Raw genomic sequence first — 256,480 nt, 5'->3', positions numbered from 1 at the left:
AACGTTAACTACGCGAATTCACGTTTTGCTACGAAGCTTTTAGAAACAATGTAACGGAACGAGGAAAATCGTGGCGGAGTAGTTGTACATAGCAGTTCGATGTAGTGCTGTTCTAGGAAAACTTTTAACGAATATTTCAACGAGAAACGCTTCAACAATCCCGAAATATAACAATAAGGTGTTGAAGGGGTTGTTAAATTTAAGATGTTAAGTTTAAAAATTTATTTTTTTATAAAGTGAATTTGTGCGACATATCTTCTCTAAGTAGATATTGAAAGAAAAATAAGAAATGATACGTCGAGGTTGAAAGGAGGGTGGAATAAGGCAAACAGGTGTCTGGTGTAAGGTAAGTGTTCGGAATCCTTTTTGTCAGCAGGCTTTGTAGACCGAGCCATCTTTATTGACTTTACGTTGAAAGACTCTTTTTCTAGCCAAACAGAATTTCCGGATTTCATATTGTAGGTACATAAATAAGAAATCTTTAAGGATGAAGAAGGGAATGAAGTTGCAAATATCAAAACAGTTTATATTCTTAGTTATGTCTTCAACGCATCCTGTCTTTATTGATTTTTTATTTCCATGTAATTCATTGCACAACTTTATTGACATTATCTGTTTTTTTAGAAGATCGACTTAGGAAATAAAATTTGATTAAACATTGGAATGTTTGTACTCGTAGCTTTTGTGGTGTCGCAACTTGAATAAAGCCGAGGTCACTTGTGACCGACGCGCTACATCGATACCAATCTAAAAGTGGTCTTTATCAAAACGAGTTTATGAGATGAAGACTTGACTATGCCCAAGTCGCTTGCGATCGACAAGCTGGTAGCAGTACAATTAATATTATATCACTGAAATCGAAAAGCACATAGTAACGCCACGGCTTAACCCTTTGAGTATTAGTGGTTATCGCCGGTAAGTCCAGTTCCTACCACGTATAAAGTGCAACGATATAAGCCATCAGTTGTGGAAATTTTGTGACAGAATTAAAACGCTATCAAAATACACTCAGTAAAGGCCTTTGGAATCAATTTTAGCAAAATATGCAATCCCCCCATTCCAGGGGGATAATGGTACTTAACAGTACCGTTAAGCATTAAAATATATTTTAGTGATGTTGCAGTATACAAAACCTTTTATTGCTAATATAAAAATAATACATTTTTTATTACGTTAGAAAATAAGTAACACTTGCTTAGCTAAATCACATTATGATATTCAGAAAAACAGATCTTTCTTTCATTACAACATAAATAAATATTGCACGCAGTACATTTTGAGAGGAGTCTAGCTTTGGCAGAACAATTTTCACAAGTTCCTCTTTCTTTTGAACTTGCGTTACGACACTTTCGTGAACGCAGTAAATTCGTATATTTATTAATCAGACCTGTAGCTACAAAATGACGAAAATCTGATAGAACATTGAGAAAAAACATATTGAGCAAAAACTTACATTTTTGTATAAACTAAAAGTGTCAAAAAAGATGCTAATTTAAAAATTCCTGGAAGCCGAATTTATTGAAATTAAGGAATGAGACTTGTTCTAAATTAAAGCTCAAAGCTTTCTCTTTAAAATTATGTATAATAATTGTTGGGTTGGATTGGAAAAATATTGAGAGAAAAAATGTTGAAACAAAACTTACATTTTCCTATAACCTAAGTGTCAAAAAAGATGCTAATTTAAAAATTCCTGAAAGCCGTATTTATTGAAATTAAGCAATGAGACTTGTTCTAAATTAAAGCTGAAAGCTTTCTCTTTAAAATGATGTATAATAATTGTTGGGTTGGATTGGAAAAATATTAAGAAAAAAAATGTTGAAACAAAACGTACATTTTCCTATAACCTAAAAGTGTCAAAAAAGATGCTAATTTAAAAATTCCTGGAAGCCGTATTTATTGAAATTAAGGAATGAGACTTGTTCTAAATTAAAGCTCAAAGATTTCTCTTTAAAATGATATATAATCATTATTGGGTAGGAGTGGAAAAATATTAAGAAAAAAAATATTGAAACAAAACTTACATTTTCCTATAACCTAAAAGTGTCAAAGAAGATGCTAATTTAAAAATTCCTGGAAGCCGTATTTATTGAAATTAAGGAATGAGACTTGTTCTAAATTAAAGCTCGAAGCTTTCTCTTTAAAATGATGTATAATAATTGTTGGGTTGGATTGGAAAAATATTGAGAAAAAGAATGTTGAAACAAAACTTACATTTTCGAATAACCTAAACATGTTAAAAAAAGATGCTAATTTCAAAATTCCTGGAAGCTGTATTTATTGAAATTGAAAAATGAGACTTATCGTAAATTAAAGCGCAAAGCTTTCTCTTTAAAATGATGTATAATAATTGTTGGGTTGGATTGGAAAAGTATTGAGAAAAAAAATGTTGAAACAAAACTTATATTTTCGAATAACCTAAACGTGTCAAAAAAAGATGCTAATTTAAAAATTCCTGGAAGCCGTATTTATTGAAATTAAGGAATGAGACTTGTTCTAAATTAAAGCTCGAAGCTTTCTCTTTAAAATAATGTATAATAATTGTTGGGTTGGGTTGGATTGGAAAAATATTAAGAAAGAAAATGTTGAAACAAAACTTACATTTTCGTATAACCTAAAAGTGTCAAAAAAGATGCTAATTAAAAAATCCTGGAAGCCGTATTTATTGAAATTAAGGAATCAGACTTGTTCTACATTAAAGCTCAAAGCTTTCTCTTTAAAATGATGTATAATAATTGTTGGGTTGGATTGGAAAAATATTGAGAAAAAAAAAGTTGAAACGAAACTTCCATTTTCGTATAACCTAAAAGTGTCAAAAAAATGCTAATTTCAAAATTCCTGGAAACCGTATTTATTGAAATTAAGGAATCAGACTTGTTCTAAATTAAAGCTCAAAGCTTTCTCTGTAAAATGATGTATAATAACTGTTATACACTGAGGGAAATTATTCTTGACTCTCAAGAAAAATTGACTCTTGAATGTATTTCTTATAAACAAGTATAAGATACTCTTAAAACAAAAATATTTTTTTGTTTTAAGAATAGAAATATTATCGAATGAAGTATGTCATATTCTTAGCATCGAAGAATATCAATTTTTTGCATCAAAACATCCATTCTTGCGTCAATAATTTATAACACTCAAATGAAGAATTATACAAGATTGTTGTTACATGAATAAGTTTTTCTAAAAAGAATGATACATTATTCTTGACTTAAGAAATCTATTCTCGATACGAAAATGGGATTGTGACGTAACACTAAGATAGTCTTTACAAGATTATTGATTTAATTTTACTAAGAATTCGTATTCTTGAGAATCAAGAATATTTGTATACTTGCTTTGAGAATATGTGGTTTTTCTTCACTCAACAAAATGATCTTCTTGTGGATATATAAGAATATGATAAGCTTGAGCCAAGAGTAATAATCTTCCTTCAAGAATATATTTCTCTCTGTGAACTGTTACACTTAGCACAATTGTCACATGTCCACTTAAAATTAGCTCTAGATCTCAGTAATCACTGGCGGGTTAACCCAAACATGCAATAGCAAAGCAACTATCGCAGACAAAATACTTCACAAAATCTCCGTCGTTACATTTAGTATTACAACATTTGCAAGCAGGCATTACGGTCTTAAATGAGAGAAAATTAGACAAAAATACAAAAAAGAGAAAAAAAAGAAAAACGGGAAAACATAGGGAAAAAACGCGCTTCACTCCACGGGGTCCGTCGTGGAGACTTTTAAATACAAGGAAAAACTGGACCACGGCACGGATACACCAGGAGGCAAAGTATAAGTATAAGCGAGACAGAAAAGTGGTTTATCAAGCAGGAAGTTATTCGTTGCTATAAAATATTTATCGGAAAAAACATTAAATAACGCACTTACAAGCACAGATATCGATAAGGTCCTGATAAAACAGTGATCCCAAACGTGCAAGGAATCACTCAGACACCACAAAATACGAAGCACGCTAACGCAGGTGTGCACCTTCTTCCAACGAGGTATATCTCGAATATACAAGTATAGAAGGTCTTGCTATCACAGAGCATACATTTTTATGCTATACTTGCCACAAAATACGAAGCACGCTAATGCAGGTGTGCACCTTCTTCCAACGAGGTATATCTCGAATATACAAGTATCCATTTTTATGCTATACTTGGCTGGTTTCTATGGCATATGCTATTGTACAAATCCGCATCTACGTCGAAATGGATGTAGCATCCCATTTATTGTAACAAATTCTCCCAAACTGTAACTATTCATGCAATTCTTCACAAAACTATCATTTCGATCCTTTCTAGTTCTTACATCGTCAAAACGTAAAGCACGAAATATAAACAAAAATCTCTTATAACTAAATGCAACCCTCAGTCTTGTCATTCCAGTGCCATATTTGCTCCATAATTCATGGACATTTCAGTGATTTCAAAGCTACAAAGCTTGAATTTCGATACGGCAAGTTAGTTTATAATCTCTATCTTTTTGGTAGATAATTTCTGATCTTCTATTCTCAATATATATATTTATGTAAGATACAATATTGTCAATCATGTTCTTGGTTACAAACATAAAAAAAGGTTCAATTTGACACATTATTTGCTAATCTTTTGGACATCACTTTGACAAGAGAATACCGCAAATCAGCAACACACACTTTGATGCTTCACATCAAACTGACTAGTAGAGCCCAAAAACGTGTGATTGCTGCATTAACTGTTGCCTAAAATAGCCAACTAAACATACTTAGGGTGCCCAGTGGGTTGCGACTAACCATATTTATAATACCACATCAAAATGGAAAAAGCGGCACAAAGTACCGCTGCTCACCAGAGGCTCAATAATTAATTTTATGACAATTTCAAACTGGTAATCGTATTGTAAATCCTCAGCAACGCATTTAGCTACATTTACCTCATTAGTTTGCTGATTGACATAATTTCTTTTTCTCTTATTTTAGTCGAAAATTGATGTGTTCACTAATTGTCTCTAAATAATAAACAACAAGTAAAAGCAAATAACGATTTTCTCTATCCTTGTGGCTATGTTAACGTTTAATCTTTAAATTGATATCTTTAACCCCATTACTATAATACATGCCACCAAGGTGGGTATGTATTTTCATGTTATATATCGTTTGTAAAAGGAAATTTCCAGTTAAGAACACGCCATGGTCCCATCATGAATACTATAAAGCTATTTGTCATGAAATGTCGATTGTGATTATGATTATAATAGATGCAATCGCATCTAATTAAACCAACATAAAACTAACTTTTCTTAAATTTTGTTCCTTATTAAAGAGTGTTGGTTTATTTTTGAAGAGGTTTATTGATATTAACCTCTATATTGTTAAACCAGGCGAAAATGCGGGAGTTTCCTTTATTGGATTTTCTGGCTTCGCTCGTTGTTGAAAACGACGAAACGTTCGTCCACTGGTGGATTTTCCGACGTCTGTCTTGTAAGGGGAAGAAGGAAAATGGAAAAACTTCTTAAGCGGTCGATAAATGTAATTTTTGACAGGAAATAAACTGGCCGAATTCGTTAACGCGACGGCAACGCGTTGCATTTGTACAACGTCCAAAGCCAATTTCCCCTCAAAAATAAAGAAAAAGAGCGTGCCTTTTCAACTTTTTTTGAGGGAGGTGAATTTTCTTGGTGTATATATTTGAAAAAGTCTTTTTCATTAACTTTTCTCTCTTAATTCTAAGAGGAAGAAGAACTTGCTGGTTTATTATTAAAATGTTAAAAATTAAAAAGTTAAGTGAATCTTATTGAAACTTTTCAATAATTCGAAAATAAATAAATCGCCGGACGTTTATCAAGCCTTTGTTGGAGTATTTTATAGGGGTATCAAGGTTCGCAGGCTATTCGTATGAAAATCCGGTCGATTTTCTACACTCCCTGATCGACATCTAATGGCGTGGAAAATCCTTCGAAAAAGAAGCAGACCGTTTCCGGCGAATTACGTCTGAATCTAACCCTGAAACAGGCAATTTATAAACCACTCCGTCTTCCAAAATCGAATATGTTCTCGGTTATTTCGCTAATTCTCGTTGCCACAAAACATTGAAAACAAAATAGTACGAAATCGAATACTACGAATGCATCACCGAATCGTTTATTAGTGGATTATACACATTATTAGCGTTACCAGGATGTATAATCACCGGAAACGATTCCCCCGCGGTTATCGCGAATATATTGGGTTGAAAACCCTCCTCCTACCTGCCATTTCCAATTGAATCAATGCGCCCCTGTACGACGAGTTATTAGATAATTAACAATAAATCGCGTCCGACGCCGCCGTGTCGGAGGCTTATAAAACGCTTGATGTAGTGCCTTGTAAGCCAAACACAGCCGAAGCGCGCGAGAGTGTTTGGGGGGAGACGAACAGATTGCGTGCTCCCGTTTTAGGACCGTGTAATCATCATAAATTATGGCGCGGCCTGTTTTGAAAGCAAGGAAATTAGCGGTAGAGCAAACACCGGGAGGAGCCGGTCGAATCCCTATTAATTTTTGGGGAATGGATGGAGAACGAGAGAAGGATCTTCTCCTCTGATGGAGTTTACTTTGTATATTGGATAAGATGTACTCTCTAGATCATTAAATTTTAGTACTTGTAACTCCTAATATTAGGGGTTTTCAATTTTATGCTGATATTGTAACGCCAACTTGATAAGTATAAATTCTATTAAAAAGTAATGGATTTTTTTCCAGTAGACTGAGTTTTTCCAATTTTATAAAGTGAATTCAAAAGATTTTAAAGTTGTCATAATTAATAGTAATAATAATAATAATAAATAAATTTATTGCCATAATAAGAAACAAAAAATACAAATTAAAGAAAATGTATACATTTAACTTAATGCATAAATATGGGCAAAAGGGTCGATATCTTCCAAACAACCCAATCAATCAGCAGTATACTAAGTTATATAAGAAAAACAATAAATAAACGGCAAGCTGCTATGCTAAACTTATGGTCACTAAAAACGGTGCATAATGATAGTTGCTGGAATAAAAGAAGAAGAGAAGAAAAGTAGAAGAAGAGAAGAAAAAGTTCTCAGGAAGATACTTGGAGAGCCAATAAATGACGTTTTAGGTGGTTTTTAAATGTTGCAAGGTGAGGAATATTACGGATCTCAGTAGGCAGACTATTCCAAAGGCTTACTGCCTGCACAGCAAACGATTTATGGTAAATCTCGGTACTATGGGTCGGGAACATAAGCACAGAATCTAACTGAGATCTAGTGGGTAAACCATGCGACGACAAGCGTTGAAATATACAATACAGATACCTTGGGGTTTGATTGTGAAGAACAGTATATAACATAGTTAATATACGAAACGATCTACGGTTCTGACAGCTTAATATCTGCAAATAATTACGGTATGGGGTTATGTGTTGAGATCTCTCGAGATCAAAGATATACCGTATGCAGTTGTTTTGAAGTATTTGCAGTTTGTTTCGTAGTGTTAGCGAAAGATCAGGATATGCCGTGTCAGCATAATCAATATGGGGGAAAATCAGGGAAAAACAAAGATTACGACGGATCATGGGAGGAAGGAAGCAACGGAGACTTTTCAGTGAGTGGAAACAATGATAGACCTTTCTGCAGACGGATTGAATTTGAGGTTTCCAGGACATTGTAGAATCCATAACCACCCCAAGGTTTCTCACTGTGTCTGACAGCTGAATAATGTCTCCGTCAAGCATTAAGTGAATGGATGAAAAATCATTCAGCTTTGCCAGTAAAGGTCGACTGCCAAACGCAATTGCTTCAGTTTTAGCAGTATTTAATTTAAGCCATAACGTTTGGACCAATCCAAAATATTGGAAAGGTCATGATTAAGACGTGCAATTGCTTCCGGAAAATCATCAATAGTTGTCGTAGTGTAAATTTGGAGGTCATCAGCATACACATGATAATTACAAGAAATACAGTGGGTGACGGCATTAATAAAAATCGAAAAGAGCAACGGACCCAACACACTACCCTGGGGTACACCACATTTAATATCACAAGCAGACGAGAGCGCAGAATCAGCACGCACACACAAGGAACGACAGGAAAAGTAAGATTGAAACCAAGATAAACATGAAGAGGTAAATCCAAGGGCAGCTAGTGACGCCAACAAAAGATCGTGATCAACCGAATCGAACGCCTTGCTGAAATCAAGTAATACAAGGATGGTAACACAACGTTTGTCGCAAGCATACCTAATATCATCTGTAATCTTAATAAGCGCTGTTGTCGTGCTATGACCCTTACGAAAACCCGATTGAAAGTCGTTGTGCAAGTTAAATTCTTGTAAATACTCTTGAACTTGTAGATAAACAAGGCGCTCGAGAGCTTTAGATAGGACAGATAAAATGGAGATAGGGCGAAAATCATTTAAACTTGAGGGACTCTTGGATTTAGGTATAGGGACAACATGAGCAACCTTCCAGATTGAAGGGAATGAGGATCGTTCAATGGAGAAGTTAAAAATGTGGGTAATAGGAGTAAGAACAATATCCAATATAGGAAGAAGAAGTTTGAGACCAACTCCATCAGCTCCCACACTCGTAGACCACGAGTGATTCAAGGCATCGCGGACTTCTGACGCAGTGACCAGGACAAAGGAGAAAGAGGAGGATTTAGATGAGGCAAGAATTTCAGAAATAGTTGTCATCCTAGTCCCACCACTACTGAGCAGAGGAGGGTCAGCAAAAAACCTCGCCAATGAATCCACATCACAAGCAGCCTGAACAGAGGGAGACTCAACCGCCCCTAAGGAACGCATCATCCTCCAAAACGTCCTCGGATTAGCATTGGATAGTCTCCGGTAGAAATACATTTTTTTGGCATTTCTACATTGGTGATTGCAACGGTTACGCAAGATCCTATAGATTTCACGATTAATAGTATTTGGAATACGTTTAAATAATAGCTTTGCACGATTATGCTCCCTCATCAGTGATCTTATCTCATCACTTAACCAGGGTGCGGGCGGATGTCTCACCCTGCGTCGTCTGAGTGGGGCATGCTTGTCATAGAGATTGATTAGTTTAGAGTTGAAGTACTCAACCTTGCTATCCATATCGGCCATTCGATAAAGCGGGAGCCAATCGATCCTCTGCGCATCAGACAACAGCAAATCGTTATCAATACGACCCAGGTCACGAACGGAAATAATGCGTTGCGAGAAAATATGTTGTCGTATCTGCACTGCACAGTAAATTAGATCGTGATTGGAAAATTGAGGAGCAGGGAGCTGACCATGCATAAGTATGCTGCTCGGACGAGTCATAATAGTAAGATTCAGAAGCGAATGCGAAGTTGGAAGATGATGAGTTGGTTGTGAGGGCAGGATGGTCAAATTTAATGAGGAATCAATGAAGTGAAGTTTGTCACTCCGTAAGTCATTTTTTAGCAAACAAGTATTGAAATCTCCCATCAGAAGAATAGTGTTATAATTAAAAGAGTGCCTCTCAAGGGTTTCCTCCAATTGATCAAAGTAGTTAACAAGAGGAGGACAGTAAAAAACGCCAAGTAATAACTTGTTGTAGGAACTTTTCAGTTCCACAAGCATAAATTCAGCCCTCTGAACTGACCCATCGGAGGATTCGACAATCGTAGCACTGAGGGTATCCCTGATAAATAAAGCCACTCCCCCACCCCGCGAAAACAGACGATCGTTTCGCAAAAGACTATAATTAGGAAGTGAAACAATCGCTGAGGGGAGAGAGAGTTTAAGCCCTGTTTCACTGACCATAATAATATCAAAAATATTAGATTCGAATGTGGTCAAGAAATCAATATAAATAATAATACAATAATTACGATTATATTCAAATTTTGCAAAATGGGGATTGGCATTGAAAAGAGGACACTTACATTAATAAGTAGTAAAGACGCAACAGAGTTCTTTAGCCAACCTGATTTTTCGTAATTTTCTAAAGTCTATTCAAAAAACTTAAAATTTGTTATAAATATGATTATGTTCAAAACAGTATATCTCAAAAACTAAAAATAATATAGTAAATCTGACTTCTTCGATAGTAAGAGGATGTTTTTATTAATATATGGTAAAAAATTCATAAAGATGTTCCACAAAATTAATTTTTCCCAAATTTTTTAAGTTACCCCAAAAATCTTAATTTTCCATAATTTTGATTATGTTTAAAACACTGTATCTCAGAATCTAAAGGTGATTTTGCAAAATGAGGTTTATCAATGAAAAGAGAACACTTTCATTAATAAGTAGTGAAGAAGCAACAGAGTTTTTTTGATAAGTTGATTTTTTCCAATCTTATTCTAAAGAGATTGAATTGAAGAAAATTTGTCAAAATGACGATTATGTTCAAAACATTTTAATAAACAACTCATAATTTACGGATCTTATCTTTGTATCAAAATTTAAGAAAATTTAAAATTTAATTCAACGATCTTTTGTTTAACAATTTAATTTTAATAACGAAATCAATGTTTCTCAACCCCAATATAGTTTCTGTAGTGGTTCTTGACCCCTTTATGATGGAGTGTTAATATTTGACGGTATTTAACATCTTTTAATATTTAAGTCAATGATTGTAACTTATTCCTTAAATTATTTAGTCGTGCCTGAAGACGGTTAGAAGAAGTAACCGAAACAGACTCTGTAGCACCGATATTTGATCGGTCATCGTTCTAGTTCTATAGTCATCGTTCTACGTAAACACTTGTGTTTTATTCTTTATATACGAAAAACGATGAATTTGGAGATAAGCATCGTTCTTTTAAAGTTAGTCCAGAAAATTTTAATTTTCCATAATTTCGATTATATTCAAAACAGTGTATCTCAGAATCTGAAGATGTTTTTGCAAAATTGAGGTTATCATTGAAAAGAGGACACTTTCATTAATAAGTAATGAAGAAGCAACAGAGTTCTATTGGGAAGCTGATTTTCCCAATTTTCTAAAGTCAATTCAAAAAATTTAAAATTTATCATAAATACGCTTATGTTCATAATATTTTATCTCCAAAACTAAAAGTAATTTAGTAAATCTGACTGCTTCGTTAGAAAGACGATGCTTTAATTAATATATAGTGAACAATTCATAAAGATTTTCCAACACATTGAGTTTTTCCAATATTTTAAAGTTACCCCAAAAAATCTTATTTTTCCATGATTTCGATTATGTTCAAAACACTATATCTCAGAATCTAAAAATGATTTTGCAAAACGGGGTTTATTATTGAAAAGAGGACAGTTTCATTAATAAGCAGTGAAGAAGCAACAGAGTTCTTTTGGTAAGCTGATTTTTCCCAATTTTTTAAAGTCGATTAAAAAAATTTAAAACTTGTCATAATTACGATTATGTTCAAAACATTGTATCTCAAAAACTACAAATAATTTAGTAAATCTGACGTCTTCGTTAGAAAGAGGATGCTTTAGTTAATATATAGTGAACAATTCATAAAGATTTTCATACACATTGAGTTTTCCTAACATTTTAAAGTAACCCCAAAAAATCTTAATTTTCCATAATTTCGACTATGTTCCAAACACTGTACATATCTCAAAATCTAAAGGTGTTTTTGCAAAATTGGGGTTATCATTGAAAAGAGGACACTTTCATTAATAAGTAGTGGGGGAGCAATAGAGTTCTTTTGGCAAGCTGATTTTTCCCAATTTTCTAAAGTCATTTCAATAAATTTAAAACTTGTCATAAATACGATTATGTTCAAAACATTGTATCTGAAAAACAAAAAGTAATTTAGTAAATCTGATTTCTTCGCTAGAAAGAGGATGCTTTAATTAAAATATAGTGAAAAATTCATAAAGATTTTCCACCAGATTGATTTTTCCCAATTATTTCAATTTACCCCATAGAAGTTCAATTTTCCATAATTTTGTTTATGTTTAAAAAACTGTATCTTAGAATCTAAAGGTGATTTTGTAAAATGGGGGTTGTCATTGAAAGGACGACAGTTTTATTAATAAGTAGTGAAAAAATGCAACAGAGTTCTTTTAGCAAGCTGACTTTTCCCAATTTTTTAAAGTGATTTAAAAAAAAGGTAAAACTCGTCATAATTACGATTATGTTCAAAACATTGTATCCCAAAAACTAAAAGCAATTTAGTAAATCTGACTTCTTCGTTAGAGAGAGGATGCTTGTGTTAACAACTGGTAAAGAATTCATAAAGATTTTCCAACAAATTGACGTTTCCCAACATTTTCAAGTTACCCCAAATAATTTTAGTTTTCCATAATTTCGATTATATTCAAAACACTGTATCTCAGAATCTAAACGTGATTTTGCAAAATAATTTTCGTCACTAAAAAATGGACAGTTTTATTAATAAGTAGTGAAAATCAGCAGCGTTCTTTTGGCAAGCTGATTTTTCCCAATTTTCTAAAGTGATTTTAATAACAGTTGAAATTTGGCATCCTCAATAAAAGAAACAACTCAAAGATATAACTTCTGCAGTTATCTCTATATCCTGATCCATAAAGTATAAAAAAATCACCTGCGATGACGAATTTGGCAATATAATAAATTTTGGCTGATGTAGTATCATTATGGTCATGCTTAAACACACATGTTCTACGATTCTAGAAGTTCTTGGTAAAGTCCCTCGATATTTGCCCTTCATTGTGTGTTCAATACCCCAAGGTTAGCTATTATATGTAACTCTATGGTCGCGAAACTCGATAACCAACCTATATCTATTCAACAAATTGATTTTTCCCAACATTTTAAAGTTACCCCAAAAATCTTAATTTTCCATAATTTCGTTTATGTTTAAAACAGTGTATCTCAGAATCTAAAAGTGATTTTGCAAAACAGGGTTTATCATTGAAAAGAGGACAGTTTCATTAATAAGTGGTGAAGAAGCAACAGTGTTTTTTTGGAAAGCTGATTTTTCTCAATTTTCTAAAGTGATTTCAAAAAAATTTAAAACTTGTCTTAATTACGATTATGTTCAAAACATTGTATCTCAAAAACTAAAAGTAATTTAGTAAATCTGACTACTTCGTTAGAAAGAAGATGCTTTAATTAATATACAGTGAAAAATTCATAAAGATTTTCCAACAAATTGATTTTTCCAAACATTTTAAAGTTACCCCAAAAAATCTTAATTTCCATAATTTCGACTATGTTCAAAGCACTGTATCTCAAAATCTAAAGGTGTTTTTGCAAAATTGGGGTTATCATTGAAAAGAGGACACTTTCATTAACAAGTAGTGAAGAAGCAACAGAGTTTTTTTGACAAGCTAATTTTTTCCAATTTTCTAAAGCCAATTCAAAAAATTTAAAACTTGTCATAAATACGATTACGTTGAAAACTTTGTATCTCATAAGCAAAAAGTAACTTATGTTAGTCAATCTGACTTCTTCGTTAGAATAGATAATGAACTAATGAATTAGTTTTAAATAATGAACGACACTTTTTGAATTTCCTGTATAAAAATAACTGCCTTTTCACATATTTCCCGATGAACAATATAAATTTTAAAAACCTGTAACCACCGCTCATGCTGAATTGGACTCCGCTTTTCTCCTTCTATCATGGTTTAACCTTCGATGTGATACCTGTTTTCTTCGTAAGAAGTAATAAATGTTTTACAAACGGTTTTGAATGTTCAATTCCATCAAACAACCTAATATTTTTGACGGTAAATTACCTTTATTATATTTTAAAATTTTAACTTTAATACTTTATGCAATACTTATATGTTATTTCCTGTTGTTTATTCTTAATTTTAGTTGTGCCAAAGAAGAAGAATCATTAGATTCGAAACATATATAGCACTGATTTAATAAAGAAATTTATACATCGATTCAACCTATGAACGTTTATTCTACATTTTAAAGTTAGCCCAAAAAATCTTAATATTCCATAATATGGATTAAGTTCAAAACACTATCTCACAATCTAAAGGTGATTATGCAAAGTGGGGGTTGGTTTGGGTTGGGGTGGATTGAAAAGAGGACATTTTCATTAATAAGTAGTTAGAAAGCAACAGAGTTCTTTTGACAAGCTGATTTTTCCCAATTTTCTAACGCCAATTCAACAAATTTTAAACTTGTCATAATATATCTCAAAAACTAAAAGTAATTTACTAAATCTGACTTCTTCATTAGAAAGAGTAAAGTATTCTCTTTCTAATGGAGAATAAATAAAGTAGTATAAAGTAAAGTAAGTATAAAGAGGATGCTTTAATTAATATCCAGTGAAAAATTTATAAAGATTTTCCAACAAATAAATTTTTCCCAATTTTTTAAAATCAATCTATGTATTAAATAACCCCAAATAAATTAAATCAGCGAACATAAAGTTACCACCTCCACACTCAACATTTACTTTTGCTTTAAAATTAGTTAGATTTCGACTTCCAATAAACTTCCTAAACTTTATACCCGATATATGTGAAAGACAAACTTGGTCGGCGAACAAAACGACATAGTAAACTTCTCGGTTGTTATCCTTCCACCTGAAACGCGACGGTCGCTCTCGAAATTTGTTTGTTTCAAACTCCGTCCGGTTGAATATATTAGACCGGGACTCGATTGCGACAGACACCTTATTGTAATTCTTTCGGTATCCTTTCTATTCCTGCGTGCAATTTTGTGATTTCTCCTAAAGAATTAGGGTATGAAAATTTTGAATTTATCCCACGAAAAGATGATAAAAGTGAGATTTCGTTAAAAACTCATTAACAAAGCGGTGGGTCTAATTTAATAAAGCACGAAGAAGACGAGGTTCTTGTACACACCGGATGTTCGAAAACGGAAATTGTTAAGGAACTAGGTCAGCGCATGCGTGCGTTTTATTCCGTTGAAATACGAGCGAATCTAACCGCTGGGTTTCAGTAGATTTCAGGACACCCGGACGGAGGCTCCTGAAACTTTTCTTTTTTTGGGGGAAATTTAAATTCTCGTTCGAATAGAGCAATAAAATTTCTTATTGAATGAAAAAAGTTTTAATATGAAAAAATGGTAGATTTATTTTCGTGTAGACTTTTAATTAATTTTTTTCATTGGTTCAGTTATTTTTGCTTTGTGTTAATGTTTTTTTGTGAATTCAAGTTTGTTTATCAAGGTAAGTTGTGGATTATAAAAAAAAATAATTTAACACTGTTTGAATTCGAAAAAATAATTTTTAGTTATTACTTTTAATAAAAATGTAGGCCAATTTCAATATAAATTCGAGTCGTTAATGCATTGGGATTTTTGCGTCCACGCTCGAACTTTTAATTGAAATTGTTTATCGGACGCAAAACCTGTTTTAAATTATTTTTAACGCGGTTCTGTTCGAAACTCAAACGTTAAATCTCACTTTAATATTTACCTACAATTTCTCTCTCACCCCATTTTTACCTGCTATGTGCAGTATTGATTATTGCATCGTGGATTTTTACCTCCGCTCGTTTTAAGGTGACCAAAAAGCTGAAACAAAAAAAATTACACAACGATCCAGCACTTTTAAGCGAGATGAATTATGTATTTCGACGCGAACATCATAGAAAACGTCTCTTTCTCATCTTCCCTCTTTTTCTTTTAGCCCGAGAAAAAGTTTCGGAGCTAAACTCGCCCACTAACTTTAGGATTGTCCAACTTCTGACGCTTGCTCATTAAAGTTGATATTTTGAACTTCCCCCGTGTAATATGTGCTAATATTTTATGTGGGTTTAAGTATAAGTTTTCAAAACTTGAATTGGGTTATTTTGCAAAGAATTTTTTTTAATGGCACTAAGTAGTGAGGATTGTACTGCGGAAAATTAACTTTAAAGTTAATATTTTAACATTGACTTTGAAATGTAAGAAACTTTCTCAATTTCCATCGTTATAAACTCATTGTTTGACTTTGTTACCGGAAACAAGTTCTTTAAAGACTATCTAAATTGGATTTAAAAGAAAGTTTTTAATAAATGAAAATTTTATTTTAAACTATCTTTTATTTTATTTACTTAATCTTCAGAGCTAGCACTAGACTTAGAATTCTGCTGCTTTTTTACTACTTATTAATAAAAGTGTCCTCTATTCAATGACAAAAACCATTTTGCAAAATTACTTTTAGATTCTGACATACAGTGCTTTGAACATAATTGAAATTATAGAAAATTAAATTTGTTTGGGGTAAATGTTGGGAAAAATCAATTGGTTGGAAAATCGTTATGAATCTTTCACTGTATATTAATTAAAGCTTCCTTTTTCTAACGAAGACGCCAGATTTACTAAATTACTTTTAGTTTTTGAGATACAATGTTTTGAACATAATCGTAATTATGACAAGTTTTAAATTTGTTGAATTGACTTCAGAAAATTGGGAAAAATCAGCTTGCCAAAAGAACTCTGTTCCTTCTTCACTAGTTATTAATGAAAGTGTCCTCTTTTCATTGATAAACCACATTTTGTAAAATCAGCTTTAAATTCTGAGATACAGTATTTTGAACATAATCGAAATTATGGAAAATTAAGATTTTTTGGGGTAACTTTAAAATGTTGGGAAAAATCAATTTGCTGGAAAATCGTTATGAATTTTTCACTGTATAGTAATTAAAGCATCCCCTTTCTAAAGAAGAAGTCAGATTTACTAAATTATTTTTAGTTTTTGAGATACACTGTTTTGAACATAATCGTATTTAAGACAATTCTAAAATTTTTTGAATTGACTTAGAAAATTGGGAAAAATCAGCTTGTCAAAAGAACTCTGTTGCTTCTTCACTACTTAATAATAAAAGTATCCACTTTTTAATGACAAAACCCATTTTGCAAAATCACCTTTAGTTTCTGAAATACAGTGTTTTGAAAATTATCGAAACTACAGAAAATTAAAATTTTTTGGGGTAACTTTAAAATCTTGAGAAAGATCAATTTGTTGGAAAATATTTATGAATTTTTCACAATATATTAATTAAAGCGTTCATTTTCTAACGAAGAAGTCAGATTTACTAAACTACTTTTAGTTTTTGAGATACAGTGTTTTGAACATAATCGTATTTATAACAAGTTTTAAATTTGTTGAATTGACTTCAGAAAATTGGGAAAAATCAGCTTGCCAAAAGAACTCTGTTCCTTCTTCACTAGTTATTAATGAAAGTGTCCTCTTTTCATTGATAAACCTCATTTTGTAAAATCAGCTTTAAATTCTGAGATACAGTATTTTGAACATAATCGAAATTATGGAAAATTAAGATTTTTTTGGGTAAGTTTAAAATGTTGGGAAACATTAATTTATTGGAAAATCTTTATGAATTTTTCACCATATATTAATTAAAGCATCCTCTTTCTAACGACAAAATCAGATTTACTAAATTCCTTTTTGTTTTTGAGATACAATGTTTTGAACATAATCATATTTATGACAGGTTCTAAATTTGTTAAATTGACCTTAGAAAATTGGGAAAAATCAGCTTGTCAAAAGAACTCTGTTGCATCTTCAGTACTTATTAATGAAAGTGTCCTCTTTTCGTTGATAACCCTCATTTTGCTGAATCACCTTTAGATTCTGAGATAGTGTTTTGAACATAATCGAAATGATAGAAAATTAAGAGTTTTTGGAGTAACTTTGAAATGCTGGGAAAAATGAATTTGTTGGAAAATCTTTATGTATTTTTCACCATATATTAATTAAAGCATCCTTTTTCTAATGAAGACGTTAGATTTATTAAATTACTTTTAGTTTTTGAGATACAATGTTTTTAACATAAACGTAATTATGATAACTTTTAAATTTTTTGAATTGACTTTCGAAAATTGGAAAAAATCAGCTTGTCAAAAGAACTCTGTTGCTTCTTCACTACTTATTAATGAAAGTGTCCTCTTTTCAATGATTCTGAGATACAGTTTTTTGAACCTAGTCGAAATCATAGAAAAATAAGATTTTTTGGGGTAACTTTAAAATGTTGGAGAAACGCAATGTGTTGGAAAATCTTTATGAATTGTTCACTATATATTAATCAAAGCACCGTCTTTCTAACGAAGCAGTCAAATTTACTAAATTACTTTTAGTTTTTGAGATACAATGTTTTGAACATAATCGTAACTAAGACAAGTATTAAATTTTTTTGAAATCACTTTAGAAATTTGGGAAAAATAAGCTTGCCAAAAGAACTCTGTTGCTTCTTCACTAGTTATTAATGAAAGTGTCCTCTTTTCATTGATAAACCTCATTTTGCAAAATCACCTTTAGATTCCAAGATACAGTGTTTTGAACATAATCGAAATGATAGAAAATTAAGATTTTTTGGGTAACTTTAAAATGCTGGGAAAAATCCATTTGTTGGAAAATCGTTATGAATTTTTCAACATATATTAATTAAAGCATCCTTTTTCTAACGAAGACATCAAATTTATTAAATTATATGTAGGTTTTGAGATACACTGTTTTGAACATAATCGTATTTATGACAATTCTAAAATTTTTTGAATTGACTTTAGAAAATTGGGAAAAATCAGCTTGCCAAAAGAACTCTGTTGCTTCTTCATTACTTGATAATAAAAGTATCCACTTTTTAATGACAAAATCCATTTTGCAAAATCACCTTTAGTTTCTGAGATACAGTGTTTTGAAAATTATCGAAAGTATGGAAAATTAAAATTTTTTGGGGTAACTTTAAAATCATGAGAAAAATCAATTTGTTGGAAAATCTTTATGTATTTTTCACCATATATTAATGAAAGCATCCTTTTTCTAACGACAAAATCAGATTTACTAAATTCCTTTTTGTTTTTGAGATACAATGTTTTGAACATAATCGTAATTATGACAAGTTAAAAATTTTTTTGAAATCACTTTAGAAAATTGGGAAAAATCAGCTCTCCAAAAGAACTCTGTTGTTTGTTTACATTAATGAAAGTGTCCTCTTTTCAATGATAAACCCCATTTTGCAAAATCACCTTTAGATTCTGAGATACAGTGTTTTGAATATAATCGAAATTGTGACAAATTGAAGTTTTTTGGATGGGTCTAGGTTGATTATCGAGTTTCGTGACCATAGAGTTAAATACAATAGCTAACCTTGAGGTACTGAACACACAATGAATGGCAAATATCTAAAACTTCTAGAATCGTAGAACATGTGTGTTGTAGGCATGACCATAATGATACTACATGAGCCAAAAATTATTATATTGCCAACTTCGTCATCGCAGATCACTTCTCTCTATACTTTATGGATCAGCATATAGAGATAGCTATATAGAGAATGCCAAATTTCAACTGTTAAAGAATTTATTATCGTTGTTGCTTTTTTGGTAGAACCAATTTCAACAATTTTGGCGGCCCTCTTTTTCCTCTAAAGTCTGATACAAATGATATCTAGCACGATAAAGTGTAGGTGAAGGTTTTGAAATGATCTACTGGATATCGGAATAATCCATTGGATTTGATTGGTAACTTGTAGATACTTCGATGAGTCATTACAGGTATTGCACTAAATCACTGCATACTGGAATCATCTTCTGGACAGTAAAACCTACTACAAATTGTGTCCAAAGTTGTTTTAAATCAAGAATTTTTCAATAGCCTAATCTGTACAAGCCTAAGAAGATTTTGAATTTGTGATCGGCAGTTACGATAAGACGCAATAACTCCGAAATTAAGCCGAAGCGATCCGCTTATCCGGCATAGCATCTTCCTTCCCATTCCAATTTCCGAGGGTCGTAGTTCTTGCACCCCTCCGGACGCCACCGGTGAGGCCGCCCGCCGCGCTGTTGAATTTACATAACAAATGCAGTCTCGACCGTTGGCGTGCTCCGTAAAAGTGGGATAATCCTCGCTCACCGCTTGTATCTGCAAATCGCAACGTTGGCTAACACGAAACCCCACCGGACTCCTACCAGAACTCACCCTTAAAAACTTCATTTTCTTCAAAAAAAAAAAACAAATAACATACATTTCCTTACAAAAAGTGCAACTATTTATTTTTCTGTATTTACTAAAGTATTTAAATGAGTAGATAAAGTAGTAGAACAACCCCTCCATTAACTTTGGATTCTCTTCATATCAAAGCGAAAATGGATAGGATGGTTACAAATGCGTGTGGCATTTGCCGCTCATCTATCCGTTCTATCCGTTTGAAGTGCCATCAACCGACCGGGAGTATTGATTACCCAAACAGAGGTGTCGAGTTGTAGTTGCAGGTGCTCTGAACACGTGTTGCTCTACGGGTGCCGTTGCTACTGCGTGCCTGGTGGACCAATGGAACTATTTCCGAAGGGCTTATTTTCATCGCAGTCCTTTTGAAGTTGTTTTAATTGCGGCCACTACACGAAATTGATCGTTAACAAAAACAAAACAGTTTTCCACTTTATACAAGAACAAAAAATGGAGTAATAAGACTGGTCTACAGTGATTTTGATTTTGGATATATTTATGCTCACTATTTATGAAACTATCAATGATTTTGTAAGGTTTGTCCTCGTTTTTTTTAAATCTTTATTTTCATTTTACATTACAAAAAGCGGAAAACAAAAAACAAAATTGTTGCAAACATTATGTCTTTCCATTTTATTTTAAATAAAGTAAAATACTTTTATCTACGACTGCTTGGATAAGTCATCATTACCGCACTCATTTGAGGTGATTTGAGTTACGTAATGAAGTTCATTACCGCACTGGTTTCATTACGTAACGCATTTTTAGCCTAATCAGAACAGACTAATTTATTGAAACGAGCAACAATACAAAAGAAAAAGTGCTATCTACTTACAGAGAAACAATACTATTTATTATAAACATTAATTGTTATGTTTTTACATTTCAAAACACTTATTCCAGATGAGTAAACATGTTGTTGAAACTGACAATTCAAAATTGTCAACAATCATTTCAAAATATTTTTATAAATGTCAAATAGACTTTTCTAAAGAAATTGATTTTTTAGTAATTTTTAGCAGTCGTAGATAAAATGCTGTATATCACACGTGGGCTAGATCATAATTACAGTACTAGTGTGATTACACGACTCGGTCTACGACCTCGTCGTGCAATTCTCTACACTTGTACTGTAATTATGTTTCTAGCCCACTTGTAATATAAATGACTATTATCTGTCTGTACTTTTATTAAAATGGATTCACTGTTATAAATTCTACCGGTTTCGGCCCTTTTATAAAACCATCTTCAGGAACCTTCGAATCTCCTATTACAAAATAAATTTGCTTAGAAGAAATTTCAGGATGCTAATTGTCACGAGAGCTTTAAAATTAAATTGACGTAAGTGTATTAGAATTTAATATATAATCTAAATAACATTTTTAACATTTCAATGAATACAATTTTATATTGACTTTTAACATTTTTAAGTATAATGAGTTGTTATTTTGTAATAGGAGATTCGAAGGTTCCTGAAGATGGTTTTATAAAAGGGCCGAAACCGGTAGAATTTATAACAGTGAATCCATTTTAATAAAAGTATAGACAGATAAAAGTATTTTACTTTATATAAAGAAACAAAATAACAGATATATTTATAATGTCAGTTTTGTTTTGAAAAATTAGGATACATCGAAGTAAATAGAGAGTAAAATGTCGAAAACATGTTATATTTTCATAAAACACCATACATGAGGTTTTCTTTTATAATTTTTCAGAGGACAATCTCTTTTTAAAGACTAGCAGTAATCTGCCATCATGTGACATCCCATCGATCCTGATACCCTTCCTCCATCACTTTTAGATCCTGGTGGAACCGCTCTCCTTGTTACTCACTATAATTTCCTAAATTATACGGAAATTTATCCAGATGATTACGGAGATAGTCTAAGTTGATACACATATTTGCTCCTAGAGTCTGAAAGTTTGTGAGCATATTTTGTATAATTTCTTCATAATTTGGTGCTTTATGGTTACCTATAGGGGTTGCAATACCGGACTAAAATCTCAATGCCGGTATTCGGTATTCAAAATTTTTAAAACCGGGATACCGGTATTGCTTTAAAAAAGTTTACTCACTAAATTACAATCACTAGATATATCTAATTGTAAGATTTTTTCCCCTCTGCGGCGTCACCTCTACTAACAACAGGTTAATTCCTATTATATTTTTAGAGTGGCAATAAAGCATAAGATACAGAATCTGAGAAGATAATCAAAAAATGGAAAGATATTAGGAATCTGTACAAAATACCAATAAACTTAAAGGTCTAGATACCAATATTGTTTTGATGTCTTTCACTTGGTCCAAAGGTTCAACTTCACTGCCACGTCAAAAAATGAAATTACACTTCATCATCTGAAGCTCTGTGGAATTCTTTCGAATTCCTGCTTTGGAATTTTCTGGAAATCTGCAGATTCAAGAAAGAAACTTTAACATAATGGCTCTTGGTAGTTTGTCAGACTTATCATACCACTGTTATACTTGGTGGGACACTACACGAATCAAATTGACCTGAAACACCATTATGGAGTAAAAACTCCACATCCAAAAATAGTTACCCTCTAGTTTTACAGAGGGTACTTTATTGTTGGCTAGGTATGACAAATTTATTGAACACGAACATTATGTTGTCGTTATCAAAGGTTGAGTCTTCATTATCTTCAACATTCTGTAAGAGTGCAAAATGATATTTCTTGTAGATGGTATTCACACTGATTAAAAAATGTCACTTGAAAAAATGAGGTTAGTAAGGACATAAGATAGATAACAAATTTCTGTTTGGTCAATATCATTTTCCAGCACAGCTTTAAACACGGCCGTTTTCAATCGGTCGCCTTCGGCTAGCATTTTTTTAATGAAACGTCAAAAAATGTCACTTGAAAATGTAAACTTAGAACGGACAGAAGATAGATAACAAACAAGAATCCTCTACGTCATTTTCCAGCACAACTTCAAACTAGCACCGCCGTGTTTGAAGACATCGGCCGTCCCCTAGTCATCGAAGGCGCTAATTAAAGATAATACCGAAATACCGGTATTTTTCCATCGATATTGGTTTTTAATACCGGACAAAAATTGTCCGGGATACCGGTATTGCAAGCTGTAGTTACCTAAGAAACCAACACAAAACTTTTCCAAGCTTTACTTTCCGGAACAGTCATAACTTTAATAAAATCTGTGTCTTTCATTAATTGCATTTGAGGACCATCAAATATTCCACCTTTCAACTTTTCCATACTAAGCTTCGGAAATTTTCGGAGGCCTTTAGGTCCCTAGGTTTTGTGATGCGTATGTGTAAATATTTCACAAGTGTCAGCTTATTAAAGATTATTGTGCTTGTGTTCTGAGTAAGTTAGAATACGCTTGCCTGATTTGGAGTCCCTTATATGCGTGTGATTTCTTAAGCCTTGATCGAGTCCATCGTAGATTCTTAAAATTTCTTTCTTACAAATCTGATGGAATTTACCCTGAGCGAGGTATACCACAAAATGATTTGCTTGCACGACACAATATGGTTTCCTTGATGGACAGAAGAAACGCGTTTTATGAAAGGTTTCTACAAAGGCTTATCGAATATAACATCGATTGCCCTTTCATTCGTCATTCCTTATGCTAGGACAAACATTATGAGACGGGCGCCAACATACACTCTCTGTAAAGCGGGCAACAGGATTTCAGACAATCAGTGATCACCTGCATGTATATTCACTTATACATGTAAATTCACTTATATACTTTTTATTTTTATTTTTCTTTATAATTCGGTCAATTGTTAATTTCTTGAATTTTTTTGTAATTTTTTTTTTTTCTCACATACAGATACATATTATTGTATTATTACATTATGTAATATATATTGTTATCCTTTTTTGGGCTATGCCTGTTGGGTAATAAAGGAATATTATTATTATTATTACCCGGCAAACCGTCCGGACCAGGACCTAAGTTAGGGTTAACATGACTTAGAAGAGATGCTTCATCCTGTTGTGAAAACCAGCGACAGGTTTCACCAAGAAAGGTACTAGAGAAATAACGATCATCAAGTTTCCCATCAATATATACAGAACAGTACTTGGAGAATAGTTCAGATATTTGTTATTATCAGCTAAATTGCCATCATATTCCATCTCAGCCAGAACGCCACCCTCACCACGCTTTTTGCTCTTAACAAACGACCATAGATGAGAAAGAGAATCGATTAGGAAATCTTGTATGCGTTTGAGGTAGGAGGTGTAGTCAGAGGCAATTAACGCCTTAGTTCCTTTACGCAATACTTTAAAAGAGAGAAAGTCGTCAGAATAGCCCCATTTCTTCCATCTTTTGTGAAATCTCAGTTTTTCCTTGATCGCTTTTATAAGGTTGATGGGGTATACCAGTCAGGAAAACGACCACTACGTGTGGAGCCACGCGGGATAAAGTCGCCCATGCACCGATGAAGAACCGAATAAAATGCCGTAACACATTGATCAACATTCAAGTGATTAAACAAAGAACGCCAATCCACGGCTGTTAATGCATTTTTAAGACCATCATAATCTACGCGACCAAACCGCCAACCAATCTGGTGACAACTCCTCAGACAAAGAGTCCGGCTTAAACAAAAGGTAAATTCTACAGCAGGATGATGAGCATCCAAATTGACTAGCGGGTCAAAATACAGAGTTACAGTCTGATCTGGATAATGTATGCGATTGGTGTCGGCTGAACAAGCTTCACTTTAACGTAGCCAAATGTGAATCAATGACATATTTTTTGGGGAGGAAGCCGATAGAATTTGTGTACAGAATAGGTAATATAAATTTGAAATCAGTTGTCAGAAAGAGGGACCTAGGTATTATTTTTACCAACAATTTATGCTTTGCCGAGGACGTGAAAACCATAACTTCCGCAGCACTTCGACGCTTAGGATTTATAATAAGAAATGCTTACAGTTTTTAAAATGTGGAGACGTTAAAATTATTATTCAATTCATTGGTGCGATCTAAATTAGAATACGCGGTAATTGTATGGGATCCTGGATCAGACCTTTATTCAAACTTAATCGAAATTATTCAAAATAAGTTTATTCGGTATACTTATTACAAACAATTTAATGCCTTTATCGGGTTCAGATCGTACGAATTTGTGCGTACATTATTTGATATAACTAAGTTATCTATTAGAAGGAAAATCATATCGCTTTGTTTTCTATGTAAAATATTAAATAATAAAATAGATGCACCTTAAATCTTGGAAAAGATTGGTTTTTACGTGCCGGCATATTGTGGACGATTGAAAAATCTATTTTACATTCCCCGCTTTACCACACTGAACTCAGAAGAAATTCTCCTTTTATTAGAATTCTCTTGTTATATAACAAACTATCTATGGCTTCCTTCATCCCACTATTTGGCGTTGATGTAAAAACAGTAAAAAAGCATTTGATGTCTGTGATGAACGTTGCAACCGCCCAGTGCAGTGGGTGATCTTATAGAATCATATTATAGTTCATAATTCTTCGCGCATTCTGTTCCATTCCTCTGTTCTGTTTTTATGTTATTGTTTTATTTTGTTTATTTTTACTTATTTGCTTTTTTATTGTTTGCTTACAAATCGAGTACGGCTTAGTTTAATATTTAATTTAGTTTAATATTTAGTTCAATTTTGTTTAATTATTAATTATTATGTAGTAATTCCGAAATCTGTAACTAGGGGAAACCCTGTTTATTTTGGATGAATAAATAAATAAATAAATTAATTAAATTTGATTTACATAAGATTAGATCCAATGTTCTACCATTACAAATTACAATGTTGTTGAACTGAAAGAAACCACAATAGGAAATCATAAGAAGGAACTCCCTCGCTCTAGCATACAAGCCACCCACAGGAATGAGGCCGCATCCACAAGAGACGGTCCAGGAGATACACGGAATATTGAAATCCCCGACGATTAATAGCGGGGTGTCCGGAAATTCATATTCTTCTTTGAGTTTTGTTGAATGGTCAATTGGAATTGATGCAAATTTATTTCCATTGTGCAGTAAGACGCATTTTAAACTTCTTTTACAACTGTCAATAAAAAGGCGCCATTCAGTAGGTTTGTATTCTTTGTCTAGATGTCTAAAAGTAGCTTTGCGATATCATTACAGTACAGGATGTCCCAATTTCGATGTCGTTTTCGCAAAGTTTTCAGGTTTTGCCGATAGGGCGAAAACAAAAGACAATAGCTAATCGGAGTTTTCGGCATTAACATTTTCTTGAAAAGCAAGATCATGACATGGAAGCTACTTTTTTTGGTATCTCTTTTAGTTTCGGAGATAGCATATGCGAACATCGAAATTGGGACACCCTGTACACCAGTCCTTCATTTTCACTAATAAATTGTAATAACTCACTTTCTCGCGTTCTGTATGTTGTAAATGTTACTGTAGTAATCTTGAGGCTAACAGTTCTGATCCTTGTTTTGACAAATTGAGATCACGTATTAAATCACTGAGTTCATTTTGAGAAAATAACTTCGGCGTAGATGTTTCACCCTCCCATTCACTTCCACTGGTAGACTGTCCCGATTTCTGTGAATATGGCAACATCATTCTTTCTGAGGGCATGCGAATTACTTTTGAAACGTAAATAGCCCGAAGGAGATTTTTACTGTGTAGAACAGGACATTTTGTAGACTGTAAGTCTGGATATCTCCACATTTGATTTCGATTAAAACTTTTAGCATCTACTACACAAAAGTAATAACCATCGAAATGATTCTTAGGCTTCATCCAGATCATAGGAATACCAAAGTCTAATCCAGAACGTTCTCCATTTTACCACAACCGTAAAGACTCAACACAGGACTTACAAACTTTATGAGGAACCCATGATTTATCTAGTTTGACCATTTTAAAACCGAAATATTCAACATAAGTCTCCTTGACAAAGTGTGTGATATTTCTTATTTGTTATATAAACACCGCAAATATAACAAAATAAATCACTACTATTTATTATTTACACTTTCTTCGTGACACACTCATGTTTTAAAAGACAAGACAAATATATTAGAATGGACATTCAGTAATTGAAACAAAATATCAATACATGACAACTTATCCAGATTTACGTGTAAGTACTTCAATTTTGTCAAATAACTGAAATCTCAGCTGTTCTGCAGAGCAAGGGGTCTGACAATGAGAGTGGGGATCACGTGATTTTTTTATGCGCGAAAAAGTTGCGCAGAAGATTAATCATGACTGGGGAAAATAAATTTTATTACTAACCAGCCGATAATTGTTCAAAATATAGGATATGTAAAAATCATAAAAACAAGAGCACATTCAGTACTTTCACGAATATATTCGTAATCTGGGCACTTGAAAACATTTGAAAATTTGAAAATTTGAAAACACAAAGATATCCAGGACAACAATCAATATAAAATGGCTATTTATAAAGATAATAATAATAATAATATATATTTATTGGTGAAACCAAAAAAAAAAAGTACAATTTACAATTACAAAAGAAAATATCAGGTAAAAAAAAAATGAATTATATATAAAAAGAAAAATGAAGTACTAAACCATAAATAATAAGCGGTTTACCAAAGGAAACCGAGTCAATGCACCTGATGGACTCAGGTGTTATTGTTTTTCATCGGTCCCTTGATCAATATAGAAAATATATATAAACAGAATCCGATCATGCAGTAACACAATAAGGTAAGAAAGAAGTAAAAGTAAAAGAAGAATAAAGGAAGGAGCCGAAAAAGAAATAGAAAAAAAAAGAAATAGAAAAAGAAGAAAAAGAAAAATAAATAGAAGAGGAAGGATAAGAAAGAAGGCATAGTTTTATACATACTATATATATATCCCGTCAAGCAAAAGCTTGTTTATCTTAAATCACCCTGCTGCCCAAGAAGATATGCTTTGTAAAAAAATTTAAAACTACTCTTAGATTTATTGTTAATATCAGTAGGAATGCTATTGATCAAATTAGGTATGCTATATGAAAAACATCGTTCAAAAATTTGCAATCTATGTTGGGGTATAGACAACGAAGAACGACGACGGATGTTGATGTTATGCACGTCACAGCGGTATCTCAATTTATTTAACAAGTAGGGAGGCTTTTGATTGAAAATAATTCTTCGATACAAACAAGCAGAGTGCAATTTACGACGCAGAGACATATTTAACCACCCAACCCAGTTTAAGGTATGGGATATTTTTTCTCGCTTTCGAATGCCAAATATAAAGCGTAAGCATGCATTTTGCACACGTTGAACACGCAACGACTCGGCAACATCTAAACAGGAGCCATATAGAACATCCCCATAATAAAAAATGCTTAACACCAGTGCATCACAAAGCTGCGCTCTCAGACGCTGATTAAGCAGTTGTCTATTGCCATATAGTAGCTTTAACGTGGCATAAGCACGCTGGAGAAGAGAAGCGACATGTTTACGAAATCTAAGAGTAGAATCAATAGTGATTCCCAGGTTTCGCGACTCATCAGTAAGATTTAGCTTAACGCCATTCAATTTTAGATCCACAGATGCCTTGACCTCCCCAACGGCTCACCGCCCCCCAAAGACCACAACCGACGATTTATCCGGGTTTAATTGTAGGCAAAGTTTTGAAGAGTCCTCAACCAATCTTGTCAAATCAAAATTTATACAATTTTGTGCATCAGCAAGGTCATTGATGTTAAAAGAATAGTAAAGTTGCGTATCGTCAGCATACATGTGAGCCTTACAACTTCTCAGTACATTATATAAATTGCAAGTGTAAATTAAATAGAGAATTGGACCAAGAACTGATCCCTAAGGAACTCCAGACGATACAGCACATTCAGTAGAGAAGTTGCCATTTAGAGCTACCATTTGCCTACGACCAGTTAAATAGTTACAGAAAAACAAAATGGAATCATCAGAAAGTCCAATGTAATGAAGCATAGATAAAAGAGTTTTATGATGAACGGTATCAAAAGCCTTTGAATAATCCAGTAAAATTAAAATAGTGACATTTTTCTGATCAATCTCACGAACAATGTCGTCGGTCACATCCAATAGAGCAGCAGTGCAGCTGTATACTTTACGAAAGCCAGATTGCCGCATAGGTAGAATATTGAACTTATCTAAGTGCTCTCGCAACCTGTCAGCAATAATTTTTTCCAGAATTTTAGATATAACCGGCAAAATACTAATCGGTCTCAAATCTTTTAATTGGCTGGGATTGCTAGATTTTGGAATTGGCGTAATCAGAGCAGTTTTCCAACAGTCAGGAAACACAGAGCCCTGAATGCAATAGTTAATTATATGACAAATATAAGGCAAAATCAACGGGCAACACAGCAACAACATCTTTATACCAATACCATCAGTACCAATAGCATTTGATTTGAGATTGAGTAGTACGTCATAAATCTCTTCTTTAGTTGCAAGCGTTAATGTCAACTTCTCAGTAACACCAGGTACTGTGTTTAAGTTATAATAATCAACAGTGTCCATATCACCCGTAGCAACTATTTGAGAAGTTTGGAAGTAGTCGTTAATAGCATCAACACTCGCTAAGAAGTCCGGAATAGAACGCTGTTTACTATTAACAATGCCCATCGCCCTAAAACCGGTCCAAAGTACCCGACATCCCCTAGTGCTCAGCATATGCTCAAGATACGCTTTTTTTCCCTCCGAATAGATAAATTAGTAAAGTTCCGAAGTTCGTTATAAGAAGTAAAATCAACAGGACTTTTTGTTTTTCTAAATTTAGCAAACGCATTATCACGAAGCGTCATAAGCAGCTTCACATTGTCAGTGAGAGAGACCTTAATAGGAGCATGTATGTCGAAAAGCGTAAGAACATTTGTATTAAAAAAGGTTAGTTTTAGTTCAATAAGGATTAGATTTACATAAATTACTTATGGGGTAGGCGGACTAACCAACCTTGCACCGCTACCCTAAGGATCTATTGTAGCCCGATAGATAACATTATCAAATTTCACCGTGTAGTCCAATGTTCCTAACTAATATTAATATCTTGCTCAGTGAAAAGTCATTCAGATCCATTGGGCAAATAAACTGCGATCCAAAAAAATATAAACCATGCTCAACCGGACAGGAAGCAGCTTTCGACCAGGTACCGAGACAGCATATTTGGGAAGCTTTAAGCAAACTGGGAACAAGTTCAAAACTAAGAAGAGCAATCAAAAGCGTATACCATAAGGGTTAGACTGAATGGGAGGACGTCAGAAGAGTTCAGAATGGAAAAGGAAGTGAAACAGGGTGACGGTTTGAGTTCACTACTTTTTGTAGCATGGACAGAATATCAAATCAAAACAAAAAACACAAAATACGCAGACGAAACTGTGGTACCACAACCTATCCCCAATCTACACTACAAGCCTTCGCTGATGATGTTGTACTAATGTCAGGCGGAGTGGATGTCCTACAAAAGAACATGGAATACTTTCCTACAAGAAAAGGGAATGGCAATAAAAAAGAACAGAAGTAAGATCCTACACATCACAAAGGAAGAAGAAATGGGAGATAATCACATTATTTAAGTTAATTTACATTATTATAACACAGGATTTCCTGCCAAGGTATTTCCGCAAGATCACGATTAAAACTGTTTTTATCAAATTGTTTAAAGTCCCTGTAGCTTATAAGACGAGGTTGGAACTTCGGAGTGTCAATTAATTTTAATGTTACAAAAATTAGACAGTGACCAGCTATGTTATGCACCGGGACAACGCCCTTTTGTTGGATAGTTGCATCCTGATTAGTTATAATATGATCAATTACAGTGGCTGAAGTAGAAGTAATACGAGTGGCATTATCAATAATCTGACAGAGATTGAAATTTTCAAGAATAGGCAAATAACTATACCCGTACACCCCGGATATGTCATGAGCATCAATATTAAAGTCACCCAAACACACTAACTCCTCCGAGCCAGGCAGCATTACAGAGAGCGAATCCTCAAAATTCCTTAAAAAATTTGAAATACTTACTTGAGGTCTATATACAAATCCAAGGGTCAACGATCGTTTTTTAAAACGCACCTCTATCCATAGTTGTTCAACGTACGGAAGAATTTCGTCAAAGATTATTTGATAACTATAGGTATCCCTTACATACACACCGATATCTTCGAAATTTATCCTATAAAAATGAATAATAATGTGGTGATTCAAAACACTTATAGAAAGTAAGGTTAATAATTGGGTCGTTATCGTAGTTTGAAAGGGTAAGAACCCAAATATCCCAAGGTAGGAAATCATCCATTTGAACAATCGCGCCCTCGAATTCACCCTTTCCACTTTCAAACCCGTCCAAAACCGGGGACTTTGCCAAGAGCCACCTCGCTATCAGATTTTCATTCCCCCTCCGCCAATGTTCGGGGATTGTTATTAACCCTTTACCTTATCTAGAATTGGGTAACTGCCCTTAACGAGGGCGCGCAATTAAATCGTGTTGCACACGCCCGATGACCAGATAGGATCCGCTGCGCCGAATTCGACCCTAGAGCTCGACTTGAAAGGGTGAGCTTCTTGGGGTGGGTCATGGGTCGACGCGGCCTTTCTTTAGGGCTTTTCTCCCCGCGTGACGGCCCTAAACAATATTTAATTGCACGGTGTCGTGTTTTTCCACGGTTTGTTTGCCATGACGATCGATCCACTCGGGGGATTTCACCCCCCCGTTGCTATCTCCGCATGCAAATGCGAAAAATCCATCGCGGGTGCGATTTACCTGCTCACCGGACATAAATTCCCAGGATAAACAGCTGTAGATACGTCTCCGATGATTTAGGGATCGGTGTCGAGATATGGAAGGTTAAGACGTTTCCGATATGGAAATTTTCAACTGAAATTGTAGGTTATTGTAGGTTTGGAATAGGTAAAAAAACGTTAAGTTAAGAATGAACTGTTACTAATTTCTTTTGGATAAAATTTGATTAATATCACGTTGTAATTAAATCCTTTTCATTTTTGATGTCCCTTATTAAAGAAGATATTAATCTTCATTTTCCTTTTTATGCAGCGATCTCACAAAGTTCCACAAAACTATTAAGATTTAAAAAAAAGGACCAACCCCCAAAGTGCGTCAAAATTTCAAAGCCTAAGTGAATTAATTAATCCGGCGCTTTAGAGGAAAGAACTTTTCGTGCACTTAAAAAGCGCGTCCCTCGGCCGTAGCTCCGAGCTTAGCCCATTTAGCCACGAGAAGGACCAAGAAAAAAGGAATAAAAATTCACGGTGCCGTAAAGGGTCTCGGTTCGCGTTCGCGGAATAAACAGGGCAACCCGACCTTCTGAAGGTAGGGAATTTGTCAACGGAACGACCTGAGCTAATATTTTCGACTCCGGAGCGACCGGATGCGAGTGCAGGGAGAGGAAGGTTAACTGGAGATGCCGTTCGTTCCCCCCCTTTCAACACCCTACCGCCATTTCAATCTCCCTTTTCGTTTCCCATCCCTTAGCTCCCCTAGAAGTCTCCCCTGGTAGCTGAATTTGCATTCCCTGCAAGGCAACTGGAGGGGATTTGGGGGGAGATCTAGATGCGCTACCCGTTCACTTTGCTCTTGTCTACACTTGCCCGGTCAGGAAACACTCGAAACGGGAGCAGGGCATTGCAATTCGGGCAAAAGGAGTCCGGGAAATCCGATTTCGACCCTGGAAAGCAGGCAGCCTTTTACGCGATTTAGGAGTCGACGTGTATGTATAAAAATAACGTCGCGAGCTTAACGTCCATTCATAGTGTACAAGGAAAATCTTGTTGTGTTAGTTTCTATTTGTAAAAGGTTGGAGTCTCTTTCCTATCGTTGAAGCGAAGAATCTAATACTGAAATATTAAAGATGGCTTGAAAATTTATTTACGACAAAATTGAATGTCAAGTAAAGAAGCAAGGAAAAAAAAGTTGTAACAAACTACATGTTGTAAAAATTGTCTTACAATGTGACCTTAAGTTGTGTTCTTCTTGAGAAACTATCTACAAACAAGGATTTGGGAATAACTTTTGACCGCAAATTGCATCTTCTGCAATCCTTGCTGCTTGGTTTCGTTTTACACACCTCGCGTGCGTTTTCTGACATCACTGTGTACAAGTCCCTGTTTTTGACCTTTGTATTGTCCAAAATGAAATATGGCTCTGTAATTTGGTCACCACAATATGTGTGTCATAGACTTATATTGGAAAGAATTCAGAGGATATTTCTCAAATATTTGTCTTTACGCTTGGATGAATCATACCCGCATCGTGGAATAAGCATCCCTGCTGCAACGTCACAACTTTTCTGCACTGGACGTGAGAGGCGATTACTAATGTATCAAGTTTTTACAGAAGTTAGTGCAAGGTGAATTGGATTGTGGTTGGTTGTTAAGCGCCTAGGGCAAGATATTTTTTGGCGCCCTTTTTTCTTAGTGTTGTACTTGACTTTTTTTTGCGATCAATATGTACAGGGTGTCTAAATTTCGATGGGTTTGCAGGATATCTTGCAGGAGTTATAAAGAGTTAAGTATTTTAGAAGTTGAGTATTCAGTATTTGAGTTGTGTTTATAACTCAAAAACCGTGATGACTAAAAAAATTCTACGTGCACCATTGGATTCTACGTGAAAAAATCTATTAGAACCCGTTTTTACTTTTTACTAAGTTTCCGGATAGCCGAGATACAGGAGGTCTCTCAAAATCGTAAATTTCAAACACTCCCTGTATATCAAAAACGAAGAGGGCTATGAAAATTTGGTTTGCGCCATTGTAAGTTTCACAAAAAAGTAGTTCAGGTTCGCGAAAGCCGCAACTTTCTATCTTTCATAATAACTGAGATATTCTGCAAACCCATCCAAATTTTGACACTCTGTACTACTACTAACACTACTAACAATAAGTAGTAATTTAACTTTTCTAGCTTTTCCTATGGCAAAAATTTTTTAATTAACCCGGCGACAGTTAGCTGTGTTTTTGCATACAACCTTGTGGTGGGGTATGACATACCCTAAAATAAATTGACAAAAGGATAAGCAAAAATTCCGGTTTTTGTGTATATTTTAAGTAATTTTTATTCACTGCAGTATATATTGATAAGGGAATATATGTTTTCAGTTCATAGTGATTATTTGTCAAAAAACAACGCCAGTAAATCATTGACTGTTAATTTTTGTAACTAAAAGAAAACTTATTGTTAGCTAAAGAAATATTGTTAAGTAGAAGCGAAAAAGAGCGATTTTCATCAAAAAGAAAGATGAAATATTGGAAAATAGGAAGCAGAAACTTATTTCATTCATTCATGCCCGAGCTACAGTCACACGATATCACAGAATATTCTAAACAAACAGCTTTTTTGTACTTTGCACATCTATAAAATATTTTTCTGTCACTTTTCCTAAGGCAAAATTCGCATCTTCTAGATAGTTTATGTCGTTTCCCTGGTGGTTCATCAACATTCATTTCGTCTGCTGGCCTGGGAAGTTGCAATTCACGTGGGAGCCTTTTATTCAGAGTCCTGCTTGCTTTGTACTCACTCAACAGATGTATGGCCAATGTTTTCAGAAACTGTCTTCTCTTCATGATTGAAAATCACCAGTATTCATCTGATATATCACTGTTGCGTTTATACCAGCACAGTTTAGAAGAGCATAGAAAATCGTGAGTGTCTTCTTTTACTATTGCGAGATACATCGTAGCTCGCCGACAGCTCATCAACGACATCTACGCCACCCTTTGTAGCATTATAAAACGGAACTACTTCCGGTTTTCTTTTATCCCCAGTAGTTTCATCAATATCTGGAATATGGTGTAACGTAGACATAAGAAGTACAACCTTACCTTTTCATGGTGTATAGGAAACTAAAGTGACATCTTTTTGAAAACCAAATTTGCTGGAATCGTCTGGTGTGTTTTTCTAGTCTGGATGTAATTATGTGTTGTCTCAGCAGTGTTAGCATCAGATCATAATTGCTGAACCAATTATCAAACGTTACATTTCGTTTTGTGCCGGAAATTGGAGCTATAAGTCTAAGAATCACATCGTTTGGCTTATTGCTCAACTTGAATGACCATCAGGTTGCAGTCCCACGTACAATTCTGAGTTGAGAACAAAGTATGATTTTGCATCTACAAGTGCAAATATTTTCAAACCATAACGTGCTGGCTTTTTGGGCATGTATTGACGAAAAGCACAACGACCCCTGAATGCTTCTAACTTTTCGTCAATGGTGAGATATTCGTTTGGAGTAAACGAATTCTGGCTATTCTCAACAAATTTCTCAAATAATGCACTCACTGCTGTCATCTTGTCAATCTTTTTCCTTTCCTCACGATTACTTATATTGTCAAAGCGTAAGCAAGACAGCACGAAAATGAACCTTTGCAAAGACATTGTTTCTCTGAATAAATTTATCCCAGCTCCATCTGTCGACCAAAACTCCTCAAGATTTAGCCCAAAACTTTTGAAAACTCCTGCCAGATAGAGAAGTTCGAATAAAGCTCTTATTTCTGTTGCTTTCTTATCCCATACAACGTACTGATGATTTTCATCGTAGCAAACAGATTTCTGCCGTATTTTTATATTGGTGCACATCACAATATCGTCCACCATATCAGAAGTTATAAACTGATTGAAACATTCAATTGATGTTTTAGCATTCTTGGTTGTTCTTTTTACGTCTGGCAGGTGTGTGATTATATTCTCTGTACGCGAGCGAACATTCTTTGGAAAATGTTGTGAAACCCATGTTGTACCATTCTTGCCTAAATATGTTCAACAGATTTTTGGTATTTCATTTTCAGTTACTTCTTCCGCATCCTCCTGGCTGTCAGAGTTATGATTACTGTCACATACAAAGTTGCATTTATAGTGAATTTTTATTTCTAAATGTTTTATTTAACCTGTTGCTTCCTCTTTATCTTTCTCTCTACAACATGTCACGCTGAAGAATACACGTTTTAGGTAATCGCTCTTAAATTTTAAATTTACGCCTTTAATTTTTGTATTTTCTCTTTTAGTTTTTAGAATTTTTCAGAAATCTATCAATAAATATTTTTCATCATAACAATTTAACATTTTTCAATTTTTACATACAAAATCAGGTTCGTCTTCACTTTCGGAGCCAATGGGATTTTTGGCTTCTTCAATCTCTTCCCAGAGAGCTAATAATCGTGCCTGTTCTCGTTCATAATGGCCTGCCATAAAACTGAAAGCGAAAACAAATTACCTGTGAAATGTTATATCGACATTTGCATTCAGAGTCTGTATAGATTTTAGCAGAAAAATGCTAACCGTGTCGAAGCTGCAGTCAATCCTTTTCCACTTCTGTTTATAGAAATTTGTCAAATACATAAGAAAAAGAAAATAAATAAAGGTGCGTCTCAAGATGCGTTCGGGTATGTAATACCCGAACGCACCTTGAGGACAAATAACACGTTACGTGGTGACCACGACACTAAGATATTGACTACTACAGATGCTTTACATAGCGACACTAGTTATGTCTTGTTTGTCAACTGTTACTGGTATTGTTAGCAGAATACGCAAAGTTATTCAAGTGTTAGGAAACTCTTGAAGTGCGTGATTTTTTGATTTAGAGTTGAATGTTAGTTTTTTTGCAGTGCAGAACAATGATTCAACAGTTGTTCTTTATTTTGATTTTCGTTTGTAGTGTAGTTTCACGTGGGGATGAGTTTCTTCACAGCACTGAAGCCCCAGCGGGCCCTTTGTTCGTTCCCACAATTACTGTTGATTCAAGAGTCAGAAAATCAGTCCAATCTTTCCATGAACGTTGGATCAACCTGCTTATCATTTCCTGATCGCAATCGAAGCCACCCCCTGATAAAAATATCTAGCGGCAGCACATTCCGCATAGTCTCCATAGTTTTTAATGTAATTTCAGCTTCAATCCATTGGTAAAGCCCTATAATAAGCCCTATACCAAAGTATTGCATTTATTGTTGCTTTACGATTACTTATGTTTCTTAATTACTATCATTATTAGCTACTTAATAGGCTTAGATGACAATAGGCTTACTGGATTAATTCTGCTAGAGTACAATAGCGCCTTTGATACTGTCAATCATAGGATGTTATCAGCTATTTTATCCTTTATTGGGTTCAATGATTCTGCTATGAGCATGATTGATAGTTATGTGTCAGACAGACAACAGGAGGTTAAATTGGGTGATCGGAGATCTAAACTGCGAGGCTTGAAGTCAGGAGTACACTTCTAATCTTTCGACAGTTTTGAAATATTCAGTCACATTTTTATGCGGACGATTCCCAAATCTATCCATCGTTCTTGCCTAAGGACATGGCCACTGCTCAAGTTAAATTGAGTGAGGACATAAATAATCTGATAGATGTATCCACTAAACACTGGTTACGGGTAAATTCAAATAAATCAGTGGTTATGATCTTTGGCAGGCGGGGTGCAAGAGACTCTCTTGCAAAAAATTTTAAAATCAATATTGGTGGTAAATGTATTGGTGTTAGGGAGTGTGCTAGAAATTTAGGATTATAGCTCGACTCGAATCTTAGGTTCGAAAATCACATCCTAGATAAAACAACAATTTCATTTGCTGCTTTGAAGCTCATATATAGCATGAGGAATATTTTAAATCGCAGCACAAAGGTTATGCTTTGAGATTCCTTAGTGCTAAGCCATTTTAGCTCTTGTGATACATATCATAGTTGTCTGAACTCAAAAACATCACGAAGGATTCAGCGTGTTCAGAATTCATGTCTCCGAATGATTTTCGGGCTTTGACGAGAGTGCCATGTCTCACACAGGCTGATCGATCTTGGGTGGATGAATATATTTAACCGTCATTCATTTTATCATAAGTTACTGTTGGTTAAATGTCCATCTTATTTGTATGATAAGATTACATTCCGCACTGATGTCCATAGCTTAAATATTCGAAGTAAGGATATTGTCACACCACCGCTACATGTTACTACACGATTTGAGAGATCATTCTTTTACAACATACCTAAATTTTATAATAGCTTACCCCAATCATTGAAAATGTTGAGCTTGCCATTGTTTAAAGTAAAGATCAAAAAATTTGTATATAGAGAACAATGTGATCAGATACAGGATGGGACACGTGGAATGCAATGATTAGTTTTATTTGTAGCTCGTTTGGTTTTGTTTTGTATTTATTCATTTTTTTGTTTTTTTTTTAATTATACAGGGTGAGTCGGGAGGAACGGACCAAACTTTAGGAGTATATTGTACGCTTGAAAATAATGTAAAAAAACTTATATGTTGTTATCCGATTTTCTTTTATTTTATTTTTTTTTTATTGCATAACTCTTACTGCATAACTACAATTAAACAAAATCTTATACATTAACATTAAATATTGGTCATCAGCGTTATTTTAGTAATTGTTCGAAAATGTCGCCATTAACTTCTAAACATTTCCGGCTTCGTTTACTAAGAGCTCTTGTTGCTTTCCTAATTGCTACATGATTTTCCTTAATATTAACTGCAACATTTAGAATGCGCCTAAGAAGTGCATCCCTAGTGTCAACTTTGACTTTGTATACCTCACTTTTGAACCATCCCCACAAACAATAATCAAGTGAGATCTGGAGATCTTGGAGGCCAACTAATAGGACCACCACGACCAATTCAACGCCCTGGAAACCTTTCGTCCAAATGTTGCTTGACCTGACGAGCGAAATGCGCCGGAGCTCCATCGTGTTGAAAGTACATTTGCCTTCTAATGTTTAGAGGAACATCCTGCAGTAAATCATTTAATTCATTTTGTAAAAACTCTAGGTAATGGTTTCCTGTGAGGCGATTGACTCCAAAATGAAAGGGCCAATTAAATAACCGTTGATCATACCACACCACACATTTACCGAAAACTTGTGTTGAAAGTTGTTTTCGATTGTTGCATGGGGATTTTCATCGGACCATACGTGACTATTACGAGTATTATGTAGGTCGTCGCGGGTAAATGTTGCTTCATCCGTGAAAAGAATATGCGATACAACATTCGACAAAATTCGACTCGTTTAACATAATCTTCCGGCAGTAGATGTGTGTTGTACCTTACCTAAATGGTATGGATATAAGCATTGCTCGTGGAGTGTGTTTATTACTCTCTTTTGTGGGATGTCTAATTGAACAGCAATTCTGCGTGAGCTGGTCGTTGCATCTTCTTCTACTAGATCCAAAATATGTTCTACTTCATTTAAACATTGACGCGTAGCTCGTTCAGATGTTACTTTAACGCTGGGAAGTGTACCGGTTTCGCGCAGTTTATTGAAAACCCTAATAAAAACGTTTTTATTAGGATGTCTGCGATTTGGAAACCGTTGACGATATTCATCTCCAGCAGCTGTAGCACTCCCGTTACAAAAACCATATACAAATAACATGTCTGTATATTCTAAATGTGAATAAGTACTTGGCATTTTATAGCACTTAATGCAAATCAAACTGTCAAATCTACGTTAAATGTTTAACTGTAGTTATGCAATCAATTGAAAACAAATGAAAATCTGATAACACCATATGAGTTTTTTTACATTATTTTCAAGCGTACAATACACTCCTAAAGTTTGGTCCGTTCCTCCCGACTCACCCTGTATTTTGTTTATTTTTATGACAGGATTGAGTGGAAGAGAAGACGATCTTGGCGTCTTAACTTCGCCGTTGCCAATCAGTTAAATTTATATTGTTATTTTGTGAAATTATATTCTAATAAAGTCTATTATTATTATTATTAATAGAGTCGCGAATGTCCCTTGATCCTGGCGCTGTATGATGAGGTGCAGAAGATGTGTAAACTAACTAGCAATAATAGTTTACTAGTGTTTATATTTGAGTTATATTTGTTTTCTTTTATTTTTTTTTGTAATATTGTCCTGTAATTGATCTTTGTTGGACAATAATGTGAATTATTATTATTAAGTTCCTTCTGTTAGTGGATGCTTTTGAAGATTCTTAAACGTGTGACAGTCTTGGTATTCTATATGAAAAGTGTTACATCCAATTCTCAGAGGACTGCTCCTCATAAAGGAGTCATAATGAGACCAGAGTGATGAGAGAACATATTTTCACCGCGGTGGTATTTCCATTTGAGTATGAAGGCAACAAAACGCATACTAGAACGTAGATCGCAGTTCTAATACTTCCATCACCAATGTAGCTAAAAGTAGAATCGCAGAGAGATAGAACCAAGATCCTGAACTAATTGCTCAACCCTGAAATATCATCCATTTCAGATACATCACCCTTTGCTACTTTCGGCATTGAAGAGTCCTTCGCAGCTATTTCCCTACTTCGCATTGTTTTTGATATAGCTGTATATCATCCGTAAACGTCATATTTGACAGCACTTCGCCTGCAAGTCAACTCAATTTAACAAAACAACTTTATTTATGAAAAAATGAAATTTTTCTCCAAATGTATTTGTGAGATAATATAATTTTCGCACTGAATAATACAGAAGGGGTACAATTTCATTGAAACCGGAAACGTATTGAAGCTCATTAATCCGAAATTTCCCATTCCAAAGAGGCTTCTTGCGAGAATGTGCATGCCGAATTTGCTGGTAGACTCCGCTTTGCGTAGTCGCTTCGTGGATTCGTGAAGCTAATGGGTTCAAACACGTTGGGGATTCCCCCTCGTCCTCCCCTTTTGTCGCTAATTGATCCGAGGCGGGCTGACAGAATGCGCAACTAAGCGGCTCTTCTACTGTTACTGCAACCTTCTCGTGGTGCTTCTGCGGCTTCTAAACGCCGATGTAGCGAGTTTATTAAAGGTCGCGTTAATATGAACCAATTTACTCCCGCGGCAAGAAAAAGGAGTTCCCACTTAATTTAATCTTCATTATAGCAATTTTATTTTCTTTTTAGTGGTTTTTCTAATTGGTGGTAAAGAGTACAAGGTAATAAGGATGTTTGCGGTTCGCGCAATTTGTATTAAGGCCAATTACTTTAAAAACAGTTCGGGTGGAAGTTCCCAATGACCCGGATGGTTAGATGGTCCGGGATCTTCCTCGGCGGCTAACTCAATTTCCCCGTAGATACACCTCGCCCATGCACACATATACGGGTCGGTACACAATTCAATTTGAGGGGCGTAACGTGTGCTTCCCCGCGTACCGTTTGATACGCCATTTGCAAATTCTTAACGATTACATGGCTCCGGGACCGGACCGCAACACCCTCATTTGCATTGGAAACGGGCGATGGTAACGGCGGCCTCGGAGTCCAAGAGAAACTCGTTCTACTACCTCTCTGTTATAATATCCTTTATAGAGTCGAGGGAATTCCGTCGTTGCTTGTGGCAGACCCTTTTTGTTTAAGATGGATGCGAAGGGAAGTAAAGTAAGTAAGTCGCATAATCTGGTATAATACCAAAACAAGAGACTTGTTTGGTTAAGTTTTTTAAATGAAAACTACAGTGTGTTAAGTAATTATCGTATCCGATGTCATCATTGCAAGTATGCAACCAATATCACAGTGCAATAAGCATCATACGCAAATCGTGTATAACAATACCAATACTGTAATATTGGCTGCATAAATCATTTATATACCCGAAACTGAAAATTTTGAGCAATACGTCGAACGTCTCGAACAAACCTATGCGAAGCTAGCCCCCAATTTTTCTAGCCTCCAATTAGATAGGATTTTACATGTATAGTATTTTGATTATAACAAGAGAACTAGTCAACCGATTTCGATAAACAATGCCTCATTCGAAAGCTTAATCTTTGGCCAATACGAAAGTGGAAATGCCCGATTCGAAATCTCTTTCGAATTCCGCTAAAACGCCAAAATAATGCGAAGGTACACGAAAACAACACAAAAATGACCTTTTTTAAGTGGTGATAACTCGTAAACGATGTACCCGAAGATCAAGATCTATACGTCATTCGATTCGTCATAGTTTCTTCTATCGAAACCATAAAATGCCCGATTTCAATTCTCCCCCGTATAGCCTCCCCCGTTTAACCTTGTATAGCTCTCGGAATGACACCGTGTTTCGTGTGGCTCGTTGTTTATGCACGTGTGAACGCCAGAAAGTCTAGCCCCCAATATAAAAAAATTAATTTAAACTAAATCGACTATACGAATTTGACGGATTTTAATGATTTATATCTCAATTAAAAGAGTGTGTCTGGCCGAACGCGGTGGTCGAAATGCCCGATTCTAAATATTTAAGGATTTTCATTAAAACATCAAAAACGAATTAATCAAACACATCAATTATCACAGGCCGACAAAAATTTAAATGTTTTCTAAACCAACAAGTAGACTATACTATCCCGAAGGTTTTTCACGTTCTAAATCCAAATTTAACCTCAAAAATGCTTCATCACGTAAGGTTTTCAAAATATCTTAGCTAAAATATGTTAAAAATACGGTTTCTGGTCGTATTTGTGGTTATAGTTCACCATGATGGAATTAAAAAAAAAATTTTTTTTTCAGAAATTTTGAAATTATTACCCTTTCCCTTTAAAACTCTTTTTCAATTATTTAAATATCTTTTTTCTTCTTCGAGATATCATCTGTTGAAATTAATAAGTACGTCGGTTTGTTCTGTCCTCGATAAACTGATGTTGAGTTACATCAAGTTAGCGATGCTAACGCACAAGTAAAATAAATATGCGAAAATATGATTAAATATCTAAAAATGAAACTTTAAAGTTGAAATATTTAACCATACATTTATCTTTTAACCAGGTGGTATTCAATTGAGAAACAGGACATTCAAAATCCAGTTAATTTTTATGAATTTATTTGGTTTGTTAGCAAAGTTATAGTTTTAATGGGAAAACTATAGCAATATTTACAAAAATAAAACGATTGTTTACGAGATTTATTCATTGTAAAAGAGACAATTTACATATTATTTTTTATTTAAGCTCTATAGCGTTTTATAAGATGAAAATCACAACCATATTGGATTTTCTAGATAAAATTTTTGAAACGATGGAATATTGATTTCATAGTCGGAAGGCTTATTCTTTAGTGACTTTTTACTTTTTCACCTTGTTACACCAGATTTTCAGTTTTTGCGTAAAAAAATAAAATATACCGTATCCAGTTGGCCTGCCATTACACGACCGACATTTTTCTAAAATTTGTCCTCAAAGTTGGCTTGGTTTTTAAAAAACAATTGATTTTGTTTTAACGCGAACTGTCACTTACGTGGTAAATACTGCTATTTGCTGCTAATTGCTATTAATTGATTTTGATTGTTGGTTTTGTCTGCAGTTGTTACTTGTTGTTGATTGTTTTTATTTATTGTCAATTGTTGTAAATTGTTGTTAACTGTTTTAATTGTCGAGCGTTGTTAATTTTGTTCCTTGGTGTTTGTTGTTTTTTTATTGTTGATTGGTTGTTGGTTTGTACGTTTGTGTCAATTAGTCTTGATTGTTGTTAATTGTTACTTTTTATTTATGAACGTTGTTGACTGTTGTCCGTTGTTAAAAAAATTTGAAGGTTTATTAAGTGAGTATCTCTCCAGTGACGTTTTCTATTGAAGGTAAGTCGATTTTCATTTTTATTAAATTTACTAATTTAGAACACAAAATCTGAATCAAAAGTGACCTAAAAGTCATATTTTGTTTAAAATAAGTACCTATATTTGCGTTTTAGCAAACATGTCTTCAAGACTTCCTTGTATAAACAAACTTGATAAGTTTTGTTACATTTGCGGAAACTTCGAAACACGTCCTTACCGCAGAACCATTAATGAATGGATTAAAAAAAAATTTTTAGAATGTTATAACATACCTATGAGAAATTTAGGTAAACCGTGGGTACCTACATCTATTTGTAATACTTGTAGATTAACTCTGATTAATTGGAACGATATGAAAAAGGAAGTTGTCATTACACCAACCATGTGGTATGAGCCTAAGGATCACAATGAAGACTGTTACTTCTGTGCCTGTGATATAACAGGTTATAATAAAAAAAATAAAGGAAACATATTATATTCTAACGTACAAAGCGTAATGCCAGCCAAGAAAGGAAAAATAACGAGATTAGACAAAGTACCACCTAATAAAAATGAATGTCGTTTGGAAGAAATGAGTTCTGTTGAACGTGAAAAGGACAGTGATTATGAGGATTCTGTTAGTGCCAAAGACCCTGAACTTTTTGATCAAGATTCATTAGAAGATCTTATTCGCGATCTTAGTCTTTCTAAAGATTCAGCAGAAATATTGGCTTCCAGACTTAAAGAGAGGAACATGTTGTTACCCGGAACAAAAATTACAGCGTACAGAAAAAGAGATGAGGAATTTCTGAAATATTTTTCTAGTGAAAATTCCTTAGTTTATTGTAATGATATAGAAGGACTTATCAATACATATCAAGTAGGTGTGTATAAGTCCGATGACTGGCGGCTCTTTATAGATTCCTCTAAAGAAAGCCTTAAAGCAGTGTTGCTCCATAACGGCAATAAATACGCAGCAATCCCTATTGGTCATTCCACCAGGCGAAAAGAATCATACGAAGACCTTCAATTTGTACACGCAAAAATCAACTACAACATCCATAACTGGTTTATATGTGGTGACTTTAAAATGATTAATATTTTGGTTGGTTTACAATCAGGAAATACAAAAAATCCTTGCTTTCTCTGTATTTGGGACAGTCGCGCCCGAGAACAACATTGGATTAAAAAAAAGTGGCCTGAAAGATTTGATTGGAAAGTTGGTTCCAACAATGTTGTTTACAAGAGTCTTGTTGACACAAAGCGTATTTTGTTACCTCCACTCCACATCAAATTAGGCTTGATGAAACAATTCGTAAAAGCCTTAAATACTGATGGAAACTGTTTTAAATATCTTAAGTCTGCATTTCCAAATTTAAGTCATGCTAAAGTTAAGTAGGGTATCTTCGTGGGGCCTGATATAAGAAACTTAATGAAAGATGACGATTTTATAAGAACAATGACAAATAACGAAAAAAATGCTTGGTTAAGTTACAAAGAAGTTGTACAAAATTTCTTGGGCAACCATCGGGATCCACAATATAAAAACATTGTATCGACAATGTTTTTAAATGTGCGTTCGTTATCATAAGAAATTAAAATAACATCTAAACGGCTATAAATAGGAAAAAAAGTTTTAAAAATACAAAATTAAATACAATAAAAAACAAATTAATTTAAAAATATTCGAGAATAAGTGAAAGTTATGAAGTTTTATTGTTATAAAGTATATCAAACAAAAATATTGTAAATTAATTTTTACTTTCTCGCACTATATGTATACGAAGTATGTATATATATGAGACAAAGTATTGTAATCGTGTAAAAATTCGACCTCGACATTTTGATGGATATACACGTTTTGAGGTCCCCTGTGTCCATATTGACTATTTCCAGAAAATGTCTGTGCGTATTTATGTACGTACGTATGTATGTATGTATGTGTGTAAACACGATAACTTAAAAACGCAATCAGTTACCGTAATAACATTTGGTATATAGCCATTAAACCAAAATCGAAAGCTCGTAAACACCTTTAAGACCAAATCCACCAACCCGAAATGGCACTTTAGCTGAAGACATTTTCAAACATTTCATATAAACTTACATTTTTGAAATGTATAGTCTAACATATACTTTCGTATACATCTAATAAATGACAAAAATTACGATATATTGAATTTCAGCGAAATCGCTTGACCGGAAGTGTCACTTTACCTGAACACATACACTTTTGTATACGTCTGTAAAATGAGAAAAAAATACCATATATGAAATTTTATCGAAATCGTATGATCGGATCAGTCATTTGTACTTTTTTGTATGTAAGTATTTACAATGTTTTGAATTCACTGCGTTTTAATGCGTTTTTCCAACTACATTAATTGCAGAAACCTTTTTTTAACAATCTCTGTAAACGACATTGATAGGGTAAGGGCAGGCCACTTCAGGTTCTTTATCATTAATTTCGTTTTAAACCATACGTTTGTTGTTATTTGTTATTTATTAATATTTTGTATTGCTTTGAAGTGTTAATAAAACATTTTAAAACTTGTAAATAAAACTGGAAAATAAACAGATGTTATTTCAAATATGATGAATTTCTTAGTTTTAGGACACAATTTCTCAAAGATCAAGAAAAATATTTAAATGAATAACATAAGATTTTAAGGGGGCAGAGAAATAGTTTTAAATGGCATAATGACTTCTGTAGAAAAAAATTATCTTTTGATGTAAATTCAGCCTTGAATGTGCTGAAAAATCGTGTTTTTCGCATATTTTAGGTAAGATATCTTGGAAATCTTAGGTGATGAAGCAATTCTGACATCAGATTCGGATTCAGGGTATCGAAAATTATTTGGAAGGTATAGTCTGGTCTCTGGTTTAAAAATTTGTCGGCCTGTGTTATCTTCTTAACTAATTGACCAATTTTAGTCATCAACATCTCGATCGAAAGCATGATCTACAATAAATGCGAAGGCGGAAATGCCCGATTTTAAAATTTACTAATTACCTACGTACGGTTATTTAAATGAGTCCACGTATCTACCGACTGGAACTCTAGCCCCCAATACGAAAAAATTAATTTTGATTAAATTCGCTATAACTAAAGAACGGTTTGACCGATTTTAATGTTATATATCGCAAATGAAAAGGTTGCGTCTGGCTGAATGTAGAAGTTATAAACATTAAATTAACAAGGTGTATACACACATAACATTGTATTACATGAAACTCTAAGTGCATTTTTCTCGAAACATCCTTTTTACATCTGGTTAACACGATTCCTAAAAAACTACTCATTCGATTGACTTGAAATTTGAACTGCAGTTTCAAATAGCATCTTTCTACCGTATGATCTACAGAGAAGCTGATACGATATATACATGATTTATTTTTGAGAGAAACTTATCGATTTGAAGAACAAAATCGATTATCTTAATTTGACTAGGCGTCATTTTGCCAATAACATTTTTTTTTGCTTAGTTCTAGTTCAAACGATAATCACAAGTACATATATAGAAAAGAACATAATTTGATTTTTGAGTTTCCGATCATTTCAAGGATAGATATTGTGTCAACCAGCAACTTAGACAATCCACGTACCAACTTGATTGAGGGACAATGTAAAGATTATTTTCTATAAACAATTCTTTTTAAATAAGTAAATATATCATGAAAACATATGCAAAAGATTAAATTGAAATACCACATAATTTGGTAGCAAAAAATTCCCGAAGAAATCATTTTATTTGATATAAAAAAAAAAGATGGGGGAGTCCCATTAAAAAGTTTGAATTATACTAGTATTATTTGGAGTGGTTTACACTCAATTTCAAATTATTTCATGTTTTGATAATGTTGATTAAAACTTTATAATTTTTCAAGCACAAAATGAAAAAATTTATTGAATGGTACCGTTTTTCAAGCACAAATGCAAGGAGTAGCGTTCAAACGGTTTTTATCTGGAAAAGTTACAAAGTTCAAATCGCGAATCTTCCCGATATGTTTTGATCAATTAATAAAATTGAAAACGACTCACCGAATGGATGTTGTTTCAATTGGATTTTACTTCGAAGCTCAGCTGGAAAGAAACGATAAACTAATTTATTGTGACAAAAAAAATTTATTAATACGATACCTTTTAACATCCATAAAATAGCAATCCCATGATGTCCTATATCACATCACTAATATCACCTAACACTTAGCATAAATATAGCACGCATTTATCACTTAATTCAAATAATAAGTTTTATTTTTCTAAACTACTTTATCACCCTTAAATGCCCGCATATCAACTAAAATGCGTTATTAGCGAATCAACTTCCAAACATCCCCTCCTTAATTTATTGTGGGAAGAAGGAATACTGGAGGTGAATAAACAAAAAATGTAAAGACGACGGGCCAAAGCGGTTTTAAATCGTTTTTTGGTTTTAAAACTCAACCTTTCAATAAAAAAATTACTCGTTTTCTCGAAACATTTCAAATAAAACTTACGTCATTTTACTCAAATAAAACGCACTAATCGAATTTCAATGTCCTGCAAAAGAAAGTCTATCCCCCAATATAAAAAAAGTAATTTAAACTAAATCGACTATAATTAGAGAACGGTTTGACTGATTTTAATGTTTTATATCTCAATCAAAAGTTTGGGGGCTAGACTTCCAGTCGGCAGATTCACGGGATCATTTCAATAGCCGTACGCAGGTAATTAGTAAATTTTGAAATCGGGCATTTCCACCTTCGCATTCATTGTAGATCATACTTTCGATCGAGATGTTGATGACTAAAATTGGTCAATTAGTTAAGGAGATAATTGATGTGTTTGATTAATTCGTTTTTTGTGTTTTAATTAAAATCCCTAAATATTTAGAATCGGGCATTTCGACAACCGCATTCAGGCAGACACAAACTTTTAATTGAGATATAAAACATTAAAATCCGTCAAACCGTTCTCTAATTATAGTCTATTTAGTTTAAATTATTTTTTTTATATTGGGGGCTAGACTTTCGGGCGTTCACACGTGCATAACCAACGAGCCGAACACGGTGTCATTCCGAGGGCTGTACAAGGTTAACGGGAGCGAATTGAAATCGGGCATGTTGTGATTTCGATAGAAGACACTATGACGAATCGAATGACGTATAGATCATGATCATCGGGAACCTCGTTTACGAGTTATCACCACTTAAAAAAGGTCGTTTTTGTGTTATATTCGTGTACCTTCGCATTATGTTGGCGTTTTAGCGAAATTCGAAAGAGATTTCGAATCGGGCATTTCCACTTTCGTATTGGTCAAAGATTAAGCTTTCGAATGAGACATTGTTTATCGAAATCGGTTGACTGGTTCTCTTGTTATAATCAAAATACTATACATGCAAAATCCTATCTAATTGGGGGCTAACTTCGCATAGGTCTCGAACAATACATTATAATAAATGACATCCAAGAAGGAAAGAAAGCGGCGTTGCTGATAACATTAATTGGAGCAAAAATGTACGCTATTTTAAAAAATGTATTACTTCCGTAGAAACCAAGTTCAAAAACTTACGATGAGTTGGTTAAAGTGCTAAAGAAATATTTTTCACCTACAAAGAATATTATAGCTGAAAGGTTTAAATTTAATAAGAGACCAAGAAGAACGAGAAACATTATGTGAGTACATTGTTGAGTTACAAAAATTGGCTGATACATGCAATTTTGGAGTTTTCTTAAATGAAGCACTTAGAAATAGGTTTGTAGCAGGTATAAAGTCATTAAACGTTCAAAGAAAATTAGTGGCAGAAAAAGGTTTAACTTGGGAAAATGCAAAGAAAATTGCTGTGAACATGGAATTGGCAGATTCTCAACTCAAAGTGTTTAAAGCGCCAGGTGTGAATATTAGACAAGTCAAGTTCAAATACAATAAAAGTCAAAAAAAATCAAAAGAAGTAAGGAAGACGTCAAGTGGTCTGGGAAGTGTTGTCGAAAAGGAAGGTCAAATCGAGAGTCATCAAACGAGTCAGTCTGTAAGGTCCGATAAGGAATGTTGGAGGTGTGGACGTTTTCACAATCCAAATGGATGTCCAGCACAAGAATGGGAGTGCTATGTGTGCAAAAAGAGGAGGCATACATCAAGAAAATGTAAAAAGAAAAGTGTCAAGTCTGTTGAAGAGGAAAGAAATGAAGGTGAAGAGGGTTCAGAAGATGAGAAATCAGTGGACGAGTATATACTAGGGGTTATAAATGTTATTAGTGAGCATAAACCGAAAACAATAAAGGTTAAGTTAAACGAAGTAAAATGTTTGATGGGAATTGATTGTGGTGCTTGTCATGCATGTTACTGATTTTTTAAAAAAGTTTGGTAAAATTGTAGATTTGACAAAAAGTTACAAGTTTTAAGTTAAAAGCTGTAACAGGGGAAAACTTGGACGTTGTAATAATAAATGCTTTATAAATGCTTTATTCCAACAGGTCTCCACCCAATTACAAGAATACAAAAAGAAAAAAAAATACAAATGTAGTAATATACAAAAAAAAACAATAGGTAGTAATGATAACAATTGTAAGATATATGAATACATTAAAATGGAAAAATAGTATTGTACATATAATGAATGGCAATCAAGACGAAAAGGTATATTAGCGATTAATAATTGTGAAGTGATCTATGATTTTATTGTTAATGAATGACCAGGTATCGGTAAAAATATCACATTCAGCGGAAATCTGGTTATAATAACTACACATCAATGACACTGGGGAGCGTTGAGACAACACTCTTCTGTTGAAGTTGCAATAGAAAACACGCGTCGATCTAACATTAAGACTTGGTACGTTAAAATGGATCATGTATAAAATCTGTGAACAGTCAATCAAACCGTGAAGTAAACCATACAAAAATCTCACAGCGATTGTTATTCTACGTGTTGACAGTGACACTACATCAAATCGGTTCAGTAATATACTATAATCAATACCTCTAGGGGGATATATTTGATCAATTCAAAAGTGAATTACAAAAATTAGAACAAAAGTTAAAACTAGCGAATGGGCAAGTCTTATAGTGGTTGTTCAGAAAGGGAATGAAGGGATTAGACTGTGTGTTGACTATAAAGTGACTTGACATATCAGCAGCTCATTGTAGATAATAAGTCTCAAGAAGTCCTTACCATAAATACGCATTTGCGACCAAAAAGATTGCAATTTGATATATCCAGTGGACCGTCTATTTTCCAGTCCGTAATGGATAGAATCTTACAAGGAATAGAAGGGACGCATTGTTAAATTGACGATATTATAATAGCAGGTTTAACTATTGAAGAATGTTATGAAAAAACATGTAGAGTTTTAGATAGATTTAGAAAACATAATGTAAGAATAAATTTTAAGAAAAGTAGGTTTTTTGAAACTGAAATTGAGTTTCTTGGTCATACTATAAGTGCAATGGGTATTAAACCAACACAAGCCAAAATAGAAGCTATTCAAAAGGCACCTATTCCTGAAACAGTACAACAATTACAAACTTATTAGGTCTCATAAATTATTATAGAAAGTTCTTACCGAGATTGTCAGAAAGGTTGTATGTTTTATATAAACTGTTGCATAAGAAAACATCATTTAATTGGTCAGAGGAATGTAATAAGGCTTTTGAACTTAGCAAAGAGTTAATTTTACAAAATAATGTATTAGTACATTATAATCCCGAAAAACCTTTATTTGTTACATGTGACGCTAGTAGTTATGGTAATTGGATGTGTTTTAAGTCATAAAATGAATGCCGAACCAATCTATTTTGCTTCAAATACTTTAACAGATGCACAAAAGAATTATTCACAATTAGATAAAGAGACTTTAGCTTTGGTGGTGGCAGTAAAAAAGTTACATAAATATTTGTATGGGCGGAAGTTTACGCTTGTTATAGATCACCAACCATTAAAAACAATTTTCAATTCGAATAAAAATATACCTACCACTGCAGCTGCGCGTTTACAGAGATTTGCAGTAGTATTATCAGGATATAATTACGATATAATGTACCGGAAAGGGAAATCAATAGCAAATGCAGATGCAATGTCTAGATTGCCGATGAAAGAGACAATAAATTTTGCTAATGAGTCGATAAACAGTTTTAATTTTTTTGAAAATGTACCTTTATCTTTTAAAGAAATAGCTAAAATTACAAAAAAAAACCCCAATATTAAGTAAGGTGTCCGATTTTATTATGTTGGGATGGCCTGAACACATAAATAACGATTTGTTGAAATCATATTTTATAAGAAAATCCGAATTAACTACAGAACAAGATTGTGTGATGGGGGGAAGTAGAATTATAGTTCCATGAAGATTGAGAGAACAATGTTTAAAATTATTTCATGAAAGTCACACAGGAATTGTAAAAACCAAAATGTTAATGAGAAGTTAATGTTGGTGGCCAAAGATAAATGATGATATTGAAATGATGCTAGCAAAATGTGAAACGTGTCAAAAATATTAAAATTACAGTCGTCAGATTTGATACCGTGGACGAAAACGAGCAGGAATTTTGAAAGAAAACATATTGACTTTTTTGTTAAAGACCAAATGGGACTAAATGGGGAGCTTATTCCGCCCAAAATGCGGGGGAAAAATTAAAAATTTAAAAAAATTAAAAAATGCATTTTAATTAAAAAAATATATATAATCAAAGAAATATAAATAAACTTAAAAAAGACTGGAATAATCAAAATCCATACTTCAGCAAAAATTTAAGAACTATACTGGTGAAAAACCAAACTTAAGGAAATAGTTGGGAATACTCTGGTCAGAAGGTTAATTTACAAGAAAAAGTCTGAAATTGCAATAGTTATAAACTAGACTTCAGCAAAAAACAGGAATTACATTGTTCAAAGTCCATATGAAGTCTGAAATTACTGTTCAGAGAAAACAAAAAATTGATTATAAACCAAACATGATTTTTCATGGCAATACTTATGTGTCCAATAAAAGAATGCGAAGAATATGAACATGAAACCAATGGACTTGTCTTGTTATTGCACAGGACAGGAAATAACCAATACGAAAACTTTGCCAATGCAGGATAAGCACAAAAGCAAAGTAACAGCTGCATAAATGAGGTACCGGGTGGTACAAGATCCGTATAGATAATAAGAGGCTCCCAAAAAGATGATGATAGACACCCAGAAAGAAGTACCTGTCAGTATTAAGAACACAACATACATAACGTTGGCAGAAGACTAGATACTTCTTCTAAAAAACTAAATACTGCTTTCTGAAGACTAGATACTGCTCTGGAAGATTAAATACTGCTTTGAGAAGACTAGATACTGCCGACAGGTCTAAATACAGCATCTGGAACACTAAATACTGCTTTCTAAAGACTAAAATTGCTTTGTGGAGACTAAATACTGCTTTCTGAAGACTGGATACTGGTGACAAGTCTAAGTACTGCAAAAGAAAGATAAGATATTGTTGGAGAAAACATACATAACGTTGGCAGAAGACTAGATACTGCTTCTAGAAGACTAAGTACTGCTTTCTGAAGACTAGATACTTCCGACAGGTCTAAATACAGCGTCTGGAACACTAAATGCTGCCTTCTAAAAACTAAAATTGCTTTATGGAGACTAAATACTGCTTTCTGAAGACTAGATACTGCTAACAGGTCTAAATACTGCAATAGAAAGATAAAATATTTTGGAGAAAACATACATAACTTTGGCAGAAGACTAGATACTGCTTCTAGAAGACTAAATACTGCTTTCTGAAAACTAGATACTGCCGACAGGTCTAAATACAGCGTCTGGAACACTAAATACTGCTTTCTAAAGATTAAAATTGCTTTGTGGAGACTAAATACTGCTTTCTGAAGACTAGCTACTGCTTACAGGTCTAAATACTGCAAAAGAAAGATAAGATATTGTTGGAGAAAACATTAAAAAGGCGACGGCGCTTCCTTTTAGGCGTGCACCCCTTGCACCCCCCGGTAGCGCCGCCTCTGTGTGGATACCAGAAGTAACTGGGTAGACATTCATATTATGAAGGGTACGGATGCCTTGAAAACAATTGAAAATTATGCAGGACACTTGCCATTATGGGTTTACCGCATGAATTGGTAAGTGATAATGGTCCTCCTTTTTCGTCAGCAGAATTTAGTAGATTTTTACAAGCAAATGATATAAAATATATTAAGAGTCCACCATACCATCCACAATCAAACGGTATAACTGAGCAAAGTATGCAAACTATAAAAAAATCATTGTTAAAGCAATTGGTTAACAAAATGAACCACAGTTAACCAATTGGCGTTAACAAGTTGTGCAGAGAGCAACGATTACAAAGTCTACTTTTTATATATTGTAGTACACCAAGCACAAACGGTTTAAGTCCAAATGAAGTTCAAACAAAAACCAAGACCGATGATGTATTAAAACCAAATTATTTAATTGAAAAGAAAGGAAATGTAAAAATAGAAAGAAGACAGTTGTATAAGGAAGGAGAAAGAGTTGTCATGGAGAAAAAGTATGGAAAGAAGGAAGTGAAGATTTTGAGCAGTACTACTTATCTTGTAGAGATAAACGGGGTTATTAAGCAGTTTCATACAGATGCATTAAAACTGAGTTTTTTGGAGAGTGATAGGGATGTACAGGGTTCAACTGAGGTTATGACATTGTTAGATAGTTCTAAGCCTAGTAATGAGGTAAATTTTCATGCTTTACCAAGGGTAATAATAATGATAAGATTGATTTAAATGATAGAGATAGCATCATGCAGGTAATGATGAGTTAACCGAAAATAATGCGACTGAGTTAAATGATCATGATGATAGATTATTCAAAGGCTTTTGATACTATCAATCATGACTTGATGTATGCCATGCTTCGCTACATTGGGTTTGATGATCTTGCATCGGGGTTCTCGCACAGTTACTTGACGGGCAGAATGCTGTGCGTGAAGGTGAATGGTCGCGTTTCATCGTTTCTTTCGACAACGTCCGGTGTTCCTCAGGGTTCAATTTTGGGTCCACTGTTATACTCACTTTACACATCGCATTTTAACAGATACATAAAAAGGTGTAATCATCATTTCTACGCGGATGACACCCAGTTATATATATCTTTTCTGCCATCGGATGTCGATGATGCTTGCTTAGGTCTGACTTCGGATATATTGGCTTTGGAGCTGGTTTCTAGGCGTCACTGCCTTTGTCTTAACTCTTTGCGGTACGTAAATATCCCGACAAAAATAACCCTAGACGTACAAGAAAAAAAATCTAAACCGATGTACGTGACAGTTACAACCATTTTTCAAAGTGGGTTAAATTTTGTCCCAGCATACTATAAAGGTCTATTTTTAAGTGGGTTAAATTGTAACCCGGAGTACCTCAAAGAGTTAATGCTGCTAAAACAGAGCTGATTTTATTTGGGCCAAGAAAGGTGATAAGTGACAATACTGTTCTGGATCGGGTGAAGATAGTTGTCAACAATCAAGTATTGCCGCTGAAGGATTGTGTGAAAAACTTGGGGGTCTTATTGGACGAAAATTTAAACTTTAATAAACACATCAATAAGTGCACTGCTTCCGCGTATGCTGCTCTTAAGCTGATTTATGGCGGTCGGTCGTTCCTCAAACGTAGAACAAGGGTGCTTTTGTGCGAGGCCTTGGTGTTAGCGCATTTTAATTATTGTGATACATTGTATGATCCGTGTATTTCGTATAGTAACACGAAAAAAATTCAGAAAATTCAAAATTCTTGCTTGCGCTTGATATTTGAGTTACGGGGGCGTCAGCATGTTTCGCACAAATTAAAGAATTTGAGTTGGCTCAACATGAAAAACAGGCGCATACTTCATTCGGCGGTTTTGTTCTTTAATATAATTACTTTGAAGAAACTTCCATACTTGTTCAATAAAATAAAATTTCGTACCGATGTTCAAGCCTTGAATATTCGATTCAAAGGCACTCTTACCCCGCCGATACATCATCACCAGCTATTTAAGAAATGCTTTTCATACCAAATAACACATATTCTTAATGATTTGCCATCAACTATAAAATATAGCACTTCTTCAAGGTTGTTTTGTCACAGAGTGAAGGGCCGCTTGTCTCAAATTCAGAATGCATTGTAGGGCGACAGGGATCGGGCAGTTTACGCTTAGTAATTAATTATGATTTCACCATCGGGTCTTTTTCTTTTCTTGTTTCTTTTCTTTTTCTCTCTTGTATATTTAGAATTAGTTTTATTAGGTTTGAGTAGAAGAGCAGGTGCTGTTACGGCTGCACCTGAACTTCGCCTAATTTGTCCTGGGTTAATTTATAATAATTTTATGTATATATACTATGCCAATGTACATCTAATGGGACAAATAAAGTCATATTATTATTATTATTATAGTATTACTGCCGATAAGTTTACAAGTGATATTCGAAAATCTTCTAGAGTAAGAAAACCTGTTATTCGTTTAAATTTGTAAAACGTTATTTAAAAGGGGAGGTAGTGTAGGATACTGTAATTGTCGATAATAAAGTAAGTTAGAATAAGATGACGTAATGAAAGAACATGTCGTGTGATAGCGGGAAACAAATGACCGTTATGAAATAAATTGTACTTATTAAAAAGAAGAGTCTGTTTTATTTAATACACAACAGACGTCGGGGACGATAATTAATTAACACACTGTATTTGTTTATATCTTTTAGAACCATGAGTTGAGAACTTTGCAAAAAGATCCAATTACTTATTTCGTAATTAATTTTTCATAGCTAATTAACAAAAAATGTTTTAACCTACATCAAACCCACATCAACCTATTCCGATAGAAGTGAGGAAATTTCCTACAACATACAGTAATGAGCACCGAACATTAACGTAATATAGCTTCTACGTTTACTGTGTATAGTGTAGACCATCCATGGCTAATATCATTAGTTGTAATTGCAACGCCAACAGTCACTAACGTTTATGGCCGATATTAATTCACAAACGATGGTTTCCTACGATTCGGAAAACTAACGCCATCTCTCTCTCTCTCCACGGCTTTCCCTCTTTCTCTTTATTGCTATCTCTCTCTAGCAACAACTGTAAAATTGGATACCGTTGATCTGGAACGGCATCAAATCTTGATTACTGAACGGTTCGTTGACCGGTTCAACAGAAGAAATGGACCATGGCATGACGTGATTAGAGTCTATTGCCTCGAAAAACGGGCGACGAAAAAATAGGGGAGGGCAAAACACCCTAACAACTAGCAAACTGCAGTGGCAAAGCGCGGGGGTTACAATGCCCGGGCAAATCGTAAAAGCGGATTTCGAAATAAGCCGGGACGGACCCCAGAGGAGCGCGACGGGAAACCTTTTTGCTCTCGCCTGGAAATATTGAACTTTCAACACGACGACGACGGTCGCCATCGTCTCGTGATTTTTATTGCTACACTTCTACGGCCGGAAATAGTTCGATTACGCCGTGTTTTCTCGTCGACGAACGCCTCTTAACCTTTTGGTCGATGGACTTTTGTGAACCCACCAACCTTTTTATTTTACACTTTAGTTTCTTACTACAACGATACAGTTACGATATAACAAATTTAAATGCAAAATTTTATTCATAAACTAGAAGCAAACTAAGCTTGTTAAAGCGAAGCATAACACTGGCCGATATCATTCGCGAATAATACCAACGGAGATGCTACCATCTGAATCCTAAGCTGCAATAAGATAAAGATCAAATAATACGGGACACTGAACGAATTGATATTACACTTATGTATTTTATTTTTGGTTACTTGGTTGTGTTGCCACCTTTACGGATGTTACGGATGTGACGATGTTTGAGAAAATAAAATGAGCTAAGGATAATTTAGCGCTATACACTCAATTTCCTTACAAACATAAATGAATGTATATCAATTTATTTCAACCAGTTAGCAGTCCATAGCATTGATCATCGTCTTATGATCATCGTCTTAAAAAAACAACAAAAAATCAACTATAAATATTACCAACATGTCAAGGGCATAATATGCATTCAAGACACCACCGATATCCAAAGAGCCTTTTAATTTTAGAAGTGCAAAATATGCAGAATTCAATTTTTTTGAAACCTAGTCAATATGTTCGTTAAAGGCTAGATTATTATCAATTGTTATACCCAAAAATTTAGCAGTTATTTCCAATTTAATATTCTCTAAATTTAAATCAAAAGCTCTACGCTACTGAAACCGAACACAAATTGTTTTGTTTAAATTCAAGATTAATCGATTGCTGTCACACCACTTTACAAAAGCATTAACCGTGCCCGTAGATAATATCTGGAGTGATTCCGGAGTATCCGCAGCCATCGCAATGCTGGTATCACCAGCATACATTACAATACGCACATCATTCAACAAAAAAGACAAATCATTAATGAATAGTCCTACGACATACTTGTCACCTATTGAAGCAGTTTCCGTTGATCTACCTCGTCTAAAACCGTTCTGGTTATTAACAATTAAATTATTCAGATAAGTTAAAAGGCGATCTTCAATAACTAATTCAAAAATCTTAGAAAAGACACTATTTCTATATATAGGCCGATAGTTGCTAATATCAGTGAGCAACCCCTTCTTATGGACTGCAATGACTTTACTATTTTGGTAAACTAGATTTGGTCAGACCTTCAATTTCATTTAACCGAACAAAGAACACAACACACCTTAAAGCAGGAACAAAAAATTGTTCCAAATGTTTGCCAAAAAATCATACCTTATGGGTACTAACTGTAAATTTGGAAAAAAGTAGTGTTCGAGATTGGTATAACGAGTTCATGTTTGAAAAAGAAGACTATTCTGAAGATTACAAGTATATAGTGCGAACTGCGCTAGACCTGGTTAAGGTTTATGTTTTTTTCTGTTCATTACCAACAATTTATAGATAAAATGTTTTTCTGTCACTTTTAATTCATGTGCTATGATCATATTTGTGAACAAAAATTATCAGTTTTGTTATTTTGGACATTTGCATCTACTATCTACAATATAAAGATGATTGCGCTAAATCTGCCTATAAATTACGTCTTGTTTATTCATTTTTAGCAATTTATACACAAAACATTTTTCTTTATCACTTTTAATTCATGCGCTTTGGTCATCTTTAGTAAAAAAAATTAACAATTTTGGATATTTGCGCTTAGTAACTACGATATGGTGATAATTGCGCAAGATCTGCTTATCAATTATGCCTTATTAGCTGGTTATCAGCAATTTATATAGAAAAAATGTTCCTCAATCACTTTTAATACCTGTGCTTTGATCATCTTTATTAACGAAAATTAACAATTTTGATATTTTGGACATTTGCGCTTAGTAACTACAATATTATTACTATTTGGGCTTACTAACCATAATATAATGATGAATGCGCAAGACCTGCCTATCAATTACGTCTTATTAGTTCGTTATCAGCAATTTAAATATATAACATTTCTTTCTATCACTTTTAATTCATCTCTATAAACAAAAATGTATCAATTTTGATATTTTCAACATTTCCACTTATTAACTAAAATATAGTGATAATTGCGCATGATCTGTTTATCAATTATGCCTTATTAGTTCGTTATTAGCAATTTATATACAAAATATTTCTTTCTATCACTTCTAATTAATGTACAATGATCAACTTTATTAACAAAAATAATCAATGTTGATAGTTTAGTCATTTGCGCTTAGTACCTACAATATAATGATAATTGCGCAAGATCTGCTTTTCAATTACGTTTTATTAGCTCATTATCAGCAAATTATACATAAAACATTTTTCTCTACCACTTTTAATTCATGAGCTATCATTAACTTTATTAACAAAAATTATCAATTTTGATATTTTGGACATTTCGGCTTAGTAACTACAATATAATGATAATTGCGCTAGATTTGACTGTTAATTACGTTTTATTAGCTCATTATCAGCAATTTATATATAAAACATTTTTCTCTATCACTTTTAATTCCTGTGCTCTGATTATATCTATATTAACGAAAATCAGCAATTTTGATATTTTGGACATTTTCGCCTTCTAATTACAATACGGTGATAAGTGCGCAAGATCTGCTTTTCAATTACGTTTTATTAGCTCATTATCAACAAATTATATATAAAACATTTTTCTCTACCACTTTTAATTCATGACCTGTCATCAACTTTATTAACAAAAATGATCAATTTTGATATTTTAGACATTTGCGCTTAGTAACTACAATATAATGATAATTGCGCAAGATCTGACTGTTAATTACATCTTATTAGCTTATTATCAGCAATTTATATATAAAATATTTTCCTCTATCACTTTTAATTCCTGTGCATTGATCATCTTTATTAACGAAAATTAACAATTTTGATGTTTTGGACATTTGAACTTTCTAATTAAAATATGGTGATAAGTGCGCAAAATCTGCTTACCAATTATGTCTTATTAGCTCGTTATCAGCAAATTATATATAAAACATTTTTCTCTATCACATTTAATTCATGAGTTATCATCAACTTTATTAACAAACATCATCAATTTTGATATTTTGGATATTTGCGTTTAATAACTACAATATAATGATAATTGCGCATGATCTGATTATTAATTACGTCTTATTAGCTCATTATCAACAATTTATATATAAAACATTTTCCTCTATCACTTTTAATTCCTGTACTTTGATCATCTTTATTAACGAAAATTAACAATTTTGATGTTTTGGACATTTGAGCTTTCTAATTACAATATGGTGATAAGTGCGCAAAATCTGCTTACCAATTATGTCTTATTAGCTCGTTATCAGCAAATTAAATACAAAACATTTTTCTCTATCACTTTTAATTCATGAGTTATCATCAACTTTATTAACAAAAATCATTCATTTTGATATTTTGGACATTTGCGCTTAGTAACTACAATATAATGATAATTGCGAATGATCTGATTATTAATTACGTCGTATTAGTTCATTATCAATAATTTATATATAAAACATTTTCGTCTATTACTTTTATTTTCTGTGCTTTGATCATCTTTATTAACGAAAATTAACAATTTTGATATTTTGGACATTTGCGCTTAGTAATTGCAATATAATGATAGTTGCACAAGATCTGACTATTAATTATATCTTATTAGCGCATTATCAGCAATTTATATATAAAACATTTTCCTCTATCACTTCTAATTCCTATGCTTTGATTATGCTTTATTAACGAAAATTAACAATTTTCATGTTTTGGACATTGGAGCTTTCTAATTACAATATGGTGATAACTGCGCAAAATCTGCTTACTAATTATATCTTATTAGCTCGTTATCAGCAAATTATATATAAAACATTTTTCTCTATCACTTTTAATTCATGAGTTATCATCAACTTTATTAACAAACATCATCAATTTTGATATTTTGGATATTTGCGTTTAATAACTACAATATAATGATAATTGCGCATGATCTGATTATTAATTACGTCTTATTAGCTCATTATCAACAATTTATATATAAAACATTTTCCTCTATCACTTTTAATTCCTGTACTTTGATCATCTTTATTAACGAAAATTAATAATTTTGATGTTTTGGACATTTGAGCTTTCTAATTACAATATGGTGATAAGTGCGCAAAATCTGCTTACCAATTATGTCTTATTAGCTCGTTATCAGCAAATTAAATACAAAACATTTTTCTCTATCACTTTTAATTCATGAGTTATCATCAACTTTATTAACAAAAATCATTCATTTTGATATTTTGGACATTTGCGCTTAGTAACTACAATATAATGATAATTGCGAATGATCTGATTATTAATTACGTCTTATTAGTTCATTATCAATAATTTATATATAAAACATTTTCGTCTATTACTTTTACTTTCAGTGCTTTGATCATCTTTATTAACGAAAATTAACAATTTTGATATTTTGGACATTTGCGCTTAGTAATTGCAATATAATGATAATTGCACACGATCTGACTATTAATTATATCTTATTAGCGCATTATCAGCAATTTATATATAAAACATTTTCCTCTATCACTTCTAATTCCTATGCTTTGATTATGCTTTATTAACGAAAATTAACAATTTTCATGTTTTGGACATTGGAGCTTTCTAATTACAATATGGTGATAACTGCGCAAAATCTGCTTACTAATTATATCTTATTAGCTCGTTATCAGCAAATTATATATAAAACATTTTTCTCTATCACTTTTAATTCATGAGTTATCATCAACTTTATTAACAAAAATCATCAATTTTAATATTTTGGACATTTGCGCTTAGTAACTACAATATAATGATAATTGCGAATGATCTGATTATTAATTACGTCTTATTAGTTCATTATCAATAATTTATATATAAAACATTTTCGTCTATTACTTTTATTTTCTGTGCTTTGATCATCTTTATTAACGAAAATTAACAATCTTGATATTTTGGACATTTGCGCTTAGTAATTGCAATATAATGATAATTGCACAAGATCTGACTATTAATTATATCTTATTAGCGCATTATCAGCAATTTATATATAAAACATTTTCCTCTATCACTTTTAGTTCCTATGCTTTGATTATGCTTTATTAACGAAAATTAACAATTTTGATGTTTTGGACATTTGAACTTTCTAATTAAAATATGGTGATAAGTGCGCAAAATCTGCTTACCAATTATGTCTTATTAGCTCGTTATCAGCAAATTATATATAAAACATTTTTCTCTATCACTTTTAATTCATGAGTTATCATCAACTTTATTAACAAACATCATCAATTTTGATATTTTGGATATTTGCGTTTAATAACTACAATATAATGATAATTGCGCATGATCTGATTATTAATTACGTCTTATTAGCTCATTATCAACAATTTATATATAAAACATTTTCCTCTATCACTTTTAATTCCTGTACTTTGATCATCTTTATTAACGAAAATTAACAATTTTGATGTTTTGGACATTTGAGCTTTCTAATTACAATATGGTGATAAGTGCGCAAAATCTGCTTACCAATTATGTCTTATTAGCTCGTTATCAGCAAATTAAATGCAAAACATTTTTCTCTATCACTTTTAATTCATGAGTTATCATCAACTTTATTAACAAAAATCATTCATTTTGATATTTTGGACATTTGCGCTTAGTAACTACAATATAATGATAATTGCGAATGATCTGATTATTAATTACGTCGTATTAGTTCATTATCAATAATTTATATATAAAACATTTTCGTCTATTACTTTTATTTTCTGTGCTTTGATCATCTTTATTAACGAAAATTAACAATTTTGATATTTTGGACATTTGCGCTTAGTAATTGCAATATAATGATAGTTGCACAAGATCTGACTATTAATTATATCTTATTAGCGCATTATCAGCAATTTATATATAAAACATTTTCCTCTATCACTTCTAATTCCTATGCTTTGATTATGCTTTATTAACGAAAATTAACAATTTTCATGTTTTGGACATTGGAGCTTTCTAATTACAATATGGTGATAACTGCGCAAAATCTGCTTACTAATTATATCTTATTAGCTCGTTATCAGCAAATTATATATAAAACATTTTTCTCTATCACTTTTAATTCATGAGTTATCATCAACTTTATTAACAAAAATCATCAATTTTAATATTTTGGACATTTGCGCTTAGTAACTACAATATAATGATAATTGCGAATGATCTGATTATTAATTACGTCTTATTAGTTCATTATCAATAATTTATATATAAAACATTTTCGTCTATTACTTTTATTTTCTGTGCTTTGATCATCTTTATTAACGAAAATTAACAATCTTGATATTTTGGACATTTGCGCTTAGTAATTGCAATATAATGATAATTGCACAAGATCTGACTATTAATTATATCTTATTAGCGCATTATCAGCAATTTATATATAAAACATTTTCCTCTATCACTTTTAGTTCCTATGCTTTGATTATGCTTTATTAACGAAAATTAACAATTTTGATGTTTTGGACATTGGAGCTTTCTAATTACAATATGGTGATAACTGCGCAAAATCTGCTTACTAATTATATCTTATTAGCTCGTTATCAGCAAATTATATATAAAATATTTTTCTCTATCACTTTTAATTCATGAGTTATCATCAACTTTATTAACAAAAATCATCAATTTTAATATTTTGGACATTTGCGCTTAGTAACTACAATATAATGATAATTGCGAATGATCTGATTATTAATTACGTCTTATTAGTTCATTATCAATAATTTATATATAAAACATTTTCGTTTATTACTTTTATTTTCTGTGCTTTGATCATCTTTATTAACGAAAATTAACAATTTTGATATTTTGGACATTTGCGCTTAGTAATTGCAATATAATGATAGTTGCTCAAGATCTGACTATTAATTATATCTTATTAGCGCATTATCAGCAATTTATATATAAAACATTTTCCTCTATCACTTTTAATTCCTATGCTTTGATTATGCTTTATTAACGAAAATTAACAATTTTGATGTTTTGGAAATTGGAGCTTTCTAATTACAATATGGTGATAACTGCGCAAAATCTGCTTACTAATTATATCTTATTAGCTCGTTATCAGCAAATTATATATAAAACATTTTTCTCTATCACTTTTAATTCATGAGTTATCATCAACTTTATTAACAAAAATCATCAATTTTGATATTTTGGACATTTGCGCTTAGTAACTACAATATAATGATAATTGCGAATGATCTGATTATTAATTACGTCTTATTAGTTCATTATCAATAATTTATATATAAAACATTTTCGTTTATTACTTTTATTTTCTGTGCTTTGATCATCTTTATTAACGAAAATTAACAATTTTGATATTTTGGACATTTGCGCTTAGTAATTGCAATATAATGATAGTTGCTCAAGATCTGACTATTAATTATATCTTATTAGCGCATTATCAGCAATTTATATATAAAACATTTTCCTCTATCACTTTTAATTCCTATGCTTTGATTATGCTTTATTAACGAAAATTAACAATTTTGATGTTTTGGAAATTGGAGCTTTCTAATTACAATATGGTGATAACTGCGCAAAATCTGCTTACTAATTATATCTTATTAGCTCGTTATCAGCAAATTATATATAAAACATTTTTCTCTATCACTTTTAATTCATGAGTTATCATCAACTTTATTAACAAAAATCATCAATTTTAATATTTTGGACATTTGCGCTTAGTAACTACAATATAATGATAATTGCGAATGATCTGATTATTAATTACGTCTTATTAGTTCATTATCAATAATTTATATATAAAACATTTTCGTCTATTACTTTTACTTTCAGTGCTTTGATCATCTTTATTAACGAAAATTAACAATTTTGATATTTTGGACATTTGCGCTTAGTAATTGCAATATAATGATAATTGCACACGATCTGACTATTAATTATATCTTATTAGCGCATTATCAGCAATTTATATATAAAACATTTTCCTCTATCACTTTTAATTCCTATGCTTTGATTATGCTTTATTAACGAAAATTAACAATTTTGATGTTTTGGACATTGGAGCTTTCTAATTACAATATGGTGATAAGTACGCAAGATCTGCAAATTATATACAAAACATTTTTCTCTACTACTTTTAGCTCATGAGCTATCATAAACTTTATTACTAAAAATTATCAATTTTGATATTTTGGACATTTGCGCTTAATAACTACGATATGGTGATAATTGCGCAAGATCTGCTTATCAATTACGTCTTATTAGTCCGTTGTCAGCAATTTATATACAAAATGTTTCTCTGTATCAATTTTAATTCATGAGCTATGATTAACTTTATTAACGAAAATCATCAATTTTTATATTTTAGACATTTGTGCTTACTAACTGCAATATAATGATAATTGCGCAAGATCTGACTGTTAATTATTAATTACTAATCTTATTAGCTCATTGTCAACAATTTACATACAAAACATTTTCCTCTATCACTTTTAATTCCGGTGCATTGATCATCTTTATTAACAAAAATTAGCATTTCAATATTTTGGACATTTGCGCTTTCTAATTACAAAATGGTGATAAGTGCGCAAGATCTGCTAATCAATTACGTCTTATTAGCTCATTATCAGCAATTTATATAAAAAACACTTTTCTCTACCACTTTTAATTCATGAGCTATCACAAATTTTATTAACAAAACTCATCAATTTTGTCACTACGATGTGGTGATAATTGTGCAAGATTCGCTTATCACTTATGCCTTATTAATTCGTTATCAGCAATTTATATTTATTTACTCAAGCTGTTATGTCAGACGTTGTCTGCAATTCCTTGACAAAACGTTCCACTTAAAAATTCGTAAATAACAAATATCGATGCAACAACTTTTCTTTTGGCCTTGAGTTTTCCGTACTAAACACATATAGTTTTAAGTCTTTTGTACAGTTTTCTCTTTATTTTAAAGATCAATATTTCGGCACCATTCCATTTTTCCTCCCTACATATTTACATAAAAACTGAATTGTTGTAGACCTCCTAAGGTTAAAATCGTTAAATTGGGTTATCGGTTACATTTTGGCAGACAAGTCTAAACCCACGAGATGTAGAGGTGTTGGTCACGACATTCACAAACAGGCACCGTTCGTTCTATATTTCACGAAACATCCACGATATACACGACACAATCGATTGGTGTAGGTTGGCTATCACACGTCGTTTTACGAGTAAACCTACATTCAAATAAACGAAAGATTAAAATTATGATTTTTAAAATCCTCGTATTAACTTTGATACCTTATTTAATCAAATCTGTAAGTAATTCTACTAAAAATTTAAGTTTAATCTTTTTATTAATTCCGAAATATTTATTATTAGTCAATTTTACCACCTTCGTATTTGAATCAAATTAACAAGAATCCTTTTGAATTTGAAGGACCTAAAATAAATCAAATATCGAACGAGCGAGATGAAAATAAAGTGGATATGAACAGTTTGATTTTGGCGAATTCTAAAAGTAGAATACAACAATTTTACGATTCCGAATCCCCGCCGAACGAAGAGGATGAAGAGAGTTTACATATTGTAGAAGACGTGGAAGATGTTATGAACAACGTTGCCAAACCGAAACCTTCGAGACAACAAAAATCGAACTCGGCCTCAAAGATATGTTGTGAAAGATTGGGTTATCCCGATTGTAACTTTATGGTGCAATTTCCCGAAAGATGGTCAAGTGTTTTTAGAGAATGTATCAAAACTGAAACTACTTTAAATTATGTACAATATTTAAAATCGAAAGTAAAATAAAAATTAATTAAAAAATGACCACATATATATATTTTATCGAATAAGCTAGGTAATAATTTTCGTGGGGAGATTTTGGAGTTGTTGAAAATGGTTTTGAATTACGCGAGGTGCAATCGGCGTGTGTCGCAGCTTCATTACGGCCAACTAACATGCTATTACAGTTATTCTACGGGCCGCTTATGTAAATTGAAATGCAAATTTGGGGTCTAAAAGTTCCGAACTGGCTTCCTAACTTGACCCGAAATGACCTGCAATCAGTTTCCCGTTTGCGACACCCATACAATTTGCTTCTATTTACACGTCTAAACCCATTTTCAGATTACCAATTCATAACGTTACCAAGATTTATTTCTAAAATTTATTACCAAAATTTATTTAAAACAAAATCTAACAAAGTAAAATTGTGGAGTTTTATTTGAACGTTCGTGATTTTGAACTCACAGCCTAGTTAATGGATACGAATCAATCAGGGTCAATTTTGTGGGTATTATTTACTTTGGAGAGCACGGTATTTACCGGTTTTGTGAGGGCACTCTAGAAATTGTAACGTCAAAATCGAAATTTCCGATATACCCTTGCTGTTTTACCATTTGAAACGTTATCAATAAATCTCATTTCATTGATTGGATTTAGTTAATGAAATTGAAAAGGTCTATTCATTTCGAAATATAACATGTTATTCTATTGATGTTAAAATGATTGTGTAAATTTAAGAACAATTTAAGTAATTATTTAACAAAGTTAGAATAATTAAAGTGTTAAAGAAATGTTGAAGTTAGCCGTTCGGTTAAACTTCCGTTTTATAAACGATTTCAAAACTTAAAGTTAAGTTTAAAGTGGAGTTTAAACAGTGTGGGGTTTAAAAATTTTTCAACAAAATTATTTTAGATAACTTGAACTAATATTTTATCATGCCTCTGATATTCAATTCATTCAGGTATTAAATGCAACGATAGAAAAATATGGTTTATATCAAATTGTAGCTAAAAGTGTTCTTTAAAATGATATATAATATTTCATTACTTTATTTTAAATTTGATTCAAAAAGATTTTTTTCGATATTGTTGCAATTTTTATTAAAGCTTAATATACATGATAAAATCGTAAGCTTTAAAAGTTCATGCATGGTTTAAATGTAACGATAGAAAAATATGGTTTATGACAAATTGTGGCTAAAAGTATTCTCTTTAAAATGATATATAAGACATTAAAAATCGCTACAAATTGCGCTCAAAAAAATTGTTTTCGAAAGTGCTGCATTTTAATTATAACCTGATTGATTGTTAACTTCAAAAAATCGTTTTGTGTTTAAATATGAAGATAAGAATTTAGTTTTATATCAAATTAAAGCTAAAAGTGTCCTCTTTAAAGTGGTGTATAACATTTTATTATTTCATTTTAAATTTGGTTCAAAATATTTTTTTCGAAAATGTTGCATTTTTTATTAAAACTTAATTTACATGATAAAATCGTTAGTTTTAAAAATTCATGCAAGGCTTAAATGTAAAGATAGAAAAATATGATTTATATCAAATTGTAGCTAAAAGTATTCTCTTTAAAATGATATATATCACATTACTATGTCTTTCTAAATCGCACTCAAAATTGTATTTTCGAAAATGCTGCATTTTAATTATAACCTGATTGATTGTTAACTTCAAAATATCGTGTTGAGCTTAAATGTGAAAATAAAGAAATTAGTTTTATATCAAATTAAAGCTAAAAGTGCCCTCTTTAAAATGGTATATAACATTTTATTATTTCATTTTAAATTTGGTTCAAAAATATTTTTTTCGAAAATGTTGCATTTTGTATTAAAACTTAATTTACATGATAAAATCGTTAGTTTTAAAAATTCATGCAAGGCTTAAATGTAAAGATAGAAAAATATGATTTATATCAAATTGTAGCTAAAAGTATTCTCTTTAAAATGATATATATCACATTACTATGTCTTTCTAAATCGCACTCAAAATTGTATTTTCGAAAATGCTGCATTTTAATTATAACCTGATTGATTGTTAACTTCAAAATATCGTGTTGAGCTTAAATATGAAGATAGAGAAATTAGTTTCAGATCAAATTAAAGCTAAAAGTGTCCTCTTTAAAATGGTATATAATACATTATTACTTCACTTTAAATGTGGTCCAAAAATATTTTTTTCGAGAATGTTGCATTTTCTATTTAAATCTAATTTTCATGATAAAATCGTAAGATTTAAAAATTCATGCAAGGCTTAAATGTAAACATAGAAAAATATGGTTTATATCAAATTGTAGCTAAAAGTATTCTCTTTAAAATGATATATATCACATTACTATGTCTTTCTAAATTGCGCTCAAAATTTTATTTTCGAAAGTGCTGCATTTTAATTATAACCTGATTGATTGTTAACTTCAAAATATCGTGTTGGGCTTAAATGTGAAGATAAGGAAATTAATTTTATATCAAATTAAAGCCAATAGTGTCCTCTTTAAAATGGTATATAACATTTTATTATTTCATTTTAAATTTGGTTCAGAAATAGTTTTTTCGAGAATGTTGCATTTTTTATTAAAATCCAATTTACATGATAAAATAGTAAATTTTAAAAAATCATGCAGGGCTTAAATGTAACGATAGAAAAATATGGTTTATATCAAATTGTAGGTAAGACTATTCTCTTTAAAATAATATATAACACATTACTATGTCCTTCTAAGTTGCGCTCAAAAATTTATTTTCGAAAGTGCTGCTATTTAATTATAACCTGATTGATTGTTAATTTCAAAATATCGTGTTGGGGTTAAATGTGAAGATAAGGAAATTAGTTTTATATCAAATTAAAGCTAAAGATGTCCTCTTTCAAACGGTATATAATATTTTATTACTTCATTTTAAATTTGGTTCAAACATATTTTTTTCGAGAATGTTGCATTTTTTATTAAAATCTAATTTACACGATAAAATAGAAAGTTTTAAAAAATCATGCAGGGCTTAAATGTAACGATAGCAAAATATGATTTATATCAAATTGTAGCTAAAACTATTGTCTTTAAAATGATATATAACACATTACTATGTCCTTCTAAATTGCGCTCAAAAATTTATTTTCGAAAGTGCTGCATTTTAATTATAACCTGATTGATTGTTAACTTCAAAATATCGTGTTGAGCTTCAATATGATGATAGAAGAATTAGTTTTATATCAAATTAAAGCTAAAAGTGTCCTCTTTAAAATGGTGTATAATATTTTATTATTTCGTTTTAAATTTGGCTCAAAAATATTTTTTTCGAGAATGTTGCATTTTTTATTAAAACCTAATTTACATGATAAAATCGTAAGTTTTAAAAATTCATGCAGGGCTTAAATGTAACGATAGAAAAATCTGGCTTATGTCAAATTGTAGCTAAAACTATTCTCTTTAAGATGATATATAACACATTACTATGTCTTTCCAAACTGCGCTCAAATTTTTATTTTCGAAAGTACTACATTTTAATTATAACCTCATTGATTCTTAACTTCAAAATATCGTGCTGAGCTTAAATGTGAAGATAGAGAAATTAGTGTTATATCAAATTAAAGGTAAAAGTGTCGTCTTTAAAATGGTATATAGTATTTTATTACTTCATTTTAAATTTGGTTCAAAAATATTTTTTTCGAGAATGTTGCATATTTTATTAAAACCTAATTTACACCATAAATTCGTAAGTTTTAAAAATTCATGCAAGGCTTAAATGTAACGAGAAAAAAATATGATTTATGCCAAATTGTAGCTAAAAGTATTCTCTTTAAGATGATATATATCACATTATTATGTCTTTCTAAATTGCGCTCAAAAATTTACTTTTGAAAGTACTACATTTTAATTATAACCTCATTGATTGCTAACTTCAAAATTTCGTGTTGAGGTTAAATATGAAGATAAAGAAATTAGTTTTATATCAAATTAAAGCTAAAAGTGTCCTCTTTAAAATGATGTACATATAATACTTTACTAACTTGGGTTCAACAAATTTTCTTTCGGAAACGTTGCAATTTTTAAAAAATTGTACCAAGCAATATTTAAAATAAAGTAATTAAAGTATCATAATTTAAAATTCCCTGTTAATAACGATTGTTTATATCCAATTTAAAACAATTATGTGAAAACCTGTCAACAATAAATACACAATCGTGTTTAATTTTCTGTTACATAATACTTCATTATTCCATTTTGCGATTATTGTAATATTATAAAACTTGATACCTATTGTATTCGGTGTATTCGCGGTAAATAATCGATTAATATCTAAAATTATTGATTTTATGGCAATTTTAAATATTGCGAATAATCAAATGACTACGTAGTAACTATTCGAGGCGATTTTATTTCTGTTTCGATCAACGTGTGTAGCGATTTTGGCTTCCACAATTTAATTAAATTCATATTTCCATATTGTATCTAGATTATTCAATTATATAATCCTTTAAAATTAACAAAAAAATTATTCAATATTTATTCACACCATCGCTAGGTTCCGCGTAAATGTTTCGAATAATCATAATTCATATTTTCTTTTTTCGTTTCCAATAAAAACGAAAAAAAGAAATTTAAATTGCGACGTGTTTTGAATGGTATGCGCATTGAAGTATAAACATGAATCAACTTGATGTCAAATTGAATCAATAATGCGTGTCGCGGAGTCGATCTCCAACACAGCTAGAACCAAACACCAAACACAGCGGTTGATTGCAATTTTCGTACATCAAACATGATATTGGGGCCTCGTCCCTGAGTAAAATCAATAGAACCAGCTCAAACACCGAGATTTCCGATGCAAATAACACAACCCGAAACCAACACGTCGTCGTCATCCTAAAACCCGGTAACATTCATCGTGTACGTAACGTCGTGTGATGTTATCATCGCAAACATAACCAGAGGAGTACACCGACGAAGACGACGACGACACCATAATTGCTGTTATTTCACGTTGCCTTACGATAAGAATCTTTAGATGTAATGAACGCGCTGAGTTTCGGTTGCTTTCTCCTTAGGGAGGGAAAGGAAAATCTTTCAACCAAGAAAATTATCTTTGCCATAAGGTAATAAGATGGAAATTGAGTCAAGTTTGTTTTAGTATGTAAATCAGAATTTATCTGAGTATTTGTTTGACTCAAAATTAGTTTGGATTTTGATATAGTTAAACACAATTACAACTAGTAAACGTGAACATAAAATTAATTTTAACTTCGTATTTGAATTTTGAAGTTTTAGGTTGAACAAGGGTCAGAAATATCCAACGTATTAATTCCTCTTTTAACCGTTGACGTCGCTTTGTCGTTGGAAAGCTCACGATTTATTGTAATACAACGAGTAAATAACGAGCCACTACTACGTTCTCTGGGTCTAAATGAGAAGAAGGGGAGAATCCACCCTTAATACAAAAGGCTCATCCATAAAGAAAGCGCTTTGTCGGCTTGGAATTGTATCGAGAATATTTCGCGAGGCCTTCTCCAATTATTTCGAACTGTCACCGGATTGTTTAGGCTCAATCCCATGGTTCCAATTCAAATTACTTAGTTCCCCAACGAATCAACCCCCTCACAACTCAATTCTGGGATGACAATCAAAACGAATTGGAAATCTACACAATCAAACCCACAAAATCGAATACTATTTACATGATAATTCGCTTCTTGAAAAAAAATTTAATTTTTAAAATTTTTAAAAACTTTTGATACATTTAGTTATTGTAACGTTTTTTTAGTTATTTATATTTATTTATATTTGAATACAATATACTCCCTCTGTTCCAAATTATGGTATACATTTCTCTTTACAATTTGTCTCAAATTATGGTATACAAATCTTTGGAAACTGCTTTATTGTATTTGTAAAATTAGTAATTCAGTTTGTAACTTAATTTAAACATACATTAATGAAAATTTTACACATTTAAACACAATTCAGCGGGTTCAATGTAAACAAACGCCCTTGATGACGAAGCTTCAAATTTATTCAATTTTATAGTTGTTGACTGTTGAGGCCATCATGGTTGACTCCATGCACTTTTGTAGTGTCCAGAATACGTTATCTAGCTTTTCTTTACTTAATGCATACTTTACTTATGGCACTTTTAACAAAATCTATTAATTCATTCATAGTTTTCAGCGATTTTGATATTTTGAGAATTCCTGGCTTGAACCTAAGAAATGGTGATATCTATGGTAGCATTGGTTATGAATTATGATATCTTGATTCATTATCATTAATTTTTATGCAAACGTTTTTCTCTATCACCTTTTATTTTTTGCTTATAACAGAATTAACATAGATGATTGTCACTTTTAATATTTTGAGGATTCCTGGCTTGAACCTAAGAAATGGTGATATCTATGGTAGCATTGATTATAAATTATGATATCTTAATTCATTATCATTAATTTTTATGTAAACGTTTTTCTCTATCACCTTTTATTTTTTGCTTATAACAGAATTAACATAATGATTGTCAATTTTGATATTTTGAGAATTCCTGGCTTGAACCTAAGAAATGGTGATGTTTATAATAGCATTGGTTATGAATTATCTTATCTTGATTCATTATCATCAATTTTTATGGGAAACGTTTTTCTCTATCACCTTTAATTTTCTACTTAAAACAGAATTTAACGAAGATGATTGTCAATTTTGATATTTTGAGAATTCCTGGTTTGAACCTAAGAAATGGTGATAACTATGGTGGCATTGACTATGGATTATGCTATCTTGATACATTATCATTGATTTTTATGGGAAACGTTTTTCTCTATCACTTTCAGTTTTTTAATCATAACAGAATTTAATGTAGACGATTGTCAATTTTGATATTTTGAGAATTCCTGGTTTGAACCTAAGAAATGATGATAACTATGGTGGCATTGACTATGGATTATGCTATCTTGATACATTATCATTGATTTTTATGGGAAACGTTTTTCTCTATCACTTTCAGTTTTTTAATCATAACAGAATTTAATGTAGACGATTGTCAATTTTGATAATTTGGGATTTCCTGGTTTGTACATAAGAAATGGTGATAACTATGGTGGTATTGATTATGAATTATGCTATCTTGATACATTATAATTGATTTTTATGGGAAACGTTTTTCTCTATCACTTTCAGTTTTTTAATCATAACAGAATTTAATGTAGACGATTGTCAATTTTAATATTTTGAGAATTCCTGGTTTGAACCTAAGAAATGGTGATAATTATGGTGACATTGACCATGGATTATGCTATCTTGACACATTATCATTGATTTTTATGGGAAACGTTTTTCTCTATCACTTTCAGTTTTTTAATCATAACAGAATTTAATGTAGACGATTGTCAATTTTGGTATTTTGAGAATTCCTGGCTTGAACCTAAGAAATGGTGATATCTATAGTGGCTTTGACTATGGATTATGCTATCTTGATACATTATCATTGTTTTTTATGGGAAACGTTTTTCTCTATCACCTTTAGTTTTTTTAGTCATAACAGAATTTAATGTAGATGATTGTCAATTTTGATATTGTGGGATTTCCTGGATTGTGCACAAGAAATTGAGATAACTATGGTGGTATTGCTTATGAATTATGTTATCTTGATCTAATGACTGGTACAACGTTATCGATAATCATCTTTTTGCATTCTGCTGCTTTAACAGACTCGATTTTGGTCATCATTGTTCCTCTTACCCGGTTCAAAAGGCCAGAGTCCTATTTTGCCGTTGAAATACTGTTTTTTAGCACTGTTCGAGCGTGATCTGGCCACTGCAGCCATAAACATTACTTTAGTTATGAGCCGTTTACTTTTACAGCGCTTTTCTAGTTCTGCTTCGTCCAGCGTTATGTAAGTATAGTTATGTAGTACCTTTTAACTTGCGTTGAGTCGTACATATCCTAAAAACATCGATTTGATTTAACCTTCGACAAACAGAACTCTAGTTTCTTTCATTAATTAAATTAAGATTACATTATATTAAATAGATAGAAACTCGTTAATTCTCCAAACTTTCCTTAATCTATAAATTTTAGAGAAATGTATACCATAATTTGGGACAGAGGGAGTCATCTTTATTATTTCATTTAAGATGATTTAAGACAACAGCATGACAACAGTACTGTCATTTATTTTGTCTTTTTACTGTCAAAATACGTCCCCGAAATTCCCATTTGACAATGTTTGACATACATATAACCTCCATTACTAACCTAACATACATTTAAATGTATGTGGTGAAATAATCTAAGTCGTACAAGTCCGCATCTTGATTCATACCATTTTTAAGCGTCAAGTCACTCCCAGCTCTCGTGATTTCTACTATAGTTGCGGTTCAGAAACTGCTCGTACAAAAGGTCCACTGGTATTTCTTGGAGGCTCCTAGTTGCAGCTTTTCGGTGGTCTCCAGCAAATGGTGCTATTCGATTGAAGTGAATTACCCTTGGTTTTCCACGTGGTAATTTCTGGATTCGGTAGACAACATCATTGATTCGGTCCATGATGGTGTATGGACCTTCCCACGAGTTTTGAACCTTCGGTGATCCAAGTTTGATTGTACAACCAAACTTGGTCTCCTGACTGGAATCCACCTTCAGTAGCTCATGATGTAGTTCCAAATGCTTCACAAGGGAATCATAGTCACCTTGCTCTGCTGGTGACAGTTTATCTAGTATCTCAACCGCATAACCTCGCAAAGGCAGTGTCAGTGGCTTTCTCCTTAGTTGACCACTTATTTGGATTCGCTGCTGCTTCAAATTGTTTGAAGTAAGTGCTCCATGTTGTTTTTCCATCAAACTGCGGTGGTTTCATATGCCTATGCGATATTGGTGGTGTTAACCCTTTGATTGCGATGTCAGCTGTATCGTAACCCTTCATGGCATCGGTCTCTTCTAGTGCTACCATTTCCTTTTTCATCCCATCTATCTTTTTTGAAACAGTTCTAATTTCTTGTCTACTTCTAATAATTTTTGATCAATTTCATCAGTAATTTCTTGCTTTAGTCTTTCAGAATTCTTTAGAAGTTTCTGATCCAATTTGCTGGAATTTTCTTGAAGCTTCTGTGCCAAATCGCTGGAATTTTGTTGCAGTTTCTGTTGGAGCGTATGTTCCAAATTGCTGACATTTTCTTGAATTTGTTGCAAAATGGAACTGCTATCACAATCACCGGCAAACACAAACGTTTCTGGATCATTCCCTTCTCTTTCTAGAGCTTTCGGAGTCGAATCTTCTAATTCATGTTTCAATCCTTGCATTTTCAGTTCTTTCAATAATTTCTTCAGAGCCATAACTATTTATTATTCCACACCTGACACCAATTGTAACGTTTTTTTAGTTATTTATATTTAATTATATTTGAATACATTATAATCTTTATTATTTTATTTAAGACACTAAGACATTTATTTTTTTTTACTGTCAAAATACATCCCTGAAATCCTTTCGTCCGAATCAACATAGCACCACACGTTTGTCCTGTTACATTATTTATCATTATTGAGTTTATTTACTAGTAACTTTATATTAATTATATAAACATTGATAGCCTAAAATGTTTTATGTCTATCCAATCTGTTTTTTTATTTATTAATTTCTATAATAAAATTATGATTATATATTTCATATAAACATTAATTTTGGCGTACATAACCGTCAAAATCACTCACATCAGTTCATTTAACCAGTTGAAGTAATAACAGAGTAGTAGTTTCATCCAATTTACTCCATTTCGTGAATTTCGAACAATCGCACGCGTACAAACCGAGTTCCATTAGTGAAACGTTAACGCGCGATGGTCCGATTTTGTCCATATGTAGACAGAGCGAGAGAGAGAGAGAAAGGGCTTTTGAGCTTTTAAGCTTTCGTCGCAATGTTCCAAAAACACCAAACCCCCGACTGTTACCGAAACAGAGAATAACAAAAAAAAATAGCAGCCGATTCTTTTGCTGAGTTTTTATGCCTGTCGGAGATCATTTTTGAAGGGGGTAGCTTGCCAGAGCCGAGCTTATTAAGCTCCACGGCACTATTCTTAAATTCTCGCGAAAGCTCCTTACGGAATTCGACTCCGAAAACTGCCTTAAGGAGTCGGCCGGTCGTGGACCGTACAGTGTAAGGAGCTTAAAGCTCGTAATGAGAGCTTTAAAGAAGAATATTAGCGCCGTTCTCTTGGTGTTGAGGATGGGGTTCGGAATAGGATGGGGTTGGAAATGGAATGGGTTTGGGCTGAGGGGGTGGGAAGAAGTTACAAATAAAGTCGGCGTCGTTCTTATAATTTCATTAGACGGTGACGGAGTTTAAGCGTTTTCGTTTAAAAGCAACGAAAGGAGGAATGTAGTTAATACTCCTCTCTCTCTATATTAAAGTTTCCTTTTAACGGTATTAATATTAATAAAGGGTATTAGCAAAGTTGTACGAAAGGAAATTTTAATGATTTTTTTTACATATTAGTTATATCAATTTTTATGAAATTGTATCATGTATTTCATCACAAATTTAATTCACTTTTACCATGTTGAAAATCATTTCTTCAAACTTTCAAATTTTGGTGTTATAATTTTTTGAATTCAACTCTAATCATTGACATTAAATTAAAGAACATCAATCTTAAAACAAGGTCATCTCAAGAATTAATTGAGATATTAACATGAGATAAAAAGTATTTAAAAGGAAATTTAATTGATATTTAATGTACCCAAGATCATTTCTACGAATCTTCAATACTCCAGATAATGATTTTTTGAAATCAAACACAATGTTAGATGTTTGACAGATAACAATATTTATTAACATGTATTTCAATAATTATTATCTCAAAAACGAAAAGAGATTCTCAAATACAGTTTTGTTTACGTTAAAGAGCATGATTTATTGGATAAATCGCTGGGATTTTATCAAGTCATCATAAATGTTCACACTACTTTTTAAAAATTGTTAAGTTTGTAATGTTATAAAAATTTGGGTTGAGTTCAATAATTATTATCTCAAGAACGAATAGAGATTTTGAAATACGGTTTTGTTTACGTAAAAGAGCATGCTTTATTCTATAAATTACTGAGATTTCATCAAGTCATCATAAAAGTTCGATTTTTCACGATTTTTTTAAAATTGTTAATTTTGTAATGTCATACAAATTTGGGTTGAGTTCAATAATTATTATTTCAAGAATGAATAGAGATTTTCAAATACGGTTTTGTTTACGTAAAAGAGCATGCTTTATTCTATAAATTCCTGGGATTTCATTACGTCATCATAAATGTTCGATTTTTCACGATTTTTTAAAAATTGTTAACTCTGTAATGTCATAGAAATTTGGGTTGAGTTCAATAATTATTATCTCAAGAATGAACAGAGATTTTCAAATACGGGTTTATTTACGTAAAAGAGCATGGTTTATTCTATAAATCAATGGGATTTCATCAAGTCATCATAAAACTTTGAATTTTCACGATTTTTTAAAAAATGTTAACTTTGTAATGTCATAGAAATTTGGGTTGAGTTCAATAATTATTATCTCAAGAATGAATAGAGATTTCCAAATACCGTTTTGTTTACGTAAAAGAGCATGCTTTATTCTATAAATTCCTGGGATTTCATCACATCATCATAAATGTTCGATTTTTCACGATTTTTTAAAAATTGTTAACTCTGTAATGTCATAGAAATTTGGGTTGAGTTCAATAAATATTATCTCAACAATGAATAGAGATTTTCAAATACGGTTTTGCTTACGAAAAAAAGCATGGTTTATTCTATAAATCAATGCGATTTCATCAAGTTATAAAAGTTCGACTTTTCACGATTTTTAAAAAATTGTTAACTTTATAATGTCATAGAAATTTGCGTTGAGTTCAATAATTATTATCTCAAGAATGAATAGAAATTTCCAAATACGGTTTTGTTTACGTAAAGGAGCATGCTTTATTCTATAAAGCCCTGGGATTTCAGCACTTCATCATAAAAGTTCGATTTTTCACGATTTTTTAAAAATTGTTTACTTTGTAATATCATAAAAATTTGGGTTAAGTTCAATAATTATTATCTCAAGAATGAACAGAGATTTTCAAACGGGTTTGTTTACGTAAAAGAGCATGCTTTATTTTATAAATCAATGGGATTTCATCAAGTGATCATAACAGTTCGATTTTTCACGATTTTTAAAAAATTGTTAACTTTGTAATGTCATAAAAATTTGAGTTGAATTCAATAATTTTTATCTCAAGAACAAAAAAAATTTTCAAATACGGTTTTGTTTACGTAAACGAGCATACTTTATTGTCTAAAACACTATGAGTTCATCATGTCATCATAAAAGTTCGATTTATAACGATTTCTTAAAAATTGTTAACTTTGTAATGTCATAAAAATGTAGGTTGAGTACAATAAGTATTATCTCAAGAATGAACAGAGATTTTCAAATACGGATTTGTTTACGTAAAAGAGCATGCTTTATTTTATAAATTACTGAGATTTCATCAAGTGATCATAAAAGTTCGATTTTTCACGATTTTTTAAAAATTGTTAACTTTGTAATGTCATAAAAATTTGGGTTGAGTTCAATAATTATTATCTCAAGAATGAATAGAGATTTTCTAATACGGTTTTGTTTACGAAAAAGAGCATGGTTTATTCTATAAATCAATGCGATTTCTTCAAGTTATCATAAAAGTTCGAATTTTCACGATTTTTTAAAAGTTGTTAACTTTGTAATGTCATGAAAATTTGGGTTGAGTTCAATAATTATTATCTCAAGAATGAATAGAGATTTTCAAATACGGTTTTGTTTACGAAAAAGAGCATGGTTTATTCTATAAATCAATGCGATTTCTTCAAGTTATCATAAAAATTCGAATTTTCACGATTTTTTAAAAGTTGTTAACTTTGTAATGTCATAAAAATTTGGGTTGAGTTCAATAATTATTATCTCAAGAATGAATAGAGATTTTCTAATACGGTTTTGTTTACAAAAAAGAGCATGCTTTATTCTATAAATTACTGAGATTTCATCAAGTCATCATAAAAGTTCGATTTTTCACGATTTTTTTAAAATTGTTAACTTTGTAATGTCATAGAAATTTGGGTTGAGTTCAATAAATATTATCTCAACAATGAATAAAGATTTTCAAATACGGTTTTGTTTACGAAAAAGAGCATGCTTTATTCTATAAATCACTGGGATTTCATCAAGTCATCATAAAAGTTCGACTCTTCACGATTTTTTAAAAATTGTTAACTTTGTAATGTCATAGAAATTTGGGATGAGTTCAATAATCATTGTTTCAAAAACGAATATTGATTTTCAAATGCGGTTTAATTCAAGAAAAAGTACATACTATATTCTATAAATCACAGGGTTTTCGTCAAGTCATCATAATAGTTCGATTTTTTACGATTCTTTAAAAATTGTTAACTTTGTAATGTCATAAAGCTTTGGGTTAAGTTCTATAATTATTATTATAATTCTCAAGAACGAATAGAGATTTTCAAATACGGATTTCTTTACGAAAAAGAGCACGCTTTATTCTATCATATTACATCCAGATATGAGAATAAGCTCTTTTCGCCAATGACAAGCATCATTTTAACGTTTTTTACACTACTAAACAATAACACATTTACGTATTGTAATAATCTTGACGAGCTGATGGCTGCTATGGACATATAATATATTCCACAGCAGTGGCGTTTGTTTATTGACTCTTCTGAAACAACATTAAAAGCAGTATTATGCTGTGTGGACAACTCAAAGAAAGGAGTTCCCGTTGCGATTAGTACAGATACACTTGAAACGTTAGAATAAATGAAATTTATTTTTGTTGTTTTGAAATACGAAGAACGTCAATGAAGAATTTCTGGTGGTCTAAAGGTTATCTCCTTGTTAACTGGATTATAATTAGGATATACAAAGGACATGTGCTTTTTATGTATATGGGATATACGATATCACGGAAATGAATATGCAAAAAAATGATTGGATGTCACGTGAAGAGTATATTATACGTCGTGCAAATGTAATAAACACACCACTTGTACCACAAGATAACGTTTTACCACCACCTTTGCACAGAAAATTGGGATTACTGAAAAATTTTTTGAAATCACTAGACAGAGATTAATTAGTATTACTTTTAAACGTCTTAGATATATTTTCCCAAAATTAAGTCAAACTGAAATAAAAGAAAGTTTGGTAGCATCATATTTATTTTATGCTCATAAAGTATCTATATTTTAGAAATATTGAAAGGGCCGAATTTTCGCAGATTGATAAAAGTTACCTTGTTTGAGGAAGTTCTCTTGCCACATTAGCAAATTGCCTTGGACAGCCTTAAAGCTGTTATAGAACATTGTCTGGGTGAAAAACGTGACGTGTTACAAAAGAATGGAAGGCATATTTGAAATCAGCAACCCAAAATTAATTAAAAACACTCAACTGATCTACTGTGCAAAAAAAGTTCAAGTTTCCAGCAGAGTGTTATTATCATTTCAAAAACGACTAGATTTTCAAACACGGTTTTGTTTACCTAACAGAGCATGCTTTATTTTAAGGTCAATGTAGGCAGCCCTCCAATATAGAAAAATAAAAAATCGTTATGCTAAAGTCTTGTACTAGTTTTGTACCCTAATGTACCACCAACGAAAAGTTTTGTACCCCTACGGTTTTTAATCTATAATGTTTTTTGTGATAATGCCTAAATGTCAACCCCCGACATTTTTCGACAAAAACGAACTTTTTAGTACACTAAAATATTGTACTAGTTTTGTATCTTAATGTACCGGTGAAAAAAACGTTTTGTATCCCAACGGTTTCCGAGAAACAACCCCTTTTATAAGGCGGGGGCTAGCTGAAAGTTACATTCTGGCGATTTAGCATACAAACTTGCCATTTTCTGCACATTATAGTATTGTACTAGTTTTGTACCTTAATGTACTGGTGAAAAAAAATTTAGTACCCCAACGGTTTCCGAGAAACAACCCCTTTTATAAGGCGGGGGCTGGCTGAAAGTTACATTCTGGCGATTTTGCATACAAACTTGCCATTTTCTGTGCATTATAGTATTGTACTAGTTTTGTACCTTAACGTACCGGTGAAAAAAAGTTTTATACCACCCTAATTTTTTTATAATTACGAAAAACTATTTTGTGAAATACGAATTAAATACGAATAATCATTTGCAGCATTTCTGAGGTATACCTACTATTAGGTATAGGTATATTTTAATAATTTATACGGTATAAAATAAACATTAGCAATTTATAGCTACCATATCTCTGCACTGGGTGATTTTTGTAGACAAGTCGTCGTACTTCTGCCAGCTTGTCGGGCGTTTTGAAAAAAAAAAACAAAATGGCCTATATTTTCAGGAGTGCTTCCGCCATAATACCCAATAGCACCCCGTAATATGTAAGTCTTCTCGTTGCAAGTAACACTTTGTGGCAGGATGGAACTTAAATGCGCTGATTGTGACAAATTTTACATCGGACAGACAGGACGTAATCTTAAGACCAGATTTAGAGAACACGTGACTAAACAATCATCGGCCGTATACAAACACCTTTCAGATAATAATCACAATACCAACATCGACCAGATGCAAATGATTAAGAAAATTAATAAATCTAAAACACTGGACATATTAGAAGAGTTCTACATACATAAAAACTACCTTAACAATAAAGAACTTTTAATTAACGAAAACATCGAACATCGATATTTTTTGAAATCCTTACGTCTGCGCATTAACATAACTTTATTGTCATTATTAAGTTTAGTCACACATCGAACACGGTACGGTGAAGTCAAAAAGAATTTCAAGACCTGTTCTGCAAATTGTATTCCGGTCGTCATCTTGCAAAATACTGATTTTCAAGCATTAATAATTAATAAACACACATACACACATTGACATATATGTATATATAGTTAAAAAAGAGGTGAGCCGACCTTATATTTTAATGTTTTAATGTACAAAACGTCAACGTTTTTTCCGAAATTGTTTTTTATATGTTTTTTTATATGCGTTTTAGAATCCGACCCTCATGTAAATCTTTAAACTCTAACTTAAAATTATGTATGTCTAAATAACGATTTATCTCCATTGCCTTTGCGATGTTAAATTTATATAGATCAAATCCTCCATTTGCTACATCCTAAGACGGTAAATATTCAATATATAATTTTGTCTTAATTATTTGTATTGAAACTATAAAACCTTTTTAGACGTGCCTGAAGAAGACCAACTTATTGGTCGAAACGTAGCGTAGCACCGATTTAATAATTAAATAAATTAGAATGTAGATCCATGTTGCAAGTGGTTTATATAAAGAATATAACGAAAAAACTTCTAAACTTGCTTTATTTAATTTAATATGCAGTTAGACCGGTTTCGGGGCTAGCCCCATCATCAGTGACAACTAAATACAAACGGAGAAAACAATGTTAAAAAATTTCTTATTTAATTAACACCAAATAAAGTTATCAGACAATAATTTAAAACTATTAGCGAAATTATCAAATATGGAAAAAATCGAAGTTAGACTTATAAAAATATATAAAAAATGTATATGACAAACATTAGCAAAAAAAGGTATGTCTTTGTTGTTTAATGATTATTTACCTATGTTTAATTATTTTTTATTTTATTTTCTTCTGTCTCTGTTTTTGCTTGTTTTATAATTTTGTTTTTTCTTCTTTTTTAGTTTTTTTAAAAAAACGTGCTTTTTTACTGTCGCCATTTTGTTATACAGTTTTATCACCGCTTTATAAAGCCTTCAGCCTTATACAAGCTTTTACATGCTCCCCCTGTTCTTTTGATGATCTTCGTTCTACAATTTTAGTCTGCCACTGACAGTGAGTAGTTTTTATAGATTTTTTATATTTTTTAACATGTTTTAATGTGTTTTTTTATATATAAAAAAATAAAAATTTTAGTTTTTTTTGCTAATGTTTGTCATACCTATACATTTTTTATATATTTTTATAAGTCTAACTTCAATTTTTTCCATATTTGATAATTTCGCTAATAGTTTTAAATTATTGTCTGATAACTTTATTTGGTGTTAATTAAATAAGAAATTTTTTAACATTGTTTTCTCCGTTTGTATTTAGTTGTCACTGATGATGGGGCTAGCTCCGAAACCGGTCTGACTGCATATTAAATTAAATAAAGCAAGTTTAGAAGTTTTTTCGTTATATTCTTTAATTAAATAAATATCTTTCATCGTTCACAAACAGTGGTTTTTTGGAAAAATTCACACCTATAATTAAACTTAATTCTATCCCATTGAATACCTCAAAGAGAATATATTCTTTGTCAATATTATAACTATTGTTATTCCTCTTTCCACATGTACATGTATTACAATCTGAATTATTTAAGGCCTTATCTATATTATTTAAAATACTTTGTGTTGTAATGTTATCAGTAGCGAACAGAAATAATATAGGATTTTGATACTTGGCAGAATTACACTTCCGTTGGCGAATTTCGCTCAAAAGTTGATACATACCTACTTTTTTGCTCTAATTGACGTATATAAAATTTGAGCAACGTAGTTTGTCGTGTTTTCGAGTTATCTTGATTACAGACATACAGACTTTTTGGAACTATATCTTGATCACAGATATAGTTCCAAAAACCAACTTTTTAGGATTCAGGAGTTTTCAAAACGTGGAGCTACATCAAAATCTCGAGTTCGATTTTTTGGATGATTCCAATACTTTCTCTTTGTATACTATGGTATACGAGAAAGTAAAAAAACATTACAATACTATAACGTACAGAAAATGGCAAGTTTGTATGCTCGATCGCCAGAATGTGACTTTCAGCCAGAAACGTATGTATAAGATTTTTCCGTCAATCGATATTGAATCCTTAGATACCAACTTACTGTATACAATAAAGGTCATCAACAATAAACTGTGTCAAAAATCGTTAGGAGATTATGGGGCCAGCAAAAATCCGATATCGATCAAACTCTTTCAAAATGAGAGCTCTAAACAGATTTCGTTAAACGATAATACATCATAAAGCGCATGAGTGAATGCCATAGAGTATAAAAGTAAAGAGGGAGGATGCAATGGGGAGGGAAAAAGCAGGTGTCTATATGAAAGTCATGAAAAATCTATTTTTATTATTAAGTTCGGGTATGTCGTTCATTAGTTTGAGTTGATTTATGTTTATATTAATGAATAGTTCCTCATATAGGTCCATTTCTCGTGATTTTTTTAAGTTTTTGATTAGTCTGACATCCTTGAATTGGATTTCATGTTTACAAGTTTGAATGTGCTTATAGACTGACGAGTTACTCTTTGTAGTATGTTCTTTGAATCGTGAGTACAAGTTTCTTCCTGTCTGGCCTATGTATATTTCGTTACATTTTTGACATTTGATTTGATATACGCCACTTCTATCTTCAACTCTTATTTTATTCTTGTTATTAACCAAACGACTTTGTAGTTTATTGTTGGATGTAAAAGCAGGAGTCAGGTTGAATTTAAGTAGATTTCTCTTCATCCTGTACTCCAACATTGGGTTGAAAGGTAGTGAAACAAAATTCGGTTTGCTTTTGATCTATGGAAATATAAGATTGTTAATTCTGGATTTATGGACTTTGTTGTAGATGTTTTGTATATCTTCGATGCTGTATCCGTTATTGAGCCCTATTTTTATAATATTCTTAATCTCCACAGATAAACTGTCTGCATCAAGGGGATATTGTATGTTCTATTGAATATGAATCTGAAGTTAGCATGTTTGTGTTGTTTGCAACAATATGAGTTTTTGGGTATGATGTTATCTGTGTATGTTGGTTTTCTATATATGCTGAAGTCTGTTTTATTTGCATTAAGATTTCTGGTTAGAATCAGGTCTAAAAAGTTAGTACTATTTTCAGTCTCCATTTCAGTAGTAAAGACTAACTGGCTTAGACTGTTAAAAATATTGAGTAGGGGTCTGAGTTTTGCAGGGTTTCCTTAAGGGGCCTATCCACGGTCATGCATGCATGACAAGCATCGGAAGCTGTCATGCAAGATTGACAGTGGATGGGGTTGCATGAGACACTTTCCTCGGCATGACAGCCTGGCATGACACAATTCAAACCGTTTTGATTTTCTGTGGGCGGGGCAGCAGGCTTGCAAGCAAGCGTGCACGTGGATGGCTATGCTGTTATGCATTTTGTCATTCCATCTGTAACCTTTGTGAGGTAAACATCACTTTCAACATGGCTTGTGGAAGCGAGAAGTCCTTTTGGATGGAATTTTTTGAAATATTTAGAGATAATGAGGAACTGTGGAAGGTTAAAAGCGAAAAATTCCATTATAAAAACGAACGGTCGAAGGGATATGATATTTTATTAAAAAAATATCAGGAAAAAGATGAAAATGCAACTATGGACACGCTAAAGAAAAAAAATATACCATCCGAACCAACTATCGACGTGAGTTAAAAAAGGTGAAGATGAGCGAAAAATCAGGGGCCGCATCGAAAGATATTTACACTCCGTCTTTATTATTATTTATGGTATTTTGATCAACTACACTATCTTAGGGATCAAGAAACACCGGATGTTGGCATATCAACATTAGATATTGAAGAAGGAGAAGATGTAAGTAAATAAACACAAACCTTTAATGATTAAAAACTTTATTTTATAAATCCCAATACAAGTGCTAATTATATTATTATACTGTTTGTTGAAATGGAACTGCACCAACGGTATTAAAATATGTACGAAATTTATCTCTTACTTCTTTTGTAAAAAGTGTTGAATTTCGCGTATTTGTGTTGTTATTTATGGGTAGTAACTCCTCCCCAGAATGAGTGTTCTCATTACGTATATTTCCTTCCCTATATGTTTGCCCCCGGTTCTTACTCAGATAATTATGTAAGTAACAACAAGCCACTTTTTCGGGGGATAAATTTATCGTAGTTAATAAAACTCGAAATCTTGAGGCCAAAATTCCGAAAATATTCTCAACAATCCGTCGAGCTCTGGAAAACCTGTAATTACAAATGTCCTCTTCCAATGTTAAAGCCCTTCGGCTATATGGCTTCATTATATGTTCTTTTAAAGGAAAAGCGTCATCTGCTATAAATACGTATGGCACCTTTTCTGGAAAATTTGGTAGTTCTATTGCATCTGGGAGTTTTAATCTGTTTTGTTGAAGTCTTTCATAAAATTTTGTTGCGGTAAAGACTCCCATTTGAGCCAATATCCGCCATTATAATTTCGTAGTTTGCATCAGCTATCAACATCAGCACTATGCTGTGAGTTTTTTTGTAGTTAAAATAGTGGCTACCTGAATTTGCTGGTTTTTTAATCGCTACATGTTTACCATCTATTGCACCTAAGCAATTTGGGAAATTCCATCGGCTATTAAAATTTGATGCGATTTCTTTCCAGGCCTCTTCATTTCTTGGCATCTAGAAATTGCAAAGTATATTTAAATTTACTTTTAAAATTGTATCTTTTGGCATATGAACGTAATTTTAAAATGGTATTTTTAGGCACCAGAAGATTCATTGGAAGCCGAATCAACACAAGTAACTCCATCACGTCCAAAGAAACAAAAGTTGTCTAATGAACGAAATGAATTTCTAAAAAAGGCGGTTAAACATTTAGGTACAGTAAATGATGAGGCAGAAATGCTCGGTAAAGTTTGGGCGTCGCAATATAGAAAACATTCCGTTGAGCAGCAACTGTATGCCAAGAAGCATATTGATGACATTCTGTATCATGGTCGCCTTTCAAAACTAGGTCCTTCGCCTACCCCATCAATCACACCATTGCCTTTCCTGAGCCCATCATCGTACGACTCAAGTTCAAGCACTACGTCGTATATATGTATGAACCAATGCAGACACCATGTTATACAGATATATCGTCTTTATTAAGCAGTACTCAATATCATTAAGATGTTATAATGAATAAACGATAATAATTTTAACGATAATAATTGTTTACGTACCTGTATATATCCCTTCAATGTACTAATAATCGCTTCGCATGTTTCAATTACAATTTTTCCTATTGTTTGCGGAGCTTCGCTGTCAAAAATTTTAAATCTTCATAAGTTGCACCACTGGCCAAATATCTTAGCGTGGTAGAAAGCCGAAGTTGTGGTGAAATAGAATCTCTCATCTGTGTATTTTGTTTTTCAATGAAAGGCTTAACCTTGAACAGCAAATCGTGAAATAATTCAAGATCCATTCTTAAGAAATTGTTATAATCTTCTGTCGAAGAAACTTCTAATTCTTTTAAAAGTTTGATATGCGAAAATTTTTTACGTTGTAGAAACCAACGCTTCGACCAATACCTATGTCATCTCTTTTTACGGCTTAACTCGTCGATTATTATTAAAGCGCAAGCTATATCACTCATTATAGATGTACCGATAATCAGTACTTACCACCTTCGAGGATACGGATTAAATGAATGAATGACAAGCTTGCATGATAGTATATGGAGAAAGTAAGAAACGGCATGAACAGCATGCATGACAAGCATGCTTGACCGTGGATAGGCCCCTTTTTTTTTTATTATAGACGATCAATATGTCGTCAACGTAACGTGTGTAAAAAATGATATCTTTCACGAATAAATTGTATTTATTAGAAAACAATTCTCTTTCTGGGTGATCAACGTATATATTCGACAAGATTCCCGATATGGGGGAGCCCATTGACAAACCATTTTGCATTAATTAAATACGTAGTGAGAGATAATTACAATAGAATGGTAGATTACGATTATTTTAGATCTGAACTGTTATAGAATTATTGGTAATGTTAAGTTCTCTTCGCAACATGTGATTTGTCATGCTGACACTTTGTCTCTGTAATTGATTTTAATTTTCTTCTCATTTTATTTTCTCTAGTCGTGCCTGAAGAAAGATGAGGTTATCACCTGAAACATTTTGTAGCACTGAAATAAAATAAAGATCATTCATCGTTTATTTTGGTTATATTTTATAAAAGAGGTTGTTTCTCGGAAACCGTTTTCACCGGTACATTAAGGTACAAAACTAGTACAATATTTTAGTGTACTAAAAGGTTCGTTTTTGTCAAAAAATATCGGGGGCTGACATGTAGGCAGCCCCCCATCACAAAAAACGTCATGCATTAAAAATCGTATGGGTACAAAACTTTTCGTTGGTGGTATATTAGGGTACAAAACTAGTATAATACTTTAGCATAAAGATCTTTTATTTTTAGGTATGTCGGGGGGCTGCCTACATGGACCTTTTATTTTATAAATCACTGGGATTTCATCAAGTGATCATAAAAGTTTGATTTTTCACGAATTTGAAAAACTATCGTTAAGAAATGGTTAAGTTAAAAGTAGCCAAAAAAAATTCATTTTCTCAACTAAGGATAATAAAAAGCACTAAAATAAAACCTAAAAAAGGATCCCTCCAATTACTTCCTTGTAAACTCCCTAACCTTACGACCTCGAAGATCCGAAAACTAAGCAGCAGGAAAGCCGACCGCGACAGACTGTCATAAAACTTATCCCATCGCAAGTTAGGACAAGTCCGGAACGCGCCGGGAGGCTTCCTCGCCGGCCGAAAAATGATTGTCCGACGTCCCCACGGCCATTTGTTGCGGGAATTAGGTCCCGGAGTTCGCGTTAGTGCCGCCGAGATGCGTTTCCCATCACTTCTCCCCTTGCTCCTTCCCTCGTCCAGATGGTAATTGCCACTCTGACCTCACTTCGAATCAACCCCCCGGATACGTCCCCATACCATGTCCCTTCACCCGATAAAGCTCCCCGAACGCTTTATCAACGGGACAATACTGAAGGGTCGCCGTCCCCCCACAGTACTTGTTTGTTGGGTGAACTCGTGGTTTTGCACGCTGATTTGGTAATTAAGACAAGAGAAGCGACAGGGGTTGCCCCCGTGATTGATGGGTACTTCTTAGTAACCCCACCAGAAGGGTTTTGGTGAAGCATTATGGTGTAAGAACCCTTGTAATACTTAATTGTTAACTATACAGGCTTTACTTTGTAATTATTATTATTTAAAAAATTGAAATAAATCTATTCCAAGTTACCTTCCCCTTTCTGCTTTCTCATTTCGTTTAAACGGAGTGAAAGATGATGTAAATCCGCGCGACAGAGCCAAGGGACTCACTGGAATGTGATATACGGTCATGAAACATTCATCAGCAATAGGCGCAGAGGGGTAATAAATATGGGGTACTTAGGCGAGTGGAAAATGGGGGGAAACAAGGGGACCACGGTGCTGTGGTGCGTATCGTGACAGAACGTTATAATAACACTTTTGATTTCCATAAAACGAGGCTCAAGAAATGTCAACAAAACGAGTAATTATATGTTGGTACAGAAACGATATCACATTTATTTATCAGATTAACACTAAATTTTTTCTTAAGAAAAAAAAATCTACAACTTCATTTACATTTAAATTAGAATGAAAATTATATTCCTTTATTTAGGCAATAATTTTGTTAATGTTAATGAACTCTTTTTAAAAGTAATTTGATTCCGGTATCGGAAAATTCGTTTGTGCCGTTGGAAATTTAGTTTTGTATGATTATAAATTTCCAACTGGCGTGATTGTTTACGGTCGCCGTTAATGCAGTAACGAAACATGGCGCTCATACATCACTCGGCCCCCTTCACGTCACCCGAAAACGCTAACGGCCCGTCCATATATTATTGTTAAAATAATTAAAACGGTGACCGGGCAGTCGGGCTGCCGCGCACATTATCTGTATTAATTATGGACCGTTTTTAATGCAACCTGCGCTAATTGATACATTTCCCACCCCGATCAACCCCGCGAACTCTGACGCGAACAAATGATTTCACACCCCTCAATGTTTAAATCTCACAATTTATACGATTTTACGAAATTGTTAAAACTTTATTTAATAAATATTGTTTAAACTTTACTAATTTGTTATACTTATTAATTTTAATTATTAATTATTAACTTTTCAGATGATCGTTTCATCATGAAGAGTTTAGAACCCGAATTTTCTACCCCAATGGAAAATGTCACCGTGGCTATTGGAAAAGAAGCCGTTTTAACTTGTAATGTGGAAAATTTAGGCAGGCACAAGGTAATTAATTAAGGATTATTTTTAATTTGCGATTATGAAAGTGAAGGGTTTTGAAAAGATTTTCATTCATTTTCAAAAAATCATAATAAATTAAAATTTTAAGCAATCAGTAAGAAATTATCAGCACTTATTATACAAATTATAAGCTTTCCAATGAAAGAAGCCGATTTTTGAAATATCGGTTACTTTTTGAGATATTAACTTTTAAACATAAGACTACAGATACCCATTTTTCGAGTTAAGCAAGTATCATCACTCATTTTCAAAAAATCATAATAAATTGAAATTTGAAGAAATCACTATGAAATTATTAACACTTATTATACAAATTATAAGCTTTCCAATGAAAGAAAGCGATTTTAAAAATTATTTAGAATAAAATGATCATACACGTAAAAAAGATATCACTTTATCTTTTTTATTTTATTTTTGTCTTGACCGGTTTCGGTAATTAAATTACCATCCTCAGAAGACACCTACATATTAAAAGGTTTACACGTTAAAATAGAAAATTCCTTATTTAGGTTGTAACTTACGTCAAATTATTACTTAAAAGTTAAAACAAATACCACACATCTTTATACGAACACAATGATTTAACATCTCATTTCTTAAAATAAAATAACACAAGTACTATTTCGAGAATATATAAACTTATCTTGTTTTTCAAGTAGAATATAGAAAAGGAAGGGTAGTGTTATAGATTTTTGAAAGGATCTTTTAAATTACTATATAATGGAGGAATAATTTGATTTATTTGTTCGTTTAATGCTATTTTGTCAGGATTCTGTTTTTTAAATTTAGTTATCTCGTACATTTGATGTTACTAACTTGTATGCAAATATACCCATAAAAGAATCTTTAAATATTATAAAAGAATTTTTAAACAACAGAATGGATAATAAAAATGATATTGACAATATCCTTAAATTACTCAAAATCTGCACTGAACAAAACTTTTGTAAATTTGATAACAAGATATATGAATTTAATGACGGTCTCCCAATGGGATCACCACTCAGTGGACTTATCTCATATATATTTTTAAATAAATTAGAAGAAGATCTTATTATAAATCCAATAAATCCACAATATGAAAATGTAATCACATGGTTACGTTATGTTGATGACGTTCTAGTTATAACAAGGTTAAAATTATAAATTGTTAGACAAGAAACAGTGTAAAATGAATTTAAAACAAATTTCATCATTAGAAACAACAATAGATACTAACAAACCAAATAAATTCAAAACAATAACTTACCCAGGTACAATATCACACAAATTGAAAAAACTTTTTAAAAAATATAACATAAATTTAACATTTAAAACGACACACACTATTCAAAATACTCTTGTTAATAACAAAGATAAATTAGATATCTTACAAGAAAGTGGCGTATACCAAATAGAATGTAATAGTTGTCAAGCCACATATATCGGAGAGACTGGACGTAATTTCAAAACTAGAATCAAAGAACATCTAACAAAAGAAAATTCGGCATTCGGAAGACATAAATTTTAATAATCACGATTTCGATGTAGAGAAAAATACAAAAATTTTACACAAGAGGAATAAAGGCTATTTATTAGAAATATTGGAAATGTACGAGATAACTAAATTTAAAAAACAGAATCCTGACAAAATAGCATTAAACGAACAAATAAATTACATTATTCCTCCATTATACAGGGTAAGTCAGAGAGAATGGGAAATCCGAATACCGGAGATACTAGACACCAAAATATGATGATTTAACGTAACAGCTCTTATACAAATGTCAGTGGTTTTCGAGGCATAGAGTGTTGAAAGTTAAATTCATATTTCGAAATTTCTTGATAATTTTGAATGTTTTTGTACTATTAACATAAAATTTGGTAGTTTTATGTTTTCGAGCATGAGAAATACGAATTTGAAACTTGTTTTGTTATTGCTCGTAGAGGGCGCTAGATACACACTGCTCGTTTGATAAATCAAATCATAAGTTTTTTGGCTCCACAGCTACGACCAATAAGAGCTGCAAATCACAAAGAGCATTCAATTTTACATAAAAAAGGTACTCTTATTGAAATTGTCTAAGTCTATCGGTTTTCGAATTATTTACTTTTAAATGTTTAAATGTATTTTTTCTTCTAAAATATTTATTTTTTAACATAAGCAAAGTTGGGTTATTTTTCCGCTTATGTTTCGACAATTGCCTGTTAATTGTCAACATTGATCTAATTTTCGTGTGCAATAATCATTTTTACCAACAATAAAGTTATTGCCAATTTGAAAATGCCCCGACATAATGAGTTTTTTAATAGTGAGAAATCCAGATTTAAGTCCACTGGATTTTTGAAAATGGCCACAATATTCTATTGTTATTAATTAATTGTTATTATTATCGATTATTATCGTTACTAATTGCTATAGTTACTGTGTGTTATTGATTTTAAATGTTAACCTTAAAATTACTTTGAAACAATTAGAAGCAGATAACTTGGAAACCAGTAGATTTAGACAATGTAAGCAAGAGTACCTTTTTTGTGCAGAATTGAAAACTCCTTCAGATTTCTGGTTCTAATTCACCATACCTCAACTGACAAAATAGTCATGACTTGATATCTCAAACGTACAGTGTGTATCTAGCGCCCTCTACGAGTAATCACAAAACAAATATCAAATTCGTATTTCTCATGCTCGAAAACATCTAACTACCAAATTTTATTTTAATAGTATAAAAACCTTCAAAATTATTAAGAAATTTCGAAATAAGAATTTAACTTTCAACACCCTGTGCCTCGAAAACCACTGACATTTGTATAAGAGATGTTAGGTTAAAGCATCATATTTTGGTGTCTAGTGTCTCCGGTATTCGGATTTCCCATTCTTTCTGACTCACCCTGTATAGTAATTTAAAAGATCCTTTAAAAAATCTTTAACACTACCCTTCCTTTTCTATATTCTACTTGACAAACAAGTTTATATATTCTCGAAATAGTACTTGTGTTATTTTATTTTAAGAAATGAGATGTTAAATCATTGTGTTCGTATAAAGATGTGTGGTATTTGTTTTAACTTTTAAGTAATAATTTGATGTAAGTTACAAACTAAATAAGGAATTTTCTATTTTAAAGTGTAAACCTTTTAATATGTAGGTGTCTTCTGAAGATGGTAATTTAATTACCGAAACCGGTCAAGACAAAAATAAAATAAAAAAGATATCACTTTGTATATGATCATTTTATTCTAAATAATTAAATAAGTGATAATGAATGAAAACATAATTAAATAGATTTTAAAAATGTCGTATGATTTGAGATATTAACTTTTAAACATAAGACGACAGTTATCTATTTTTCGGATTAATCAAATATTACCACTCATTTTCAAAAAATCACAATAAATTGAAAATTTAAGACATCAGTATGAAATTATCAGCACTTATTATATAAATCTTAAGTTTTTCAATGAAAGAAAGCAATTTTGGAAACATCGTTTAGTTTTTGAGTTATTAACATTTAAACATAAGACGACATTTACCCATTTTTCGAGTTAAGCAACTATCATCACTCATTTTCAAAAAATCATAATAAATTGACAATTTAAGATATCAGTATGAAACTATCAGCACTTATTATACAAATTATAAGCTTTCCAATGAAAGTAATCGATTTTAAAAATATCTGTTGGTTCTTAAGATATTAACTTTTAAACATAAGACGACATTTAGGTACCCATTTTTCGAATTAAGCAACTGTTATCACTTATTTACAAAAAATTATAATAAATTGAAATTTTTAGAAATCAGTGTAAAATTATCAGCACTTATTATACAAATTACAAGCTTTCCAATGAAAGAAACCGTTTATAAAAATATCGTTTAGTTTTTGAGATATTAAGTTTTAAACATCAGACGACATTTACCCATTTCTTTGAGTTAAGCAACTATCATTACGCATTTTCAAAAAATAATAATAAATTGGAATATCAATAGATGACTACGAAATTATCAGAACTTATTATACAAACTATAAACTTTCCAATGACAGAAACAGATTTTCAAAATATCGTTTAGTTTTTGAGATATTCAGTTTTAAACATCAGACAACATTTGACCATTTTTCGAGGTAAGCAAGTATCTCATTCATTTTCAAAAAATCATAATAAATTGAAAATTTAAGAAATCAGTATGAAATTATCAGCACTTATTATACAAATTATCAGCTTTCCAATGAAAGAAACCGATTTTCAAAATATCGTTTAGTTTTTGAGATATTAAGTTTTAAACATCAGACGACATTTACCCATTTTTCGAGTTAAACAAATAGTTTCACTCATTTTCAAAAAATCATAATAAATTGAAATTTTAAGAGATCAGTATTAGATTATCAGCACTTATTATACAAATTATGAGCTTTCCAATGAAGGAAGCCAATTTTAAAAATATTGTATAGTTTTTGAGATATTATCTTTTAAACATACGACCACATTTGCCCAGTAGTAGTAGTAGTAGTAAAGGTATTTATTCCGGAATTACAATTATTATACAAACATTATTTACAATTATACAATTTTAAATTTATTATATTCTCCAGAACGGGCTCTCGACCGTAGTTCCCTTGCTGATCCTTCATCAAATAACTAATTGACATCCGGTAAAGGGTTGTTATCCGAAAGAAATAGCGATGTGAGACTGTGGTTTTCAGTTATTTTTAAATTGCTTTTATTTGCAAGTGCAACTATTCGGTCTGTAATTGGTGTTATTTTACATTTCTTATAAAGAAGTTGATTCGACGGGTTATAAAGTTAAGGGTTTCTTAGTTTTGTTATGCATCTTAAACACGTTCTCTCGGAAACTTCAAGATTTCGTCTGGCTTGGTTTCCTACGTCGCACAAAATTGATGCTCCATAATCCAAAATCGGTCTGCAGATGGTTTTACAAATGTGGACTGCGCAATTAAAACTGATGCCTCTGTTTTTATATGTTAAACATCTAAAAATATTCGCCCTAGCGTTAGATTTCATTTTAGATTTTTTAGTATGAATATCAAATTTTAATTCGTTATCTGGATCAATCCCTAAATATTTGCACACCTTAATTGGAGTAATCAACATATTAGGTATCTATATTTTAGATGATCTATCAGATATTCTATGGAATGGTACTAATAACTGTGTTTTTTGTGGGTTTATTTGAATACGCCACGTCCTATACCAGCTTTCTATTTTTTCCGTCAGATTTTGAAGATTTTCTATTGCTCCATTCAAACTAAGATCATGAGATATTAACACCGTGTCATTTGCGTATTAGAGAATGTATGCTTTCTGACATTTGCACATTTTTCGAGTTAAGCAAGTATTATAACTCATTTTCAAAAAATCATAATAAATTGAAATTTTAAGAAATCATTATGAAATTATCAGCACTTGTTATACAAATGATAAGCTTTCCAATTAAAGAAACCGATTTTAAAAATATCGTTTAGTTTTTGATATATTAAGTTTTAAACATCAGACTAGTAGACTAGTTAAGCAACTATCTTCACTCATTTTCAAAAAATTATAATAATTTGAAATTGTAGGATATCATCATGAAATTATCATCACTTATTATAGTACAAATTATAAGCTTTCCAATGAAAGAAACCGATTTTAAAAATATTTAATAGTTTTTGAGATATTAACTTTTTAACATAAGACGATATTTACTCATTTTTCAGATTAATCAATTGTTACCACTCATATTCAAAAAATCATAATAAATTGAAAATTTAAGAAATCAGTATAAACTTACCAACACTTATTATACAAATCATAAGCTTTCCAATGAAAGAAACCGATTTTAAAAATTTCGTTTAGTTTATGAGATATTAATTTTTAACAATCAGACTACATTTACCCATCTTTCGCGTTAAGCAACTATCATCACTCATTTTCAAAAAATCATAATAAATTGATAATTTAAGAAATAATTATGAAATTATCAGTACTTATTATACAAATTACAAGCTTTCCAATGAGAAAAACGGATTTTAAGAATATCGTTCAGTTTTTGAGATATTAAGTTTTAAACATAAGACGACATTTACCCGTTTTTCGAGTTAAGCAAATATTACCACTCGTTTTCAAAAAATCATAATAAATTGAAAATTTAAGAAATCAGTATGAAATTATCAGCATTTATTAGACAAATTATAAGCTTTCGAATGAAAGAAACCGATTTCAAAAATATCGTTTAGTATTTGAAATATTAACTTTTAAACATAAGACGACATTTACCAATTTTTCGAGTTAAGCAAATATTACCACTCATTTTCAAAAAATCATATTAAATTGAAATTTTAAGAAATCATTATGAAATTATCAGCATTTATTATACAAATTACAAGCTTTCCAATGAAAGAAACCGATTTTAAAAATACCGATTAGTTTTTGAGGTATTAACTTTCAAACATAAGACGACTTTTACCCATTTTTCGAGTTAAGCAAGCATTACCACTCATTTTCAAAAAATCATAATAAATTGAAAATTTAAAAAATCATTATGAAATTGTCAGCACTTATTATACAAATTATAAGCTTTCCAATGAAAGAAACCAATTTTAAAAGTATCATTTCGTTTTTGAGATATTAAGTTTTAAACATCAGACGACATTTACTCATTTTTTGAGTTAAGCGACTATCATCACTCATTTTCAAAAGATCATAATAAATTGAAATTTTAAGAGATCAGTATGCAATTATCGGCATTTATTATACAAATTATAAGCTTTCGAATGAAAGAAACCGATTTTAAAAATATCTTTTAGTTCTTGAGATATTAATTTTCAAACATTGTAAAGCACTTTTCATTATAGAAATAAACTATCATTTTCAAGAAATCATAGTAAATCGTAGTTTAAAGAATTTCTTACGAAATTATCAGCTTTTATAATACAAATTGTGAGCTTTCGAATAAACGAAGCAATTTTTCAGAATATCTTTTAGCTTTTGTGATGTTAGTGATAGAAAATGGATTATAACAGCATTCGTTTTTACATTTTTGGTGTTATTACTTAAAAATGCTTAATTAATTGAAATAAGTATCTATAATTTCAAATTAACTTACTCGAATCAATACATTACAATATCCACGATAACAACACCAACTTTTTTTTGATTGATTACCCATTTCTAGGTATCACTTAGCGTTGTCCACTAAAGTGATATTTCAATGGGACGCTTTCCACTTTCGACAAAGACGAATGTGTTTAAACATCAATTATTCAACATCGATACAAATGTAAAAGCCGACTTTTCGATTATCATCCCCTCATACACTCTATAAATAGCTAGGTGCTTTTCGTTTTGAGGGTATATCCATTAGGAATCGTTGCTAACATTTTATTCCCTCAGAAAACAAGCGCTGCGCCGTTCCAAACGGAAAGACGAATTAAGGGTTAACCACGCTAATTGCGAGAGACCCCACAACACCCTAATATATCACTCCTCGGCCATTGTCTACGTTATTACCTCTTCTAGACTGGTTAACATTTAATTTGTTGAGCCACGAACAAAATAGAAAACGAGAAATGCTTTTTGATGGAAAGTATTTTTAAGTTTTCGATTCATTTCATTTGTAGAAAATTTCAGTCGTGTCATTTTCGTGCCATTTCAATTTTTGTAAAACCACGGCGCGCGAGAAAGTTAAAAAACGTAATTGAAAATTCCCGACCCCATGGTCGGTAAATCAACGTTTCACGATCGAATCGAACGCACAAGCGTCGTTCCCGATAAAAATCGATTACTTTTCCCGGCGTAATCTGCATAGCGAATCGACTGAATATCTCTCGTTTTATTTACGGCCACACCGACGGGGACCGTGCAAACTCGATGTGTTTACCCCGGTTTGTTTTTTACAGGATGTTGTACCCCGGGTCCTGTAAACATTCTGTAAACAACTGAGCGAAGAGGCAATTAATTATACTCCGTGATTTACGATTTCTACAACATTAACAGCTTATTTTTAGTTCTAAAGTTTTTGTTTTGTTTATCTTGTGTCCAAGCTTGGTTAAAACAATCGAATAAAAACGATGGGGTATATTAAATTTTTAAAACACTTAGCCTGAAAGACGTTACATAAAAACGCTTTTTGCATAATTGCGTTCTTTGAAGGCATCGACTTCGAGACGGCATTAAAAGAATATTGCATTTTAATTATTCTTGGGGTTGTTTTATTAAATTTTTCTTTCACGTAATCGAATTCTTTTTTTCGGATCTTTTATCTGAAATACATGGATTTTATAAGTTGTGTCGAGCGAGTTCAATTTGCGAAATTAATGGTTCGAATAAAAATCTTATAAAGTTCTTTTGTTGATCATCTTGACGCCAAACCACCTAGACAAACCCAAAGACGAGTCGGGAAATTGGATATGCACGTTTATTTTATACATTTCATACGCCATATAGCCAAAGAGGCAGCGATATTACGTTTCACTGTTCCGCAGTTCCATTCGCCGTATACTTATGTAAATTTATACCGCAAAAACTAAATGGGACCCATATATCCTTAGGCCTCGCCTTTCAGTTCTTCTAAAGTCGTCCTTTTGTTCTTTTGTATATGTACATAACAACCTTTCTTTTTCAATTTTCTGTAATCTTGAATCAATATTGATTCATATGACTAATATATGTAGGATTTATAGCTGGATCATTTCATATCTTAATTCAGTGTTTCCCAAACTGTGGTACGCGTATCACCAGGGGTACAGGAACAGTTTGATGGGGGTACACGTTGCAATGAACTTTTCCTACGCCTGGTGCAGCAGACTTTTAACTATTTTTTGATTAAACATTAAAAACAATAAAAAATTTGTTATTCCTGTATATATGTAATAATAAAGAATACCTTAAATTGGGCTTCTCGTGGAGTGGTGATGAAAAGGAACCCATTCCACTTTGCGTAATTTGTTTTGAAAACCTTACCAATGAAAGTATGAAACCATAGAACTTAAAGCGACATTTTGACACAAAGCACTTTGAATACAAAGATAAACCAATCGATTTTTTTGAACATAAACTCAAAGATTTAAATCAATCTCAAAAAGTAATGAGAGGTTTAACAGGAAGTGACAATCAAATAATGGCAGAAGTAATGATAGGTGATAAAGCAAAACAAACTCTTGATCGTGTACCCTTGTCAAATAATACAGTTCATCGACGAATAATTGATATGGCCAATAATGTGAAACAGATGTTATTGTCTGATATTTCTCAAAGTCGTTATTATGCATTACAAGTCGATGAGTCCACTGATATCACAAATTTTGCAAATCTTATGGCGTTTGTTAGATACGAAAAGAACCAAGAAATTCACGACGACTTTTTATTTTGCCAGCCTTTATTAGGTCATACAACAGGAGAAAATATCTTTAAAGTTATGAATAAATTTATGCAAGATAACAAAATTACTTGGACTAAATGTGTTGGCATAAGTACAGATGGTGCAAAAAGTATGGTCGGCATTAAAAAAGGACTCATTGCAAAAATTCAGAAGGTTGCACCAAATGTCAAGTCCACACATTGTTGCATTCACAGAGAGGCTTTGGCAACACGTAAGATGCTTGCTGATCTGCAAAAAGTTTTTGATGAAAGCGTGAAAATCGTATAATTATATACACAAATGTGCACAAATGTGTGAAGAAATGGGAAGCAGCCATACCCAACTACTTTTTCATACTGATGTACGTTGGCTATCTCGGGGAAAATTTTAAATCGATTATTTGAACTGAGACAAGAACTTCAAGTTTTTCTTAATGATAAATTTGAACTGAAAACGTGTCTACATGACTCAACGTGGCTATCCATATTGGCATACTTAGCAGATATATTCTCTATTTTAAATGAACTCAATTTATCATTACAAGGTAAAGATATTTCATTGTTTCATGTCCAGGACAAAGTAAACGCTACAAATGAAAAATTAAAATTATGGAAAACTAGAGTTAATAATGGAGAGCTAGACTCGTTTCCCTCTCTTCATGAGTTTGTAATAAAATCGTCTGATAAAATTGATACGGATGTTCTGAAATGTTTAACAGAGCATTTGGACGGATTACAAGAGGGCCTGAAAAAATATTTTTCGGATTTAACGACAAACCTCGAATGGATAAGACATCCGTTTAGTATTGATCCATCTGCCATGCCAGATAATTTATGTAATGTGGAACAAGAACAGCTCTTGGAGTTATCTGGAGACCGATTTTTGAAAAATAAACATAAAGAGTGTTCTTTAGCATCTTTTTGGGTGCAAATGCAACAACTATATCCGAATTTAACAGAAAAAGTGTTAAAACATGTTTTGCCATTTCCAACATCATATCTATGTGAAGTTGCGTTTTCAGCATTAGTCGATATTAAGTCGAAAAAAAGAAACAGAATTTTGGATGTGGAGCCGCATCTTCGATTAAAATTAACGAATAGGGAACCTGATTATAATCATTTGGCATCATCTCAACATAAAGAAATTCATCCATCCCACTGATGCTTTCGTTAATATTATTATTATTACATTTATTTATTATATTTTATTATTATCCATTTTATTTTATTATTTTGTTTTTGTATTAAAAAGAACTAATATAATATTTATTTTTTGGTTGATGCTAAAAGAACATTTTTTTTAACGAGCGTTACTGGAAGTTTTGATAATTACAACAGGGGTACATATATGCTGAAAGTTTGGGAAACACTGTCTTAATTGAACTGTTGTAGTCTAATTTCAAACATTGTGATCGAGGAATTCACAAAGAGATAAAAGCAACAATACTACTCAAAAGCAGAAGTCGCCATTACATTAGTTCCAACATGACAGATAAATTAAACTAAAACTAGACCTAGAAACTTTTGGGTTCAGCCGTGCGTTTTTGAAAACATGTTTGACGTTTCGGATGCCATGTTACAACCTTCTTCAGAAACAAGTTCGAAGTGACGAATTCGGTTAAAATTTGACAATAAATACATGAAAAGGTAATTAATAACTAATTAGTGTCTAATTGTCAACTATGTTGTTTTTGTCAAATCCGGGTGGAGAAGGCTTCGTTGAGTTCACAGCAATCTTCTCTATTCATGTTATTCCCATGTCGATGAATCTCTATCGCCTCTCTCGTCAATCTTTGGAAGTAATGTCCGTTTCTTGCTAGCACTTTGGTTTTGTCGAACTCTATGCTGTGTCCTCCTTTGTGGCAATGCTGTGCGACTGCAAATTGTTGGATCTTTCTTAGTCGGACGTCCTTTTCGTGTTCCTTGATGCGGCACTCGATGTTACGTTCAGTTTGGCTAACGTAATATTTCCCGCAACTGCACGATAGCCGGTAGAGTCCCTTTAATGGGGTTAGTTTGTCTTTAGCTATCGGAAAAGCGTTTTGTATTTTGCTGACCGTATCGCATCGTACCACGATATCATTCTTCTTCAGACGCCTAGCAATTCGCTCCGTCACTCCTGAAACATAAGGAAGGCAGATAAAACCGGCTGGTGTCGTACTTATCGAGTCATCCTTCTGTTTGCGTGGTTTGCTGGCTCGTCGTATACCTTTCATCGTATAGCCGTTCTTCTACAGCACATCTTCTAGAAATCTTTCTTCTTTAGGTTCTCTTTATCGCATATCCTCTCTGTTCGCTGGAAAAAGGCTTGAATCACGGACCTCTTCTGTTGTGGGTGGTGGTAGGATGAAACCTGCAGGTACCTATTCGTAAATTGTTAATTATCATTTATGCTCTGACCATGTTGCCAATGTTGAAGAGATTTCGTTTCTGGGTTGGAAAATGGATCCTGGACTGTCTTGGATCAATCATACTGATTTCCTTGCTGGCAAGACCAGTCATTTCTCCTATGCCATTCGGATTATTTCCAGATCAGCTGGCATTGAGGCAGCATTAAGTGCCTATTATGCATATGTCCATTCCTTGCTAGGATATGGACTTGTTTTTTGGGGCCGTGGTGTTGGTATAGATAGAATCTTCATACTACAGAAGAGGTGTGTAAGAACAATCTTTGGTCTAAAAAATACTGATAGCAGTAGAAGTTACTTTAAAGACTATAAAATACCTACCTTGTATGGAATTTATATTCTGGAATGTGCCATATTGGTTAGGAAGAATTACTTTGAATTTCTTATAAAATATGAAATATCACATCCTCGAAACACGCGCGGGAAGGTGAACTGCTATCTGGTGCCACCAAAAACGCACCTTACTAAGATTCAAAAGACGGCTCTGTACCAGAGTATCAAGATCTACAATCACATTTCTAAAGGTACAAAGATCCTGCCAGTTCCAGGATTCCGGAGAAGAAAAAATTAAAAACGATTGAGTGAAACTTTTCGGATAAAAAACATTCTAAATCATCTCAAAAATGTACTTTTAACCCACTATTCATTAGGACTAAACGAACAGATCTAAAATGATAAAATACCCTAATTTGAGGATTACCGTATAAAAATTGATCATAACTCAAAAATTACAAACGATTGAGAGAAATTTTTCCGATAAAAAACATTATAAATTATCTCAAAAATTTACTCTATTAATCATTTTAGCCCGTCAATCATTGGTACCAATCCAACAGATCTAAAATCACAAAAAATTCAAATTTGACATTTTCGATATAAAAATCGAAAATAACTCAAAAATTAAAATGATAGAAAGGAACTTTACGGATAAAAAACGTTCTAAATTATCACAAAAATGTACTGTACTCCATTCATCACTTTAACCCACTATTCGTTAGACCTAACTGAACAGATCTAAAATGACAAAATACCCAAATTTGACAATTACAGTAAAATAATTGATCATAACTCAAAAATTAAAAACGATTAAGTGAAACTTTTCGGATAGAAAACATTCTAAAATATCTCAAAAACTTACTCCGTTAATCATTTTAACCTGTCAATCATTAGTACCAATCCAACAGATCTAAAATCACAAAAAATCCAAATTTGACATTTTCGATATAAAAATCGAAAATAACTCAAAAATTAAAATTATAGAAAGGAACTTTACGGATAAAAAACGTTCTAAATTATCTCAAAAATGTACTCCATTCATTATTGTAAGTCACTATTCGTTAGACCTAACCCAACAGATCTAAAATGATAAAATATTAAAATTTGACGATTATAGTATAAAAATTGTCATAACTCAAAAATTAAAAGCGATTGAGAGAAACTTTTCGGATAGAAAACATTCTAAATTATCTCAAAAACTTACTCTGTCAACCATTTTAACCCGTCAATAATTAGTACCAATCCAACAGATCCAAAATCACAAAGAAAGCCAAACTTGACATTTTCGATATCAAAATCGATTCTAGCTCAAAAACTAAAAACGATAGAAAGAAACTTTTCGGATAAAAAACATTCTAAATTATCTCAAAAATGTACTCTATTCATCATTTAACTATTCGTTAGATTTAACCGAAAAGATCTAAAATGATAAAATACCCAAATTTGACGATTACAGTATAAAAATTGATCATAACTCAAAAATTAAAAGCGATTGAGAGAAACTTTTCGGATAGAAAACATTCTAAATTATCTCAAAAACTTACTCTGTTAATCATTTTAACCCGTCAATCATTAGTACCAACCTAACAGATCTAAAATCACAAAGAAAGCCAAACTTTACATTTTCGATATCAATCGATTCTAGCTCAAAAACTAAAAACGATAGAAAGAAACTTTTCGGATAAATAACATTCTAAATAATCTCAAAAATGTATTCCACTCATCATTTTAACCCACTATTCGTTAGACCTAACCGAACAGATCTAAAATGACAAAATACCATTTTAACCCATTATTCATTAGTACCAACCCAAGAGATTTAAAATTACAAAATACCCAAATTTGACGATTACAGTATAAAAATTGATTGATGATAACTCAAAAATTAAAAACGAATGAGTGAAACTTTTCGGATAAAAGACATTCTAAATCATCTCAAAAATTTACTCTATTAATCATTTTAACCCATCAATCATTAGTACCAACCCCACAGATTTAAAATCACAAAATACCCAAATTTAACACTTTCGATATCAAAATAAAAAATAACTTATAAATTAAAGACGATAGAAAGAATCTTTTCGGATAAAAATCATTCTCAATTAACTAAAAAATTTGCCCCATTCATCATTTTAACTCACTATTTGTTAGTGCCAACCCAACAGATCTAAAATTACAAAATACACAAATTTTCGATGTCAAAATTGATCATAACTCAAAAATTAAAAACGATTGCAAGACATTTTTCGAATAAAAAGCGTTCTAAATTATCTAAAAAATTTACTCCATTCATCATTTTAACCCACCATTTGTTAGTACTCACCCAACAGCTCTAAAATAGCAAACTCGATATCGTTTTATATTTATCTGCCTCAAAGGTTTCGTCCGCAAGCAACCTTGGCTATAATCTTTTAAAATCAGCTTCGCGACCTTAGTGTGCAAGATTTATTTCTATACAAAAGTTGCGAAACTGAAGTTGTGGACGTTCGCAGTCCACACTTTTTTCAATGAAGTTTTCTTATTTGAACAAGCGTACCTCTTAATCTACTTAGAACAGATAGTAACAACTGATGATTGACTGCATCAATAAACATCTAATAGAACAAGATGGGTTCAGATATCCTCTATCCATATTGCGAAATATATCATCTGTGACAGTAATTAGCGTAATTACGCTATTATAACCGGCTATAAACCCAAATTGAAATCCAAATACTTACATAATCAGATTTTTTAACTTAAACTAAAACTTGCGAAGATATATATCACAAAATACTTAGAAATCTGATTTTCAGGGAAGAAGTTTACGCTTTTCATCACATATTTCTACGAACTTATTATATAATTTCTACGCGTATGGAACGAAGCTTGTTAGATGTTTACAAAAATATCTCGTTTATTATTTTGCCAATCTCCTCCAAACATGAAACTTTAAAAAAGAAACGTAAGGATTATCGGCTATTTATTCTGCAAGTATTGCAAATCCCCGAATGAAACTCGCTGAAAACTTCCGCTATTTTCCCTGGCTCTAATGCGCATACCGGTGCTCTTTCTAAACAGTTTAAGTTTCTCACACCGAGTTTCGAATGTGCATCTGACATTTATAACGGAAGTTATGCGAACGAAGCTCCCTCTTAAAGTGCACACCCCCGTCCTTTCCCTCCCACACTTCTACTTCTCGTACCTAAATTAACTTCAAAGGAAATCTCACACCGACTGTCCCTGACATTAAAACAATGATATATTTAAAGTTTCTACTTTGATAAATACACCTAACAATGAACCAACAATGAAGAAGATAACTTTAATCATTAAATATTTATTTTGATTAATCTTGTTATGTTTATTTTCAGGTTGCTTGGGTTCGGTCTGAAGATCAAACCGTTTTAAGTCTTCAAACGAAAGTTGTAACTCATAACGGACGCATTTCAGTTAGTCACGATAACACGAAGCGTTGGCAATTACACATAAGACATGTAAAGGAATCCGACCGTGGATGTTACATGTGTCAGATTAATACGAACGCTATCAAAATTGAGGAGGGTTGTTTGGACGTGCACGGTAAGTTTAATTTCGGAATTGGCGATTAACTTTCTTGTCGCGTTATGGGGCGTAAGACTAAATCTAGTTCGATTAATGGAAAAGCGAATTCGAGATGCGGAGAAATGATTCTCCTTTCCAGGGGAGGTTATCGCGACTAATTCCCGAAACTGTGTTCGTTAATTCGCGAAAATAGCTAATTACTTACCGGTTGTCTCCGGGTCGATGAGCTCGACGTAAGAACAAGGTAATTAAGAGACGTGGTGTGACGTAATTGTACTCGAGGGAAAATCTTTAACTGTTATTCAGAACTATTAAAAGGATTCTGTCTTATAATAATAATAAACTGCCTTTATTTCCAGAGTAAAGAGAACAAACAATAATAATAGTAACTATAGTTACTATAATGCAAAATAAAGATCATCAAAAAAGAGAAAAAAAAAACTTAAAAAGAAAAATAACTTAAATACAAAACAGGTGGAAATCCTAAGGCGAAGTTCAGAATGCGACCATAATATGGCCCACTTCTGCTCTTCCACTTAACCTTAAAAATAATTGCACTTTTATTCAATCGTAGTACATGCCTACTTCTAAAAACTAAAACTATTAATTGATTCTGCATTATAATCTGACCTAATCCTGACCCATATCATAAATACTTGTATTGAAACTAATACCTTTCCCTCTTTGTGGAAGGTGGCTAACATCGTCCCTATTCCAAAAATAAAATCTCCAATCTCCTACTCAGATATGCGGCCTATCAGTTTGTTGCCAACTATTTCCAAAATTTTTGAAAGGATTCTGGAAACACAATTACGTTTGTTTTTATCCGAAAATAATATTATACCGGATCTACAATCTGGATTTAAACCTTTGCATAGCTGCGAATCAGCTTTACTGCATGTTTGTGATGACATCGTCCGCGCCTCTGACAGGGGCCTGGTTACAGTCTTGGTCATCATCGATTATTCCAAAGCTTTTGATTCAATCGACATTGATACCCTTATCTCCATCTTGCATTACAGCGGTCTCGGTGAGAATTCCCTCTCACTGCTTTCCCAGTATTTAAAGGGTAGGTCACAGAGAGTGATTCTGAATGGTCAACTGTCCCGTCCACAGCCCTTGGTCTCTGGTGTACCGCAGGGTGGTATTCTGAGTCCTATTCTATACAATACATATACATCTACAATGTCAGAACGCTTAAAACATTGTAATTTTCACTCGTACGCTGATGACACCCAGATTTATTACTCGTTTCTACCTTCAGATCTTCAACGCGCCATGGGTATTATTAACAACGATATATCAAATATTTTACAATTCTCGAGAGATCACTCCCTACACATCAATAGCGCTAAAACTACAGCTACTGTCTTTGGCACGGATCATGCGCGCTCACTTTTGGGCCCAATAACCTTAGTTATAGATGGACAACATATTGAAGTACAAAATACGGTGAAAAGTCTGGGTGTAATAATGGACGGTCAGCTGTCGTTTACAAAGCATATCAATCTCACCATACAGAGGGCCTTCGCGGCACTAAAGGTGATTTTTAATAACAGGTTTTCACTAAATCAAAATACAAAAAAACTACTATGCGACCTACTAGTGCTGTCTAGATTTAACTATTGCGACACTGTTTATGGCGCTTTTTTGTCAGCGGTGGATGTGGGTAGAATACAGAAAATGCAAAAATCGTGTCTGAGATTGATATATGGTATTCGTAGCCGTCAACCTATATCGTACAAATTAAAAGAAGTGAAGTGGTTAAACATGGAGAATCGACGTTTATTGCATTGTTTATGTATGTATCACAAAATTATCACCAATAAGTCACCACCATATCTGTACGAAAAATTAACTTATCGTACAGATGTGCATAATCTCAATCTCAGACATAGAGGCTTGCTTGAAATACCTGCACACCGGATAGAGTTTTTTAAACGATGCTTCTCATATCAGATAGTCTTGAAATACAATTCGCTACCAAATGAGTTTAAAAAATGCGCGTCGAAACAATTTAAAATCAAGTACACACGATACCTCTGTGCTCTCTCTGGCTTTCGTGTCTGACGTCTGTCGCAGTTTCAAGCTCTGTGGCTGTTTCAGTGAATTATTCAATGTAACAGTGAACTGTTGTTTCTCTGTCTTTCTGCTTCGTTCGATGATGGGTCTGCATTTCATATAATATTAAGTTTATGTTTTATCTTTTTTTTCTCTTTTTTAAGGTTAGGGAAAATTTAATTTATCGTTGTTCTTTTGTTGTTTGTAGTTTATTTTTTGAGTTCATTTGATCAATTGTGCTTCTTTTTTTTTGTGTTTAATGTAATGTAAAGGTTATGTTTGAAAAGCGTCTTGTCGCAATTTTGCGTCAGACGAAACATCGCCAATTTTCATTTCTATGTATATCGTTTTGGTTTTTTACTGTTTGTTTGTATATACAGTGTGACCCGTTTGAAAGCGGAACACCCTCGTAAAATTTGTATTTATTATCCGATTTCGATAATTTTTTTTTTAATTGTAGAGCGTAAAAAACTGTATCTTGGGACAAAGAGTGATATTTTTCTTATAAAAAACAAGGCCTACTATTTCACTTTTTAGGTGCTAAAAATGAAGAAATCATATTAGGAAATTTTTTACAAAAAATCTGAGTACACCACTGCATTAAGCGCCTTTTGAAATGGGCATATACCAAATCTCATCAAAAATGGTTACAAATCAACACCGTTACAGATAATTGAAAAATACAATATTTTATGAATTTATTTGATCAGATGGAGAAAACCATGACAAAAAACGAAATAAAATACAGAGAATAATACAAAACTATTTAACAATATTTAACAGAAATTCAAAAAATTGAAGAAAAAAACAACATTCAAGGTATTAATAGAAAATAAAAACTAGTTAAATGTCTGTTGCTTCCACCAATCCACCGTTAAGTTCGATACATTTATTGTACCTTCTTCGTGCATTCATTGTTACATTCCTCAGTTGCTCTGGGGTAATGTCTGCACATGCCTGAACTATTCTAGCACGCAGTTCATCTAGCGACTGTGTCCTTGACCTGTAAACTTTCTGTTTAAGGATTCCCCAAAGAAAAAAGTCGAGTGGTGTCAAATCAGGAGATCTTGGCGGCCATTCAATAAGATGACTATTTCTTCCTACCATCGATTTTCAAAATTTTGATTTAACCAACGCTTTACCACTACTGCGTTATGCACGGGAGACCCATCTAATTGAAATTTTATATTCGCACATACCAGAGGTGGTAAATTGTTTAGCGCATTCGAAAACTCATTTCTTAAGAAATACAAAAATTTTGTTGAATTTAAATTGCCCTCAAAGAAAAATGGACCAATAATTCTGTTGTCAAGTATTCTGTACTGTATTATCTGTACCGGTGTTAATTTGTAACCATTTTTGATGAAACTTGGTATATGCCCATTTCAAAAGGTGCTTAATGCAGTGGTGTACTCAGATTTTTTGTAAAAAATTTCCTAATATGATTTCTTCATTTCTAGCACCTAAAAAGTGAAATAGTAGGCCTTGGTTTTTTTAAGAAAAATATCACTCTTTGTCCTAAGGTACACTTTTTAACACTCTACAATTAAAAAAAAAAAATTATCGAAATCGGATAATAAATACAAATTTTACGAGGGTGTTCCGCTTTCAAACGGGTCACACTGTATATACAGGGTGATTCATAAGTAATGGGCCAAATTGTAAATGTACGTTCAGGAGGCCAAAATAATAATATTTTCATTAACAATAATGGGTCTTAGTCTGCTCCTTACTGAGATACAGGATGTTAAAGCGAAAAAAATAAAATAGATTTTTGTTAATAGATCAGCTACTTTTCTACATAATGACTCATAGTTGACTTATAGTTTTTGTAAGGGTAAACAATAATGTGTGAGAGGATTTGAGTTAATACATGCGCCATATGAATTAGATGAAATCAGCTACAAATTTTTTATCGCTCATTATTTTACAACATACTTGTTTAATTTGGATAGCCCCATCATTTCTGTAGAAAAAGGCTATACTTCTTTGATCTTGAAAATATTAACGATTTTCGAGATATTTGAATTTTACTAATTCACTACACTACATTTCACGGTGGTCGACGTAGCATTAATCTGTTAAGACACAAGCATGGCATGGAATGTTGACATTTACCTAACCGTAATTGATAATTGATAACAATATTAAACTGAAACCATAAAAAAATTACGTAATAAAACAATTTATTGTACGCCAGTTAATAAAACGAAATACAACATTAGAACAGACTTGAACTAAGACCACTTACGACAACTGTTATCAAAACCTACATGTTAATGTTGTGCGAAGTTAAATTAAATTTAAGCTTAATTATGAGCTACTGCAAAAGGTTTTCAACATGACCACCACCAGCATTTATACACGCATTTAACCGTTTGGTTAAGGATTGTCTGACTTTAAAAAATGTAGCAGGATTATTTCGTATTGAATTGGCTGCATCTTGAATTCTATTCCATAACTCGTCTCGTGTATTTATAGTAGGTTCAGCATAGACCATTGATTTCATGTAACCCCACACATGGTGGCCACTGAAATTCACTACCACGTCCAATCCAACGGTGAGGGAATGTTTCATTCAGATGTTCGCGCACAGCACGTGAAAAATGTGGAGGAGCACCGTCTTGCATGAACCACATATTTCTTCTTAGTTGTAATGGAAGATCTCCCAAGAGGTCGACTAAGTCATTATTTAAAAAAATTAAATATGACTCTCCATTTAAATTAGGAGGTAATTCAACTGGGCCCAGTAATGTATTGCCTATTACACCGCACCACACATTTATTTTAAACTCGTGCTGGAAATGTCTATCTTTTTTTAAACGAGGGTTTTCGGTTTCCCAGGCATGACTATTTCGCCAATTAAAAACTCCGCGTCTGGTAAAGGTTGCTTCATCCGTGAAAAGAATGTTATTTAGGAATGTTGGATTATTATTCAATTTTCCTTTTAGCCACTGACAAAATTGAACTCTGATTCGATAATCTGTTGGAAGTAAATTTTGCACAGGTATAAAATGATAGGGATATAAATTTTCCTTGTGTAAAATTCTAGTCACGGATGGTTGGCTTATTCCAGTTGCTGCAGACAATCGACGAGTGCTTATTTCAGAATTTTGCGCAATTCTTACCAAAATTTCATCTTCTTGCTGCGGAGTGATAATCTTAGGACGTCCTGTATGATATTTTGGACGAAATGAACCTGTTTCACCCAATCGATTATAAATATTTTGAAATATCTTCCGGTTTGGCTGCCTTCTGTAAGGGTACATTTCACGATATTTTCTGGATGTGCTTGCCCAGAAAAACGTTCTTGTGCGTAAACGCATAACATGTCTCTCATTTCTTCGTTTGAAAAGTGATTATGTCTCGGCATTTTGATTTATGTTAGGACAAGAATGAATCAGTTTACTTAACAATAAAATGTTTTAAACTATTCATTAAACGTAAAAGCTCATTGACGTTTCATAATTCATATGGCTCATGTGGCGACATCTACGAGTTAACTCAAATCCTCTCACACATTATTGTTTACCCTTACAAAAACTATAAGTCAACTATGAGTCATTATGTAGAAAAGTAGCTGATCTATTAACAAAAATCTATTTTATTTTTTTCGCTTTAACATCCTGTATCTCAGTAAGGAGCAGACTAAGACCCATTATTGTTAATGAAAATATTATTATTTTGGCCTCCTGAACGTACATTTACAATTTGGCCCATTACTTATGAATCACCCTGTATATACTTGTTTTGGAAATGGAAATAAAGTTTATTATTATTATTATTATTATTATAATCTTCATTTCACTTATAATCTATCTTATACAGGGTGTCTCAGCGAGACCGGTCATTAGACGTTTCTGGGGTTCTGGCCAAACCAAAAATTTGAGAATGCAGACCTAAGTATTATCAATTACGTTCTCTTCATCTAAAATATTTTCAGATTTCTAGCACTTCCGGTTATACCGGAAGTCGCCACCTACTTTATTTTTTTAAATGGAACACCCTGTATATTTTTACATATTTCGATTTGTCTGTTTTCAAGGTTTATAAATAACTTTCCTTTTTGCAATTTGATTCGGCCGTTCTCGAGATATTTGATTTTTTCTACAAAAATCTGCTCCAGCGGACATTTGTTAAAAAAATCATAGAACACTCAATTTTTGAGATATCAATTTAGGATTCAGAACATGCTTAAACAACATGATGGAGTATGTTTTGGTGCCGAGAACGGCTGTCTAGATCGTTTGGTCACTTTACTATGGCACGTTAACTTTTCGAAATTTGGAAGTACCATAACTTCATTTTTTTAAATGGCACCCCCTATATTTTATTACTTAGTCGTCTTCGGCGTCTCATTTTACATCTTTTATATTCCATATGTCCTCTGCCTAACATTAATAGTTTGAGAAATAATTAGGGTTTTTTGAAAAATGCTCACATATCATATCGATATTAACCTAGTGTGCCATGGAAAACAAATGTTGAATGACTTATTGATAAACCTCAAAGTCTGATTTACGTTGTTTGATGCTTGTGAGTCTAAAACCAGTTAAAATGGATATTAATAACGTAAATAATGTTTATACAAATGAAGAAATCCATAGTTTATTTTTTGTGCACGAAAAGTGCGACAAAGTTCTTAGTAGAACTTGCAGAATGTTTAATGAAAATTATACACATTTATCTCCGATGACAAAAGGTAAATTTAGAAGTATAGAAGCAAATTTTTTGCATTTTGGACGAATTAATCACGTGTTAAACTGACCAAAAAATATAGTAGAGAATGCAACGGAAGAGGTGAATACCTTGACTTATTTCGAGCCCAGTCCCAACATCTCAATTCGAGTTGCCAAAGAAGATCTGGGAATCATACTACGAACTTTGTCGCGCTTTTCATGCATAAAAAATAAATTAAGAATTTCTTGATTTGTGTAAATATTACTTTCGTTATTGTTATCGATTTTAACTCGTTTCAGTACTAATATTAAGGGACATAACAGATAATTATTAGCTCACATGCATCAAGTGACGTAAACAAGTGAGTCTTTGACAAGAACTCATTGAGAAGGCTTGTTTTTCATGGCACACTAGGCTAAATATCCATATGATATGTGTGCATTTTTCAAAAAACCCTAATTATCTCCCAAACTAATAATATTAGGTATGGGACATATGGGATATAAAGGATGTAGAATGAACCACCGAAGACGACTAAGAAATAAAATATAGGGGGTACCATTTAAAAAAATGAAGTTATGGTACTTCCAAAATTTGAAAAGTTAACGTGCTATAGTAAAGTGACCAAACGTTCTAGACAGCAGTTCTCGGCACCAAAACATACTCCATCATGTTGCTTAAGCATGTTCTCAATCCTAAATTGATATCCCAAAAATCGAGTGTTCTCTGATTTTTTGAACAAATGTCTGCTGGAGCAGATTTTTCTGGAAAAATTCGAATAACTCGAGAACGGTCGAATTAAATTGCAAAAAGTAAAGTTATTTATAAACCTTGAAAACAGACAAATCCAAATATGTAAAAATACACAGGGTATTCCATTTAAAAAATAAAATTGGTGGCGACTTCCGGTATAACCGGAAGTGCAAGAAATTTGAAAATATTTTAGACGAAGAGATCGTAATTGATAATACTTAAGTCTGAATTCTCAAATTTTTATTTTGGCCAGAACCCCAGAAACGTCCAATGACCGGTTTCGCTGAGACACCCTGTATATGAGCTAATAAAATAAAAAATAATATAATGAAATAAAAGAAAAACAAATTATTCCACTTGCATTAAAATTAGATTGATCCACTATAAAGCAAACAAGAAGTCATTGTCGCTCAAATAAATGCCTAAACAATAACGTTCTGAAAGCACCCTCCCTGGTGACGGGGATAGAATTATACAGCTTATAGGCACAGTAGCTAAACGCACGACAAAACAGAGCTGTACTATGAGCAGGCGGATTAACAACATTTTTATTTCTAATATTTATACTGTGTAGATCCCCTCTAAACTGAATCTTTTTACTCATATAATTAGGCGAGCCAGTTGTGACAACCTTGTGATACAGCACTGAAGCCTGTAGAGTATAACGATTGTGAATATTCAGCCAAGTTAACTCTTTAAGCTTATGAGAGATTCTTTCAAATTTTTTAATTCTGAATATATATCTCATGCAAGCGTTCTGCACTCTTTGCACTCTCAATCTATCCATGGAACCCAAACATAGATAGTAGACAGGAATACAATAATTAAGCAAAGACAGTACAAAACATTCACAAAGCATCTTTTTCATTTTTAAATTAAAAATATCTTTGAAACAATAGAGTAATTTTAATTTCAAAAAACAAACACTTAATGTTTTAGTAATGTGCTGTTTGTACCTAAAGGCGTTATCAACAACTAGCCCAAGATTCCTTGCCTGATCAACAATAGGTATATTGCAACCGTTCAACCTAAGAATCAGATTAACTTTGAATTTCTCGACTTCCACATTTCTGCCAAACAGAATAACTACACTTTTATCAGGGTTTAATATCAAGGCGTGATTCTTTGCAAATTCACTGACATTCGCTAAGTCGTTATTAATTTTCCATGCTACCCCCTCATATTCACGAAACGGAAAGTTGTAGTATAGCTGAGTGTCGTCAGCATACATATGAATTTTACAATAATTGACAGCTTTTGGAAGCATAGATGTGTATAAACAAAACAGCAAAGGACCTAACACCGACCCCTGCGGTACTCCACGCTTCAGCTTCAATGGTTCAGAAATTAAGCCATTGACTTGTACACATTTTCATCTGTCTATTAAATACATCTTAATTAACCTTATAAATTCCTCCCCGCCTCCAATATAGTGAAGCATCGACTGCACAATATCATGGTCAACAACATCGAACGCTTTGCTAAAATCCAACAACACTAAAGCGTTGTACTCTTTACCATCTTTGGCCTTTAATATATCGTCAGTGACATTTAAAAGTGCAGTTGTGCAACTACGTCCATGCACAAATCCCGATTGACAGTCTGGTAATATATCATTTGAAATAATAAAGTTTTTAAATTGGTAGGAAATAACTTTTTTCAGTACCTTGCTCAAGGTAGGAAGAATAGAAATCGGTCGCAGGTGCTTAAAGTCAATTATGCAGCTGTTTATGAGATGTGTGATATATGGAAGGGCATAAGGAACTATTAATTCAATCACCTGCGCAGATATGCCATCAGAGCCAACAGACTTACTGGTGATTGACCTGATAATGCCAAATACAGTATCTTCATCTACCGTGTGAAGATCAAAGGGTGTATTCGTATCGCTGTAGCTGTTATTTGAGTAATATTGACGTCAGGAGTACCACCAAAAAATGAATTATTTATCTGATTTACGTTTGAAAGATGAGACGGTATATCTTTCGACTTTTTACTCGTTATATGACATCCACGAATAGTGTTCCACATTTCTTTTTTATCCGTGCGTGTATGTAAATTATTAAAGTATGCTATCTTTTCGTGTCGGATAGCATTAGTTGTGAAATTTCGTAATTGCTTGTAATAATCCCAAGATCCAGCAGTTCTGCATTTTCTGTACCTTGTTTTAGCCTCATCTTTCAATCTTTGTAGTAAGACGATATTGTCAGTCAACCAGGGCATCTTTGGTTTACGGATTCTTACAGTACGCATTGGTGCATGGCAATCGATAAGATTTAATAAGGTTTCATTAAAGAATTCTAATTTTTGTTCCAATTCCATGTGAAACATATGATGAAGGGGAATTGCGCATAGATCAGCAAAAAATGATTCATAATTAAATCCCTATAAGTATGCATAAATGGCACGGGTTTCAAAGATTCACATTTCAGGCGACAAAACACCAAATCATGGTCAGAAATATCTGAATTAATTACACCAGAATCAGTCACCACCAGCTCATCCGAAACCGCAATGATATCTAACAGGGTTGCCGTAGCTTCCGTGACTCTGGTAGGATCGGATTATATACAGGGTGTTTCATAATACACTCAGGTGCAAAAAAAACGCAACAAGCTAATATTTGGTAATGTTTGAAATGTGATAACTTTTTATTTTTCGTTCAATTTTCATGATTTTTTCAGCAAACTTTAGATAAAAATGTCTAATTTCATGTTCAATATCTAGTCTTTTATTAAATGCTGGTCATTTAGTCGGTATACAGGGTTAATTGAAACGTCGTTCTAGGATCCTAATTTTAAAACACCCTGTGGAATAATTTAGTGTATAAATGGTTCCAAAATTATAATTTTTGTTAAGAATCATTTTTGTCCGTGTTACAATTCGCCGAAGACTAAAGGAATCTGGGTTGAAAGCTTGCTGACCAGCAGTTGGACCCAAATTGCGTCCGCGCCAACTACAATTTACCACCGAACACTTACATTGGGATATGAGGCAATGGAACAATATTCTCTTTATCGATGAATCCAGGTTCCGCTTACATTCTCCAGATGGGCGGAAAAGAGCGTGGAAAAGAAATGGAGAAAGGTTTGCGGAATGCACATTCAGCTCCCGTCTGAGCTATGGAGGTGGTTCAGTAATGGTATGGGCAGGAATAAGCCGGGAAACCTGCACTGATTTGGTCATCGATGGATCATTAACTGCCCACCAATATATCGAGGAAATATTGGTTAATTACGTGCAACCCTTTAGTTAGTATAGGCGATGATTTTATCCTAATGCAGGATAATGCACGGCCTCATACAGTCATGTGTTGTTACGGTTGTATTTTTCCTTAATGTTTCATTTGAGTGTTTACTTTCCTAATTCTTCGTTTTAATTTTATTTTGAGTTAGATATTTTATTTTGTTATCGAGTATTTTGAGTTGCATAAATTTCGCGATGGTTTATTTTGTTTACTTTTTGTTTATTTTGTTGAATTTTTGTTTAATTAATTTTTCTTTTTCAGCGACAATTCTCCGAAGATCTCCTTTCATGATTTTCCTTTCAATTTATTTTCCTCTAAACTTATTTTACTTCTTCGTTTCCCCTAAAAGATGGTGTTAATTCTTTCGTCATTCTTGCTTGTGCGCAAGTATCAATTTTTTTGTGAATTTTTGAGGATATTTATCGTCTGTGTAAGATTTTCTCTTCCTCTTTTCAAGTCAGATCAGTACGTGTACGCACGTAGAGTTAGGATTTTTGGTTAAGCCATTTTGAATTTTCCGCGTGGTGTTTGGTTCCTAATCCAAATTTTTGGGATTCATCTACGTGTTGTGCAATTTATTGGTAACGTTTTTGCACGTTCAATTATCGGATTATTCCGGATTAAACCGTATTTTGAAACTTTTCTAAGTTTTTCTGACTAAACCTCGAAGATCTGAGGTAAGATATTTTTATTAAATACATTTTATATTTTCCCTTACACATGCATACCTTCATTTATTCAAACATAAATCCTTTTACCACCGAATTAATTAAACTATTATCATCATTTTTTTTTATATCGTATTTTTCCATCCTTTCTACTTTTTTTTATATTTTTTTTCTTTTCTAATTTCCTCGTGTTCATTTAAGGTTTTAATTGAAGAACATAAATTTTAGCAACCTTTCTGTAACATTTTCGAGACAGAAGTTTGGTTATTTTGTGAGATTTTCAATCCATTTTCGAAGTTCTACCTTTTCGGAGGGGTTCTTCCTTGAGGATTTTGGTCGAGGTTGCATTACCACTACCCATTAAGTTTTCCTTTCCCTGAATCGGAGGAGATTGTCGCTGGAGCTGGAAGAATTTGCTTGGATCGTCTACACGTGGTCAAGACAAGGTCAGACCTTTGTTTTTTATATACCGCTTCCCGGTGAACTTTTGTTCAATTTAGTACAATTTAAATTAAATTAATTAATTCATAAATCAAATAAATTAATTAAATATATTTTATATATCATAAAAAAAAATTATCATAGAATGGAAATATTCAGTATTTTGTTGTCAGTTAAATCAAACAAAATTATTTTTTTATTTTTCTTGTAAAATTTTGGCGTACATTTTTTTTGTTTCACGAATTAGTTTTTTTATTTTCTTTCTCGACGCCACACTGATATTAGGGGTACGGGTCGTACGCGTAATTCAATTCAAATTTATTATTTTCTTTTTGCGTACTTGTTTTGGTCATTTATTTCAATTTTTTTTTTTTTTGGTACGCCAACAATTCTTTTCTTTTTTATTTTTTTATTGTGTTGCTTCACGTTTGCTGGACAACAACATTATTACTTACGTATATCATAATAATGTTTTTTTATTTACCTTATTATTTTTTTTTATTTTTACCGAATAAATACAGGGTGATTTATAACATACGGAGCAGATTAAAAGAGCAAGTACTAGGGGCCAAACTGAAGATATTTTCTTAATAATGTTTTGACTACAACGTAATAATCACAAAGATATAGAGCATTAAAGTTGAATTAATTGCCCAGCATTTCTTACGATATACGGTATTACACTCACTACGTTTAAATTCAAACTGCGAATATTTCGGGGTTACTTAAGCAATGCCTGATTAGCACCAATAATAAAATCTTTGTAATATGGCAGTTACGGCTATTTAAAAATTTGTTAAATCACTCAAAAACTGGTGTTTGTTTTTTGAGAACCGCTGATAGCATGTTTTTATTGCTGTCAATCCAGTTGACTTGGTTACCTAGCAACGGACATGTCATTTAATTTTAATAATCAATGTCATTTAACGTCAAAATTAGAATTTTTACTAATCAAAAAATACAATGGTAATGTACAGTAACGAAGAATACGTAGATATGCTTATTATTTATGGAGCTGCTGGAGAAAACGCTGCACACGCAAGACGTCTGTATTTAGAACGATATCCAAATCGACAGATCCCTTCTGAAAACACTTTTCTTCGGTTAATCCAGCGGGGAAGAGAGACAGGAAATTTGCAACCTCAGAAAGGTCTTGGTGGCGGTAGACTAAACAGACATGGAGTAAATGTGGAAGAAGAAATTCTAGAAATTGTGGAAGCGGATCGAAACACGAGTACTCGTCAAATTTCTCACCAACTCGAGGTATCCCAGAATTTTGTTTGGCGTACGTTGAAAAGTAACGGTTTACACTCCTATCATTTTCAAAAAGTGCAAGGACTGACTCCCGCTGACTATCCTTCGCGGTTGCAATTTTGCGAGTGGCTACTAAATCGTACCAACAGAGAAGCAGATTTTGCGAACACTGGTAACGGATGAATGCTGTTTTACCAGAAATGGTGTTCTAAATGTTCACAATTCCCATGTGTGGTCGGACGAAAATCCACACGTTATTCGTCAAGGCTCTTTTCAACAACGATTCAGAGTGAATCTATGGGCGGGAATTGTGAACAATACGTTAATAGGACCTTTCGAATTACCAGGAACTCTTAATGGAACTTCTTATTTACAGTTTTTACAAGAAAATCTGCCAGTACTGCTGGAAGATATTCTGCTACTTATGCCACGTGAGATGTGGTTTATGCACGACGGTTGTCCTGCACATTTTAGTCGTAATGTACGAGATTTCCTCGATAATGCTTTTCGGCAAAAATGGATTGGTCGAGGTGGACCTACTCCATGGCCACCACGTAGTCCCGATCTTAACCCATTGGACTTTTTTTTATGGGGATTCATGAAGGATAGAGTATATGCCACCGATGTTAATACAATCGACGAACTACGACATCGCATCACTGCCGCTACAGAGGACATACGTCCACGATTTCCACGATTATCGTTAAATTGGATTCGTCGTGCGCAGTTGTGCGTCGAAATGCAAGGACAGCACTTTGAACATATGTTATAAAGAGATTATTATTATTATTATGTTATTTTCTTGTTTTAGAGATTTTGTAATTTTGCATTTAAAACATTATTATTATCCGTTTCATAAATTAACATCTATTATTTCTTTTCATAAATTACGTATTAAAACTAAACAATTAAATTGTCTACTTTGACAGCTCCTTCAAAAATGAGGATGGCGTTGACAAGTATTTTAATTGTTCTTTAGTGAATATCAACTGTTCTCAAAAGTTGACGCTAACTTATTTAAAAAATTAACATGCGATATCTATGTAACTATTAAGATTTTAATAAAACATTATTAAGAAAATCTCTTCAGTTTGACCTCAAGTACCTACCCATTTAGTCTCCTCCGTATGTTATAAATCACCTGTATTTTTTGCAACTTAAAATATCTCGAACTGTTTATTATTATTTTTTTTTTGCGTTTTGTTATTTTTTTGTGTTTGTGTCCACTTGTGTCGATTGCATCACTTTACCACCTCACGTCACAGTTCGTGGACAAAGCAGGGTTAACTGTGTGGCGCCTTATAAATAACCCGTTCACTGGGCCGGCCGAGGACCTGCGTTAGTTATTAAATTGCTAATCGACTGTATTGTTTTTTTTGTGTTCATAAGTCGTCACAGTGTGTTACACAACACCTCAATGAAGTGGGTATTAATAAAATGAACAGGCCAGCATGTTCGCCCGATCTAAATCCCATCGAGCATATGTGGGATATGCTTTGTAGGCGGGTGAGAGACCGCGAAGTAGCTTCAGCTTCTGTACATGAACTGCGAATAGTTCTTTAAGAAGAATGGTAAAACATTACGCAGCAGTCCATTTGTAACGTTATCGACAGCATGAATCGACGTATGGAAGCTGTGATAAGAGCTAGAGGTCGTAACACAAAATACTAAGATAAATGTCTTGTAAAAAAGTAGTACATAGGGTCGTTCTTAACAAAAATTATAATTTTGAAACCATTTATACACTAAATTATTCCACAGGTGTTTTAAAATTAGGATCCTAGAACGACGTTTCAATTAACCCTGTATACCGACTAAATGCCCAGCATTTAACAAAGGCTAGATATTGAACATGAAATTAGACATTTTTATCTACAATTTTCTGAAAAAATCATGAAAATTTAACGAGAAATAAAAAAGTTAACACGTTTCAAACTTTACCAAATATTAGCTTGTTGCGTTCTTGTTGCACCTGAGTGTATATGCGCAGGACTTCAGGTTGTGATACCTTATCCAAAAATTGGGAAAAAGGTTCTATCAACTTACCCTCTAAAATTCACCATTTTCGAGATACAGTGTGTTGAAATTTAATAAAAAAAAATCATTTTTTGCGAATATCTCCGGAACCGTTTATCATACAGAAAACAGCGTGTGTTCGTACAAAAAAGGAAAATTGTCGAACTAAAATGCGAGGTGACGGTTAAAAAAAAGAAAAGGATTCAAAAAAAATAATTAAATTCTATTAATAAAATCAAAAATATAACTTTAATGCGAAAGCGGTTGCAATGAATGCAAATCGTGCAATTAATAAAGAAAATTATAAAGAATGCGAAAGAATGTAAATAAAATAAAGCGTACATACAAGAATGCGGCGAAAATTACACGTGGTGGAAATTGAAGGCACACGATGCAGACGATACGGCGACTAGCGGAAGATTGAAATCATGTCGATTAAGACTGATAACGACGGAAAAGAAGTGAGACAAAATGTGTCACACGTGCGCTTCCATTTTAAAAACAAAAATATTAACATTTATAATAAGATTGCAAAAACAATGAAAATAAATTTGAATTTAACTGATTTCATTTTCTATTCCGGTAGGAACAGCGTGTGTAAGCATTTTCTACTCTTAATAAGCTAAGTTTTGTGCGGGAAATAATTACATATTATTTTGGCGAGTTGAAAATTGTATGCACGGAAATTGGTAATCATGGCTGGAGGATAAATCTTGATAAGACTCAGGGTATCATATTCTCTAAAAGAGGTGGTGGGTTTGTATTGACATTTTGGATAAATCAATTCGTTTTTCGGATGAGGTTAAAAGTTTGGGAGTCATTAAAGTTAGTCAACTGAGTTTTGGTAGGTATATAGGGGTTCTGCGTGCGAGCACTTTTGGTGCCTTAAAGCGTTTGTATTCATGTCGTAAATTTTTGTCTGTTGAGCTCAAGTGTTTATTATGTGATAGCCTAGTTTTGTCCAACTTCAATTATGTAGTGTTGTTTTTAGCTCTTGCTTGTCTTTTGAAAATCTTCCAAGGTACAATTGTTCAAAACTCTTTCTTGCGCTTTGTTTATGGCGTTAAACGAAGAGATCATATTTCCCCCGTTCTAATGTCTAGTGGTTGGCTGAATATGAAACAAAGATTTGTGCAATATTTCTATTTAATTTATAGGATTCTTCACACAGGGAAACCTTCATGCCTTGTTCATAAAATAAGATTTAGGACAGACATTCATAATTTAAACTTGAGACATAGATTTGCGACAACAATACCACATCATCGGTCTGCTATGTTCTATCTTTACCTTGTCTGTCGAGGTTAGATGTGTTTGCTCAGTTGCGCAGTTTAGGCGATTGATTATTCGGAACACTTTGGATACTAACTTTTGATTTTTGAATGAGAGTTGAGGATGAGAATTGTTTGTTTAATTTTTTTTTAACTTTGTTTTTTTTTCCTGTTCTTGTTTACCTTGGTACAAGTTAAAATCAGTGGTAGTGTCGCTACCTTTTCTGTTCTTGTACCATTTGAGCCATTGTAAGTGCAATACTTTCTTATTTATTTTAGTTGTAAGGATCATCTTATTTGGCCTTGTTAATTATATTTATATATATTTTTTTCTGTTCAAATAATTTTGTATCTTGTTCTTGTTATCATTATTTCTGGCTCAATAAACAGTATATTATATTTTCTTCGTAAATCTAATAATTCGCTTAATTGAATAGATAACTAGGAAGTTTAGTTATGCTTCAACATCCGGTTAGTAGATAGGGTGGAACACAAGTTAGTTCAGGAGCGGTTCCTAATTCACTCATTAACTGGGTGGAGGGTGGCTGTCGATGGCCGTTGGTTAAATAGGGCGCGACTTAAAGTTACCACTGCTGGCTACTCTAATTCCCGTGCAATACGCAGGAAATCCCGGCAATCAATAACGTCGACCGTTCAGTTTGTACCGGAAGGGTGTAAACACGTGTATACCGGTCAGGTAAACCCTTCTGGAGGACGACTACGACGGCGACCATCGCGGCAGGGTCATAGTTCGGCTCCAACTTTATCCACGGCGTTAACTAAATTTCCAAACACTCATAAAACTTCATTACGTCCGCCCGGAAAGACAAACGGCGAGTCCGAGCGCTTCCGCCTTCCGCTCACCTGACCATCCTGCGAGCTTTAAAGCTCACCCCTTATGAAATATGGTAGCACAAAAATCTTCATTCTACGAATACTGTTTTCATTTTTTTTACGATTGTTTGTTTTAAAATGAAAATGTTTCGGTAAAGGACAATTTCGTTTTATAAATAAAAATGGTGAGTGATCCATAAACGTTGACACGGTAGCGAATGCCCTTGGTGTACATCAAAGTGTTAGAGTATCCGGCGCCCTTCACACGGAACCGTCTAGGTGCAAGAGCACCTTTCAAAGAAAGCTCGCGTACCGTCGTGCATCTACACGGTGAAGAGGGGACCCTTTTCACGGGAAAATTTAGGACCTGTCAAGTGCATAATGCACTGTATCACTCAGCGTGTGCGTTTTTCGTCGTCGCGCGTCGTATGCAAATCCAGTTTGCACGTTACTGAAAGTTGGGAATGTAAAAAAAAATTATTACAACTTTTCTACTTTTTCAGAGAATAAACTTTTTCTGTTAGCTAAATACTTTGTTGGCTTTATAATTTATGGTTGCATCAATATCATTCGTGATTAGCAAACCACCGATGACATTGGAAATAAGCTTCACAATAGTGAAAACAATTTTTTCAACAAAAAACAAATGCAAATCTGCAGATGTATATTTCGAAATACTAAATATCCGTTCCATGGCATTGCATATGATTAGCTAAGTGAGAGGCTCAATCAAGATGAACTTTAAACAAACAAAGTTGGAAGCTGTGTTCTTATTAAGTTTGAATTACAATGAGTTAAATTAGCTTGCTATGGGAGTTGTTTTGTTGTCCCATTGCTTTGTGTTACTACAAGGTTGAGTGATGCATTGAGGTTGGCATCTTTTTTTGGTTGCTTTGTTTCTGAGTATTACTTTGTAATTCAGTTGCGTTGGGGTTGAGTTGCATTGAAGGCTTATATTTGAAGTTAACTTCACATTGCTGTGTGACGCTCGAGAACCTCTTTCTACAATTTTTTTTTTCGAACTAAATAATGTAGAATCTTTTCAATGTTTTTATATGTTATTATTGGCATCTTAAACTATATAAAACATATATGTATCTTATTTTATTATATTCTGATCATGTTTTTTACGGCCAAAGTTGACTCTCTCGAAAAAAGGTGGGTGGCTGGTGCGAAGTAGAACTCTACTACTAATGATCTGAAACCAACGATTTATTTTTTCTATCAATCTACAGGCTTGCCTCTATCGTCTTAAGCAGATTTATAATCGTACCTAAACAAAAAGCGAAATGGTGTATACGCAAAGAAATTATTTCCTAAAACCCATTTTGTTTCGTTGAAAATCGAGATAAAAATTAGGAAATTCTTAATGGATTGACAAACTTCTGCTTACAACGAGAATGGTTGATGTGTTTAACAATGTGTTAAAATGGTAGCACAATAGGTTGAATCAAATTTAAGCTATGCCACCAGTTGGAAAAAAAAATAGTTTCGAGATAGACGCATTTAAAGTTTTAATTAGCTAAATTAGCTATGTCTGCTCCATACAATAAACCTTCAACTTCTTCATATGCATCGTTTTTGGATCATCTTGCTGCCCTTCTTTTGGCTCTTTCTTGTTTTGAAACGTTGTACTTGCTTTTTCCGCTCTCGAAATACGTTGCTGCTATGCCTGTAGCAATTTCTACGGTTGTGAGGCCAGTAAAAATATGCTTAGGAACCAAATTCCATACGCAGCTGTTGAAAGATGCATTGTTGTTCTGCGTATTTTTCCCCATGCATCTCTTCAAGAGATCATCGGCTGATAGTTCCTCATAAATTGGTTTTAAAATGTTGACTGTATCTTCCGTAAATTGGTATAAAACGTTGCCCACACAGCTTTCTTTATGTTTTCAAGAGAATCAGGATTGTTTAAAATGGCTATTCGTTAATGTCATAGTTTAATGTTCATAGTGGACGAATCTCTCTTTGATGTTGTTAGTGTTTTTGAAGCACGTTGATCTTCTACTTTTTTTGCGTTTCTCTTTCTTTCTGGTTTTTTTTCTCATCATCTTGAACTTGTATTTTGACTTTCAACAACTAAGGGAGTATTTTGTTCCCTGTTGTTAAACGCCTATACATGCGTTTTTTTTTTCATGCAATACACATTCTTTCTTCTCAACCATGGGTTTCAAGGGATTCCATTTACTTCCATTTTACCAGCAATTCCGTCGTAATTGGCACTACATTCGTCGTTGTGATCGACGTACCAAGTACTGCACTCAACAGTTTCTTTTTGACTTATCCAACGTTGACGTGCATTGCAACTACTTGATTTTACAACTACATCTAGTACTTTCTTTGAGTATTTTGCTTCAGCACTAAGTAATAAAGTGCATTACTAAAATTATGACTTATATCCATCAAAGAACAGAAAAATATAATGCCACTTATGCCAACCCCAAGCAATCGCAACACCAAAACAAAACGTCTGTTAATTTCATATGCATTGTTGATCATCGGGCAAGAGTCTATTAATAGTTCTTGGCAAGAGCAGTTCACACACCATTTAAATGATAATCCACGTTCCGACTTTTTGGAAAAGCTTATTTCGCTATTACATACTTGCACTTTATCAGTGTTTGTAAAGCTGTAAACACCAAGCTAAAACTCAATAAAGAATAACTAAATTCTGAATCTACAGTTACTACAAAATCGCTTTGATTTTTAAGTTTTTCAGCAGATGTACTAACACATTTCGCATCATTTTCTGCGCTGTGTTGGTTTCCACAAAAATGTCTTTATAGTGCCCTTTGATGCACGCCTATTCGATCTACGGTTTCCTTTTCGATCCATTTTGAACACAATGTTAACTCATTGAGGTTCAACTATTACTGTAAATTTACTTCGAAAGACAAGAAAAATTCTCGTCTTATTTACACAGAATATTTTCACACCTATTTAGTTAAACAACAGTTTTTTTAGAGCTATGTTCATTCCATTTAGAGTTAAACTGGATTAGCTTAGTTAGTTTAGCTTGCTTTAGGTCAAATTTGCTTACATAGAGTTTAAGTTAGTATACTGTTCAATAAACAACAATTATCGAGCGAAAAGAAAGTTTATTTAAAAAAAAAACAAAGCACAAACTTCTTTTGCAAATGCAATCGATAAAACTTCATAAAACCGTTAACGACGTTTAAGCCTTTTTACTTTTTGACTGTCTAAAATATATAACTAATTACTGCCAACCACCAAAAATAACTACATTGATAAAACTCCCCAACTTAACAATAAAGTTATTTGATGTTTTTACACTAATACCATCTTTGAACTTTTCAAATTTAATTCTACTTAATGGTTTAGTGTACAGGATGTCCAAATTTCGATGGGTTTGCAGGGTATCTCAGTTATTATGAAAGATAGAAAGTTACGGCTTTCGCGAACCTGAGCTACTTTTTTGTGAAACTTACAATGGCGGAAACCAAATTTTCATAGCCCTCTTCGTTTTTGATATCAATTGATTTCAGACACCCCTGTATCTCGGCTATCCGGAAACTTAGTAAAAAAGTAAAAACGGGTTCTAATAGATTTTTTCACGTAGAATCCAATGGTGCACGTAGAATTTTTCTAGCCATCACGGTTTTTGAGTTATAAAGAGTTAAGTATTTTAGAAGTTGAGTATTCAGTATTTGTGTTGTGTTTATAACTCAAAAACCGTGATGACTAGAAAAATTCTACGTGCACCATTGGATTCTACGTGAAAAAATCTATTAGAACCCGTTTTTACTTTTTTACTAAGTTTGCGGATAGCCGAGATACAAGAGGTGTCTGAAAATCGTAAATTTCAAACACTCCTATATCAAAAACGAAGAGGGCTATGAAAATTTGGTTTCCGCCATTGTAAGTTTCACAAAAAAGTAGCTCAGGTTCGCGAAAGCCGCAACTTTCTATCTGCCATAATAACTGAGATACCCTGCAAACCCATCGAAATTTGGACACCCTGTACATATCTGCTATCTGCTCGTCAGTCTTAATATGCACTATTTTAATAATATTATTATCTATTTTCTCTTTCACAAAGCAAAACTTTACATCTACATGTTTGAGTCTTTTAGTATTTTCAGGATTATTCGCAATTGCAAAATACTATCGGTTCATCACCTATTGGTAAATTGAAGTCAATAATAAGTTTTCGTAACCAACAGGCCTCTGCCACGGCTAAACTCAATGCTAAACTCAGACTCTGTTGATGAGATTGATACATTTTGTTGTTTTTTACTCAACTACGAAACGGTACAACTAAACATTTTAACAACATAGCCTGTGGTCGGTTTACGATCAATTGTATCTCAAAAGTAAAATCTAAACTTCATTTAACATATCTCAAAATTCTCTTCAATGATTTATAGAAATTCACATTTGCTTTATCCTGAAAACGACTTAACAAACTAACGCTTTCGCACAAATCGGGTCTAGTTCCTAATGCGTACATTAAACTTCAGATTATTTTTCTACAAATATTTTGCATTTTTCGATCATCTTTAAACACCTTTTAAGTTTTCATAGTTACCATTATTTTCTAACGGTGTATTTACAGATTTACATTCTTCCATTTTAAATCTTTTTAATAAATTTTTTAACTAATTTCCATGACTCAGTTCGATAACATCACTATTCGTATTGTGCACAACCGTTTATTCCTAAATATTCTGATATTATCCCTAAATCTTTCATACGAAAATTTTTATTCAAAATTTGTTGTATCGATTCCACATCACTCTTATTACTTTCTACGATAAAGTTTGTCATTATTATTACATCTACTATATAAAACAAAAATCAGTTTGTGATCGTATAAACTTATAATTACGCATTAAACATTTGGGTGACTTTCTTAAACCATAAATTGATTTATTTAATTTACATACAAAATCACTAGTTTGCTTTTTCTTTCCTGGCAAAGACATGTAAACCTCTTCTTCTAAATGCCTCTTTCCCTTCTTCACTATTCTTATCGTTTACTCCTTCATCATAATTTATTGGTTCCTCTGTCGCTGTATAAAAACTCATTTCATAATCATTCATCCAATTTGGTCTTTTTGTTTCTCTTCCTTGTCTTCTGTCGTTTATTTCATGTTCATCATTTTCCGTCTCCTCATTCTCTTATTCTGGTTGTGTTATCAATTCATCCTGTATTACTTCTTCTTTCTCTTCTGGTATCTCCAGATATTGATCAACTATAGTTTCATTCTTACAGTTTTGTTTTAGTTTTTCAGATTGCTCCTTTGGTACGACAACCACATCTCTATGAATTTCCACTATATTTCTTGTAAGAAAGTACACTCTATAACCTTTAACAACATCTCCATACCCAACAAAGATTCCCTCTTCAGTTTTTGGATCTAATTTTCTCCTCTTTTGGAATATGTACTGCAACAATTTTATTGATCCATATTCCTTTAGCAATTTAATATCATATTTTCTATATAACCATGTTTCGTATGATGTTTCATCTTTCTTTGAACTATTGCTTGTCCTATTTAACGTAAATACAACTGCATTCACAGCTTCAGCCCAAAATCTTTTATCTAAATTTTTGCTGTGTAATAGAGTTCTTGCTGCTTCCACTATAGTTCGCATTTCGCGTTCCGCTCGACCATTTTGCTGTTGCGAATACGCACATGTTCTCTCATGTATGATTCCTTTTCTTTCTAACAAATTCTTTAATCCACTGTTCATAAATTCCAACCCATTATCCGTTCTTAATCGTTCAACTTTATTTCCAGTTTGGGTTTCTACTAAATTTAAAAATTTTTCTATATTATTCATAGCTTCTGATTTAGCTTTCAGAAAGTATACAGTTCTGTAATTTGAAAAATCATCTTTCAATAATAAAAAATATTTTGCTTCTCCCAATGATGACACTTCCAGTGGTCCCTCTAAATCTCCATGAATTAATTCACCTGTTCTTTTAACTCGTGAATTAGTTATCGGGGAAGTTAACTTGTGTTGTTTTCCGGTTAGACAATCTACAGAAAGGATCATTTACCTCTTTGTAAGGCGTTTCATTTTTTTTTAAACCTTTCTAACCTGTTCAAAATGAATATGGGCCATTTTGCAATGCCAGTCGATTAAACTATCTACTTTCAAACAATAATCAACTTTAACTTTGTTAGTTTCAAATATCATTTGATATAATCTTCCTTTTCTCTGTGCCCCAGCTCTAACTTCACCTTTATTATCCATCAATTGACATCTATCTCTATTTGCTTTTAATTTTAAGCCTCTATCTAATAGCGTACTTAAAGAAAATAGGTTTACCTTTAAATCCAGTACAAATATAAGTATAAATTCTTTAAACATTTCTGTTACATAGCATTTTCCTTTTCATTCGATTCCCCAACCAAAGCTGACGTCTCTATACAATGCAACACACGTGAAATGCCCATCAATGCTTGTGTATTAGTGTTTTCTTTTCTTCCCTTTTTCTAAATCGACAATCTTTTATTAAATGCCCTTCTTTTTTACATAAAAAACAAGCCTTTTTCATGTCTCGTGGTTTTAAGTCCGGACATTTCCTTTTAACATGTCCCTTTCGGTTACAATTGAAGCACCTAATCTTTTTTTTCCAATCTACCTGTTTTCTTTCTTGAGTAAATAACGCAGAAGTAGATAAAGAATCTTTCTTATTTCTATCTTCTGCAATCATTAATCTTGACATCCAAGATAACCAAGCATAAGATTCTCAAGCTGATACGAAGTACTTCAATTCTTCTGGTAGTGACATTAGAACTTTGGTTATAGCCATTTTATTACTTATTTCTTCCCCTTGCTGTTTAAGGCAATTTTGTATTTCTTCGATTTCTGATATAAATTCAGCGATACCTTTTTCTTCTTTATATTCGAGGTTAAAAAAACGTTTGTTGTAATAAGTGAACACTGACCTGTGATTTATATTGTACGAAGCTTTTCCCACATTTCCGCAGCAGTATTACATGACATCACATGGTTCAACGGCTTATTTTCTAATCGACACACCAATTCTTCTTGTGCTTTTGCGTCCCTAAGTTCCCATTCACCAACTTTTTCCGCCTCCTTTGGCTTCTCTACTTTAAACATTACCAAATCGTAATACCCTTTGGCTTTCAATACAATTTATATGTGGAACTTCCATGTGGACCAATTTTCTCCACTAAATTTAATGAACGGTGTTCCTTGTTCAGTCATTTTTTTTTACTTTCTTTAACTTTTCCTCAGACTTATTCTTGCGAATGTGATAGAATCCATGTTGCAAGATTTTTATATAATTAAGAAATAAAAGACAATAACTTCTTCCTTGCTTTTTTTATATTAAATTTCCTCATTCCCAAACTTTATGCCCTACCTAAGCTACATAAAAATAATATGCCCATCAGGCCCATCACATCGTTCAATAACTCCCCTACTTCTAAGATTGCCATTTTTATGCTTAATATTCTTAACAGTTTAAACTTTGATTCAGTTTTTTCAATTTCCAACTCATTACAATTCATTAACGAAATTCAAAATATAAATCTCCACAATAAAATTCTAATATCCTTTCACATTGTCAATTTATATTCCAACGTGCCTATGGACTTCACTCTTGATCTTGTTTCAGAGTTTTTTAACCTACATTTCGATAATTTAAATCACATAGAAGATTTTAATAAAATTCTGAAGCATATTGTTACACAAAATTATTGTACCTTTAATTATGATACTTACAAAATCACAGAAGGTCTTCCCATGGGAATGCCTCTTTCTGGTGTACTCTCAGATATTTTTCTTAATCATTTTGAAACTAAATACATTGTCAATGAAGTTAATCCTTTTGATAAGTATATCGTTAAGTGGCTCAGGTACGTTGACGATATTTTTTGTATATGGGAATGTGATATGGGAGATTTAAATAAATTTCATCAATACCTTAATAAATTGCATAAAAATCTTAAATTCACCCTAGAAATTGAAAAGGAGACCTTAAAGTTAACAATTCAGATAATAAATTTGAATATGACATCTATAGAAAGACAACTTCTATTGATATCATTATTCCGTTTGACTCCAATCATCCTCTATCACAAAAATTGGCAAGTTTTAGATTTTATGTTAAAAGAGCTTTTAAATACCCTTTATCTGATTATAACCGAACAAAAGAATTTAACCACATTTTTGAGTTACCAAAATACAATAATTCATATCATTAGAAATTTAATAAGAAAAATTAATATAACATTAGATCCACTTTATTCGAAAACACCCAACTCCAAAATATTTAAATCCATACCTTACACTCCTATAACTTTTTCTACTAAAAAAATCTTTGCTTCTTATAATATTGCCCTTTCTTTTTCCAATAATAGTTCAATTAATAACTTATTATCTAATTACCATTTTAATAATTACAACATTGAGAATGAGAGTGGAATTTATTTGATCAGTTGCTCTAATTGTAACGCTATATATATAGGTCAAACGGGACGAAAGTTGAGTAACAGAATAAGTGAGCATGGATATAAAATAGGGTTGCCATACGTCCCGGTTTTCCGGGACTGTCACCGGTTTTGTCATCAAAGTCCCAGTGTCCCGAAAAAGCTCTTCGGGACATGGTATTGTACCAGTTTTAAAAATATGAGGTTCCGTTCTAGAAGTAGGGGAGTTTTCAATAGATTTTAGGGAAATTTCACGCGTGAGGTTGGCTACTACTGGCGCCCGGCCGTGCAGACAGCATACTGTACACAACAACCTCCGCACCAGTTCATCATTCATGCTGATAGGTGATGGTTGGTGTTTTCACGTTTTAAAAGCTGCTTACTATTATACTGTGCTTATTCAGTATGATTGTGTGATTCATTTTCCGTGTGGGTGTGAACAATGCCGAAACGAAAGTGTCACTTCCGCGATGAGTATTCTAAAGAGTGGACTTTTATTAAGAAGGGAAGGAATGAGGAAGAAGCATACTGTTCATTCTGAAACGGCTATATTTCCATAAGTCATGGTGGTAGAGCTGATTTATTAGACCACATAAAAACAAACAAACATAAAAAAGGTATGCAGGGCGCAACCTCTTCTAAGCCGATCGCTGATTTCTTTGTAAAGAAGAATTCCAAAGAAGATGTTTTGGTAGCTGCTGCCGAGCTAACCACAGCATATCATATTGTTAAACATCACCATTCGTTCAAGTCAGTTGATTGTTCAAATAAGCTGAATCCAACAATGTATTCAGATTCTAAAATTGCAGCCAAACAATCTACGGCACGTACTAAAGCCACAGCGCTAATTAACACCGTACTTGCTCCTCATTCAGATAGTACTTGTGTATCAGAACTTGAACAAATCCCATTTTATGGGATATCAACCGACGCTAGCAACCACAAAGCAGAAAAAATCTTTCCGCTAATCATTCAATATTTTAAAGAAGATTCAGGTATTACAAGTAAAATCATCAAAATTTCCTCATTAAAAGATGAAACATCAGATACAATAACAAACTATTGTTTAACAAGCCTAACTGATGCAAACCTTCCTCTAGACAAGTGCTCTTCGTTTTGTGGTGATAACACAAATACTAATTTCGGACGGGTGAACCGCAGAGGAGTGAACAACACTTTCCACAAACTGGAAGATGTTTTGAAAAAAGAGCTAGAAGGAATTGGGTGTCCTGCACACATATTGCACAATACAGTTTCTTGTGCAGCTGATGTCCTTGCTGTTGATGTTGAAACAATAGTTGTCAAACTGTTCAACTATTTCTCAATCTATACCATCAGAACTGAAGAACTTAAAAGTTTCTGTGAGTTTGTTGGCATAACTTACAAACAGTTACTGTACCACTCAAGGACAAGATGGGTATCACTCATGCCTGCTGTTGAGCGTATATTAAACCTATGGGAAGCTTTGAAATCATATTTTCTAAGCCAGGAAAAGTCTCCAAAATTGCTTGTAGATTTTTTCTCAAACTCACTGAGTGAGGCCTATCTCTGGTTCCTTCACAACCAGCTATCATTGTTCCACCGAAAAATAAAGAGAATTGAGTCTTCAAAAATTTCTGTGATTAAAGTCAAATTAATATTGGACGAGACTTTGAAGAGTGTGAAGGAACGAGAAGAATCCCTGTTCATTGGCCTGAAAACTAAACAAATCGTAGACAAAGAAGATAAAACTGTCAGAGATAAGTTCGTAGAAGAATGCAAGGACTTTTTCCAAACTGCCCATGGTTATTTGAGAAAATGGAGTGAGTCCCCCAGCACTTGGCCACATTTGAGTGGACCACATTGGACACAGTTCCTGAATGGAAACAAATCGAAAACACCATTGCTTACTTTACCGACAAGAAAATATCCTTCCCAGAAAGTGAAGTTTTCGACCAATTTTCTTGTCTTAAAAACAATATCACACTGTTAAAAGACAAGCAAGACAAAGAAGAAAGTAAGTGGAAGGATTTAAGTTTAAGCTCGAGTGAAAAGTGGGTCAAGTATTTCAATACTATGGACAAAAGCCAATACTCCCACTTTTTGAAAATGTGTGAATATGTTTTTTCAATACCAGCTCACAATGCGAACATGGAAAGAGTGTTTTCTATGATGTCAAACCAGTGGACTGACGAACGCAACCGGCTCTCAGTTGAAACTGTTCAAAATATTTTGATCTGCCAATATAATTTTAGTAAAACTTGTATCGAGTTTCATAGCTACGTTCAAGGCCAACAAGACCTTCTCAAAGCTGCCAAATCCTCCGAGAAATATGAGTGGTTTTAACTTTTTTCAAACAGTCCACTTTAATTTCAGATAGCTACAAATACGCTTACATACTTTTAGTTTTAGGATATGTTAAAGAGTTATTCTGGAGTCTCCAGAATAATCTCAGACTGGAGTTGTTTTTTTTAGTTCTATTGATTGTAATAAAAAGTAGTAAGTAATAAAAAACTTGATTTCGTTGCTAATTTAAATTTTCGTTCCTTTTACCAAGTAAACATTGTTTATAAAATAGTTGTTAAAAAAATAATGTTCATAGTTTGGTCAAAACTATGCTTAAACCCGTATTTTATAATTTAAAAATGAAAAATCATTCTTAGGGCGTAAACTGGACTACGTTAGTCGTTCCCACCTTTTTCTCATACACCTATTCTAGGTGTCCCGGTATACTACACTGGAAATATGGCAACCCTAATATAAAACCACATCCAATGTTTATAAGCATTCAATCAGTACAGGGCATAAAATTGATTATAAAAATATTAAATTATTACATAGGGTTGATAAAGGTTTCAAAATGGACCTTCTGGAGGCATATGAAATAACAAAATTTTCAAAAAATGATAAATATACGTTGTTAAATGATCAACTAGATTTAAAAGTTTACACCCCTTTTTAACGTTCTCCAAAATTTATAATTTATTTCGATTTTCTACATTTTTATACAATCAACTCTACACACATTTTTATATATTCCCGCTTTATGATCTGCATGTCAATTTTAGTATATCGCGCATACTCCGTCCTCCGTCTTCCGTAATTTCTTCACCAACTCTTGTCGTTTTGATATCATGTCGTGTCCGTGTTTTTTAAATTTTTCATCTTAATCTGTTAACATCCGTTTATAAAAGTGTTTTTATCCTTTTACTTTATCATGTAAGTGGTCATTTTTTGCTGTTTTGTCATGTTTTACATTTATGTTTTCTATTTTAGTTTTACTTCTCTCAAAAAACGTAACATAACCCTATTTTGGATTTTGAATCCCTCTTCTTTGAATTTGACTTCCAGTATTTTCACTAAAAAAAAAAATGTTTTATGCAAGATTTATTTCAATATGATGTGCTCAATTTTTCATAATTAGATTTTATTTGACCGGAAGTGTAATAATTATAGAATTAAGTTTTTTATGTAAAATATTTTTAACATATATGTAGATTCGGCTGAGGATGACTGTTTAGTCGAAACCGGTACCGAGGAAATTTAATATAAAGAAAGCAAGGAAGAAGTTATTGTCTTTTATTTCTTAATTATTCTTGCGAATCTGGGCCCATAAGCTGTTCCATAAACAACAATAAAATTGTCGAGCGAAAAGAAAGTTTATTTAAAAAACAAAACAATGCTCAAATTTCTTTAACGAATACAATCGATAAAACGTGATAAAACCGTTAACGACGTTTAACCGCCTTTTTACTTTTTGACTGCCTAAAATATATAACCAACTTGCTTTGGAGATGAATTACTTTGAGGTGACTTAGCATTTATGTATTATTGGCTTGCTTTGAAGTGAAGTTTAGTTACGTTTTCGTTTTGTTTACTTTCTTTAGAATTGGGTTGGGTTGGTTTAGATTTCGATTGACTTGATTTGGGGCTGCTTTAAAACTGGGTTGGTTTGCATTGAGTTGTGATTAAATGGCAAAAAACTGGCTTACTCGACGCAACCACAAATTATCTCACTCCAACCAGTTGATCGAAACTCTAAACGAATTTCTTTAGCTGCATTTTTTTCATATCATTGATTTGCATTAATTCCTCAACTTAGATTTATTATCACAAAAATAAAACTTTTGAACCAACGACACCACCAAAAACTGAAATAGCTTAAAATGAAATGGAAGTATACCTATTCGCATCGAAAAAAGCTCATTCGGCGGAACCGAGGCATTTTTTAAAGTATATCGCCCAGTATATCTTCACGAAACTGCCAAACGACTCGTGTTCGGCAGCAGGACCGGCTTTAAATCAAACGGGACGCCCCCGGTCCGTACTAAAATCGAGCTTCGAACGCGCGACAAAAAGCGAATTTATCTGATTGCGATATGAATACGAAACATTAGGGAGGGCCCAAACAAAAGGTTCCAAAAACAACGATAACGAAGACAAAAAAAATCGAAAAAAAATTTTACGCAAGAAACGAAATTGAAACGAAAACGAAAAACGGATCAAAAGGAATCAAATCAAAAATGGAAGAGAAGGATGGAAAATGTCTCCCTTTTGGATGAAGTTTGAAAGTCCATACTACGAGTGGGTGGTGTTCATTATACAGGGAGTGTTTTCACGTTGAAAAACACCCTTAAATTCGAGATTGCCCATTGAGGCGCGCTAACGCAAACTCCACGTCTAAATTTTGTAGGGGATGAAAGAACAAGGGGCTAAATTGCGGAACGCCTAAAGACGGGAACGCGACGCGCCTCTTGTATATTGATTAAACTGAGCGGAAGTGCTCGAGATAGACGGCTATGATTAACTTGTCACCGTCAAATGGGGGGCGGACCGCACGAACCCTCCGTTGTAAATATGCTACAATGTTATTAATAGCTACTGTTTAAACGGGTTTTTAGCACGAAATGTGTAGGTAATATTTAAATCCTTAATTGATCAAGTTTTTGTTACACTTTTTTTAGTAAATCCTACACAAAGTTTGTTTATTGTAATTGGATTATAAACGCAAAAATAAATTTCTTATTGCACAACCGTCCATAAACATTTTCATAGTTCTCTTCGAATTTTATTTCGTCGCACATTTTTATAACTTGTTATTCAACCGCTGTTTTCATTTTAACCGAAAAAGCCCTTGTTTTTGTTATCATCTGGGATAAGAAGGAATAAGACCGTAAGTTTTTGGACCGCAAAAATTTCACGAAAAGAGCAACGAACCGATAGGGAAACCATAAAACGTGTGCAGTTTCCAATTTTATGACCACAACGTTCGACGCAAGGAATTTTACACGCGACTCGACAAAGAATAACATTGCTCTCTATAAAACGGGCAGTAATGAAGCGTCAATTTCGACACCTGTGCGCGCCGCGAACGGGTTCAAACACGAACGCGATCGATACGGATACGGCAAGCTCTTTTCCGCACATAGCACTGCCGATGCCGTTTTGTCAGCTATTGTGCTTAACCCCTTTTTGTACTTTGTCCTCAACACATTTTTCGATTAATATCCACGAAATCAGAGTGCGGGAAGTTAGCCCCCCATTTTTTGATTTTTCATTTTTTCATTGTTGTTCTAGATTGTTCTAGGGTTGTTCTAGATTGTTCTATGGTTGTTCTACATTGTTCCAAAGCGGCAAATAAAAAAAATAAAAACTCGGCAAGAAAAACCGAAAAAACGGGTTTTTTGAGTAGCCCCCCATTTATGGAAAAATATGATTTTCTTTGTTGTTCTGGGTTGTTCTGGTTGTTCTAGTTATTGCTCTAGAACAGTGTTTCTCAAACTTTCAGCATATATGTACCCCTGTTGTAATTATCAAAACTTCCAGTACCCCTCATTAGGTACAGATTCCCTATTCGTTAATTTTAATCGAAGATGCGGCTCCACATCCAAAATCCTGTTTCTTTTTTTCGACTTAATATCGACTAATGCTGAAAACGCAACTTCACATAGATATGATGTTGGAAATGGCAAAACATGTTTTAACACTTTTTCTGTTAAATTCGGATATAGTTGTTGCATTTGCAGCCAAAACGATGCTAAAGAACACTCTTTATGTTTATTTTTCAAAAATCCGTCTGCAGATAACTCCAAGAGCTGTTCTTGTTCCACATTAGATAAATTATCTGGCATGGCAGATGAATCAATATTAAACGGATGTCTTATCCATTCGAGGTTTGTCGTTACATCCGGAAAATAATTTTTCAGGTCTTCTTGTAATCCGTCCAAATGCTCTGTTAAACATTTCAGAACATCCGTATCAATTTTATCAGATGATTTTATTACAAACTCATGAAGAGAGGGAAACGAGTCTAGCTCTCCATTATTAACTCTAGTCTTCCATAACTTTAATTTTTCAATTGTAGCGTTTACTTTGTCCTGGACATGAAACAATGAAATATCTTTACCTTGTAATGATAAATTGAGTCCATTTAAAATAGAGAATATATCTGCTAAGTATGCCAATTTGGATAGCCACGTTGAGTCATGCAGACACTTTTTCACTTCAAATTTATCATTAAGAAAAACTTGAACTTCTTGTCTCAGTTCAAATAATCGAGTTAAAATTTTTCCCCGAGATAGCCAACGTATATCAGTATGAAAAAGCAGTTGGGTATGGCTGCTTCCCATTTCTTCACACATTTGTGCAAAATTTAATATAATTAACGATTTTCACGCTTTCATCAAGAACTTTTTGTAGATCAGCAGGCATCTTACGTGTTGCCAAAGCCTCTCTGTGAATGCAACAATGTGTGGACTTGACATTTGGTGCAACCTTCTGAATTTTTGCAATGAGTATTAATGCCGACCATACTTTTTGCACCATCTGTACTTAGTCCAACACATTTAGTCCAACTAATTTTGTTATCTTGCATAAATTTATTCATAACGTTAAAGATATCTTCTCCTGTTGTATGACCTAATAAAGGCTGGTAAAATAAAAAGTCGTCGTGAATTTCTTGGTTCTTTTCGTATCTAACAAACGCCATAAGATTTGCAAATTTGTGATATCAGTGGACTCATCGACTTGTAATGCATAATAACGACTTTGAGAAATATCAGACAATAACATCTGTTTCACATTATTGGCCATATCAATTATTCGTAGATGAACTGTATTATTTGACAAGGGTACACGATCAAGAGTTTGTTTTGCTTTATCACCTATCATTACTTCTGCCATTATTTTGGCAGCCGGCTTGATTAAAGTTTCGCCAATCGTCTCCACTGCACCACATTTCGCAATTAAAAGCGAGACGCGATACGAAGTTTCTAGGATTTTTTGATTGTCACCTTCTGTTAAACCTCTCATTACTTTTTGAGAGTGATTTAAATCTTTGAGTTTATGTTCAAAAAATTCGATTGGTTTATCTTTGTATTCAAAGTGCTTTGTGTCAAAATGTCGCTTTAAGTTCGATGGTTTCATACTTTCATTGGTAAGGTTTTCAAAACAAATTACGCAAAGTGGAATGAGTTCCTTTTCATCACCACTCCACGAGAAGCCCAATTTAAGGTATTCTTTATAATTACATATATACAGGAATAACAAATTTTTTATTTTTTTTAATGTTTAATCAAAAAATAGTTAAAAGTCTGCTTCACCAGGCGTAGGAAAAGTTCAATGCAACGTGTACCCCCATCAAACCGTTCCTGTACCCCTGGTGGTACGCGTACTACAGTTTGGGAAACACTGTTCTAGAAAGTTAAAATTATGGGATACATCATTACGAAGTTATAACTGAAAATGGGTTTGGCTGCCAAAATGTCTAGTTGATTGCTGTGACCATAGTTTTTCTATTTTCAATTCTATATTACAAATATACAGGGTGAGTCAGAAAGAATGGGAAATCCGAATGGCGGAGACACTAGACACCAAAATATGACGATTTAACCTAACATCTCTTATATAAATATCGGATACACACTGCACGTTTGATAAATCAAATCATAAGTTTTTTGGCTGTCGAGCTACGACAAATAAGAGTTATGTATGAGCAGTGTGTATCTAGCGCCCTCTACGAGCAATAATAAAACAAGTTTCAAATTCGTATTTCTCATGCTCGAAAAGAGAAAACTACCAAATTTTATGTTAATAGTACAAAAAGCTTCAAAATTATCAAGAAATTTCGAAATAAGAATTTAACTTTCAACACCCTGTGCCTCGAAAATCACTGACATTTGTATAAGAGATGTTAGGTTAAATCATCATATTTTGCTGTTTAGTATCTCCGGTATTCGGATTTCCCATTCATTCTGACTCACCCTGTATACTTATTACACCTAAAGCAATCTGAAACAGCTATTATTTTCACTAGAATAGCTCTACAATTTTTGAACTCAAGTTTTTTAAATTAACGACGCTTTTGATGATGATTTGTAGTCGATGCATGTTAAGCTGAATTTAAAGAATAATAAACCAGTAAAAAGTACAGAAAATAAATTGATTATAATTTTTCATCGTTTACAATTCTATAAACGACACTTTACTCTTTGAAAATTAAAGGGGAACACTTATCGAAATCTGTAACTTTTTAAATAATAGTTCTAGGTAAATCAAATTTGGTTTAGTTCAACGGCATATATTTACCTAAAGAAAATTACAAAAACAATGTTACAACTCTTAGTTACTTATAAGTTACACTTAAAAATGTAAATTAATAACGCAAAACAAAGCGGAAAAAATGTCAAGTATGCTTTGAATTCGCGAATAAAAGTCTACTAAAGATGACAAATGAATTCAGTTATCAATTTTCGTCCTTATTCAACATGGCCACTCTATTCGACATGTTAGCAGGAATCTTCGCGTTTCCCCGTCTGTTATTCGGCGTTTATGTAATCGGTTTCGGGAGACGGGCCAACATGTTAGAAGAGCTGGACAAGGTCGAAATCAAAAAACGACTCAAAATCAACACCGATTTCTTGTCCTTTCTTGTCTATGTATGCGTACTGCCACAGCACGAGACCTCCTAAACGACCTAAGACGAGCACATGGAATAGAAATTTCTGATCAAACTGTTAGAAACAGATTAGAAGAAGCGAATTTGAAACCTAAAAGACCTGTCCGCGAACCACGCCTTACGCACCATCACAAAGCAGCGCGAATGAGGTTTGCTCTGGATCACAGAGATTGGCAACTTTGAACGTGAACGTGAACGCTTTGCAGTCGCTACTATACAGGAAGTGGATAGATTTGGTCGGGGATTTGTTATAGTTTGGGCTGGAATCAGTATAGATAACAGAACTCATCTTGTTGTTGTTCCTGGTAGACTAAATGTCATGAATTACATCGAAAACATCTTGGAGGACCATTCATCCTAATGCAGGACAATGCAAAGCACATACCGCCGGCATCACCAGAAACTTTTTGCAAGAACGTGGAATTCAGGTCATGGAATGGCCTTCGTTAAGTCCTAACTTGAATCCTATTGAACACGTATGGGATCAGCTTGACCGACGCGTTCGCAAGCTCCCTAATCCACCACTAACCATACAGGAACTGATACAAGCCCTAAGGAATGGGGAAGCATACCTCAAGAATTTCTTCGCAGTAGTGCGAAGCATGCCACGCAGGTGTGAGGAAGTGATTCGTGCTGGTGGAGGGCATACACGGTATTAAACCTCACCAATCCACAGAAAACCCGACTGTCATCAATACTATGAGAGTCGTTTCCACTTTGTTTTGCGTTATTAATTTTCATTTTTAAGCGTAACTTAGAAGTAACTAGGAGCTGTAACATTGTTTTAGTAATTTTCCTTGGAAATATATGCCGTTGAAGTAAACCAAATTTGACTTGCCTAGAAATATTATTTAAAAAGTTACAGATTTCGAAAAAAGTGTTCCACTAATTTTTTTGAGCAGTGTATTTATATACAGGTTTCCCAAAAGTAACGGATACAAAAAATATATAAAAACATGGATGACGTCAATACTCGTTTAAAAATGACGGAAAAAATTTAAAATCTATACCAAACAATTGTTAAAAATTTAATACTTTAGACCCGTCTCAACAATTTTTCCATAAACTGTAAATAACTTAATTGTTTTAACGAATTTATCCGTTACTTTTGGGAAATAATTCTTCATCCGAATTTTGATATTTTATTTTATTAATATATGGGAACAAATGTAGTATATATAATAAATATATAGTATATACAAATATATCTCTGTGTGGGTGGAACATAAAAATAATTAGTTTTATACATAATGTATACATATTATACAAATAGTGTATTTTTGTTCGCTGATCGAATACTTGGATTATTCATTTGTTGATTTATTATTTTTCTTGTTAGGTCTGCATTTTGCTGTATTTTTAAGAAGATATGATTTTGCAAAATTAATGTCCATGTAACCAGAAAAACCGTTTTTCCCTAGTTTAAACGTAAAACACACCTAGAACAATTGGAATCAGCAAAGTTTGAGTTAGTTTAGATCGTTATATGTTTTTTAATTTTTATTGTATAATTTAAAACCGCCGACGCAAGAATTACTGACTGAAATTTCCAAAAAACTTTAATTTTCAAAGAGTAAAGTGTCCTTTATAAAGTTGTTCTACTGAAAATAATAGCTATTCTAGATTGCTTTAGATATAATAAGTATATATTTGTAATATGGAATTGAAAATAGAAAAACTATGGTCACAGCAATCAACTAGACATTTTGGCAGCCAAATTTACCTATTTATTGCCTATTTTTAGTTATAATTTCGTAATGCTGTATCCCATAATTTTGATTTTCTAGAACAGTGTTTCCCAAACTGTAGTACGCGTACCACCAGGGGTACAGGAACGGTTTGATGGCGGTACACGTTGCATTGAACGGTACACGTTCTAGAAGAATAACTAGAAAAACCCAGAACAACAAAGAAAATCGGATTTTTTCAAAAATGGAAGCTAGTCAAAAAACCCGTTTTTTTTGGTTTTTCTTGCCGCTTTAATTTTTTCTATTTATCACTTTGGAACAATGTAGAACAATTCTAGAACAATCTAGAACACCAATAAAAAATTTTAAAATAAAAAATGGAGGGCTAACTTCCCGCACTAATGAAATTATCGTTAACGTTTTCTATAAAAAAAAATGTTGTTGCTTGCTTTCTTTTATCATTCTCACCATCAATATATCCACCTACCAAGATTTTTTTTTGGATTTTTGCTTCGGTTCTTCTCCGATTGTCATTAATCATGAGACAGATGTTAGGGATCGCGACCCGAAGCCAAAATCGACCAGAGAAAAATAACGGGAACCGAACGACGACGTTCCCTTCTCCTCTCCATCAAGGTGCCAGCAAAATAAACGATGCTAATTTCGTCGTAAATAAATGGACGAACCCGGCATTTCAGGGCGAAACCGAACGCTGAGACAAATTATTTCAACTGAAAAACACGCGAAATCCGATCGTGTGTTTCCATTGTATCTCTTTTTTGAAACGTTCACGAAACGTATTCATAATCTTTTCAATCAAATAAATTAACCTTCGGAGTCAATATGATCCCACCGTTCTAAATTTGGCTATAAAATTAACTTTTTTTCAATATAAGTACGAAAGCTTTCACGGCCGGAGTGAATTAAATTAAAACTAGAAAGTTTCGGGTTTTGCCGTGCGTCTTTTCGGATGCCATGTTGCAACCTCTTCAGAAACTGGTTCAAAGTGACGAAATCGAAAATCGGGAACAATATATGAGTGGGAAATCTAATTAATAATCAATTCACGCTAATTACAAGCTAATTATTAACTAATTGCGTCGCGTCCGATTTGATGCGAGAGGAGGTCTTCGTGTTCACCACCATCTTCCATGTTCTGCTAAGCTCCCTGCCATCTTCTCTATTGACGTTATTTCTGTGTCGATGGACTTTTCTTGTCAGTCTTTGGTAATATCTGTTGTCCCTAGCCAGCACCTTTGTCTGTTCGAAGTCTATTCGGTGTCATGGCAATATTCCGCAACCGCCGACTGCTAGATTTTTTTCAACCTTACATCCCTTTCATGCTCCTTGATGTGACACTCGACGTTGCGTCCAGTTTGGCCAACATAAACCTTCCCACAACTACACGATAGTCGGTGGACTCCCGCTCCTTTTAATGGAGTTAATTTCCGAATATTGCTAACCGTCCCGTACCGCACCATGATGTCGTTTTTTTTGGGGTGCCTGGCAATTCGTTCCGTCACACCTGAAACATAGGGAAGACAGATAAATCCACGTGGTTTTGTACTTACCGTGTCCTCTTTCTGCTTTCGCTGCTTGATGGCCCGGTTGATGTCCTTCGAAGTGTATCCGTTCTTCTGCAGCACGCCTCGTAGGAAGTGTTGCTCCTACTTCAAGTTATCTACTTCACATATTTTCGCTGCTCGCTGAAATAAAGTAGGGATCACGAACCTCTTCTGTTGGGGATGATGATGTGATAATGCCTGCAGATACCTGTTGGTATGGGTCTTCTTCCGATATACACCAAGTTCCATATCTCCATTTGTCATCCTGGTGACCAATACATCTAGGAAAGGTAGTTTTTCGGCAGTTTCTGTTTTCATAGTAAACTTAATCATCGGATGTTGTGAGTTCAAGTGATCCAAGAACTCTTGGAGCCGTTCTCGACCATGTTGCCATATTACAAACGTGTAATCCACATATCGGAGCCATAGTTTTGGTTTCCACTGGCTCTTCTTCAAAGCGTCTTCTTCGAATAATTCCATGTAGAAATTAGCTATAACTGGCGATAATGGAGATCCCATGGCTGCCCCTTCGAACTGTTCGTAAAATTCTCCTTTCCAGCTGAAATACGTCGATAATAAACAGCATTCTACTAGATCTGGTACGTATTCTGGTAATTCCTCGGGAATGAGGTTTTGGCGGAGACTATCCACGACATCTCTAACTGGTACTCTAGTAAAAAGTGATTCCACATCAAAACTCACCAAAATATTCTCAGCATCTAGCTTTATACCTTTTACCGATTCCACAAAATGTGTAGAATCCCTGACATATGATTCCGTGTTCCCTGTAAAAGGTGACAGAATCGTTGCAAGATATTTGGCTAACTGGTATGTTGGGGAGTTGATGGCACTAATGATAGGGCGGAGGGGGACGTCCGGTTTATAAATCTTCGGTAGTCCATACATTCTTGGTGGTACCGGCGCCTGCACAAACAAACCTTTCTGCTGTTCAGCTGGAATTCCTGTGGATTTTATCAGGTCCTTCATTTTCCTTACGATTTTGTCTGTGGGGTCTTTCTTGATCTTCCTGTAGGTGGCTGGGTCCAGTAGGTTCATCATTTTGTCGTCATATTCTTTCTTGTCCATAGCAACGGTGGAGTTCCCCTTGTCTGCTGGTAATACGACGATTTCTGACCTTTCTTTAATAGTGCTTTCTTTTCACCAATCGTCAAGTTGGATTTCGGTGGTTTTGCCGACTTCAGTACTCTGGCAACTTCTTGTCGGCTATTAGTGCGTGCATCCCTCGAACAGCCACTACCACTTCGCAGATTGTTTCCTCTATTGTGACCTTCTTCGGGGCGATTGCGTAGTTCAATCCTTTGGCGAGCACAGTGGTTTCGTCTTTTGTTAGTGGGACACTCGATCTGTTGATGACGATTGTTTCTACTGGTAAACTATTACTTTTCTTCTTTTGTATCCGGCATTCCAGGGATTCAAACTTCTTAATGTTCGTGTCACGGGTCTTCTGGAATTCACGATCAGCCCTCTCCATTGTTAGTCTGCCCAGTTTATCCCAGTCTTCTCCGGACATACAATTGGAAAGTGAGAGGTGGAGTCGTAGTAACCTCTCACTTATTTTCTATAGATCATTGAAAGTCTTGTGGATTCCTTCTCGTAGCAGTGCTTGTTCTGTCCTAATCAAGTTAGTCAACATGGCATCCAAAACGAAAGTTTCTAGTGTTAGTTCTAATTTTAGTTCATTTTTTTTCTTTCTATGTATTCTTCCGTTACTATAAGAGATTGACTTTGGCGTAATTAGAAAAATTTTAGATATTTTCCTATCAGTAATATATAAGGTCTTGGGATAAAACTGACCCCAGGATACATAGTATGTATTAAAAAGATCAATTAGTGCCATCTTCCCGTCATTCACAAAACTAAAAAGAATTACTCTGTAGTTGTCGTTTCGTGTACTGTAGCGTTTTACTAGTTGGGGAATCAACGAATTACGATTTCTGTTGTAAACAAACGAGCTTTTCACATATTTCAAAGATAAATGTTAGTGAAGTAGTGTACTTCCGTAACATATTAGTGACTTTAAGTATTAGTAAGTTATTAGGTACTTTTTTCTTTGGATAGTTAGTAAAATGTATGTCATTATTTAGTGCCAGTAAAATATGACAGGAAAAGGTCTAAATGAAGCTGAACTGTTGGCCCTTCTGGAAGACGATAATTTTCCCGAAGCACCTACAGATATTTTATCGAACGATGATGAATTTGAGTCAAAAGTTATCGAGCCACAAAGAAGTGGTAGTGAAGTATCGGAAATTGAAGTGAGTAGCGATTAAGACAATACAGAAAGTGGTAATGCGACAGAAAGTGATGAGAGTGATAGTTATTTCTTAGGAAAAGATAATGTAACCAAGTGGGATAAGAAGGTCACAAGAACTTGGTTACTAATTCACCTGGTGCAAAGCAAGCTGGAAAAAAGGTAAAAACTCCCATTGACGCAGTGAGATGTTTTATCAGTCGATATTATAGATTGCATAATAGTCTTTACCAACCTAAAAATACAGAGCAAAACTGCAAATAACAAAAAATTGCAAACTTATGCAAAACAAACAGACAAAGAAGAAATCTTAGCAATAATTGGTCTTCTTTATCTATGTGGTGTGTTCAGATCCGCTCATTTATCACTAGATGTGCTATGGAGCACTAAGTATGGACCTCCTAAGTTTCATGCAACGATGTCTAAAAGACGTTTCGTATACTTTTGGCCAATTTAAAATTTGACAATAAAATTGAAAGCGATTTCAAATTTTTGGACTCCTTTCGTCGCAAATTGTAAGACATACTACACAATAAGTGAATATGGAACTTTAGATGAAATGTTGATACTATTTAGAGAAAGGTGTAGTTTTATAAAATACCTCCCAAAGAAACCAGCAAAATACGGTATAAAGGTTAGTGCTCGTACCTTTTATTTCTTAGGAGGAAAACTATATGCCGGTAAGGAAGGCAATAGAGTTGAAAAGGATCTGGCCCTCAAAGTAGTTATGGAAATCACGCAACCAATACATAATACAGGTCGAAATTTAACCACTGATAGCTGGTACACTTCTATTCCTCTAGAACAAAGTCTTCTTTAAAAAAATCACCCTTGTGGGAACACTACAAAAGAATAGAAGAGAAATACCTATTGATGTTTTACCCAGCAAACGTCGTCTTGACCACTCAACTATAGAGGGATTTAGTCCACAATCAAAAATGCTTTCTTACGTCCCCAAAATAAATAAAACCGTCCTTTTCAGTACATTTCATGACCGAGCAACCACTATAGATCCAGAAACAAAAAAAAACAGAAGAAATATTATTCTATAATAGTACCAAAGGAGGAATTGATATACTGGACAAGTTATTCAGTACATATAATAATAATAATAATAACGTATGTTTATTAATTCCCTATACAACAAGTATAAAATAACATAAAATCATGAAAAAACATGTTTACTTAGGAATTAAATAGGAGCAAATCATTGCAGTTGATAACTGCTAAGGTTTCCAATTCAGTCCAACCCTCACGAGCAATTTCCAGTTCCGGCTAGTTGTTCATTAAATAGGTGACCTCTCAACTTTAAACAACAAAACTTTGTGATATAAGCACAATGTACGTACGAGTCAACGCCTGTACATATTAATCCAACTTGCCCAAGACAATGTAAAAAAAAAACCAAAATTCCAAAATTAAATAAAGTGCTAAATTTCTGGCTCAACATATGTCTATTACTATATAAGGTTTTGATAGCAGAATATGCACGCTGTAGAAATCCACTAATGTCTTTTGAACTTTAACATTGTCAAGTCGGAAATCTAAAAAATCCTTCACCACATCCGGACCAAAAACAACAACATATGACTGATTCGACTTGGTAGAATTAATAGTAAGACAGTGCCTCTTAACATAACCACGCAGTCTATCAAGGTCAGGATTGATACATACTCTAATAATATATAATATTATAATTGTATAATAAACTTGCATATCATCTGCATACATATGACTATTGCAAAATTTTAATTGACTAGTAAGATTAAATGTGTATATTAAATACAATATCGGACCCAAAATAAACCCCTGACGTACATTGGATATCATAGGGATTGTCTCAGAACACTTGCCATCCACCTTTACGAACTAAAATGGATGGTCTAAGTAATTTCTAATCAGAGGAACAGCCAACGGGGAGAACCCTACGTAATGCAATATTGAAATAAGACTTAAGTGATGTAGAGTGTCATATACCTTTGAAAAGTCAAGCAACACAAGAGCCGTAACACACCAAATATCAATTCCTCTCAGCATATCATCCATCACGTTAAGAAGAGCAGATGTACTTATTGTTAGTAGAGCTTGTTAAACAGAATGAGAAATGAATCAACATGTTTCAAAATTCTGGAAATAATTTTCTTGAAAACTTTTGAAAGTACTGGCAGAATACTAACAGGTCTGAAATCGTTAAAATCCTTACAACTGCTCTTCTTAGATACCGGAATAACCGAAGCTATCTTCCACAAATCAGAATAAACACCATGCTCTATGCAAAAATTGAAAATGTGACATAACTAGGGAAGCACAGCACACCAGCAACATTTGCCACCTTATATTGTCACAACCAACAGCATTTCTTTTTATAGAGTTCAACGCGTTAAGTACCTCTACTTCTGATCCCATACTGAATGAGAGTTCTTGGTCAGTAATGGATAAGCGATTGGAATTATAATAGTTAATTCGCTCCTCATCGCCAATACTATTATTTTGTGAAGAAAGAAAAAAATTATTTATACTATTAACATCAGTAAAACACAAGTCACTTGGGATTTCCCGCGAGCAATGCCAAACTCTCTGAACGTATTCCAAAGTTGTCGGGCATTATTCTCTAGTGATAATTCAATTTTCACGTTGCATTGAATTGGTTGTCAAGTTTCGCAATTGCTTGTGTATTGCTTTTCAATATTCAGTGCAAAGAGCAATGCGGAGGTGGCCAATTATCATATTTTATCATATGCTAAATATAAGTGCTGTAAATGCATTAGTATTTTACAACAGCACAGAGAAGAAGTACAATACAAACGTTACAGAAATCAGTGAGACACAATTTGAAACGTTGTGGCATTAAAACACCTAATACATCAAGGCACTCCAATAGTAGTGCTACTGTTAGTCTTAAGAAAAAATCCCGTTGTTCATTTTGCCCCAGGACACAAGCCAATAAAAACTGCTGGAACAATATGTTCCAACGTATATGTACCGTGTGTTAATTAATTATCGTAGCCGACGTCATCATCGAAAGTATGCAACTAATTTAACTTTCGTCGCGTTGCAATACCAATACTGTGATATTGGTTGCACTGTATGTACTCCGAAGATTAACCATGAAATCAATATAATATTTTGTTTATATTTCAATACATTTATTAAATATACAAATTTGCTTCTCCTATAATAATAACAAAATGTAGTTTTACCAATTTTAATTTAATTTGTTGTACTTTGAAAATCAATTTTATTAAAACAAATTTAAAATAATATTATTATAAATTGAATAATAAAAAATTCATTGGTTATAATAAAACCGTTTGAAAATAAAATTTGGAGAATACGATCAATATTCTCGTTCGGAATTAAGTAAAACCGTTCCAGAACGGGACGAAATTGCCTAAATTCGATTTGGCTTACAAATGGGTTAAAAGGGGAGCGGATGGCAGGCGAAGTCAGTCGAATAGATGAATGGGAGGAAGAAAAATGAATTCCTCCGCGTTCCGTTTTCCCCCTATATCCCTAATTTTAACGATCCTCTTGTCGCTCACCTCGTCCGAATTATCATAGTTAATTTTTGGATCCCATTTACAACGGGATCTCACGTCTTATCCGACCCTCTCGACTTATCAGCGCGGATGTGCCGCTTTAAGTGAGTCAGTTTTACATAAATAATGCACGTGTAATGGAATTCCTGCGCGGCGACACGCGGTGACCGTAAATTTTATGGAAATGCCAAGTCCTGGTGGTGGTACGACGACAGATGATCGAATGGAATCGACAACGAAGTCGACGACCAGACGCGCGGAACTTCCTTATCGAATTTGTATTTCCGCGCAAGAGACGGTTTTCCGTGAAAATTCGGTTTTCAGATTAATAAGTTCAAGACGGAATTTTATATTTGACATCCAAACCGTTTTTTTCGTATTCCGATATCTATTCTTATGGGAAAGTTTCTTATTGAGTTTTTTCCGAATTTTAACACCCATTTTTTAATATCTTATGTTTTACATATTGCATTCCACAACACTAAAAGAAAATTCATGAATTCACTATTTTCAATTCGAAAAATTCCTTTGCAAACTTCTCGGAACCCTAAGGATGCAGAAAAAGAGTTTAAAACACAGAGATGTAACACTCCAATTGTTCATGTAACGCAGCATCATAACTTGAAGATATAAAGAAATGATCTTAAATATAATAAATATTCATTAAATTTGTTACAAAATGGACATTATCTCACACTGATATCTCAAGTAGTTAATGAGATACAACCCATTAAAGATGGATGTCTTGTAACTTGATAACATTGGACGTGGTTGAATTCAAAATATCATTACACCAAAGTTTGTAAATTTGAAGAAATGATTTCTAAGATAATAAATTTTAATTAAATTTGTTACAAAATGGTTCTTATCTCACATTGATATCTCAATTAATTCATGAGATACAAGTCATCAAAGATGGATGTCTTGTAACTTAATGATTTTGGTCGTGGTTGAATTTAAAAAATCATTACACCAAAGATTGTAAATTTAAAGAAATGATTTCTAAGATAACAAATATTAATTAAATTTGTTTCAAAATGGTTCTTATCTCACATTGATATCTCACTTATTTCATGAGATAGAACCCATTATATAGATAGATGTCTTTTAACTTGATGCTTTTGGTCGTGGTTGAATTCAAAAAATCATCACACCAAAGTTTGTAAATTTAAAGAAATGATTTCTAAGATAACAAATATTCATTAAATTTGTTTCACAATGGTTTTTATCTCACATTGATATCTTAATTAATTCATGAGATACAACTTATTAACGATAGATGTCTTTTAACTTGATAACTTTGGTCGTGGTTGTATTTAAAAAATCATTACACCAAAGTTTGTGAATTTGAAGAAATGATATCTAAGGTAATAAATATTAATTAAATTTGTTACAAAATGGTTCTTATCTCACATTGATATCTCAATTAATTCATAAGATACAACGCATTAAATATAGATGTCTTTTAACTTAATGACATTAGCCGTGGTTGAATTCAAAAAATCATTACATCAAAGTTTGTAAATTTGAAGAAATGATTTCTAAGATAATAAGTATTAATTAAATTTGTTACAAAATGGTTTTTATCTCACATTGATATCTCAATTAATTCATGAGATACAACTCGTCAAAAATGGATGTCTTGTAACTTAATGATTTTGGTCGTGGTTGAATTTAAAATATCATTACACAAAAGTTTGCAAATTTGAAGAAATGATTTCTAAGATAATAAATATTAATTAAATTTGTTACAAAATGGCTCTTATCTCACATTGATATCTCAATTAATTCATGAGCTACAATTCATTAAAGATAGAAGTCTTTTAACTTGATGACTTCGATCGTAGTTGAATTTGAAAAATCATTACACAAAAGTTAGTAAATTTGAAGAAAGCATTTCTAAGATAATAAATATTAATTAAATTTGTTACAAAATGATTCTTATCTCACATTGATATCTCAATTAATTCATGAGATACAACGCACTAAAGATGGATATCGTTTAACTTAATGATATTGTTTGTGGTAGAATTCAAAAAATCATTACACCAAAGTTGTAAATTTCAAGAAATGATTTCTAAGATAATAAATATTTATTAAATTTGTTACACAATGGTTTTTATCTCACATTGATATCTTAATTAATTCATGAGATACAACTTATTAACGATAGATGTCTTTTAACTTGATAACTTTGGTCGTGGTTGTATTTAAAAAATCATTACACCAAAGTTTGTGAATTTGAAGAAATGATATCTAAGGTAATAAATATTAATTAAATTTGTTACAAAATGGTTCTTATCTCACATTGATATCTCAATTAATTCATGAGATAGAACCCATTATATAGATAGATGTCTTTTAACTTGATGCTTTTGGTCGTGGTTGAATTCAAAAAATCATTACGCCAAAGTTTGTAAATTTAAAGAAATGATTTCTAAGATAACAAATATTAATTAAATTTGTTACAAAATGGTTCTTATCTCACATTGACATCTCAATTAATTCATGAGATAGAACTCATTAAAGATAGATGTGTTTTAATTTGATGATTTTGGTTGTGGTTGTACTTAAAAATTATTACACCAAAGTTTGCAAATTTGAAGAAATAATTTCTAAGACAACAAATATTTATTAAATTTGTTATTTAAATCGTTCTTATCTCACATTAATATCTCAATTAATTCATGAAATACAACTCACTATAGAAAGATGTCTTTTAACTTGATGCTTTTGGTCGTGGTTGAATTCAAGAAATCATTACACCAAAGTTTGTAAATTTGAAGAAATGATATCTAAGGTAATAAATATTAATTAAATTTGTTGCAAAATGGTTCTTATCTTACATTGATATCTCAATTAATTCATGAGCTACAACTCATCAAAGATGGATGTATTGTAACTTAATGATTTTGGTCATGGTTGAATTCAAGAAATCATTACACTACAGTTTGTAAATTTGAAGAAATGATTTCTAAGATAATAAATATTAATTGAATTTGTTACAAAATGGTTCTTATCTCACATTGATATATCAGTTAATTCATGAGATACAACTCATAGAATTTGAAGATTTTAAAAAATACCCTTGAATATATTAAAAACTAATTAAATATTCTTTTAATTGTTTTTTATTTCACGCTAATATCTCATTTAGTTATTGAGATATAAATTAATGAATATGCTATCTTAAAAATTGTTTGGATGTAAATTCTGTGTTACGTATGCATTACGCACTTCTATTACGCTATTTCTTAATAATTGTACTGATGGGATGCTGTGACTGAGTGGAAGCGCGTGTTTGTGACACAGAAGCGAATAATTAGATTGCTGTTTGACTTGGGTACCAGGGAATCATGTATATGACGTCAATTTATTTGTTGAAAGCTTTGGTTTACATGGAAATTAATATTTTGATTAACTATCATTTTGATTTTGTGCAAATTGCTGCTCAACACTTCATGAATTAGAATGTGTTAGTCCATAGAGTCCTGTTGATATCCATAGAAAAAAAAGCACCACCTCTTTTCTTCCTGAACTTCAAATACGTTTCTAACACATTTACCCAACTTTGTTAAAGTTCTCTTCGTGCTAGAACTAATATTTTACGTGGCTATAATTAGTGTTATCTCAAAATCCTTCATACGATGAATATGAATAATCAACTCAGTCTGCAACTCTCTAATTAACATGCACACGAGGAGTTTCAAAAGTATAAAGTCCAGTTCCGTACAGTTTTTTTCAGTTTTAAATTTTTCCATTTTATTTTAAATGTTAAAAATTTGTTCACGTTTAAATAAAAACGTCGAAAATAAAAATGTATTGATTTTACGTTAATTGATGATCACTCAACAGTCACGTATCTCGCAAAATGACGTGTTTAAAATGAAAAAAATAAAAATAGAGAACAGGATTTGCAATGTCATTTAATGTCCATGGAGATAGAGAGACATTAATGTTAATTCCTTTTGATACGTACTGATTACCTTATTAGCTTTGGTGCAATTTTAATGGTTAGTTTCGAGTGGGGCGACGCACGTCAACACACGAATTACCATTAATTAATAACGGCGTCGACGCTAAAAAGGGTCCTAAATTAATTAACGGTTCTGTGCGGGATTTGTTTGGCCAAAGTCCGGACCAGCTTGTTTGTATGTACACGTTCTCTATATACGATCAAATCGAATTCTGTGTCTCCCCTAAATCGAGAAAACCAGCGGGGTTTTCCATTATTTAATTTCGCTTTAAATTTTAATCGGCCGATCCGTTTCAGAAAACCACCTAAATTGATTGCTTCCGTTCTTTCCCCTCTCAATCGTTCGCTTCTCTTACGCCATCCCCTTAAAAAAAAGAAGTTTTTGTCCCTTCGCGAACACCTCATAATGCAAATGGGCCTCGGGAAGACTTGGACCGTACCGGAAAAAAAGGAACTAATGGCTCCGGTCTACGCAGGAGTGAGAGAAAAAATTCTGACACTACATTAATCACTTTGCCGGTGCTCTATTAATAATGTATACGTTACGACCGGCGGGGGTGTCCTTTCTACATAATCACGCGTTATTGTACTCCTTGTGGAGTTCTTGAAGCTGTCCTTCATCTTTTCATAACGAGCGGAAACTCTATTATTTAGTGAAGGCTAACGAACAATAGGATATTTTGTATTGTGTAATTTCATCAAAAAGAAATTTGTTGAAGTTTATTGAAAAGACTTTACGGGGCATTGATTTCATTTATTAAGGATAAAAAGGATTATTTTTGGCGTAAAAAGTTTTAAAACATTTATTGAGTGGTATTGATACTTCATCAAATGCTCTACATTACATTACATTACATAGAATACATATCGGGTAGGCGGACCAACCAACCTTGCACCGCGACCCTAAGAATCTATTGTACAACGATAGATATCGTTATCAAATTTCACCGTGCAGTCCAATGCTCTTAACGAACATTAATACCTTGCTCGGCGAAAGGTCATTCAGATCTCTTGAGGAGATAAACTGCGACCCAAAAATCGAGAATCTGATACGGTTAACGGCAGGGCATAAAACATGCTCAACCGTCTCTGCTTCCTCCGCACATAGTCGGCATTCAACATCGTCGGCTAAACCCAACAAGTTGAGGTGTGCTTTTAATCGGCAGTGCCCAGTAAAAACACCCATTAGAACTTTTATGCTACTACGGGCAAGTCCTAAAATATTCCCGGGTCTCATTCCAGGAGAACTGGTCCACAGTAGGCGAAGTCTCTCTTCAGCCCACAGTCCAATCCTATATTTGGCCATCGCAAATGATACACCAACTGCTGGTTCCGGCCCCACAAACGCTTCAGCGCTGCCATCTCGTGCTAGCTTATCTGCCGCTTCATTGCCAGCAACCCCAGAGTGACCCGGGACCCAGATCAGAGAGACTCTGTTATCACAACTCAGTGTGTTTAATGTTCTCTTACAATCATTAACCAGAGCCGACACCGTTTTCACGGCTTGCAGCGTCTGGAAAGCGGCTTGACTGTCTGCGAAAATTCGTACTGTCATGTTCTTCACCCCTCTTTCAAGAAGGATTTTAGCACCCATGTCAATAGCAAATACTTCCGCCTGGAATACAGTACAGTACGTACCCAGGCTGTAGGCTTGCTTAATTCGAGGTGTCTGGCAGTATACTCCTGCTCCTACCCCTTCAGGCGTTTTTGATCCATCTGTGTACAAGCAAATGTCTGCCCGAACCAGAGAATTTTCATTTTCGATCCAGGACTGCCGCTCAGGCAGTACAATCTGGTATCAAGCATTAATCACTGATAGTGATACCGCCAAATCTGACGGCATTGATAGCACAGTATCAGTGCTTACAATGTCTTCCGCAGCCCATTGGTAGGACATGTCGGAACAGTTTTGAGCATATTGCTTAAATCTGTAAATGGTCGTTCTAGCCACTTTCTCTATATGCAAATGCAGAGGAGATAGGCCAAGCAGAACCTCCATTGCTAGAGTTGGCGTTGTGCCTATCGCACCAGAGATTGCCAATCCAGCTACTCGTTGAATTCGTGAAAGTTTACTGATAACTGAAGTCTGTCGGACTTTCCTATACCAGGCTGCTGCCCCGTATGTGATCATAGGTCTAACCACAGTCACATAGAGCCAGTACAGTCTTTCAGGGGTAAGGCCACAATTTTTTCCACAAAGACTGCGACAAGTCCACAAGGATAGTCTAGCTTTGTGCAAAACTCCCTGCAAATGTCCATTCCATGACAGGGTTTTGTCTAGGATTACTCCTAGATATTTGACTTCCTTTGAGAAAGGAATTTCTTCACCTTGGATAGTTGGGCGGATTAGTCCATCCAACTTTCTCTTCCTGGTGAAGGGCACAACAATTGTTTTTTGCGGGTTTATTGAGAGGTTCTCTCCCTTACACCAAGCGCAAATGGTATCTAGGGTCACCTGGAGGACTTTAGATATCCTCGGCAAACAGGTTCCTTTGACCATAACGACAATGTCATCAGCGTAAGATTGTATTTCCACACCAACGGCTTCGACTATCGCAATCAGATCGTCAACTAGGAGGGACCAAAGCAGGGGAGATAACACCCCTCCCTGCGGGCAGCCACCTCCCGGCCTGAAGCGTATCGTATCACCGTGGAGTGAAGTAGAAACTATTCTACGATCTAGCATATTGCGGATCCAACTCGCTATAGTTGCTTCCACTCCCCTGTCAAGAGCAGGTCTTTCAAGAGATTGTGGTATTGCGTTGTTGAACGCTCCCTCTATATCCAGAAACGCACAAACCAAGATTTCTTTATCCTGCAGCGTCCTGGATACTCTACCAACTAAGTTGTGTAGAGCCAATTCTGCTGATTTTCCCGCTTGATAAGCATACTGGTGGCGACTCAGTGGACCAAATACCAATGGCACCGTACGGATATACCGTTCCAGAACTTTTTCAAGGGTTTTCAGCAGAAATGACGTTAGGCTGATGGGTCGAAAGGCATTAGAAGTAGGGACCGAACGGCCTGCTTTGGGTATGTAAGATACCCGTACCTTAGTCCATTCTGCCGGCACATATTTCCAGGCGACACTCGCTCTGAAAATTTTTACCAAAATTGGCAACAACAAAGACCTCCCCTGCTGTAACAAAGCAGGAAAAATATTGTCTTCTCCAGGCGACTTGAACGGCTTAAACGTTTGAATTGCCTGGTCCACGGATGTGTAAGTGACGACTTTTCTAGCCACACTCCAATCCGTATTTGAGGGGCGCTTTGCCTTGCAGGAATAGCCCGCTGTGGCATTATCGGCCCTCATCATCAGGCTTCCTGGGAAGTGAGTCTGCATGAGAAGCTCCAACGAGGCTCTGCTAGAGTCCGCAAAACTACCGTCAGGCCGCCTAAGTGAGCCCAGGGGTAGTGCCGGATCTCTAGCGAGAATCTTGTGAATTCTTGCACTGCTGGGTGTGTCTTTCACTCCCTCACAGAACCTCCTCCAAGACTCTCTTTTTGCCTTACGTATGTTTTTGGTGTAATTCGTTAGAGCCTGTTTATATTTCTCCCATTCACCTAATGTCTTGGCCAATCAAATGCTCTAAATACACCACTTTCTTATCGAATATCGCAAAAAGCAGAATTACCAATTATCCAGACTAACCAATCTCGTTGACCATTCGTCGACAAGTTTAAACTAAAACTTGGATTGACTGGCTTTGAAGTTGTTTTACTATGTAGGATTGGATTGGTTTACTTTATGGTTGGCTTTAAGTACAATGAATTGACTTGTTTTGGAGTTGAAATAGCTTATTTTGAAATAGGGTTGGGTTGCGTTGGTTCGGAGTTGTATTACTTTGTGCTTAAGATGTTTTGAGGCTAGATCGACTTGGTTGGCTTATCCTGATTCACGCTACACATAAAACTAAGTTAACTTTGATAAGATATGTGGATGAAAAGCACTAGGGTCTTTTAGTTTTAGAGTTATTTTAATTAGAAGCTTTTTTTAGCAATTAACACTGTGAACATCAAATTCGAATTTCTTGGCGACTTATCGAGCTAGAAAGTTGAAATTGAACAGTTGCAGCTTGAATATCCTTAAATAGAGTACCATTGGCTACATCGGTCTATCTTATACAGCGTGTTCAAAAGTTTATCTATTGTTTTACCATATTTAATTGTAAAAATTTTGAAAATTTTAAAGAGAATCTTCAGTATATGTCCTTATAATTGGTATTAATTTATCAATACCATGCAAAGAATGGCAGATCTTGTTCATTTTTTCATTAATATTCCATGAAACAAGACGATAAATAATTCTCTACCAAACCTACCTCATATCTTCTTTCGTCGTTGGAATATTAACGTACCACTAGGGTTTTGACATATCCCCAAAGGAAGAAGTCGGGGGGAATTAGATCAGGTGATCTTGCTGGCCACGGTATTGGACCTCCACGACCAATCCAATGTCTTCAATATCCAATATTTAAAAAGTTTTGAAAAACGTCCCTGAAATAATGTGGGGGTGCCTCGTCGAGTTGAATTATCATTTTTTGTCTAGTTTCTAAATCTACATCTTCTTGCACCTCTTCTTCTAAAAATGTTTTGTAAATTTGTCCTATCAGTACACCATCAAACAAAAATGGCCCAAATATTTTGTGGTTAAATTTTAACAATATTTTCATCAAATTCTTTATCTTAACATACCTAAATCTAACAGATAGCTGTTTATTTTGTTATTCCAACTCCTTGATGCTTGTTTAAATCCGTATAGAGATTTATTTAGTTTTAGTACACATTCTGATTTACATTTTACCCTCTCTGGCGCATTATAAAAAAATTATTTAAAATAAAATCCATAATAAGTATCTATCGATAACAATGCTCTTATGGTTGTCATTCTCGCAACTGACGAATAAACTTCTTGATAATCAAAAGAATAATGTTGTGCGAATCCTCGTACTACAAGACGTGCTTTATATCGAAATTCCAAGTTTTCTTCGTTTGGTTTAGACGTACAGACCCATTTCGTTTGTAATATTTCCGCTTGTTTTGGTTTCTCTACTTCAGTCCATCTTTTATTCCTTTCAATCGTATCATTTTCTGTTTGCATAGCCTTCATCCACAAATCCTTATCTTCTCTTTCATTTAATTCTTCAACACTATCGGGTACGTTTTCTATATAGGATAATACATACATTGAACGCCATGTACATTTCGTAATCATTGTATTTTTCTGGAAGTTTTCTTGTTCTTTTGTTTCCTTGCTTCTCGACATCATCATCAGTTTGTTCATTTTCTGTTTCTTCTTTGTTTTCCCTTTCTTCATTATTTTCTCTCGTTTCATAATCTTTATCATTCATGTAAACTTCTCTTTATAATAAAAATCGTCTTCGTTGAATATTACATCTCTTGAAACTCTTATCTTTTGATCCTGTACATTTCATAAACAATATTTTGTATTTGTGTATGCAATCATTATACATTTCTTCGTTTTATTATCAAATTTATTTCTGAATTGTCTTGGGACATGTGAATAAGTTGTTGTTTACTAATAAGTTAGTTTAACGCCATTTCAAACTTCTGCCGGTGTTTTATTGCATAAGCTGTTGGTAGGACTTCTATTTAAAATAGTAGACTTCTATATCATCTTTGCCCTTTAAAATTGCCACATCCTCTATTCCATCCATTACTAAAACTACCTCGTACCTCGGTCTTTTGATAATGTGCTCCTTGCAATCCTGGACAATCTCTTTTATAATCGCATTTAAAGCATGATTCGTTTCTTGTAAATTGAAATGCAGCTAGTTTCTCATTTTCAACCTTTCTTTCCATGTTACCATATTTTATTTTTCTTTTCTCCACTTCTGCTCTTAATTTTCCTATTGCCATATTCAATTTTAATTCATTTGCTGGTATATTCTCCAAAATGGTCACCACCGTATCTAAAGATCTAATAGGAAGCTATTATTATTCAAACTGTGGAACTCAAATGCATTCCACATTGACTGAGCTGTTTTGAGGCTAGATCGACTTGGTTGGCTAGTTTTAGTGTTTTATGGCTGTGCCATAATTATGTATTGCCTCCATATGATTTTTATTATAAGCTACGGCTATTTTTTTGGTGTTTTTAACGTTAGTAAATCCGAAAAATATCTCTTATTCTTAACCTTTGATTATATATAATATGGATTGAGCTAACTGAATATATCTACTAACAAAAATGTGGCTCAAGGTGAATAGACGCAGATGGAAAGCGATAATGTGAAAGTGTAACAAAGATAGACATAAAACGGTACTAAACAGACGGGCGCATGCGCATAAAACCTGACGTTTATCGTTTTTTTGTGTCACAGCCAGTCACACCGCTATGTTTAAAAATGTATTGTTTCGTGTGCAAAGTTCGCGATAATACAGTTTCACATCACCTGTAAGTATTATAAATAATAAGGAAATTTTATTTTTTTTTTCTTTTTTCATTTATTAATTTTGTTTTAAATTTACCGCCAAAATTAACGCACGCCCATTATATGTCAGTACGCTTCTATGTCTATCTCGGTTCGATCACCTTGCGCAAGCTATCTCTCTCGTTGGCTCAATCCATATTATATATAATCAAAGTTCTTAACTAAATGATCGGTACAACCTGAATCAACCTTTCCATGATATCAGTCATAAAGTAAATACCTGACTGCTCATCGCTTCCATGTTGTGTATGTTTTTCTGAAGTTTCTCCATAATTACCTCTCTCATCTTCTTCTTGATTGTTTCTGCCTCCTTAGGATCGATTTCTATATCCTCTTTGACCTTTTCCCCTAAAACTGCCAAGTCCTCTATTCCATCCATTACTATAACCACCTTGTACCTCCGTCTTTTAATAATGTGCTTCTTGCAATCATGGACATTCTCTTTTATAATGTACCTTCTTGTCGCATTTAAAGCATGATTCGTTTTTTGTAAATTGAAATGCAACTGGTTTCTCATTTTCAACCTTTCTTTCTATGTTACCATGTTTTATTTTTCTCTTTTCCACTTCTGCTCTTAATTTTCTTATTGCCATATTCAATTTTAATTCATTTGCTGGTATATTTTCCAAAATGGCCACCACAGTATCTAAAGATCTTGGCATTGCTAATAGGAAGTTGCACACTAGGTCTTCTTCTTTTAATTCTACTCCTGTGGAACTTAACTGCCACGCCACTTCTTCAAATTCTCTAGTGAACTGTTGAAACTCTTCAAATTCTTTTAACTTCATTGAATTAACCTTTTCCGAAGCATCAATTGGCTTTCATAACGTTCATTTATTTAACGTACATTTGTTATCCCGTTTTCTTGCATCAATTCTCTTGTTAGCATACTCTTTTTCTACGCAGTCGAATACCTCTTTCTCTTCTAATAAAATCAGCATTCTATAGTTCCATGTGTGATAATTTTTACCGTTTAATAGTTCCACGTTAAAAATATTTTTGGTTAGGACGCTTGCCGCGATTTTTCTTCTTGTTTTCTGTATACCTGGAGTTCACTGGGTACTTGTAACCCACTGGGCCCACAACCTGGTGTTATTTCATATTAAAAGTAGACCAACTCTGGCCCATTCAATTTTCTTTATTCACAACTCATCATCTTTTATTACCTTTTTATTACCAACCTATAAAAGAACTAAAAACAAATTTATTACATGCAAACTATTGCCAACTTAAGAATAAGTAATCATAAAACAAATTATTCAACACTAACCAATGGACAGTAACCCTGGCGTTGAACCGCAACGGTTGAGTTGCTTTGGAGTGGGTTTTGGTTTAGTTTCCATGTTTAAACTACAGGGTGATTTATTAGCTCACCATCAAACTTTGACATAATATGATAGCTAATCCAATTATCAAAAAAAATGCACTGCTCAAAAATCATAATGCACTGCTACATTTTTTTTAAACACACATATTACAAATATTGTTCAAAATATCTTCCTTCTGCTAGAATACATGCTTCACAACGACAAATTAAAGAGTTCTTCAGCCGAATTAACATGTTTGGTAGATTTCTTATTTCAATAGCAGCCATTTGTATTCTGTTTAATAACTGTTCTCGTATGTTAATTTCCACTTGATACACAATTTGTTTCATATGACCCCATAAGTAGAAATCCAATGGATTAAGGTCGGGGGATCTAGGTGGCCAAACAAATGGACCATTATTACCAATCCACTTGTGTGGAAAATATTGGTTGAACCACTCGACAACTACTCTTCCGCGATGAGGTGCTGGTACCACATATTTTGAATTACATTAAGAGGTATATCTTCAAGTAAATCAAAAACTGTATTGTTCAAAAAAATCTGTAATTTACAGCGTTCCAACGTCCATCAAAAACGTGCAAACCTTGTAAATTGTTGTTAAATATTCCACCCCAAACGTTGATGCTGAAACGTTGTTCAAATTTGCTTGGTCTAATCGCATACGGATTTTGTAATGCCCAGATATGTTCATTATGGTAATTAGTTACACCATCTCATGTAAAACATGATTCATCTGTCCAGAGAACATTTGAAATGAAGTCATTATTTTGGGCAAAATTTTGACTTACATGTATGTTGTGTGTATCTATTCTTCGAGTGCTGATGGAAGGAAGAATCAACGAAGAATCAATGACAGCATTAATTAAAGAGCTTCTTCGTTCTCTACATTAACTACATGCGGTCCAATAGCTTTTGCTGGAGAAGGATTACCTGTTTCTCGAAGTCTTCTGAAAGAATCGCTAAAAACTGAATAATATGGCAAATGACGCTGTGGAAATCTTTCTTGATATTCTCGTTCTGATTATCGAGCATTTCCATTGCAAAAACCATACACGAAAATTATATCAGCATCCTCTTCAGTGCTATAAGCGTACATTTTGGGTTTCCTCTTGTATATAATAAGTAGGGCACGGAACTTTTGTAACGGAACGACACGATTTACCCCCACCACTTGTTCTCCTAGAAAACAAGTCGGTGGCGTCAAGTCAACTCACCTCATCGGTTGTTGTTGACGACCGACAATCGGTTTATTACACGTCAGTGTCAACTGTCAGTACGATTTGAAAATATTAAAAAAAAATATATTTTATAACTTTAATTCAAAAAAACATGATCCGATTTGTAATATCAATCACAAATCGGATACGGATATAAAAAAATTGCTGTTAACGCATATTGAAACAACCATCCCTAAATTTTCTTCTGTAAATGACGTTCTAGTTGACGTTAAAATGAGTTTGTACCTAGAAAATAATCTTTCAACATCACAACTTGTAAATGGAGCATAAATAAAATACTGAGCTATTGAACCATATTTTTCCTTAAGAGTTAAAGGTATATTGTTTTCGGCAATTTGTTGAACAATTCTCAAATCCGAACAACAATTTTACCACAAAGGGAAACTAAAAACAATTCTTAAAAAAACAATAATACGAACTCAAACAGAACTCCAACTTCCACTTAAAGGTAACTAAAGAAAGATAAATAGCAAATTTGACGAAATTATGCGGATGAAAAGCGTCGAATACTGCACATTTGGACAACAGTGAAATCGTACTGACAGTTGACAATGTTGACATTGATGCGCAATAAAAAACCGATCGTTGGTCGTCAATAACAACCGATCATTTTCTAGGAGAACAAGTGGAGGGGGTAAATCGTATCGTACCGTTACAAAAGTTCCGGGCCCTAATAATAAGTAAACCTTACAGCAAACTGACATATTACAATGACAACTTTGTTTTTGTTGAATGTTTGATTTTACTAACTATTAATAAATTCATTGCAGAAAACTTTAAAGTGTTATAATTTCGTAAATAATTGAAATAGGACGTATGTTCATTAACATTTTTTTTGGTAATTGGATTAGCTATCATATGTCAAAGTTTGATGGTGAGCTAATAAATCACCCTGTATAAAGGGGAGGATAATTGAGCCGGTGAGAATGAAAGTGGCATAAATCACATTTTGACAAATTGGAGAAATTTAATTGTATGTTAAAATTATTATTGAAAAATCAAATAGAAAAAGATCGCAATACTAAAAACTGATTGCTGTTTGAAATTAAATGATTAACCCGATTTATAAACATTATATTCTGCATCTTTTGTATATACTATAAAAAGTAGGGGTTAAGTGACTTATGCCACTTTCATCCTAAATACGTACAAGGTAATATGATAATTTCTGGACTTACATCGAAAAAAAGTTGTTATTATTTTGTACATTTTCAAGGCTCTTATTACCTGAATCAATTCCAATTAAATAACATTTCCCATTTTACTTCACATTTTTAATGTATTTAAAACAAATATAAAATAAAATTAAAATTAAAGCCTAAGGAACAATGAAATGTGCAACTAAAGAACAAACAAAATATTAAAAATCTCAACATTCTAATACAAATGCGTCCTATATTATTCAATTTTCGAAAATTTTTCAAAAGGTGTCCACTACTGGCTTATAACCTGCAGTTCGTCATCACCTTCCTCTTTATTATTAAGTTCATCACTTTCCTCTGCATGGAAAGATAGAGGTCCAATATCGCCTCCTATAGCATTGGATGTACATAGATTTTAAAAAAAATTGTGATGCACCGGAGGAATAAACGGCAACAAAGCCATCATATCCTGTTTTTTAAACTCCCCTATAGGTCTTATGTTAGTATAAAGTTTAACGTACGGTACGTTCTTTAAAAAAATAGGCCTTCCCTTTCTGCCAGTTGGCTTTACGTTTAGGACATCAAACTCTATCATGTCCTCTAATGTTTCCTTATACATTATTTTATAAGGACTCCCTTTCTGTATTCTAATCCACTGGATTTTCAACCAGTTTATACGTTTATTTTCAATATTGATTTTTCTGTTACTAACATTCCTCTTTAAATTTTCAGTAGAAAAAAAATCATTTTTATTCATTGTACTTATTATAAATTTTTTTTTATTTCTACAATTTGTCATAATTTCATACCAGTTTTCTGGAACGTAGATGACTTTTCCTTTTGCTGCAAGTTCTACACTGCCAAAATCAGAATCGTTAGGCAAAAACGAATGGCCCGGTACCAAAAACTTCTGGTCTATGACCTCAATGTTAGTTTCATCACTTTGAATAAATCTCATTAATGCCACACACATATTAATGTTTCGATTTTGTCCTCCGCACGTATCGCTGTAAACAGTGACTTTCTTTTTATTGTTAGCATAAACTTTTAAGTGCTTTAATAGGCATGACGATATTTCTTGTGAGCCTCTTCCGGCAACTGTCTCATTCCATACGTAGAAAAACCCGGAATCCTTTGCAAAATCATGAACCCCAAAATTGTAGCAGTAAAGATTTCTTTTGTAATTAGCATCAGAAACCGTTAAAACTGGGAATGGTAAGGATTTTTGCAAATCTATACTACAAGCATAACATTCTTGATTGATTTTAACAATTTCAGCGTCATCTTTCATACAACTTCTAGCTAACTCAGCTTTCTTCAGATGAAATTCATGATCTCTATCGAGTACCGTCTTATCTTCTTGATTCAAATCTGGGTTAGATATTTTAATTTTGTAAATATCACACCTTTTACATGTATCCTTTTTCGGGCTATAGAAGTGTAAGTTGAATTTCGTATTGAAGATATACCGATAAAAATGTTCCTTGACTGGCTACCTCTGGTTTTCATAGCATTTTTCGGCGTACAGCGCATACATTTTTCGCAGGCTCAATGATTGGCATAAATATTTTTTGTTTGGGTTGTGTTTCCTTGTGTAATGACTCTCGTATGAAGGAAATGACTGGATATGCTGCATAACGTAAGTTTTATCGTCTTCTGATATTTTCCGTTTAGGACAGCCTTTTAAGCCTCTTAGGTCATCTCCTGGAGTCTGACCATCGAGTGTTTTTCTTAAAGCTCGGGAAACTCTTCCCTCAGACACGTTAAACGTGCCAAGAAAATATTTCTTGCAAACCACAACTGATAAATTATTGTTTGGTTTTAAATTATATTGAAATGAAGCACTCCTCATAATGGCTCCTTCCTTTCTTGGCCTTCTTTGGTTCACTGAATTTTTACTTACTAAACCACATAAAAATGTATTTTGTCTTTTGAAATTTCCCATTTTCCAAAAAACTTCAAACAACCACTTTCACTCTACTGGCGTGATTTTGTCATTACAGTTCCTTTTGCAGGAACAGAGAGCATCTTGAAATGCTTTTTTCTTAATAATTTGACCCATCTTTGTAACGTATCGCAATGTTTTGTTTGTGTAGGGAAGGATTTCGAATTCTTTTCCTACTTTTAGTTTTATTAGAATGTTCCATTTTTGTCGTTTCCTCTACGTCTTCCGAACTAGACGAATAGGGTACAATCCTTAATGAAAGAAAAGTATTAACACCGTTGTTAGGCATCTGTCAATAATTGTAGAAATATCACTGAAAATTGTTGTGAGTAATAATTAACATAATATTTGCGTAACAATGTTTGACTTATGTCGTTGTCATTCTCAACAAATGTCAAGTATTGTAACAAAATGAATATTCGTGTTGCTCCTAGAGGTGTCTCTCCTAGAGGATTGGATTGGTTTACTTTGTGGTTGGTTTTAATTACAATGAATTGACTTGTGTTAGAGTTGAAATAGCTTATTTTCAAATAGGGTTGGGTTGCCTTGGTTCGGAGTTGAATACTTTGTGCTTGAGTTTCTTTGAGGCTAGATCGACTTGGCTCAGTTAAGTTGTCAAAATAATCAATTAGCATGGGTTGAGTAAGCTGCTTGTGGGATTTGCTTGTTTTAGTGCTTTATGGCTAAAGTTTCTGGTTGCTTTGAGTCGAGTAACTTTGTAGTTGAGTTCCTATGAAGTTGGGTTGTCTTGCTATGAGATTGAATTGCTTTAGATTTTGGCAACTGTATAGCTTATGGTTGCTTATGGCTTACTATGTAATTAAGCAATTCTGTTGTTAAGTTGATAAAATTGAGTTTGGGTCAGTTTTGAATTACAATGGTTTGGTTTAGTTTGAAATTACTCGTTCTGGAGTTGGATTGGCTAAATTTGTAGTTGAATTACGTTGTGGTTAGATTCAATAGCTTTTCGATTTGCTTGCTTGTTTGCTTTTAAAGAATGATTCTTAAAGTAGATAACTTAAACTAACATTATCTTTTTGAAAATCATTTCTTTTGAGGTAGGAAAAATCTCTTTAAGATATAAATATCTCGTTAGCCGATTTGGCGTCTGGACCGTTTCCAGCTTCCTAATTAACGTTCAGTAATTAACCCGAAAAGGTTCGGGATAGGAGGAACCGGGTTAAGAGGAAACGAAAGAAACGGTCGAATTTAAACGTCGCATTGTCGTGTGTAATTACGCAAGTTTTCGAAAGTTGTCGGGAGTGGCGTTCCGGGGGTCGGTATAGTAGCGCAAAAGCTCCGGAGGTCGTCGAGACCGCCGACGCCATCGTTCCAGGATTTGATTGCATCCACTGTTTTTCCACGCGAACTTTAATGAGATTGGATTTTCCATTTGGACCCCGCGCGCACGACGCGCCCCGCTTTTGGATTAATTTAAATGATCTCATCAGGCTTCCGACCACTTTGCCGTCGAATGAAAGAATGACCTCTATCTTGATTTTTTTTTGTTGGTTTAACTGCCATTAACAAAACGTTAATTATCTTAATAAGATATTTAAATGTTTCGAGTCATAAATTTTTCGTATTGCTTTAAGCCCCCAATTAGTCTAATAAAGTAACGAGGAAAATTTACTGAAAAAGTGCGTTTTTCATTCTTTTTATAACATTTTTAAATCATTTTAATTAGAGGAATTAGTATTAACGCGTGAAATTGTTAAAACCGGAAAGTTTTTTCTATTCGCGGTAAGAAAAACGGCGGTAGGATAAACGCTAACAAGGAGACCAGGAGAATTTAAAATTACGTCCGGAAAGGGAGAAAGAGCCGAGTTCTCCGACTACTAATAGTTTCCATAACCCAGTCACGTTTGGATAAGCTGCGACGAGTACCACCCACAAAACCATCACACTTTTTAATCTTGTTTTTACCCCCTTTTATTATTCTCCGTAATTTTGCGCTTTATTTCGAAACCGTAGTATCACGTGTATGTCGGTTTCCAGTTCCTCCAGACATAATGGATAATGACAATAGCGGCGACCTGTCAATATCCGAAGGAGACAATGCCACGTTATGGTGTAGAGCAACCGGACACCCAACTCCGAGGATTTCTTGGAAAAGGGAAGATAATCAACCTTTTATTATAAGAAAATCACCCAGAGAATTTACTAAAGGTAAGTTAACGAAAATTGTTTTATTAAAAAAAATTTTAATTAATATTTGTATCCATGTTGCAAGTAATTAAGTATTAATAAAACGACAAAAACTTCTTTCTTGCTATTTATTAATATTATGGGACTAGTTTCGGGCTAAATGTCTATCTTCAGCCAAATCTATACGCACAACATAGAAAACATTATACAAAAACCCAAGTAACATGGTCACCTTTACCTCGATCGATCTTATAAATTAACTAGTAGAGAGAGAAAATAACTTTATTCAGCTATCGACCGTTATAGGGTCTTTCCGCTCATATTAATTATAAAATAACAGTATATTTATGTTGAGTTCTTCGTATAATGTTTTAAGCCTTTCTTCGTTCGTTCGAGTCTTGCACATCTGATGTAGGGTGTCTTGCTCGGCATTTTTGGAGAATTTTATGCCTCACTGAGATTGATTTTATGCCTCATTGTTTATGTTGTGGAGTGGATTGTTCGGGTGTCTAATTTTTGTCAAAATTCGTAAATATTTTCTTTCTGCTTTCCTGATTACCTCCTTTGCTGACTCCGGGGAACATATAGTTGTGAGATGTCTATAATCGAGGAGTGATCGGCATATACTTTTATAAATCTGTGTCGCAGATTTTACAGAAATACCCCTGTCTTTGTAGATCAATGATCTAAAATATTTTGCTCGTCTTGTTATCTCTGTTTGTATTTTTTTGTAGTGTGCTTTGAATTTCAACTTGCTGTACAGGGTTATGCCCAGATATTTGACCAAGTTTGTAGGTTTTGTAATTGATGTGTCTGTCGTGATGTGCTGGGATTGATCGTTGATTCTGAAGTGTGGGATCAACAGTTGGAATTTGTCTGGATTCGGGGTGACTCTCCATTTGTGGAACCATGATGATATGTTGTTGTATAGCGTTTGGAGTGATTCTATTGCTATTTGAAGATTTTTCCCATGTAATATTAGTGTTGTGTTATCTGCATATTGAAGTATGTAGCTACCCGGATTAATATTTTTGGTGTCTGGATGGGTTGGAGGGTATATATCATAGCAGTAGACGTTATACAGAGTGTATTTTTTTGTAGTGTGCTTTGAATTTCAACTTACTGTCCAGGGTTATGCCAGATATTTGACTAAGTTTGTAGGTTTTGTTATTGATGTGTCTGTCGTGATGTGGTGGGATTGATCGGTGATTCTGGAGTGTGGGATCGACAATTGGAATTTGTCCGGATTGGGGGTGACTCTCCATTTATGGAACCATGATGATATGTTGTTGTATAGCGTTTGGAGTGATTCTATTGTTATTTGAAGGTTTTTCCCATGTGATATTAGTGTTGTGTCATCTGCATATTAAAGTATGTAGCTATCCGGATCAATATATTTGGTGTCTGGATGGGTTGGAGGGTATATATCATAGCAGTAGACGTTGTACAGACTGTATTTTTTTGTAATGTGCTTTGAATTTCAATTTGCTGTCCAGGGTTATGCCCAGATATTTGACCAAGTTTGTAGGTTTTGTTATTGATATGTCTGTCGTGATGTGCTGGGATTGATCGGTGATTCTGGAGTGTGGGATCAATAGTTGGAATTTGTCCGGATTTGAGGTGACTCTCCATTTGTGGAACCATGATAATATATTGTATAGCGTTTGGAGTAATTCTATTGCTATTTGAAGGTTTTTTCCATGTGATATTAGTGTCGTGTCATCTGCATATTGAAGTATGTAGGTATCCAGATCAATCTAGTTGGTGTCTGGATGGGTTGGAGGGTATATATCATAGCAGTAGACGTTGTACAGAGTGTATTTTTTTGTAGTGTACTTTGAATTTCAACTTGCTGTCCAGAGTTATGCCCAGATATTTGACCAAGATTGTAGGTTTTGTTATTGATGTGTCTGTCGTGATGTGCTGGGATTGATCGGTGATTCTGGAGTGTGGGATCAATAGTTGGAATTTGTCCGGATTTGAGGTGACTCTCCATTTGTGGAACCATGATAATATGTTGTATAGCGTTTGGAGTGATTCTATTGCTATTTGAAGGTTTTTTCCATGTGATATTAGTGTTGTGTCATCTGCATATTGAAGTATGTAGGTATCCGGATCAATATGGTTGGTGTCTGGATGGGTTGGAGGGTATATATCATAACAGTAGACGTTGTACAGAGTTTATTTTTTTGTAGTGTACTTTGAATTTCAACTTGCTGTAAAGGGTTATGCCCAGATATTTGACCAAGATTGTAGGTTTTGTAATTGATGTGTCTGTCGTGATGTGGTGGGATTGATCGGTGATTCTGGAGTGTGGGATCAACAGTTGGAATTTGTCCGGATTGGGGGTGACTCTCCATTTGTGGAATCATGATGATATGTTGTTGTATAGCGTTTGGAGTGATTCTATTGCTATTTGAAGGTTTTTTCCATGTGATATTAGTGTCGTGTCATCTGCATATTGAAGTATGTAGGTATCCAGATCAATCTAGTTGGTGTCTGGATGGGTTGGAGGGTATATATCATAGCAGTAGACGTTGTACAGAGTGTATTTTTTTGTAGTGTGCTTTGAATTTCAACTTGCTGTAAAGGGTTATGCCCAGATATTTGACCAAGTTTGTAGGTTTTGTAGTTAATGTATCTGTCGTGATGTGCAGGGATTGATCGGTGATTCTGGAGTGTGTGATCAATAGATGGAATTTTTCCGGATTGGGTGTGACTCTCCAGATTTGTGAAACCATGATGATATGTTGTTGTATAGCGTTTGGAGTGATTCTATTGCTATTTGAAGGTTTTTTCCATGTGATATTAGTGTTGTGTCATCTGCATATTGAAGTATGTAGCTATCCGGATCTATATTTTTGGTGTCTGTCTGGGTTGGAGGGTATATATCATAACAGCAGACGTTGTACAGGGCGTAATTTTTTGTAGTATGCTTTGAATTTCAACGTGCTGTCCAGGGTTATGCCCAGATATTTGACCAAGTTTGTAGGTTTTGTATTTGATGTGTCTGTCGTGATGTGCTGGGATTGATCGGTGATTCTGGAGTGTGGTATCAATAGTTGAAGTTCGTCCGGATTGGGGGTGACTCTCCATTATTGGAACCATGATGACATGTTGTTGTATAGCGTTTGGAGTGATTCTATTGCTATTGTCATCAGGAATGTATGTCTTTTTTGAAATAAGAGTTGTCTAAGAACTAATGCAATTGTTTGCGTTAGGTTATAATCGATTACTATTATGACGTATTTGTATTATGCTGCTTTAGAGAAAATGTTCTTTTCAAGAGGCTGATGTGGGTGGATGTACACAAGAAAGATGTGGATTTGTTCTTTATCGAAAAGGATGGTGAAGTGGAGACATTCATTGGGAGGTCTATTAATCGATGGCGGGTTTGCTTCACCTAGAGGTATTGTTGGCTTTAGCAATATGAGGGATCCGCCTCTTGTCTTATTGCTTATGTAACCATGTTTTTGAATTGTTTGCCGGTCTTTGTATTTAATATGTTGTTCTGCCTTTGATTTAGTTTCTACGAATAGCATCATGTCTATGTCATTTTTTGTATATAGTTGTAAATTAGGTGTTATACTTTTATAAATTCTTTGGGAGCTGAGAAGTTGTTGATTTCCTCTCCGTTCGTCTCAGTTTCTGATAGTTGCTATATGTACCCAGGTTCGGCTGTGAAGACCGCATTTGAATTAGTGTCTTCCATCTCTGGAGATGTTAAGGTAAAGTTGCTCTGTTGTCCGTGAGAAGAAATTGTTGCTGGTGGTACGTCAATATCTAGACGATCCAGCATTACTATATAAGCACGGTTGCCAGATATATTGACAAAGGTATCAATCTGGAATTGGTCCGCGAAACGAGCTCTTAGTTTTTGTATTAGTTCATTTCTGTTCTGATTTTCTGGTTTATTCAATTCGTATATGTATGTGTCAATTATGTAGTCATGGATTGACATCGGTTTATGAAGTCTTGAAGTTTTGACTACTTTTTCATTGATTTCCTCAGTTTTTCCCTTCGATGGGTTTAAGAGGGCGTTTTCTGCATTTAAAAGACCATGCCTGGTGTCCTATTTCCCCGAAAGCTAAACATGATACAGGGGATCTGTAGTGCAGTTGGTAATTTTGTGGTTTTCCTTGCATTTACCACATCGCTGTGTTTCTTTGCAAGCATCGGTGGTGTGCGTGAAACTTCTGCCTTTCCCACACAGGATGGAAGCTGATGTTTGTGTCTATAGTATAAACCTTCTCGTACAAGTTTTTGGAAAACGTTGACTTCACCTGTTGTGATTCTTATTTTTCTCGTTGGATTGTTGGTGGCGCGTGATATTATTCGTTTACAATATCTATGAAAGATAAGTTTGTCATTGAGGAAGTTACTAATATCTTCATCTACAATATATCTAGTTCCACATTGCGTATGATTACGGAAAATGAGTTGGGTTTGTTATTTAGTGTATTTTTTGTTGTTGGTCTTGGTTTACTTTCTATAAAATCGTCGACAATTTGTTTTTTTTTAATATGTTTAGTAATTTATATACTGTGTTTTTGTTTTCTTTTGATTTAATTAGAAAACAAAATTTTTTGTTAAAGTTTTTGATTTTGGAGTAATTTCAAAAATCGTAGTGAATTTGTCATTAAATGAGTAAGTAATGTGTTTATTTGTATTTTCATTTACTTTTTGTGTGTTATTTGTTGAATTATTACCTGGTTTTATAAAATCCAGTTTTTGTGGTTTTTTGAATAACTCGTTTTGCCTTTGAGATGACGTTCCTGGAACGCTATGTTGCAGATTTTTCGTTGGTGTTGTTTTCAGATCAGGTCTCTTAGTTTGTGTTGATGTAGTTCCTCGTTTGGGTCGTCCACGTTTCCGGCCTCTACCTGCGAAAGAGTATGACCCCTCCGTGTCACTCATTACGTGAGTAATTTAAATAATTAACTTCTTAAAAACTCCAAACTTTTTAACAAAACACGTCCGTATTGCCCCAAATATGAATTTGAACTATTAACCACTATTTATAACAAGATAGTTTTACCATTACTACCTTTTTGAAAGTAAGTGATCATGTTAGTTGGGTTTTTGTATAATGTTTTATATGTTGTTCATATAGATTTGGCTGAAGATGGGCTAAATACCCCGAAACTAATCCCATATATATTAATAAATAACAAGAAAGGACTTTTTGTCGTTTTATTAATACAAAAAAAATTGATGTCAAAATTCGGCTTTATTAATTTGTACCGTGGTTAAAAGAGAAACGTTTCACAATAGAACCTCACCCCGTCCTTTATAACGCCAACATAGAGAAGTCAGCTTTGTCCAGAAACCCTTTTCTCCCTTTGATTGCGACGTTTAATAAATCCTACCTCGCTTTCAGAGCAGCTTGTTCACATTAACACGCCTTTTTATCGTATACCAAAAGCTGTCACTAAAACTTTGAAATTAAAAGTAACAAGAAAATCAATTTATAAGTAAATTAAAAAGTTTTATAAAAAAAAATTTAATAATTTTCATACGCGTACTTTATGGCGTTTGCTTGAGTGGGTTAAGATAAGGAATCGGTTCGCGTTAGGGCGTTCTGGGGGAAGTGTGAAAGACCTTAATATACAGCACGGTAATCATAAATCCCGTGAACATCGACTTTATATCATCCAGGACAGCGCAATACGGACGCTATTACATGAATTAATTGGGTCTATGGGGGCGACTAACGACATTTAACTGCGTCCTCTATAAATAAAGGTGCAGTGATGTCGGTATGGTTGATGATAAATTACTTCATGTTAATTAGAAAATTTTTTTTTAATGTTTACTCATCATCTCAGCAGATTTCTTTGTTCTGATATCGTTGTTTGATATAAGTTCAAAACTTAAAGCCCAGGTATAATCGATATAACAAAGTTAACAGCTGATTGGTAACCATTATAACACACGAAGCATCGACAAACCTTAGAAGTAATACTTAGGAAGTTCAACATGACTTGGAGAAGTATAATATTATACCACAGTAATTAACACTCTCCAATAATAAGTCTCAAATTAATATCTCAAAAACGATATTTTTAAAATCGTATTTTTTTATTGGATAGCTTATAAAGTGTATAATAAGTGCTGATAATTTCATAATGATTTCTTAAAATTTCAATTTATTATGATTTTTTGAAAATGAGTGATAATATTTGCTTAACTCGAAAAATGGGTAAATGTCGTCTTATGTTTAAAAGTTAATATTTCAAATATTAAACGATTTTTTTGAAATCGGTTTCTTTCATTGGAAAGCTTATAATTTGAATAATAAATACTGATAATTTCATAATGATTTCTGAAATTTTCAATTTATTATGATTTTTTGAAAATGAGTTTATATTTGCCTAACTCGAAAAATGAGTAAATGTCGTCTGATGTTCAAAACTTAATAACTCAAAATCTAAACGATATGTTTAAAATCGGCTTCTTTCATTGGAAAGCTTATAATTTGTATAATAAGTGCTGATAATTTCATAAAGATTTCTTCAAATTACAATTTATTATGATTTTTTGAAAATGAGTTATATTTGCCTATCTCGAAAAATGAGTAAATGTCGTCTGATGTTCAAAACTTAATATCTCAAAATTTAAACGATATCTTTAAAATCGGCTTCTTTCATTGGAATGCTTATAATTTGTATAATATGTGCTGATAATTTCATAAAGATTTCTTCAAATTACAATTTATTATGATTTTTTGAAAATGAGTTATATTTGCCTAACTCGAAAAATGAGTAAATGTCGTCTGATGTTCAAAACTTAATATCTCAAAATCTAAACGATATGTTCAAAATCATTTTCTTTCATTAGAAAGCTTATAATTTGTATAATAAGTGCTGCTAATTTCATAATGATTTCTCAAATTTTCAATTTATCATGATTTTTTGAAAATGGGTTATATTTGCTTAAGGAGGGAAACCACATTAGGACGTCATTTTCATTGACTTTTTAAGATTTTTTTTGGCTGGAAAGAATTAATTACAGTTTAATCAAATTTTGACGATATTTTGTTTATATTTCGAACAACTTTTGTGAATCTTTTTGAATAATTTTATCGAAAAATAACAAAGTTATACTTTGATGCCCGCTGAAAAGTTTTTCATTTTAGATTAATAAGTTATTTTCTAAGAATATGAACCTCAATGCAGGTAAATATAATGAAAATTAAAAATTTTGCCGGTGTTGGAAAAATTTACTTAAAATTTCACTTTTTTTTTACTAATTATGCAAAAAAAACACTCTTAACATCATGAAATCATCTCAAAAGTTGGTTCATATATTTCGTAAGCTTATTTTCTACAATAAGTGCTGATAATTTCATACTGATTTCTTAAATTTCCAATTTATTATGATTTTTTGAAAACGTGTGGTAATACTTGCTTTACTCGAAAAATGGGTAAATGTCTTCTGATGTTTAAATGTTAATATCTCAAAAACTAAATGGTATTGTTATAATCGGTTTCTTTCGTTGGAAAGCTTATAATTTATATAATAAGTGGTGATAATTTCATAATGATTTCTTAAAATTTCAATTTATTATTATTTTTTGAAAATGAGTGATTTTACTTGTTTAACTCGTAAAATGGCTAAATGTGGTCTGATATTTAAAACTTAATATCTCAAAAACTTAACGATATTTTGAAAATCGGTTTCTTTCATTAGAAAGCTTATAATTTGTATAATAAGTGCTAATCATTTCATACTGATTTCTTAAAATTTCAATTTATTATGATTTTTTGAAAATCAGTGATGATTGTTGCTTAACTCGAAAAATAGGAAAATGTCGTCTGATGTTTAAAACCTAATATTTCAAAAAGTACACGATATTTTGAAAATCGGTTTCTTTCATTGGAAAGCTTATAATTTGTATAATAAGTGCTGATAATTTCATAGTGATATCTTAAAATTTCAATTCATCATGATTTTTTGTAAATGAGTGATGATTGTTGCTTAACTCGAAAAATAGGAAAATGTCGTCTGATGTTTAAAAGTTAATATCTCAAGAACTAAAACCTATTTTGAAAATCTGTTTTGTTCATTGGAAAGCTTGTAATTTGTATAATAAGAGCTAATAATTTCAAAATGATTTCTTAAAATTTCAATTTATTATGATTTTTTGAAAATGAGTGATGATTGTTGCTTAACTCGAAAAATGAGAAAATGTCGTCTGATGTTTAAAACCTAATACTTCAAAAAGTAAACGATATTTTAAAAATCGGTTTCGTTCATTGGGAAGCTTATAATTTGTATAATAAGTGCTAATCATTTCATACTGTTTTTTTAAATTTTCAATTTATTATGATTTTTTGAAAATGAGGTATATTCGCTTAACTCGAAAAATGAGTAAATGTCGTCTGATGTTCAAAACTTAATATCTCAAAAACTAATCAATATTTTTCAAATCGGTGTCTTTCGTTGGAAAGCTTATAATTTATATAATAAGTGGTGATAATTTCATAATGATTTCTTAAAATTTCAATTTATTATTATTTTTTGAAAATGAGTGATATTACTTGTTTAACTCGAAAAATGGCTAAATGTGGTCTGATATTTAAAACTTAATATCTCAAAAACTTAACGATATTTTAAAAATCGGTTTCTTTCATTAGAAAGCTTATAATTTGTATAATAAGTGCTAACCATTTCATACTGATTTCTTAAAATTTCAATTTATTATGATTTTTTGAAAATGAGTGATGATTGTTGCTTAACTCGAAAAATAGGAAAATGTCGTTTGATGTTTAAAACCTAATATTTCAAAAAGTACACGATATTTTGAAAATCGGTTTCTTTCATTGGAAAGCTTATAATTTGTATAATAAGTGCTGATAATTTCATAGTGATCTCTTAAAATTTCAATTTATCATGAGTTTTTTGTAAATGAGTGATGATTGTTGCTTAACTCGAAAAATAGGAAAATATCGTCTGATGTTTAAAAGTTAATATCTCAAGAACTAAAACCTATTTTGAAAATCTATTTTGTTCATTGGAAAGCTTGTAATTTGTATAATAAGAACTAATAATTTCAGAATGATTTCTTAAAATTTCAATTTATTATGATTTTTTGAAAATGAGTGATGATTGTTGCTTAACTCGAAAAATGAGAAAATGTCGTCTGATGTTTAAAACCTAATACTTCAAAAAGTAAACGATATTTTAAAGATCGGTTTTGTTCATTGGAAAGCTTATAATTTGTATAATAAGTGCTGATCATTTCATACTGTTTTTTTAAATTTTCAATTTATTATGATTTTTTGAAAATGTGTTATATTTGCTTAACTCGAAAAATGAGTAAATGTCGTCTGATGTTCAAAAATTAATATCTCAAACACTAATCAATATTTTTTAAATCGGTGTCTTTCGTTAGAAAGCGTATAATTTGTATAATAAGTGCTGATAATTACATACAGATCTCTTAAAATTTCAATTTATTATGATTTTTTGAAACTGAGTGATTAACTCAAAAGATGGGTAAATGTAGTTTGATGTTTAAAACTTAATATCTCTAAGCTTATAATTTATATAATAAGTGGTGATAATTTCATACTGATTACTTCAAATTTCAATTGATTATGATTTATTGAAAATGAGTGATAATACTTGCTTAACTCCAAAAATGGGTGAATGTAATCTGATGTTTAAAACTTAATATTTCAAAAACTAAACGACATTTTGAAAATCAATTTCTTTCATTGGAAAGCTTATAATTTATATAATAAGTGCTGATAGATTTCACACTGATTCCTTAAGTTTTCAATTTATTATGATTTTTTGAAGATGAGTGATAATACTTGCTTAACTCGAAAGATGGGTAAATGTCGTCTAATGTTCAAAACTTAATATCTCAAAAACTAATCAATATTTTTCAAATCGGTGTCTTTCATTAGAAAGCGCATAATTTGTATAATAAGTGCTGATAATTTCATACTGATCACTTCAAATTTCAATTGATTATGATTTATTGAAAATGAGTGATGATAGTTCCTTAACTCGAAAAATGGGTAAATGTCGTCTGATGTTTAAAACTTAATATTTCAAAAACTAAACGACATTTTGAAAATCAATTTCTTTCATTGGAAAGCTTATAATTTATATAATAAGTGCTGATAGATTTCACACTGATTTCTTAAGTTTTCAATTTATTATGATTTTTTGAAGATGAGTGATAATACTTGCTTAACTCGAAAAATGGGTGAATGTAATCTGATGTTTAAAACTTAATATCTCAAAAACTAAACGATATTTTTAAAATCGGTTTCTTTCATTAGAAAGCTTATAATTTATATAATAAGTGCTGATAATTACATACAGATCTCTTAAAATTTCAATTTATTATGATTTTTTGAAACTGAGTGATTAACTCAAAAGATGGGTAAATGTAGTTTGATGTTTAAAACTTAATATCTCAAAAACTAAACAATATTTTCAAAATCGGTTTCTTTCATTCATAAGCTTATAATTTGTATAATGAACGCTGAGAACACACATTATCGGCTTAAATCCAGTAAATGTGTTGATCCCTTAAATCATTTATGTGGCGACTTTGAGTGTACCTCAAGTATCGATTGAGCGACTACTATTCACTGTATCCATTAATGACCTCTTGTTGACTAAATCCTCTAAGTGCTTTAGGAACGTTCTGTAAACTAACTTGCAACTCAAATGTTTGCTGATTTTAACATTACCCAATTTATATTAAACTTGGAATTACTTTTTAACATTTTTTATTAGTTTCAATTGCAAACACAATTGATTAAATCTTAACAAGATCCATTCTTGAGTTTCATCCATTTAGCCTCTGGTTCTCTACATTGATACAGTTCTAAGAAACATTCGTTACTTATTGTTAACTTGCTTGCTTCATTGTTTGCAACGCATAGTGGTTCATGTGTGTTTGGACACTTTTCATTGCATCCTCCTTCAGAATTAAACACGCAAAATACTAAAAAAAATCAAAATTAGTTATAAAAAAGTTGTTTATTAAAGAGCAAACCAGAGAAAAATAATAACGAAATTACAAGCTTCATTGTTCTTTTGATTTTAATTTTCAAATAAACATTGTTTTTTAATACAATTTATGTGTATGTGGGATATTTTTATTAATAATAACTTTGAAGAAAATGTAAATTTTAATATTAATTTAATTTCGATAAATTTCAAATAAAAACGAGGCTATAAACGTAATTAATTTTTAAATTAAATTAAAATTAAACGTACTAATTTTCGTTTATTTACACGGACCGCCCTAATTTTAATCTACAAAATAATATTACCCGCTATTAAATTAGCATAAAATCGCGTTCATTTCGACCGATATAAAATCAATATGATAAAATACGGTTTCAATTGCCGTATAGATAATAAATTTTTAATTTAATACAAAAAATATATATTCAAATTTAGTTAGCGTTTCAAATAAAAGTCGAATAACTCTATGTAATAAAATAATTTGATTGTTGTCGACATCCTCGTACATCACATAAACGATTTTTTAAAAATGCAAAAGGTATAAAAAGGTGTTGTGATGAATTATTAAAAAAAATGTAGTCAAAGGTTGCAGAGGGTTAAAGCGAATACGCAAAGCGAACAGTGCATATTTGCGTTGAACCATGAATATTCACGTTGATTGCGAGAGTATTTATTAGAGTGAACCTACGGACTGGTATCGGACTATGAAATTTGCAATTTTACTACCTCTCGAATATGTTAAAATTGAAGCGTGGTGGTTAACCGTTTTTGCGTCGCCACCCCCCAAATAAAACCGATACAGTATATATTTAATTGAACTATATCAATTATGGATTTCGCTTTAAACCCACACCAAAAGCACATTTTTAAACGCATAAATGGTTATTTCAAATTATTTCAAGCGAACATAAAAAATTAAAAACAAATACTTCAATAAACTTCAATTTTTTATTGACAACTTTTTCTTAATTTGTCAAAATTAATCAAAATTGGTTAAATTAAAGTTCAAAAATTGTGAAACCTTTTTGTTTTTTATAAAATGGCTTTTCCGCACTACGAAAAGTGGAACGCAAAAGTGGACACTATAGAATGCTTACCGTGGTACAATTGTAGGGAATTAGCGACGATTATGAAAACGATACGCCGAATAAGTTTTACAAACGGAAAGGAACGAAGAGAAGCCTTGGATATGTTAAACAAAATCAGCGACATCGCGCCGTTCTCCCGCGGACAACGCTTCAATAACGGTTACTTTGTTTTTGAAGGGACAGGAAGGTTAGGGAAAAAAATGCAAAAATTACGGAGTTTGTTAGAAATGAGTGACTCAAAATTAAAAGTGAATAACGTTCGAAAAACGTATTCCATGGTTGCTTCTTTTCGTCGTAATTGTACACATATTTTATGTGAGTTGGCCAAGGGAGAAGAAATTTTCGACAGAAAAAAATTCGAAAGGCAATTTAAAGTAATATGGATGGGTAAAAGACCCAATACTTTTGACGATCTGGCTATGAATGGAAATTAATTAATCAATCTGTTATGTTTTCTTTTATTGTAATTGTAATTAAATAAATATATTTAAAGATGTGCTTTGATTTACTTTGAAAGTCTCAAAACAACTTTAATTGTATATCTTCAAACACCTAATGATAAAAACAAAGAGTCTCAAATTGATCTTGTGCAAGATACAAGATGATGGTGCAATGTGGAGAACAAGAATGAATTGGCCAGCTTATGAATGGTCCAGGCATAATAATGCACAAAAGCACAGAGAATGGCATGGCTGGGACATCTGGAGAGGTTGTAGGAAAATAATTGTGGAATGCACATCATAGGTTTAAAGAGCTAAAGAAAGACCAAAGAACCGATTAAAGAATTATGTGAAGAAGAACTCCTTACTACCGTAAACGTTAATACACTCGTTCTGGATGCTATTTTTATAATGATAACCTTAACCTGCAGCTTATAACACTGGTCTACAGTGGCTCTGTTGCCCTAGATATAAGGTTGATTTTGGATATATTTATGCTCACAATTCATGAAACTATCAATGATTTTGTAAGATTTGTTCTAGTTTTTTTTTAAATCTTTATTATCATTTTACATTACAAAAATCGGAAAACAAGAAACAAAATAACAGATATATTTATAATGTCAGTTTTGTTTTGAAAAATTAGGATACATCGAAGTAAATAGAGAGGAAAGTGTTATATTTCCATAAAACAGCTTTTATGAGCTTTTCTTTTATAATTTTTTAGGAGACAATCTCTTTTTAAAGACCAGCAGTAATCTGCCATCATGTGATAATCCCATCGACCCTGATACCTTTCCTCCATCACTTTTAGATCCTGGTGGAACCGCTCTCCCTGTTCCTCACTATGTATTTCCTAAATTATTCGTAAATTTATCCAGATGATTGCGGAGATAGTGTAACTTGATACTCATATTTGCTCCTAGAGTCTGAATGTTTGTCAACATATTTTGTACAATTTCTTCATAATTTCGTGCTTTATGGTTACCTAGGAAATGTCATAACTTTAATAAAATCTGTCTTTCATCAATTGCCGTATATGAGACCATCAAATATTCCACCTATGAACTTTTCCATACTAAGCTTCGGAAATTTTCTACAAATGTCATTAAAACAATCTCCTTTCTAGTCCAACGATTTTACAAATTGCTTTATCATTCCTAACTTAATGTTTAATGGTGAAAGTATGATTTTGTCCCTGCTCACCAACGGCTCCCTTATTACATTGGCTTTACCGACAGTTAAAGAATTTCTTACAGGCCAAACATCTTGTTCCCAATGAAGTTGCTTTGCTCTACTGTCCCACATACAAATGAAGCAAGGGTATTTCGTGGATCCACTTTGTTGACCAAGTAAAAAATTAACCATTTTCAAATCCACACAGATCGGCCATTGATGCTCCGAGTAATTAATTTTTTCTAAAACTAATTTTACATTTTCATATTCTCCTTTGAGTTTTGTTGAATGGGCAATTGGAATTCATGCAAATTTATTTCCATTATGCAGTAAGACGCATTTTAAACTTCTTTTACAACTGTCAGTACAAAGGCGCCACTCAGTAGGTTTGTATTCTTTTAAACCCATGTCTAGAAGCAGCTTCGCGATATCATTACAGTAAACCAGTCCTTCATTTTCACTAAAAAATTGTAATAACTCACTTTCTCGCGTTCTGTATGTTGTAATGGTTACTGTTGGAGCCAATACATTTTTTTCTTTCAATCTTGAGTCTAACAGTTCTGATCCTTGTTTTCATAAATTGAGGTCACGTATTAAATCACTGAGTTCATTTTGAGAAAATAACTTCGGAGTAGATGTTTCACCCTCCCATTCACTTTCACTGGTAGACTGTCCCGATTTCTGTAAATTTGGCAACATCATTGTTTCTGAGGGCATGCGAATTACTTTTGAAACGTAAATAGGCCGAGGAACATTTTCACTGTGTAGAACAGGACATTTTGTAGATTGTAAGTCTGGAGCATCTACTACGTAAAAGTAACAATGATCAAAATGATTTCTCCTTTTTTCCACAACCGTGAAGACTCAACACAGGACTTACAAACTTTATGAGGAACCCATCTAGTTTGTTCATTTTAAAACCGCAATATAACCTAAGTCTTCTCGACAAAGTCTGTGATATTTCTTTTTGTTTTTTTGTTATATAACAAAATAAATCACTACTATATTTACACTTTCTTCGTGACAAACTCATGTTTTAAAAGACAAGGCAAACATATTAGAATGGACATTCAGTAATTGAAACAAAATATTAACACATGACAACTTATCCAGATTCACGTGTAAGTACTTCAATATTGTCAAATAACTAAGATCTTAGCTATTCTGCGCAGCAAGGGGTTTGAGAGTGGGGATGTTTGTATGCTGCAAAAAGTTGCGAGAAGCCTAATTATGACTGGTAAAATAAATTTTATTACTAACAAGCCGATAATTGTTCAGAATATGAGATGTGTAAAAATTATAAAAAACAAGAGCACATTCAGTACTTTCATGAATATATTCGTAAGCTGGGCACTTGAAAACATAAAAATTTGCAAAGATATATCCAGGACAACAAAAAAAAATGGTTGTTGTAGAGCTGTGTTATTTTTAATTTTTAAGCAATGGTTTACAGCTCTCCATTTGATTGCATTCATCAACGCTCTGACTGCTCTTTTTATTATTATTTAACTTACCCAGAACAACACACTATAAGACATAATGCTTTGGAATCTGTATGTCGATCTGTCAATCTCATCCTCTCTTTTAGCTTGTCATTGGAAATCGCCTCGTTAACCAGAATTGTATCGTCTGCAAACATTATAGTACTGCATATTTTCAAGGATTCAGGGAGATCATTAATATACAGCAAGAAAAAAATTGGCCCCAAGATCGATCCCTGCGGCACACCAATCCCAACCTTTTTAATAGTCGACTTGCAATTACCATTATGTACCAGTTGTCCTGGGTTTGTCAAGTAAGATTTAAACATTGAAATCGTCTGATGCCTTATACCGTAATTGTTTACCGATATTGTGAGGTTGAAAGGACCTCAGATGATATTAAGGCATGGCAAAGGTAATAATGGAAAATACCAAAGGTTTAGGAATGCCTGGGATAGTGTTAAGGTGTGGCAAGGATAATGTAGAGAAATTTCTTTGTGTTTGATTAATGTATCGAGTTCGCGATTTTCTCAAGAATTACACAGCCCTTGCTCCGCAGAACAGCTGAGATCTCAGTTATTTGACAATATTGAAGTATTTACACGTGAATCTGGATATTTTGTTTCAATTACTGAATGTCCATTCTAATATGTTTGCCTTGTCTTTTAAAACATGAGTTTGTCACGAAGAAAGTGTAAATATAGTAGTGATTTATTTTGTTATATAACAAAAAAACAAAAAGAAATATCACAGACTTTGTCGAGAAGACTTAGGTTATATTGCGGTTTTAAAATGAACAAACTAGATGGGTTCCTCATAAAGTTTGTAAGTCCTGTGTTGAGTCTTTACGGTTGTGGAAAAAAGGAGAAATTATTTTGATCATTGTTACTTTTACGTAGTAGATGCTCCAGACTTACAATCTACAAAATGTCCTGTTCTACACAGTGAAAATGTTCCTCGGCCTATTTACGTTTCAAAAGTAATTCGCATGCCCTCAGAAACAATGATGTTGCCAAATTTACAGAAATCGGGACAGTCTACCAGTGAAAGTGAATGGGAGGGTGAAACATCTACGCCGAAGTTATTTTCTCAAAATAAACTCAGTGATTTAATACGTGATCTCAAGTTATCAAAACAAGGTATCAGAACTGTTAGCCTCAAGATTGAATGAAAAAAATTTATTGCCTCCAACAGTAATAATTACAACATACAGAACGCCAGAAAGTGAGTTATTACAATTTTTTAGTGAAAATGAAGGACTGATGCACTGTAATGATATCGCGAAGCTGCTTCTAGACATGGGTTTAAAGTAATACAAACCTACTGAGTGGCGCCTTTTTATTGACAGTTGTAAAAGACGTTTAAAATGCATCTTACTGCACAGTGGAAATAAATTTACATTAATTCCAATTGCCCATTCAACAAAACTCAAACCTCACCCTTGCTTCATTTGTATGTGGGACAGTAGAACAAAGCTACTTCATTGGGAACAAGATGTTTGGCCTGTAAGAAATTCTTTCACTGTCGGAAAAGCCAATGTAATAAGGGAGCCGTTGGTGAGCAGAGACAAAATCATACTTCCACCATTACATATTAAGTTAGGAATGATTAAGTTGGACTAGAAAGGAGATTGTTTTAATGACATTTGTAGAAAATTTCCGACGCTTAGTATGGAAAAGTTGAAAGGTGGAATATTCGATGGTCCTCAAATACGGCAATTGATGAAAGACACAGATTTTATTAAAGTTATGACTGTTCCGGAAAGTAAAGCTTGGAAAAGTTTTGTGTTGGTAGTCGAAAATTTCCTAGGTAACCATAAAACACCAAATTATGAAGAAATTGTACAAAATATGCTGACAAACTTTCAGACTCTAGGAGCAAATATGAGTTACCCTATCTCCGCAATCATCTGGATAAATTTCCGGATAATTTAGGAAATTATAGTGAGGAACGGGGAGAGCGGTTCCACCAGGATCTAAAAGTGATGGAGGAAAGGTATCAGGGTCGATGGGATTGTCACATGATAACAGATTACTGCTGGTCTTTAAAAAGAGATTGTCCTCTGAAAAATTATAAAAGAAAAACTCATAAAAGGTGTTTTATGGAAATATAACATATGTTTTCGACATTTTCCTCTCTATTTACTTCGATGTATCCTAATTTTTCTAAATAAATCTGACATTATAAATATATCTGTTATTTTGTTTCTTGTTTCCCGATTTTTGTAATGTAAAATGAAAATAAAGATTTAAAAAAACGAGAGCAAATCTTACAAAATCATTGATAGTTTCATGAATTGTGAGCATAAATATATCCAAAATCAATCTTATATCTAGGGCAACAAAACCACTGTAGACCAGTGTAATAACTGTCTATTCGCTGTATATCTATAGATGTCTTATTTTCATAAAACAAAACATGAATGATGTATCGTGTAGAGCGCAATATCATCAATACAGTACGTAATTCCATACCACGTACTACCTGTCAATAATCAGTATATTACCAGGGCGTAAAATTTTATAACAAACTTATAGATACAACTTTACTACATCAGTGGTCCATTACAAAAAGAGATTAAGGGAGCACTTTGGTGAATCTTGTCATATATTCTGTATTATTATATTTTCTATAATTTTGTGAATTACATAATGAAATACAAATACTGTATCTGATGACCTGTAACTTCTGAGTTTTTTTGGTTACTACAAGGAAGGAAATAGACAAAAAAAAGTGCAGTAACAGATAGATGAAAGGCAGACTAGAGAAGAAAACAAATACGTATATACCAAGAAGAAGATAGTTGAAGAGATAGCAGATGGCGCCTCAAGGCATTTTTAAAACTTATTAAATTAGCTGCATTCCGAACAACGGCAGGCAAATCGTTACACAACGCAATCGACTGTACTGTAAAAGATTTGTGGTAGATTTCAGTACTATGCACTGGAAACATGAGTGTAGAGTCCGACATTGATCGAGTGGGCAAGTCATGTGATGCTAAAAAGTGAAAGGCATCAGGCAAGTAAGCAGGAGTGCGGGTATGGACAATTTTGTACAACATAGTAAGCATACGAAATGATCTACGACTCTGGCAAGTCATCATCTGCAGGTTGTTACGATATAGAGTAATGTGCTGAAACTTTCCTAAATCAAAAATGTACCGTATACAATTGTTCTAAAGACTTTCCAATTTACCTCGAAGGGCTGCGGACAGATCGGGATACGCAGCATCGGCATAATCAATATATGGGAAAATGAGAGAATAACAAAGACTTCGACGTACAACAGGAAGAAGGTAGCAGCGAAGTGTTTTCAAAGTATGTAAACAGAAGTAAGCTCTCTTACAGACTCCCTGAACTTGTGGCCGCCAAGACATCGCCGAATCCATTACCACACCAAGATATTTGACCGTATTAGAAAACGTATTAAAATGCCTCGGGTTTGGCATAACATTGTTTTTTTGCCTCTTGTAGTATGGAATAACATGGAAAGCGTTCCTTATCCATACTTTTCACAAGATTGTATTGTCTTCTTGTAAAACCTAATTTCATGATGTTTGAAGAAGACGTTTTGTATCCAATTTGTTTTAATTTTTTTTTTACTTTTTTTAATAAGGTCAGTAGACAAATTACCAAACGTTGCTGACTCATTGCTCGCACCCCATAACTGAGTAACGCACACCGCGTGCAATTATGCGACCTAAATTAATTACTTTTAAACACTTTATTAATTGTTAAGTTAGCATTAAGATTTGTATATAATCCCAAAATTTTGAATTATCAAACCAGTATCTTCGTAATGCTCACTTCCTTCCTAGATTAAATGTCTGCCCTGCCCGGAGTTTGATCCATTCCAAAATAAATATCTGGCTTGCCCGGAGTTTATTTTTCCCAAACACTTTGCAAATATCTGGCCTGGCCGGAGTTGGAACACATACCATACCTCAACATTCCCGCACATCCCGTCAGCAAAGTCTCAAATAGTGTCTCTTACGCTTATACTTCTATATACTCTACAACTTTCAATGTTGTCCATGGTACTTCAATAATATCAGAAATATCTCTCAATATTTACTCTAGCGCCCATCAATATGATGTTAAGCACCTTTCACAGTATCCGGACATTTTCCATTAAGTCACCCTATATCCCTTATATAGAAGGATGCTACATCATGCTAAACTTAGGTATCTTGTATATCATCCATGCCAAATCACAACATCGTCGCTGACATCTCACGATATCATCTGTGCATTCCTTTAATGTCATCTGAGATACCTTTCAAAATTTTGGATGTGTCTCAATAGCATCCCTAGCACTCTGTATATCATCACAAACATCCCTCAACATTGCCTCTAACAATCGCAGACACCATACGGGCCAGCCCTCTGTAACTAAACTCAGCACCTATTTCTGCCACCTTTTTATATACTCCCAAATATCTCTCAATGTTACTTTTGGAACATTGAACGTCTCTCACATCTTTGACTATAATCTAAGACCATATCGTTCCGGAAATTTCTCAATATCGCTCATGGCAGACCTCAATATGTTAAATTTCAATTTGATAAATCGGGAATTTTTTTTTTAATTAAACATAACGAAAACATTTCATTTTATTTGATATTGATTTTATATTATTTTAAATAAACGCAGTTATATACGTAATTACTACAATTTACAACATTGCGCAAATATAATATTGAGGTTTAAATTAAGTTTATTTTATTGTTGAAATTCTCTCATAAATATGTTTTATTATTTTTTTTTTTTTTTATTGAATTTCAAATTAAAAATTAACGAGATATCCCAGCAATTTTCTCTGTGTGGTCCGATTATTTTCCGATGCTTTGTCTTTCTGTATCATAAAACAAAACTGAACTCAACCGAAGCAAAAGATGTAACTTTTTAGAAACCGAGTGACATTCCAAGAACCAAAAGAATTATTGGCAAACGCCTTTATCCCAAGACGATCGCATTTTCCGACCTCGTCTCCAGGCGATCCAATAAGGGGCAGAAAATCTCGACTGTCTTAAATTCTCGAGGGTACTCGGAAGGATATTCCGGAATAAAAACCGTTTAAATATTTAAAGTCGCGTGGAGCACGCGAAATATGCGTACGAACAACGACTAAGAATTTTCAGCAATAACCCTATAATCGCTACATCCCCAAGAGAACTTTTAAACATTTTTATTAGAAAACATTTTTAGATTTAAAAATAACTTTGAATCTTTAAACTCTTAACACCTTTTTCTTAAAGAGATAGATAACATAAACCAGGAGCGTTAACAGATGGTTTGGGTCTTGGAGAAAAGGTAACAACGTTGGGTGGGTTTTAAGCCATCATAAATACTCTACGATTTTAATATATATTCATAAGGCCACGAGACGCTAATAAACAACAGCTGCTGTGCTGCTTGTTAATTAAATTTTATGTATTATTCGTTCGGTTTGGAGCTCGACGTTGAATCCGACGTCCAGACGAAGGATTTTAAAAGCTGCAAAACTGCCCGAATAAACCTCCATTAGCCTTATTTAGTCGGTTTCTGCGGAATTCACACCGCACCCTTTATTACCACCCCACGATTCTTGCTAAAACCGCGGCTTCGCAAAAGTTTCCGATCCAACAAACTTAAGACGAAATTAGATAGTTTAAATAACCCTTTAAATTGACTAAGTAATCAAGATTGTCTCATAACAAAAAAACATAAAAAGGGGATTTTTATTGTTTTCCAATACTAATATTCGTATTGAAATTATGTTAAAGTTTCATTTTAATAATAAGGTGTAATTAAACTTTAACGTTCAAACTTTCCCTTAGGTGTCACTTGTGCTGTTTACGAGGCGATTTCGTGCCGAAAATATGGCCGTTAAGCGGGTTTACGATGATCATTAAACTACCTGCAGGGACGGTTATATTTCGCCCTTAGCTTCAAAATTGCCATACAAGACCCTGTAGCAACACCATCCCGTCGGGGGCCTTTATTCTACAACACCACTCGACAATTTCGAATACGACATCGAAATTCGAATCCAAATTCCATGAAATAATGAGCAAATTATTTTAGGATCAATTCTCAAATGTCACTTCAATCCCTTTAATGTTACAATAACATTTTGTTAACTGATTTTGATGAAGCTTTATCGACATGAAATTTATTTTAAAAAGTTAATTCAAAATCACTCATAACTATAAGTGACTTTCAAAAACAAATTTAACCATTACAAAGATATCTAATCCGGTTGGTTTGTGTTATAGACTGAACGCGACGCCTTCATTTTACCTACATAAAGAAATAAACGCGATGTAATATTAACATATGAAAAACTGATAATGGGATCTGGCAAACGCAATTATTTAACATATTTTGTTAAAAAATGAAATAAACGACAGTTACATTAAGTATCTTAACAACATACAAAATACCATCAATACTGATCCGTCCAGTATATGAATTTTCTCCGAGCTAAGAAACGTACCACAAGAATACCCTGTAATCTAATTGATAGTGAGAGCAATGTTCTTGCTGATCCTCAAGATATTGTAAATGCTTTTGCTGACATGTTTTCTGCTGTTCATACTGTATCTACTGACCGAACTTTCACTGAATCTAATTTCAATCCGTTGCCATACTCTTTTCATCCCACTACAGAAGAGGAGCTAATTAAATTTGTTGCCAAGTTTTATGGTCAGAGATTGCCGTTATATATTTGCTTGCCCTCTTAAATTTATTATTAACTTGTCCATTACGTCCTGTGAATTTCCTGAAAGATGGAAACGATCAAGAATTGTGCCTGTTTATAAAAAGGATGATCGTACGTCCCTCTCAAACTATAGACCAATTTCGATAATTTCCAATTTTGCTAAACTATTTGAAAAGTTATTATATTCTTTTATGTACACCAGCACGTGCCCCTTTGTGTCAGCTTCCCAGCATGGTTTTGTTTCCGGTCGCTCTACAGTTACCAACTTGGCTACGATTTCCGAGTTTATCTGTAGCACCTTGGATAGACGTGGGCAGGTGGATGTTGTATACACTGATCTATCCAAAGCCTTTGATCTGATTGACCATAGAATTCTCTTGTATAAATTGAGCTCTTTCGGATTTGTTCCTTCAGCAATTCAACTTCTGGCCTCTTATTTGCAACATAGAAAATGTTATGTTGCTTACAATGGATATTTTTCTAATGAGTTCACTCTTACCTCAGGGGTTCCACAGGGATCAAATTTGGGCCCTCTATTATTTGTTCTTTTCATAAATGACTTACTTCTAAAAATTGATTGTCGGATGTTGGGATATGCTGATGATATCAAGATCTATGCCGAAGTCTCATCGATGGCAGATGCAGATAAGCTGCAGCACAACTTAAACACAATAGTGCAATGGTGTAAGACCTACAAACTTAATATAGATAAATGTTGTGTACTTACTTATAGCCGATGCTCGTCACCATGCATATATCCTTACAATATTGCTGGCAGCACTTTAAGTCGTGTTGAGGAGTACAGGGATTTGGGGGTCCTGTTTGATGCAAGTCTTAATTTTAAAAAACATATCAATAATGTGTGTTCGGAGGCCTTTAGGTCCCTAGGTTTTGTGATGCGTATGTCTAAATATTTCACAAGTGTCAGCTTATTAAAGACCTTGTATTGTGCTTACGTTCTGAGTAAGTTAGAATACGCTTGCCTGATTTGGAGTCCCTTATATGCATGTGAGTTCTTAAGCCTTGATCGAGTCCATCGTAGATTCTTAAAATTTCTTTCTTACAAATCTGATGGAATTTACCCTGAGCGAGGTATACCACAAAATGATTTGCTTGCACGACACAATATGGTTTCCTTGATGGACAGAAGAAACGCGTTTTATGAAAGGTTTCTACAAAGGCTTATCGAATATAATATCGATTGCCCTTTCATTCTTGAGCGACTAGGGTTTGTTGTTCCAAGGAATAACTCAAGATATAGCTGCGTATTCGTCATTCCTTATGCTAGGACAAACATTATGAGACGGGCTCCAACATACCTCTCTGTAAAGTGGGCAACAGGATTCCAGACAATCAGTGATCACCTGCATGTATATTCACTTATACATGTAAATTCACTTATATAGTTTTTATTTTTATTTTTCTTTATAATTCGGTCAATTGTTAATTTCTTGAATTTTTTGTAATTTTTGTTTTTTTTCTCACATACAGATACATATTATTGTATTATTACATTATGTAATATATATTGTTATCCTTTTTTGGGCTATGCCTGTTGGGTAATAAAGGAATATTATTATTATTATTATTATTATTATTATTATTAAAACCGTTCAAAATTACGACTAAAGCTTCATTCCATTCTTAGAATGAATTGGCCCTTTCATTTTGGATAATCGATTAACTGGTGCTCATTATTTACAATTTTGCACGATAATTTACCCAACCTCAATCCTCTGGATTTTTATTGTTGAAGTCACTTAAAAAACATAGTGTACGCAAACATTCTCACGCAACAGTCTCAAACATTAAACGCATAAGTTTATGCGTGTAGGTTGAGAATCACTCTGTATACACATTCAAAATCTCTTCACTATCAAAAACATAGAACAAAGAACGTCGACGACACGCAAATATACTATTCTTTTCCGGCTCATGATATAAAACAGGCTTGTGTGCGAATTAATAGTAATCTAGAATATTTGCGTGACACCTCGAGCCGACATGGACTTAAAATTAATCAGAAAAAATCAAACGTTATTATGTTTGGTCCTCAGAAACAAAAACAAAAAGTCATTAATGACTTACAAATTTGTGTAAATAACGAATTACTACCTATTAAAAAAATAGTAAAAAACATAGGCATTTTAATCGATGAGGGCCTTACTTTTAATGAACACGTCAATAAATGCGTTCAAAGAGCTTACAGTAGCCTTAGAATTATTTATACTAACAGAGCCTTTGTTAATCATAGTGCAAAAGTGCGCCTATGCGAAAGTTTAGTACTATCAATGTTTAATTATGGCGATGCATTGTATGCACCCTTTCTGTCCTATGCATTGAAGAGGAAAATTCAAAAGGTACAAAACACCTGTATCAGACTAATTTTTAGTTGAAACGCAGAGATCATGTCAGCTGTAAGCTGCCGGTTTTAAAGTGGTTGAACATGCAGGGGAAAAGAATGTTGCATGCTGTAGGTTTTTACCATAAATTACTCACTCTACATAAACCAGCGTATCTTGTAAAAAAGTTGTCTTTTCGGGGTGACGTGCACTCGGTTAATGTGAGGGTTAAGGGAAGGCTATCTCCACCAATATTCCACACTATGAGTTTTAAAAAATGCTTCTCATACCAGATATGCAAAGTAATTAATGAGCTCCCTTCTGGTTGCGCATTGACAGAGTGTGGGTCTGCCGCCACCGCCAGGAGGCGCTATGCTGATTTTCTGTTTGGGCAGCAGTGTTCGCAATACCTGTAAATCTCTTAATAGTCACAGATCTTGCTTTTGTGTTTGAATGTTTTTGTAATCTTTTTGTTCTACCTAAATTTGTCCTTAATTTCTGGGGAACCCTTTCGAGTACTGACATGGTATCGATAACGACTTGTTGTGGCCTTTGGTAGTATTCACCTAAGTATTATATGTTAAATCTTAGTAGTTAAAACTCTTGTTTTGTTTATAGCTTTATACCGTTGTCGCGATTCTTTTTTTTTATATTTAACACGCTATTTTTTTTTTCTCTTTATATTCTTTATGGTGAGGTGGAAGAACAATATATATTGAACCTCACCATAAGATTGATCAGTTGTTTATTGGAAACCATTTTTAGTTGTTTATTCTGAAGTGTAGCACATTGAATATTATTATTATAAATCCTTTATTAACCTCTTTAAGAGAAACTTTTTCAACTTTTTTCAAAATTCAAACTTTTCAAAGCAGAAGGCGTAGGTTTTAATTTCTTTAACATGATGTGTCATTGAAATTATTCGTAGAGAAATTAACAAATATGTTGTCAATACAATTATTTATTCTAGTAGGCTGCGACACTGTCGGAACAAAACCATGTGACACAAACAAGTCGCACACCATCGTCGGATCAGCGCTCCGACCCCCAAACCATACATTAAAGTCACCCGCCACGACAACACGCAACTGATAGCGTAACATAGTCAATTCCGAGCCCACAATGTTGCAAAATGAGTGAATATCACCAGAAGGAGATCTATAGACACAAATTATCACTACGTCAAATTTTTTTCATAGTATACCCGTCATCTCACAATGTTTTTAAACAGATAATTTATTAATGTTATAAAAGAGGGATGAAGGAAAATTCACGTTTAATTAGTATCAATACACCGCCACATTTATGATCAGAACGACTAAAAAAAGATACAAGATCGAGTCTACGCCACTTTCCGCGGTCTCCGGTAATTGTAAAAATTTTCGTTAATATTTAATAATATATGTTCCTTAGAGCTAGTCTGCATGGGTAAACATTTAATTTGGGTAAACAATATTTATCACAGCATTAGTTTTCTTATGGTACTCATTATAATCATTGTTAATAAGATTTGCAATGTGCGAAAAGATTTTACGTTTCCCAGAGTCCGTGTTTCGTTCTATCACGCCATGAGAGAACAGTGTTTGCGTCTACAAAATAATTTTTATTTCTGGGACTAATCTTATTAAAGAAATCAAAAATTTTGCAGTTGAAATTATAAATGCTAAAATTAACCCTGTGCACTCGTATATATGTCCTTTTGTGAGTACACTGTACTCGGACTATTATTTTATCTACTTATCTGTCTACTCGGAATTTTTTTTATATGGGATTTTTTTTTAAATGCGCTAATATTGCTTGGTAAATACACTTAATGTAAAAACCAAATAAAAATTTGGGAAAATTTAAAAAAAATCGCTTAATGTTAAAAACTGGGATGTTTTTTAAAAAATATTTTTTTTACACAGATGTTTATTCAAATTAAACACAATAATTTATTACAATTATAACATGAAAAATAACTAAATAAAAAAAACTTGAAAAACACTAAATAAAAAATAATGGATTACAAAAATAATAAATCTTGAGGATAGAGAAACACAAATAAAACCTAACGTTATATAATCACTACCATTATCATTAAATAAATTTATACACAATTTACAAAAAATTACGTTTTATAATGTTGTAGTGTATGGTACCGTTCGAAGCAGTCACCAATATGTAGTCCAGGCTTACGTGTGCAAGTGTCACAAATATACCTAGTTTCCCGCTTGCCGCCTTGTACTTTACGGTTAGAACATACCGCACAGTCTTTTTTCTTCCCATCATTTTGGCGTAAAATATGTAATTTACCATTTAGCCGTTCTTCTGTATCTACAGATGATGGTCTGCCAGAAGTTTTGGACCCCTGCCGAAAGTTTTTTGTCATCTCGTCAACCAATTCCCAAACAAACTTTAGATGTGCCATTGGTTTTTTGTTTTGGCCCCGTTGTGAAATTTTATATAATAAATATGCATTGACACTGGACATTTCGAGTCCCCAGAAAAATAACTTTCGCCACCACTTCAAAGACTTCCTCAGGAAACAGTATGACGCTGAATAAGAGTCTGCGCGGTCGACACCTCCCATAAATTTTTGTAATTGACCACTACATTTGGCTTATTTACAACTTGTATGTTGCCTCCACGTACTTTTCTGTTGATAGGCTGTGTTCCTGGAATATCCCACGAAGTAAGTATGGTGACGACCCTTTTATCTTTCCATGCCAATAACATCAAATTACCTGATCTGCATGCAAATGTGTTGTCTTCGGCAAATGTTGGTTTTTTGATAGAATCAGCTATAAACTTGCGGTTTATTTGAATAGTGCCTGTCAAATGAACATTTAGTTTTAACAACTCTTCTGCAAGTGGCAAGCTAGTATAGTATCTATCGGTGTAAAAATGATATCCTTTACATCCTGGGTTATTGTCTAATAATTTTTGACAAAGATGTAACACTATCCTTGTACTTACAGGTAAATCAGATCTCACTAAATCTTCCGATGTCAAGCTTCCATAGTACGGCAAAATTGAATAAACATACCCGGTGTTAGCATCCGCCATTACATAAATTCTTATCCTTAATTTTACCCTTAAATCCAACAACAGATTCGTCTACCGATATCTCTCTTGATGGAACAAAATGTTCTTTGAATTGTTTGTCCAAATAATCTAAATATTGACTGACTTTCTGAGTTCGAGCCCTAAGAGTTTGGTCATTTGGATCGTTTTCATGTAAGTGGAGCATCCAAAAAATTTGTAAAAATCGTTCTCTTCTAAATATGCTACTAAAAAAAGGTATTTTGGCATTAAACTGTTGTGACCAATACTCTTGGATATTAGATACGGTTATCGGACCCATATTTAGGACAACCCCAATAAATGCGGTAAACTCTTCTACTGTAGTATCTACCCACGTGTGCCATGTAGAACGTTTTGACAACCTCTTCTGTGCTATTTTATGTCTAGCGTAGTTATTTGTTTGTTCCACTATTTTTATTATTAACTCATCGGTAAAAAAGAGCTTGAAAAAATCTATGGGTTTTGTACAAGTATCTGGAATTTGTGGTCCTACCATTTTATCCCCAGAAGTAAATAGAATCCTGTCTGGTACCTGATCGTGGCATGTGCCATCCTGCAATGGACCAAAATTGCCAGGTTGTGTTATATTCTCGTCTTCTGTACTGCTGCTTGAACTTGATGGTAAAGGTATGGTTCCCTGTCTTTTAGTAACTATAATATCACTACCACCACTAGAGTCACTTTCTTCACTAATATTATCACTATCCAATCTATCATTTTCAGGCGCGTCAATATAAAATTCATCGTCACTACTTTGCAACTCATTTTCAATTTCATCTTGTACAAATTTCTTGGGCATTTCAAATATTTTTTTTTCGAAATATAACGAAAAAATACACCGAACTTTACCCAATCGTGTTAGTTATAAAACTGAGTAATATTCAAAACGCAAAAATGGTGCACATGTGAACTGAAGTGGTTTAACATGGTGTGCCGCCTATACGGCGACATACGAGTGCAAAGCTTAAACGTATTGTGGCGATTATACGGCGGCGTTATATTATATCTTACCAATGCCGTCCAATACAGTAGCAAAATCAGCATTAGGCTTACATATAGTGAGTAGATCGAATTTTGTTTTGTCCAGATAGCACTCCAAAAAGTCACTAGAACCTCGTGCATGGCTGTCCCCCAGGATTAAAACTTTCGATTTTTCTATTAGTTGACAAATGTAGTTTATCCCAGTAGATTTCGATGCGGATTGACATGGTATGGATAGTTCGGTTGGTTTCATCGTTGTGTTTTTCTCCAGTACATTGGGTATCTCTGTAAGGACACTATAGTTACATTTAGCCGTTTTCAGTAGTTTCGGGAGTGGTTTCTTCTTATTGACATCACCACAACCAGATAGTCTGACGATGCGGTCGATAACTTCTTGTTTTTGTTTTGAGTCTTTATATATTTTGTAATATACAATTTTGCAATATTTCCATTGTTTCATTTAATTCGTCAGATATATTTAATGATTCGTTTAAGTTATGTAGTTGGTTGGAAAATAACGCATTTTTAAGTTTTTGCTTTAGGTAGCATTTAGAGCCCTCGTCATTAAGTTCGACTTTCTGTAACTCGTGTTTAATTTGAATAAGTCTTAAAGAGTCTATCTTTAGGAGAATTTCACTCATATTTGTGATTTTGGTACTTAAGTGACCGACACTTAAAGCTTAGACATTTACAATCCTTTTAATTAGATATAGTTAAACACTGCACAATAATAGAACCTTCTTCAAAGACATAGAGTCTTAAATTCGACTGATAATAATAAAACTTCGTGTGTGTCACTGTCGAACCAAATGAATCATACCTCTATGAATCTATAGTGTTAGTTCTAGTTTTACACTTACACTGTCACTAGAACTAACATTAGACCAAGACCTAGAAATATTTGCGTTTAGCCGTACGTCTCTTAAGACGGCTAAACCCGAACGATTCTAGTTCTTGGTCAAGTGGTTGTATAAGAATTAAAACTAGAAGATTACTAGTTTACTAACTAGCGCTACCTACCACCTACCAGCCGTCGTAAGATAGGTATGGCTAAACGGAATGTCTCTAGTTCTAGGTCTGGCATTAGTTGTAGTGCTAGTGTTAGTCCAGTTTTATTTGTTATTCAGCGCCAGATTGTTATATATTTTTATTGAGCTATAACGGATACTGCATTCCCCGTCAAATTATATTGACATGTTGCATTTTATGTGGGCCCTGGTTTCTATGTAAATATATTTTTGTATATTGCATTTTAAGTGAAATCACTGTATTTTGCTTAATTTCTTCAACTAACCTGTAAAATCATTCTCAATCATGTCATAAAAGATAAGTTTTCATAGCCAATAACTTCATTTATCCTTCTTAGTTTTACACAAACATTTTTTTTTCTTATCTTACAAAGTACAAAGTGATTTCCTTAGAAAAAAATCTACATGGCCATTCAATATTGGAGTTTGGGTTGGTTGAACGAAACTAATAAAACGATAGAACGCGCACACACAACGACTAAATAAGCGGATTAATTTATGGGGTACATTAACATAACAAAATGGGAATCGGTGTTGTTCGTTGTGTTGGAGTGAAATACTGCTCGTGTTTTGTGGAGGTTGGATTTGAAAAAAAAACTTTTTGGCCGATCGATTGTTAGTGGTGCTATTATAAAATACTTCCACCACTTTCAAATTTATTACCCTAAAACTTATTTACCTTTTTTTATTAACTTAAATGTCTTTTTAAACAAATGTTTCTTTGTTTTAGTGGATAACTACAGTGGGAGTAATTTATATTTTTGGAAATTGGATAGAAGACAAATGGGGGCGTATTTATGTATCGCAAGTAACGACGTTCCACCAGCTGTTAGTAAAAGAGTTGCTTTAAACATTAATTGTAAGTATTAAAAAATAGGATCATAAAATTTTTCGTATCATTCGCAGATTTTTTTGTAGAATTTCAATTTTAGTGAAAAATTCAATTTTGTCAGTTCTTTTACGACTTACCATGCAGATTTAATTTCTTCGAGTTGACTCCCGGTTTTACATCCCCCAATAAAATTTTGATTATTTCTAATTTTCTTTCGAGATCCACACGTCTTCGTCTCAATTTTATATTAAACCATAAAACGGTAGTTTTAGAAAAAAGAACGTTATTAAAAGTAATTTTTAAATTCGATCGAATTAAAGTATAATTCAGATTAAAACTGGGTACAAACTAAAAAAATAAACGAAAGGAGATAAAGTTAAAAGTTCGCATTTGATAGTAAAGTTTCTTGAAAAACTCCCCGGTAGGCAAATAAAATTATTAAGAATAAGATATTGGAACTTGAAGTGAAACGTAAGAGAAACTTCAAGTGAATCGCGGAACGAAATTTTAAAACGAATGAATATTAAATTTTAAAATCGATTAAATTAAATAATAGCTTTATTTATTAAAGTTAAGAAATAATGAATAACTAGGAGATTTGAAACATTTCTATTGAATAATTCTCTATTCAATGAGTAAATCGGGTAGATATATCAGCACTGTATTCATTATCCAATTGGACGAATCCGACGACGACGAATTCCCTCAGGCGACAGCTTTAATTGGGTTATTGGCAACAGCAGATCCTTTCTCTACCTAACTAAATAGCATCAGAGTCAATCAATGTCTGAAATTAATCTATAGGTGAACCTGAAAAAGTCGCCTTCAAACAACCGATTCCCGACTTCAAACTCCGACGAGTTATATTCCGTCGTAATCCCTCGTGGTTGGTTTAGACGTTTCCCGAAACCTGTCAAGTTGTTACTTATCTTGCTTTAGACCTTTCTAAATGTCGGTTAAACTCAGGAGTAGTTTTGTAACCTTTTAGAAATGTCGAAGGAATCAATTTGTAAAAACGCTTATAGATTTTTTTCATAATAATTTATTAATGTCTCAGTTAAAAGGGTTATATACAAAACTCTACATCATCAAGTAAAGTCACAGTTCGATTTGTGCATCGCTCAAGAGTGGATGTGTTTTGCGATCGTGCGTCAAGTGCTAAGTATTGCTTTTACGCTTTACAAATCGTTTAACGTATATGGAATTCTCACTGTTAAATTTCCTAAAAAAGAAAGAAAAGACATTACGCCCAACTTAAGAAAGAAATCGAACAAAAAAAGGAGCAACGCACTGAAGATGAAACTACTCTTCAGAAACAAATAGATGACATGATCGAGAGTATAGAAGGTCTAAAAATTCAATAAAATCTTAACCCTTCAGTAACCACCAAAGTGCTGTATACTACAGAGGAAGATGAGTTAGCTTTGGAGGCTGACTGGATAATGAAACAAGCTAAAAGAAACAAAAACCGTAAAATTGAAAGCTGGCCATCTAAACTGTCTTCGGAAATTGAAAGCAAAGATGCTTACTGAAAAGAATTTGGCCTGATCCACTTATGAAAATAAGCAAAATATGCATAAAAGCTGTAATGTTACATTTATAAAGTAACCCAAATGTTGAAATACAAAACAAAAGAGTCTCTTCTTTTATACATAGAATCCATATAAAAAGAATCCATGAAATAACAAACATATTAGGAATGCGTGTTAAAATCGAAAAGTACAGAAAGCCAAAACAAATGTCCCAGTGCAAAAGGTGTCAAGGTTGGAGTCACACCAAAGCTTACTGCCACAAAATCCGAGGTGTGTTAAATGCGCTGGTGAACACTGGAACAGCGAGTGTACTAAAGCCAAAGAAATCCCGGCTAAATGTTTCAACTGTGGAGAAAATCATCCAGCGAACTACCGAGGGTGCATTGTGATTAAGGAACTACAAGCCATCAGGAATAAGAAATCAGTAAATTCAAATAAAAGAAAGCCAGGCGTCTCGTATGCCGAAAAAGCGAGTGGTGAAACTGCAGAGAAAACTGTAAAACTGTATTAGTCGATAAAAAGGCTGACAGTAAATTATATCTAATACTAGAAAAAATACTTCAACAATAAGAAACAATAAAAGCATTATATGCACGTCTAGTTTTCATGGAAAGTAACTTAACTGCAGCTACTAAAAATAATGCTGTGGGATTCCAATGGACTTCGACAGCATCAAAATACAGTACCTATAATACTTAAAGAACACAATATTGACATATATCTTAAATATCAACCATTATAATATTTATCACACAATTCACTCTAGTAATACGGCTCGAGGTGGAAGTGACCACTATTTGAACAATACAATTAGTGCTGAACAACATCAATTTATAGTGGTAAAAGTTCAAACTGCTAAGGACTTAATATATGTAGCAGCAACGAACATACCACCAAGACATAATCTCAAAAGAGAAGATTATCAGGAAATTCTACTGCATCTTGAAAACAAATTTATATTTGGACGAGACTTTACTGCAAAACATGTGTCTTGGGGTTCTCGCTTAACAAAAACAAAAAGAAGAGAACTAAAACATGCCATGAGCAAACTTACTGGCCAAAAGAACGGAATTTTACTTCAATCTTTTGGCAAGTAAGTTTGCTCATGGCATGTTTTAGACTTGCTTGATCTTTTTATTATCAAAAATATATCGCTTAAATTCGTAAACATAGAAGAAGAGTTAGGGCTGGACTCAGATCACTCACCACTTATTATTACTCTAAATAACAAAGTATGTAACAAAATACCTTTTTTATCACTAACTAATAAATCCACTAATTGGAATCTCAACAAACATTAGATAATAAAATTCATCTTAATGCTCTTATAAAAACAAACGGAGACATTGACAAGGAAGTAAAATCTTAAAAGACATACAAAACGCAGCCTGGGCCGCAACACTTATTTTAACACCAAAACCTAAATCTAACATTTATCCTAAATTCATTATAGACAAAATTGCAGTAAAACGGAAAGCGAGAAAGAAATGGCAAACCAATAGAATTCCTAGTGCTAAAACTAAATGAAATAAAATAACAGCCGAATTAAGAGCATTAACAGATAGCCACAAGCAAAATAATATTCAAAATTACTTGAAAGACCTTACTGACGATGCCAGTACTGATTATTCTCTGTGGAAGCCAAGAAAAAAGCTTAAAATTCCAAAAACACATACACCTCCAATTCGAAATAATAATGGAAATTTGGCTAAGAGCAATCAAGAAAATGTTAATTTGTTTGCTGAACATCTGAAAGAAACTTTTACATCGAACAATCCCACAACTATGATAAATAATGTTCCTAGCATGATTCAAAATAATCAGCAGGGTAATATACAACACATCAATTTGGATTTCGGAATAAACATGCAACAACCAATAGAATAACGAATACTATCCGCCGTATTTTTGGATGTTGCAAAAACTTTCGACAAAATCTGGTTAAATTACAAATGAGACCAAATACTACCATCAACGTATAGTCAAGTATATAATCGGAATGTAAAGAAAAGAATAGTATATCCGTAGAAAATAAAAACAATATCAATCTCCGCCCTAAAAACCATGTGGTTGTGCTAGGGGCGGATACGATTAACAAATTAATTCCAAAATTTGGCTCTATGAGGTAATATTATAATCAAGTAATAAGAAGTACAAGAAGAATGCGCCAATAACATAATTAACAAATCAACAAAGATCGACTCTAAGCAAAGGGTATTAAAACAACTGATCAATAAGTGATCTGTCACATCGCAGCAAGAATGACTTGATCCTTCCCTTTAGAAATGTAGGTAATTGAGTGCAAATGCAATATATATATTTTCACATATTTCAGCATTGTTCACATATGTTCTTAGCAAACTTAGGTTGAAGCACGTGTGACTCTTTTTTATATCGGGTATTGTAGTATTTTTGCATGTAAAAGTTATAACCTCGAATATAAATAACTTCCGGACATCCAAAACTCCAAACATAGGTGTGCTGATGGGTACAACTTCTCCTTTCCTAATATCTTCTTAGTAATCCTACGCTGTAGTATCTCCAATGGTTTTAAGTGATTCTCGACTCTACCAAACAATAATACAATGTCTTTAAGTGATAAGTATTGAGTATGGAGCTTAGATATTTGAATTTATACAGTAAAGTTCTCACTGCTCTTGATATATTCTGAACGTGCCTGTCCAACCTCAAGTGTCTATCAATTACGACTCCGAAATAACAATAACTATGCGTGGATTTGATGCATAGGGTATTTGTTGTCAAATTAACAGATAATTCATCGTCAACTGGCAGCTGATTATCACAGGTCGAGAATGCCATGAAAAATGTTTTGTCCAATCAAATATTTTAATTACGTCACTCTCTGCCTTAGCCTTCACCCCTTGCCACGTTGAATCTGAGTATACGACAACAGTATCATCAGCAAAGCATGTCATATTCCCCGCAATGTCAGAAGTTAACAAGCTGTTCATATTAATATTAAATAATAAGGGTACCAAAACTGTTCCCTGAGGCACGCCATTTTTAATAGTTTGATCAGTACTATTCACATCTTCAAGTGTTGGCTATGCCCCTTCTTCCTATGGCATCAAGAGCATTCAACAATCGCTGATGGTTTAAATGCCTTTGCTAGATCCAAGAATATTGCTAATGTTGGAGTGCCCTTTCCAAGCAAAGAATAAAAACATTTTGTCACGTTTGTGATGACATCGGTAGTTGATACACCCGTTATAAATCCAAATTGTTTGGGGGATATTAACTTAAATTTTTCAACATAGTTTTGGATTCTGTTGGATAAAGTTTTTTCGCAAATCTTGTTTAATGTCGTTACTAAGAATATAGGTCTATAGTTTGGAAGCGATGTTGTAATCCTTTTCTTGGGTACTGGGATCATTACTGATTATTTAAAATGAGATGGATATACTCCACTTTCAAATACTTTATTTATAAGCGCAATAATGGGTTTTGTTACTTCACATAGATTTTCCCGGTGATTTATTATTTTTTAGATTTTGTATTAGAGATTTTAAGTCATGCTCAGTTACGAGCATAACAAGTCATAACACTTTCTGTTACATCCCTTGTCGATATATGGATATACTTAAACTGCTTATCCATCACATTTATATAATAATCGTTAAACAGATTAGCTATTTTTTATTTGTTTGTAACTTCTTTATCGTTATGCATTTGGCTCAAGACTTCCCACAAACCTATCGCATCATTACCTGTCTTACTTATTTCTATTTGATAATAGAATAATACAGTTTGTATTTTCTTTTGGCTTCTATAATTTTATTCAATTTGTTTCTATATTTTGTGAAAGTTTCTCTTGTATCACTGGGATTTCAATTTTAGTTACTTCGTCTTTCATTGCCTCTTTTTGTTTTTATTTCATTTGTATTATTACGTATACCCCTTTGTATAGTGTAAATTAATTATTTTGCCATTTTTTCGACATCATTCAATTTATAATAAGAACCCCAGTAAACCTGAGATATCACCAATTTTTATTTTTTGTTGTTTAATACTTTTGTTTAATAATTGTTGTTTTGATTAAGTTTAGTTTTGGACCTTTCGCCGCCGGATTTCAGATTTATGTAAAACAATGTTGATTTATGATCTGTTATATGCAGATCAACAGTAGCACTAGTGTACGTATTGTCGAGTTTTCCTGAACTTTTAATAAATATACAACTTCTACAAACTACAAGAGATTGTAGTTTCCCGTAATATATCTATATTGATATCGCCTATTGGAATATGATTTTTAAGAGTTTTTGTCAAATTTAAGTATTCCGTTAATCCATTGACAAAGTCTTCTGATGAAGTGGAGGGTGGCAAAGTGTGTAGCCCACCATTACAACCCCTAACACATTTATCTCAATTACTTTACAGACATCAATATTTGTTATTTTCCCAATATTTATTTGTTAAAATTGCTGATTATACGTTCAATAAGTAATTCCAATAATTAACAGGTTGAGTGCCACCATGTATTGAAAAATTTTGGTCCTATGGGCCGGCACTTTTTTTTGTCGGAAAAGTTAGATATAAAAGTTTTATTGATGAAAACATGTATTTTGATACGCCAAATGTTTTTGGAATATCGAAAACGGCATTTCATTTTTGGAGACCTCATTGGTCTCACGCGGCCGCATATTTGACCATTTTGTTGAAACGGCCGAGAGAGACCAATGTGTCACTACGCTACGCATATCCCTGCATATTGAAAGTTGTCGCGGCACGCCCGACAAAATGTCTTGACGAACGGTCCGGTAAGAGAGGGGGAGTGTAGTAAGCTTGCGATCATCTCAGTTCTTCTCGTAGTGCAGCAAGAATTACACCATGTACTCGTACGAGCAAGAACAAAAGAGATTGACGAAGTTATGGCAGGAGGTGCTGTCTGATGAAGATGAACACTACAGCAGTCAAGATGAAGAATCACTGTGTGGAGACGTCTATCTTTCTGATGAATATCAATGTGAGTCCTCAGTAGATTCTGAATCATCATCGAAGAGGACATCTTCCAAATTACGTAAGAAAAGGCACAAGAAACATCCCCCGAAGAATGGAGAAAAACGTCAAAAACACCCAATTACAGGTAACGAACCGTCGACAAGTGCAACGGGTGCGGAAACTTCAAGTAATGTTTCAACTGAGGCGCAACATGTTGCTGACGTTATTGAAACTGTAATTGCAAATATGACTCAAGACTCTGACTCGGATTCCGATGAAACTCTTTTACCGTCAACCACTGATGCCGCTACGCAAAACGCAAACATCACTTGGGGTCCTGTAACCGGCAACAACTTGCGTCAAATTATGTTCTCTGAAGCAAATACCGTGGGATTTGATCCACAAATTCATGAAAATTTCCATGACAAGACTCCTTGTGAATTTTATAGCCTATTTGTGAGTGATGACATCTTAGAGTTGATGGTTGCAGTTTTTTCTTGTTACTTTATTGTTATTTTTCGAAAAGGTCGTGGAAACGAATAGGTATGCAGCACAATGTCTTGCAAAGAATCAACTTCGACGGGCTCGGATAACCTCTTGGCATGATACAACTGTACCTGAAATGAAAAAATTCCTGGGTATTGTTTTGTGGATGGGCTCTGTCAGTTCCCAACGCTTCAAGCTTATTGGTCCAAGAGCCCTATATATAAGAACTTCATCACAGGCGTAATGTCCCGAAACCGTTTTCAGTTGCTATCTAAGATGCTACACTTCAGCGATAATTCTGAAGTAACCGAAGATAGGCTTCAGAAACTTACACCACTTGTTCTGAAACTCAAAGAAGTCTTCCAACGAATATACGTTCAAGGAGAATATGTGTGCATCGACGAAACATTGGTGCCATTCCAGGGACGGCTCAAGTTCAAACAATACATTGCCAATAAAAGACACAAATTTGGCATAAAGGTATTCAAGTTGTGCCTAGAGAGCGGTTTCACCTACGACTTCAAAATATACTGCGGTAAGGAGCAGACAGAGGCGTTCCAACTAACGTTGTTTTGAACTTGATGAAAGATTTACTTCATAAAGGGAGAACTCTTTGCACTGATAACTACTACACCTCAGTAACTCTTGCTCACGAACTACTACGCCGTGAAACTCATTTGATTGGAACGTTACGAACAAACAGAAAATTCAATCCCAAGAATGTTATAACGAAAAAACTCAAACTTGGGGAAACCATCGCTGAAGAAAGCAATTCAGGAATAGTAGTTCAAAAATGGAAGGATAAGAGAGACGTGCTGACATTGAGCACGAAATATACCGATGAAATGGTGACCGTGCAGAGAAGACGAGGTGAAGTCTGCAAACCAAAAAATGTTATCGAATACAACAAGTTCAAAGCCTTCATTGATATCGCCGATCAAAAAAAAAGTTACAATTCCTCACTACGTAAAACATTGAAGTGGTATAAAAAACTTGCCATTGAACTTTTGACTGGCACTGCTTTCATCAATGCTTACATCGCTTATAGAGACATCGCCAATGAGCCCATGTCTATAACAAAATTCGGAGAATCAGTAATATTTGGTCTTCTGCAACTTGAAGAACATGAACAGACGGTTACGACAAACGACCACAAGCTAGTCAACCTCGGTAGAAAACTAAGAAGGCGCTGTGTGGTCTGTTACTCACAACATAGTCAAGAAATGGGCAGAAAAGAAGCACTCAAAAAAACTCCGCAAAGTATGTTGAAATGCGAGGCTTGTGACAAACATTATTGCCTTAAATGTTTTTTTGAAAGCCACGTGGCGAAGAAATAATTTGCCTAGTTGTGAATTGACTATTTTTTTTTTGTAATTAGTTGCGTTGTTCAATAATTTCCATTTATTTCATTTATAAAATGTTCTTTGTTTTTCTTGTATGTTTATTATGTGTCAATAAATAAAATTCCTAATGAAATGTATGTCTAAGTAAAAAACAAAAAATAATACAAATGTGGGTTACTTTATCTTTCCTGGCCACGTAGCACCGCTTTGGTTTCTCATCTCCACAGGCCAAAAGTTGTCTCTGGACCGCCAGGCCGCGCAGTTTCGAACTCCATTGATTTCATATTGCAGTGAGAGACCGTTGCGGAACTACACAACCAAATCAAGTATGGGTACATGCGAGGCCACATTGGTCTCACCTGGCTAGAAAGTCAAAAGTATATGCGAGACCACGTTGGACTCTTGTGGCACTCAACCTGTTAACCATATCGATCTATACAGTTTTAGGCACTAAATGATTTGATATTTATAATTTATAACTTATTTCGCGCCACACACACGTGAATACACTATTTTCTTTAGTGGAAATTGTAATGTTTGTCCGTTATAAGCTTATGGATATAACACTGAGTAACTACTAGCACTTCACTTTATAAATCATTTATTAAAAGTCACTTATTAAACTTCTTATAACTATGGTAACTACCTACATCTGTGCTCTATTGTTAACATAACCTTAACTGATGACAGTCATCGTTGGCAGTCTCTTACTACTACATGTCGTAACCATATATGACAGAAATTACTGCGATATATTCACCTCGCTAGGCGCAACGTGGAATATATACAGTGTCTTAATTAATTATCGTATCCGACGTCATCATTGAAAGTATGCAACCAATATCACAGTATTGCGTATTGCAATACACATACTGTGATATTGGTTGCATACTTTCAATGATGACGTCGGATACGATAATTAATTAACACACTGTATATTCCTTATATTGTATATAAGGAACGAGGCATGGGCGAGACGCTGGGTTTGATATCAACACGAAATTGTCAACTTTTGAACACTCTAGCGACTCGCAATCAAAATGTCTAAAATGCAGCTACTAAAAATAATGCTGTGGAATTCCAATGGTCTTCGACAGCATCAAAATACATAAGTACCTATAATACTTAAAGAACACAATATTGACATATATCTTAAATATCAACCATTACAATATTTATCATACAATTCACTCTAGTAATGCGGCTCGAGATGGAAGTGTGATTATCATTAAAAGTAATATTGACCACTATTTGAACAATACAATTAGTACTGTACAATTAGTGCTGGCCTCGCCCGCCAGCGACCTCGGTGGTTTAGGGATAAATATCTTCTAGTAAGTGACTTTGTATGTTTACTAAGATTTGCAGGGTGTTCAGACACATTCTTCATTCGATGCTAAAACGAAAATCTTAATTGTAAAATGTTGTACAATGTTTCATACGTCTTCATGAGGTTCTCAAGGGTCGGATAATTTGTCCATAAATAATCATTAATATTCAATATCTGTTGATAAATAAGCTGTAATTTAGAATAAAAAGAATTTTGAAAACTAGTTTTTTTGTTAAAGTTATTTTCTTTGAAAAACACATTTGGCAACATAGTAGAACAACATTTAACATTAAGATTTTCGATTCAGAGTCGCTACGTGTAGGTTATCCGCCAATTTTTGAACACCTGTATATATAAGAAACGATTTGGCCGCAATCGCCGAGGTCGCTAGGTTTGATACAACTGCCCTCGGCGGTGTCTTCTAATGTCTTCTAGTAAGAATTATTTTTATTTAATTTTTTTTTTCAGTTGCTCCTATGATAAAAGTGCCAAATCAACTTTTAGGAGCACCTTTAACTACGAACGTTCAATTGGAATGTTACGTTGAAGCTTATCCCAATACAATAAATTATTGGGTGAAAAATCGAGGAGAAATGTTATTGAATGGGTAAGAGATGTATTTTCGATTCAATATTTGAGAAATAAAATATAATCTTGTTATTAAATCGGAACCTTTTTGCAGATCGAAATACTATATTCGTGAAGATAAAAACTCCTACAAAGTTTTTATGTGGATGACGATCGTCCGATTTTCCGAAGATGATATTGGAACTTATAATTGTATCTCGACAAATTCGTTGGGGAAAGCTGAAGGAACGCTAAGACTTTATGGTAAGTTAAATTAAAATTGCTATTCGTAATAAGCTTTGTATTGTAATAAAAAAGAATAAATTAATGTAGAAGACAAAAGATAGAAATGCCTAAGAACTCATTTCTATCGCATTAAAGTGTCGTTCTTGGATCTCGGGTAAGGGCGGTAAAGGGCACGCGAAGGGTTAACACCCCTAAACAACGAGGAGCAAAAAGGAACGCAGAAGTTTCAGAATCGCACGGGCGTCGGTTTCAGTGCCGAGCGGTAGAGCTGATGCAATTAAAATCAGCAATCTGCGGGGCCATTATTAGTGTTCAGCTCCGGGATTTTAACCTCACTGGACGAAAATCCGGGCCAGATGCTGTGCGGCTGAATCGGCATCAGGGACTATCCTGGCGGGGCATAATTGGATATACTCTATTTTTATCGGGCCGCGCTTTATCTGCTGAAAATCTGTAACATCTGCGCCCGATGGCCGGAGCTTTTAAGGGCGGCATAAAAGGGACCCAATTGACCGGATGCCTCGGGGAAGATTACGTTTCCGGTCTGGTTCAGGTTCGGTTATTGTTTAGGTCTATTTGTGACTTTTATTGTTTCTTTTCTTAAAAAAAAATCGTTCTTTTTTTGAATTTTTTAATCGATTATGTGTTTTATTACAATTCGTTTTCAATAGCTGTGTTCGTTTCATTTTCTCTCCGATTTGTTTTCTGGTTTGTTGGTTTTAATTCAAAACAATAACTTGAACGAAAACTATTTCGTAAATAACGACCGTTGTTATCGCGCGCTCCACGGCGTTATCCGGAGTTTTAGAACGAAGAACCCGAACAAAGACTTGCCACGGCTTGTGGTTTGTCCATAATTAACTTTTCCCAGCGCTCCGTGGAAGAAAAACGGGTCGAGCTGAACTCACCCACCCTCTCGTCACTATAAACAGACTTACAAGTTAAATTAAGTTGTACATATTAACTCCTGCAGCTTGCATAGAAACTTTCTTGACCAAGCAAACTTCACGTTTACCAATTGTACACCTTTTGTGTTAGTTTGATTAATCTTACTTTTAATCTACAAAGAATTTTTTATTTATTTCATGAAAAACGAGGTTGCCTCCAAAAAGTTTTGTGCTAATTCATTTCTAACTGCGTACTTTTACACAATTTAAAAATTCGTTCTTTTTATTTTAGTATGTTTCTTTTTGATTGTCATTGTACTCGACTCGGGTCATTGTACCGTATGGAACAAAAGTTTCGGGAACTGGCGTAATTAGAGCTGAGGACCCAAAAAAATAAAAAAAAACGGCGCAAACTCGCAAATTGAAAAGTCAAACAAACGTAATTTAGCCGGGCGCAGCATCGTTACGTTGTAAAACAGAAAGTTTTCATGTTGCGGCCCCGGCAGTTTACGCCGCCGCCGCCACCTTGCGTCAGATGAATATTCATAAATAACCGCTTTATTTAATTACGATTTTAAGCGACGAAACTTTTAAAATACCGCTCGAACGTGGTTGGCAACACTAAGGGGCTTATTGTTCGTTGTTTGAACGATGTAAACATGGATTATCAACATTTTATTTAGATTTAGGTTTAAAGTTGTGAAATGAAATAGTCTCGATTTGGCCATTAATCCATTTCCAATTCGTGCAAATTTAGTTGCAACATCCGTTGCTAGATTCGAGATGGGAGTCCAATAAAAGTCCGGGGCAAATATTAAAGATAAAGTGGAAAATACGCGCTCTCGCCGTGGTAGTAGCAGTAGGTACGACTCGTTGTAGACCGAATCTACAAACATCGCGTGCAGTAAACCGGAAATACAAATTTAGTACGAACGTAAAAACGGCGGCGCATTATATCGCCCTTACATTGTGTCCTTCGGAATTGCATTCCGGCTCAGAATTCCCTGGAAAATAACTGGGAAACGTCACTAAATAGTAACTGAAACCGAGGAAATGGTATTTAATCTTCAAGAAGTTATAACGTCTAATGTTTGCCCTTTATTTTCAACTTTTTGGTATACACTTTTATACTTGGCGGACTTTGTTTGTTTGCGGTTTTGTGTTTGTCAATTGCCTGGGTTGGGATTTTATAACGGCTGGTTTTATCTGCAATGTGAGAGCCGCTGCGGCTCAATAAACGGAAATTTATAAACGACCTCTGGCGGCGATACGGACGCCCTCATTAATGCGTCCCGATCCTGCGAAATCCGACGGTGCCATAATCGCCCCGCTCGGTGCCGCTATTAGCGTTTTATCTGCATGGATTAATGGACGCGCGTGCCATAGATATTCCAAAACGAAATCTTCCATGTACGTGTCCGTTTTGCCTCGCGTTCAAACTATTCTGCCAACGACTATTATTAACGTTTATCGTCATTATTATTATTACCATAAATCCTATTTTAAACTCTCATCAACCTATAAATTTAGCAGAGTTAACGAAAAATCTTCACAAATCCAAAATTTAGCTAAATCTAATTTAACAATAATTATCACGTTCACTAAACAAGCCACCATCAACATTGAAATCTACAGAATCATACAATTCCAATCAAATCATCTGAGGTTCGCAATTATTAAAATGAAGTCACCAGCAGCCGAGGCGCTGTAATGTTTAAACTAGCTTAAAATTGATTTGGTATTCATTGTAGAACCTCGACTCCAAGCAACCTCGTCTTAATCACACAGAATCATACAATTCCAATAAAATCATCTGAGGTTCGCAATTATTAAGACGAGGTCACTAAAGCCAAAGCACTACAATGTGTTAACTATCCTAAAATTGATTTGGTATTCATTGTAGATCCTCGGCTACAAGCAACCTTCTTTTAATCACACAGAATCAGACAATTCCAATACAATCTTCTGAGGTTCGCAAATATTAAAACGAGGTCACTAGAAGTCAAGGCGCTGAAGTGTGTTAACTAGCTTAAAATTGGTTTAGTATTCATTGTAGAACCTCGGCTGCAAGCAACCTCGTCTTAATCACACAGAGTCATACAATTCCAACATAATCATTAATAAGCCGAGGTCGCTTGCGGGCGAGGCGCTGCAATGTGTTAACTACCTTAAGATTAACATGGTATCTATTCTAGGCTTCGGCCATAAGCGACTTCAGCTTAATCACATAGAGTCATATAATTCCAACATAATCAGCTAAGGTTGGTAATTATTAAGCCGAGGTCGCTTGCAGGCGAGGCGGTGCAATGCGTTAACTAGCTTAAAATTGATTTGGTATTCATTGTAGAATCTCGGCTGCAAGCAACCTCGTCTTAATCACACAGAGTCATACAATTTCAATATAATTAGCTGAGATTTGCAATTGTTAAGCCGAGGTCGCTTGCGGGCGAGGCGCTGCATTGTGTTAACTACCTTAAGATTGACATGGTATATATTCTAGGCCTCGGCCATAAGCGACCTTGGCTTAATCACACAGAGTCATATAATTCGAACATAAGCAGCCGAAGTTGGTAATTGTTAAGCCGAGGTCGCTTGCGGGCGAGGCACTACAATGCCTAACACTTAACTACCACCTTAACACTTTATCGACCGATAGCCTGTTAATCGGTTTCTATATAGTCCGACCGCGCCGGTCGCACGTGCGTATGCTGTTGAATCGCTAACGGTCGGTAAAGTGTTAAGATTGACATAGTATGTATAATAGGTCTCCGTCGCAAGCGACCTCGGCTTAATCGTTCAGAATCATACAACTCCAACAAAATCAGGAGAGGAAATCACACATCTTCATTCACATAATCGGGAAATGTGCACATTTTCAGGTGAAAGCTACAGAATCACACAATTCCCATAAAATCATCTAAGGTTCGCAATAAGGTCACTGGCAGCCGAGGCGATACAATATGTTAACTAGCTTAAAATTGCTATGGTATTCATCGTAAAACCTCGACTGCAAGCAACCTCGTCTTAATCACACACAGTCATATAATTCCAACATAATCAGCTGAGGTTGGTAATTATTAAGCCGAGGTCGCTTGCGGGCGAAACGCTGCAATGTGTTAACTACCTTAAAATTGACATGGTATCTATTCTAAGCCTCGGCAATAAGCGACCTCGGCTTAATCACACAGAATCATACAATTCCAATAGAATCATCTGAAGTTCGCAATTATTAAGACAAGGCCACTAGAAGCCAAGGCGCTGCAATGTGTTAACTAGCTTAAAAGTGATTTGGTATTCATTGTAGAACCTCGGCTGCAAGCAACCTCGTCTTAATCACACACAGTCATATAATTCCAACATAATCAGCTAAGGTTGGTAATTATTAAGCCGAGGTCGCTTACGGGCAAGACGCTGCTATGTATTAACTACCTTAAGATTGATATGGCATCTATTCTAGGCCTCGGCAATAAGCGACCTCGGCTTAATCACACAGAATCATACAATCCCAATAAAATCATCTGAGGTTCGCAATTATTAAGACAAGGCCTCTAGAAGTCAAGACGCTGCAATGTGTTAACTAGCTCAAAAGTGATTTGGTATTCATTGTAGAACCTCGTCTGCAAGCAACCTCATCTTAATCACACAGAGTCATACAATTCCAACATAAGCAGCCGAAGTTGGTAATTATTAAGTCGAGCTCGCGTGCGGGCCAGGCACTACAATGTGATAACTAGTTTAAAATTGATTTAGTATTCATTGTAGAACCTCGACTCCAAGCAAATGCCCACAAAGTTAATGTGTGGTACGCCATTTCATACAGTTTAGATATTATTGGGCCTTTCTTCATAGAGGGGCCGTTAAATCAATATACTTATCTACAGGTACTTGAAAGGTTCAAGGAAGAATACTTAGACGACATGCCGCTAATAGAAAGACACGTGCACATTCTACAGCACGCGTAGCTGAATCGTTAAATTTAATATTTCGAGAAAAGATTATATCAAAAATGCTTAATCATACTGAGTTGTTTTGTTTGAATTACATGATATTGTGGAAATTATGAAACCATGAAATTTTATCTATCAAGGAAAAGATATCAACTGAGATTGTTGTGGTTGTGGTGATGTACCCAAGACTGTTAAAGAGGGCGTTATATACAGATATTTGAAAAGTTAACCATATAATAGCCGAGGTTGCTTACGTCCAAGATACAATCAAAATCGTCAACCTAAAACACGATAAAAGTATAAATTCAAAACACAAGATATTGATTATTATTAATATATGGATTGTACGTTTGAAAGATTAGTGTCCATTTAACATAAACACTTAAATATATTGCAGACATATCACAAACTTAATTCATAGTTCATATAATGGTATTCATAGGTCACTTGGCATACACAGGCCGTCTTTATCATATAGAATCATACAATTCCAATAAAATCATCTGAGGTTCGCAATTATTAAGACGAGGTTACTAGCAACCGAGGCGCTACAATGTGTTAACTAGCTTAAAATTGATTTGGTATTCATTATAGAACGTCGGCTTAATCACATAGCGTCATATAATTCCAACATAATCAGCTGAGGATGGTAATTATTACGTCGCTTGCGGGCGAGACGCTGCAATGTGTTAACTACCTTAACACATTCGCGGACAATGAAATATCTATACCTTTGCCTAGAAACGCATATGTGTTTTACGAAACTAGGCAATATTTAAAGTTTGTAGATATATTTTTTACATCACTAAAATAATTTTTGCCGTCTTAGCGTTTCTTCCGCAAAACAAGTATAAATGTGCAACAAAAATCCATTAGTCAAGAAAAGTTTTTACTGAATACTTCTATTCAAAAATTATAAAAAGATCTTCAAAATGAAGTAGCAACAGAACTATACACATAAAATATTTTATTGCATATTGGTGTGATATGCAAGCTTGTTTATGCAATCTTTGCATCTCCATGACGTTTCTTTTCAAATTTTTTTTGGAACTGCAGTATTTGCAGGGTAAATGGTATGTTTTTCTGGTGTAATTATCAGGAACAGAAATCTTTTCTTGAAAGTGACTTATTCGTACTTCTTGTAGGAGTTTGATTTGACAAATGTTCTTCCATCTATGAATCTCTGCAGATATTCCTAAAAGACTTTTTATAAGCAATTCTCTAAATTGTAGTAGAGTGCAATTTGAGTTGACGTTTGCCTTATATAGGTAGCGTGCGTTACATATCGTAACGTCTAACAAATGAGACATGACTTTCTTATACCAACGTACCGAGTTTCTGGGACATGAGTAATAGCCGATCATTTGTTCTAAACTGTCCACGCCAAACATATTGCTATTGTTATTACCGATATCAAATAGTTTTTGTTTTAAGATTCCAAATTGTTTCTGGTTTCTATTATTAGTTGAGGATCGTATTTAGTTGTAATGCTTAGCACGTTCCGTGATTTTTTGCTTACATAGATTACTTACATAGTAGAAGAAAAGAGAGGATGGTAGTACAGAGGATCGTAAGAAAACATTTTTCTGACAGATGGGAATCCCATTTGTCCTTGAAGAAGGTACAATCTTAAAAATTGGCGCAACTCGGTCATATCTGTCTCATTATATTTAGCCGTCCGACCATAATCTTGTATGTAGACATGATTGGTTTTCCATATTATTTCCATATGTGTTAGTAGACGATACCAGCAAATTCATTACGTCTGTTGTCCATAAATAATGGAAGACTTCCTCTGGCGTTGAGTTTGTAGTATGTTGATTTTTATTTTGAATCATCATCAGCAAACTGAAACACCGATATGTTTAGTGTTTCCTTTACCTACATATTTGTGTTTGTACCGTCATTCGCTGCATTATGGAGGCCATACACCTTAGGGTTTGCATGATGGTTTTAGCCTTGCATGTATAACCGAGTTTCATATTGTACACCTTATACACATACACATTAGGGTTTGCATGCACAGTTTTGCCAAAAACTCTCAGTTAAAGACAGTTGGAGCCACGTGACGGTATGTGTAGGACAGTTATCTACACTACTGTGCACGGTATACCAAACTAACAATGGACGACGACGATGTGATAGCTGTACTTGGATTAACACTTCTTGTACAGAATAGAAAAAGAAGAAGAGCTCGCTCGGAATGGTGTAAACGCTGGTTATTGAAAAGAAAGCAGTTCTCTCACGTAAATTTGTTAAATGAATTGAGATTTACACCAACAGATTACAAAAATTATTTACGAATGGATGAAAATCTTTATTTAAAACTGTTATCATTGATCACTCCGTTAACACAAAGACAAGATACTGTTATGAGAAATGCAATATCAGCACATGAGAGACTAGCAGCAATATTAAGATTTCTTGCTACAGGAAGAACATACGAGTGTCTTAGGCCTTCTGCACACGGAGCTGCTCGTCATAGACGCGTATTAGATGCGATTGTAGGAAGGCGTACGCTACAGTGCATCTCACGTATTTTTAAATGAAAACCTGCAAATAACGAAGTGGCGTAGCGATTTCGTCTAATAAGACACTTAAAAGCGTCATGCAGCGACGCTTCTTATACGCCTAAAGATCCGCAAACAAACCGATCGTAAAACGTATTTTATTCAGTACTTTTGTTAAATTATCTTCGTTCTCGTAAGAGAAAACAGAAATATAAGAGAAAATTTTGGGTGCATCCTTATATTCGCAAAAATATCGGCAAGAGACTATTTATTGTTGCTAAAGAGCTATCAGTAGACGACTCTAAATTTTAAAGTTTCTACAGAATGTCTAAAAATACGTTTAAAGAACTGGTGTTAATTGTAGGTCCCACCATTCAAAAACAAAATACTAACATGCGTGAATGTGTTAGTGCAGAAGAGAGAATTTTGATAACGCTAAGGTAAGTAAAGTAATTTATTTATTATAAAAACAATAATACAAGTTATATATTTAATTTTTAAAGAAAATTATTTTAGTCATTTATATTACTACTACAAGCAGGTAAACTTTCTAAATTATGAATTGTGTATCCATCCGTGGTGTCATAAATACTGGAAGCTGAAGACGACGCAATACTAATCGGCGAGGGAGCATGATTGCTTTGTGCATTTGAAAATGATCTATAGATTGCTCTTGCTGCGTTAACAGTTGTTCTAGCAATACAAGTGTTTTAATTTTAAATTGTCGCATATTTTTGTCTGATAAGTTCTTTATGTCGGGTAATAAACTTAAAAGAAACATCTTTCGATCGTCATCTAAAGTCTTATTACTTTTCTTTGATATAATCTAAAATAGCGTGATCGATTTCATCTTTTTCCTCTATATGTCTTCTCTTTCTTTTCTTTTTTTCAAAGTTAAAAGAACTTTCTTCAGAAGATTTCGTGACGTTATCGTTTTTATTTTCTTCAAGCAGGGTATAACTTAATTGAGGTTCAAGATTGTCTTCGTCGGTCTCTGTCACTATTTCACTTTCTTCCAACGAAATGTTTCCGGTTTTTTCTAAATGCTGAATGGGTCTTACATATGGCAAGACAAACTGCATAATGTCGTGTAAATAGTAAGGTTTTTTAGATTTTGCTGATGATCCACTCGCAGGTGGTTTAAGGCTGCGTACAAAACCATTCCGAATGTTTTTCCATTTGTCTTTACAATCTGCCGCTATAAAAAATTCACGTGTTTATGAGCAAATATAGCGTGCTTTTCATATAACATATACAACTATTTTTTTGTTTTAAATATTTAGCTACTGGATGTACATTTACTGCTCTATCTTTATATTTTCAAAGAGGTGAACGTACAATGGGAAGTATTGTAGAACAAACTACAAAAGCGATATGGAATGTGTTGAAGGAGCCATATATGTCGTTACCAAATACAGAAAAATGGAAACAAATAGCAAGTAGATTTTTTGAGCTATGGCAGTTGCCAAACTGTTTAGGAGCAATTGAAGGTAAACATATCCGCATTCAGAAATATCCAAATTCCGGATCCACCAACTTTAATTATAAAAATTATCATTCTGTTGTTTTGTTTGGCTGTTGTGATGCTGAAGGGCTGTTCACAACAATAGAATGCGGATATGCTGGCCGAAATAGTGATGGAGGCATCTTTCGGGTTTCTACATTTGGTCGTTGGTTGGAGAACAATAATACTTTGCCATCTTTAACAGAACTTCCAAACGACGAAAGTGGCAATAAATTCCCATATTATTTTGCAGCTGATAACGCATTTCCTTTGAGACAAAATATTATGAGGCCATACCCCGAAAGAAATATTAACAATAAAATGCGAATTTTCAATAAAATTACAGACATAGTCGTGGAAGAAAAACAATAGAATGTGCTTTTGGAATGATGACTCAAAAATTTCAAATTTTTTTAACACCTATTACGTGTCCGCAAATATGAAAAAATTATATCAATAATACAATGTGCATGCGTTTTACACAATTTCATTAGAAAAAAAGATGGCACATTATACGCAGTTCCTGTAATAGAAAAGAATCCGCAAAATCCGAGAAACTTACCAGATATTGAAAATATAAATATCAATGAAACTTCCTCACCTCAAAATCTCCGAAACTATTTAGCTAATTATTTTTTATCACCAAATGTAGCTTTACCATGGCAATGGAATTATTGTTTATAAAATGTTAAAATGAATATCCATATAATATAATAATATATGAAATAATTCGAGTGCAGGAAGTTAGCCCCCCATTTTTTGATTTTTAAATTTTTCATTGTTGTTCTAGATTGTTCTAGAGTTGTTCTACATTGTTCCAAAGCGGCAAATCGAAAAAATAAAAACTCCGCGAGAAAACAGAGAAAACGGGTTTTTTGACTAGCCCCCCATTTTTGGAAAAATCTAATTTTCTCTGTTGTTCTGGGTTGTTCTAGTTGTTCTAGTTATTGTTCTAGAAAATCAAAATTATGGGATACAGCATTATGAAGTTATAACTAAAAATAGGTTTGACCGCCGAAATGTCTAGTTAATTGCTGTGACCATAGTTTTTCTATTATCAATTCCATATTAGAAATATATACTTATTATAGCTAACGCAATCTGGAACAGCTATTATTTTCACTAGAACAACTCTCTAAAGCGCACTTTACTCTTTGAAAATTAAAGTTTTTCGAAGTTTCAGTCAGTAATTCTTGTGTCAGCGGTTTTATATTACGCAATAACAATTAAAAAGCATAGAACAATCTAAAATAACTCAAACTTTGTCGATTCAAATTGTTCTAGATGTGTTTTACGTTTAACACGGACATTAATTTTGCAAAATCACATATTTTTTGTTGCTCTAAATTGTTCTTGTTGTTCTAGGTACTTAAAATGCTTATTTAATCACTGCGGCTTTAGTTCTTTTAAAGTTTCATATTAAAAATTAGTACTTACAACAATTAAAACAATTCAGAACAGCTGTTGTTTTCATTAGAAAACCTTTAAATTTGAGTTGTTGTGATATCGGACACGTTTTGTTGAATGTGAACCCAACCTTTAATATAATAATAGTTTTAAAAAATTTACAAATATGGAATAATCTGACCATCTAATTTCCTAAAAATCACCTTTCCCTTTAAACTTATAATAATAAAACATAAGTTGCGATTTAAAGTGTATTTTATTTTGTAAAACTAAGTAATAAATTAATAAATAAAGTAAACTAACAAAAGTAGGTTGGGCTGCCAAAATGTCTAGTTGATTGCTGTGACCATAGTTTTTCTATTTTCAGTTCCATATCACAAATACTTATTATACCTAAGCAATCTGGAATAGCTAATATTTTCCCTAGAACAACTCTATAAAGAACACTTTACTCTTTGAAAATTAAATTTTTTTGAAGTTTCAGTTAGTAATTCTTTCATAAGTTCATAAGTAGGTTTCATTAATATCTATTTCAATAAAAAATATATTCAAAATACTTGCGGATTCGACAGTATATTTCATAGTTTAACATTTGCCCCTACACACAATTCATTTAGAAATCATGTTGAGAATGTTTGCACAGATAGCTTTAGTTTCCTAAAATTATTTTTAAAAACCGGTTCTAGTAAAGCAACATATAAAAAAAGAGCTGAACTATTAACAGTAATAAATTATTTTGGAAGCCAGAATATTGCTGGCGTGATAATAGTGAATGCTATTTCAAATATTGCGTTTCTTTGCACACAACTATTTAAAGAAGAATTTAGTTATTGTAGGACTAAAAACTGCAATAATTGTTTAAACGTTACTTTCCATAAAAACATAATTTTACCAATCGACATTGAAATCGTAACAATATTTGGCTATGCACGGCTATGCAAGTAATGCAAGTAATAGAAGTAAAGCAAGTAATAGAAAACTACATGGAAACTCTAAGCAACAATTGCAAAAAAATGTGGTCTGTTTATAGAAACAACGAATGGAGAGAACAATAAAACAAAATTAAGTGATTACGCACGCAATTTGTAACTCCACAACAAATTCTATATCCCCGCAGGTATCATCCATTGCGAAGGTACTCAATCTTTAAATAATGTAGGACACTACCCGGCATTTGTACCCTACAATGCCAATTGGATATTATTTAATGACTTACGAAAAAAATCCGTACAAGTTGAAGAAGCTACTGAAATAAATGCACAAATGTGCATATATGTTTATAAATGAGCAAAGTGATGTAACCGTATTATTCCATGATATTAGTTTATTTACATAATTTAGTTTATTTAGTTATAGTTTACCTTAGAATAAGTTATTGTACTAATATAGCAATACTGATCGAATAGTTATTGTTTTATTTGTTAGTTTAATTTATTTATTAATTTATTACTTAGTTTATACAAAATAAAATACACTGTAAATCGCATCTTATGTGTTACTATTATAAGTTTAAAGAGAAAGGTGAAACTTGTGATTTTTAGAAAATTAGGATGGTCAGATTATTCTATTTTTTTGGTTTTTTAAAACTATTATTATGGTATAGGTTGGTTTCCCTGATTCAACAAAACCTGTCCGATATCACAACAACTGAAATTTAAGGTTTTTCTAGTGAAAATAACAGCTGTTCTGAATTGTTTTAATTGTTGTAAGTACTAATTTTTAAAATGAAACTTTAAAAGAACTAAAGCCGCAGTGATTAAATAAACATTTTAAGTACCTAGAACAACAAGAACAATCTAGAGCAACAAAAAATATGTGATTTTGCAAAATTAATGTCCGTGTTAAACGTAAAACACATCTAGAACAATTTGAATCTATGTTCTATGTTTTTTAATTCTTATTGTGTAATATAAAATCGCTGACACAAGAATTACTGACTGAAACTTCGAAAAACTTTAATTTTCAAAGAGCAAAGTGCCCTTTAGAGAGTTGTTCTAGTGAAAATAATAGCTGTTCCAGATTGCTTTAGGTATAATAAGTATATAGTTGTAATATGGAATTGATTATAGAAAAACTATGGTCACAGCAATCAACTAGACATTTCGGCAGCCAAAGCTATTTTTAGTTATAACTTCGTAATGCTGTATCCCATAATTTTGATTTTCTAGAACAATAACTAGAACAACTAGAACAACCCAGAACAACAAAGAAAATTTTATTTTTCCAAAAATGGGGGGCTAGTCAAAAAAACTGTTTTTTCGGTTTTCTCGTGGAGTTTTTATTTTTTCGATTTGCCGCTTTGGAACAATGTAGAACAACTCTAGAACAATCTAGAACAACAATAAAAAATTTAAAAATAAAAAAATGGGGGGCTAACTTCCCGCACTCAAATAATTCTTGAATTACCTGTCCATTTCAATTTTTGACCTATTGCAGACCAAGCTTTTTCGGTAACATCTTTTCTAGAGTGTTCAGCTAATGTATGATTATATAAACACTGATAATTTTCAATTAACTGAACAAATTTCACCGTTTGATCGCTTTTATCTTCCATTTTTACTTATTATTTTATTTATATGGCGTTACCTCTACTCCAAGCGACCAACACTGCTGTACGCCGGCCGCTATGCAGCTTGCATGTTCAAACCAGATCGCGACGCTGCGTCGCCATGTGCAGGTTTTCATTTAAAAACCTGCACATGAGACGTGAGATGCAATGAAGTGTACGTCTTCCTACAATCGTGTCTAATACGCGTCTATGATGAGCAGCTACGTGTGCAGAAGGCCTTTGGTGGACGAAATCGAGACGCTGCGTTGTCTCTGCAGATTTTCATTTAGAAACAGGTGAAATGCACTGAAGCGTACGCCTTCTTACAATCGTGTCTAATACGCGTCTATGACGAGCAGCTCCGTGTGCAGAAGCCCTTAAAGTGCATCCTCATGCTCACTATCTGAAGTAGATTCACTATCATTTCCAGGTACATAATATCATTATCGGAATCAGTGGTAGTTTCCTTATCGTTTGATTCCGTCTCAATTTCTTCGAACCACTATAAAAGCCGCTTTTTATATAATTCCAACATAATCAGCTGAGGTTGGTAATTATTAAGCCGAGGTGGCTATTCTAGGCCTCGACCATAAGCGACCTCGGCTTAATGAGTCATATAATTTCAATAAAATCAGCAGAAGCAATCACACATCTTCATTCACATAATCGGGAAATGTGCACATTTTCAGCTGAATGTAACAAAAAATATTTCAAGTATTTTATTAATCCAGAACACTAATTTTAATTATTGATAATTATTTTTTGTTTTATAAACTTCAAATCCACATGCCAATTTAGATTTTTTACTTTGACACTTTTTAATTAATGAAGAATGTTCAGACAAAAACAATATGTTCTCGAAAGTAGCGAAGACAAAAGAGATCTTCCATTATCCGAGGCTCTCACGGTAAAAAAGTTAAAAAATAATCAGCTGAAATACTATTTCAGTTCGTTGAGAGTCGAAAAAAATCGTTCCAATGAAAAAAATAAAATTCAAAATCCTCCAACAGATTTTTTTGACGAGAAAGTGTTCAAATCTTTCCTAAAGCGATATGGTTTGAAGAAAAAAATCGAGGAAAAACCCGTAATGAAGCGAATTCCGCTGAAAAGTGTTAAAACTATTCGAATGCAAATACCAGATGAATGTAGTGTGTCAAATAGTTTATCGAAGATTCATCAGACAATGCAAATGTCACCACGATATATTGAAATTGCCAAAGGGATTAGTAAACCCCAATTACAAACAACTTCTAAGTTTGAAGGAACTAAAATCGATATAAATGACGAAGAAGAAAATGATGATGGAGAACAAAGTTTTCGTTTTGATGAACAAGGGATTCATAACGACTTTATTGAGAAACAATTAGAATCTACGCAAAACGAAATCTTATTAGCCACTACTCAATTAGAAGAAATCAAAGCATTACTGGCTGAGAGAAAATCGAGATTAGCTGGAGAAGCTGAAGAGACAGAAGAAAAAGGTGATAATGAAAAAATTAATAAAAAAAATAACGTACCAAGAAAAGGACCACCAAAAAGATTAATTCAAGAAAATCCAAAAGTTGAGTGGAATTTAAAAGTGAATCCTTCGTTTGCTAAAAACGGCAGAAAAAAACTTATGGTTACATTAGACGGCCTGAATGAGAGATTACAAAGAATTCAAGATAAATACTTCTCCGAACCTAAAGCCAATTATAGAACGATCGATCAAATTTTAGCAAGCTCAAAAAAACACGATCAAAAAATGAAATTCCAAGATATTAAAACTCAACTTCAAGCAAACATACCCAACGCAAATATCGATCAAACATCCAAACAACAAACAAAACCCAAAGAAGAAAGTAAACTTCAAGTTATTTTATCGCCGAAATTTAAAAAAACCACCGAAAGCGAATGTAATTTAACCGAACATATTCCTTGGAACGAAGAAGAAAACAAACTTATCGAAAATTTTAATTTAATCAAAAAAAATAGAAACCAAGAAATCGAATTTAATAAAGATATTAAATTCGAGGAACAAATCGATTGGAACGATGGTATTAATTGGAACGATGATTTTAAATCAGACACCAAAATTAACGAAGACTTTAATGATGACCCTAAATTAAATGAAGACTCCAATTATAAGAAGCCTCAAAAAGGAATTTTAAGAAATCGAAAATGTGATAGCACGTGCAGCACTGAAGTTAATCTTGGCGCACCAACGATTCAAGATTCAATTTTTAAGTCAAATTTTCTAATGAAGGAGTTTGATGTGAAACCAAACGAAGATTTTGATTTTAAAGATTTAAAATTGAAAAAGGAGGATTATGGGAGTGCCGAATTTATAAGAAAGAACGTGAGGTTCGCTCAAAGCAGACAAAGCTTTCATTCAAATCTAATCCAGAAAGATCCTATTAAAGGTCATGCAGATATACAACAAGCTATCGATCACGCGTTGAAGAATTCCCTATTTTATCCCCAAATGTGAAAATTACAAAAATTATGTGATATGTATCCGAATTAAGATTTTTTCTTAATTTTATTTTATCAAAGAAATTTAATATGTAGTAATAATAAAAGAAAGTTAAAATTATTAACCTGTTGCATCTACATTATCAAGTAAAATGCAATTTTGAGTACATTATTGAATTCCTAGATATATTAAGTAAGAAAAGTACTCTTAGTTGAAATTTCTTAAAGTAACCATTTTGGAAATAAAGGTTTTGTGAAAAAACCCATAAAATTCAAGGTTATCTTCATTTAACAAGCTGTAACATCTACGGTCCTCACACAATAAAAATTTTGAGTATATTTTTGAACTCCTCGATGTATTTTGCGGAGAAAAGGTGCTTTTGATGAAAGTTGTAACAGCAACCGTTTTCAAGATAAAAAAGATTTTGTTTTAAAATCACTGAAAACAAGACAAATTGAGACATCTTTATTCTTTAACTTGTGACATCTACACTAGTAATTAAAATACAATTTTGAGTATTTTTTTAGATTCCTAGATATATTTTAAGTAAGAAAAGTACTCTTAGCTAAAAGTTCTAGCTCTAACCGTTTTGGAGATAACAAAGATTTTATGCTAAAAACACTAAAATCCAAGAAATTTGAATATATCTTCATTCAGCAATCTATAACATCCACGCTACTTATGCAATCATAATTTTGAGTACATATTTGAACTGCTTGATGTATTTTGCAGTGAAAAGCTGCTCTTGCTGAAAGTTGTAACAGCAACCGTTCTCAAGATAAAAAAGATTTTGTTTTAAAATCACTGAAAACAGGACAAATTGAGACATCTTTATTCTTTAACTTGTGACATCTACACTAGTAATTAAAATACAATTTTGAGTATTTTTTTAGATTCATAGATATATTTTAACTAAGAAAAGTACTCTTAGCTAAAAGTTCTAGCTCTAACCGTTTTGGAGATAACAAAGATTTTATGCTAAAAACACTAAAACCCAAGAAGTTTGAGTATATCTTCATTCAGCAACCTGTAACATTTACGTTACTCATGCAATAATAATTTTGAGTACATTTTTGAACTCCTTGATGTATTTTGCGGAGAAAAGGTGCTATTAGTGAAAGCTGTAAGAGCAACCGTTCTCAAGATAAAAAAGATTTTGTTTTAAAATCACTGAAAACAAGAAAAATTGAAACACCTTCATTCTGTAACCTGTGACACCTACACTACTAATTAAAATACAATTTTGAGTATTCTTCTAGATTCCTAGATATATTTTAAGTCAGAAAAGAACTCTGAGTTAAAAGTTGTAATTCTAACAGTTTTGGAGATAATGATTTTATGCTAAAAGTACTGAAATTCAAGAAATTTGAATATATCTTCATTCAGAAACCTGTAACATCTACGCTACTTATGCAATTATAATTTTAAGTACATTTTTGAAATCCTTGATGTATTTTGCGGAGAAAAGGTGCTTTTGGTGAAAGTTGTAACAGAAATCGATTTCAAGATAAAAAAGATTTTATTTTAATCTCCTTGCTTACTATTGTATTGGTTAAAATTAAAGACAGATTTGCACTTTAACAATGGAAAATTTTTTATTATTCTGCTTTTACCGGTTTCGCCTTTTTGAGAACGAGAACGAGAGCTACAACATATCCTTTTCTTGAAAACATGTATTGAAGAAAGTTTAACACCTAAATTTGCTAGAAATAAATACCCAAAACACCTAATTAAATTTATCATCCAAAAATTAACTAAACAGACGATAAGACGTGAAATTAAAAGGCATAACTACAATATTAATAAAATTAACATTACATTGTATGACATTTATCAATCCCTCACAAGGGATTTTCACCACATGCAAATGGAGGAAATAATCATAAATATACTCATACAACAGAAACACATACTCACACGGGACTGGGCAAGCGAACAAAGAAAGATAGAGATCTTGAGAATAGAAAAGAAGAACGAAATTAATAACGCAACCAAAGGAAGGATAATTACCACACCTCATCAATTTCATAACATTTACTACATAAAGGTCTAAAATACACTATCCACTCTACACCAAACTTGAGAAGAATTTCCATTGAACTTGAAGCGGCAACTAAAAAGCATCCTAAAGAAGAAGAGATTCATAGAGAGCTTCAACAATTACTGATTAACAAAGACTTACGAAAGAATAAGAAGAGGGACAATCTGAACATTGTGAAGAGACAGAAAAAAGAAGAACTAATATTACGAAGCATTAAACAAAAAATTAAAGATAACAACTTGATAGTAACCAAAGCAGATAAAAATGCGGGGTTGCTAATAATTGATAGAGATAAGTACATAGAAGAAACCATTAATTTCCTTAATACTAATAATTTTAAACTTTTGACAAAATATCCTACTAAAACCTTTAACACAAAAGTCAAAAAGATCATTAATGATATTAAAGAACCTTTAATTAAACTAAACATTAAACCTAGTTCACTAACCCCTATGAACCCGAAGACCCCACGCCTTTATTCGATACCCAAATTGCACAAAACAGGTTACCTAATCAGACCCCTAAATAGTTCAATAAAATCCATTACCCACAAAATATCTAAATTACTTTCAAATATCTTCAAGGAAATTACCGACTTTAAACCTAAACAAACCATCACTAATAGACAAGAATTGATTTCATTACTGAATAACCTTCTACACCAACATCCCAGTAAAACACACACTAGAGATTATTAAAGGAATTTTAGATAAAAAAACAAACAACCCTATAGAAAATTCACACAAGTTATTTTGAGAATGTTCCAAATATGTACAGAACAGAATTTTTGTTCCTTTGACAATAAAATATTTTCATACCGCGACGGAGTACCCATGGGATCTCCACTAAGTGGGATGCTCGCAAACATATTCTTAGATAGATTTGATAACCAAGACATAATTAGCCCCAAAAACCCATTTAATAAGAATTTTGTTTTTTGGAAAAGATATGTAGATGATATTCTCACATACATCAATGGGTTGCACAATAACATTAACTTCACGATTGAAATAGAACAGAACAACAAACTTAACTTCTTGGACCTGACTTTGGAAAAGAACGGAAGACACTTAACATACGATACAAGAAGAATTGAAACATCTTCATTCTTTAACCTGTGACATCTACACTAATAATTAAAATGCAATTTTTAATATTTTTTTAAATTCCTAGATATATTTTAAATAAGAAAAGTACTTTTTGCAAAAAGTTCTAACTGTAACCGTTTTGGAAATAAGAACGATTTTTTGCTAAAAACACTAAAATCCAAGAAATTTTAGTATTTCTTCATTCAGCAACCTGTAACATCTACGCCACTCACTCAATAATAATTTTGAGTATATTTTTGAACTTCTTGATGTATTTTGAGGAGAAAAGGTGCTCTTGATGAAAGTTGTAACAGCAACCATTTTCAAGATAAAAAAGATTTTGTTTTAAAATCACTGAAAACAAGAAGAATTGAAACACCTTTATTCTTTAACCTGTGACATCTACACTAGTAATTAAAATACAATGTTGAGTATTTTTTTGGATTCCTAGATATATTTTAAGTAAGAAAAGTACTCTTAGCTAAAAGTTCTAGCTCTAACCGTTTTGGAGATAACAAAGATTTTATGCTAAAAATACTAAAACCCAAGACGTTTGAGTATATCTTCATTCAGCAACCTGTAGCATCTACGTTACTCACGCTATAATAGTTTTGAGTACATTTTTGAACTCTTTAATGTATTTTGGGGAGAAAAGGTGCTTTTGGTGAAAGTTGTAACAGCAACCGTTTTCAATATAAAAAAGATTTTGTTTTAAGATCACTGAAAACAAGAAGAATTGAAACATCTTCATTCTTTAACCTGTGACATCTACACTAGTAATTAAAATACAATTTTGAGTATGTTTTTAGATTCCTAGATATATTTTCAGTAAGAAAGGTACTTCTTGCTAAAAGTTCTAACTCTAACCGATTTGGAGATAAGAAAGATTTTATGGTAAAAACACTAAAACTCAAGAAGTTTGAGTATATCTTCATTCAGCAACCTATAGCATCTACGCTACTCACGCAATAATAATTTTGAGTACATTTTTAAACTCCTTGACGTACTTTGCGGAGAAAAGGTGCTTTTGGTGAAAGTTGTAACAGCAACCGTTTTCAAGATAAAAAAGATTTTGTTTTAAAATCACTGAAAACAAGAAGAATTGAGACATCTTCATTCTTTAACTTGTGACGTCTAGACTAGTAATTAAAATACAATTTTGAGTATTTTTTAGATTCCTAGATACAGGGTGTTTTAAAACAACGTTTAAATATTTATAGGGGTGGTACTACAGTCAAAAACATGTCGAAAAATGTTAATGAACATGAGTCCGCAAATCAACCGTTTTCAAGATACAGAATGTTAACATTTTTTGGGACTATACGGTTTTTCTTTTAAACTATAACTACTACAGATTTGATACTTGGCAAATCGATACAGTATGAAACTGTCTCTCTTTGAGGGTAGTATAATGTCTCCATTGGTTCCGGTTGGTATAATTTATTCCATTATAACATTTTCCGATTACAAGGAGTAGGCTTTGACATACGTACAATCTGTTAAGATAAATTAATTTGACATTTCGTTCAAATTATGAAATAACCAAACACCAGTAATCTAACGCCAGTAATTTGACTTTGCGAAACCTGAAATGAAATCGATTGCAATGGCCTTGTATTCAAATGCTGAAATGGGCGATATGGTGTTTATGTACGGCAGTAACAATGGAAATGCTTTGTAAACTATTAACCCGTCCAACATACTTTGATTTCTTGGAATACACTCTTACTCAACTTTTGGAAAACTTACCGTTAAATCAAAAACTAAATTTGTGGTTGCAGGATGGAGCTCCCCCGCACTTTACGCGTATTGTTAGAAAACATTTGAATGAAAAATTTCTAGTAAGATGGATAGGGCGAGGGGGTCCAATTGCAGCTTGCACGTCTCCGGATTTTAACTCATTAGACTTTTGTTTGTGGGGCTACTTAAAAGGTTTAGTATACGCGACACCTGTAACGATCTTTGAAAGAGTTCGGGCTTCCTTTGAACATAGAATTATCGACATTTCGAACATCTTCAATAAAAAGCTTCGTTTTGATGAAGCTTATGACCTTGTACGTTTTGTGAAACTTATAAAAACCGAAAGTATTAGTATTACATCGTGTCAATTCAATTTTTCTAATAATTTACTTTAAAAACTGTGTTCTTTCTCGGAAACCTTCAGCAATACACATTTTGTTTTGTAATTAATGTTGTTTAGAATTAAACATCTAACCAATTGTTAAATAAAATTTTTGAATTTTCTGAAAAATAGTGGTATTTATCTTCACTTCCGGTTCAATCGGAAGCAATGAAAACATCGTACTACTCTCAAAAAGAGACAGTTTCATACTGTATCGATTTTCCAAGTATCAAATCTGTAGTAGTTACAGTTTAAAAGAAAAACGTAGAGTCCCAAAAAATTTGATCATCCTGAAGAAAAGTACTCTTAGTTAAAAATTCTAGCTCTAACCGTTTTGGAGATAACAAAGATTTTATGCTAAAACCACTAAAACCCAAGAAATTTGAGTATTTCTTCATTCAGCAACCTGTAACATCTACACTATTGGTGCAATCATAATTTGGAGTACATTTTTAAACTCCTTGATATATTTTGCGAAGAAAAGGTGCACTTGGTGAAAGTTGTAACAGCAACCGTTTTCAAGATAAAAAAGATTTTGTTTAAAAATCACTGAAAACGAGAAGAATTGAAACATCTTCATTCTTTAACCTGTGACATCTACACTAGTAATTAAAATAATATTTTGAGTATTTTTTTAGATTCCTAGATATATTTTAAGTAAAAGAAGTACTCTTAGCTAAAAGTTCTAGCTCTAACCGTTTTGGAGATAACAAAGATTTTATGCTAAAAACACTAAAACCCAAGAAGTTTGAGTATTTCTTCATTCAGCAACCTGTAACATCTACGCTACTTATGCAATCATAATTTGGAGTACATTTTTGGAGTACTCCTTGATGTATTTTGCGGAGAAAAGGTGCTCTTAGTGAAAGTAAAACCAGCAAGCGATTTCAAGATAAAAAAGATTTTGTTTTAAAATTACTGAAAACAAGAAGAATTGAATCATCTTCATTCTTTAAGCTGTGACATCTACACTAGTGATTAAAATACAATTTTAAGTATTTTTTAGACTCCTAGATATATTTAAAGTAAGAAAGGTACTTTTTGCTAAAAGTTCTAACTCTTACCATTTTGGAGATAACAAATATTTTATGCTAAAAACACTAAAATTCAAGAAATTTGTGTATATCTTCATTCAGCAATCTGTAACATCTACGCTACTCACGCAATAATAATTTTGAATATATTTTTGAATTCCTTCAAGAATTTGTGGAAAAAAGTTGTTGAAAGTGAAACTTGGGAAGGCAAAACTGTTCACAAGATAAAATTCATTTTCTTTATTATGTATTCATTTTTATTATGGAAATAAAATTTTTGAATCTAACAGGTTAAATCGAAAGGAAGCGTTTAAGGGGTTTAAGGTTTTTGATTTTTTTATTGATAAATTGACGAATTTACGTAAAGTTGCGCGGTTCTTATCAGTACAAAAGAGGTCAATTTAGGACCACCCGTAGGGAACCCGGCGGCTTTAAAAGTTGGCTAACCTTTTCTGGCATTGAGAAAGGGACGGATTAGGCTGAGCCCCTTAAACTTATCGCCGACTCCAGGAGTTTCGGATTTATACAACGGGGTTTATTCAAAAAAAGTAGCCGCTTTATTTCGTCTTAAGTATTTTCTGATAACCATCTACATTCATATAAAATCTTTTGAAACGAAATCTTTAAAATTCCAAACAAAACAAAATGTTACTATTTTATTATGAGGTATGATTTAGTACCAATATAGTAGTTAATTTTGTAATTAATTCAAAATTGCGAAGACAAACGACTCCCCTATGAATAAAAGCAAATAATAGGAACCGGAGGAGTTATACAAGAACACAACTAACATACGTAGGGAATTTAAGCTTGAGACAAACCGTTGTCGGAGTTAAAGCCGCAGACAACGACGACGACGCGATGCGTCGCCTCCGGAAAACATATCGTAACGGCGCCGACGACGACGACGCTTGGCGACACATTTGCGACAATAGAAATTAATGGGGCTTCATTACGAGACATCTAATGGAACAGAGAAACAGAGATACGTCCGGACGAGGAACGAAGAGGAGTATTGTAAAGTTGCCCGCCGAGTTCGGAGTTGCGGTCGCAATCTGCTCAGCCGTTCCAGATCCAGCGGCGACGCCGCAACAGGACCACGACGTAAACTCCTTTAGGTTTCGCGAGAAGGGCGAATCCTCGGGACTCATCTGCCAACCGCTTTTCTTGTTGCAACAACCTGTCTATCATAAAATTGGGGCTTTGTGTCGTTAATTAGCCACTTTAACACCCATTTATTTTACTATTTCAGTTAGAGTTTAAAAGTTTTTTGCTTGGTACTGGAATCATCGCTTACCTCTTAATACATCCTGCTATAAAAACTGCACTCAACAACTTGATATTGAAATCCTACAAAAATCTTAATTATCTAAAAATGGCATAGCTTTACCACATAAAGTGATTCTTTGAACTTGAGGTTCAATGCACCATCAAAAGGTGTCAAGGCGCTATACGTAGGAGTGAAAGTGTTTTCTGGCCCACATCGACGTCTGAAGATGAACAAAGGGACCAACGACGATAGCAATCTCAGCCATGAAGATCCTTTGTCATAACTTGTCAGATTGAAGCTATATTTAATACCTCAAGCAACTCAAATCTTGTAAATATATATACAGGATGTATCAGGTATGAGTAAAAAAAATTTGAAGGGTTATAGGTCTCCTCTTTCTGAATAAAAAATTCTTAAACACAATGTCCCATTCTTTGCACTTCTTAAGATATGATACGATATAGTTAAAGGTTCTCAAGTTTGAGTAGTACTGGTTAATAAATTGTACTAAGCAGGCTTTGCTTTGCAATTTGTAATTTGTTTCTAGTTTTGTAATTTTGTTGTTTTTAATAATATTTAATAATATTTTGCTTGATTTGCCTAAGAACTTTCGGTTTCGAGCAGATGGTGTATGCTGCTACTCGTGGTAAAAATTGCTTGGAGAACATTTTCGTAAATTTTGGGAATACAAATGTTAATGTAATGGTAAGCAATCAATTTTCTTTGCTTGACGATACTTTTGTCACAATTAGGCCAATTACCCAAAATGGTAAAGTTAAGTTTTTTGAGAGCGTTTCTAATGTTGACTGGAGTTTTGTTTCGGATGCACGATTGCAAGCCACTGAAAAATTCGATATATTTTTGGAGAGAGTGATGGATGCTTATAATAGCTTATAATAATCTATCGCAGGGATGATTAAATTCAGAATTAAAAGAAATTCGTGCAAATTTGAATGTATTAACTACTGTATATGAAGTCACAAAAAATGATAATATAAAGCTGCAAAGAAATAGACTCCTTCAGATATGTAATAAACGCATTATACAATCAAAAATTAATTACAATGATCAGGTACTTGCTGATTCTGGTTTTTTTTGCTGACTCAGGTTTTTGAGAGTAGAGCTATTTCTCTAAGGCAGGCTGAGCGTTTTTTTGCTAGTAACAAACTAAAGTTAAATTCAGATAAAACGGCTTTCGCTACGTTTACATTGAGACGGTGCCCTAACATACAGTCTCTTTCTGCTGTAAAGTTTTTGGGCGATTATCTTGATTCCGGGCTTTGCTGGGAGGAACATATTTTGACATTATGTAGTAAATTAAGTGGCAGCATCTATTTGTTGCGAAACCTGCGCTCGAACGTATCTCCACCGGTTTTACGCACAGCATACTTTGCGCTGTGTCAATCCTCAATGACTTATGCATTGTTAGTCTGGGGCTCTGCTGCTGGTTTTGAACGCGTATTTAGAATGCAGAGAAGGGCTATACGGGTATTAGGAAATTTAAATTATAGAGACGACTGTAGAAGCTCCTATATTGATTTACAAATATTAACTCTACCGTCTCTCTACATTCTCGAATGTGTTACATATGTTAAAAAGAACATTAATAAGTTTTACACGTATAAGCAAGTGCATAACTATGATACTAGGAAAAATAGCGATCTGATACCCAAATATACACGATTAACAAAATGCCAGAAAAGTGTGAATGCGATGGCGGTGAAATTTTTTAATAAATTACACCAAACTCAAAATGAATACCTGAAGGAAGCGTTAATTTTTGTAGAAATAATTGCTTAAAATTTAACTAAATATCTTCGAAGTATTTCTGTAAAATAATTGAAAAATATTAGATCAGAGCAGTGTGCTACCAAAAATTGGGACTTAATCATCGTTAAAAACTTTTTTGGAAAGACCACGTGTATAAATAAACCACCAAAAAGAATTTTATAAACGTAAAAATTAATTCTCTGTAAAAAAACCACATAGAAAAAGAACTATTTAAAGATAAACAATATAAACTTTTTGTAAGTGACATTGTTTTCTATGCACGTTATGTCGATGACATCCTAATCGTTTATAAAGGTAAATCTGCAAAATTTAAAGCACTACTTAATTTAATTAATAACCTAAGCTCATTAGAATTTACAAACAGTCTTTTTTATCTTGAGAACGGTACTCTTACAGCTTTCACTAATAGCACCTTTTCTTCGCAAAATACATTAAGGAGTTCAAAAATTTACACAAAAGTATTATTGCGTGAGTACCGTAGATGTCATAGGTTCCTGAATGAAGATATACCAAATTTCTTGGATTTTAATGTTTTTAGGATAAAATCTTTGTTATCTCCAAAACGGTTAGAGTTAGAACTTTTAACTAAGAGTACTTTTCTTACTTAAAATATATCTAGGAATCTAAAAAAATACTCAAAATTGTATTTTAATTACTAGTCTAGACGTCACAGTTAAAGAATGAAGATGTTAGGAATCCAAAAAAATACTCAAAATTGGATTTTAGTTACAAGTGTAGATGTCACTGGTTAAAGAATGAAGATGTTTCAATTCTTCTTATTTTCAGTGATATTAAAACAAAGTCTTTTTTATCTTGAGAACGGTTGCTCTTACAGCTTTTACTAATAGCACCTTTTCTCCGCAAAATGCATCAAGGAGTTCAAAAATGTACTCAAAAGTATTATTGCGTGAGTAGCGTAGATATTACAGGTTGCTGAATGAAGATATACTCAAATTTCTTGGATTTTAGTGTTTTTAGCATAAATCTTTGTTATCTCCAAAACGATTAGAGTTAGAACTGTTAACCAAGAGTACTTTTCTTGCTTAAAATATATCTAGGAATCTAAAAAAATACTCAAAATTGTATTTTAATTACTAGCGTAGATGTCACAGGTTAAAGAATGAAGATGTTTCAATTCTTCTTGTTTTCAGTGATATTAAAACAAAGTCTTTTTTATCTTGAGAACGGTTGCTCTTACAGCTTTTACTAATAGCACCTTTTCTCTGCAAAATACATCAAGGAGTTCAAAAATGTATTCAAAATTATTATTGTGTGAATAGCGTAGATGTTATAGCTTGCTGAATGATTATACTCAAATTCCTTGGATTTTAGTGTTTTTAGCATAAAATCTTTGTTATCTCCAAAATGGTTAGAGTTAGAACTTTTAACTAAGAGTACTTTTCTTACTTAAAATATATCTAGGAATCTAAAAAAATACTCAAAATTGTATTTTAATTACAAGTGTAGATGTCACTGATTAAAGAATGAAGATGTTTCAATTCTTCTAGTTTTCAGTGATATCAAAACAAAATCTTTTTTATCTTGAGAACGGTTGCTGTTACAGCTTTCACTAAGAGCACCTTTTCTAGCAGCACTCCTCTGAATTAAAAAATAGAGTACAACAGATACAATTCCTTCATACGGTTTCTGTGTGATTTGATTGTTATCAAGTACTTGTTTGATTACATAGGGACCTTTATATTTAGGAAGCAATTTTTTATTTATGCCAGGTGTAATATCGATATTTGTTATCATGACATAATCATGATGTTTATTATACTAAGTTTTATTGTATTCTTGATTTTTCTCAATATTCTGAGATGCCTTGTCCCTAATTTGATTCAAATGTCTCTCATGAATATTTTTACTTTGTAACACAATATCAAGCACTATTCTTCTTTGATGTATACCAAATAATAACAGACTTGGAGTTTTATCTGTAGACTATTTACTATTTACAAAATTATTTATGGCGTACTCTACATTAGTTAATACTTCATACCAGTTTTTTGGTTCCTCTACAATTTTAGACAATATCTGATGAATAGATTTATTTATAACTTCGATGTGGCCATTAGCTTGAGGCATGCCAGTAGCAATTTTTACATGTTCGATTTCATGTTTATCTACAAACTTTTTAAAATCATTAGATGTAAAACATGTTCCTTTGTCCGAAACTGTTCTAAGAAGTTTACTATCATAGTCAGCCATTTCAATACTTCGCTTGTATCAGTTCTTACACACGGGTATAATTTTACATATTTAGTGAAAGCATCTATAACAGCAAAGATGTATTTGAAATTATGTTGTGATTTCTCCAACGGGCCTTAATAGTTACAAATGGAGAATTCCCTTTCGGCAAGCTATGCAAAAATATATAATGCATTTCATAAAATTTGAAATATTTATTTTCTGTTTCATATCTGGGAACCAGTAAGTTCTAGAAATAAATTCTAACGTTTTATTAAAACCGTAATGTCCCAAATCGTCATGATAAGTACGAATAACATGAGCTTCCATGTCTTGAGGAATATAAAATAACAGGTCTTTTACTTTATTTTTTTTTACTTTCCCTAATGGTAGCAAATATTTATGCGGAACTTATTGCGGAACTCGCTTAATCCTGATGTTCCATAAAGGATAACTTTCGATGTTGTCCATGTTGCTGTTAATCCATTTATAACGTAATGTTTCAATGCTTCATCTTCAATTTCTCCACGATTAGCCAATTCTTTCATAATCAGGTAATATTCCTAAACCGATTCATACTTAATTCTTCTCTTCGATAACATATCATGTAATTCTGAGCTGTTTACTTTCACTAAGAATTCTGTCTTCAATACATCTTTTAGCTTTTCCCAAGAAGTTCTCCTTGAATGAATAACTTTGACAATTCTGTTAACAACTTCTTACCGAATATTAACTTCTGTATCGGATCCCATTCTAACAGTAATAAGTAATCCATGATTCAATCATTTCCAGAAAATGTACGAGTCATATCTTCAACATCTCTGAAATTCATAGTGAATTTTGGTGTTCATCATCCTCTTCTTCTTGTACATTTGCTTTTAAACTGTCTAAAACCATAAGGCTAAGGCCCTAACGGTTGTCCGTTAGGGCGCTACTTAACAATTAAAATTTAAATTTAATTTCTATAATATCAAAACTCTTTGACTAAATTTATTACAAAGTGTATTCATTAAATTAATATTAATAACAAAAGGAGTATCATATTAAGTATTATAAATTAATAAATGAAACAGAGTAGGATTTTGATTCGAGCTTAAAAGGCTTTGAAATAACGCTTTAAACGGCACACGTACTCTCGGTGTTGTACGTGTATTAGATTGACGCGACAAAGGTAACGGGAACGCAAATTAATCTCTTACCCACAATGGACAGGCGCGTAATAGGATTCTGCCGCACACGCGAAACAGAAAGTATAATGAAACAATACACGGAGTAATCTTCGTAATGGTAGCCGCTATTAGAGCCGCAAATGGGTTTCGTGGTCCATCCACTCGCCCCTCCAATCTTCCACTCCACCCTCGATGTTCGTTCAAATATCCACACACCCACATCGACTCGATTTTTAATATAGTTTTTTTGTTTTACAGAGATTAAGGTCAGTCCAGAAGAAGCTCGAGAAAATCGAATGAGCATATTAGGCGGTAAGTAAAATATTTTTTTTTTCAATGAAAAAAAGACAATTTTAGGAGTTTTAAGAGTTATAGATAAATTTGTGGGAGTTTAATTGTAGATTATGGAACTTTATGGTGTTGTGTTGAAGGTTTAATGGGATCAATTTAAACCACTCTTGTTTAAGTAATAGTACTCCTGTACGTCTATCAAACTAAATTAGAGCACTCTCGACACTAAAGGACGTCCCTCGTCATGCATAAAGTGCCACATTTAGTATAACAGTGTAGCTGAATACATCGTATTGCATATCACGTAGTGTAACCCAAGAAACGGAAACTATGAAAATAGAATTTGTAAAAAAAGGTTTTAAATTATTTTAGAATCTTTTTAATATTCTTTTTATTTCTGTTTCATTTTTAATTGGAGTATTATTGTATCTGTGATTTTAAAACTGCGGGCTCTCTGCAGGTTTATCTGTAGTTATATAAAAATGATTACAAACGTTATTACAAACGGAAGCCGGCAACGTCGTATATTCTCGATCATATTATCGCACTAGGCACGTCGTCAACCCAAATAATAAAGAACAAAGATACAATAACTGCACTCCCAAAATCTATTCAAAATGAACATCCATACAAAAGAACATGTGGGAATCGATCTAACACAAGAAAAGCCAGAAATTTTAAGATTTGAAATTAAAAAAAAAATCATATTGTACAGGGTGGGCCAAATTGAACACTTGTAAAAGGAACTCCTTTTTCTATAAGAGATAGAGGAAAAATAATATATTGTGCATTTAAAATATTGCTTTGAGGGAAAGCTAACTTATTCCAGCTTGTTTTTCGCCAAAAAAAAATTGTAACCGGTTGTGGGCCACCCCGGAAAATCTACTACAAATGCGAAATTATGAAGAAAAATCACCAAAAAAATATGAAATATCTAAATTCATTCATCAATACAGCCTCTAGTGGCAAAAAACATCAAGAAAATCCTCTTCAGTTTCGCAATTTTTGCATGTAAAATAGCTCTTCGTCATAGCGGCGCATTTCAAATGCACAAACCGATCACAGCCACTGTTGCATTTGATGGAATTGGCTTTCGTCAATTTTGGTGGCAGAAGGTCCAAACAGATAAGACAAATGTCAAAATCTTCTTCGTCAGAAGTCTCCTGCTTCTTGCGTTTGGCTGGAGGTGTTGCCTTGCGTTTGGCATTTTTGATGGGCGTTAAAGCAGCTCGCTTTTTTGCTGCTTTTTCATGCAAAGCAGCAACGGTTTCCGGAGACGTTAAAATCGCGCTTTTCATTGGCTTTAGGCCGCGAATTAATGATTTTTTGGGTAAAGCGCCTTGTAAGGGGCCAATTTCATCCAAAAGACAGCTAACAGAAGTCGATCTCCTCACGTCCAACTAATGGCCCAACCACGATTCGACGCTGATCCTTTTCATCGATGGGCCCCTCGGCGGCAACCTCTGCCTCATTCGGCTTAACAGCTTGAACAAAGTCGGCATCAGAAAAAATGTCTGGATCGTATGGACATATGCCGGTCGCTCTAAAACCAGACTTGATCACTTTAGGTGTCAAAGCCAGATCAAGAGCCTTACACGCCAGGCCAGCAATATGACGTATTTCTAATATCTAGAAACATTTAAAACGAAATTAGTTTAAAATTGGCAAAACAAAACAAGTTTTGAGAAGATTGTTACCTTGTTTGCATTGTTCTTTTGCCAAGCAGAACACTGAGACTTGTAATAAGACTTCACCGGTCCAAACACAGACACGTCCAACGGTTGTAATCTGTGACTACAGTGCGGTGGAAAAGTGACGATATGAACGCCACTTTCAACGGCCAAGTCAATGGCTTCTAGAGACAAATGTAATTATGGTATATATTGCGTCTAGTTGGTTTTTCATTGTTTTAAGTTTTTTGTTTTCCCATATCAAAATTGAGTTTTTTTTCATCTTTTGGGTTGTTTTTTCCGGAAATGCAGTCTCATAGCACCGTGAAATTATTTGATGGAAAACGGTGTAGGTAGCTTGTGCGTTATTCTTTTGATCGTGTACATCACTCCAGTCGCTATTTGTAATTTGTTTTGAATTTTTCAACAGTATGGTTATTAATTATCCTATACTTTATTGATTTTCTTCGAGACATCCCTTCAGGTGATTTATTGATAATTAGTAATTGAGCTTTATGATCACCGAGATGCATGTTTAGTGTTTTGTTATTAATTATTTCTTCAAATCTTTCTACAAAGACATTATCTACGCATCTTTCTCCTTCCACTCTAGAAGGTTCATTGAAACAGGGATGAAGTCCATGTTCCGACATTATTGATATTAATTGTTCTTTCGCAGTCGATTTCTCATGTACACATATGTTAAAGTCTCCCATAATGAAACATTTTTTGTTAGGATGTTTCTCTTTTATACAGGTGTATCTGAATGACATGCCCAAACTTCAGGGGGTGATTCTTTAGGCAATTTTAAGGGTACTTTGATATATAAACCATGGGCGACTTGGGCTCCCCTAAGGAGCTACACCCCTCCAAAAATGGCAGAAAATTTTGGGTTAATTTTTTTCCTCAAAAACCATAAACGCTAGGACAACGAAATTTTGGGTATATGTTTAACTGGTAGTAAGGCACGTTTTCACCCTATTTGTACTTTCAACCTATCCTTCTAAACTACTAAACGTAACCACCCCCTTTACATTTTTGCTAAAATTTTTTTATGCAGAGGGTAAATACATTAAACAAAAATTACATAGGTAGATGAAAGTATCCTAAAACTTTTTTCTCTCTAAAATTTTTCCAAAAACTACTAATTTTTGAGAAAAAAAATAATAAAGTAAACACTGCCCGTTCAATAACGGGGTTGTCGATCAAAAGTTGGAATGAATTTTTAATGAAAAAATCTTAGTAGGCTTTGCAATCTTTGTCAGAAATATTTTTGACGTTTAAATGTCAGTGGTTTTCTTACTATTATTATTGTTTTTCAAATTAATTTATGAATAAAGTTCTACCGCATTTACGCTCGACGTTTCAAAATTTTAAATAAAACAATAATAATAGTAAGAAAACCACTGACATTGAAACGTCAAAAATATTTCTGACAAAGATTGCTAAGCCTGCTAAGATTTTTTCTTTAAAAATTCATTCCAACTTTCGATTAACAACGCTACAGCTTAACAGTTAGTGTTTGCTTAATTAATTTTTTTCTCAGAAACTATTAACTTTTCGAAGAACATCAGAGAGGCAAAAAAGTATTAGAATATTTTCGTCTATCTAAATAAAATATTTCCAATGTATTTATCATCGTCATAAAAAAGATCTAGACAAAAATTGAATGGGGGTGGTTATGTTTAGTAACTTAGAAGAGAAGATTGAAAGTACAAATAGGCTCGAAACATGCCCTATTATAAGCTAAACATATTTCCCAAATTTCATTTTCTTGGTGTTAATGGTTTTCGGGAAAAAAAAATAAACCAAAATTTTTCGCCATTTTTGAAGGGGCGTAAATCCGCAGGGCAGTCGAAATCGCTGATAGTTTATATGAGAAAGTACCCTTAAAATTGCCTAAAGAATCACACCCTGAAGTTTGGGCACGTCATTCAGATACACCCTGTATAATGCATTACTTCTTCTAATACTATCATGAACTGTTCCATGTTACCTCCAGGCGAGCGATAAAGTGATACAAAAACTGAGTTTACTTGTGAAATAACAATCGAACAAACTTCTAAGCATTTTTCGATATTGTATTTCTCTACGTTTATTGTTTCTGTTTTATATCTGTTATTTGCAACTATTAGTACTCCTCCCCTTAGGTGTGTTTTTCTGCAACTATACGCAGCCACGTTATAATTAGGTAAATTTACTTTTGTTATCTCTTCTGCTTTCTCCCAGTGTTCAGTTATACTGATTATATCTGTATCGCGTATTTCGTTAGCTAGTAGGTATGCTAGTTGGTTTCTTTTTTGTGAAAATCCTTGTATGTTAATGTTTATTATTTGCAATTGTTTTGGTTTTTTGTAGCTTATTGTATGCGTTTTTCTTTTCTCATTTTGAGTAATAGTAAAGTCTCTTCTTGTAGATTCTTTCTAAAAAACGATTTACTCATACTCCAGATGGCCATAATTCGGGTTGTTTTGTTTTCTCTAGGTAATCATTTGGCACTGAAATTTTAAAAGAGGCATATTCATCCGGTCTTTTAGCTGTAATTTTTTCGCATTTTATATTATTAATATTTTTTCCTCGTAAATATTCCACGATTTCTTTCTCTGTTGTGGTCGGTTGTAAACCACAGACGTGCAAATGAGCATACTGTATAATTCCTTTTAATAGTGTGCCTGTAGCTATACCCCTAATCGTATTTAAAGACCACTGTCTCTTCTTTCGAGTTACTGCGACAAAATCTGTATATTTTTGAGGTGGATTTTCCAGTTTCCTTTATTTCCGATTTTTTTGCCGCTATAACTGAGTATTTTTCCTTAATATTTTTGTTATTGGTTTTATTTTCGACTACCTCTGGTTTTTCGAGATCAATGCTCTGTTTTGAACGAAACAGGTGTTTGTTTTTTTGTGGCACGTGGTGGTGCATTCAAGTTTGTTTCATTCTTCGATATTATTTTTGGAGGTACGACCTCTGTTGGATTCTCAATAAATTTTGGAGAAGTTTTCTGTTTTATTTCCAGTTTTATCATGTTCAATTCATTGATTAAAATTTTATTTTCGTTTTTCAATTGTGATATCTCACTCTTAAATGACTCGATTATCTTTTCTGTCATATGTTTCTTTAATTTGCTTGTTCTATCGAAAATTTGGTTTTCAATGTTCTACTCATCCATCAAGAAAGTTTTTGGAGTTAGGTTTATTTCACATGAATTACAGGTCCAGGATCTTATCCATTTTCCTTAATTTCCCTGAATTTCTCTTCACTTTTTCATACACTTGTCTCTACATGCTATGTAGTCGTCTTGTCTACTGATGTTTTTAAAACACACCGCGCATTCAATCGCCATTGTAGCAATTACAATGGCCACATAAGCTGTTTTTAAAAACCAGTCACTTGGAGACAGGATACAAAGCTCTGTCTTTAAAACGTCTTACAATCGATTCAATGACACTATCTCCAGGGTAGCTGAATTTTTCTCCAAACAAAATTTCCCAGGAGAAATTTTCAGATTTACAGTCAATGTAGTCTGGCAATATTACGTTAAACAGATTACCTGAACACCAAAATTTTTATGCCTCATTACCCCATTAAAACAGTTTCTGAGACAGTAGTTTCGTTTTGTAAGAATGTTTATTTATTTATTTTTGTGTACTTTTAAGAAAATGAGTTTTATTTCTGATTGGTATGTTTTGTACTAATTATCTTAGAAAAGATATAGTGTCTGTCAGTAGATACCATTCTTTTTTATATACAAAGGCCGTGTTTATGTTATAATAAATAAACGTATCTACTGATTTCTAAAAAATATTATTCTCACAAACGGTCGTATCTAATTAAACTGTAAATTACACTCCTACAGCATTTTTGAAAAATATATACCTCACAGTAATACACACTGCAACTTCAAAGATTGTCTAAAACTTTAAACTGCTCTCCTGTAAAATTGGTAAAATTGAGATATGTTAGCTTGTGATATTAATGACGATTTGTGGTCACATGTTTATTAAGAGTTCTTTGTTTATTTTGGTTGATACTATTACCTCTTTAAATATTTTACATTCTCTTTTTAATACCGTGTAGGGTAAAACGCCAGTAATTGACCGTTGGTCAGTGTTTGACCGTTTTTGTAAAAAAATGTAAAAAATAAGGATCCAAGGAATATCTAAAAAATAGAAATCTATCTATGAATAGCCACCAGTCTCTTCTCCATCCCCTACTAAGCAAAAAGTCCACAACCATACCGTTCTTGAGTTCTTGTTGTTTAATTTCGCGCTAACTGCGAGCCTATTTACATCGTGCTAAAAATGGTAATTTATACGCCAAACAAGGTAGTACTATTCAGCCGTTTTTGCGTGTATAGTGTATTTTTTTTGTTTGCCAGTGATCTATTAATGTTTTCTATTGGTTATATTAAAAAATTACCGCTTTAATTAATTATTTGTTAAAATAAAGCCGGCCAAAGACTAGTAGTTCTAAATTTAATTAAAAATTAGTGTTTGACCAAACGGTCAAATACTAGACGAATTGGTTGTTTTATAATCTCACAAGTACTTATATTTGATTAATACAATGGAAAAATGTGTAATACCTGTTTTTAAAACTTGTGTCTTTCCGTTTAAATAGTTTAGTATTTGACTAAAACTTTTATACTTTAAAAGTAAGATACAATCAGTTTAAATATGCGGTCAATCACTGATTCTTCTTTTGGTCATTTATAGGACACAAACACTGAGTTTTTTAACCGATTTTAAATTTTTATAAATATTTAAGCCTAATATAAATATAAATGTAAATGTTTGGTTCTTTTCTATTTTTTTTAAACCTTTTTTATAACAATAAAAGTAATTGAACACACTGAAGCAGTAATCAATCTGTACAATTAAGAGGATAAAAGGTTGGTGAAACACTGACTCTTATAGTGGTCAATTATCAAAAAATGAAAAATCTATAAGGAAAATTTAGCAAATATGCATCAGGTTAACTTTTTTCAGTACCAATATGACAACGAAGCCTAAGTTTAAATATAGTGAAGAAGATCTTCAAAAGGCAGTCGATGCATGAAGTAGGGGGTTTACCTTATGAAAAAGCAGCCGAGATGTTTAATGTACCAAAGTCAACTGTTATTTATAAAGAAAAAGGAAAAACACCAATGCAGAGGAAAATGGACCCATCAGCATTTTTTAATTCTGATGAAGAAAAACTACTGGTTGAATGATTGTTTCATTCAGCAGATAGGGGTTTTCCTGTTGCAAACACCCAGTTGGAAAATACAAAATTTGGGTGAAAAGTTAAGTCAAGAACATTTTGCTCCTGTTTTAAAAGATTTTCTTAAAGAGTCAAAAAATATAAACATTTTTTTGTGAACAAAATAGTATGGAAAAATAATGAAAATGAATATTATATTAAGAATCGGTCAAACATTTACGGTTTTAAGGTCAAAGACTAGATATTATTGGTCAAGGAATGTAATCAAAGTGGTCAAACACTAAATGCGAAATACTGGTTTCCTTTTTAATTTGTAAAAAATATTACTTCATGATGTTATATTTTATATGTAGGGTAAGTAAGTTTAAATGAATCAGATATGTATTTGATCATATGGCTCGGTCAAACACTGACATTAAAAATCCTTAACAGGTCAAACACTGGTGCGTTTACCCTATATAAATTCATTTGTAAACCTATATCAAACAATATTTTCTGACTATATTTAAACATACCGATTTCTGACTACTAATACTTGACCGGCATAAATTGGCAACGCTGATTGTATAGCATAAAGACTCTCACATGATAATTTTTTATTGCATATCTTGCAATTTTGACAAGTAAATGAATTAAGTAGAGAGCAATATCCTACTTGGTAAGAATAAATTCCATTTTAATCTAAATCCTCACTATGTTCTTACAGTATGGCCAAGATCAGACAAAGTATTGCCAAATAAATGAATACGACGCCTCTACCAGACGCTCTTTATGGCGTCAATTTAGTAAATAACCTCGTTTTTAATAGAACATAATAAAGTTTTCATCCCCCTTCCAAAACAAATCATGTCTTATCCACAAAATTCAACATCCAATCAAAAACAACACCCCAGAAACCGTAAAAACACACTTCAACAAACTAAAAAGAAAGACACAAGTAAGATTTCCTCCGGTTGTAATCAACTAATGGGTTTTGCAGGTTTGGCGGAACCGGCACGAGGTCAAAGGGCGACGGCGTACGCCTGCGGACGACGCCTCAAGGCGTCGGTTTTCCTTATATCGGGCGTCTTCGTCGTTGCGGCATCGTTCTGTGCGGATCTCAGGTGACGCCGCTAAAATGGGGAACAGCAGGAAAAGGGAGGAAGGAAGGAAATGATTGAAAGGACTCGCGAAAAGCGTGACGTTTCCGGATATGAACGGTTCGCCTTGTGAAATGCAATTTCGGCACCAGAAAAATGGCCCCACAGAAGAAGCCCGGTGGCGCGTCGACGTAGTTCTGTCAAATTTTAGACGCTCCAACGTCTATTATTTTAAATCCAACTCTGGGTCTAGAAGATTTCTCTCCTTTAATTTTTTTTCCTTTTATGTTGAGTTTGAAAAGATGTTAAATTCTTTTTCTTCTTACTTATTTCAAATAAATTATTCACGAACTAAATCATTTGGCCAACTATTTAGAGTTAAAGCAAAAAAAAATCAACTGTGATAAAAAATGTAAATAAGTAAATAAATAAAAGAAGCTTAGTAAAAGAAGTTTTTTAACTAAAATTAACATATCACAACTGATTTTTTGAGAAATCTTTGTTTAATTTAGCTTATCTTGTGTGCAAAATGTTTTTTAATTATGAACAAAATCAAAATCATCTCTGTAAATGTTGTAAAAAAGTAATAATTAATGTTGTCCCTTTTTGGTAGTATCAATATCAAACAAAAAATTGTAGCGTTAAAAAGATAAAAACTGTACTAAATGGTACTGTGCCAAAAGAAAGTGAAAGCTTGCGTAAATCGATTTTTTCGACGTCATTCGAGAAATATGTAAAAATAAAAAATATACACGTTCTCCACACAGGTGTAAATACAAATCAGAACGAGCTGTTGAACATGGTTTTTGAATTCTCCCTTTTCCTCTTCCCTTTTCGTAAAAGTGTAATTGAATTTTTTCCCCGGGATGCATATTTGGTTACATACCCGAAGAGCTGGACGATTTTGCGACGACCACGCGGTGCTTGTAAATTGGATTTTGTTCGTTTGGACGAAGAATTCGTGGCGATTCTACATTTGTTCGGTCCAAATGGAAATGAACATTGTATTTTTTTTTGTTATTGAAGGGAAATAATCGGGTTTTTTTTCAACTACGAGTTGTTTTAATATGAATATTTCGAAAGGTATGAAGAGCAACATGAAATATTTGAATTAATATCTGGTTGTGAAGTTTTTTTTTGTTCTGGGATTTATTTAAAGCAAATACGTAAGCTTTTTGTGCTCTTTTATAACGAATCGGAGAATATATAAATAAAATTTTATTGCAATTATATTTTAAAATAAAAAAAAAATACACTAAATCCACAATCGATTATTGTATTCATCGAATTTTCATATTTTAATATTTTTCTCGATATCTATGCATCTGAGAAGAAAAGTACAAGAGAGCAATATTGTTAAGGAAAAGATTTGCTACAACTTTTGTTCTAAAAGCTTTTGGAAAATGCGCCAATTTCTGAATTTTACCATCAATAACTTGAAAATCCAAGAAATTCATCAAATTTTCATATTTTCGTATTTTCCTGGCTATCTATGCGTCTGAGAGCAAAAGTGTATTAGAGCAATATTGTTAAGAATAAAATTTGCTACAACTTTTGTTCTAAAAGCTTTTTTATACCATGTTTCAATTCCCGAGTGTCACTATTAACTACTTAAAACAATGTAATTCATCAAATTTTCATATTTTCGTATTTTCCTGGCTATCTATGCGTCTGAGAGCAAAAGTGTACTAGAGCAATATTGTTAAGAATAAAATTTGCCACAACTTTTGTTCTAAAAGCTTTTTTGTAAAATGCCCCAATTATAGAATGTTACCATTAATAGTTTGAAAAAGCAACAAATTCATCAATCTTTCATATTTTTTTTATTTTTCTCTATATTGACGCATCTAAGAGCAAAAGTGAAAGAGAGTATTATTGTTAAGAATAAAATTTGCTACAACTTTTGTTTTTAAAGCTTTTTTATAACATGTTTCAATTCCCAAGTTTCACCATTAACTACTTAAAACTATGTAATTCATCAAATTTTCATATTTTTCTGGATAGCTATGCGTCTGAGAGCAAAAGTGGAGGAGAGCAATATTGTTAAGAATAAAATTTGCTACAACTTTTGTTCTAAAAGCTTTTTTATACCATGTTTCAATTCCCGAGCGTCAGTATTAACTACTTAAAACAATGTAATTCATCAAATTTTCATATTTTCGTATTTTCCTGGATATCTATACGTCTGAGAGCAAAAGTGTACTAGAGCAATATTGTTAAGAAAAAAAAATCCTACAACTTTTGTTCTAAAAGTTTTTTTATAACATGTTCCGTTTCTCGAGTGTTACCATTAACTACTTAAAACAACGTAATTCATCAAATTGTCATATTTTCGAATATTTCTGGAAATCTATACGTCTGAGAGCAAAAGTGAACTAGTGCAATATTGTTGAAAAGAAAATTTGCCACAACTTTTGTTGTAATAGCTTTTTTGTAAAATGCGCCAATTCCCGAGTGTTACCATTAATAATTTGAAAAAACAACAAATTCATCAATTTTTCATATTTTTTTATATTTCTCAATATTGACGCATCTAAGAGCAAAAGTGAAACAGAGTATTATTGTTAAGAATGAAATTTGGTACAACTTTTGTTCCAAAACTTTTTTTATAACATGCTCCGTTTCCCGAGTGTCACCATTAGCTAGGTACTTGAAACAACGTTATTCATCAAATTGTCATATTTTCGTAGATTTCTGGAAATCTATGCATCTGAGAGCAAAAGTGAATTACAGCAATATTGTTAACAAAAAGTTTGCTACAACTTTTATTCTAAAAGCATTTTTGTAAATGCACCAATTCCCGAGTGTTACCATTAATAACTTGAAAAAGCAACAAATTCATCAAATTTTCCTATTTTTTAATTTTTCTCAATATTGACGCATCTAAGAGCAAAAGTGAAAGAGAATGTTATTGTTTAGAATAAAATTTGCTACAAATTTTGTTTTTAAAGTTTTTTTATAACACGCTCCGTTTCCCGAGTGTCACCATTAACTACTTAAAACAACATAATTCATCAAATTTTCATATTTTCGTATTTTTCTCTTTATTTATGCATCCAAGAGCAAACATTAAAGAGAGCAATATTGTTAAGAATAAAATTTGCTACAACTTTTGTTCTAAAAGTTTTTTTGTAATATGCTCAGAATCCCGTGTGCTATTCTTAACAACTTGTAAAACTACGAATTGTAAAACAACTTCTGACATTATTTTTAGACTTACCGTGCTTTTATCATTAATTCTACCGACATTTGGCTAGCATAGGTTGGTAACACCATTTACACCATTCATATTATCGGTTATTACTGCCAGATATGCAACATACTTAACTTAAATTTAAGATGACCATTTTAAAAACTTAAAACCTTACCTTCCAGAATCTATGCTTGAAGATTTTAACGTGTTAATAAATTTGCTGTTAATGAAACTAATTTTGTAATGTTGGTTGTCCACATCTATGCGATAGATTCCTTTAGCAATTATCGTCTGCTTAAAAAATCGGTTTTGTATTCTGCGTAATCTAGTTGTCATCCCACTTATTTGACTTTTATACACTTACTATTACCTGATAATATTCAAAAGCAACCTTTGCAACATAAAGAAACAGATCATGAAACCAATATCAATAGAGATCAACACGGTCGTCAGCGTAGGATTTTTCTTTCACCCAAATTAATTATTGCTAGATCAAGATTTTTGCTTTTCAAGCTTTTTTTTGCTTTTTGTCAAGATTTCAAAGACGGTATACAGTTGTCAGATAAGAGGCCCGCAATTTTAATGCTGTCGCTTAGCCTACATCACAGAAGTGGATAAGGACGAGCCATTGAAACCACCTTTCGTAGAAGAGACAGAACATGTTCTATAACCTGCTTTACTTCTCCACTTTTGATATTTTTCAAGCCAAGTTTTTCCTCTCAAGTCACGTTTTGTGAATCAACCAACTCTGACATGCTGTGTGGTTTAAACTCTTCGGGACTCGATGTTTTGCCGAGTCTCTCACTTTCTCGCTGATTTAAACACTGATCATCTACAAAGTAAAGAAACACATCATGAAACCAAGACCAATGGAGATCAACAACAAGATCGTCAGCGTAAAATTTTTTTACAACCCAAATTAATTATTGTTAGGTCAAGATTTTTGCAAACATCAGATAGCTAGAAGGTTGTAATTATTAAATTTGTGGTAGGAAATTTTGCACGATGCTTAATCTTGCTTATTATGCAATTGAATTTTGCTCCTTCAGCAAGCCGACGACGACATCACACTTTAACTACTTCAAAAACCTCATAATTGCTATAATCATAAAATTAAATGCTTTATATTTTCGGCAACACGAGAATGAAGCCGAATCAGTACGGCAATTCTTGATCTACAGTCTAGATACTCTTCCAACTCATTCAGCATAACAGAACAGCTCACGTCCATTCATAATCTTCGGTTAGAAGCAATTTTCAGGCATTATCGTTTAATTTGATGATTCTCATATCTTTTCATGTGTGATGACTTTTCATATCTTTCAAGTCAAGTTTTTCTTCTCAAATCATCTTCTGTGAATCAACCAACTCTTACATGCTGTGTGTTTTAACCTCTTCGGACTCGATGTTTTGCCTAGTTTTTATTGAAATCTTCTCTCATTTTGTTCTATATCTTCACCTTGCTTTGATAAATGCCAAATTTAAACACTGATCATCTAGAAGGTAAAGAAACAGATCATGAAACCAATACCAATGGAGATCAATAACAAGATCGTCAGCGTAAAATTTTTTTTCAACCCAAATTAACTATTGTTAGGTCAAGATTTTTGCAAACATCAGATAGCTAGAAGGTTGTGATTATTAAATTTGTGGTAGGAAATTTTGCACGATAGCTTAATCTTGCTTATTATGCAATTAAATTTTGCTCCTTCAGCAAGCCGACGACGACATTACACTTTAACTACTTCAAAAGCCTCATAATTGCTATAATCATAAAATTAAATGCTTTATATTTTCGGCAACACGAGAATGAAGCCGAATCAGTACGGCAATTCTTGATCTGCAGTCTAGATACTCTTCCAACTCATTCAGCATAACAGAACAGCTCACGTCCATTCATAATCTTCGATTAGAAGCAATTTTCAAGCATTATCGTTTGATTTGATGATTCTCATATCTTTTCATGTCTGATGACTTTTCATATCTTTCAAGTCAAGTTTTTCTTCTTAAATCATCTTCTGTGAATCAATCAACTCTGACATGCTGTGTGTTTTAAACTCTTCGGGACTCAATGTTTTGCCTAGTTTCTATTGAAATCTTCTCTCATTTTGTTCTATATCTACACTCTGCTTTTATAAATGCGAGATTGAAACACTAATCATCTACAAGGTAAAGAAACATATCATGAAACCAATACCAATGGAGATCAACAAGATCGTCAGCGTAAAATTTTTTTTCGACCCAATTTAATTATTGTTAGGTCAAGATTTATGCAAAAATCAGATAGCTAGAAGGTTGTGATTATTAAATTTGTGGTAGGAAATTTTGCACGATGGCTTAATCTTGCTTATTATGCAATTGAATTTTGCTCCTTCAGCAAGTCGACGACGACATCATACTTTAACTACTTCAAAAGCCTCATAATTGCTATAATCATAAAATTAAATGCTTTATATTTTCGGCAACACGAAAATGAACCCGAATTAGTACGGCAATTCTTGATCTGCAGTCTAGATACTCTTCCGACTCATTTAGCATAACAGAACAGCTCACGTGCATTCATCATCTTCGGTTAGAAGCAATTTTCAGGCATTATCGTTTGATTTGATGATTCTCATATCTTTTCATGTCTGATGACTTTTCATATCTTTCAAGTCAAGTTTTTCTTCTTAAATGATCTTCTGTGAATCAACCAACTCTGACATGCTGTTTGTTTTAAACTCTTCGGGACTCGATGTTTTGCCTAGTTTCTATTGAAATCTTCTCTCATTTTGTTCTATATCTTTACCTTGCTTTTATAAATGCCAGATTTAAACATTGATCATCTACAAGGTAATGAAACAGATCATAAAACCAATACCAATGAAGATCAACAACAAAATCGTCAGCGTAGAATTTTTTTTCAACCCAAATTAATTATTGTTAGGTCAAGATTTTTGCAAACATCAGATAGCTAGAAGGTTGTGATTATTAAATTTGTGACAGGAAGTTTTGCACGATGGCTTAATCTTGCTTATTATGCAATTGAATTTTGCTCCTTCAGCAAGCCGACGACGACATCATACTTTAACTACTTCACAAGCCTCATAATTGCTATAATCATAAAATTAAATGCTTTATATTTTCGGCAACACGAGAATGAAACCGAATCAGTACGGCAATTCTTGATCTGCAGTCTAGATACTCTTCCAACTCATTCAGCATAACAGAACAGCTCACGTCCATTCATAATCTTCGATTAGAAGCAATTTTCAGGCATTATCGTTTGATTTGATTATTCTTATATCTTTTCATGTCTGATGACTTTTCATATCTTTTAAGTCAAGTTTTCCTTCTTAAATCATCTTCTGTGAATCAACCAACTCTGACATGCTGTTTGTTTTAAACTCTTCGCGACTCGATGTTTTGCCTAGTTTCTATTGAAATCTTCTCTCATTTTGTTCTTTATCTTCACCTTGCTTTTATAATTGTCAGATTTAATCACTGATCATCTACAAGGTACAGTAACAGATCACGAAACCAATATCAATGGAGATCAACAACAAGATCGTCAGCGTAGAATTTTTTTTCAACCCAAACTAACTATTGTTAGGTCAAGATTTTTGCAAACATCAGATAGCTCGAAGGTTGTGATTATTAAATTTGTGGTAGGAAATTTTGCACGATGCTTAATCTTGCTTATTATGCAATTGAATTTTGCTCCTTCAGCAAGCAGACGACGACATCACACTTTAACTACTTCAAAAGCCTCATAATTGCTATAATCATAAAATTAAATGCTTTATATTTTCGGCAACACGAGAATGAAGCCGAATCAGTACGGCAATTCTTGATCTGCAGTCTAGATACTCTTCCAACTCATTTAGCATAACAGAACAGCTCACGTCCATTCATAATCTTCGATTAGAAGCAATTTTCAGGCATTATCGTTTGATTTGATGATTCTCATATCTTTTCATGTCTGATGCCTTTTCATATCTTTCAAGTCAAGTTTTTCTTCTTAAATCATCTTCTGTGAATCAACCAACTCTGACATGCTGTGTGGTTTAAACTCTTCGGGACTCGATGTTTTGCCTAGTTTCTATTGAAATCTTCTCTCATTTTGTTCTATATCTTCACCTTGCTTTTATAAATGACAGATTTAAACGCTGATCATCTACAAGGTAAAGAAACAGATCATAAAACAGAATGAAGCCGAATCAGTACGGCAATTCTTGATCTGCAGTCTAGATACTCTTCCAACTCATTCAGCATAACAGAACGCTCACGTCCATTAATAATCTTCGGTTAGAAGCAGTTTTCAGACATTACCAAGCAAGATATTTCGGAGTTTTGGATCAAGGACGGATTCCTGTGTCTAAGAATCTTTCAAGTCATGTTTTTCTTCTCAAGTCGTCTTCTCTGAATCAACTAACTATGTTATGCTGTGTGAACTCGATGTTTGGCCTAGTTTCTGGGATATTTAAACACTGAAGATTTATACTAGATTTCTCCTCCTAACACTGATAAAACGCAACTATTTTGCATTCTTTTTTAATAAGACCCATAGCAACTTTTTTTTGATTCTATTTCAATTTAGACACTCCCATTAATTTTAAAAGACCTTTTAATCTTAAAAAAAGATGACCATACATCAACGATACCTTCTAACATAAATCCAGCTAGTTTATGGATGAATATATAAAAATTAAGCACGTCTTATAGTCGTTAAAGAAAGCTCTCTCGTGACATAACCCACCGACGTACCACCTCATTACATAATTGCCCGTTCGGCGTAAAGGTCGCAGAGTTGAATTTTTCGCGTTCCACGGACGTTATGCAGTGAAAGTCCTCAACGTATACGCAGTCTCAACACAACAAAGACACACCGCACGCTTTCACCAAACAAACCAACGTGTGTGGTTCATAAAAAAACTAATAAATAAAAATAACTAAAGTAGTAGAATATCTAAAAGAAATTTAAAGTTAAGGGCTTCTTGTTATTAAAGAAAAGATTGTTGCCTGTTTAACATTTTAATATTAAGATGTAGTCATCTCCTTCGAGAGTGTAAAAGACATGGGTTGGGTTTTGAAACACGGTTTCGTAGTGAAAGTGAATTGTATTAGTGACCAAGATTTAAATATTCAAGTAATTCTTTAGGCTTTAGTCGTTACTGGTTGCCTTGGGGTCTATAAATAACCTTGAAGATTGAAGTGTAGATGTGCGTGTCTATTGCATTCTTTAAAATTCCTCAATTTTGTTGTGCTTCATTTTAAGAAATTACTTCAATTTAAATTCTTTTAATTCCCGTTTTAATTAAAGGCATCAATTTTTCTTCTAATCATCTATTTCATTCGATTAAATTTCTATTGGAATTCGCATTGCTCGAAGCGAACTTTAACTCTCAAGGCGTTTTAAACTCTTAGAGGTGCGGTAGCTGGGTCATAACTTCAGGATTGGATTGATAAGTCCTTGACAAATATGCCAATACACATTTCTTAGTTTTAAGGAGGATTTATTTAAACTTGATTTTTATGAGTAATTTGGTACAAGGTGAGAGTTACTTTTTCCCAATTATGATGGGTAATTTAAAACAGGAAATGATTAATTTTTGATTAAGACGTGAAGGTCGATTTTTTTCATCATACTTAACACGTTTCTTTTTTAGTAAAAATTAGTTCTTTTTCTCGTTTGAAACTTCTTTATGTGAAATTAGGCCTCGGCGAGATCGGCGCATCTCACTTTCACTTCTTCACTTCGCTTCTTGGGTGATCTTTATTCGATAAGATGCTGTGTGATTCTTATGTAAGAAGTAACTCTATTTTTTTTGCTTTGTATTTTTCCCCCAACTTTATATTTTTTCTTCTTTAAAAGGATTAAATAAAGTTCGAGGCGGTTTTATAAGATAGTTACATAAAATTTATTAAAATTTAACGGTGGTGTAACGTAAAAAACATTAATAACTTGACAAAACGCTATCTTATTACTATAATTAAATTTATCTTGGATCTGATTGGATTATGGGCGGATAATTTGGAACTAATCGACTAGAAATAATCTTTCTTTTTCTAACTTTAGGGGGGTTGGCGAAAAAAAGAGTGTTTAAATATTTAGGAGCGTTTCTCTTCGTTCAAATTGTTTCGCAGGCGAATAAGTGACTTACTCGAGCAGGTAAAAACGAAATTAAGAGAAAGAAAGTTAGAAATTCGCTTGAGGAATGCCGCACACGCTTATGGTAATTAGATCGAAGTTGAATATTTAACCAAGCCGACACGTTCCCGTTCCTGAAAGTAAATTTCCCAAAATTCGATATTCTGATCTGAATTTTAAATAAAAAAATTTTATCGACAATAACAAATTGCCAACTTGTTATATTGTTTTGAAATAATTAAACGAAAACCGCTACGTTTCCACTAAAATTTGATATCCATAATATTATGAATGTTTGCGGTTTGTAATTTAATTAATAAAAGATATTGACGCGAACAAAATCGGTGTATGTCAACTATGTAAATATATTATTTTGTTTTGTTAAAATCGTTATTATTATTGTTATAATCACTCCATTATTAACGGTACAATTTTCAAATATAAAACAGGTGTCAAGTTTGACGATTTGTAATTTCATATTTAAACGTTTCACGTTGACCTAGGAATGTTGCTGCATAATTAGACCAAGGTATTCAACAAGGTGTGGTTTATATAGTTCAGTATGGAAGAGTTTAGAAGGAATGTAAAAAAGATTAAGACGCAAAATGAAATAAACATCCAAAAAATATATTTAAAATAAACTAAAACTAAAATTACTTTCAAGGTTATTATTTCTTTTTGAGAATATGTTTTCGTGGATTTCTTTTAATATTCGTTAATTATCAACAAAATCGTCTATTTTGCAGTGGTAAAATCCATTTTGAAAAATCTCTTTTGGTTTTTGAGATACACCTCTTTAAACGAAATCAAAATTGGTAGGATTTTTTAGATTTTCCACTACAAAGTTTAAACAATAATGGTTTATAGCTATATTTTTATGAAAATTTATATGCAATTTTCACAAATTATTAATAAAATCATGTATTTTCCGAGGCAGTAATTAGTTTTGAGAAATCACTTTTAGTTTTTGAGAAAAAAATTGTTGAATAATTGTCGTATTTTTAAGATTTTGTGAATCAACTTTAATCATTTCTGGTAAATTACTTTCGTGGAAAATTTATTCTAAATTTTCACTAATTATCAACAAAAGCATCTATTTTCCAGTTGTGAAATCCATTTTGAAAAATCACTTTTGGTTTTTGAGATACACCTTTTTTGAACGAAATCAAAATTGGTAGGATTTTTTAGATTTTCCACTACAAAGTTTAAACAATAATGGTTTATAGCTATATTTTTATGAAAATGTATATGCAATTTTCACCAATTATTAATAAAATCATCTATTTTCCGAGGGAGTAATTAGTTTTGCGAAATCACTTTTAGTTTTTGAGAAATAAATTGTTAAAAATTATCGTATTTTTAAGATTTTGTGAATCAACTTAAATAATTTCTGGCAAATTACTTTCTCGGAAAATTTGTTTTAAATCTTCACTAATTATCAATAAAATCATCTTTTTTCCAGTGGTGAAATCCATCTTGAAAAATCACTTTTGGTTTTTGAGATAAACCTGTTTAAACTAAATCAAAATTGGTAGGATTTTTTAGATTTTCCACTACAAAGTTTAAACATTAATGGTAGCTATATTCCTAGGAAAATTTGTATGCAATTTTCACCAATTGTTAATAAAATCATTTACTTTTCGAGGAAGTAATTAGTTTTGGGAAGTCACTTTTAGTTTTTGAGAAAAAAATCTTTGAATGCATTCGAAAATTATCGTATTTTTAAGATTTTGTGAACCAAATTAAATAATTTCTGGAAAATTACTTTCGTGGAAAATTTATTATAAATTTTCATTAATTATCAATAAAATCATCTATTTTCCAGTGGTGAAATCCATTTTGAAAAATCACTTTTGGTTTTTGAACGAAATCAAATTTGGTAGGATTTTTTTGATTTTCCACTATATCGTTTAAACATTAATGGTGTATAACTATACTCCTAGGAAAATTTATATGCAATTTTCACCAATTGTTAATAAAATCATCTACTTTCCGAGGGAGTAATCAGTTTTGAGAAATCGCATTTCGTTTTTGAGAAAAAAATTTTTATATGCATTCGAAAATTATCGTATTTGTAAGATTTCGTGAATCAACTTAAATTATTTCTGGCATGTTACTTTCGTGGAAAATTTATTTTAAATTTTCAATAATTATCAATAAAATCATCTATTTTCCAGTGGTGAAATC

At 33.1% G+C, this 256,480-nt stretch overlaps 2 protein-coding genes and 1 long non-coding RNA gene across 3 annotated transcripts; all 3 read left to right on the top strand.

The window, feature by feature from the left end:
• Positions 1-14,886: 14,886 nt before the first annotated feature.
• On the top strand, positions 14,887-245,768 carry LOC111413456 (lachesin-like). The gene is made up of 9 exons (XM_071195061.1): positions 14,887-15,082; positions 90,586-90,707; positions 106,091-106,298; positions 168,017-168,187; positions 198,200-198,328; positions 208,420-208,558; positions 208,634-208,782; positions 236,986-237,039; positions 244,871-245,768. Exons 1-9 carry the CDS (start codon positions 14,977-14,979, stop codon positions 244,996-244,998), a joined length of 1,206 nt encoding a protein of 401 aa, XP_071051162.1. The 5' UTR covers positions 14,887-14,976; the 3' UTR covers positions 244,999-245,768.
• Positions 65,988-66,629, top strand: LOC139429592 (uncharacterized). The gene is made up of 2 exons (XM_071195499.1): positions 65,988-66,130; positions 66,195-66,629. Exons 1-2 carry the CDS (start codon positions 66,080-66,082, stop codon positions 66,621-66,623), a joined length of 480 nt encoding a protein of 159 aa, XP_071051600.1. The 5' UTR covers positions 65,988-66,079; the 3' UTR covers positions 66,624-66,629.
• LOC139429631 (uncharacterized) lies at positions 82,417-83,055 on the top strand. Its single transcript, XR_011640197.1, has 3 exons — positions 82,417-82,551; positions 82,645-82,775; positions 82,838-83,055. It is a non-coding gene; the product is annotated as an uncharacterized lncRNA (long non-coding RNA).
• Positions 245,769-256,480: the final 10,712 nt, after the last annotated feature.

The sequence above is a fragment of the Onthophagus taurus genome, chromosome 3 (assembly GCF_036711975.1).
Source record: "Onthophagus taurus isolate NC chromosome 3, IU_Otau_3.0, whole genome shotgun sequence".
Taxonomy (NCBI): Eukaryota; Metazoa; Arthropoda; class Insecta; order Coleoptera; family Scarabaeidae; genus Onthophagus; species Onthophagus taurus.
This window is presented reverse-complemented; position numbering and strand designations above follow the sequence as displayed.

Coding starts and splice junctions, on each gene's coding strand:
- LOC111413456 (XM_071195061.1), top strand. CDS start 14,977: ATGGTAGATTTATTTTCGTGTAGACTTTTAATTAATTTTTTTCATTGG. Junction 168,188..198,199: donor ACCCAGAGAATTTACTAAAG/GTAAGTTAACGA, acceptor TCTTTGTTTTAG/TGGATAACTACAGTGGGAGT. Junction 208,783..236,985: donor AGGAACGCTAAGACTTTATG/GTAAGTTAAATT, acceptor TTTGTTTTACAG/AGATTAAGGTCAGTCCAGAA.
- LOC139429592 (XM_071195499.1), top strand. CDS start 66,080: ATGATTTTTAAAATCCTCGTATTAACTTTGATACCTTATTTAATCAAA. Junction 66,131..66,194: donor TACCTTATTTAATCAAATCT/GTAAGTAATTCT, acceptor ATTTATTATTAG/TCAATTTTACCACCTTCGTA.